Source organism: Sander lucioperca, chromosome 13, assembly GCF_008315115.2.
Source record: "Sander lucioperca isolate FBNREF2018 chromosome 13, SLUC_FBN_1.2, whole genome shotgun sequence".
NCBI classification, from domain to species: Eukaryota; Metazoa; Chordata; class Actinopteri; order Perciformes; family Percidae; genus Sander; species Sander lucioperca.
In genome coordinates, this window is record NC_050185.1 from 9,163,029 (window position 1) to 9,405,674 (window position 242,646).

Sequence of the window (242,646 nt, forward strand, 5' to 3'; positions counted from 1 at the left end):
GTGAGAGTCCCCTACAGTAAACAGGAAACATCACTGCCTCTGTCGCTGCCACAAGAAAGTTTTCAAACACTAAGAGGCTAAAAAACGAAACACAATCACTGAACTGCCTAGGAGTTTGTGTCACAACGTCTTTTCTCTCTCTCTCTCTCTCTCTCTCTCTCTCTCTCTCTCTCTCCCTCTCCCCATGAAATAAACTTGCCTATAAGTGTGGTCGGAAATGTCGAGATCTATAAAAGATCTGATGGAAAACAATAATTGTGAAATATAAAGTCTACTTGTGCTACATTGGGAGGAAGAGAATAAAACAGGATGTCACACAAATGGGTCATATTTGTGACACTTTCTCCGCCGCACAACCTTGCGGAAAATCGCCGCATCCCCTTTTGATGGTGTGAACGCGCCCTAACAAGAAGATGAGAGATTTGGTACGTAACTAGGCATAAAAACAAAAACAGCAGCAAGCAAAGGGGCAAGTGGACAAATTCATTTTAAATCGATTTTAGATTAAACACAAAACTCAAAAATTGAAGGAGTTTAAAGGAAGAGATGCTGGTAAACAGACTCACATACAATATCTTTAGTTTATCTCTGATGCTTGATTACTGTCTCAAACTCTCATTGAAGAATCAGATTCATGTTTTGATCAGCTCTGTGGTATAAAGTGGTCTAAGATGAGAACCAATGAGTTGAAATACACCAAAGTCGTTTGCAAGTGCTCTTCTAATTCCCTAAACCTCTTCCTTTGTGACTTGTATTAACAGGCCATCAGTAAACAATACCACATGATTGGGAAATGTTTGTGAGGAGCATTTTGCAATCAATACAGGGCAGACAATCTGTTATATTCTAATCTTCTAATCACAGCAATTACAAAAGTTCATGTGATGTGTCATATGCATCCAGAATTATTTTGCATATACTCAGCTACAAAACATTGTAATGTTTGCATACAGTAAACAGATTTACATATAGATATGATTAACGCATTTACATAAATATGCATTTATTGGCAGCCACGTTAGCCCACATTGTGAATGCTAAGTCAACAACATAAAAATGTCTTGGTTATTTCCACAAGGACTTTAAAGTGGCTATATGGAACCTTCAGTTTGTGTTAATTCTAGCGGCCGCTTTGGACAAAAGCGGGAGTGCTTTTACCACACATGCTGTCGTAAAGATCCTTTCTTTACTGCTTTATTGCCCACTGTAGATCACTGAGTTAGCGTTACCGACAGGGAGGTCATAGTTGCGATTAATGTTTTGCTTAGAGAGAAAATCATTAATTTGCAGTAGGAGAATATGTTACAGATGCATTGTTTCATTTCAATTGTTGCATACGGTAACTTAGCCTACTTTAGATGTATCGTAAGCTAAACCGGGTATCACTGTCACTGTGTCACGAGCCAAAGCATTAAGAGATTGTTGTAGCAACCAACGTAATAATAACTTAGATTTATATAGCTCATTTCATGAAACCCAAGGACGCTTTACACAAGTACGGGGGGGAAAAGAAAATAGGTCAACACAAACATGGACTGAAAGGAATAACACGTCTGCGCTAGATGGAAGGGGGGCATAATTTAATGTCGGCTACTGACGTACAACCACATCGTGCAGTCTAAAGTTATTTTATGAATGAAATAGACATATTACATACCTGAGGGCCAATTCGGGTAGGGGTTTGACTCATTTACAATCAATTGTCTCCATCTGTTGAAAACCTGACTTAGATTGAATCATGTTTCGCCTGTTGTCTTTCACTTTAGCTTTTCGTTGTTCTTTGTTTAATTTCCTTCTTTTCTGTGATGGCCCTGCCCCAGTATCAGCCATAACTACAACAGATAACATTTAAAATACAATTAGAATACAATTAGGCCTCCTACCTTGTTACACAGGCTTTTCCGGTGTTACAAAGAAATCTGTGACCCATCAGAATGTGTGCTCTGTAGAGCCGTTCTACCTGCCGTAAATCATTTTGTGACTTCGCGGGGAAAATCTAACCTGTGCGAAAGCATTCATAAAAACTGTATAGCGTTCTTTTCACTGTTAGTCTCTTTGCTGTTACAGGTCATTTATGATCATCAGATGTAAAATTACAGTTTCAGAAACATTTAAATGTTACATATAGTTGCTTTAATGGAATGGAGTTCAGTAAACTAAATCTGTTGTGAGACTTGATTAGAATGTAAGTATCATTTGTCGTAAAAATTGAACCGCTTTCCTTATCCTCTTAAAAATATGGGATGCCCCAAGCTACACCTAATTGTAGTTACTTACTTAATGAAGTAATGAAGGACTACTTGAATTATGGGGCTGCAACATTTGAAACCAACATTTCTAATGAAGCAAATCACTTCAGTTCTGCAGGGAAAAATGAAAAGATGATTATGTAGCTGTGATCTGGCATATGCGTATGAATATACTTTCTCAGCCTCTTCAGTGTTAATATTAGCATTGTGATCCATAATTATTATCAATGTTGGCCACTCACATCTGGTTTGTCTTTATTTATAAAGCATGTCTAACAAAACTGACTCCAGAGATTATTGTAGTGTATATTTATGTTTATACTTAAAAGAAAAGTTGCTTTTTAAGCATGTTTAAGAAAAGAAGTTGGAGATAACAGTAATTGAATAGACCTTAAATCCTTATAGAACACCTCACCATCATTCAAACTGAGTGGAAGTACCGAAACTCTTCAAGAATAGACCGTAGCTATGTAACTCTAGTCAACTCAGAAATGAGTCAACCTTAAACAATTCACCTGTCTCAACATGCTATATACTGTAGTTTTCCTGGTGGGTTCATCCTTGTCACCTGTCCCATTTTGAGAACCTATGAAAATTGTGAGCAGCATTGCCTTTGTTGATTGTTTTTATTCTAAAACAATTCATGGCAGTTTACCACAAACAGAAAGGATTGCAGTTGTTTTTGCAGATGCTTACTATACTTATTGGCTTGACTTCAACATGGATAATTAAGCAGATTTTACATTGTTTGGCCAGATACAGTCAAGGTTAAAGTTCCTTGCATAGGTATAAAGCCTACGCTCTCACTATGCAAGGACTGAATCCAGTTAAGACTTTCCCACCTGCCTACCCTGTTCCCTTGTTAGTTTATTTCCTTTTCTTAACAAAGAGAAAACACATTTTAAATGGTGAGTGCGCCAAACCATGATAGGACCCACAAAGTGATGCTGCTCATGCCAAATGTGTTATGTTTATCTATTATGTCAGACACTCTCTGGCACCTGGTTTCACCCTTTACCGTTTATGATTGTTAATACGACACTACTGGAAGCTGATGGTGCCCAAAATATAGCAGACCTCCACACTCTGCAGCTAAGCATCTTTTAATTAACGGTCCAGCTAGTGTATGTAATACTGCACTCATTTCTTCTCAACACACTTTTTTATTGTCTGTTTCCTCCAGTGAGGGGTACTGGCCAGTGATGCCAGGGTTGTTTCCGTGGTAATGAGCTGTCAAAGATATAAAGAAGGCTGTTCTTTTTTTCTTTGCATATCTCTTCCTTCCAAGTAGGGAAAGTAGACGACAAAGCTAGTCTGGCAGCAGCATCTGTGGAGAGCACGCCCTGGGGATTCTAGTGTCACAGATGCAGTTTTAAAACCATGTGAATGGAGTGGCTCTTCCTGACTGCAGGCTGTGGGACTGGCATGATTAGACCTTTAGATATTGTCTGTCGATTGAGAGCTGGGTTCTGAGGGGCTCAGAGGGACCAGTCTAAAGGATTGATTTAATTTGCCAGCCTCTAATGACGAAAATCAGTCTTTGCTCTTTTGGGTTTACTGATAGGTTTCCCTCTTATTGTGTAAGTACTAATTGTCTCTTTCATCATGCATTTCAGCTTGCCTCGAAGCAGCACACTTGGTCACCAGTAATATGCACGGTTATTAAGGCGCTGGCTGAAAATGGAATTTAATTATTTTAGTCATCCCTCTCTGTCTGTCACTCCGTACCAGTGTCACACCCATGCACATTGCTTTCTATGACTTCAATATACTATTCATAAGCTGATGTGAAAATGTAACTGAAATCATAATTAAGATGTGAATTATTTTTGATTAACTGCTTTACGTTTGTACGATGGACTTAGAACTGGTAGAAAAAAACGCTAGTAGAGACATGATGCAACAACCACATCGACTGCAGACTCATTATTTACCTTAATTGGCGGCATGACCACCTACAGTCATTCTACTGTAGCATGCACAAGATTCTTGAAACTGTGATAAGCTATATTCCTTTAGGCTGTCACCAAACTAATACAAATAGCATATGCAAGTGGTTCCAGATAACCAGGTTAAAATGACTGAGGTTCTTCAGTTGAATAAACTAGATGAGGGGGTGAGACACTGCAATAAAAAGTTTCACTAGCAGGAATCACGGCTATAAGGTGTGTGTTCAGTGAACAGTAATGAAACAAATGTTGCTTTCACCGTTCTTTTTCGACAGTAGATAGATAGATAGGTCTTTATTAATCCCAAATTGGGAAATTACTCTGTTACAAGCAGCAAGTTACAATGACATATACAAACACACACACACACACACTCACTCACACTCACACTCACACTCACACTCATACACATACAGAAAATACAAGAAATATACTAGAAATATACTAGAAATAATAAATAAGTTTACAAAATAAGATAAAATAAAATAAGATAGCAAAGATAAAAACAACTACTGAAAAAAATATACTTAGAGGGATGAAAAAGAATGTATATGTACAGTATGTACAAGTGTAGAATAACATTTCCAACCTACATACACAGTATATATAACAAAATAAAATATGTATAATATTAAATATGAAGTAACCTGTGTACAAGTAGCATAATAGTGCAATATTGTATTGTGTGAGGTAATGAGAAAGTTATCTCACACACAGCTGTGAATTGATATAATACTATTGGTATAATTCTCCATAAACAGTGTACACTATATATATATATATATATATATATATATATATATAGTATATGAATTTGTTATCAGTTCAAAAACAACATTTGTGTTTTAATTTACCTTTATCATCATTAGTCCCGAAACATTTGATTTTGAGCAGTTGCCTATTGTTTCGTCATTGAGAAGGAGTTCTCTAAATATGCATTGTTAGTCTAGCCTGCGTGTTGCCTTCTCTGTGTGATTGACAGGTCAGTAATTAGCTAGATCAGAGAACGACGATTTGTCCTCTGTATTGTGTCAGTGCAAGGAGTGTGACATCGGAAACACGTCCATTTGAGTTTTTCACCATACGAATGAGGAAGAGAAAGAAAAGATATATATTTTCAGTGCTGGTAAAAAAGATTTAGTGCAGAATCCGACAGCTCCATTGTTGGCATTTATTGGAGCTGTGCAACAGGTGAGTTTTTCCCAAATGAATTGAGAATTGGCAGTGATACTGTATTTGTTGCCTTCACATACTTCTGTTAAAAGCTGTGTATTGTGGTTAGGCTGTTCAGGTTGTAAGTCTTTTCTTAAACATAGTGCCCTGTGCATTTGTTGTGTAAAATTCTTTGGTATTTCACAATCCTTGTAAAGCCTGCATGATTTCATTTACTCCAAATCAATGACCCTACTATCTGGACATCCTGGACAAAAGCTAAAATATTAGTGTTTTTAACTCAAACACAATAATATCACATTAACCTGTAGTACTGTTATAGCCCAAACTAAAAAAATTAGCTAACACTATATGGAATGAAACAAACAATAATATGAAAATATATTCAAAATCTGGGAACTCTTGACACTGTGATGATCAGTACTGGCAGAAAATACAGAAAGTGCTACTGCTGCTCATCGTACAATGTCAGGCTGTAGTGGAAATCAAGTTAATTTTCCACCCTGGATTGCCATATCACTAGTCAGACAAGAATGATAGATTGCACTTGATATTCATTTTCCATCATCTTTGGCAATCTTTGCACTTTTTGGCAGGCTAATAGAGGTCTTTTAAGAGTAGGGAAATCTTCCATTTCAAATTCAAGATAACCACTTGGGTTACATAATGACTATCTGTATGACTGCAGTAATGTGTTCCCTTTTACAAAAATCCAACTTTGACTATTTACAAGCCTGAGTACGATGGTATCTACTGAAAATAGTGATTCACATTTGTTACAAGGTACAGCAACAATAACAATGATAATAATAAGAAAAAGAACCCAAATGCTGTGTTTGACACTGTGACTTTCCCTTAAAAATAATGAATGGCTCTGAAGGTAATTGAAGCATAGGAGATCTGCATTTGTGTCTGCTTATCACAATCTTAGCTTCAGGTGCAGCCAAGTAAGGATTCTTCATTTCTGCTGCACTTGACAATATACACTAATAGACAAGGGTTAAAGTGGGCTGGAATTAATAAGTAAATTAATCTAATTCAAAAAATCGGTGATATTGGTTTGCCCTCATTGTTATCCGTAAAGTTTGCTGGAAGTGGATGTAGCCCTAGTTTATGCCCTCCGTTTAAAATCTAGCCTTTTAAATGCTTGTTAGCAACCAGTCATATGGTAACTTCAGTGGCAAGCCTTGTGTGCTCTGATATGTTTGGCATGCAGTTAGCACACCAATCATTATCTTGTTTTAATGATAACTCAACTCCTGGCAATTTCTCCTGGTGTTCTTCACCACTGTTTTTGGAAGAAGGAAATAACGAGACTAACAGGTAGCTTTAAAAGTGAGTTTTCTTTAAGTGCTGTGTAGTGGATAGATCATTTAAATTAGGAAAAAAACTTCCATGGTGAGGTTCCCCCACCTGCCAGATTCCACATTGAAAGACAGCCTTTTGATAAAACATAATTAGATTTTGTTTTATGAAATATGTGGCACATTTTATGTCCCTTTTATTGTTTTGTCATAATTACACTGGAAATCTGCAAGTCTGAGTCTGTTGATGTGACAACAGTAGGATGAGTGGGATGGTGATGACAATGCACACAATCACAACATGACATGTGGGCTACAGAAAGAGGGAATGACAAGGAAGGCATCATGGGGGTATTGCTTTGTTAAAGCTGTCGATTCTTTGGTATCACCAATCCACAAAACGGACTGACCCCCTCCACACACTGTACCATAGATATGTAGAGCATAAAGCAATTATCTGAAATAAATAGGACACACCTTTCACATGTAACAAGATGCACAACAATTATCTATGTTAAAATAACAAGTAACAGGCAAATACTACTTTATCCAAAAGTCATTTAATACCTTTCCAGAAAATATGGGCCTCAAAGGTATTGTAAACAGAGGTAATGTCAGGACAAAATAAACAGATGGCCTCCTACTGAATATAGCCTCAAGAGAGGCTGTGACAGACATATCCCCACCAGTGAGAGCAGCCTTACACTGTGCAAATACACAGAATGCATGCTCCGGCATGATACTCCCATGGGGAGGATATGTAAAGCCATGCACAAACCAGAATTAGGCTTGATTGACAAATACTTCAGTCATTTACATTCCCTCGCTCTGCAATATAATGCTGTTCGGTTTAATATTTGTAGGAAGGCATGTAACCTGGAGGAAAACAAAAGGAGAGGATTAGCTTGAAGTTGGTGCTTGTCACTTCTGAATACATGTGTATGTATATGTGTATATACTAGGGCTGTCAGCATTAACGCGTTAATCGCGGTGCGATTAAGGGCCGAGCATAATGCGATAATATTTTTTAATCGTATTAATCGCATGCCGCCATTTATTAATTTATTTTCACTTCACTCAGCTTAGCGTCGTGCCTAACAGGCTACTATTTTCAAGCAGTGCTTGACTTAATTTAATTGCATTCTACTTACAGGTGGTACACAGCATAATATATTTAACAGACTAAGACAGTCGGAGTCCGTCATGTTTCGCTAAATGTATCCTAGTTCAAAGCCCTTATATTGCCAGACAGGATTTAGGTATTCTACAAAAATTTTGACATTCCTTGCTTGACCCAAATATCGTTCTGGTCTGCCATCATGAAGAACATGATATATACTGTATATTATTTCTGCTGTGAGGACTGAGGAGGGATCCCTGAGGAGAAATAAAGGAGGATACATGAGACCAGCCCCACAGATGTCTTTTACTGGACACATCCTTTATTAGTAAGCTTAGTGATTGGACAGTGCGGCCGATCAGACAACTCTGACAACACCACTGCAGTTGCATAACGGGACAAATGACAGACTCAACTCAAGTATATTACTCCACAGCTTTTTTTAAATTTTATTTCTATTTATTTTCTATTTTATAAACAAAACAAAACAACACAACAACCTTAAAACAACTTAATTTGTTGGAAATATTTTCTCTCAGTACTTTTAACTGTATCATGGACAATTTTGTAGTCAGGGAGAGTTTGTCTTTCAGCAAAAAACATTTTTAGTGTCATATATAGACATAGACATATATGTAAATAGGCTACACATGTCCACAAAACATTCTGGGTAAGAGACAAAAACACCCCCCGCAAAAACAAGGCTGTGCTGGCAAAGTTAACTGTGCCTTAATTATTAAGGGAATTTAAATGTACCCATGGTCAGCTTGACTAACTAATTGTCGATGTATACAGTGCAAATAAACCTTGAGTGAAATGTACTATTTCAAACCCCTGGAATATTTGGGAAATGTGGTTCTTGAAAGTAAATAGGCAATATTATCTCAACAAGTGTCCTACAGCAGGGCACATAATGTATTATTGTGCTTTGTGAGCCAATCAGTCACCAGACTGCAGCTGTACTTGGTAACTAGCAGGTGTGAAAATGTGACATTGTGTGTGAAGCAGGACATTTTTAGAAAATGACATGCATATTAAGTTGGCATTCCCTTAATACATAAAAACGGTTACAAAAAGACATTCAGCAGGTCGTTGATGAGGCCTCTTTGTGCTCTACCCTTCTACAAATTAGGACATTTTTGTACAACAGAATGTCTCTTTATCCTCCTTTCCTGCTTTCCAAAAGCTCAGATATGATGTGCAAATATGGTCTACTTGCCTTTTATTATTCTGGGTTTAGCATTGCCACAGTTTAAGTCTTTATGCTAGTTCTTTTTAAATCAGTATCTATAAATTAAAATGCTCTAAAAGTAATTTGTCACATGCACAATCATACACAGTACAACATCTAGTGAAATTCTTTAATCCCTATATCCAGAAGCAACTATCCGATAGAACAATAGAATAGAATAAAATCAAATAAAGTAACATATTTAACAAAATAAATAAAACAATATAGCAGTACCTTTATGGGAAATAAAACGGTAAAGCCATGAGTGAGTTTCAGAAGAATTAATCAGGCTTTAACAATTATCTGACATTTTGGGGGGACTCAACATTACAGGCACAGCCTTATAGAGGGCTTGCCAAACTGCTCATAATGGCAGTGTCAGGTCTACAGGAAGACCTCCATTTGCAGCAACATCTGTATAGGTTTGGCAACTAATACAAGGAGCCACAAATATGACAACCTGAAAGACAAATTGATCTCTGAGTTATATGCAACTTTGTGAACTTAAGTTGTTAAAGTATTTATATGTGATCAAATATATATATAGAGGTCGACCGATAGTAGATTTTACCGATACCGATAGCTAGGTTGGGCCGTATTTGCCGATAACCGATTAATCGACCGATAGTATTTATAACTTATACAGTTGACAAAATACATACATTGTTTCAAAAAAAGTCCAGACGCTTTTGCCAATAATCAAAATAATAATGTCATATTTATTGATATTACACCCACAGCAATGCTACACAAGCATGTGTGTTGTCTAAAACAGTTCTACATATTTGGAGTCATCCAGTGCAAAAATAAACATAATGAGCATTAGAATTCATATAAAGGACAAACAATCTCAAAACAGTGACGCCATTCTTCTCTGTAGAACGGTTTAGAACGGTAGCAGACGATCTCTGACCTGGAGGCATCATGGGAGATCCCCTTGTCGGTAGCACCTACTGTCTATGGGTAGCACGGAGTTAGCGGCAGAAATGACCGAAAACGTGATGAATTATGGACATCAAGTGGATAAATCTTGGATGTAACAGTTTGGATTTAATGCTCAACAACCATGAAAAAAGGCACAAGTTCCAGGCTGGATAGAAAATCACCTGTAGAGGCTAGAAAGACACCAAAGACACCCCCGTGACGGCTAACTCGTTAGCTTTTAGCTGCAGCCATCAGTAAGTCTCTACGTTTAACTGTTATTAAATGATCTAAATATGAATCAGAGGTGCCGTTTGGGATCGTGGACGAGCCTTTAGGGTTCTGATTCTGACATTTGGGTCGGACTTGCGTTTATTTTTGTCAGTGTTTTAACCGCTTGAGGTAAGTTAGCCTACTACAAATGTTTAGCGTCATCTCAGCCTCGAAAGCAAACAAATATACTGTTGTGCTGTTCTTTCTCTACTAATGCAGCATCTATTCAACAAATTAATATGAACTGTATACATACCTTTTTGCTGTCGATGCTTTAAACGTGCATCTGATGTCAGCCTTCTCCGCACAGCATGTGCTCTCCGTGCAGCGCGCAGTAACACGTGTTGAAAATAAACAACACCAGGCATCAGTGATAGTTTTTATTTCGCCTCTAGAGGCTGCTATTGTAATGCATGATGCCAGCAGACCCTTCTCAGCTCTCGCGTACTGTGTAATGAATGACAGCGCGCTTCTCAGCCGCTCCAGCAACGGACGCAACCATCGGTATGGATTTTTGCCGCTAACGATAGTTCCACCAATCAACTATCGGTGCCGATTAATCGGCAAAACCGATGAATCGGTCGACCTATATATATATCACTTACTCTACTCTTTACTTTACTCTACTCTAGATGCATGCGCTACATGATTAAGAGTAAGTGATCACATGTCAGAATTACTAAACCACCTTCAATTCATCATGCTGCAGGGAATAATAATAATGTGGAAATGGGTCCATAGAAATGGAAAGTGGTTAGAGGCTGAGTGGATCATATTAGACATCTCTTGTGGCTCTGTATGAAAGTTTGCTTTATGACCGGAAAGCATAGAAAGGACAAACAGATTCTGCTTATCTGGTCTGATTGTTTGCTGTTGTGTGTATGGATTGTTCCACAGCACTGCCACCAATTACTTACAGGCTTGTTAGCCAGCACCACAGCTGTTATGCTCACCTCCCCTCCAGACATTGTGGGAAGCTTCAACAGAAATATAGGCTATTATCTGCTGTTATGTTGTCAGACATCCACTGTTATGCTTGTAGGGCTAAGACCCTGAAGCAAACTGGTGCTGTTGGCTGAATTGTTAGTTTAACTTGAAATGATGATGAAGGAAATTGTTTGACGAATAGCTGTATTTTGTGTGTATGTGTGCTCCTTTAGCATGCTTTGGTCATCAGTTTAATTTACAGGGTGCCAAAGGTCTGAGGGATTGTTTGTGACAGCTGTAGAGATTTTATTAAGTTAGTTGGCTGACTGTATTCCAGTTGACAGCTTAATCATTGCTTCAAAACTCAAAAAGGCCAAACCATCCAATTGTTTTAGTCAACTTGTGTATGGCTTGTCAATAGTTTTCCATTAAATTTAATTGTAATATCAACAGTAGCAGGTGTCACATTATCAGTGCCTGTGAAACTAGTTCAATTTTGTCACACACTTTGATGGATTAAGGTGAAAGCATTGCATTTAAATATATGATAATAGATGATACAGTTGATGAGAACAGTTTAAAGGGGTTTTATTACAGGCCAATGTGGCATTATTTAGAACATTTTTCTTATGCCTGTCCGAATTTATCCATCAAATTTGGGATTAATGTACTAGACAGTTTACTATTTTTGTACAGTGCATTCTTTATAATAGTTAATATGTGTGTATGCATAAATATTCACATGTATGAACTGTGTACGAGTCACTGAGCCACTGATCAAATAGAAATTAACCAAATAAACTAAGAATAAAATGGGTCATCCATCTACTTACCACATCTGCTTAGTCTTACAAGTGTGTATTACTATTATTAACAGTACATCGAATGACTGTGTAATGGGAAAGTGTTGATGTACTGTCAAACCCACAGCTATTGAGCTCTAAGGAGCTTTTGGCTACTTCTAGCTTACTACTGGTTATTCAGCCCACACACTATGCAGTTGGCTCCCAACAGCTCTCACCAACCAACTGTAACTTTGATTCAAAGTCTTTCTGTCTGCAAAACATTCTTATTATTTAGGTGAATGCAACTCATGATTTGATAAACCTGTTATGCCCTATATTGCATACTGCTTTTATCTGCATCAGCCTCCATGAAGAAACTATTCTGATCCAGTGAGAATTGCTAGAGGCACTACATCCTCCTACTGATAGACTAGAAGCAACATACTTGAAATGGTGTTTAACACTAAGCTGCATACATGTTTACAGCATTGCAATTTAATACATGCGTATGGCAACTTTTTTTTTTTACAATAATTGATACCCTTTAAAGCCTCACTGATAAATGTGACATAGAGACATCATGTTTTTGAATGCTCTCTCTTCCCTTATAACTAGAATACATTTGAATTTGCCATATTCCACACGTCTGAATTTTCACAATTAGTAATACGATTTTTATTTAATAAACTGATTAAGTATATGCTGAGAATTCACTGCCTATGGTGTTTGTCTTTTAACTATGAATCATTAGATAAAAAAAGCCACATTACCATCTGGTGTGTGGATCAGATGCATGTGCTGGAGATGTCTTATCAGCTATGACAGCCGACCAAAAGATGGCACATGCCCTACAAGCCAGCAGGCTTCACTCAGAGTCTGCACTCTTAATGCTTTTAATTACAGTGAAATATCTGAAATTAGCAAATATTGTTACGTTACTTTTTTTTTTTTTGCATTTTTATGTGAATTTAATGAGGTAAATGTTAAATTGAATAAAACAAAACAAAAACAGCAACGCTGGGGTTTTCTTAATGGGCACTAACTGCAAAACCAATTTTGATTATGCAACTCGCAACATCTGAAAACTGTTGATGTTTGCTGTCTAAGAGTACATTTACATGGTGTGGACAGGCTAACAAGATGTCATGCAGCACATACAGATGTTGGAGATATTGTTTACGTGTAGGTGTGATGCTGCATTTACTGGCATTCATGCGTGAGATTGACACATTTTAGAAGTTGAGAACGTTAAGATAAACATTTAGATAAATAGTGCGAGCCTTCTGGTATATTGCTTATTTTACTGATCCAGAATTTTTCGGACCCTGCAGTGACTCTTCTAGTCATCTAAACAGTTGCTTTGCTGTCCTTATGAAGTCCCAGCAACATAAACAGAGAAAGTATCCTTCACAAATCTTATTACTCCAGCTCAGAATTTCAAGTTTTCAAACTTCAAGGCAAAGTTAGTTTTCACTGATTGTTTTCCTTTAAAAAGGTTGTCATAAGTCCAGATCACTGTAGGGTACTACTGTATGAAGTCACACAGTGCAGAAATGTGGAGAATTGTGTGAGAACATCATCAGATAAAAGGACCAGCCGGTTTTGAAAGTGTTTCCACTAGACAGGGGACATTTTATTCCAGCTCTGAAGCTAGTTCCTTGCTAACTTGCTTCAAATGACAGAAAATGTCCCTCAAATGCAAATGCATCATTCAGCCTAAGTAACACATCCAGTAACTGTCAACTGTGGATGCTTATTAGTGACAGAACTATTAGGCATATCCGTAACACATTTTAATTGACATCAGCTTTCACGTCAAGATTTCAAAGAAAGGACAGATTAGTAAACACAGATCAAGTTTTGACAGAGAGTCAGGACCAATTGTGAATTATGAGTTGCAGGATAAATTGAGGCAAGTTGAAACATTTTATTTCCCAGCTATCTTCAAAGCTGCACATTGCATAGTGTAGGTTTGGCAGTTTGTGTCCCCCACATGAACACTCTGGCTGAGAGGACAGTGAAATCAATTGGAGTTGACCTCGAAGTGTCACCCTATTACACCTCACGTTTTACAGACTCACCACTCCCTCAACTGTTTCTGTCAATAAGACATGATCCTGTCAGCCAGGTGTGTGTATGTCCCGTTGAAACCAAGCGTTGTCGGTAAGCACCTCAGATTTGCAAGTGCTCATACAAGTTTTTGCTTTGTCAGTTCTCAGGCATACTTCACCGACAGTAGCACTGTCCATAAACTTCCAACGCAGGGTGAGGGATTGCCTAACAGCCAGTGCAACTGTTACATTATCATTGCTTATACATTCACTGTGTTAATTTAAGGGTGCAAGATTATGAAGTTGAAAATAAAGAATGAATGTAAAGAGTTGAGATGACGGGTAAAGGAAGCACAGGATTAAGAGCATAGTAATGAACACAATAGGGAGCTGGAGGACAGGAATAAATGAGAGGAGCAGAGAAACACAAAAGGAGAGGAGAGGATGGAGTAGAGAATAACAAGAGTAAAAGGCAAAGGGGAAAGATACAAAGTGAGGAAAAAAACAGGAATAGAGAAGAGAGGAAGAATTTAAAAAAGGGAGCAGGAGCAAAACATTACAATTATTACAATAAGAAGAGGGTGGGAGAGGCTTGTAGACAAACAACCCGCGTGTATAGAGAATTGTGAATAACATTAGAGAAGAGAAGCAACAAGACATAGAAGAAATGTAAGGAAGTTGGAGGTAATTTGAAGGGGACAGAGAACAAAGATAAAGAAAATCGAAGAGTTAAAAAAAAAAAAAAGCCCAAGGGAAGGACAAAGGAGCAGTTAAAACCTGTAAGTGGTGTAAAAAATAGTCAATCAACAACTGTGAATGTCATTATAAACAAGCGCAAGAACATATATAATCAGTACAAATGAATCTCTAAACGCTCATTCTCTAAGGTGGAACATTATGCCAGTAAGTTTTAAAACACAATATATGAGTCCTTAAGTTCTTGAAGCAAGCATTTCAGAATTATTTTTTTCCTTTTTAAATGCTGTTAGAACACAGGTGATAAGAATGCCAGCTCACATATTGTATAGACACCAGTATTTCCTTTGTTCCTATTTCATGTATTTAATTTATAGATAATGGCATAACACTGAAAATAATGGCCACTTGAAATGCATAGAGAGTGGCTTTGAATTCTCCTACTGTATAACCTTGTATAATGGTATTCTGTCATTTGCAACCTTGTCTTACTCATGTTTTCATGTCATTTTTTTTTCTTCAATTCAAAACTAGTATAACTTTGAAGGTACCATTTGTGTACCTGTGAGATTACTGTGAGCTTGTCCAATTGGCCACACATAAAGGTAGGGGTGGGAAAAATAATTGATTCTTAGATGCAACGTGATTCTCTCTAGAACGATTCGATTCTCGATTCAGATAAGTTAATAATCGTTTTTTTTTTTTTTAAATGTGTTGATTTTTATTTAAAAGTTACTGTCTCCAGACAAGTTCAAATCAGAAAACAGAGTGACTGAGAGAGGATGGGATAATGGACAACAACTTAGAGTTTTGGCAAGAGTGCAGAAAAAAACACACAAAAATGGCCAAAAGGAAAAAAATATTAAATTTTGTATATATACACATGATCTAATAATTAGGCAAAACACATATAGGCTGTTCATCTACTTTATCACATTACATCTGACACCTTCATGTTCTAAGAAGCCAATTCTACACCTTTAAACATGACTGAGCCTCTGACATGGAAGATTACTGTGAGAGAAGGGGACTTTCACAAGCATGTTTAAGGCATTTTGTAGACAAAACATTTCATTAAAACTTGTGTGTAACAAATATTGTATATGTCAAAATCTAAGCTTTGTCTAGCTGCTTTGTCTAGGAAGTGATTAGCAAACTCTGAATAGCAAACTCAGATTTATATGTATATTTTTAAAAATCACGCATGGAAATGTACATAAAAAAATTATTGCATCGAGATGCATCGATAATCGGTTTAGAATCGAATCGTTGGCCTCTGAATCGGAATCGAATCGTGAGGTGCCAAGAGATTCCCACCCGTACATAAAGGATGATGATATATCAACAACGCACGTCACTGAAGAGGACAACATATGCTCTCTCAGTGTGAATCAAATCCTGAGTAGATTTAGATTGTTTTCTGATACAAAATGTCAAAAGCACTTGGAGCATTCAGAGCAGTTATGTGAGTCCAGACCATTTCTTCCACTTTTGTGACAGTTGGTTTGGTTAGACACGCACAGCTGAAAATAGCTGATACAAGGAGGTGGTTGAGCGTGTTTCAGCTCCTTCTGGAGGATGGTGGTGCGTGCTTGGTCTGCAGTTGAGTAGTGAGGTTTGAGCATCAAAGCTGTGGATGTGTTAATCGTTATATGCTGAGGATGATCGATCCAATATTTTGAACACATCGGCCGTCGATATTCACTCAATACCAGAATGTCCAATTTAAGCCTTTTCATAATGTGGGCAGACTTTGATATCATGGCCATAATATGAAACAACTTGAGATTTTACCAGCGATTCTAACTGAGAGTTAGAATGCCACTCCATGTGTATCTGTCCTGCTTGGAAGTTCTTAATTACGGGCCTCTGAGGTTGCTGAAAGGCAGCATAAAGTACCCACTATTCTGTCTTCTCTAAAGCTGTAGGCCATGTCTGCTGGTTGAATTAATGATTGGGCTCACGCATGAAAATGAATCAGGCTCACCCAAAGGGTACACTGCCCTGTCAGCTGGAATAATGACTGGAGCGTAGCAGATCACTAATGAGAACAGTAAACAGTCAATTGTTCCATAGTTGGCCAGAAGATAAAAGGAGTTGTGCTACAGCCTGGTTAAATTGTTACAGACCTAACATGGTAAGGGACACCAGGTTAAGTTTGTTACAGAAAAGCAATTTACATTGTGAACAAGCATAAAGATGACAATCTAGTTTGCCGTGTAGAAAAAGAAGAACAATTAACCACCAGGATACTGCATCAAAACAATTAGTAATGGTTATTGACTTGACAGTCAAAAAAACACTCCTAGTATTTGAGACTCTATAAAAGCAGAGAACCAAACAACAGGGATTAACACAAAACAAATACAGACTAAGGAAGATATTGAAATTACTCGAATAACAAAGGTTTTGAAAATTCATATAATCAGAAACCAACAATAACAACTGCAGAAACCTACATCTATTCAGAGAGATTAAATCTTTGAAAATGAAAATAAAAGAAAATACTAACATTGTCCAGTCCAGTTATTTGAAAGGAAAAAGACACTGCAAATACTGTTCATTAAAGTCAGCTGTAAAGATAGGGACAGAGAAAGACAAACAGAAAGACAAATTGCACACAGGTATTTATTGGAAACACAAACCCTTATTTATCTTTGAATGGGATCACCACATGCCACCACTATACCAATTCATTTCTTAAACCTCCCTCAGAAACAGTATATGCCTTGAACTTTACCATTTTTAACTTCAAAAGTGAATGTGCCATCCTGGCTGTTTCATCTTTTACTATAAGATATGTTTTATCAAAATACTTAAAATTGTGATTGGACATGCTGTTCATCAGTAGGGGTCACTGTGAGACCAAAGCGCACTGCTTAGTTTGCTACTTGTTATGTCTTTATGTATCGACAGAGTTGTTTCCTGACTTTTCCTTTTTTCTCCAAGTGTGTAAAAGCTTATTCACTGTGCCATGTATTCCTTGTCCCTTTGCACTCCCACTGTTTGCCTATGGAGGGTATGAACAGCCATGTAGGCATGAGTCGCATTTTCCGCTTCTTTTCATCTGACTGTGAGAAGCTTGCCTGGGAGGACCTAATCCACAAGAAGCTTTATGGCACACTATCCACTCCTGAAGATCCCACTCTGTTCAACCAGTTGGAGTAGTGCAGTAAAGAGGGTGTGAACCCTCACTGACTTCCCACATAAGGCACTTGCCAATTGTGTTTGATAAGGCCAAGCCAGCTGTAATTCTGCTGGGGACTGAACCGGGGTATCTGCAATAGTAGGTGAGTGAGATTTTTTAGTTTGCTTGTTTTTACTGTGATTCTAAGGATGACAATGTCGGTTGCTCAGTCCGTCCTCTTTAGTCAAAACAAAAAAAACTTTTTTTTTTTTTTTTTTTTTTTTTATTACTTTCTTATATTTTGTTAAGTTAATTATCAACCATGCATATGATTGGAACATGCTGATACTAAGCAGGAATGATGTTTAGTATGTTTGCAATCTTAGTTTTGCGTGTTAGCATGCTAACATTTACTCATTAGCACTAGAAAAGTAAAGCTGAGGCTGATGGAATGTCATTAGTTTGCAGGTATTTGGTCATAAACCAAAGTATTGGACAACATGACATTTTTAACTGATGATGGCGCTAGATGAAACGTTAAGAAATTAACAAAGACATACAATAAATCCTGACGAGGGATGTCTGAACCACATTTAATGACAATCCATCCAATAGTTACTGTAAACGGATAGAAAAAAATATTACGGCCTACTTAATAAATAGTGCTGGCTGCTTCAGTCATATGGCACTGGACTTGAGATGCTGTGTAACATTAACAGCCAGGAAAAACAAGCAAGAGGGAAACAGAACAGTAAAGCCTTGGGAAGAACAACAGGTTTTGTCATGTGTTGCTGTGCTGAGTGGAGAGTTCCGGTGAAGTAGCCTAACTTTGCATCTTTTAACGTCTCTGTGTTGCGTGCGTTCGGACAATAGTATCTCCCTGCGCATGTGTCTGATACAACTGTGCCGCACTTTTTACACCTTTTTTTCCGTGACGTAAAATGTCAGACACAATTTCCTCTGTCGCATTGCTCAGTTTGTGTTAATAAATTAGGTGGATTGGCTATTTGTATGTATTTCCATTCCCTCTTCCTATAGTTTTTGCTTCTTTACAGGAATGCCTTAGAGTACATATTGCATCAGACCAAACGCCCAATTTTCTTTGGTGCTGCCTTCCCTTTATTTCACTAGCGCAAACCCTTGGTGGTCCTTTGGTAAATAATTATAATAATAAAAATAAGACAGACACAATTTGACTGTTTAGTGCCAAAATACTGTATGGGCCACACATCCTTAGAATGTCTCCCCATTAGTCTTGATTTTGCTTGTGGGGTTTCCATTTAATAATGTTACTGGCAATAATTATTAACTATTAAAACTTCTGTTGAAGACGGATCTTAGTCAGACCTATAATCAGTCAACCAACCAAGGCTGCGGAAAGGGATCTTCAGTTTCAGCTGTTACATGAGGTACTCTCAGTTTAAAGATGATTGTTGTCCAATGATATGAATATATGAGCAATGATAGAACTTGTAACACATTTTATAGTAAAATATGAAAACATAAGCATTTGTAGAATAGATGGGGAAAGGAGAATTTTATCCTCATAAAAGTGAATGTTTTGAACAGGTTCAAGCATTAAATGGGCATGTCTGATTCAATTATATTGTACATCATGTTGTGCTTAAGAGGGACGCTCTGGGTTGTTTTGAACAGGCATGTAGTGAATATGAGACTCTTAAAGAAAGGTTCTCATTTTATCAGTCCTTATGAGACTGGTCCTGTTAGGCAAACCTTGCTGCTCTTTCATGCCTTGCTCAAATCACCATGGCAACACACCACCCCTGCAGGCGTCTGCCAAATTGACAGTGTAAAACAGAGCGCACACATCCACCCATTCATCCAACCCCCTCTCTTTTTTTTTAGCAGAGAGACACCGGTTATATAGTTAATTAGTTTATGTATACAGATCATTTATCAATTGGTATAAACTGTCATATGTAAGCTATACAATCAATGATTGCTTTGTTCCCTTTCAAGTATTCATTTGTTGGAATTCAAGAGAAATAAATGGCAATAGATGTTACTGACCAAAAGCCTTGCAGGTTGAGATAGAATCAGACGTAGGAGCAGGATCACAGTGTAGGAGGATTTAATAGACCCTTACCTGCAGGGTATACAGGCATTTTCAACAATTGAGCTGTGATGTTAGTAAGCTGTTAGAAAGCTGGAGATGACACACACTGTGACAGTTCACCACTGTCTCTACATAAAGACCATCCATGCACTTTCAGTACACAGCATGCATCAGTAGATATGCTTTTTACCATAACAAATCTATTATTTTTGACATTTTTCATTTAGATAAAAGAGCAGAAAACCAAATGTGGGTAATTGACATGACTAACATACAGAATTGCATGCAAAAATACATGTCTGAAAATGTACTTTTGGATGTAATTCAGTGAACACTAAATGAAAAGTGCAAGCTTGTTTGAAGATATTTTTTCCAGACCTGTGACCTGATAGCCTGCACACTGTGAGGTCTTTTTAATAGACACTCCCAAAGGATTATAGAAAGCCCAAATGTCCTGAAGCTATGTATGATGCACTTGTCAGTCTCGACTTGTTTTCACTGCAGCAAATGTAAGTCATTACAATAAAATGTGTTAGGGACCTATTTTAATGATCTAAGCACACGGCGTGAAGCGCACGGCACAGGTGCATTTAGGGCGTGTCCAAATCCACTTTTGCTAGTTTGACGGTGGAAAAAAGGGTCCGTGCGCATGGTTCAAAAAGATTATACTTAGTGTCTTCATTAATTCATAGGTGTGTTTTGGGCGTAACATGCAGTAAACCAATCAGAGTGTCATCTCCCATTCCCTTTAAAAGCCAGGCACGTTTAAACCTTGGCACATTGCTATTATGATGGCGGATTTGCACCGTAATATTTTTATTTGTAATTTTTTGCATGTTTGTGTGCTGCTGTGCTTGTATGCACCTGAACACACCTTCCTGTAAGACCAGCACACCCATGGGCGCAAAGATGGGAGCAGGTGCATTTGCTATTTAAACGACGTGGGTGTTGGACGGGAAATTGACAACTGCCTCGGTCTTAAACTAGCAAAAGACACTTGCGTCAGGCTTTGCGTCAGGCTTTGCGTCAGGCTTTGCGTCGGGCTTTGCGCTGCGCTGCGCCGGGTACAAGATAGGGCCCGAAGATTACAAAAGATTTTCAAACTAATTTGGAATCTGACCTAAAAATTGCACAGTTGAACAGCAGTTTTCTTAATCATTGATCTGATGTCTTCTCTCCTGCATACTAAAACAGCCAGAAAATGAAATTTGACTTTAGATTTGGAATACAAAATTAACTCTCAATTCATTTAAAGTATTTGATAAAAAATAATGTGGCAAAATTAGGTTTATTGCATGTGTTTATGCACATTATTATTCTTCGTAACAATTTCAATAGAAACAATCAATGACTCAACAGTGATCTATAACATGTTCCAGTGGATAATAACAGTAGCCCAGATAGATTTCCAACTATTATTGCACACAAGGAACAAGTCATACCTTACCCAGTATACATACATATGAAAATGAGATTTCCACATATATGGTCATAAGCGGTTGGTGGGGGCCCTGCTGTGCTAAAGATTGAAATGATCTATGCTCATTAACAGTCCCTAGTGCAGTCTAATTAGCATGTAATAGGACACCAAATCCAGCACAGGAGGCTTGTTATTTAAGGATAAAGCTCATCTTTCATTTGAATGCATTTTTCATAAGCTGCTCTAATTAAGTTTCATTAGCATTATTAATTAAACATGAAAAGCTTCTCATTTCCTCTGTGCTGTCTACTTCAAAACACCACAGTGACATTTCTCATGGTAATGGCAATCTCCATCATGATATCTTATGCCTCAAAATATGATCTTGTCCAATTCTTGAATACTTGAGTAGAAAAACTCTACAAAATGTTTTTTTCCAAAATACTGTATAACATCCAAAATAAGTCAATGTGTGAACTCCTTGCCGAGTGTGACCCCGTGGAACAGACTGGTGCTTGAAAACATCCTGGTATAAAGTATTACAATGGTTAGTTGAGGACTACAACAATGGATTACAAAAGCCTTCTGCTCACAAAACTGCTAATCTGTATCCCCTAGGTTCACCCAGGATAGCTCTGTGTGTTACAATTATTCATTCTTACTCAAAACCTTTTCAAAGAAGCCTCTTGAAACCATCTTAATTCTGTTTCTCTGTCGCCTGTAAATCATGTAGAGTAGAGCCCATCTGGCATACTGGTGGTAGCTGGACTTGGTTTCAGCAGGCAAACTTTTTTCTTTGCCACTGTAAATATGACTCATTTCGCATGATGTCAATCTTTTTTTTTTTATATGTCAATCTTTAATTTATATGCAAACAGTATTTTCAATTTGGCAACCAATTTGTCAAAATTATCTTAAAAGATGACATAAATCCAACATACACAAAAGTAAACATCTGTGAAAAGTCAGTGTTATGGCAGAATTTTGATTACCATAATCAAAATTGAAGTATACTCTGCATTGATATCCACAAGTTATGTGCACAGTATTAACAGTTCCACTGGTGTCATCATAAGTCGACAGTTTCACTTTCATTTTTATGTATCGTGTCATGTATAGTATAGTATGTGTCGACGACATTTCATTTACGGGATTGTTACGGTGTCGCGGAGGTTCCGGTGCCACCGACAATCAAATTATCTTTATCTTTTTTTTTGAGGTACATTCTCATCACACACTCGACAGCCGTTTTAATTCCAGAGCTCGCCTCCCTACATGCACATGTTCCACCAAATCAAGAGGCACCGTTCCTGCTTCGAAACTAAACTAAACTTGAGGTCAGTTTCTAGTCTAATGCCCTGGAAGTTTGGAAAATGCATTTTTTCTTTTAAAAAGCCTTTGCACAGCATTTGCACTTAAGACAGTCGGGAAGAGATAAAGGTGCTGCATTGAAATTGTAGGGGCAAATTATGAACAAGCAAGAAATAGCTAACAACATGCAAAAAGAGCAAGGAAACAGATCATTTTTCTGATCAACCAGCAACATGCTTGCATTAAGCATGTTAGCATTTTCTTTAATAAGAATGTTCTGTTAGGGATGTGAAGTATAACAGTATTTATGAGTGAAAATTTTGGAGCGTTTTTGCATGTCTATACTGTGAATGTGATAGACCAGAAATTTCCGTCACTTTACCTAAAACGAATAGGGGATTGTCACTGCCCAGTGGAAGGTAAACATGTTTAAAGTTTTAGTCCCCTTCAGTTTCAACAAAGATGACAAGTTCATCTTGATCACTCTTGCTCCACTTGTTTGACACAAGCAGAACATTTTTGTTTAAATACATTTCGCATGAATACCCTGCACTGTATCGAAACAAAAATGTACTGCTTGTGTTAAACAAATGAAGCAAGAGTGATGAACTTTTCATCTTTGTTGAAACTGAAGGGGACTAAAACTTTAAACATGTTTACCTTCCACTAGGCTGTGACAAACTATTCAATTTCGGTGAAGTGACCACAATTTCTGTTCTATCACATTCACAGTATAGACATGCCCAAACGCTCCAATAATTGTCACTTATAAATGCTGTTATACTCTACTCCACGTCTGCTAACATTAAGCTGTAATTCTTTCTTCACAAATATTTTCTCAAGTCGTCCTGGCACAATTATAAGCACTAATTACACAAACATTCCGAATCTACAATTTAATGCCTCATCTATATTCACTGCTTCATTGCTATATCACACATTGTGAGTGTTAAGTAAACTTAAAGCTAGCATAAAGAGTATTTTTTGAAATGACGTTAAGCTATTTAGTTCAGAAAGACGTTAAAAGTTGTACTTCACAACTGTTGTTAGTTGTTAGTTATTTTATCCATCCATGGATCCTTCCCATCCTGCATTTCAGAATTAAGGAGGTATTGAAGAAGACTACACATGTCAGACCATACTACCTTTATTTTAGCTTCTCTGGGCTGGTTGTCTGTTTAAGTTATGTGTCTGTTGTCTCTCAGTTGGAGTTGCCGATTTTAGGTTGGAGTTGCTTTAGGTTGACTTTTTAACACTCTGGTATGTCTGAGTGAAGCTGTCTCTGATCATTTAACCTACGCTAGTGTGTATCCTGACAACCTCAGGACCCCATTGGCCATTCTGTAGTCTAGACTAAAGACCAAAGGCATTTCAGTCTTTGCTTTCCAGGCCCTCAGGCTTTTAGAAGATCCTACCTGGGTAGCTTAAATTGGTGAGGGCAGTGCATCTTATGGTTTCTTAGTTAAATGTCTATGCAGGGAGAAAACCCCTTTATATATTTTAATAATTCTTCTGTAATCTTGTCTGTTCAAAAGTGCTGTACAAAATCATCAAATTACAAATTACTCCAATCTTGAATTATTGCATTTACAGACATTCTAAAAAAAAAAAAAATAACACAAATAACGAAGCATACTATTATGTTGCAGAAAATAAAACACACACTTTGTGCACAGCTTTTTTTTTTTTTATAAAAGAAAACATCTGATACATATAATAAGGAATGCAACTCCACTGTGTCTGTAATTGTATTTTATTGACATAACCTTTATTTAACCTGGTAACTTGGTCAAACTAAGATCTTCAGTATCTTTTCAAAGAGAGACCTGCAAGGTTAATGGCAGAACATTAACAATGAAAGAGAACAATGAGACTGCAAAAAGGAACTCTCATAAATAGGAAAATAAAAATGGCTGATTATTAAAGTCCAACTAAAATTGGAATTCACCTCATTTTTTGTGTAAAGAAATATGAATACAATCATACTGCAGCTGCACCTTTTTCCATTTTTCAAAAGAAGAATTGTACGTGTTCAAATTTCTACACATTTGTGGAAACAGAGCCAAGCGTCAGGCCTCTGTGAGGGAAGCAGAGCATATTTGATCAACCCCTACCAACCCTGCGTTGCTAAGAGACATGCTGTCCACTCCAATGGTCCCCTACTAACTGGAACTCGTCATCTCCCTGAATAGCCTACGAACTTTAGCAACGATTCCCACTACATGTTACTTTTCGGGTCCAGATGTGGTCATGTCAAAATACCAAAACTGACTATTATGAATAGTACTAAAACTCAGCACACCATAGTTAACCAATGAATTATGACATGGAGTAATGCCGGGAGTGCTCAAATCACTGATGGGACTAGCAACGGATAGCAACGTCGGCCCCCCAGCTGGTTAACTGCCTGTGTGGCTGTTGGAAATGAAGTGATATTACAAACTATTTTTAGTGCCTGCCCATAATTTTGACACCAATCAAATAACCAGTAGAAACATTTTCAGTCAAAACCAAAAATTCACAATCTATGGAGATCAGAAATATAAGGGTGGCTACCCCTTCAAATTAATACAATGTCTATTTATTTTATTGTAATTACAACTTTGACCAAATAATTACACAAGTCAAAATAAACACCAAGGATATATGCTGATTTCTTAGCAAAATGATTTTTAATTTAACTTTGACTTTAAAAGTTCAGCCCATTAAGGCATCTTTAATACTTTCATGATTCACAGTCCTAATAAGTGCTTTACTAAAACTTAAGTTTCAAGTCTTTCAGCAGGCTATGACACAGGGAACAGAGATAATGAAGATTTCTTTTACTGCATGTCCAAGCTTAAGTCAGCAGAAAAAAACTCACAGGACTTTACACTACTGAGCCGCACCATTATAACTTAAGTAGTAATGCTTACCAAGTACTTCCCTTTTAAAAAATTAAGGTATGACCTACTTATGCAAGGGATCGGCTGGACAGTCTTGAAATACAATGTACAATGGTGACTGAGTGACTGCCCAACTCTTTACCCATTCAGAGCAGTGATGCAGCAGCTTTTCTCCCTGTGTGATATAAACTGACTCTAGGGTATTTGCTATAGATAACAGTGCACTTTCTGCTTGAGTTGCACTTCAGTTGAACTAGCCTTATTTGAGCATTTATAGTCTCAAATCAAGCAAACAAACTGACCAAATAACTATGCTTGTTTACAATGTAGCTTCAGACATCATGACAATGCCCCAAGTCCTTGTCTGTGGTTTTGGAGCAACATAGTGGACTAAAATCATTGCAACATGCATAACTGTAGCATCTGGATAATTTTTTAGAATTGCTGTATTAGATAAAAGAGTTATGCATGGACATGAATTCCTAAGTAAATTGTCTTCCACTTTAAATGAATAGTTTATATTTTATTATTTTATTTCACATCATGTAGTCAAGTTTTCCTCAAGGAAAAGAAATACCCCAGTACATAAACTGAAAAGAAATCCCAATGGTGTCTAATTAAAAATTTGAGGCCAGATGTTTTGCCTTTCTCTTTTCCCCAAAGTATTCTATTGGCAGCCTCTAGCCTCTGTATTTTTCAAGAAGCTATTTGGATGCACAATAAAGCAAGAACAATTTCTTTCATTTTCAGCCAGTGGATATTCTAATACGTAGATGTCATTTGCTGAATGTTTTTCATCCAAAATGCCACATAAGACCACAGGGGTATACAGGCCTGCTCTTATATTATTTATTTCTGCTTTATTACTACCAACATGGTCGACACGAATGAAAACACTGGATTTGTGTCTCTTCTTTTGGATATCGGCCATATTGGCTCACATTGAGAGGAAAACAATTTCTTTAAATGGTTTAACCATTAGTGACACAAGATAGCACAACAAGGCTTTTGTCCATTGAGCAATGGTGTTTAGCAATTAGTGAGTGAGCTGTTATGGTTCACCCATTCACAATCTTAAAGATTTTAACAGAATAACGGTAAGCTCTGATTGAGCTTCTCTTCCACCTTGGAAAACAAGTGCCTAAAAATGCCCATAGAGTCTAATCACCACCTTTCTTTAACAGGACTATATTATACCAAGATAGTGTGTTGCAAGGTAATTGGATTGTATTCAATTGTTACTGTTACTGTTATTGTGTCCAGCCAAATTATAACCTGAAACAACTAAACACACAAAGTACAACACAGGTTTAGGTAATGTACAACATTAGGCTATGATGGTCTTATTTTACTGCAGGAATTACAAGCAAAATGTATTTTGAATTACACTGAGAACTGTAACTTCCTTTTACACTGAGAAAAACTCAACACGTCAGGACTTTACACAATACTTGAATGGCATTGATAATTATGGTGGATTTGCCACATATGGCTTCTGACAGATGAAAAACTGTAGATGTACACCTCTTGAACTATCAGAATAAAGTACAAATAATGATTACTTGCTAAAAGCCCTTGCACTTTGCTCTGTCTAGACATCAACTGAAGCAGCGCAGGCATTGAATTGGAAAATTAATAGCAAATAACTGAATATGTTATACCAAGGACAAGTTTTTCTTTTCAATTCAGAGCAGATTATTTAACAAAGGTTTGGATATCTATGGTGATACTATATTTAAGGTGTCCTTTAGACTGTCATACAATTTTAAGATTGCAGGTGATAGAATTAGGAAATAAAATAAAGGTTTTATTTTGAGGTATATTGTCTGTGGGTGTGATGTATTTTGATTGTACTTTGAATAATTAATTATAAATTGACTGTGTTGGATTTCAGTTTCAGAAAGTATGCTTCATACATTTGACTAACAATCGTTCTCATATGCACAACTGAATTTGTTTTAAAAGGCTTAAAGAAATAAACTGAGCCTAATAACCTACAAAACTACAAACCTGCTGCATTTTTGTTTAGTTCTGTGGTAGTTCATGAGTGCATGCAAATATTGCTTTTCAAGGACTACAGTGTTATCAACAAGACCTGTGGGTTTAATATTATTAAAGAAGTGAATTAAAATTCACAACTAACCTAAGTTAGCATAAAAAAAACAGTTAGATATGAGGTGGCTTGATACAGTACACAGTACAATACTGTAAATCAAGATCAAGTTTTGAAAACCTCAAAAAATTGAAGAAAAGAAGTAATGCTGCCTTTACATGGCTACAATGCCTTTGAATCAAGTTGCGTGGGTGAGCTTCAGAAGTCAGATAATTTATTCTCACCTCGGCTAATATCTACAGCTAACTAGGCAATTAGTAGTTGTAGCATTTTTAAAACCAATGAACCAGTGAATGGGTCAACTTCTTTGATTGGTGGGTGAGATCTAAGGCTGCTGTTCCTAAGGAAACACCTCATCTATTTCAGTTTTACTGCAAGCAACAGGGTATGTGTGACAGGCTGACTGACAGTTACTTGCACACACACAGACGCTGCCATTTTGTTGTTATGTATCCAAATGGGAAAACATATTTTATATGTTTTATAAATATGGTGTTCATTAAGTTGACTTGGGGAAAAAAAAGAGTCATTTCCTGCTTTAGCCCTTGCCCAAAGTTGATTTGAGGCCTGAATCTGATTTTGAACATTATTAAACTCATGGAAAAGAGATCCCATTTTAACAACATCTAATAATGAAAATAACAATACAGTTAATACAGAGAAATTTCATATGTCTACTGGAGTCTTTCGCATTCAAACCCTTTTATTTCCCAGACATTTTACATGGAATAATGGAATGGCACTTTTACACATCACATTTTCATTATTATTATTATATATATATATATATATATATATATATATATATATATATATATATATATATATATATATATATATATATATATATATAATATTCATACTTGATTTGATGCCAGGACATGTGGAAATCCTTGATATGAAAAGCATATAATTCATATATTACTCACTTGACTCTAAAATGAAATGCATTTACCTACCTGTCTCTTGGTCGATTTTTCTCATTTGGGTTGGACCAAGATGAACAAATAGAAATCTGAAGGAAGATGTCGAGTCTGTTAACCCCATGTCATACACTTGAGCCTTTTTTCTTTATTCAATCGTCTTTTTAGGTTCTGCAGTTACCTGGTGAGAATCTAGCCAAGTGGATGATACTGCACTTTGAGAACTCTGTTATTTTCCTACAACTACATCAACTGGGGGATACAAATCTTTAAACTTTTCCACTGCCATTACTGTAGAGTGAGTCTGTAATCAGCGGAATGGTTTGGCACAATACACAGTAAATAAAAAAAAATGGAAAATGAGACAAAAGAACTTTGCATTCCACAGATCAATTCGGCCCCCGATACAGACTGCAAATCTAAATAAATGCTATGATTTGCTAATCCATTCCAATCTATAGAATACATATGTGACTTTGTACATAATTTAATCTTTTTTAAAAGCTAGACCAAAATGCTAAGTAGCTTAATTTCTTTTTTTCTCTCTCTCACACACTCTCATTCCTGCTTTCTTTATATGGTGTAGGGTTTGCAGCTTTGCTGTGCAGCAAATGACTGCAGGAGTGTTTAAAGCCTACTGTTTCACTATCAGACGTGTTATTGTTGCTGCTATTGTGTGCCTAACTGTCACGATCATGTGGATATAATCCCAACCCAGTGGCAAACATAAACAATGAAGAAAAAAAAGAAATGCTAAGTACTGTAGCTCCTGGCATGTTTAAACACACTGCGACCCCCCCCCCCCCCCCCGAACCCTTTAAGAGAAATAGTGACATTCAGCTGCTGCATATATTCTGGAATGCACTGAATATGATAAGGAGGCATGAGTATAAGACATAGAGACATCTTTACATGGCAGTAACAGGATTACCTACCCCTACAGTGCAATAAACCCATCCCGTTAGAATATTAATTTGTTTTTAAATGTTCATGGGTTGCTCATTTGAAGTCCAGTTTTGTGAAGATGAAGGATCTATTTCCACAGCACTTTTTTTCCCTAAGTTCAGATATTGCATTTCCTACAAGAGAGGAGTGATGCAGATCCTCCCACCTCTAAATACTATCTGCTTCCTGGAGAACCCATTCTGTTAATTAGCCAAACCACATGGGGCCCAACGTAAGTCCAAATGCTCTTGAGTTTTGATTTAAGTTCATTGTATACTCTCCCAGTGAGAGCATAAAGCAGTAAGAGCATAAGGCAGAGGCTGCACATAGAATAAATGCCTACATATACCTGTGTGTGGGATGCTAAGGGGAGTTGAGGGTCAGACCTTATACAGAAAGAATTATGCCAGTCTAAGTATAGCCTTAATATAACCACCATTGTCTTCCTACTCATGCTGGCGTGGTCACCTTACTGACTTCTTCTTCTCTTTTTTATTATACATATCAGTGCCTGTCTTACTTCTAAGCTCTGCACCGTCGTCATGCATAATATTGTTTGGAAAGGGTCAACAAGTGTGCATGAGGCAAAGTGATAACCGAACGGACAGCTGCTGGTGGAAATATTAGCGGGGAAATTGTTCAGCCTTTGTAGCTGCCAATCAGAAACAAACACACACACACACACCGAGCTAAATCATGACAGAAATGACAGTGAGTTGTTCATGTGGTGCTGACAGCTTTATAAACACACCTCTTTTAAATCTCCTCAGATGCCAGCGCCATTAGGAAATGAGTTGTCCATTAAGACGTCTCAGTCGTAACATCATGTCAACCTTCAGAGAATGATGGTTTTTCTTTTTTCTTCTTCTATTTTTCTATTTTTTCTTATTGACATGAAAAATGTCAGAATCACTAAGTGGAGTTTTCAAAAGAGATTTGTGATATTACAACGTGCAAACTTATTCTACATCTGAAACATGTTCACATCCAAAATAATAATGCAACATGAGAATAAAAGCAGGCGTTTGGTGTACTGTTAAGTATTTGAGTTTAGCACGTCCTGTTTAAGACAATGTGATTTTTATTATCTTCTTACTTTAGGACCTCTACAATGATAAATCAACATGTTCATTTAGAAGGTAGTCTAATGAATTTGTGATACCAAAATAAAATAGTTTCATTGCTATATCATGCAACCATTTGCTCAGCTAATTTTAAAAAAAGAGTTTTGATTATCCCATGCACAATCACATTATTAGGAAGTTACATATTGCGCACCACAAAATAGCTAAAGCAGAAGTAGGTCATGTGGGCAATCCTTCTGAAATTGGGCAGTGTACAAAAGAGAGTTTGCTTTTATGATCAAACTGTTGCTGCCGATAACATAAAGTGCTAATAAATGAATTTGGCAATTAAATCTAGGAATTAAAATTGAGGAATGATGATTGGATGTGCATCCAACAGTTCTGAAGTTTTCCTTTGTAGCATATTACCACCGGGATTGGCAGAAACTGGAGATTATAACGTTACTTTTAGCTTTTTAACAGTTAATTGCTGATGTGTGGATATTTATTTCTAATCAAAACATAATTTTCTATACAGTATAATGTCTCATTTAAGTGTATCCATAAACTTCTTACATTTTAAGATTTGAATTTAGCATTTATGTCGCAAATTACTAGTGTTTATGGATACGGTTGTTTTTGCTGCTGCACAGTATTCCCCGTCTGCCATTTTAAGATAGTCTTTTAAATTTGTATAGTAAAGTATTGTAACGTACTGTAATTTCAGTAGTGATTAAAACTATTCACCAATAATATTTACAGTACATCAGTGGAAACTTTGCTTTATAAACTGCTGACTCTGTTTTGCTGCACTTTGTCTCAGGGCTGAACAGTTCAAGAATCATAAAGTTTCCTTTCCGCTTCACTGCTCCTTCTATCACTCTGTTGACCCATCTGTAACAGGTCCTGCTCCACAAGTGGATGTGCTACAAATTTGAATGCGCCATGTTCTTCATCTCAGTGTCTTGTTTCTTTTCACAGCTGAGGATGATATATCCCGGACTCAGTTTTTTTTTTTTTTGTGGTGACATATAAAGAGTAAATCCACACCAAATATGGCAGAAAGATGCTGCTGCACTGATTGATGTCTGTGGGCTTATGCTGTTTTACGTCTGGCCACACCCCATGATGTCACAGTGAGTGTTTTTAAATCAGCTGTCAAAGGTAAAACCTGCTGTGACATCACTGACTGGGATGAGACCAGACATAACAGCATTCACTAACATTTGTACCTATAGAGAGCAGTGCAGCAGCAGGTTTTTGACTATTTTTCATTTACTCTTCAAAGTGTACACTGACAACTTTTGCTGCAGTTTTTTAAACTTGTTTTCTACTCCCTCGTTTTCTTCTCTTTAGATGTATCCCCATTTGTGTTACACGTGTGTGTGTGTGTGTGTGTGTGTGTGTGTGTGTGTGTGTGTGTCTGTGTCTGTGCTTGTCTTCTGTCTGTATATAGTGTTTGTAGGGCAGGGGGAGGGGTTTGCTCCAGGTGTGGTATGTGATAAGAGAATAGATGTAAATGTATACAGATCACATTCACACGCTGTGTTGTGTGCCGCAATAGCAAACAAACGTGAGCTTAGAATTAAAATATTCTGTCTGCCTACAGAGTATTCAAGCATGCCAAGCTTCAACGTTTTCACCATCGATTGACGTAAATTGAGTTGGGTCTCATAAACATATTCTTTGAGAGAAACTTGCCAAATGCTTAAGTGATGGTTGTTGAATGTGTTTATACGACTGAATCAGATTTGGATAAATCTGTTCCTTATCAAAGTATGACGCTGTAATATTCAGGGCACTGGCTACAGACAATGTGCTGGCCAGATACTGCATGGTGGGCAGACTCTTTTGGGGAATTTGGGAGAGTTTGAGGGCATTCTCTGCTTTTGTTCTGATGTACCGAATACCCTTGCCTTTTTCTCGTTTTACCTCTGCCCTTTTTTCAAATATGGCCACAAGGAAAAGGTGAGCGGGAATCAAAGAGGCCTGTGCTCTTTAAACTGACTAATAACATCAAATGAAGCAGTATTTCAGCCCACGCAGTTAAACCTGAAACGGACAACACACTGTTGAAACATTATGGCCTCAGTCTGTCTCTACTGTTTGGTTTAAGAAATGCACAAATTTCAAAAAATGAATTCAATGCACAAATTCCAATGAGTGAAATCCATGAATGCCATGTACCTTTAACATTATTGTTGACAATATATGTAGTCCGTTTTGGTGTAATTATCTTAAAACTCGGCCTTAAATTTGTCGTGTTTTAAAAAAAATGGCATTTCTGTTAACTGACAAGATACTTGGATTTACAGTGTTTGCAATCACATAAACCAGGCTTTAAAACATGTAAATGAAATATAATGATTTGGCTTAAATGATTGAATGGACATTGACTCACTCACTTTCCCAATTAAATGATTTTGTCTTTCATTGGTATAGATTCTGTAGAAATGTTCAGTTCTGTTCCCCTTAACATTTTGTTCCCTCTCTTTCTACCTGCTCTCTTCTCATGCGACTTATGGGCCACCTGTGAAAATACTTAAACATTATTAGTATGACTGGTGAAGAGCAGCATAGGTGGCAGTGCGTGGGCGGGAGCTCTAATATGATTGGCTCAGGGACACTGTGAGCCTGAGTGGCAGCCCTTAATGGGAGCCCTGGAGAGGTAAGCCAACAGCTGTGTGTTTGCAGCTAATGAGAGATGGGGGAGGAGTAAAGGATCACAGACTGGAAACACTGATAAACTCTTGCCTCAGAATGGCTGGGGAAGATAGGAAATAAGTTTTCTCCGGAGGACATTGCTTAAGGGTTTCCTTTGTGACAAAACCCAGCGTTTGACTCATTACTCCTGGAACATTGCTTATGCTTACACTATGCCTATGTAGTTATGATCGCTGGCATCAGTGTTGTGGAAGAAAGAAGAAGAATAACTGGCGTGGGATGGATTTCACCCCCTGCTGAGCCATGCTGATTTATAGCCCAGAGCAAAAGCATTGCATTTTTTTTTAATTACACTGCTGCAGTTTTAACAAATGATGTTAGACATAACTCGTTTATTCCAATGTACTCCACAACAACACATTCTTTGTCTTTACTGGCCAAAAAAAAGCTACATTATGTGTATTACTCCAACATCAAGCAATGTTAACATTCAATTCCCTTAATTTCCTCAGCTGATGAGGACTGTATTTCCCTTCCTTATTATAACCGCCTGAGGGTGGCGCCAAATGAATAAATAGTGGCCAACCAGCTTCCATTTTAGGCCATTCATTTTGCTACATGGAATGCATATCAACAAGTAAACTGTCACTGCAGGCTACCTGTTACATCAAATTTAGACAATTTGTACAATCAGGGCATTTTACATCAACAGAGGAAGCGGCCGTTTGGCAACAGGAGTGCAACACACGCACAGTAACTGCATGGTACGCTTCTTCTAATAAGGTGCATTCCCCCATTTGAGGTGACCCAGTTTGATGAGATCTTCTTATACTGTAGGAATCGCCCAATTTCCTGGTAGGCAGCCCGGGCATAATGTGATGTTGAGTGTGAAGTTGCTGTGTGCTGCGGTGGGTGGGAGCCCCACCTCCCCCCACGCTCTGATGAGTAGAGAGAGAGAGGGAGAGAGGGGAGCAACTAACCTGCCCACAGTATCTCACCACTTGCTCTCTGGAAATGCTTCAGATGGGCTCCTTGTTAAGGACCGGTTAGCTATTCCGATTTTTACGTTGCAAAAATGCCATTTATGTTGCTATCGTTTAGACATCCAGCGCGTCATTAGGGTGCGTTCTAGGCTACTTCTATCAGGGGAAGCGCTCGGGAAACTTGGACCAAAGGGATGCGCCAACGAGTGCATATCTTGGCAGGGATCAGTGATTGAGGATCGGAAATGGCACACTGTAGGCTCTCCCTATGGAATGAGACTCTTCATTTTCCAGCACTATCGTAAAACTAATTGAACACAAACAGCTCATAACTTCTAATATTTCCACGGACATAAATCTGTATCTGTTCTACAAGACTGCGGGACGACGGTGGACACCGAATCCTGCATTTTGATGCGGAAAGTTGCAAATGCTGTGAATGGATTGTGTGGCCGCTGAAGTGATTTTGATGTCAGCACTGTGGCGGAGGTTTGAGGGTTAGACGCCTGCCTCTGGGATCACCGGTGGACATACACTGTTATCAGCTACGGACGGATCGGCTACGCGACAAGCGCTCATAGAGAAGTCTCTGGCACAGGTACTGAAATGACTGCGAAATTACCCAAGAAAGTTGCTTTGAGTGGTCGACGATGTTGGAGATTTGTGTAGCGAAGTTTTAATTTGGAAAATATGTTTGATGTGAAGTGGTAGGCCATGGTCCAAACAGACTGTGTATAGGCTATACAACAAGTTGTCCTCGGTGCACTTAATAATAGACAAGCCGATAGAGCAGCGGCTCGGTGTTACAGGTTGATGGGACACAGTGATAGAAAGGTAACATTGCAGATATGTCACTCACAATAATGATGCGCTGCGTGATTGAAAAGAGGATGCATCGCAATTAAGACACATCCGAGTAGAGTTCTAGCCTCCGTGAGTAATGGTAGCCTATTAAGTGTTTAAGTCTGCATATCATTGCACTTCACCTACAATATAAAGTGCATACGCTATAATCTAATGTGTATGCTACTGGCAATCCGCTAATTGCATTTTATATCATTATGATTCTGTGAAGTAGAAAATGCGATCCATTCCTATCACCCCGTACTCGTCATTTCTTTTATACTAGCTGCAAACATCATACTGATTGCCTTCATTAGTGGATCTTTACTCAGGAGTAACGATGCTTTTTAAGCAAATCATTCTGACGTATATAGCCTTCCATGGTAAGAACTAATCTGCAGTTTCCCTATGGAGAGATTCGCGCATCTAATTGGAGGAGGGAAAAAAAAATCTTTGATCAGCGCATCCGCACGGGGCATTCTCCCCAGCTCTCCAGAAAGAGTCTGGGTGTTGTTTCTCGCCACTCCGCCGACTACCAGGCACATTTTAATAGTCTGCACTACGTAGTGATGCCGGTCTAAGTTCTCACACATACTGTAGGCTACAAGGCCGTCAAAACAGTGCAGATCAAAACAGGCCTATAACCCAGTTCTGACAAACGGTCTATAAGACATAAACCTGATGAATGTGACGATCTAAGTCAGTCGATTACGAAGCAGTTGTGAGAAATGGGACACTGGAAAAAGACAGACTTAATTATTAGTTCTGCCAATATTTCTGTCTATCTATCTATCTATCTATCTATCTATCTATCTATCTATCTATCTATCTTCATATAAAGTGATGAATGAGGGGCAAAAGGACAGGCTGTTAAGTTCAATTCCCTCATTATTTTCCTTTTCATAATTTCATTTACTTGCCATAGTTGATCAATATTAAACCCATACTACACATTTTATCCACTCTACTCTGAATACTGTACAATTACATGCATTTTGTCATGTAATAGAGTTGCTGAAGGAAGGCTACCTGTTTGCCATTTGGTAAACATATTATATCACTGAAAGGGCGCAAGTAGGGTTTCTGACATGACTGACTTAAACAGCTATTTGAACTTGATAGCGAGAAGCTGTACAAAATAAAACAAAGCTGTCAAATACTTCTGCCTGGGAAATGTGGTTTTAGTCACATGCATCACCGTGTTTGTAATGGGATTTAATGTTGTAGGAGTGACTCTCCATCAGTGTTTTTGTGTGGGGCAGCCTACATAAATAGCTGAATGCTCCTGCCCTTAGAAAGTGTTTCCAACCAAAGGCCATTGCTTTCTCATTACCAATGGTCAGAGTTTACCGTCTCTAAAAGTGTGTAGAGTAACATTTTGCAGTAGATTCCATTGGTAGATCAGCTGTAAGGAGACCTAAGTGGTGATACTAGCCATCATAAATCATGCTGGTGGGAGGGTAATGGCTTTTACCTGTTATACTATCTAAAGGTGCAGAGTCAGCCAATATATCAAATCACCTCAGTTGAGAAAATCATTAAATCATCCGTTATCTATCCACTCTCTAGCAAAGCAGGCAGGGGATCACATCTTATGGTAGAAATTCACGAGCTTTATTTGTACCAAGTAACAGGTGACAATTCAGGAACATAAGAACTGGCGATGCTGCTGGATCATAATCTTCATTCCTATACTCTAATGATTTTTTTCCCCGGACACAACCCTAACCCTTTGACATATTATTAATTTACAATTATGCCTCGGTTGATTCTACTCGTGAGTCATTTCTGCTGGACCTGCGGAGAGGGGCCAACTTAAAGAGCAAATGTCACCCAGTCAGTCACTGAGTTGACTCAGTCAGTAGAAAATCTGTCTCTATGGTAACCAGGACAGGCGCACATGCTCTGCAACACAATTAAATTCTTAATTTTTTTTTTCTTCTTTTTTTTTAATGTATTATCACATCCTCACATGTATGCAGCCACACACACATTTATCTTTTCTTTTACTTCTGCTACTTCGAGCCAAATATCTGATACATCTTATATAAAAAACAGCTTTTAAAAGAATAAAAGAAATAATTGCAAATTATTTTACTTTACAAATAAATGGTCAAATGTTCATGTCACATGCAGGAAATAGATGATGATAGATTGATGATGTTATTCACTTTCTCCATAAATAACTGACACAGGATGGTCGTTACAGACTTACACACTTTTTACTATTTGTGACTGAAGTATTGCTTTTTTTACCGACTTTTCTTATATTGTTCAAATGTATCTCATGCACATGATTTATGTTCATTCAAAGTCAGTTCTTTTACTTCAATATTTTCCATCTTATACATTTCCTTATTAGGGCTGGGCGATATGAAGAAAATCAGATATCACGATATTCTTGACCAAATACATCGATATCGATATTGCGACGATATTGTTGGGTTGACAATTGGTGTATTCACAAAATATTTTTCAAGATGAAATTTTACATAAATAATCATCAATAATGTGGTAAACAGTTTCAAGTGAAATTATAGAGAAAAAACAAATCACAATGAGAAAATTGAGTATGTGCGTGTTGTTATCAATTTAGACAACGTAATTGTATATCACGATATCTCGATATATGATTTCATCATGATATGATTCCATTCAGAGACGATAAATTATTATATTGAATTACTGCACAGCCCTATTCCTTATAATCATCAACATTACTAATTGATATAATATCAAAACAGGATATACTGTACTTGATTACTAATATGTATGGCATGATAACCACACAGCTATTCATGCAAATAATATGAATGCGTTGTGCCCAACAACTTGTTCTCCTCAAAATGAAATTCATGACACTAAGCTTAGAATGCACCAGTTAACCTTATATTATTCTTTCCAGCCAACTATGAGATGTCAACATTCCCAAAGACAGTTTGATAACTACCTGTGGTGCAAAAGGTTTTTTGGCAAAACACATGTGGAGCAGTTTTAGGATGATGGTTTGGATGTCAGAGAGAGTGAACAGAGTAGATTTCTGCAATGCCCACTGACCAACATGCAGACCGACTCCTGGTGGTGGAAGAGTGGGTTTGCTGTGTTTGTAAGCTAGGATGGTACCAATTTTTCAGAGGTCATTGTCATGGCTGGGTTCAGCACCCGTGGCCTCATTAAGGCAGAGGACTGTATCCCTCTTGGGAATGAGACCAACTGTGTAGGGTCAGTGATTGTGGACATGTAGAAGTTGAACTGTTCGCTTCAACAATGGGGTCAGCTGGGTGGTGCACTGTGTGAGGGCTCCAGGTGAGACTCAATCAGACCTTGCAGTTTGACGGATGTTTAGCGGCCAGAGAAGTCTTTCCCCTTCTCTTCTCTGAGGAGCAGAGCAGCAGCACTGACACTGAGCCTTTAGGGAAAGGTGGAAGGATAGAGGATTGTCGGCAGTTGCTCGGAGGAATTCGGGAGTTCACTGTCATTCAAAATGGCGTTGGAGTAAATGGGTAGATCCATGAGGTGAGGGAGAGATCAGACGGAAGGGAGCCACAATATGAAGAGACATTCCCTTATTTCTGCGATGGTGAAATTCAAGTCTTCTCTCTGTTGCTTTTGAAGTTGTTGAAACTATTCCAATATTCTGATTGTGAATGTTTTTTGCTCCTTGCTTTGTCCTCTTTTGCATATTTAGTTTTTTACCCCAAAAAAATCCTCTTTTCTTTCATTATTTAAAGGCTTTGGTTGTATAAACAAAGAAAATATGTATCCCTGCACTTTTTTAATGAGAGATTTGTGTATTTGTAGTGGAGAGAGGTGTGCACTGAATATACTGTATATATGTAAATATATTTTGCCTCTTTGGTCTCTTTTTAACAGCAATACCTGATTGTAAACATATATTATTTACCCTTAGGTAGAACAGTTGTGTCGTCATATGTCAATCACAACACTTGTACACTTCAGTGAAACTTTCACAGAAGCGACAACAGACTACCAGCTGACACAGTGGGCACAAGTGAGGATCACTTTCCTGCACTCAGAACCACTCGTATCTATATAGGTCATTGGCAGGTGAAGGGGTATGCTTGGGTGACTTTCGCCTGCAGCTTGTGAATCTGTGGGGTGATGGCCATGCTGAGAATGAGTCATGATACACTGACTCTGTAGTCCGGTCTTGTTCTTAGACTTGGCACCCCTAATGGTATATGCTGTGTTTTGGCCAGAAAGTGCTATTGCCGCGTGGCAGGCCTACTCTGTAATGTTCCTAGGGGTCTTAAACTCCTTTGCTGAGCAGATTTGCTTCAACTATATACTTTGTTGAAACATCTTCACAGGAGATGTAGCAAATGGTAGACCTATCAGGCAGTCTTCGAAAGTCCACCTCCATACTGTGGTACAGGATGCCTATAGTTTTTCTTTATGCTAGAACCATCTGGACTATTGAATGATCACAGCGTGTGGCAATGTGCTGAATGCTGCTTCACTGGTAGAGTTAAAGTTCTCTCCTCGGTATGACAATGGATTCCTTGATTGTATTTGGAAAGATATTTCTTCTGATTATTTGTTGCTTCTCCATATGTGTCTGTTGGTTTGTCTGTTTGTGCAGGATGCTTTTTGCAGAACACTGCGCTTAACGGAATTACAGTATGAGCCCTTTAGGCCGTGCAAAACCCCCTAATAGCTCTGCGTAAAGAAAGTACTGTGTGTACTGCGCTCATACAACTTGTAGAACAGTAGAGGTCAGTTATAAGTTGTCCTCTGGTGTAGCTATCAAAAAGTAGCTGCGGTTTTGTAGTTATAATGGGTTCTGCAGTGATTCTCTCAGTTAACTAGCACTGTGCTTCCACAGGTTTTGGGTGTTGTCAGGGTAAGTTTTAATAGACAACAGGATTTCACTTTCTCAGTCTAGCACTTGCTGAAGATTCAAGTATTGCGTCGCCTGATCCAGTTCTAGTATCCGCCCCACACTGGCATTGTTATTGTAGAATGCCAGTGTGATTGTAGTCCTTACAGAAGCAGCGGTTAGAGTGGTCGACCAGAACTGTAATATGACACATTTGAACACACTGGAAGAACCCTCCTCCCCCCCTAATGCTGAGTTATGTATCGCGATCTGCCTGAAACAGCTCGTAGTCTTGTGGGTCTATCACACCATCTGGGATGGCAGATGATAACCCAAGTTTTTTAGAGAAAAATCGCTGAGGTGCAGGAAATGTCACTCCTAGTTGTGTTCAGCAGTTCTAATTCATCCATTTTGATGCTCAGGTAGTGAACTTTGGTGAGACATGCAGTAGTCCAGTAGTGAAAAATCTTAGCACAAGTTCCCCTTCGCCACCACCTCAGAGTGCTTATAGATAGTAATAAAAAAAAAAGATGCTGTCAAGCTTTTGATAAATATTTGAGAGATAGCTGCGAATGTAGAAGCCAAAAGGCATGGTGTCAATAATATTCAACCGATAAGAGATTCTCACTGAGTGATGGCAAAATGCACATTTCACAAACAACATGAATTTTAGTGTCAGTGTAAACAAAGAAAAAAAGAGCACCAATTCGCTGTGGCTGCTAGGCACGGTGCCATCTGGAAGACAGGCATGAGGCCAACTGGAAGACATTAAGTCATGAGTGTCATCAACCATAACAATCATGTCACTATCAAAGCACGCCTATTCATTCTACAAGTGGCTGCAATGGCAAAAGGACAGTTACAGCTAAACAAAACATGATGATATTAATTATGGTTTTCATTTCTAAACAACCATTTTTGTAAAGAGAAACCGTAAAAAATTCAAAAGTGGTTTAAAAAAAAAAAAAAAGATGGGGAAAAAAATGATGTCCAGAAGGCTAAACGTATATCATGTGACTGTAACATTCTGGACCTGTGCGTCATATAAGGAGTCATTTTATAAGAGTATGATCATGTTATATCAAATGACTTGACATAAAAACCCAAGTGTCTTTATTTAACATGCAAGCTTTTGGGTTTAATGTAAGCAGGGACAACAGTGAAATTAAGTAATTACAATTAGTTTAGGATGGCTGTTACTTTATAAATATTTCATAAACGACGATGTTTCGATGTTAAGTCATTTGTAGGTATGAAAAATGCGTTTGGGAATGTATCTGCTGGTTATGTTTTTACTGCTGCCTGCCTTTTTTCCCCCTGTACACATGAACACACAGAATGCACACTAACCGTTCACGCCACGTTGACTCGAGGCTCCCCCTGCAAATGTAAAAAGGGACACATCGATAACTGAGCAATTAGTGCATCAATAACCTGCACTTCCAGTTTTAATGTATTCAAAAGGAATTGGATTTCTCATTGGATTTCTGTATATTTGTGTGTTGCTGTCTTGCTTAATACACATTTGCTTTGCTCCTTTCTGGATCATTGTTTCATGGGAGAAGATGCAGAATGTAGTGCTTTGAACTCAGAATAACAAGATTTGACCATATTGTATATTTCTATCTTTCTCACAACCACACAAATGAAGGCTGCACTGAGCTCACTTATTTTTCCCTGAGGGTCCCTCAGGGTACCAGCCGATATTGTATCCAGTACCTGTACTCTTTTTTTTCTTTTTGAAGTTATTACTATGTGTAAGGTAACATAATGCTTCAATTACACATCACTTTTTAGCTGAAAGTTGATTTTGTAGACACTCACAGATGTGTCATACAAACAAACATGGTAAAATGTTGCCACTACTAAGTTTTCCAGAGCACTGGACCTTGCTACTTAACCTCAACGTCTGCTCTCATTTCAATTACAAATAGAAATCTACACCCGCATACGCAGAGGAAATAATTATAGTCTAAAATCATTGTAGCATGAAAAAAGCCAGGATTCTTTAGCCAGAGGGAAAACAGATCAAAGAAGACACTAAAATAATGGGTCATAATTACTGAGTTGAAAGGTTCAAAATCAAACAATGATTACAGTGTTTGAGCTAGCCAGTAGCAATGGAGCGTGGATGGAAATTTCTGCATTATGCATTGTTTCAAACTGCATGTGATAATAATGTCAAGTTGCATATTCTGCATGAGAACAAATGTCCCCATTGGCTCCACAGCCCATAGCATGCAAGCGCTTGTTGTAAGAGGCCTCTCTGGTAATGTAATAGATTAGTTCGACTTTGTCAATGGATAATATATTGGCAGATTTGTAAGGATTTATGTTTGAGGGTATGTTTTATACCATATGTTACTTTTTTCAGCTACATTGCTTCACCACTTAGTGTCTAGTAGTGTAATGCCCAAATAATGAGTCTCTTAGGCAATCTGATTTCGTATTACACTTTTATTTGATTACGCAGCTGGAACAATCCAATTCACACTAGCCCTCGAGTTTGTTTTGTTTGTAAGCTCACAAGATACAATTTCTTGTTCCTACATTCTACATTATATATGTAAAGCTGAGATATTCATTGAAGCTACTGGAGTGCTGGGACAGAAAAGAAACCAAGCCAGGAAATGGTTATAATTGCACTTTAAAAAAAATGCCTCTTTCCCTTTGTTGTTATTGTTTTCTAATAATTACATTGTGCTTCTTCTTGTGGATGTGAGTTCTGTTTTTTCCCTTTATTATAAGAGTTAAGCATTATTGCCTAACGTGTTTGGTACATCTAACTGGTGTTTTATACCTGAATCTTTAAACGTGATTTCCAAAAGGAAACAACATTGACACAGATACTCTGTCATTTTGCAGGCAGATCTTCTGATGACCTAATGGAACTGAAGTTACAAGTAGTGCTGTTCTGGGTCATGGTGCTGCACTGTGGCTCTGCTGAAGGCAGTATCCTGTACCGGGTCCAGGAGGAGCAGCCTCCCAACACTCTTATTGGTAGCCTGGCATCAGACCAGGGCCTGCCAGACTCGGGTCATCTCTACAAGCTGGAGGTGGGTGCCCCTTACCTCCGTGTCGATGGAAAGACGGGAGACATTTTCACCACAGAGATTCCCATAGACAGAGAGACACTGAGGGACTGTCGATCCCTGGCTAAGGGTAAGCCCTGCTACTTGGAATTTGAAGTATCGGTGACAGATCTGATACAAAACCAGAGCCCACGACTCATTGAAGGACGCATTGAGGTACAGGACATCAATGACAACACTCCACAGTTTCCCTCTTCTGTGCTCACCATCTCTGTCCCAGAGAACACGATCATGGGGGCGCTGTTCTCCATACCTCTAGCTACAGACAGGGACTCAGACAGGAATGGGGTGGCGGATTATGCTCTTACTGCAGGGCCAGACGCAGCAACCCTATTTGGTTTACAGGTGGCTGACGACAGGGGGGGGAAGCTCCCACAGCTCATTGTCCTGGGCAACCTAGATCGTGAATTAAAGGATTCCTATGACCTCACCATCAAGGCAGTGGATGGAGGGAACCCACAGCGCTACAGCAGTGCTCTGCTGAGAGTGGTAGTCACTGATGCCAATGACAACTCTCCCAAGTTTGAAAGGTCCACGTATGAGGCAGAAGTGTCGGAAAACAGTCCAGTGGGGCACTCTGTGTTGCAGGTAAGATTGTGATACAAATATACTTGCTCATAAAAACTTATTTTAAATCAAATTGCAGCCGTAGCAGTAAACAGTTACATTGCAACCAATAGTTTGTGCTGCTTGATGTACTGTTTTGAATTTTATATTCAGCAACTAAGAAACACAGACTAAAAAAAAACCTCAGCCAATTTATCAAGATGTTTTTGAAAAATGAGTCTGTGCGACATGTTTGTACAGTGCTTATTCCTTAGATAAAGTCTTAACATGAAATCCAACTCAAACTCAAAGATATATTTTTTAAATATTTAAAAATAGCCTTACAACTCAAAATGTAACCTCTAATGCAGAACATTTGGGAAACCAAGGCCCCAATGTCAACTCACTTATCTTATCTTTTAAGTTTTTAAAAATTAGTTTAACAGTTGTTTAACTCCTTTTACTCTAATGTGCTTTTTCAAATTGTACTAGAATTATTACAGCATTCTCATTTTATGCTAATACAGGTAATTAAGCCGCTTATTGCTTTTGTTGTGCTATTGTACTTGCAGACGTAGAATTAGAGGTACACAATGTCATTGTGTAGAATTGAGATACTCTGAGTAGGATTTTCTCTGCAAACTGCTGTGAAATTGTAACGACTGTCATGAAAGAAATAGCAGCCATAATATTTTGCCATATGTTTTCATGTGAACCTTTTCATTGGCCCAATTTCTGGAATCAAAGAAAGGGGGAGGGGGGAGAAAAAAAGGCTAGTGACATAACTATCAAAGGCAGAGAGGAAGGGCAATAATGAAATATGCCTATATAAGCTATTCACTTGCTGTGCTTTGAAGTGATCAGACATGTTGATTAATTTATTAATTAATTGATGTACCAATGGCTAGTAGAGAAAATCCTACACTGGTATCCTTTACTGTAATTATAACTCCAATTCGTTGTGCATAAATCACGCCTTTAACCACAGAATTCCTTTCATTTTAGGTCAAAGCAAATGACTCTGACATGGGCCCTAACGGAGAAATTGAGTATACCCTTCACCAAGCAGTCGACCCAGTGCCGAAACTCTTACGAATTGATCGGTCCACTGGCATTATCTATGTCAAAGGATCCCTGGACAGGGAGGAAATCAGCAGCTTGTCCTTCTATGTAGTGGCGAGAGATAAGGGTCCTCAACCTAAAAGCTCGAAGACATTTGTAACTATTGAGGTGACTGACCAGAATGACAACGCTCCTGCTGTGGAGATTCGTGGAATTGGTCTTGTGACACACAGTGAAGGAGTGGCTAACATTTCAGAGGACATGCCTGTTGGAACAGCCGTTGCTTTGGTGCAAGTGTCTGACAAGGATGAGGGAGAGAATGCTGTGGTCACTTGTGTGGTCGCGGGAGATGTGCCCTTCCAGCTTCGCCCTGCCAGCGACTCATCCAGTGACAACAAGAGGAAGTATTTCCTACAGACCACCACTCCCCTCGACTACGAAAGGATTAGGGATTACCGAGTAGAGATTGTGGCTGTGGATTCTGGAAATCCAGCACTTTCTAGTACAAATTCTCTGAAGGTGCAGGTGACTGATGTGAACGACAACTCTCCAATATTCTCACCAACCGTGTTTGAGGTAGATTTTGCTGAAGAAAACCAACCAGGTGAGAAGGTTTTGGATGTTATAGCGTCTGATGCTGACAGTGGCACTAACGCAGAACTCCTTTATAATATTGCGGCGGACTCATCCATCAAAGGTCTGTTTGAGATTGACCCAAATACGGGCGAAGTAAGAGCCCGAAGCCCGCTTGACCGTGAGCATAAAGAACGCTACGAGTTCCGGGTCACTGCAGCAGATAAAGGGTCACCTGTTCATAAAGGTACAGCAACTGTTGTAATAAAAGTTCTTGACCGCAATGACAATGACCCCAAGTTCATGCTTAGTGGCTACAGCTTTTCAGTTTTGGAAAACATGCCTCCCCTCAGTCCAGTTGGCATGGTGACAGTCCTGGATGTAGACAAAGGTGAGAACGCCCATGTTCACCTCTCTGTAGAGCCTGATGGAGGGAAGTTTGTTGTTCAAAATGGAACAGGCACCATTCTTTCAAGCATCTCATTTGACAGGGAGAAAGAGAGCAGCTATACTTTCCGTCTAAAAGCAGTGGATGAAGGAGAGCCACCTCGGTCTTCATATGTGGGCGTTACCATCAATGTATTGGATGAAAATGACAACGACCCTGTGGTCACAAAGCCCTCCAATTCCTCTTTCAGGCGATTGTCACCTCTAGCTTCCCCAGATAGCCATGTTGAGGTAGTGGAAGCTGAAGACCTGGATAGTGGGCCTAACGCAGAGCTGGTCTTCAGTATTACTGGTGGAAACCCTTACCAGTTATTTCGCATTTCCCCCTCCAGTGGGGAGATCACTCTAGCAAAAGAGATGACCCGCAAACATGGTGGACTTCATCGCCTAGTGGTGCGTGTGAGTGACAGGGGGAAGCCTGCACGTCATGCCATTGCCCTGGTCCACATTTATGTCAATGAAACCATTTCAAATGTCAGCTTAGTGGAGGCCCTAGTAGGACACAGTCTTTACACTCCACTGGACAGGGACATTGCTGGTGATCCTAACAATGGTTTTGCTGCACAGCGTAGCAACATTTTGTTTGGAAGCCTTGCAGGTGTGGCAGGTGTTGTCATGTTGATCTTGGTGGTGGTATTTATTCGACACCGCATCCAGAGAGAAACGAAGAGTGGGTATCAGGCTGGCAAGAAGGAAACTAAGGACTTATATGCACCCAAACAGGCACCAAAGAATGCCAAAGGCAAACGAGGAAGGAAAGGAAAACCCCAAAAGTCCCCTAAACCACTCGGTGAAGATGAGAAAGTCAGCCTTCAAAAGAGCCTCAAGTTCAACCTTGATGGAGTCAATGATAGCCCCAGGATACACCTGCCCTTAACATATTCACCAGGAAGTCCTGATATAGGCAGACACTACCGCTCCAACTCCCCCTTACCCTCCATCCAGCTGCAGGCCCAATCCCCTTCAGCCTCTCAGAAGCATCAGGCTGTCCAGGACCTTCCTGCCGCCAACACCTTTGTAGGGACGGGAGGAGATGACAACTCTACCGGCTCAGATCAGTACTCAGATTACAGCTACAAGACCAGCCAACTCAAGTACAGCAACAAACAGGTAAAGTCGTGCCTTACAAAATGTAACTGCTGTCTAGATGGTCTGTTAGAGAAAAGTGGGTGGTTGGTGTATCGCATTATTATAGAGTATTGAAGAGAGATAATTGGATTTTAGAACTCCTATATATTATTGTTATTGTGTGCAACAGTTTAAAAACTGATCTGATGGATTAAACAACTCTCGAAGGTTTATGTTTTCAGCTACAGTAATACGCCATGATCTACTTAAAAGACAATAACATATCTAATTTTGCTGGCTTTTGTTATCTTTGTGCTATTCCTTCAAATTTTTAAAATGTAAAAAAAAAATGATTGCATATTTCTTACTATCAGTTCTTTGTTATTTACAATTTAATTCTATGTAGAACAATACATCATGTGTAAGATGGCATATTAAGGAGAGACAAAATGTCTACTCCCATTTGAAAAGCATATGCAAATGACATGATATTCCCCTAAATTCTTGTTGCCATTAAAACAGTTCTCTGGTGACATGGATAACATCATTATGCTTTGGGAATAATGTAATTATGATATGTACAGTTTTTTGGACTCCAATTATAGATAGAATATAGTATCAATTATTTCCCTTAATACTAAGTGCAGTGACATGCTGCTGTACTATTTGTTTTTCTCCCATGTAACTTCTCTGGAGAGTGAAATTAGATACACAAAGGAAGTTGCTGTAAAAATGATTAACTCTGAGTGTGTGTTTAAAGATTGCACTACTAGAAAACTTAGACGGCCCTTCATATCTAGTTTTTTGATGGGGTTGGCAGTAGAGTTGAGAAGGGAAGGTCCATTTCTCAGTGACTTACTTTTGCTCTTCTGCCTGACCTCTAGTGCTCTGATCTCTGCAGGTCACTTGCTCTTATCTCCCTGCTCCTTATGCTCTTATCTCCTCTTATCTGTACAACATTTGGCAGTGCTCAAATCGCCATGGAAACAGAAATATTAATAGACTCAGAGGGTATTACAAAAGGAGAAATTGTCGAGTCTAGGGATACAAAGCTATTGTGTCTCTAGGTTTCTGTGTCATGTACAAGTGTGCGAATGTGTGTCTTGGATTAGACAAGACAAGTGTTGGTGTGTGTGTGTGTGTGTGTGTGTGTGTGTGTGTGTGTGTGTGTGTGTGTGTTCAGGCGGGATCAGGCAGACTAGCATTATCCTTAAATAATATAACATTCTTATCCTATCAGTTTAAGATAGCTATACATAGACTATTAAAATACATCTCCCTTTTTCCAGTAATTACTGTACTGAACTTTCATTCTACGTGAGGAAAAAAAATCATCCAGGAGGTTAAAAATCGCATAACTTCAAAGAGCATCCAAATCCAAAGACTGCCTACTACAGGGGCATTTATTTTCAAACAAACGCATTGTACTCATGAACAGCAACCTAACATTACTGATAGTTTTCGCCACCTCTGAATTAATAACTTTGTTTGTGAATCACACAATAATGGCTAGCTCGATCAATGCAATATTCATGTGGTATTAAAAAATGGGCATCATTTTCTTTATCGAAAATATTTGACAGTGATGTATACAATTTTTTTTCCATCCAAGATGAGTTGACATCAACCTTAAAGACGCTTTCATATACGTATATCAAATCACAGTGTCATACATACAAAACAGACATTCTCCAAGGCTTTGCAGATAAAGTTTGACACATACAAATTAGCAAAAAATAGAAGTGGAAAATATGCCGCTGAGTTCTGAACATGTGTAGGTGACACATTTTCTGTGGAGATATCTTCAGAGCCAGAATCACAGTTGGCTGGTTGGTAGTTTCAGCAGATGCTAGCTGACAGCTTAGGTGATCACAAAGCTTTGTGGGTGGAGTCAGTTTAGAGAACAGTCACCACTGTCTCCTTGATAGACAACATAAGGGACCAAAATGACTGCAAGCCACAGGGTTTGTCTGGGTATTTGTGTGTTGTGCCAATCTCTGTGGTTGTGTGTAGATTTGTTGCTTGGTAAAAAGCATGTTAATTGTAACTGCTGCACAGATGTGAACTCACAGCACTTGACAGTGTTTGTGGTTCTGCAATATGATAACATAAATGCGTATGAGACATGACTCAAGTGATTGACAGGTTGTGTAAAAACATGGACAGATGTTGATGCTCATGTGACATACCTCAGCAGATGTTGTCTCATGTATGGCATCCCCTCTCACATCAGGAAGGACAGATTGACCAAAATATATAATTAAAGTAACTGCCAAGTGATGTGACAGATGTAGAGTGGTGCCCTTGCTTTAATTAACTGTGCTACACTCAACAATGGCTTTAATATTGGCAATGTGATCAGGTGTCTAGGTTTGTACTGAACATCTTGATGTGATGTCTGAAAGTTACAGCCTGCGTGTTTACAGATTATGAGCACACTGAATATAATTAGCATTTTTAGTCAAACTGTTTTCAAAATTTCTTTTTGGAGTTTAGCTCTGTAACTATCTGCAGCATTATCATTTCATTTTCTCCGCAATCATTGTTGGGTGAAATCTGTGTCATTATGTTCAACAAACTAAAGCAGCCTGATCAGGAAACTGTGAAAAGTGTGTGTGTGGCTCTTGTACTCATGTCTTTGTGAGCACTAGTTTTAGTTTAAAGTGCTCATATTATGCTCAGGTTCATAATTGTATTTAGAGGTTATATCAGAATAGGTTTACATGGTTTAATTTTCAAAAAACACCATATTTTTGTTGTACTGCACATTGCTGCAGCTCCTCTTTTCACCCTTTGTGTTGAGCTCTCTGTTTTAGCTACAGAGTGAGACATCTCACTTCTGTTCAATCTTTGTTGGGAGTCACACATGCGCAGTAGCTAGGTAAGGACTACTACCCAGTCAGAAGCAGAGTATGAGGGCTTGCTATGCTAGCAGCTAGGCGAGCATTATAATGTGTGTTACAAAGTGACGAGCGTTCGTCACGGAAGTAAAGGCTGGACTACAATAGAGCTGTTTGGAGCAGTTTGTGAACAGTGTTTTCTGTTGGAGATGGTAGGTCCCTTTGGGGTGGACTTTGGGCTTTTTCACTTTTACATCCACAAAAAAGATATATAACACAATAAAGGAAAGGGGAAAAGCCAAAAAGCATAATATGAGCACTTTAAGACATTGTTAGTGAGTACATATTGGATATACATACACATATGAGGATATTTTGCCTAGTCCCAACTTCTTTAAATTACTTGTTTTTTTTTAGGGTTTATGTGGAATTAGATCAGTGTGAAGGGTTGGGGTTAGACATGAAGTCATTGGGGCTCAGGTTAAGATTAGGGACTATAAAATGCACCCACACAGCCCACATAGAGGACCATCTTTGGCATATATGTTTGCAAATGTATGCATGTGCAAAGGTGTTAGATTTGGTAGGTCAGTGATGGATATAGATATTATTTCACTACAAATAGACATAGTACATAGACTAATAATAGAGACAGTGTTGTGTCACTGCCCTAAAATGTATTTAGATGTACTATGTAGCCTTGTTTGCTGCACCTTTTTAACTCTAGATACTGTATATTACACACATGAATAGATTTGTCTAGAAAATAATAATTATTATTAAATTATTCATCAGATGATATTTTCATTTTATAGAAACATTTACACCTTAAGAACAGCCTGGCAAAATAGCAGAGTATTTAAATACTGTATACTCTGTGGGTGCCAAAATCCAAACAGATGTCCTAATTTGATCACAGCATTATTTAAGTGTGTGCCAGCTTTATGTGGAAAATAATATTTGCTTTGTTTTCTTCACATCAATTCAGAAACATTTTGATATTCTCCCAAGACTCCGTAGAGCATTTTTCAGCCCTCTAATTGCTTTAGATTAACCCAATTTTGCACAGAATTCTTGAATTGCAGTTTCCGGGATAGGATATTACAACAGACATACTGCCTCTAAACACTTATGGGAAAAAAATAACCATTGCCTCATAGCAAATTCAAAATAAATCTTTTTCTGAAATGTTTGTTCCAAAAGAAAAATGAACCAGTATAATACCAGGAATAGATGGAGACATCCAAAACCTGTAACCAACAGTTTTCATGTACTGTATGCGTCTAGAGCCAATGAAATTCAGAACCATGGACAGTGCTTTTTGCTTCTAAGTGTTCCAAAGCCTCTGTGCAGATGGAGTACCACTGCATCATGAGTGGAGAGAAAGATGGCTGGCCCGTGTAAGGCAGATATAGACACACTCCTGTCATCAGTGGTCCTTTGTCAACACTAATTAAATGTTGATGAAGCTGTTGATGAAGATGCTAAATATAAAAAAAAGACCTGAGCCATTTTCTCAACTGTCTGATAAAAAAAAACAGACCAAGAAAAAGCCTTAACAAGTGCAAATATACAAACAAACAAACCCAAAATGTTTCTACACTAGATTTAAACAAACGGAAGAGCTCTCTACTAGAGGTGCAACGATGAATCGATGAATCGATTAGTTGTCAACTATTAAATTAATCGCCAACTATTTTGATAATCAATTAATCGTTTGAGTAATTTTTTTATTAAAAAAAATAAGATTTCTCTGATTCCAGCTTGTTAAATGTGAATATCTTCTAATTTCTTCTCTCCTTTGTGACAGTAAACTGAATATCTTTGAGTTTTGGACAAAACAAGACATTTGAGGACGTCCTCTTAGGCTTTGGGAAACACTGATCCACATTTTTCACCATGTTTTGACATTTTTATAGATCAAACAACTAATCGATTAATCGAGAAAATAATCGACAGATTAATCGACTATGAAAATAATCGTTAGTTGCAGCCCTACTCTCTACATGAATGGTGGAGCTTCCCTGTGCTGAACAGAGATCCTTACAATTGCTTTCATACTGCATGCACCTGTTTGGGTAATATTATAATTAAAGTGGGGACACTGGGAATTTCCCTCAGGGTCTTGGCAAGTTAAACTACTCTCAGGTGTATGTCACACTTTTGTTATTGAGCCTGCTAGGCATTTACATACAGGAAAGTATGGCTAGTTAAAACGAATAATTATAAATATGGGAATAGTATAAATGCATGATGCACATCATGGCATGAGCAGTGTAGACAATTCCAGTGATCATTGCAGATAATAGCTATTCCTGAATTATGATTGAAATAAAACACCATTATATGAACATTACAATATATGAAAATGAACATGCACACAAACATGCACACTCCTTTACTCATTCAAAGTTGCTGTTTGGGGATTATATTGTTTTAGAAATCTATGTATATTTGATAATGCCTACAGGTTCAAACCTGTAAGCGATCTCTTCAATTAAATTCATATGATGTCAAGTTAAATCAAATATACAGTTCTAATCAGGTGGAGGTTTGTGCGCCTTTACAAAAACTATCTTTGTAGTTTGTAGTTCCCCCCTTCATCACCTTTTGGATGTGTGATATTGCATAATGCTTACTGGAGAAACCAGGGACTCACAATAGCCATTAAGGCTGGTAATTAGCCCTTTTGGGTAAAAGAGCTGGCACCTTTTTTCACACTTCACTTAATGAGAATCCTGCATTTGAACAAAACACAATGTTAGTGGTATGACACACTGAGAATTCTGGGTTAACTAGAAATCGTGACTTCATACAAAGCTGTAAATTCATCCTTTATATACATCACACTAATGCTTTATTTATAAAAAAAAAAAATTGGTATTGTCTCCCTGTGGGTTACTCGTTCATCTCCTGTCTGCAGTTACCTAAAGCGAAGTGGATTCTTAGAGCAGTAAAGGGGGTAGAGTGAGTCACTGTGAGTCTTAATTAGGGGGAACCTATTGTTGTTGTTTTTTGCCTATATTATGGGGGCCAAGCAGCGACGCTGCAAGGCACCATTAGTGATTCTACGTTTTCTTAAGATTATTACACATCTTCCTCTGCCATGGGAGTCTATGGCAGAACCGTACAGTAAAAAGTTGTGAAATTTGGCACATTGATTCGGGACAGTCCCATAATTAATTTCACCAAGTTTTAGGTCTGCACCACAGGCAGTCTAGCGCCACCAATTGGTCAAAGTTGGCATTGCATCCATGCGATTAACTTCTGAACCGTATGCTCGATAGTTGGAATCCTTGGATGACGCCGAATGGATTTGACAAAAACACTAAAAAGTTTTCACAGGTCACAAAATTGGTCCGATTTTCACGAAACTTCAGACCATGCCTCACAAAAGTTATTCCATTGCGTATTGATATTCGAAAGTGTTTGCCCGTCACAGCCAATCGAAATCGACGGCGAAGCCGCCACAGGAAGTGAACTCATATCTCGGCAAGTCTTTCACATATCAACACCAATCTTAGTATATAGGTACAGGGCCCAATTAGGAAGAGGCTCAATAAATTTGGTGACCTTAGACCTATAGGGGATGCTGTAATTAGCAGAATTACCTTTTGGCCTATAACGTTTCATGTGTTTGGAATTAAAACTTACTAGCAGTGTCTGTTAATACTGTGGGAGGTCCTAAGGCCGACACATGCCAATTTCTGACATCAACCTAATTGATCCGGCCACCATATTGGATTTCATCAAATACACTAAAACGTTTTCACAGGTCACAAGATTTCTCAGATTTTCACGAAACTTGGCACATATGATCTTCAGACCAAGCCGCACAAAAGTTATTCCATTGCGTATTGATATTAAAAAGCGTTTGCCCATCGCTGCTAATCAAAATCGACGGCGAAGCTGCTAAATAGGAAGTGAACTCATTTCTCGGGGAGGCTTTCACGTATCAAAACAAATCTCAATACTTGGACTCATGACCCAATTAGGAGGAAGCACAATACATTTGGAGTCTTTTGACCACTTGGTGGGCGCTATAATCACAGGAAGTAGACTCATATCTCAGCAACGTTTTGATGTATGAAGTCCAAACTTGGTACAGGGACATTGTAGCTGATTGTGAGAACGCACAAGGACATTGGTGTAATTTGGCCTCTAGGGGCACTGTAACAAAGTAAATGAGCTGATATATCAGCCATTCTTTATCCAATGGCCATCAAAGTTGCTGTGAGTGCCTGCTCATGCCATGGCAACGCCATTCCTGCTAGTGTACTGCTTGGCCCCCTCATTGCTGCTTGCAGCTATATTTCTTCTTCTTCTTCCTAAGAAATCCATGTTCCCATGCACGAAAACTCAACAAACTTTGCGCATAAGTCCAGTCCTATGCTAAACTTAATTAGCGCGAATTGTGTGCTAATTGTCCTGATGGTGGCGCTACAACAGCCATCTCAAATTCTAAACTTTAAAAATCCATAACAAATCAGCCGTGCATGCTACAACATCGCAACTTATGCCAAACTGTAGCCCCAATAGAGCAGAAACTATGCTCTGCTGTTACCTTGTAGTCCATTACTCTACTTTTTGCAAAAACTGCAAAACTTCTTAAACCTATCTCCTCCCACATGTTTGTTTCAATTGACACCAAATTTGGGCAACTTCATCATTAGACTGTTCTCCACAAATTTAGGTCTTTGGTGTTTTTTGCCCCCAACGTCTCCTCCCAGGCAGCGCGGCAATGGTTATGTTTAGGGTTAGGGTTAGGGTTAGGGTTAGCTGCCTGGAAGGCGCCATTGGAGGCAAAAAACACCATCGAGCACAATTTTTTTTTTTTATCAAAAATTGAGCCCACAGTGCTTTAAAACATTTTACTGCATACAGTAGTATAAACAAATCCTGCAATGTCTTCCAAATTAAATGTTTGATGTTCATGGAAAAAAATCACAACATCGGAAGATCAATGTAGATTGTGCAAAATTGTTGGTGTGCAAAATTTTAGAATTTTGTCTCAAAAAGTGAATTTTAAAAGAATGTTTGAATTGTGTCCTCATCTACGCATTGCAGTCAATAGAGCATCTTTAAACATCAGTTTCGCATTTATTGATCTTTGTGAAAATAAATTACAGGCATCTCTATGTTGTCTTAACCAAGTACACAAATTCTCAGAATTTTCTAATGAGAAAATAATTTTTTACAGCAGTTTAAAATTCTGCATTTTCACGCAGTCCTGCTCCTTGTCTACTAGGTGTTGCGATGCCACTCATGACATCACCCAGATAATAGCTCCCTGAGATCAGAAACTGCCTACGGCCTCAATGGTTCTGAGTTTGAGCACCTGGTGTTGCAAGATGATCATACATATATTTAATCAGGCATTGTGCTGTGGACAACCGCCCTGCATATTTTCAATGTGTGTCTGCATTAACACACCTGATTCTGATTAATAATCAGTCCAGTTCCAGTTAAGGAAAGTCATGTTATTGAGTCAACCCAGGCTGACTCAATAAAATATAACCCAAATAGCTAGATGAGTCATCACCTAAATAATAGCTCACTGAGATCAATGTTTTCCTTTGGAAGATTGCGAGTTCAAAGCTCAACAGTCACAATGTCACATCTTATACAAAATCAGCCATTGTACTTTGGACACCTTCCCTGTGAGTTTAAAATGCTTGGCCCGACCATCGCTGCAGAGCAGCTATAATTAACCTTCTTCTTTGTTAAGCAGGGCCGACACTTTGTGAACTTTAGGCATCCCTTTGAGCTTGGATTAGCCCAATTTAGCCCAGTACTGCTGTTTGAACACAGCAGTGGTGTATTACAGACGAGGCTGGAGGCAAAATTTGCAATTGTTCTGTGCAAGACTGTAACACATTATTCTCTCTTACCTGTACTCAAGACCAGTGAAACCTAGAATTCATCGAAAATATGTCATCTGCATTTCAGTGAATAGTTGAGAAGGCAAGGAGTGCAGCTGACTTTTGTTCCTGATGTTTTCCTATCTCAGTTTCCAATCTGCCTTCCAGTATTTTTCAAACAGGCACGGCACACAGATACACACACACAGAGACACACACGTACACACACACACACACACACACACACACACACACACACACTGGCTGATTACCCAGAGAAGGGAGGTAAAAAGCATTGTAGATGCTGGAATATAATAATAATTTACCCTGCCTGTACTGCCTGTGTTGCTTACTGTTTTATAGCATTAAAGTGTGAGTCAATACATTGTGGTGTATGCTGCGTTGTATTGAAAGTATTGTATATTGTTTAGTCACCAATAATGCTGTTATTTCACTTCTAAACAACACTATTTCCAAATGTTTGCCAAACTTACTATAATAAAAGACTGGTGACCTTCGTTCACAATACAGTATACCTAGTACTTGATGCATTTTTATAATTACAAAATATTATGTCTGAGAAATGTTGCTAGTACAGTTATATAACCTTCCTAGGAAACAATGTGTTGTAATATATATATATATATATATATATATATATATATATATACCATCAGGGTATGTAGGTGGGATACAGACTCAGCTAGTGACTCTGCATCCCATGGTTGCTTTCATAATGCACTATTGCCTATTCCTGAAGGGTTTTCAGCATCATTTAAACATATTTCATTTTATCTGAAAATCTGCATTTTATGTAATTTCATAATGAAACAAGTAGTTTTATTGTGGATTATTTCTCAAATAATCGATTAGTTTTTTGGTCTATAAAATATCAGAAAATGGTGAAAAATGTCAATCAGTGCTTCCCAAAGCCCAAGATGATGTCTTGTTTGGTCCACAACTCAAAGACATTCAGTTTACTGTCACAGAGGAGTAGAACATATTCACATTAAGAAGCTGGAATCAGATAATGTTTTACTTTTTTTCCCCATATAAAAATGACTCAAACTGATTAATCGATTATCAAAATAGTTGGCAATCAATTTAATAACTAATCTAATAAAAATAAAAATCTTTGCAGCTCTAGAAACAAGTACACTAGGTTGCATGAGTAGTAACCATAATGCCATAATTGATTTTAAAACACCAAAATGCTTGTTGGAAGAAACTTTGATTAGGGGAAATTTCTGGAAACTGGAAACAAATACTGAGAGGCTGTTATAAGAGCAGAAGGCTGTAATGAATATATGGTTCTTTGATCCAAACTTGATGGAGCCAATGCATTGCTGGATCAAACATAGTCATGAAGATGACAGGAATCGATTCTCAGGAGGATTTTAATTGGGAATCTTGCACTATTGGAGAAAGCACATAACACAAGGGTACAAAATAGTAAGTGGACTTGTTAATAACTGTCCTTCATACATATCCCCCCCCCTTCCATAGTAAATACTGCTAGGTCTATAGTTTGGCCAAATTATACTGTCACCATTAAGTTAACTGATACATAAAGTTGGAGTCAATTGCAGACACCAATGTACAGCAGAGTGGTTGAAGGGTAATTTAAGTAGAACTAGCAGATAGGCAGGGTATCAACAACTGGAAGTCAGGCGTTCAGGTTACAAGAGACATGGCTGGACTGAGGTAACATAAGCTGGCAGTGAGAAGCCCTCTACAGTACAAATACTGGGACTAATTGCTGATGAGGAGCAGCTCGGTAGACAGGTGATAGGGTTAGTCGATCTACAGTGGAGAGGAACTGTGGGCAGGGGAGGACTGACAGATAAAGGAAGATTCCTGAATACACTGAGACAAGAGAGAGACAGTGTGAGGCTGTGCCTGAACCGGAGCCTGAAAGAGAGCAACATGATGCAGGGAGCACCAGAACTCTTGGTAAATGTGATGTCATGTGTGTGTACTGCGTGTGCTGAGCTGAGATTGCAGTCTGCATAAAAAAAGCAATGCAAGTGTTTGTGAATGAGAATCAGACTCTGTGAGAGATACATATTAGAAAGTGTGTATGTATGTTTATTTAGTTGCTAGTTAAAGGACTCAGCTGCAGGTCATATATGACAAAGTATAACATAATGTACCTTTGACTGAACAAGACCTTGGTGCTTATATTGTCAGTACAACAATAAGCCGAGTGTCATCCACATGTGTCTGTAAGAAAACACAAAATACAAAATTCCCTGCATACACTGTTGAATTACACTGGTATACTCCTAGGTTATTAGTGTTTGAGCTGCTCCCATCCAGTCTTACTTTCTTTACCATTAGAAAATGAAGCCAAAGACTCCAGAGACTTTATTATTTCCTGCTGAAACATCACCTTAAAATACTGTGTGCTTCTAATTTCATTTTGTTTAGAATGGATGAACGGGAAGACTGAATTGGCAACTTCCCCTTGGGTCCTTAATTAAGTTAAAGCATAATAAAATATACTTTACACATCCTGAAATGATGTGGGCTATTCACACACAGAAATATTCACATCAACTTTAAACACTAAATAAAATAATGAATTGATTTAAAATGTATGGCAACAACTTCTCTGTCTTTCGATTCCATGATGACGACAGTTGCCAGCTGCGGTTAGATTCCAGAGCTGATGGCAGCCACTCTAGACAATGCTTGTACTTCTTGTGTAGAGCAGATCGAGCCGGACAGGCTCTGTATGTGAAATATAGATATGAAATTCTTATGAGGATGAATGCATTTTTAACAACTAAAACAGCCAAAAATCTTTGATCCATGTCGTTCATAGCTGGACTTTTAACTTTGTCTGTAGGCTACAGCCCAACAAAGTGAGAAATAACAATACAAAAAAATCAAAAAAGCCACAATGCTGATTTGGACGTCGATTACCATGGCAATGCTAGAAACTTCGAAGCATTTGGGTCAGTCCTTTCTGCTACTTTCACATTTTTATTGAGGAGGGTAGGGGGTGCGCAATATGTTTCTAAATATTAAGGAGGGACTACTATGCCTTATATTATATACACATGCATTTATTTCAGGCTGTAATGTTACGACGACTATTGTACATTCACACATATTTCATTTTTTTGATTTTCACAAGCTTACGTTATGGCTTACCACAAAATGACTTGGCGATACAGATTCCCGTAACCATAGTAACTCACTGCTGCCTGCGTGCGCATGGCGAGAGAGGAGAGGGAGGGAGAGACGATGTGCTGCTCTCACAAGAGCCGCTGAGATTACTCTGAGAAGAAAGTAACTAAAAGGGTCTGAAAAGTCCGGGGCTACCTCCCTTGCGTTTTGTCTCATCCATTTTGGCGCTCTTTTTTTTTTTTTTTTTTTTTTGCAGATGTGCTGTTTAATGAATGCACTGAGCCCAAAGGGGGTGGGGTTTAAATATGTTATTGGGCCAGCCAAGTGTCAGTTCAGAAAATGCTATGCTTGTGTCAGCCCAAAAGGCACGTCGGCCCACCAGGAAAGTGCTCGGTCTGCCTGATGGCCAGTCCAGCCTCGACAAGAGTGTCTTCGCTAAATCTTTGTGGCATTGTTCTATAGATTAGGCTTTGGGTTAGTGGCGCAGATGTCTCTAAAACATCCTTCAATCTCCTATTGCTCAATAGCTAAGTTGGTAAACCACACTCATTAATTTACAGACTGTTTATTCTACAACAACATATATTTAGCATGTCAAATAGATTTCTGTTGTTCATTTTCACAAGGTCCCTGACCTGCCTGTTGGAACTGCTGCCATAGCTGCCAAGCTGCAATATAGACAGACATGCATCTTGTTTAGACATTTAGCTCATTGACAGAAATAGAAGCAACACTGCGAAAAAAAAGTAATCCAAAACCTAGATGTACTTTATTCATTTTTTGCAAACTTACACCCCTACCTCTGGAAATGAAAATGTCCCCTAAAATGAATGAGGAAAAAGAGTAAATGTGTATTTGAATCGTGGGAGCCTGGGAAATAGTAGGTTTACAATATCAAATGATCTCCTTCTTTGTTTCTGCATAATATATACACAAGTCAAACTTACAACAGACAAGAAAGAACCAATGTGTAAGTCAAGGACCACAATGACCACATTTTAACTGACAAAATGAATACAGCCACAACAAACTGATCTGCCTTGAATATTACTTTCATTTTACTGCTCTAGTAATTCCACTGCATAAGTCGAGTGGGCTTGAGCATAAAATCCTTAAACTCCACCCCTTCATATCTTCTTTGGTGTGTCTGCTCATTGCTATTAAAAACCGCGCTAGGCAGGTGGAGATTGAGGCCAAAAATATTCCCATAACATCCTCAGACATCCTTTGAAGTATCTTGCCAGGGTAGAGAGGGTGTGTGTTACCTTGAGTTACAGTAGACGGATGTCAGCTGTACGATCTGGCTCTGCACAATATAAAAGATGGCACAGCTCAATAATCAAGGCTTATGCGGAAACGCTGGGTGCACAGGCTGCCTGCTATACTCAGTCAGCACATTTACAATTTCTTGGCACCCACCTTGTATCCTTTTGATGCTGTCTTGTTTCATGTTTGCTTAAAGACTAGAGTGCCTAAATATCAGGATTCATCCTAATTATTCAGAGGCCAATCAGCTGTCCAATCTTGGGAGGGACAGCATTTCTTTAAGTTCTTGTGACTTAACAAGTCAAATCCTACAGTATTTGATGTATGTGATGCTCATTAGCATGAATATTTATAGACCACAGGGGAAGTGCCAGACTTATTGGTGGGTTCCAGGTAGTTAAAGAGAGAAGATTAAAAATTGACTTAACTCAAAGTCAGAATCCATGGAACATGATGTGAAGTTGGACACGCCAGGGTTTATGTATTCAGCACCTCAAGTACCCTCACTTATCATAGGGCTTAAAAGTGTAAATGGGGCTTGTATTAAAAATGGATTCAACACAGAAATTACTATACAAATTACTGAGATATTGAAATTAGTAGGTAGGAATAACATTTTATGTCCCTGATTGACAACAATTACAATACCGGAAAGGATGGTCTGTATATACGCTGCATGTAGTTACTTACTGTTCATTCATTGTTTATTGTAGTCGTTTAAATATACAGTACTCCATGTTAAGGATTTCTTAATTTGTTTAACTCTCTTGAAGGCACAAAAGCCTTTCCAGCAGTGTTTGTGTGTGGGAATGTGAGATAGGATTCCCAGACACCAAGTAACATTAGTAGCAGACTACTACTTGAATTAGTTGTAACAAAATACAATAAGTCTCCTATGTAATGTCAGGTCTTTCTTATTTTTTTAATCAATTTGAAATAAATGAACTAAAATAACAACAATTAGAAAAGTAATTGTATTGTCAGAACATGTTGGAGATGAGTTGCAAACACTTGCACAGAGACACAGCAGATAATATTTAGAGATTTCCCACCACTCTAGGTAACAGAGTAGGTATTGATTCAGAATGCTCACGATAGGAAAAGCCTCTAACTAGAGGGATGATCAACATGGTAAGGGCAAGAGAGACAGCAGAGAGGCAAATTACTTCAATTAACAGGCTTGCCCTAATGAGAGAACCATCCATTGAACTAGGACAGAAGGATTGATTCCATTTGCACCTCACTCTTAGATCGAATGATTAGAATTGGCTCTCTGAGATTGGCTGACCCAGCCTGTGGCAGAACTGACAGGTGTAGATAACAGGCTAAGACAGGAGGGAGTAGTATTAGTCTTAGGATATAAAGCATAATTAGCATACACGTCTACTGTTATCTGTAGTCTTTTCACTCTGTTATCTGCAAAAAGCTGAAATGTATAACTTTTTGTTCTCTGCAGTGGCAGATGTTATTTCTTCCTTTTTTTTAACAAAACATTACAACACTTGGAAAAGGAATTGTGATACCACTGGCCTTATGCTGTTGATTTTGGTGCATGAAAATATAACATAGTGTAAAACGTGTTACTTCCAGTTGGTTTGAACACCTTTTAGTTGCAACACACATCAGAAGTGTTGCAACATGGCAAGGTGATGAACATTTCAACAGCAGGGTACAGAGAGTGTCTCCAACTAAGAATTGTATCGAATCTGAATCCAGAATCAAATCCACTTGTCAAATCCAAATTCTTTAAAATCCCTCCTCAATGTTAATATCAATATCATTACATTTGGCTTACATAATTTGCAAGTAACTAAATTTTCACTGATCACTGTGTGATCACCTGTTTTTGGGCGAGAAGCTAGAAAGTTTTCATTATTAATTCATTAATCAACATTAACATGAATTAGGCTAGCCTAATACACTTCCACAACCTGTAGCTATACAACCTGAGCAGCAGAAGATATGAAAGTTGATTGTTGATTCATATTGACTGATATTGATCTGACTTGTACACCTGATCTTTCACATGCTACTTGATCTACATAATAGAGGTCTTGATTCAGAACTATAACGTGAATTTGTGCAACATATACATATAGAATAAACGTTTACCTGGGACTCCTCTGTTTATAAAGTACAGCTATCAGCTACATTATTTCTCTAGAGAAGAGTCACCTCCACAAAAAAACGGTTCACACTGTGATGTGTTTTTTTGCTCATAAACAATCTTTGGCAGAGTACAGTCAGCGGTTGGAGAGAGCTCATTAACCGACAAAACAGACAAAAGCAACGGGCAGTGCTGGCTGTAAATGAGAAGTCTGAGAAATGCGTTACCTGCACGTTTTCAACTCTGGTCTTTGCTAATAAAGAATGACGAGGAGAGATTAAAGGGTCGCTAAGAGATTCGTTAGCATCGGAGATCAACGTGTCTGGGTATTGTGCCAGTCGGGAACCAGATCCAAAACGCAACCCTAAACCAAGATAATTTTCCCAGTTATGTTGCCAATGACACTCTAACATACAAAACATTCCAAATATTAGCTAAAATAGGATTCCTGGTACCCATGTGAGGTTCCAGTGGTAGATTTTATTTGCCCCAACCATGATTTTTAACAGGTAATAGTCACTTTTGATGAATACTGTTTCATGTATCATGTCAGCTTTAATGTAGTGAATATGCATTAAACATTTTTTTAATGTAACAACATATTGATTTAAGGGCAAAGGACACGTACTAAAGTCTTTCTGATGAATGGCAACTCTAACTGAACTTTCTGTGCAGCTCGCCCTGACTGCCAACCATGAGCCCCCTTGATGTCATCAAAATGCCCGGCAATGCTGACTTGCTCTTTGATGTAGAGGCAAAATAATTAAAGTGATGCTAGTGATCTATATAGGTATTAAAAAGTGATGGGCTCTCCTTATCGATCAATTCTGATGAAATGTCTGATGAAAAGCCAGTGGTTCACAATGATCTGCTCTCATTTTTCCTTAGGCGCATACGTGGTTCTGCGAGTGGCACATGGTAAGATTCCGTCTTTTATGTAAAAAAATAAAATAAAGTGAGTAACTCCTTTAGGTAAAGCTGTGTGGAGGCTCAGCTCCCTGATGGCATTGCCTTTAGCTGAGATATTATATCACCACACACCCCAGCCTCCTTACCTTCTGCCAGGCAGATTAGTGCTTTTATCAATAAGCAGCTTAGCACCAAAGTGTCCCTCAATAATATGCCATGCTATTTTTTTCTCCCGCTGCTTTAACTTCTGGGCTTCTCTTTCCATGTCTTTTGCTCTTGCACATTCTCATAGCCTCACATTTCCGTGTTTTCACCCCCCAAAAGTCTCCACTTTCTTTAACTCTGGGTATTAACATCTGACTTAGAGAGACAGTGATACATTATGTATTCTTCTCTTCAGGTCACATTAGGAACCTAGACAGGGCCCAGGAGGACCAGAGTGCAGCATCCCCATCAGACATGCTACCCCATTAGAAGCCTGCAGTGCACCATAAAACCCATTAAGGTCCATTAGGGAAGTACTCTGGCCCACAGACACCTTTAAGGCCAGTCAGCCACAAAGGTGCACAGTTACAGATGGTGTAAAACTTATTTGATATGTCATTCAGAGCCATGTGTCACATATTCCAACACAAAAAGCATTGGTTCATGTGTCAGGCATTTTTGCTACGTACATGGTGTGACATAGCTTCAGAAATGTAATTGCAATAGCCATATGTCAGTGTTGAGCATCTTTGAATTCAGTAATGTGACAGCTGTTTGAACTGTACAGTTATCATATTATTTTTCTAGTTAGCAGATCAGCGCATAATGCAAATGACCACAATAAATTTGAATTGGCATAAACGTTATTGAGCTAATGCAGATCCCAGCTGAGATTACACCAGTCTTTTGTAGCTGCCTGAACATGCTCTTCAGCAAATGGCAGCTCTTTCACCCTCCTTCGATTGGAACAATTGCATACAGCTGAGAGGTTTCGGCAAACTGCCTCTCATGCGATCAGAGCACTGCCTATTACGTTTGATTAGTCTGACCCAAATCTTCCAGTGGCAGACACATTTTTCAAAGCGAGTTTGAAATTCTAAATCCTAGATCAAGTCGAAGGTGAATCCCTGACTTGGCCATAAATTGCATTTCTGTGGGACTGTTACATCCCATCAACCATTTGGTATTTTGGGACATTTAATAAACATCGTCAACAGCTACAAATGTGTATACCAGGTTTTAATGCGATACGATGTGTCACAACCACACACTCCCATCAAACCAAAGGTTTGCAACACAATTTGGGAACACTGCATAATGATTGTTTTTTAATTAGCTTTGGGGAAACATTTCTCTTTGTGACAAACTGTTGTGGGGTTATGATTAATTCCATGTGTTCCATGCTTTTTTTTTCTTAGTTAACAGAAGCAAGTGGGGCACTTATATGTATATAATTTTTTCCTGCAGCCTCACTCACAAGGACATGTTTTTGTTGTATTGCTTTATCTTAATTACTTAAAAAAGAGCCCATGATAGATGAACACATGAAAATACAATACATTTTTTTAATTGTAATCATGTACTTTACACACATGATACAACAATTGTATAACTTCTATTGCTTTAGTTTTAAAAATAAATAATAAAATAAATGATGCACATTCAAATTAATATTAATTGGCAATATTGCGTTTCTAGCATTTTACAAAGGTCTTTCACAGTATGTATTATGTAACATGTAGTACGTAGTTGATTGGCCAAGAGCTTACTAATGAGTTAGTGAGCAAAAAATCCACAATGATGTGGTCTGAGACCAAGTGTGTTTGCCTTGACAATCAAAGTAAGACTAAGAATAATGAGGAATGGCTCTAAAAGGGTGTTGACAGGTTTGACTTCATAACATCTAATTCAAAAAGATCAGTACCTAAGTGTTAGAAATAAGATTTTGAAATGTATTGTAAGCTAGTGAAAGCCAAATGAATGAGGCTAAGACAACAGTAGTGTGCCCCTGCCATTTATTAGAGACCTCACTGCTCTTATGCGTTTTAACTGAAGGGACAAATACACAGGAAGAAAAAGAAAATTGTCAAAAGGAAATAATCTCATTAAGTTGGATGTGCTCAACATTTTAAATGTGAATCAAAAGGTTGCATCAATATTTCTCACAAAAGGTTTTACTTTATTAGCGGAACAGCCAAGGTTTTCATTAACATTTCTGACATTGTAAGATAATTATAATTACGTAGAATTTTCTTTTAACTGGAGAACGTTTTGACACACGCAACACTTACAACAGCTTTAAATACAACTGTAAGTAGTTCCAATCTCCTTGAGTAAATTGTAATCACTTTTTCGCTAACAAGAACCGCCACTGCCCCTGTAAACATGCTAACAGGCTACAGCTTCTCACCTGGGAAAAGAAAAGTGTCACTTCATAACAGAGGAGGCTCTATGATGTGTTACCATAGCTTAGCAGAATGATTGGAAGCAAGGAAAACCGCCCATCACTCAAAATTGTATGTGTGTAATTAACACATGTAGGAATAGAAAATGGTGGTTTCTTGAGCAGCTCCGGAACACTAGAACTATTTAATGACCTAGTGGTTACCAAAGTTATTCACATTAAGGACGCCTAAACTGACACAAGTTAGACCATGGACCCCCATTTTATATGATTTGCTTTACTTTTAGATGCTTTATTACAGAAAGTGTATGAAACCCATGACTAAAATAGTCATACATTCTGTCATTGTGTTACTTATGGATAGAGTAAATGATTCCCCTTTTTCGTGGGGATCCCCTGGAACAAGGACCCCTTCCCACTTTGGGAACCGACGAACAGCTGCACAGACCACATCTATAAAAATGGGATGCATTGCAGTGTGGGATTGTAAGCAGAATGTAGTGTACACAGTGTGTACAACACTATTGCAGTATTGATCACAAAGAGAAATACACGTATGTTGATCTCCTAATCTGACTCTCGATAAACGAACAAATTATGAAAACAAAAAATCTAAATAACAAATGAAAGAAATGGGCAGATGATATGCAGCAGAAAAAAAAAGTAATGAATAGCCCAGCTTTCGTAAGACCAAGCGGGCCGGAAGGAGATACTTCTAGTAAAAGAAAAGAAAGAAATTGTATCCTTATGGAAACACTCATGACCATTGTTATCATTTGAAAACTGAATTGCTTGTCAGATAACTGCATGAGCAGCAGAAACATCTCACATTTAGGTGCGGTAATTGCAGACTTACCTACACCCCACAGACAATTCAGGTTAATTACACCCCGTGACGGATGCGTAGACACATTGCCCACCGGGGACTGAACCTGCAATATGATTCCCAACTACACCACGCGTCCTGAGCCAAAGAAAGTGTTTTTTAACCTCCAACTGAGCGTTTTTTACTGAGGAAGCACCGCCACAGTACTCATTACAGGGCTCAGATTGGGGTAGACAATCAGCCAATAAAAGTTTGTTGAATTCTGCCTGTGATACATCCAGGAGTGCTATATCAGCATGCTGCCTCTGCTTCATTGCAGGAGGTACATATAGAGAAGACAGAGGGGCCATGGTCAAACTGAGCTATAAGCAGCTGTTCTCTATTCCTATGCATTCAGGCTAAATCAAACATTCATCTTCTATTTAGAATGTGAGCTTTGTAAAATACTACAATTGCATGGATATGACTGATTATTTTAGCTTTTAAAATAAATGCTAATATCATTCAGACATGCCTTTGGATCAATGATTTTACTCCAGGCTATAGGTTGCTACTGTTACTGGGACACACATTTGATTAAGCTTAGTGAGCATGTCCACGCAGGCAGACAAAATTGTGAGTGTGTGTGTGTCTGTGTGTGTGTGTGTGTGTGTGCAGAGTGCACTGTAGCATGGGTTGCATCCTCATCTCCAGCGATTGGAGAGAGGCAGGTGCTGGCAGAGGTTGGAGGATAGATGGTGATGGGTGGTTGGCTTAAGAACGAGGAGGATCGGGGGCTGGGTTGTGGGCCAGATCTCGTCCTTGCAGTTATGAAGGAGAAACAAACTGATCTGACAGTGACAAATGAACCATCTCCTCTTCCCCAACTGCCAGTTTTGTTCCTCTCAAACTCCTCTCTCACCATCAGTCTCTCCCCCACTCCCCCACCAGTTTCTTTTCAAGCGCCCTCAACCCCTATCTTCTTCATTTTCACCTACCAAGCTCTTTTTTCAGCCTCACTTTCCCCCGTCCTACATTTTTTATTTTACTTTTGTTCTCCCTGTGATGCTCTTTCACTTCTCTGCCTCTCACTATTCTCTTTCTTGCTCTGTTGCTTGAGAAGTGTTGGAGGTTTTTGCGTCTGAAGAGGTCCTGCTACAGTCTATTATGTAGTCATTTTAGTGGATTATTTAGCATCTTTAATAGATAGACTGATTCTTGCACACAATAATTACTTCCCTGCTTCTGTTTCATGTCACCGATGCGACTAAGATGCCATTTAAATACTATAAATTGCCTTGCATGTATCAACATTTTATTGCTTTTGAGTGGAATTGTCATAGCCGGGTGCCATTAAACAGGAGACATTGAAGTAGCACGAAGGATGAAGGCATAGCTCAGCAGTGATTATTGTTGAGGTTTAATGACTGTCTTGCTCCTGTAATAGACCTTCTGGGGTGTTGAAATGAGATGCCAGGCAGAGAAGACAATTAATTGCTTGGCTTCCTTTTGTCCCCGCCCCCGTCCCCCTGTGTATTGGACTAAAACCTGATAAGATAAAGGCTTAGGGCCACCCTAATACCTTAAGAGACTCGTGTGACTATAATGCATTTATTGTGGGTGCATTGTGTGAGATAACTTGCCTTGTGTGTATTATGTGTGTTTAAGGTGTACTTTCAGGTGTAGTTTTCATTGATAACAAGCCACAAAAGGCAATAAAAAAAATGAAAATGCATTGAATAGTGAAAGTATACTTTCATGGAGATGTTTATGGAAATATATTTTAACTTAAGCTAGTGACATTTGCTATAACAACAGGCTCCAATATGAATTGTTGGTTTATGTGTTTTTGTTGCTTTTCTCTCCAGTGCCCAACATAAATTCTGCTCTGAATATTAATGTAGGAAGTAGCACACAAAGTGCAGGATGAATGTATCATGCATGCTCTGTCCTTCCTTCCTTTTGCAATCTTTAAAAATGTACTTCAGTGACAGGTTATTAATACATGAATAATCAAATGGCAAGCAAAGCACCCTCTTTGGGCCAATCTGTCTACATTTAAAAATGCTCAAATGCAGTGTTGACGTGCGACATTTTCAGTTGTATCTAAAATATTGTGCCCGTCCATCCTTGAGCTTATCAGTGTAATTTGAAAATGCAAAAACATTCCTTCAAGTTTTGTGCTGATTAGTATCAAAACATCAGGTCTCCAAAAATATGATAATAGACATTCTATTAATTAGAATTTTCTCTTAAAGGCAAGCTTACCACCAGATCACAGTTGCTTCATAGCTATGACCGAAGTGAGTGCAATTTAATTGCTGCAGCTCAAATTGTGGTTAAAGGTATTCAGCTGAAACACATTTTCATCATGATTAGTCCCATACAAAAGCAGGAGCAATTTCATACCAAGGAGTTGCTACAAATGTCACGACCATACACAGTTAAATGGTGGAGTAAACATATTCTGTGGAAGAAAATGCTACAGTACACACTCTTGTTTATGAGCATTAAAAATGCATTGGTGTTCTAAATCATTATAATGCAAATTCTGAGTCTGTAAAGCAGCAATACACTGTGCGCATTTGATGAGTGCAAATCCATCAGGCAGAGCTAAAAAATACTGTGTGCCGAAGGTAATTGGAATAACAAATAGTAGGCTATATTATTCAACATATGGTCAATACCATACAGATTGGAGTCGAGAGTGAAATTATAAGCAAAATGTGCATGTTTGCCACACCATTTCCTTTAGGTAGGCACAATATACAGTGCCATTAAGAGAACAGTTGCCACGGGTAATGGAAAGTGTGATAAATTATACAACCTCAAATAAATACTGTCAATCAGTTAGAGGTAAAGATTAATAAAAAACAAGGCCGCTCTTAATGGCTTTATAGAATTTCCGTATTTTGTTTACATATTTATATAATATGTGCATATTTAACTCGAGAAAATCCTGCAAACAACATTGATTAAAAAATCTGATTTCGGTCTCCTCTTCCTCTGCTAAGTGTCAGTACAAACAAAGCACTTAGACTGAGGACTAAAGCATTGCAGTGTGGAATTTCAGCTCTCAACATAATGACTCTCAGAGGCTGCAGCAGCTCATACAGGAAAGAATTGTTTCTGGTTTGCAGTCATATGAAATGTCATCTGGAATTTGACAAGATATGAAGAAGCAATCCCCTTTGAGAGCTCCACTGAACCGCACATTTTCTTATATTGTTCTCTTGTTATAATCAAGCCCTTACGGGTGACCCGTGTCATTGTGTGATAAAACTAATTATTTGCCACAAGAATTATTGTGGGCTCTGCTGTCTCGAGGTCAGAATAACTGGCAGCTTTCGTATACTATTAAACTGATTATACTGTGTCACTTGCCAAGAATTTGCACTGTTGTAACAGAGTTGATATCACATAGCCAACCAGACTTTTTTTAACCAGCTCTATATTGTCATAGTTAAATATTAAGACAAACATTTTATGTGTATTTGTATGATTATCCTCTGGTGTGTTTATTAATGTACACTGGCAACAAATAATTAACAAGATTATAATAACATGTTTGCAAAAAAGCAATAGGGTAAAGACGTTTTGTAACTGTTACAACATGTAGATGTCATAACATAAAGATGTCAGCATAAAACATTCTTCCACTTACTTTGGGTAGACACTTTTGTTGTTGTACTTCTGCACATTTGTTTACTTACAGTTATCATGGGTTTGCACACATCTGGCTCATGTTTTGGATGTGCATATTTTTAGAGCACTCCCTTAGGCGCTCCAGTGTGAATGTGGCTCTGAAAAACATAACGCAAAGTAAAAAAGCTACATTACATTAACTTTAGCTACATTCTGTATTTTGAAATTAGTTTGCCAAACCCTTTTCAAAAGAATCAGTATCTTTCACCTGTCCATTTTTATTTCTAACTTATTATTCCCTTTGTTACTGCAGGTTAGCAACAGTAAGTAGTTCAATCTAATTGGAGTTAGCTAGCAACCAGCATGGTGAGATGTATTTTTTCTTCCCTTTGAAGTCTTGCTCACAGTTGTGCTTTACATTTGAGCATGAGCTTGAGCCCTGATTAGATCATCTCGCTCTTGCTTTGATAAATGCATCTGTAGCATTCTCTTCATAGTTCATAGACCACAGATCAATAGTTTTTATTGTTCAAACCATTTCTTTGCTTTGCTTTGCTTTGTCTTTTTTTAGTTATAATTTGTATTTAATGCATTCACAAACTATGCTGGCTGTGCCTGAGAACACCTTGTACATACTGTACAGCACATTGGCCACAACAGGCCGGCCAAGGCTTGATTGTTGGGTTACAGCTGTTAAGAGGTTCTGTGGCACAGCTGGATTGGGTTTGCTTCTAAGGCTTCTTTTGCCCAGCACATTGATATTTCCATGGTTACACAGTTTGAGCTCCAGGGCATCCTACAGCAGGACGATTGTCCAGCTTCCACTTCAAACAATATGCATGCACTGCAGCTGCAGTCACTGTTGCGTACTAAAAGATGCATTTGTGAATACTTCCATTCTAGTCATATAATTATGCATCTCATAATGTCAAATTGAGATTCTACTCACATTTCAAGCCTGTGTAGCCTATGTTGTGTTTGTGTGTGTGTGTGTGTGTGTGTGTGTGTGTGTGTGTGTGTGTGTGTGTGTGTGTGTGTGTGTGTGTGTGTGTTTGTGTGTGTGTGTGTGTGTGTGTGTGTGTACGTGCGTGCGTGCGTGCGTGCGTGCGTGTGTGTGTGTTTGTGTGTCTGGCAAATGGTTAACATGTTACTGTTTTTAACTTCAGAAGTGCAGCAAAATGTGTGAATTTACATTCCCCAAATTCAAGTTATATTGAGACTCACCAGGAGGTTCTACCACTAAACAGCTTGCTACATCTTTCTTTCTTTCGTAATGTGCTGCAAACAATGTCCCTTTAAGCCCACACCACTCATCAGGTGAATTGAACTGAAACGCTTACCACATTTTAGGTGTTGTTTAAAACCTAGTATAGCGACTCAGTGTGAAAAAAAAAAAAATTCTCCACAATCAAGGATCAATTTGTTAATCACAGTCAGACAGTACTTTTGGCACATTGCGTACTTGGCAATACTTTAAACACAGGCATATTTTACTGTCAAGTGATATGTTTAATACTGTATCTGCCAGCATAAAGAGTGTATATTATGTTCCTATTAAAAAAGTTTACTTTTCTTTCCCCTCTGTTGCAGAATATTTATGGGCCTGTCTCTCCCTGAACTCAGCCTATTTGGCAGTGTTTACTTTCTGTTTTGCATACCATAGGCTTACACAATGGGACTAAAGTCTCTTACCATCAAAGTATCCCAGAGCCCTTACAGACGGAACAAATATCAGGTGAGATGAAGATAGAAGTGTAGTTGATTGGCTTTGTATACTATTTGCATAATCATTTAATCTTGACAGACCACACATATATTCTTAATTGACTAATGTCCAATAAATTATGCTTCATTGAAAAGTGCTCTGTCATTCTTAGCGCCATTCCAGAGGTATTGCACTGGGGCAACACAGAGTTACAGTTTAATTAACTAACCATTAATCAAAGGGAAAAGAAACAGGCATTAGCCTTAACGTACTATTTCCCCTATTTGTAGGTGTCGCATCAGCATGCAGAAGCTAAAGTAGGGTAATATGGCCCCTAATATAATAATGCCCCTGATGGTGGAATTTACCAATACACTTTTATATGTACAAGCAGGAGCTGTGCTACAATATACGATTTGCGATAAGTGAGCAAGGCATCATGTGGTAGATTTAACAATCTGAAAGCATCTTTTTAAGAATTAAGAACACTTGTAAAACATGTTTTTATGGGCACGGTTAAAATGCAAAACCTTTTATTATTATTATGATTTAGCTTATTTTCACTTCTACATAGTGTGTTGCATGCAGAATGCATACAATTGGGACATACCACTTCTTCATAACATCACGCTTTGAACTTTGACTCTTATTCATATATCGGTCGCAGATCATAGCGTGAAATTTGAAGTGAAAAGGAAAAGTATACGATTTGGAACGGGTGCTGCATTACTTAACGTTACCTTGGGGAAACAACAAAACGCAACTCACCAAGCTTGTCAGAGATGGAGGTCAACCCAGAGAGCTGTTGTTACTTTGCAATGTATGTAGTTTTAGCTAAGTTATAACTGCATACATTGTAGATTCGAGCATACAGTGGTATATTCCCAAAAGTAAAATTACATTGCATGCAGTTTTCTTAAATTGTTATTTTCATAGTTATGTCCTTGTCGTTATTGGTGATCTTTATGATCGTTTTGTTCACTTAAACAATTCCTATTCCTATAATTACTATCTATTCGACTGGTCACCAGTAAGGCAAGGCCAGGCAGTTTAACATTTAGTTAAAAGTGCTCTAGAACAATAAGGTTTTTTAGTTTGGATTTAAAAACTGCAATGGTTGGGGCGTTCCTAAGAATGCCCCGAGTAGACATGTTACTCTGTTTCACATAAATCTTCCTGTTTCTGGCAGATGGTTTCTTGTTGTTGAATATACATTTTCCTGCAGAGATGCAGCTGCTGGTAGGTTGTGTTTGTAAATAGTCACTCTTAGTGCCAGAGAGCAGAAATGTGCCTGTTTGTAAATTTGGGAGCTGTTGGAATATACCATTCGTTCATTCAGAGCACCACACTTTTAGAGTGACAGAGCGTACTCTGGGCACTCTGTCTGAGACTCGCCACTGAGACTGACGCAACTGAATTGCTAGAAACCATCCTAGCGGAATGCAACAACTGTGGACTGATTGGGTGAATTCAATGAAATAATTCAACACTCAGTCTATATCATGTTTCATCATAATGATCTCTTACATTGTCATCCTATCGGTCAACAAGCTCTTGAGCAAGAGGTGCTACATTTTGTATTATATAAATCAATAGAAACGTTTTTCTTTCATCTATTTTAACTTCACCATTCGTTAATACATATAGAAATAGAACACTCTTTTTCTTCGAACAACAGCGCTCTCATTTTAGTGTAGAGCGCCAGTCAGATGCACCTGATGTTCTGTCTACATGTAAATAAGCCTTGCATTTAATTTAATTTTATTTGTAGTGTGACATAGACCTACTTGCCAATTCTGTTGGTCTATAAACAGATCATTGCAGTCCTAATATGTAGTGTCTTTGTAACTCAAACTGAAAATAAACCATGTATGAAATGAAGTGTACAGTAGGTGCTCTAGCACTGCCCTAACAGTGTTGGCAGGATTGAGAATAATTATGGAATATAAAACAACTAAAAGCTTACAGGCAGAATAGGATTTTACAAGAATTCAAATGAGGCTTTTGCATTACTTTGGATGCCTTTAGTTCTCATTTTCATAATCATATGTCCATGAGCTGTCAATGAGCTGTAAACAGGCTATCATCTGTCTGTGCTTTCTCGGCATGTCAGTCAATGTGACATATTTTCCACTGCACAGAGGATCATGGGTCAGAATAGCCAGAAATCTGTCCTGGCTTGCATACTGCAAAATGCGAACGGATGCAGTAATAGGACATCCTGGTATTTTTTGGCATACTGCATTTGACATACTATGTATTGGGACATACTAAGGCTGTGCCCGAAATTCACTACTCCCTATATCAGGACTTCTATGTAGAGGACTACATAGTGAGCTCATTAGCAAAATGAAAAAACAATATCGGACACTACAAGACTCCTTGTCTTTCTTTGCACCTATAGTTAAGTCATTGCTCTCGCACAAATTAAACATCCAATACCATGGCTATGGCAGTATATACTATATGGCCTATAATAGTTTCCCATTTCCTTATTCTTCCAAAACAACAATCCAGCAAGAGCCGGCTACCATGCCTACAAAATGATTAATTTGCAATTGTATTTATTGATGTTCATGAATTTATGTTACTTGTTGGTTGCTTAGTACGGTGGCCGACAGGGGCAAACGCCCTGCAACTTAAGAAAACACATGCAAATAGACAAAACACAAGCAAATTAAGAAAACAACTTCATTAATTTGACAACACATGTGCAGCATTCAGCAAACGCGCTGCAAATACCACAACACAACCAAATACATAAACGCACTGCAAATATGAAACGATGCAAAAAGAAAAGCACGCGAACCCCGAAAAAAGAAGCGATGCAAAAAGAAAAACAACTTCATTAATTTGACAACACATGCGCAGCATTCAGCAAACGCACTGCAAATACACACAACACAACCAAATACATAAACGCACTGCAAATACACACAACACAACCAAATACATAAACGCGCTGCAAATACACACAACACAACCAAATAGATAAACGCGCTGCAAATATGAAACGATGCAAAAAGAAAAGCACACAAACCCCGAAAACAAATGCAACAAAAAAACGCTGCATCCAGATTACACAACTCTACTTCTCCAGGCCTCTAGAGGGAGCAGCTAGTGGAACAGCTTGATTTTTGACCTCACGGGGAGAGAGGGAGGGAGAGAGAGAGAGAGAGAGAGAGAGAGAGAGAGAGAGAGAGAGAGAGAAAGACTGCATAGACTGTAAATATTAAATCTATGTTTGAGATCTGTTTTCTCTCGTTTGGTGGGTGTGTCTCGGCTCAGGTCCCAGCTGATACTCAATCAGCAGAGACGTCTGTAAACTCGTGGTGATAAAACATTTAAAATTGCATCAGCGTTTAACGTTGACGTTTGTTTAAGCCACATGAGAGGGTTTAATTTCGAGGTCCGAAATTACTGAAGTGTAGGCCTCCTCAAGTGTAATATTGTGACTATACAACAACGGTTACCAACAAAATAAGTGATCAATCTGTATTCATATTGTGGAGCAATTCGCTCTTGAAATACAAAAAACAGACAGGATTTCTAGTCCCTCCCTGTTAGTAAACCAGCCAATTTACCGTGGGATTTATCAAACTGAATAAATCCTGCCTGCACATATAAACACAAATCTGCTTTGCTAACTCCAACGTGTTGTAAGTAAGACATCTGCTGAAAAAGTTATTGTATTCATTAGTATGATTGCCGTACTGTTTAGTTCACAAACATCCAACACACCAAAGTACAAACACATAGCGGACCAGACGCAAGCTTTTATTTTGAAAAGCCGAAGCTCGGGGACAGCACCAGCCGGGAGGGCATGAGACGGGAGCATAGACTGTATATTAATAATATATTATCCATCCATCCATCCATCTTCTTCCGCTTATCCGGTAACGGGTTGCGGGGGTAGCAGCTCCAGCAGGGTACCCCAAACGTCCCTTTCCCGAGCCACATTAACCAGCTCCGACTGGGAGATCCCGAGGCGTTCCCAGGCCAGGTTGGAGATATAATCCCTCCACCTAGTCCTGGGTCTTCTCCGAGGCCTCCTCCCAGCTGGACGTGCCTGGAACACCTCCCTAGGGAGACGCCCAGGGGGCATCCTTACCAGATGCCCGAACCACCTCAACTGGCTCATTTCGACGCGAAGGAGCAGCGGCTCTACTCCGAGCTCCTCACGGATGACTGAGCTTCTCACCCTATCTCTAAGGGAGACGCCAGCCACCCTCCTGAGGAAACCCATTTCGGCCGCTTGTACCCTGGATCTCGTTCTTTCGGTCATGACCCAGCCTTCATGACCATAGGTGAGGGTAGGAACTAAAACTGACCGGTAGATTGAGAGCTTTGCCTTCTGGCTCAGCTCTCTTTTCGTCACAACGGTGCGATAAATTGAATGTAATACCGCACCCGCTGCTATATTATGTTATTAATAATAATAATAATAATAATATGAATTTAATATCGGTTAATAACGGTCGAAAATCCAGCTGTTCCACTAGCTGCTCCCTCTAGAGGCCTGGAGAACTTCCGTTGTGTAATCTGGATGCAGCGGTTTTTTGTTGCATTTGTTTTCGGGGTTTGTGTGCTTTTCTTTTTGCATCGTTTCATATTTGCAGCGCGTTTATCTATTTGGTTGTGTTGTGTGTCTTTGCAGCGCGTTTATGTATTTGGTTGTGTTGTGATATTTGCAGTGCGTTTGCTGAATGCTGCGCATGTGTTGTCAAATTAATGAAGTTGTTTTTCTTTTTGCATCGCTTCTTTTTTCGGGGTTTGCATGCTTTTCTTTTTGCATCGTTTTTTATTTGCAGTGCGTTTATGTATTTGGTTGTGTTGTGGTATTTGCAGCGCGTTTGCTGAATGCTGCGCATGTGTTGTCAAATTAATGAAGTTGTTTTCTTAATTTGCTTGTGTTTTGTCTATTTGCGTGTGTTTTCTTAAGTTGCAGGGCGTTTGCCCCTGTCGGCCACCGTAGCTTAGTGACAGAAATTTGCAATGCATTGTGATATACTGTAGTTTTAATATTGTAGTGAGCATCAATATTCTAGATATTACAGTGCATTGTGGGGAACAATAAGTGCCCTAAAATGAATGCAACAATATTGATTACAATTATAGACACTATAGAAAAAATGGCTGACCACTTAATAGCGCCTTAAAACGTGAATAGTGACTCATTCTGGACACAGCTTAAATCTTTTCTGGCATACTAAATAGTATGGTTGTATGGGTTTTCGAATGCACTCATAGTCTACTCAAAAATGCAGTGTGCTGAGGGAGTGGCAACATTTTGGTATTTTTGTGGCTTGGGGCATGCATGGCTCCAGTATGCAGGTTGGATTTGAGTAAATCAATTTTAATACATAATAGGTCTGTGTAACGGTTGTTTGGTGGCTGTAACAACTGTGGCCAATCACATTGGCTCCTTTATCCCCTTTAAAAGCAGTGCTCTCCCACCATGACTTACTGACAGTGGCAATGGAGTGGAGAGTGGGAAGCACCTTCACTTATTGTTCTCTTATAAAGGATGCAGAGTTCCAAGGGCACATACACAGCAGTCAGAATATGCTGCCAAGGGCAGCTAATCGTTTTTTTTAAGTTGAATTCACATGTGTGAACATACTGAATGCTGGCAGTCACCAGTGTTTTCATGAGTAATGACGCACTTGTATGTGGGTTGACAGTAGCTCAGGTGGTAGCGCAAGCCAACACCTGGCAAGGCAGCTCCAGCACCATTGCATGAATGCTTGTGTCTGTGGGTGCATGTAATGTAGTGCAAAGCACTGTGGGCCACTTTCTGGTTAAAGCCGCTACATTTTTAAATAACTGTACCTTATTTTCCTCAAAATTGCAGTAAATAACACGGCAAAAACAATATTATATATATTTTTAAATATCAAAAGTCTTATTTGATGTTAAAATTCGAAAGGGTCAAATGTCTCACAGGTCATATGCCCTTTGTTTAAATACAACCTTAACAATTACTTAAATAATTAAATTCGGTATTGTCTAAATGAGGTTAAACAAGCAACAAAACAAGCCTTTACAAGATTGCAATTTTTTGTTATTATTATTGTTTTCCAATTACACCATTATGGAATTAAGCCAATACAATCTGAACAAATATGATTGTCTTTCATGCCTGCTACAGGTCAACTTCTTCTACAGTAAAAAATGTGATGCTTCAGGTGCCCATATATCCCAAAGAAAATAGCAGAGATTGTAAAATTGAGACATGCCATGAAAAAACAAAGAAGAAAAAACAAAACTGACATGTAAAACAGAAAGCCAGGTCCTCATTTCACCAATTGCAGTTGTGCAACCATTCATGTCGACTGCACTCAGACCCAACAGTAGTTATACTGAACCATTGACGGTATCACCAGTCATCAGGTATTAAGTTACAGTACCCCACCAGGGGCAGTTTCAGCACTTTGATGATTACAAAAAGTTATTGAAAGGTTCTACTACCCCTAGGAGAACACAGAAGCAGTTATTGCCGTTCTCCCCATGCGGCTTGTTGAAGCCAGAAATGCATGATAGGAGTAAATAATCTACTTTTGCCTAGAGTTGAATAAAAAAAAAAAAAAAAAAACAAGATCCATGATTACTTGATTTGCACAGGTGATATACCCTATGTCAATGATACACATTCACCGCAGCATATTTGTTATCTGACAGAAGCTCCTTATATTCTCTCTCAGTTGTGTGCTTCATTTGACTATTTCCACCTTGTTAACTGGGTAGCAGACAGTCTGCAGAGATGGATAAGCTTGAATACAATATATCAGAAACCTGAACATTTCAGGGTTTGTTTGAGAAAGCCCCAACCCAAGAATATATTCGAAGGAGTCCATGCATTTAATAGTGTTTCTGTATCTGCTTGATAAGCATACGTCTTGAAATCAATGTGCTGCAAGTGTGTGATAAGCCTAACATTTGACTATAGCCCTCTATGAAGCCTGTGCCTTTGATATTGTGTTCTCTGTGCATTTAACACTATGTTTTTGATCCTTACTCTGTGTAAATGTCTTTAAGCTTATGGATTATTGTTTGTAGCAGAGTATCATGACTTTGTTTGGCACTGAGGAGGGACTTGGTTGCATTATAGACAGTACAGTTTTGTACCCTGAACCAGTCCCTGTGGTATAATATTATATCTGACCAAAGTTTTGTGAAGCAGGAAAATACTACATCCGTATGTACGTATAATAACTGTACCTTAATTCCTAAATATTGCAGTATATGCAGTAAATAACACGACAAAACAATACAATATATTTATAAATATCAAATGTTTAATTTAATATTAAAATTCTGTGGCATAATATTGTATCTAACCAAAGTATTGTAAAGCAGGAAAATACTGCATCTGTATGTACTCAGTGTGACACCTGCGATGCCTCAGTGACGAGCCATCTCTAATTGAAGGTTTTCCCATGTGAGCCATACCTTTGGCTCAGCATTGTAAACTGAATATTTTATTCTCTCAGGGGAAAGGCTATGGTTATGATAATAACTGTTCCTTTTCCATTCTTTGTGTATTTATATCTGGTTAAGCCAAAATGTCAACTTGATGCACAGGTGTACAAAATGTTTGGATGTGATAATAGGGTCTGGATTATTTCATTTGGTTTATGGTTTAGATATATATATAAAAAATAAAAATAAAAAAAAGTCTGATAAAAGCACAGAGATAGTTGGAGCTCAGCATGGTTTTAATGCTGTCAGGGTATGCATTTGATTATAGCCATTTGCAATTTGCTTGACTGTGAATTTGTGCATGTATCTCTCCAGCTGGGAGCTTGTTTGTGTCTTTCAGCTTGTCTGCCTCAGTGTTGGAAACACTCATTGACTCAGAAACAATTACCCTTATGACTTGAATATAATTCAATTAATTTCCTTCATTTCACAAGTAATAACGCATAACGGAGTTACTATGAAAGACATAAGGTTCTCGCAAGAGAATATCATTTGCCGTTGGCTTCTATTTTTCTGCTTTCTTGGAGACGCAATTCCGTGAAAGTCCTTAATCTTCTCTACTCAGATGAGATGATTTATGGGTTCGTAGTGGGACCTTATTTTGTTTATCAAAATGTCCAGTAAAGAGCAGGATGACAAAAAGAGCGCCGTCTGAGTCTTTGCATGTGTTCGTCTTCTTCCTGCGTCTCCCCCTTTTAAAGTGTTTTTCTCCTGCCAGTCACAATAGTGATGATTGAATAGGTTGGGAAAGAGAATGTGCCTCACATATTCAGTTTAAATTTGACATGTATTTAATAATATGCCACAACCCCATTGTAGACAACTTGACACCTCTAATCTACATCTTGATGACATTTGCATTTGAACAGTCTATAAAACACTGTTATTCGGGGCTATGTGACAGTATTTGATGTAATGCAAAAATTCCATCTGCTTTTTCTTTCCCCCTCCCTAAAATCAGCCATTTCGTCTTATCAAAATGGTACTTTGGTATGTCTTTTTTTTCTCTCCAGGATACGATCAGAGCTTAGGTGATGTCAGTATAATGTCCCCCAGTTTTTACAGTTTGGGTATTAAGCGTGTCGTCTTAATTGCTCCCCTTCCTTGAACATTGCAGGACTGATTCCAGCACTTCCTTGGGGGCTAGGCTTTTTCTCTGTAATATTTTCAGCAGTTAGGTCCAAGCTTATACTGCACCCAGAGCTTCAGGTGATGTAGGGTTCTCTCACAAACATATGGATCAAGAAAGAATTACCCAAAAGTTGATCTCCCCCTTTTTTTTCTTTGTTGAAAGTAAAGACTTTTAGCTTCAGAGTGATATTTTACCAATAAGGTTAGCAATTAACCTGGCTTGTACATATAAGTTGACACTAGCATGTAAGTTCTAAACAAACACATCAAACTAAGTATAGCTATTAAACATAATCGGCTGAAAGCAATGACACACTGTTTTTTGTGTCATTAGGACTAATGAGCAAATGACACAACTCAAATGTTTTTTTGTCTGTCCTGACTCTGGCTCAGTCTGGAAGTAGCATCTCTTTTTCTGGATTTGATGTATGGCTGCTTTCCGTTGTCGAGCACCGAGTGCCTGCTGTATCAACACTCTTAGATGGGTCAAAGAGATATAATCTAACTAAGCTTTTCTCTGAGTACCAATTAACTGTGTATTTGCATTATTGATCAAATCTATAAAAGAGCTTTTTGGATTAAAATTGTCTCTGTTAAATCTATAATTAGTACAAGTATAATTAGACCTGGTGATTAAATTATACATCTTAATATGTAATGTTTTAATTCTTGAAACAGTCTCATTAAGGATACATAGGCTGTATTTTATGTGTGTCAGGACTGAAATGTGAGTTTATAATGACAATATCATCATATTTTAGCATTACAAATACTTTTTGGAAGCTAAAAGTATTAGTTGTCAATTATAATAAATAATTTAGAACAACTATTGTAGGGTTTGTATAATATCCCATACACATAATCCATATAGCCATTTAAACCATTGTATGGCATTGACAATACATTAACCATAGTACACAAATGTCTCAACTACCATAGAACCACCTTAATCAAATGAATAGTTTGGCATCTCCAGCAGATCCTCTATAACTTTGCCCCATACCTTTACCCTATGGTGTACTAGTTTTCAATTTGTCTTTCATTTCCACAGCACATACATTATACTCTCCCTTGAACTCTTATAGTGAGTAGATTCTCCTATAAACCAGTATTTTCCATGCATCATTCATCTGATTTATAAACAGGGTGGACACATTTCTTCTCAAGTATGAAAGAAAGGAATGCATGTTTCCTCTCAAGGTTCACTGTAGCGTGGACGGCACACTTTGTCGCTGTGGCGTTGCTGTTACCTCCACTCATAAATGTTTTTATAACTTTAAAGCATTAAATCTTCAAAATATACGGTCATGCGATAGAACAATTGAAAGCTTAGCCTCTCATGATTCAATTAAGCCCACACACAAAGCACAAGATGATTTATAACAGTTATACAACTGTTATAAAGTTAAAGAAAATAAAGAAATATAGCTGTAGACTGCGCAGCTGGTGTCTAGAGTCGAGAGTGCATCCATACCTTTTTCCTTGTCCCTTTAGCCACAGCAGTGAAATTTCCCCAAAAACCTTTTTTTCATACCTCGCCAACAATCCAAGGAAATGGAATATCCAAGCCATTTTATCCAAAATGAGCTGTTCGCTTCACAATCTTGAAGTTTCTGGTGAACTGTTTTTCATTTCCGGATTTGATTCACGTCTCTCTCCTCACGCGAGACATCTAACGCTAAATGTGGGTGTCAGCCTTATTCTCTGAAGTCTAAGGAATCCAAAGAGCCATGGTATGAGCCAATACGTTCATCCCTGTCTAAAGCCGCGGATCCCTCTGAAGTGATCTCAGGGCCACGTGCATTCGATCGACAGCTGCTCGGACCAGTAACACTTTGATTTTCTGTGTACTGAATTGATTACCTAAAGTAAACTTCTTTGACTTTTATGCACATCATATCTCTTTTTAAATATTAGTTTTTCTAAAATTATACTTTAAAAAAAATCCCAATATATCACCTTACGCACAGTATCGAAATATATTGCAATATATTGAATCGTGACCCATGTATCGTGATAAGTATCGTATCACCACATTCTTGCCAATACACAGCCCTAGTATACATGTGTCAAAGTGTGAACAACACATAGATGCACAACCATACAGTTCATGTATAAAGCACAGTTAAAGACGAGTGCGAGAAAAAAGCAGATGGGCATTGAGGCTCTGTGTTTTACTATTTTATGTGTCCCTGCAAAGCAAAAGGCGCAGCAATGAGTGGGTTGGGGTAAAGGTTAGGAACAAGTCTAGTTGGGGTTTGGCGGTAGCTGCTCACCTGGGAATTGGGTCAGGTGCAGAGAGCAGAGACAGAGGCCAGGGAGAGGTATGTGGGATGGCCGTGTAGGAGGATGTGTGAATGTTACTGTAGCCTTTGAAATGGAGGGGGTTGCTAGGATACGTAAGATGAGATAAGATCTTGGACAGCGCACACAATTTGTCGACTGGATTTGGCATTAAGAAAATTAGAGCCAGCTAGTGATTATTACTTGTTTAAGAAAAAACTACCAAACGTTAGCAATTTTGTGATCACAATGCCCACTGCAAAATCAGCAGTTTATCACCCAAAAAATATGTACTGCATATTGTAAAGCCTTGCAAATTTGACCATCCCTGCACTTTTCACACAGAAGAATACCCCTGCAGAATACAAGTTTTAGGCCACCAACACTTGTGAATACAAGCTACAGATATCCAATGTGACTGTAAAATCCAAGTGAATAGGTGGGTGAATGAAACAAATACAGTATTTAGCTTCTGAAGAGGCAAGTCTGACACAGCAGAACACTGCAATGTGTCAAAAGGAGAAATCACTACACACAACCTTATCAGCTCTGTGTATGCATAATTTAAAGGGGAGATGTTCAGTAATTGGCAAGGTTTAAATATCTTGAGCTATGGTAATTGAATAGTCTCCCCACTAATGGAAATGTGTCAGACATGCTCTTACACCCAGCAGACCGCAGACATTGAGTGACGGAGCACCAGGGCAAGAGAGTGAGACATGGAAAGAAGAGGAAAGGAAATTCTGTCTTATTATTTGCTTGGCTGTAGAGAAGATGTCATGATGAGAAAGAGTTGCTGGGTCATGTTGTTCGGCTACCATCAAGCTGCATGGAATTATCCCATCTCTAATATTTATCTTGTGATAAACCCACTGTTAGCTCCAGGGCTTTCTGAGTCTTGTTGGAAATGTTCTCATCATAACCCTCCTGGCTATTTAGTTAGGTCTGACTGCAGACTGAGGAAAGCCACTCGTATTCTTTCCAGTGGGAGTCATCTTTCTCAAATAAAAAGCCATTTTTTAAAGATACTTGGCTCATCTGACAGAGCTACGTGTCAATCCCCATCTGAGGCTGTGTTTTGGGAACTACAACATTGTATAATGTAGTGCTATAACTGGCAAACAAAAGCTTTGACTTTGAACCCCATTAGACTGATGTTGGGACCGTCCAGGAGTGAGTTAAACATTATCTTGTCAAACAAAGGATTTCCAGCCAACATGTGCTCAGAGACAATGGGCCTGAGACAAAGAAGGCCTACTTGGAAAATTCCGATCCAGGTCTCCTCAGGAGAGATGGTTCATCACCCATTTTCTAACAACGGCCTGCATGCAGACCTTGCAGCCTAAAAGTCGCACCTAGGTGTTACTGCACAAAATGGCCGAAACACCAGGAGGTCCTGCATTCCCATTGGTTCAGAGGTACCATAAAACCAGCATGGAGCCAGGTCTGGTGGCCTGAGCTATAAAACTCCATGTCACCCCCCACTTCTCGTCTTTTGCCCTGTGACTTTGGTCACTACAGCATGACACACAGAAACAAGTGCTTTCCACCTCAACTCCAGTTGACGACAGGTCAGCACTACAAGTTTGTGCTAAAACTTCCATTTTTGAAACTAAGTGGACTTAGTTTCGGTGCTGGGAGCACCGTGGATCCAACGTTTTTCGTCTCAAGTCGACTCTAGCTCCCTTCTTTCTGCCCTTTTTGGAAGGAGAGGTTCCTCTGATCTGCTGACGAGTAGACACGGACCCCCGTTTCTTTCGTGGAAACCTACGGACAAACGGACTGAACACACAGTAAGAAGGCTTACGTCTGGGCAGAGATAAATAGTGTGTTTTATTAATGAGTAATTTGCTATTGCTGCTACTTTGTGTTACCATTAATGTGATCTGATTAATACAGCGCTACTGCTGCGCGTGTAATGTATTAATCTAGGATTGTGACCGCTGAGTCAAATCTATTCTGTGAATGTACTCTGATCACGATATTGATATGTTGTGTTGAATATGTAGCTAGCTTGTTCAGGCTGTAAATGCTACTTTCTGCTTCTCCCACTGCTGAGGAGTTTTAGGTACTGTTAGATCCAAGTATATATATATATATATCTTTCTTTCCTACTTCTCTAACCTTTCTCTCACACACACATATATGAACACATAGCTAGTTACACACACGCGCTAAGGTGAACAGCTGGTCAAACAGCGAGTCACATAAACTGCAGAGCGCACACCGCTCCACAGTTCTGCGCTCCTGTGTCTCCCTCTGGTCAGCCACACGTGTGCAGACACGTTAGCTTAGCAGCTAGCCTATTGTTGTTAGCACATAGCTTAGCCTGAATGAGCTAACGGCTAATCTTAGGCCTAGCCTATCAATACCGCCCTCTTGGGGTGAAACAGTTTTGTGCAGCTCACAAGAGTAGCCATTTTTGTAGTCTTTGGCTAGACTACACCTCGTCACCCCCTACTCTTTCACACTCACTCTCTCACACCCACACACACACACACACACACACACACACACACACACACACACACACACACACACATACACACACACACACACACAGAGGGTCTCCCACATGCTGTTTTGTTTTGCTTTGTTTTGTTGTACTTAAAAGAAACGTATATTGGTTTTAATTGATCAAAGGATTATTGATTGGCCATTGATAATTTTGAAGTTAATAAATTCTACTATACGTTAATTAGCAGTTGTTTGTGATTATTTGTGTATTATTGTATTAATTGCTGGTTAAACACAGGTCAGTGCTCGGATTTCACCCTTCCACTGACAAATGAGACTATTCCACAGTTCAATATTGGCCCCTGAAGTTTCAGGGTGGTGCCCCGTTTTGATTGTTTGTTGATTTGATAAAGTTATTAATAACCATATTCATAACTTTATTAATATTGATAAACATCTTTGATAATATGCCAATAATCTGATCTGTACCCCTACGTGTACCCAACACTGATTCCCTCCCTCTGTTCATCATCAGCAAAATATCATAATTAATACTTTCTGTGTTCAAGACTAGAAACGTATCATATAACATTGGTTGTCTAGCGACTGTTTGACACTGCTATTATCTGCTGCATCATAGCTACAAAACACCAGCCATAATAATCATATCTATTAAAAGAAACAATAATTTGGAAGTAACATTGCATTTCAGAGTACTTTTTTATGGTGTCTAAATCTGTTAGCAATATAGTCCATGTATTTATTTATTATATAACATAGTACAGACCAGACTATTTTCACTATGTAAGAAAAGAGGCACAGAATGCATTGCTCTGAGGGTTGTTAGCTCCAGTTTCCTGTAAGCCTATAGCTTATCTCGTAACATTAACGGTGTCAGAGAGGTGTATCAAGTTTCAAATCCTTATTTTTATGTTTTTTCAATGAAATCTTTTATAACATGTTAACAATGCCAGAAATGATAATGTGTAGCACGGGTGAACAACCTTGATCTTCTAAAATTTGAGATAGACTCGTGATTTGTCATGCTCTTGAGTCAAAATAGCGAGACTTGACACTGACTGTTGAACTATAAAAGGACTATGAGAGAAGAGATTATGCCACAAAATGGGATTAGAATTTAAGGGATGTGCACAGATCTGCATCTGTTTTCCTACAGATCAAAGCTACACTGTGGCACAGAATGGGCTTTCGTGAGTGTGCATGGAGCTTCACTGCAGTCATTTTGTACAACCCTTAGTAATTGCTAAGTTCAATACATCTTGTTCTCTATAAATCAAATTAACACATTGATCAGCCAGGAAGCTGTCTAATAACAACAAAGATGTGGGCAAGTAGAAAATAGTGTCATCAGTCTGCAGTACTTACTCCTTTTATGGTTAATGCAAATTAGTTTTTTGGCCCTTTAGAAATCTTTTGTATTGGTAGATCTCATTGGTTAAATCGAGCATAACATACCGTAGATACCTGTATGCGTAACTGTGGGAAAATACAGGCAAAAGTAATCATAAAGTCGTACTTCTATGACAGATTTACTTATGAACAAACAAATAATCTGGTGTTGCACAAACCCACTGCACTTACAATTTGCAGAGCTATATTATCAGATTGAGAAGAACCCTTGTTGTTATTTCTGAATATCATAAGTTGCCTAAGTATGAACTAGGGCTGGGACGATTCGTCGACGTAGTTGACGTCATTGATTACGTAAATGCGTCGACACAAATAATTTGCGTTGACGCGTCACGCGTAGAAATCTAAAAATAACATGGCTGCCTCCAGCAACAGCGCAAGTATGGATTCATCGCAAGTTCAATAACACGTCTTCTAAAGTGTGGGAGTATTTTACTCTTAATGCCAACAACAACGTGGTAGTCTGTAGACTTTGTAAAATGATCCCTGAGTCAGGATAACAGCAGCAAAACACCGTAAGTTCTGCTCACCTATGCCTCTCCAGCTTCTCCCGTAGCTCACCCATATGTCCTGCACTGACTTGAGTGTGAGGTAAACTGTGCTAAAATTGTGTCTCCCCCATCTGTAGCGCTGTCTTCAATAATTGCGCAACCAGGCCAGATTGTTTCAGATATCTCACGAGTCCTGATTAATAGCCTACATCTGGCTTCAGATTGCACTACAAATTCATTTTACTTGAACAGTGCAGTGTTAAACAATTTTAATAAATAGAGACTTGAACCTTATTGAAATTTGTTAGTGTAAATTGTTAATAATTGAGCAATTGGAAAATAATAGCTAATTGAAAAATGAATCGTTAGATTAATCGAAACATTAATCGTTAGATTAGTCAACTAATCAAAAACATAATCGCTAGATTAATCGTTTAAAAAATAATCATTTGGGACAGCCCTAGTATGAACCAAAGATAAAATAATTCTAGCTAGAGGTCTTTGTAGAGCAATTTTTCTTTGGTGAGGTGAAATGCAAAATGTCAGCAATCTCTCCTGTCAGACTGTAGGAGTTTGCTTCAGAATCAATGTCGTAGGGACGGTTCAAACTATTTCTGTTGTGATTGACTGGCATGTTAGCAGCTGAGCAACCATCAACAGCTGCAGAAATAACCCCTCATGGGGTTATAGTTGTTTGTTTTATGGTTGGATTTTTGTGGGTCAGGATGCAGAAGGAACATTACATAGAAAGAAATATTTAACAATCTGCCAAAACTGAATATCTGGAGACACATACTGTTGAAACCAGGACATACTCATCTATTTCAATGATTCCTCTGGACACCTACTGTGTCACTGAAACTGGAGACATGGGCTACATTTCAAGTTAACTGTCTACCGGTTCCGACTGTGACAAGATGTGGCATGATATTCGTCATGTAAGCCAATCAAACGAATGGGCATTCCCCATTTGATCACGAGGACAATGCAGTTTAGACAGTGAGCAAGAAAATGCCCAGATCCTGCTATACCTAGGACAAAATTGAACTTAGCCACATTAGCACCGCCAGATATTCTGTTTCATTCACTCTTTGAACCTTCGATTGCAGCACTCTGTGCAATAATAGGCCCACTGTTCTTTCTGCCTTAGTCCTATATACGCAAGTAATGAAAGCCTATATGTGCTTAGAAAAAAAGCTAGAATTGACCGGCGGTGTCTAAAGAATTACCACCAACACAAACATAATATATACTACAGTATATCATAGGTTTGCTCTACCGTAATATTTAGACCATTTGTCAGGCAGTGGACAAATAATTGTGCTTTACTCTATTAAACTAAGAAATCGGAAAGTCATTGTAGATCGAGAGCAAGAGAGAAAGGGATTTGATGGGGGTTGGGAATAACAGTCTGACACGAAAGGAATTAATCCTCAATATCCACTGCTCCCAATGCACCTCCACAATTGCAGGCTCAGGCTGTCTAGTCCATTCATGAATCACTGGGCCTAGGAGACGCGCAGGAGAAAACCACCAGCTCTCATAAATAAAGCAAGAACCTACTACTGTAGTGCCAATGAGTCATCCAGATCTGTTCTCATTCAGTTTTGGAAGGGGGAAAGCATGACAAACCACCTCCAACACTGCTATGACTGTATTTACTCTAAAACTTAACCTCCCCGCCACTGCTTCCATCAGCACAGAAGCAGCGTTAGCTACCGGCACAATGTGAAAACACACTTTAGTTATGAGAGAAACGCTATGAAGATTAGATAAAGAACACACATTTAATTTCCTCTTATTGATTCAGGGTGGTCATCTGGATTTTGGCTTCAGCGATCGATCTGATAGATGATACAAGGTGGTTATCAGGCACAGAATATTTTTTATTTGAATATATGCTACATTTTTTCCAACTCACCAGAGACGCTTCACATTAAAATGTCACTAAAATGCCACCAGGGAAATAGAGCTATTTTTTTCTCATATGCCTTTAATGTCTGAAGGAAGAAAACACACTGAATTCCTGGAGTGGTTGTTCATTATCTCCATCAAATAACACGGCTATCAACCCAGGCCTATCTGATGATCCACAGTGTTTGAATTCCCAAGGCAGTAAATCAGTTTAGAATCAAAGGAAAATGCAGCTTTTATTGTCTGTGTAGCTGAAGCTTTTTATAAGTAGCAGAAGTATCATGTTGCATACTATTGTGGCAGCTTCTGCGACCTATAGCAGCATGATTTGAAAACTCATATCTACCACTTAACACCAAGAAAACTGTAGAGAAGCTTTTTACCCAGGGGTTGGTCTTCGTCTGATATCAAAAAGTAAAACTTGTCTGTGAAATGACATCTACAAAACAGGTTTTTGTAAAGTTAAATATCTTGGTGTTATGTTAGATTGTTATTCAGAAACATAAATGTTGAAAGATAATTTAAGTACATTTAGGGCCCTATCTTGCACCCGGCGCAGCGCAGCACAAAGCCCGACGCAAGTTTCTTTGCTAGTTTAAGACCGACGCAATTGTCAATTTCCCGTCCAGTGCCCGCGTCGTTTAAATAGCAAATTAACCTGCGCCCATCTTTGCGCCCATGGGCGTGCTGGACTTACAGGGAGGTGTGTTCAGGTGAATTCTTGGTGTATTGCTATAGCTTGAGGCAGCGGGAAGTGATCGCGCCACTGACCAACAAAAACCTGGTCTAAAGTCAATAGCGCAGCATTTCATTGTTTTTTTAACAGCAAATTAGTAAAATGTGCCTAGGCTTATGCACAGCACACACACACTATGCTTGTTACACACACACAGGGAAGCACAGCAGCACACAAACATGCAAAAGATTACAAATAAAAATATTACGGTGCAAATCCGCCATCATAATATCAACGCGCCATGGTACAAACGCGCCTGGCTTTTAAAGGGAATGGGAGATGACACTCTGATTGGTTTATTGCATGTTACGTCTCAAAACACACTTATGAATTGATGAAGACACTAAGTACAACCCTTTTAAACCATGCGCCCGACGCATGGACCCTTTTTTCTGCCGTCAAACTAGCAAAAGTGGATTTGGACACGCCCTAAACGCACCTGCGCCATGCCTTCACGCCGTGCGCTTAGATCATTGAAATAGGGCCCTCAGACTTCATCAGAAAATTGTATTAATTTTATGTTAACAGTAGTCTTATGCATTCAATGGCTTTCCTTGCATTTCATTTAGTGTGCAAGTCAATTGTTTCAAGCATCTTCTACAATAATCAGGACTCTTAACACAATCCGTAGTCAGCAGATCACATACTATAAAGATTTCGGATGGCAAGCCAATAAGACCTCATTATTCCCATGTCCTCAAGACATTAAGCATGACACCTTCATTGACTTTGCAATGCTAAACTCATTGTATCTATAAATGTTTATGTAACTGCTCTGTGTGCTCGGCGACATGTTGAAACCTCTCAGGGTTTCTGGCTCTGTTACTCTGGGAATTTTCTTTATTCACCGGGTAAATATATGGAACTCCTTACTACCAGGGACCATTTTAAAGCTAATTTGAAACTGTTTCTGAAGCGTGATCAGGGAACCTTAAATTGTATGTGTTTTTCTGCTACTTTCATTGTTGTTTGTATTTTCTGTTTATAGTTTGTGTTCTGCACTGATGGATGTATTTTTCATTGCACTGTATATGCATTACTTTTTCATATAAAAGTCAAAAGAGTTGCAAGCTATAGAGACTAAAAAAATGCTACAGTGTGTGACCGTACTCTTTTTGGTGAATTTTCTGTGTTCTGTATTTGTCGCATAAAAAGATAAATAAACATGAGATGGCAGCTCATGTATGGTTTCCCATCCAATTTTTTTTTTTTTTTCAAAATGTAATTACCTCCTGACAAGCTAATGTGAATCTATTAAATGAACCCATAGAAATGCAGCTTTGAGCTGTGTCACTGCGTACAGTATTTATGAAGGCATATATGGAAAGATTTGTGAAGTATTCCCTGTATTCAGGCCAGATCATTTTATTTTGAAAATGCTTAAACAGGCAGTATTTTTCTGCTGTTTTGTCAAAATCAGATATATTAATGTGCATGGTGAACTGGTAAACAGTCAGTTAGGAGCCAATCCACAGTATATCTTCCCATTAGATTGTGGGGACAATAAAATAATTCTAACCAATGAAACTTCTCCGCTGATAAAACAAAAACCCACCCTTAAAAATCACTTCCATATCCATTAATTATATTCATTACAGCTTTGTGTTTTCCCTCCAAGAAAACAGAACAATGACTTTAGCTCTCTGTAGGGATAAATGTCAATAAATATAAAATATTATCTTCTGCCAGATTTTATTAAACTGCAGGTTGTTTTTCTGTGCAAACACACATCTAATCTACACAGTTTATTTCTTGTTTGTATTAGTAACTTAAAAGCCTAGTGTGACACATTGGTCCAATAAAGGTCAGAGGTTTCAGCTTACCTCAGGGACATACTGTAGGTTATTGGTTTCAGCACAAACAAAACGTCCATGACTAAAGGAGCGAGATCCATGCTCCTGCTGCCATTGGATTCCTGTAATGTTGTGAAGTTAATTCATTTCAGGTAGTACAGAAAATGTCTAGCAGATGGTGATCAGTATTGACATTTAAGGTTGTTGTTGAATGTTATGAGGGAACAGATATGGCATGCTGGCTTTTAGGATTCCTATCGATCTGTGTGAAGTACACAGATACTTCAACATATTTCAACAACAGGCTCTGCATTCTGGCTTTTTCAAACACAAGTCTGAGAGGTAAAATCAAGGCCATGATTTTCATTTAACGGATCTAATAAAAGGTCAAATAACTGAGCGGAATTCTGGAAAACTCAGGAGTCATAGTTGACTTGCCCTCAGTTGTTCCCTAGGTCTCAACAGCTGCTGCTATTATTTAGAGTCATCAATGTGTTGCACTGTGTCTGTTAGTGACAAAGCCTGGTTTGTGACTCTATGGTGTAGAAGCCATGAGCCTTTCAATGTACTGATGGACAGGGTCAAATACCATGATCTGTATTTATCTGCGGGATGCTGCTCCTGTGCTGTAAATGTGATTTTAAAGCCTCTTTATCCTCTTTTTGAGGATTTGCAGTATAGCGGACCACATGTGAGTCTCCCTGCACTTAAGCTACACTATCAGCAGGCCAGTAGGCTCTCCATAACACACACAATCTTTCTCTTTTCATTTAGTTTTTCCTGTATTTATCAAGGAGCTACAGTATACTCATTGGATAACATTTAAAATCCTGAAGCAATCTGCTTAAGTGTGTTAACGTTACTACTTAAAGATAATATCAGTGCTGTCTTTGGTGCCTACGAAGCTCATGCGTAAATCACTTGTTCACTCTAAGAAAGAGATAAGATAAGCACACCCGTTTATAGATAACAATATGGTGTAGTTTGTATTGGGATAAGGTAAATAGTGGGCTTTATATTGCAAGGCTTTCAGAAAATTGTAGGCCTGCTGTAGTGTTTTATGATAATACACAGTCAGTATGCAGTCCATTGAAAACAGATGGAGATTGCGTGGAGGGTACAGCATGTTTATTCATTTGATGTTGAAAGCATCACAAAAATGGACAGTTTGTCGATAATATAAGGGGAGAAGAATACTTCCTTTTTGTGGTTGTGGGTCATTACAGAAGAGTCAAAGAATTTTGCTTACTAATTTCGACTAGAAAGACTACAGCTTGGATCTCTAAAATAAAGTTCATATCAGTATGCTGAAAGCACCGTAAAATCAAATGGAGATCATATGCAGCACTGCGTTCTAAAGATACAGGCCTCGCATGGTAATTACAGAGCACTTTATGTTAAATATATACTAATGAGTGTCCATTTTATTAGACCATGATCCAGTAGACCACCTGCTCATTGATGTTACAGAATGGCTTGCCAAAAAAACAAAAACATCTTTGAATTGTAAAGGTTAGATTTGAATGCATTTGATGGCGTGTTGGTTTTATGCTGATCTGGGACTCTTCATTTCAATGCTCATGAACCGGTGGTACAAAAGCAAACCTTGGATACATGTGGTTATAAATACCTGCTTATGTCAGAAGAATATGGAAATCTTATGAAATAAAGAGTTTGTTGATCAGGGCTTGTGGTTATTATTGTTACGTCTCCCAAGCCTCTAAAGCTCCTCAGCAGTGTCATCTTATTGTAGAGATGGCTTTCTAACATGACATTATACAAGCTTACAAAAAGCAAAGGTAATATGTAAGTGAATCTATTTTGGCAGCATGTTCTGTTACCACCCTAACAGACTTCATAGGGAATAAAGAAAGTGGGGAAGCTGGAGGGGGAGGCAGCCAGTGAGGAATCATGGGCTGTCAGAACCGTGTCTGTCTAAGCTTCAAGAATCCAGGAAGCTAATGCTGTTTGATGTATTAACCACGATGGAGGGGGCAGTGTCTGTGTGTTCATGCACAGTCCTGTAAGGATTTGGGTACATTCTGCCTGTGTGTGCACGTGGGTGTATGCACATGTGTGTATGTGTGCAAGTCTGTCTTTGTATTGTGTGTGTGTGTGTGTGTGTGTGTGTGTGTGTGTGCGCGCGCGCGCGCGCGTGCATGATCATTGACAAGTGGAAGAGGAAGGAGAATTGATGTTGTTTAAAGTATTAATCATGCATATGTGGGATTGAGAGGCTCTGTGGTGGGTTGCTTGGGCATTGATTCCATCTTCAATCAGAGGCTCATTTGGGTCCCTTTGTGTAAATGCTTAACATTGTTTAGCAGAAAATAAGCAGCCTGCTTATAAAACATTTGCATTTATTTATTTGTGTGTGTGTGTGTGTGTGTGTGTGTGTGTGGGGGGCATTTGAGACACAGATTGCAAGAGTGTTTTCATACATAAAGCATACTGGAAGCATTGTTTTCCATGAAGCCATTTTTTAATGAGGTATTTATTAATCAACCGGCTTTTAGTGGTCAAATTCAGTACAAACAGGAAATGTGTTTTCAAACAGCAGCTCTGCATGTGAGTTAATCAATAATTCAGAGGAAAAAAGGTACGACACTGATCTATATGCTATCATGATTTATCAGTCTCACGTCCACCCTCGTGATATTTCATGGATTCCTGTTGAAGGCAGATGAATAACTGCGTCCATTAAGACAGACCATTTTTAAAACCTTCACAGTTAATTAGTTGTGCTTATTTTGTGCTCATTCAACCATCCATATTCAGGTACGAGGCAGTGTCGTGAAAGCTATTAAGTTGCAGAAAATTATTTGCCTTCTATCCAATTCACTTTGCCCACCTTAGCTATTGAAATCTTGTCCAAGAGGCACTCCTACTGTCTAAAATGTAATCCATGTTGCCTTTGGATTACAAATGTATTTCGTTTGACACTTAAACTCACTGCAGAGCTCTAGTTCTGTTGCCAGGCAACTCTGTTAAGGTGCACACAAAGGATCATTATAGATTTCTTGGGTGCAACTGTTAACTTGTACTTCTTTAAAAATATATTGTACCATTCTGTATCCAGATAAGGCTCATGTTTGTTGTATTTTCCTATGCTTCCAGTATCTCTGCCCCTCATGCATTCAATTCAATATGAAGCTGTCATTTTTTTAGTCAGCTAAATAGACCTTCTTGCAAAATCATTCCTGCCAGTAAATTCACCAAGTCTGGGCTCAAGCTTCTATGCAGCACTATGAAAGAATCCAGTCGATTGCCTCTTCTTATGCATCTATCAGACTCTATGTTGCTAACAGGAGATGACAGCATGGCCCACAGTATTTAAATGGTTCATGGTGCTTGTACTCTGATGGCTACGATATGACATGATGAGCCATAAATATGTCAGATATGACTCAAATGAGCTCTGAAAGGATATGGCAATAGAGTATTCATACAAGATATTCTGCTTTGGGGCTCTGTCTAAAGCCCATTGTGTAGTACTCGCACCAAAATTTCATCAGTAGATTAATCAAATCTGTCATCAATATCATACCATATCTGTATCAACTGTGTCTAGTGTAGTGTACTCCCCCACAGTAATACCAAAGTTGCAGTGGGACTGTGACAAATATCAAATCTGCTCATATTTTTTAAGATTTCAAAATGAGAATTCCCTACAGTATGTTTGTTTTTGTTTGTTTTTAACTGTGTAAAGTTGATTGAGCTTTAGAGATATGTGCTGCAAATACATGCATGTACTGTATGTATGTTGAAGATTTAAAAGCGTCAGGGCCTCTATTTTTTCTGGATGGAACTTGTAAGTCATCTTTTGTTTGAAGCCTGCAGGAAGAACATTGCTCAGTTGCAGACTGCTGTTGCAGGAAGGGGAAAGCAGGGTGGCGGGATGCAAAAGGAGAAGTGAGTGGAGGTAGGATCTGGGAATGAGAAAGGCAGTTGGATTACATGTGCATGTCTGGCAAATGGGCCATGAAGCAGAGGGCAGGGACTTGATACTTGTGTGTGAGTTTGTTTGCACTATGATTGAGATGCAGTAGGTGGATTACAGAGCTCTTCTCACAAAAACACGCTCACTCCTAAAAAAGCCTCAACACAGCGCAGCTCACTCACACCGAGTAATCTCTTCATCTGATGATTTTTTATATGTTGTTTTTCTGCCCCGTTTCACTGCGCCAGGCTCTGCTCAATCCCCGGGTCTGAGGAAAGATCAATGTTGAGAACACATCCTGCTTTGGCAGTGACTGGGTGCTTGTAGCCAGAGATGAAAAAGGTCACTATGAATCTAATTAAGCATGATTTTTCAGTTCCTTGATAAGATGGAGGAGCATGAGGGCTCCCCATCCAGTTGCATCGTAAGGATTACTTTGAGTGCAAGATCGAGATGCAGACACACTTCCCAAATCATCCAGCTCTCGCAATGTATTGCCAGTCGGGACATCTCGGATGGAGGGTAACAAATCAAGACAAGCGAGACCATAAGAGATGCTATTAATAGCAATGCATACATGTACATGCACACGCACACTCACGGTTAAACACTGCATCGCACCCTTTCGTGCACATATAAGAGGATGACCGGAAAACAAGTTTTAAGTATGGTTGAAGGCTTTTCCATCCCTCTCCCCAATCCAATTATGTTCCAGTTCAAACAAATGGAAGTAAATGCATGCTTCTAAGCCACATGCTACAGCGAAAGAGATATTAACTCTGAAGATGGGAAGTTTGAGAGGCAATAAAGGTACACAGCAGGGAGTAGATATTGAGGATTAATTTTTCTCATGTCTGATTCTTTACCCCCCCCCCCAACCCATCAACTCATCTTCTTCTCCGTCTATATTTCCCTTCTGGTGTTATATACTCCTGATATGTCTTTCAGAGAGACAGTTTGGTAGATGCTCTTTTTACAGTATATTACAGGAAATGGAGAAATAAGATATATGAACAAAAAGCTAATTGGCTACAATCTTCTATGGGTATGTGATTTAAGTATTAGAACATTTAAGTGGGAATGTGACGTAAACCTTGTTCAATTGAGCTTACCACTCCTTGCTGACATGAGCACACTGACAAAGTGAATACTGGCCCACAGACAGCTATTAAGGTGTGGTGACTGTGCAACTTCTGCTCTGGGCTTAAAAACAGTAAATATTGATTGGTTTCACAGAACTTGAAGCAACTACTTGCAGAGTAAAACAAATGTATTGTGCACTGCAAATATCAGCCATAATGAAATTTGATAATGATTTTAGTAGACCAAACAAGTTTCTTTGAACTCTTTCTCCTTACCATCAGCATGGTGGGAAGTCTAATGACCATACTCCTTCTTTCTGTAAAGTATTGGCATTAAATTATGCTTGTCTTTACTTCAGTTTTGTTTAGGAGTGCATCTGTTGGAGATTATGAAAACGTGCCCCTGGGACATTATTCATATATAAAATATAGTTGCAATTGACCATTGATGCTCAGAACCCATACAGGATAAACACACACATAGATATCGCAATTTGCAAAGCTGCCAAAACGTCTGCTCAGCAGCATTATAGAGCATGACCAGATGTGATCTGACTAACTTTCGGGCCAATTCCAGACATTTGTCTAATATTTGATTCCTCTTGCTTTTGGCAAAATCAGGGACTTCCAACTTCAAGCCCAGATGCTGGCTCAAATTAGCAGTAGAGCTGCAAAGATTAATCGATTAATCGGTTAGTTGTCAACTCTTAAATTAATCGCCAACTATTTTGATAATCGATTAGTTGGTTTGAGTAATTTTTTAAGACAAAAGTAAAAATTCTTTGATTCCAGCTTCTTAAATGTGAATATTTTCTAGTTTCTTCTCTCCTCTGTGACAGTAAACTGAATATCTTTGAGTTGTGGACAAAGCAAGACATTTGAGGATGTCATTTTTCACCATTTTCTGACATTTTATAGACCAAACAACTAATCGAAATAATCGAGAAAATAATCAACAGATTAATCGACTATGAAAATAATTAGTTGCAGCCCTAGTTAGCAGTGTTAGATTATTTTCATTTTTTAGCTGCAGTGCAGTAATAGGGGGCCAGATTACGATAAATTACATATCATAGTCGTGGTTAGAGCTGGCTGCTATCATAGCCAATTAAATCAACTCCTTTCACTCCTGTTAGAAGCAGTGAACTCTACACCAGTGCAGCAGTGACTGTTACTCACAAGAGGAGCTTGTGATGTTCTTGTTTTAGAGTCACACGGTGCAAATATATGCCACCTAAAATATCCTGCTGAGGTCAGACGGTGTCAGGTTTTAAGCTGAAACCACATTTCTGGAAGTATTAAAATCACTGTCACCATGTTTTTTGTATGTCGTGATGTGAATCCATAGTTATTGTGGGAGACATTGATTCTCACAACTACCTGAAATAACCTGACTACTGCTATCTTGGTAGTGTTTCCATTGTGAAGGCAGTTTACAGATGTGTATCTATATATCAGTGAAACAGGCAAACATAACACGCATAAAGGAGACTGTTGCCTGTATCCTTCTACACAGAACCACAGCCTTGCCCTCACCATAACACGGACAAAGACTAGTCTGTCTACGGTAAATAGTACAGGGTTATAATCATCTATCCACTTCCTAGGGTCTTTCCTGCTTTTCACTTTCCCTGCACCCTGCTCCAAGGTAGACACTCTAATTCACAACAGTTCTCCTCTAAATGCAACTGTTGTTATCGTTGCTGGAAATTATGCTGCAAATATACTTTTGCCTCCTAGGGAGTGATAATGTCTGGGTCTAAGGAGCAACTACAATGAACTGAGTTTTATAGAGCTTAATCACTCAAAGAGAAGCTGAGGAAACTTTAAATCTGAATGAGTCGACCCGAACGTTAACCCTTTTCATTGGGGAAATAAAGCAATACACTTAACTAATATAGTGCTTCATACAGACTATTAGAGAACAAAAAAAACACAGACAACAAAGAACAATTGTAGAAATATACATTTAAGGTCACAATCCCATGATTCATCAACAATATTTCAATAAATTTGATATTTAAAACTCAAAAAGCCTAATGGTACGGAAGAGGATTAGGGCAGAATTCTGAGATTAAAGTCACAATTCTGACTTTAAAAAAAAATTTGACTTCAAGAAGTCAGAATTCTGATTTTTTTTCTCAGAATTCTGACTTTAAACTCAGAACTCAAATACATTTTTCACATGTGGCCCTAATCCTCTTCTGTATGATGGGGAGTGGATACACATGGTTAAATATAACAGCCATTCAGTGTTTAAAAACCAAAGTTGATATTATTAAACGTTTGTTGTGCATTATTAAAACTATGTTACATTCAAGGGTCAAAAGGTGTGACTCTTAAAAGTAAAAAACAAACAAAAAACATCTTCAGTTATTTCAGACTTGCACCAAGAATAACCACCAATAACGTTCTTCCTCAATAAAGTTCCTCCTCTGTCACATGAATCATCATTTTTGTGGAATTTCACTCTACTGCTGTCTTAACTTATTTATCTGGCTATCTTCGTAACATCTTTGTCTTTGGTAAAGCCTTTTCTAACTTCACCATCTAGTAGTCTTTCAGTTCTTTTCTTTTTCCTTTCTGTTATGGCAGAGAACAGCTTCTGCAGTTCCTTTCCATCTTTACTGTATGATCCTCTGACTTTTTTTCTGTTTTTCTCGACAGTATATTGTGTCTTCCATTTCTCCTATGTACTTTTTGTTTTTCTGTTGGGCGCATGTATTCCTTTCCACAGTGTCTAGAAGAACATCGCTTGTAAACCCCAAACTCTCAACATCCTCTTCATTCTTTTGACCCTTTGAGCTCATATTAGCATATTTAGTCCCAACAGTTTAAGACAATGAGAGTGTCGGTAGCAAGACATCACCATCTAAACCCTAAACCAATCACGTTTTTAATCCTGTGCCCTTCCCAATTAAGTTCTGCCACTGATCCTTTCTCTGGCTTTCCCCAAAGCTCATCCCTTCCCTCCAAAGCTCTCTTGATACCAAAAGAATATTACATTTGTGTTTCCATCATTCTTCCATCATCTTATTTCATTATGTCAGAAAAAAATACCAATTAACCAAAATATATTGTGAAGTATTAATCAACTCTGGCTCACTATTTGTATTACCTTTTACATAACACCCACACAAACGTAAAGAAATTACTTTGATGGATTAATAGTAATTCAACTCAAGCACACAGAAAGTGATTTGCGCAGTCACTATAATTAGAATGGCAGGTATTTTTTGTGTACTATCCACACACTTCATCACATCAGCTCACTGTGGCTCAAAAACGGCAGTCAAGATACCACTTTTTGGACTTGTTCATGCGGTTTGGGGTTTTGTGGTTATGTTCGCCTTCACTATCTGATGCTGTTAAACCAGCACAGAACATCCGCACATGGTGTGTGTAGACAGAGGTGATGAAACTTCAACAATTTGTGATGCATAGATACAACTTTCACTCTCATACTCACACTGTCAGAATACAAGATGTCATGGCATTCCCCAAAATTACCAAATGGATGCAGGCAGGGGGTACACTTTTGTTCACACAAGTACCCTTCTTTCACAATAACCACATTTTTCAAGAAGAGTTGTGCAGTGAGAGGAAGATTACTTTTTGGACTTTGATTTGTTTTTGGCACTGTGTGTTAGGAGCATTTTACGCTCTCATCATACACTAAATGAGTAATTTAGTTCAAACCAGGTCAGCGATAGTGGGAGGTTTGTGTGTAGTAGCTGTGGCAGTGGGGCAGGATCATTGCCGGATGATGCTCCGCAGCTGACAGCAGTGAACCGACCAGAATCAGTTTCATACACTGGCTTGAAATGTGTTCTATAGTGAGAGGTGTTCTTGTAATGGAAAAAAAAGACATCCATAGCTCATTGTGGGACAGAGGGGCTGACGGAGAGCTTTTTGTCGGAGGGTGATGCATTCACACCAGGACTCCCACATCCTGTCATATGGAATGGCGTGAACAGTCAGATTTGTCATTAGATGTGGCAGCTATATTCACACATGGTGGGTCTTGCAGCAGTAATACTTGGTTTTACTGTGACAACATTATGGTATTTCAAGGCCAATGCTCCCATTGAAATGAAATCCTCTATGTAGGAAAAAAGAAAACTCCAGAATAGGCGGCAGCACAGACAGTGAAGAATGCGAATTCAGTCTTGCCTATCAAGACCATTAAGGCCTATGTGATTGTTTTTTAATGTATTCACTCCAGCCTTTTTTCCTCTCCATTTGCAGTATGTGGACAAAGGGACTTCTGGTCTTATCCACCCCTCACCCCCACCACTCCCCTGTCTGATCACTTTATCCTCCACGCAAACCCGTGCTGACTCCTCTGCACTCTTTCCCCCTCCCCGCCTCCCGCTTATGTTCCTCCCTCCCCCTCTCTAGCGTGTCCCCTAGTTTTCTGGTAGCTGTGTCTCTTTGATAATCCAAGACTCTTTGAAGACTCCAATTCCACGCTGCTTGCCTTGGAGCTATTGCACCTACAAAAACAACTGTGTGTGTGTGTGTGTGTGTGTGTGTGTGTGTGTGTGTGTGTGTGTGTGTGTCTGTGTGTCTGTGTGTGTTGGTGTGTGTGTTTGTGTGCGTGTGCTTGTAGAGAAAGAGGGAGAGAAGACAGAAAGAAGACAGAAAGAAGAGAGAGCCGTAGATGGGATGAGAATGGAGGACATAATGGTGGGATGGAAAATAAAAACAGTTCCATATGCATTTCCTTTGCAACTGCTTCAGTCTTTATGGTTGTATGCTTGCTGCATACACTGAGAGGTGTACTTCTTCATTGTCATATTTGTTGGTGCAGCTCATTTTTTCTCTGCCTTCAGAGGCAGCAGCTCATTGATTCCTGCATACACGCCCAAAATGCCAGAGCCAGGATATACTCACAAAGATTGTAACTAAATGGAAATTCTAGGTCCAACTCTCGGGGAACTCTCACAGGCTATCGAAGAGTTTAAATGCACATTTTGTACCTAATGCTACATTGATAATAACATTATTTAGGTTACTAACTATATACTTAACTATAATCTACCAATCCGAACACTTCTTCACAAAAAGCCATCCTGTTAGATCTCAAAAAAAAAAAAAAAGCAACAATGTTTTTCTCTGCTTTTGTCAGATGCTGCAGAGAGGTAATTAAAGAAAATTAGTTGGCTATACTTAAGATGCCACAATGATCAAAATGAATCATTACTGAAACATTTTTTTCCTATCCACATCCCCTCTGCTTTGTGTTGCTGTCTTCTTACCTTTCAGAAAGTCTGGCTGCTCTCTGCGACTCTGTCTCTATTACTCCATTGTTTCAGTCTCAATCTTTAGTCCCTCTTCTTCCATCTTAGTCTCTAGCCCTACCTTTTTGTCTCTGTCGCTCTGGCTCTCTGGCAGAGGAGCTTGCCATTGGGATTCAGATGAAATTGAATTGAATTATGAAGGAATTTCTCTGCAGTACGATTGGCATCATTTCCTCCACACAACGGAACATCATTCTCATATCTCTCAATGTGGGGGAATGAAAATAGGCCGTGCACCATTCTTTCTCTCATCCTTTTAAATTGAATTTTTCATATCACAGGGGCACTGAGACATCAGCCATTTCCTTTAACATGGGCAGAAAACCCATTTTATAATATCTGAGAGACACATAGCTGTGATTCAATAGGAGAAGTCTGGCTTCCAGCTCCAGTATACACATATGATATACCTCAACTCAGGATTGATAAACAGGGCCACATAGGTTCTCAACAGCTTGAAATGTTGAAGGTATTCCAGTTGAGTGTACCATAGTTGTTTGGCTTCACAACCTGTTAAAAGAACTCATATTCAACATACTCAACATATTCCTCTCTCTCCACCTGTCTCTGTGTGGAACATATAGACATGCTGTAACTTCTGGAGCCTCCCATTTTACCAGTTTACCTTTATTACAAGAAAAGATACTGCAGCCAGTAACAAGGTATTTTATTTATATACAGTGTTGAGGGGGCTCCGTTGTTTGTTTCAGCTTTTGGAAAAAAGATTTTGAAAAGATTTTCTCTTCATAGCAATTAAATATAGAGGGGCACATATATTACTGCAAATAGCACATCATCTATTTTTTTCTACTCTACAGTAGCACATGTTGTTATTTATCACCGGAGGAAAATAGATAACTGGATTGATTAAAGAAAGATTTTTCATGATTAATTCATAAAATATAATTGAATATTTGACTTTGATCCAGATCTGTTTTAGCAAGCAGTCAGAGTAGCATAAATGAAGATACAATCAAAGTGTTATAAATGGGGTATCAACCACTTTGGTTAATGCCTCAAAGATTAGATGCTTCCTCAAGCTTCAAATCTCAGGTTAGATATTAAAGGATGAACTGCTATTAAAATGCATATCCAATAGTGGTAATTTTGTAGAAGAACCATCAGAGAATTATTCTACTATAATAATAATAATAATAATGATATCGTCTTTTGTGTGAGATGCATTAAATGTGCTTTATTATTATGTTAATATCTGGTTTTATCCTGTTGCCACTACACTCTGGATTGTAGTCCCACCATATGTACCAACCATTAAGCCGCCACTTGCTGTAAAATACAGTACGCCAGGGAATACTTTCTACAAGGTAGTTAAATTACAGACAATGCAGGCGCCAGCTTGATCACCAAATGTTCACATCCAGATCAGTTCAAATACAAATGCAAACTTGGAAGCATGAGACAGAGATCCAAACCCTAAATCTAACTCACCGGCGACTTGCTGGAAGTCTGCTCAAAAAGTGTCAGAGACGATGGAAAAGCTTTCCCATCTGCATAAGTACCAGCAGCCCTGTGCACTGGCAATCAGTGAGGCTTGGCTTTATGACAGGGCACCTGACGGTGGAGTGGTGTCAGGTTGCTCCAGGGCATTTCATTGGACTCTGTGCTATGGGAGAGCACAACAGCAGTGGGGTCTGCTGTCCCATCAGGGATCAGTGGTGCAAATCAGCAATGGCAATATTTGATGCTCCACAGTCACCAGAATGCTATCCTTGTTGCTTAGGCACAGCCATTTGCCCCAGGAATCCCTTTTTATTCCTCCGTTCAAGCTGCAGGCAAATCATTTATTTTTTATTTCAAATCCAATCTTTAGGACAGGCTGTCCAGACTGTTATTTGCAAGTGATTAGATAGAACCGTTTACAATAACCCATCTGTGTCAGTTGCTGTGGAAACGACATAGGCGTGAGTACATTCACAAACTGGTGGTGCATTTATTCCAATACAGACACAAAACAGCAAGCTGCAGGCTGGGTGAATAATGGAGATGCATCCTCTCACTCTTCACACCATTGCAATACGTAGTCTCAGTGCAGAAGTCCTTCATCACACCACACAACATTGTGTGACATTAGTGACAGAGGTGGTTGATAAATGTTTTTTTTCCCCAGCAGTCACAGCTAGCTGTTAGGGCTGACAGCTCTCTGACGTCACTGTTATGTGTGATATTGCAGGTGATGTAAAGGGCAATTTTAAATTAGATATCAAACCGCCCATAAATGTGTTTTAAATCAGATTTGATGAATGAAATATTTATTTTGATGTCTCAGCCAAAAAATCTGATATGGGCTGCCAGTCCCAGCATAACCTAAAATTCCTCAAGCTTATGATTTAACGCATACAGATCATCAGTTATGAATATCTGCTTCAGAATATTTCACTCATAATCAATTTAACCATAACCAGTTGTGCCAGGTGCAACTCAGAAGTTGTAAAATTCACCAATAACTGAAGGTGGTCTTTATAATTCACCCTACTAGATGAATTCTTTATGTGTGCGCCCAACTGTAGGCACACACATAGAGCCCTATAGCCCCTATACTTTATTTTGGCTTGTACAAATCAATTGGAGGATGAGAGGGAGCGCTGTCTTTTCTTGTATAGGTTTGTATATTACATCAATAGTTCTGTTAATTAACAATGTGTAACCGAAGCTTACATAACAACCACAAACACGAGCACATCAAAAGACTTTCAATGTACCATTTCACTTCTTTTTTTTTAACCACTATCGTGTACCCCTGAGGTTGCAGTCAGTGTAGGTGTAGAGTGTGCTGTTTTTTCATGTGCATTATGTACAAGAAAGTGAAGCAACACAATTCTAGCTCCAAGGTGAAAGGGTAGTTGGTGTGTAGATAAATGTAAGATATATGGCATTGAATAGCATGAGGAAAATAGGACATACAGCTGCTGTCATTTTCACTTTTTTCTTATTTTTATGTAGTGGCAGACAGCTGATTTGCCATTGTATAAAGTGAAAGTTGATGCACTTTATATGAAAAAACAGTGGTCTCGATCACTTTTCATTTTACACATGATCATTAAATACCTCGTCATATCATGCGTACCGTAATGGATTCAGGCAACAACGACATTGTTTACTAACCTGCACCTTCTCATTCTGGCTTTTGGGCATATCAGTGTATCCGTTGAGATATTCAGTATCCATGTGCGACTTGGAATTATTCTGTGGCAGTAGGTTGTATATAATATTTCTGGCAGTCTGACAGAAAAGAAAGTGTCTCCAAAGGGCTACAGGAGCTCTAGGTAAGGAGTAGATGATTGCTGTTTATTGCTACTTTAAAATGTGTCTAGGTCCCCTCGTAAAGAAAGAATCCTGCTGTATCTTTCCATCTGCGTTGGGAAGGTAATACTAGGCATATAAATGAGGCCATTTTAGCCCAAACTAAATGGGGTTATGAATTCAGATGTCATCGTAAATGTCCCCCCTTTCATTCTCAGCCCCATAGCTTCTTGCTCGTACCACAATGCCCAAACAATCCCCCTCACCCGCCTCCAGTCTCCTAGAATCTAATCCTTCTGCTTGTCCCCTCCAGCCAAAGCGCCGTTCGTGTCTGCCTGACCAACTCCCAACTCCTGCTCAGCCTCCCCTTCCATCCTTCCGTCTTGCCGCATCCCTGCAGCCCCCAAGGCCTGGCAAAGGATTTGTGCTCTGACTAAAAGGAGAATCTATTTCCCATCTCTGCAGCCTTAGCTAGTTATCATACCCAGGAAACACATTGTCTCTCTGGAGTGATGCCTTAAGGAGAAGTTTAAGCAAGAATCCATATTTAAACAACTAAATGCCCCCTAACATTTAAATAGTTGTGGAGCCTCAGCGACCTCCAATCATATTTTAAAAATGCACTATTGAAGAATATCATGTCTGGTCCAGCCACATGAGTCAATAGCAAGTTTATTGAAGTATCCCAGAAACAATAGTAGAATAACTCACTATTGTCTGATGCGATAGAGGAGTTCTCTATTGAGACTTCCTGTTAAATAGATTCTAATTTTACACTCTGTACTGTTGTCTTGTATCATCTTTGTGAGTAAGGATAAACATTGTGTTCTTACTTACTTACTGTGTATAGATGCACCAATCAAAGAGCATGTTTAATAGAAAGCAAACAAATGTAATTTTTTGATCCCCCTTTTCAAAGAAACACTTCACACATCCAACAATTCTTTTGTGCAGGTACATTGGAGAAAATATCACTGACTTGTAAAAAGGAAAATCCTGCACTCTGCTCTTGCTACAGCATCACCATTTATTAAAGAAACGTTTAGAGTCCTTCTGGACCTTCGTCAAGAGTATTTATTGTTTATTTACATTTATTTTTATTCCCCCAAACCTCTCTGCTCTTGCTTTCTTTCTCTCAGTTGTGCACCAAGCATACAATCACAAACAAAGATATTAAAAGTTGTTTTGTTTCAACAATCGGGGGGATGGGGGGGGGGGGTGGAGAAATGATGATGCAGCCCAGAACTCAAAAAAATCATCATTTAGATGAAAGACCGAAATATCTCTGAAGTGAGGAAAATGTGACTGGTTGAGATGATGGGGAGATGAACAGGTTTCTGGAAACATTTTGAAGCCCGCTAACGGTATTAAGAACACAGTGTTGATAGCACTTACCTAAGCTCTAAAAGCATTTCTCAATAGCTGGTGTGTATGTACTAAAAGGCTGATGGTTCAAATGATTTCTAGCATGGATTTGTTTGCCAGAAAAGTGGCTGAATGGTAGAAAGCACAGACCCGTGGTATTGATCTGGGCTGACTCGTGCAGCAGAGGCAGGCCTGTTCTGCTGTATCAGTGCTTTCCTGACTTTTACGAGAGGTGCTCATGTGTGGGGGTGGGGGAAGAGCACAATTGCATGTGCACCGTCAAGGAGTCATCTTTCTGTTGTGGATCGGTGGTAAGTAGCCATTAGTAAACTGATCTTTGGAAGAGGAAATTTAATGGTCTCCTAACTGTATTTACAAGCCATTCAATTTGATAAAGGGTGTGATGTTGAATGAATTAGTGTGCCGCTCTGCTCCTCTTCAAGCTATCAAATTTAGGATTTCATCAGTATTTTCATTCATTCATATATTTACTCTTTCATCAAATCTCATCAGTATCTAAAAGCGAAAAAGCAGATCTTATGATATATTCTAATGCACGCAAACTAGTGGCTGTCACAAACTGTATTTCTAATGCTCTGTTTTGTTCTTTTTGTTAGCCTTATTTAGATCTTCTTGGGATTCCTTTTTAGTTAAACTGCAGAAATATTGTCTCGCTTTCCACTCGGTTAAACATCAAAAGCTGTGGAAACGGGAAATATTAAAATATGGAGATAGGAAGTAGCTGGGGCTACTGATTAGTGTACCAATCAGTCATCACAATTAATTTGGCAGTGGAAGATTTAGAAAATTCAACTTTTGTCTGACTAATAATGATAACAGCAACCATAATACTTTTCACATTCTCAATGTCTATGACACCCTCTGACACTTTTTTATAATGATGGCTTTCAAGTCTGCACAAATGTATAAACATTGTTTCCAAACATAGCAATATCATTATATATCTCTCTACATAGACTACCTCTATCCAGTTGTATGTTCTGGGTATAATTGTATAGATTACTGACAATAATACACACATGGAACCTGTACTTGGATATTCTTTCTGTACATCCTGTACTCCACCTCTATCTGGAGCCCTTAATAAGATGGACAACGAATAACGGATATAAATGCACAATTCTTTACAATCTGTACCCTGGATTTATACCTATGATATTTAATATAATACTGTATGAGGTGTACATCAGTTTTACATCGCATATAGTATCAACATGCCAGAAGTCTTTAAAAAAATATTCTTTATTTCGTTCTTGAACCGTACATCCTCTTATTCATTATTTACGGCGCACACAAATATTTTAATCATTCTTTACATATACAGGACAGTATCGTTCAGCATATTTAAACACATGCCCCATAATTGAGGATTTAAATGTTGTGTCTGTTTTTGTCTGTATTTTACGTCCGAAGTTATTCAGTTTCTGCTGTTGCTGCTAATTTTCACACTCTCATTATTGAAGTCTGCAACCTCCCTCTGTCCACATATTTCTTCCTTATATAATCTGCAGAATAATAACAGTGCAAAAGACTGTTTAATATTTAAAAGTGTTTAATATTTAATACTATTTTCTGACTTTTGAAGAGTGAACTTTATAAGTTCAGCGCAATTCAGACAGTAGTCTTGAATGTGCAAGTGTTGAGCTGGAGCTGTTACTAGGGATGTCCCGATCAGGTTTTTTTGATTTTGAGTATCTACCGATACAGAGTCCCGATCCGATACTTCTATAATATATAAAAAAAGAATAAAGAAGAGCGAAAAAACAGATCCAGGATGTTCCTTATTTTTTATTTAATTCACCTTATTTTAACATTCAACAACTCTGTTAACAGAGTTAACGTCCGATTCTGATCGAGTCTGAAACCACGTGATCGGGCCCAATTTCCGATCACGTGATCGGATCTGGACATCCCTAGCTGTTACCATACAACCCTGATTAGAGCTGTAATCGGGCCTTAAAAGTTAGGCCCGACATGGCCCGAGCCCGACAGAATTCGGCCCAAGCCCGACAAGTACATTTTGATTGACAGCTTTTTAAAAGCCCGAACCCATTTACAGTCCGACATTATTCAAATGTACGCACGCACACAGCTCTTTTGCCTTTTGTCAAGAATGAGTCATTTATAAATTTTTTAACATAATTTATTCATGACTAATGTAGGCTATAGGCCACTTGGAAGTTGGAACAAAGAAATAAAATAAGTCCTCCAGAGGCCAGCCTCCGTTTCACCTCAGCATCCATTTTCACGCTAATCGAAACGCATCACCTGACCGCTCATTTACCACGCAACCCGGAGCACAAGCCCGAGCCCGCCCCGAGCCCGTATAAAATGATAGAAATTAAGAAAAGATCTTCAACTCTAACCCTGATGGGTGTCTCCATGGAACCATCAAACAGGAGGAAAAGTGTAGTTGAAAAATAACTTTCTTGTTTTGAAGATGTTCATTTGTTGTCTCTCTGTTTTTTCAGCATCCCCATCGGCGAGTGACCTTCTCCACCACCAACCCTGTGCAGGACCTGCAGGACGCCTCTCAGCACAGCTACTATGACAGCGGCTTGGAGGAATCGGAGACTCCCAGCAGTAAGTCATCATCTGGTCCTCGCATCGGACCCCTGACCCTGCCTGAGGACCACTATGAGAGAACCACTCCAGATGGCAGCATTGGAGAGACCGAGCACCCTGAAAACGGTACGGTGACAATCGACAAATTGTCAACAAACCTCCTCCCCATTCTGTTGTGTTCTCTATGAATATGTATTTGAATGTAAATTTCGCTAATTTCATTCACATTCTGCCTGTGTGTCCACGTGGGTGTATGCACATGTGTGTATGTGTGCAAGTCTGTCTGTCTTTGTGTCTGTGTGTGTGTGTGTGTGTGTGTGTGTGTGTGTGTGTGTGTGTGTGTGTGTGTGTGCGTGTGTGTGTGTGTGCTTGCGTGCGTGCATGTGTGTGTGGCATTTTATGCGATGGAGACATTTGTGGGTGATTTTTTTATTGTGCTCTGTGGCCATTTTAGAGTTGAAATGTTGTGGCACCTGTGACATTGACTTGCTGTGTTTGTCGATGACAGTGTGAAATGTTATTGGTTTTTAAGCAGATCTGTGCTTGTGTGGGAGGGTGTGTGGGCATATATAAATGTGTGTGTGTGTGTGTGTGTGTGTGTGATCAGGGCTGGAGTTAGCCGCGTCTCCATCCTACTCATCAGCAGGTCCTCTGTCAGACTTCCTTAATGACCCTCTCTCACAAGTGTGCTAATTAAAAAGCCCAACTAATGGAGCATTTGCCCTCTAAATAAATTTAAACCATGACATCTGTGCAGACAACACTGTGTTTACTCTAAGCATTTCCTTGCCGCTAGCTGGCCCCAAGTTACACTGCAGCTTAGGTGTGCAGGAGGAGCCATAATTTCTAGGCACAGTAATCAATACACACACTCAACAGTGATGGTCTCAGCATAGGTCCATGTTTAAAAAAATCATAGCCACAGCTGTAACTGCTAATCTGTGAAGTGTGCATCATAATAATAATTTTGCTGTTTTAAGCTGCCAAACATAATCCATTACCTGTCTTGTAACACAGTATGATAAGTGATTCCCATGGTGCATTTCCAGTCATTATAGTATTTTGCATTGCACCGCTCTCTGGATTAGACACTTTTACATGGTGATAGTTCAACGCTCACCAAGAACATCTCGCCCTTCTCCTTATATGTGTTGTGTAAATCATTAGTTTGTTGTGTTAATGTATGGTTTTATCTCAAGAGCATGTGTGGCTCTGCTTTTTTGCACAGGGTATTCATTTAAAGACAAGTAATATGTCTTTAATGCCCCATACAAAATGGGGAATGTATCAGCAAGGACTTGATAGAGTTGTTGATCAGCATTGGCAGTCACTTTGTCACAGTGTCAGTGAAAAAGACACAGGTGTACCTTTTGTCAATGGGGCTGCATATCCTGAGTGCGGAGAGCAATTTCTGTTTTTTGTTTTGTTTTTTGTAACAAGAAAAAGAAACTATTTAAATCTCAAGCACTCCCAGTTGCACAACGTTGCAGGATCAAAGGCTAAAATGTTTCACCGTCACGCCAAAACAGCAGATAACAAAGTTCTATTATTAATAGGGTAGTGATGCATTGCCTCTTCACTAGACAACTGTGTTGGATCTCATTAGCTAGCTTATTTATCTGTATTGGAAATGTTAATTATTTATATATTTATGTTGATTAGTGACACCATTATTCAAGGGTGGGAGGGGGTGGTGGATGTGCATGAGAGGAAAAGTCCGGCCAATACCGCAGTTCCCTCTGGCCCTATAGAGATCAGAGATTGCCTATCACATCCCATTTAATAGATAGATTTAGTCATATACAGGCTGGCTGTTTACAGCCCAGGAGCCAACAGTTGACTATTTTTATTGGCTCTTTGCACTTAGGATGTGTAATATGTGCATTTTCTTTTTGTCTATTGTTGTAGCTGATTATTTTGTTTCTCCCATCTGCAGAAAACACGGTTTTGTCAGACAGGGCGTTCTTTGTTGTCAGCAGCAGAAGAGCAAGATTGTGAGTGGAGATGGAGCAGTTAAAGAATGAAAAGATGGCACAAGATGGGGGAGATGTTAGATTGTGACAGGGAGCGGGGTCTCCGACAACGAAGCAAAGCCCATAGGCTGAGCACATAGGACAGGGGGATGCGAAGATGAAAATGCTAACCAAGGAATAGACCTAATTAAAATGTGATTCCCACTTCAGGGAGATAACAAAGAGCCCACATAAAATGAAGGATTAGACAGAAAAATCAAACGAGACAGAGGAATTCCTCCCCAGCTCCACCTGAATAGTGACGTGAAGTCTTTTTTAAGCATCTGTGTGGCAGAGTGACAGGTTGTACTGGTGCAAAGCTTTTTTTTCATTGCAGTCGAGATGACTGACAGGCAAAAAAATGGGGAGGTGAGCATGATGTGTCTTTCCATTTAAGTTAGATAAAACGCAATATATAAACCCTCGACTGTCAGCCTTTGCATCACTGGGCCCCGGAAATATCGACACGGATGTGTGTTTTGTTATACATGTTCAACTTTGACAGTGGAGAATCTACATTGTGAGAGAATGTCAAGGGTCTACAGTGGAGAATGATGTCGTTCATGATCTATTTTAGAACCACTTTTGGACATGATGTTGTCAGTCACACCTTTACTGTCTTTGACTGGTACTAACCTGAGCTTGGTGGGCATTCCAATGTGACTTCATCCCAGTCTATACAATTTCTTTATTTAAGACATGCTCGTATTAGGGATATTGATGCCAGCGATGGCTAGTAGCAATAATACATTATTGAGTTTATATTAGTTGGTGAATTTTGTGTTAACGGTTCTAATGATTTATGTTTGCCGCCTTTTAAAGATTCTTGCAGACTAAAGTAATATGACCTCGGCTTATAAGGGTGGCAGATAGGAAGGAGAGTGTGTGGTCTGTAACAGTCTCTGCTTCACTGAAGTAGACATCAACATATTCCCTTATGGTTCTTAGCTTTGGAATTATGAGTAGATTCAACTACAGTAATAACATTTCTGATATATGACATGTATGCTGCCTGATCTGCAGCAATTAATTTCTGGAGTTCCTTTTTTCGTATGCCTGAGCAGCTGCTCCCTCCTCCCATTTTTTTTCTAATTCTTGTCTTCAGGCTGTGTTAGAGTGCACTCCATTTCAGTTTCCCCATGTGTATTTTCCACTCTTATGTTCACGCGTGCAGCGTGCACATCGCTCAGCTTGTTGGTTATTCTAATCAAAAATGTTTATCCATCTGTTACACGTGTGCGTGTGCACCTACAGTACATGCATGTATTTGTTTGCATTGGAGATTGTTGCATCACACCCCGTATCTCTAAATCGCTTTGATTACAGTGCTGTTTTACTTTAATAGACTCTCATCATAATCACTGAGCTCTTTTATTTTCTCTTTAAATTGATTGCTTCAGACAGCATGAAAACTGCTTGTCTTGTATGTCTGGTTGCTTTCAGGATCCATTATTTGTCCTCCACAATGAAATTAGAGGAAGGCAGAGGACTGGTCTCTGTCTGTCCCATCTGTCCATCCACCGTGTCTCAGACGCTGCGGATCAGATTTTGATTAGTGGTAAAATCAAAGTGATTTACAGAATTTATTACTGATTGCCTAACAGGGAGGATGTATTACTTTGGGAGTTTTCCATTTACATGACATGCATTTTTAAGTCACAATAATCAATAACTACGAATTGTATAAAATAACAAGTTACACAAGATGACATTACATTCAGTTAGCTGACGCTGATGACATCAGTCAACATTGGTTATCTTTAATCCTTGAGCTGCTTTTGATTTTTCAATTTGTTCCATCAGTTATTACAGACTATATACAGACTTTTTTTTTTTTTTTACACATAACTGAAATTGTTTAACTTCCTATTGCCCAAGAAACCTGGGTATGAGTCATCCGAGAACTGTGATAGGCCTCTTCGCTCTTCTTGGGACACAAGTTTGACCAGCAATCCGGTCATGTCCAGTCCAACCTAGACTATAATCACTCTTCCGGGGATCAGTGGTTAGGCATCTTAGCTGGGATATGAGGGCTAGCACCAATAGGACACAAGTGGGTTGAAAACTGGTATCAACGTCCACACAATACACACACACACACACACACACACACACACACACACACACACACACACACACACACACACACACAAACTCAATTGACCACAGATGGAGGAATTTTGATGTGGCCGGTTGCGCAGCGTGAGGTCTCCCTGTGTCTTCCTCTTCCATATGGGCTATTGAGAAGGGTGAGATAAAATAGAATACATGACATTTGCATAATAATGAGGTTATTTAGTAATGCTATCTGATTTTCCTGCCTTAGATCTCTCAGATGATGCGTGGAGCGTCGTATATCCTGTCAAGGATTTTCCTCTGCTTTCAATGCTTGCCATATCAGTATCAACCAGGGTACTACAGTTTTAGCCATTACTGCTTAAACATTACGAGTGCCCTGTGAATATCTGGTTTGTGGCTTGTTTGTGTATAGAGCATGAGTAACACTTTAAGCAAATAAAGATGTGGAGGAAGAAGTTGTGCAGACAGAGAGGCAGCTCGCCAATATAGCGTGCTGATGCAGGAGTGTGGATTTCCTCCATGGATGTAACTAAGACCTGGATACAGCATTCGAGGCGGAGCCCTGTTCATTCCTATGAGAGTTGTTCAGTGGCGCATGAAGTCAAAAAATTTAAATGTCCGTGTAAAAGACTACCAGGATGATCAGCGCTGCTTCCGCACTATGTGGCTCACAGAGCAGGCTGATAGAGACCTCCACCGGCCGAGCTGGCTACTTCTGGTTTAGCCCTCCGCTAACTTGAATGTGACTCTAAAAAAAATGCATCCACTGATTTACAGATGTGTCTTTCGCCATGTAAGTCTATGGGAAAAAGTATTTTTGGGCCCCATGGCATCACATGACGAGCACGAAAGTTGTAATTCCGCTGTTTGGCCACTATGTCCAATTGGCTTCAAAGCCCAGCACACTTCCTGAGGGCCTGGTTTCCTCAGACAGATGTCATTGTGCCTTGTCAGAGTCCCTGCCTGTTAGCCAGCCACTGCTGGAACTACCACCACCCGACCAGGAACAGGTCATGGGACTGGCAGTTTTGTGGAAGCTTCTGTGGAAAAAAAGTACTTACAAGTGGTCCCCTGAGGCAGGTTGTCATGAGTAATACGCTTATAATCCCGAGCTCATTCTAGCACACGCATTATGTTCTGCTCACATCAGCTGCTGCTGTTTGTTATCCCCCAATTGTTTGTAATATTATTTTGGAGCAAATAGGTCACTGGAAGAGCCTAACTGGAGCAGAATTAAATTATCTAACCTGGATTAGGCTTTGACACCATGGACAATGGTTAACTATAGCCCTTTTACAAATGACTTAACGGTAGAATGCAGCTGAATCCAAAATGGAACTGATGATGTGTCAACACGTCACAGTTTTGAATGTGTCTAGATTTCCCTTCGCCCAATTTGAATCTGAATATGTGCTTTCGCTTGTGTGATCACTAACAATGGGACCTACACACTCATCCCAAACTTTGGCCACAGACATTACAGTGTTTGTCAAATGACCGCAGACAGGCCAGACCTTTGAACAGGGCCATGTGAGAGAAAGGACATGGTATCACAGCTCAGACCATTAACTGTAGCAGAGTATGTAATTGGCTTAGTATCTTTTAAAGTGAACTGACGTATTATTTTGTGACAAAGATTGCAGCCACTTTTGAAATCTAAATGGAACCAAAAATGTCCCATTATTCCAATAAATCTACCCCTTGCATTCAATTTCATATTGCCTTCTTTTACACATAAAAGTGATTTCTCTGTAGTTTCATCATTGTGTCCAGCTCACGGGAAGATTATATATAGTGATTTTTGTATTTGTGTATTGGCTACTGCATGTTCTAGGAAATAGAGGAGAAAGTACTGAAAAAACTGACAAATTGTTATCTAAATGTTGTTTAAATAATAAAAAGTAGGAAAGCAAAACTCATAAGTGATTTAGTAGAAGATTTCTGGAACATTTGCTAGGGACAGAGTCCCAGTCCTCTTCATTTTAATTGAGATATGCACAAACTACTCAGCTCTTATCCACATGTATATAACATGGATAAAAACCCAGATGAGTGTTCTGAATTATGCGCAGAAAGAAAAGGACACACATATAAGCACACATTAGGTTCCATAAATAGTACTTTTAACACCATGCTGCCACTGAAAATGTCCGGTTTTAGCACTAAGCTTGTAAAATGAATGAGTGAGCCAGTATGCCTAAGCCAGTATCCCTAAGCTTTAGATGTGCTCATGTATTACTCTAACAAAAGTGGATGGCTCTCTGTACTTAGGCAAAAATTGGATAGCACGCTGCCTGCTCTTGCTATGCCAGTGAGTCTGGGCAACAGCATGCTGAAGCAGCAGGTTTGGAGGTGGTTATGTGTGTGTGTAAACGCGGGCTTGGAAGTAGAATTTTATAAAGACACATGAAGAAATTGTTCTTAATTAGCCTGGTGTAGCTTGTGGCTATAAGAGATGCTGAGTGTCCACTGGCAGGTCCATGGGACCCTGAGTTGAAACTTTAAGAATACTTATGGAGGCAGAAATAGAAAGTCGTGGTAGAGCTCTGTTGCTCTCAGTGGGTCTTACCTAGTCTCACCCCAGATGTGAATCATAGAGCAGGTAGAGCTTTGTGCAACAGGGAGGGGATGCTGGCTAGGGGCCAGATCCACTTCAACCTCAGTTGGTCGGGCAGCTCAAGCCGGCATCAGAGAAAAGGCCCCGGGGGTCATCTCTCCATCATAGTGTGATGGGGACAGAGAGCCGCTGAACCTCCCTCTAACTAGTGTTCTGCCCTTCAATGATGGATGGCACTTGAGGGACTGGAATTGTACTGTATGGGTCTGACATGCATTTCCTTATTTCCAGGGAGTTACAGAGGAATGGAGCCGCTCTTAAGGCTTTCTCACAGTCAGTTGAGGATATCTCAGAATTCACTGCAGTTCAAGGACCTTACAAACTCAATGAGGACTACATCCAGTAAAACTGAAAATGTCTTCTCCAACACTAAATGGAAAGCAGCATTGTATATATATATATATATATATATATATATATATATAATTATTTTAAAAATGGAAATATCCTCCTGGTGAAAGGATCAATTCTTAATTTGCGGGTTTGTGTTAACATGATATATCATGCAGTCAATATTCTACATGCTTTAAGCTAAATAGAAATAACTTGAATTTGTCTTGCTTAACCTCATGACCAAGCTTGTCACTGTGTTATGCATTTAATGTGATGTAACTAACATTTCACTGCGCTATTACACAAAATCATCAGAATATTTCTTCATAGATTTTCTGGCTTTCAACACTTACTTTAAAACTGGCTCGTGCTCTCACTAAGGAGCCCTTGTTCTCAAGCCAAAAGTAGAGTCATTCTGACAGAATTTTGCATGATGATGTAACTTGTTTCTGGCATTTCTGCTGGATCTCTGCTCTAATTAGAGAGTGTACTTTACTTCATTGTAAGATTGTGACAGATTTTTGCTAGTTCCAAACTACAGAGCTGTGACAGAGACACATATATATATATATATATATATATATATATATATATATATATATATATATATATATATTCATGCAATTCCTTTGTCACTACCAAAGGTCCATTTTACTTAAAGAAATTATACAATATTGTTAACTTTCCCTTTGGCTAGCTCCCTCTCAGATGGTCATGTTGCAAGGTCCCAACACTTGTCACTCATCTTGATGAGCTGTCTACTTTGAAACAGTATCTAGCCTGGAGATGAGGTACCCATCAAACATGCAGCCACAACAGGCACTGAAAAAACAGATGGTGAGTGCAGCCACTTTGATAAAAAAGCAACAGCGATGTTTACTCTTGTTGTGCATTTGCTGTATGTCTTTTTTTCCCTTCTCTTCTTGCTTTCCCACTTTATTGTTTTTATGGCTGCCTTGCACTTGATAGCCCCAATCCAGCTTACCACATTATTAGAAAAATCTTATTGAAAAGTCTCCCCATTTCAGCCAAACATGGAGATTTAGCCAGAGTCACAAACAGACCAGGCTACATGACCCAATTTGCCCATCGGCTCATTACATTTTTATTTTATTATCTCATAATAAAATAAAAATGTCCTGTCCATTTATGTTATTTTAATGTGATAACACATGTATATAGCTGTTTTAATGCCTTTTTAATACACTAGACAGTACTAAAGTGCAGGTGTGGTCTTTATTCAACAACCAAAATACTGGGCTTCCCAGATATGCCCACTTGTTCCTGCCTCTCCCCCACATTTACTCCCATATCTGAGCACATTAGGCCACCTATGTTATTGTGTTAGATTATTATTTTTGTTGAAGTGGTCCAACAGCAAAGGACATGAACATTGGCCCTTCTTCACCATGCAGAAGCTTGTAAAAGTCAATCAAACACAAGCAGCTGAATGCAATGGATCAGTAAGGAACAACAGGGGAGGGTGGAATCCCGCTGGCCTTAAAAGCCAATATGATGACCCCCTGCTGCCTTCTGTGTTTTGCGTTTTTCTGTAAGTCCATATTTTAAGATGGAAATTTGCAGTTTCCTTTAATAATTATGTCATGTGATGTCATGTCTCTCCCCCCCTCCTTGCCTTAATCAAAGCCTTGTCAGAAAGCTATCACCTGGCGGAGGGTACAGCCGGGTAGAGCAGCATTGGGAGACTGCTGCTGTTCTTTTCTTTTTGCCTCTCTGCTACACAGAAGCCAATTTTTATATCTCATCATGTTATACATGTGAATTGTCTTGCTTCAAACACATAGCTATATTGTTCAGACCACTGTGGGAGCAGAGCTTCCCATCTGACTGGATTAGTATTTTTGACTCTCCCAGAGAATTGTCAGTCATGCAGCAAATCTCGATCTACAGTAAACGGTCAAATAAAGCTTTACCTCTCCAGGGTTGCTATTTAGCCACTGTATGGATTGCTGACACGATTCTAAAGATCGGATTTTGTGAGATTATGTTGGTATTTGTCCATACTTGGCATTCAAATAATGCTTCTCATGTGACTGTGGTAATAATAAAAACAGATTTAAATAACACAGTTATCTCTTTATATCACATGGGCTGATATATGTATTTTGCCTGGAATGCCAACAGGCTACGTAGGGCTCTAGTAGCAACCTAAGCCTGATTTGGAATTGGTTTCTGGTTTGAGTATATGATGGATGATTAAATGATAGAAGTTGTCTTGAAACCACCATGGCCATAGGCAAGGCTATGTAGCCCACAATACATGGGGACATGTTGAGAATCACTACAGAGTAAAGACAAAAACTCTTTGAAACTGTGTTCTCTATTTCATTTCTATTTTCTATTAGCAGCTTACCTTAGCTCTCCCTAGTTAATCATGTCTTACATTGCAAAATGTGGAAATCAAAAGCAGAATTAGCAAAGAGAAAACATCTTGATCGAAAGGGGAAGGAAAACAACAAATGGATCATGGAAGACATCTGTTTTACAGGTCAATAAGATCAATGAGTGAAAGATAGTGAGCATGAAAGCGGTGCATAGGAATTAACTCCAGGGGAAAACCCTGAGAATACAATCATTCCCTCTTTGATGTTTAGAGCTGTAGATCACATATAAGAAGGACTTTGATTTTCTCATTGATGACAAGAAAATTGTGGATGAGTTTTACCCACATTATTTGGTGTGATTTTAAACATAGAAACAGTAAAATACTGTCAACATATTGGGTGTGTGTTGGGACATGTTTCACCTCTCTCCTGGTCTAAACACAAAAGAAAGCATTTTCTACTGGAATCAAGAAAGTAAATCTGTAATGGGTTAAGTGGAGGCTCTTAGAGACAGGTTAGTATGTGGGCGGCAAACAAAGATAAAAGCACAAAAGTAACATTGTGACCTGAGTAGAAAAGCCCATTATAGAAAGTGTTCTAGAAAAATTCAGTTCAAGGAAATAAACAGCTTAAATGCATTTCAATTGTAAGACTGAATGTTTCCTTTTCTGATATTGCCAAATCAAACATCTCCTACCTGCCAGCATGAGGCCATGGAGCGATGCCACTGTGAAGGAAAAGGGCCATAGAGTGCAAATGTGGAAGCCTAAAGCAGGAGAAAAAAAAAACTTCAAAGGCATGGGACCAAGAAAGAGACATTCAGGCAAGAAAAAAGAACATTTGGGTGTGAGACAGGAATAGACAAGTGACTCTTCAAGTAAATGTCACACAGTAATCACAGAAGGGTTGGTCGATAAAACGGTCTGTCTAATTATCACGAGAATAGTTTTCACGAAATTATAAACTTCACAGAAACACATTTTTGGTTTGTTTTTTCCTCAGTTCCATCTTCACTTCCAACCACAGTGCTGTCACCAATTATTAAACCAAATAAAGTCTTGGATGTTTGTTTTTGTTTCAGCTATTCTGCACAAGAAACAGACTTCTGCTGCTTGTTGACACATCCACTCCCAGCAGAGCTGAGCAAAGCAGAGTTCGATCAAGATGTTCAGCCAAAAATGTATTCTTAACATTGTTTAACCAATGGTTAAGCTTCCTTGACCTGTGCAGAATGAATGATGGAGTTACACTTTGTGACACAAAAAAAAGCCTATTGAACATCCAGTCACAACCTCACACCATAGGGATTTAGTCTACATTTCTTTGAGCTTTTCTAATTTAATTGCAAAGAAAACTGAATGGGAAATGTGAGGTTTCCAATTTCAGGAGGAAGTGGCAGAAGAAGGAGCAGAGTGAGCCTAAATGTAATTATGCAAGCAGGTTATCACTTAAATTTATGATAAGATTATACAATCTGGTAACCCTTTACAAAATCTCTTTCCCAATAAACATATGACAGCTAAAATATCTATACAGGAATGTTCTTCCTTATTCAATCTTACATATTGTTATAATTTAAAAAATGATTATTACATTTTCATACCCAACGCTAAACGATTAATAGTGTCCATTTATGTTAAATTGTATTTACATCATACTGGACATGTGTATGAAGAAGTGAGTCTGTATTTTAATCCTATTCAGCATCCCTTTGTTTAGTATTATGGCCTATATCAACTGTGGCGCAGCCCGCAGTAAGGATTTAAATGAGCAGCATTAATAAAATACCTGTATTGGCCTGAAGAACAAATGCAAATTTCTAAATTTAGGCACTGATGTCGAACTAATGCCTTTCAAACTCAACATGCACATTCTAGTCTCCCTGTAGCCCTCTCTGCATGGATATGAGATTGAATACAGCATATTGAGTACAGCTGTTTATTATCCAAGCTGACTGCACTGATAAAAGATTCAAGCAAAATGATGTAGGCATCTTTTCTCCCCAAGGCACCGTTAACTTGAGTAACAGTAGGTCTATGGTCAAGACATTCTGTGCTCTAGGTTGTGTAATGTCTAAATGTAAATGATTGGGTAGATTATCTGGAGACCTCCTTTCTATTTGTTTGTTACCTTGCAGTTCCACTTACTGACTGCAAAAAACAAAAGTGGTATTGTTTAAACTCAATCGAAGAATAGTCATGGAACTGGGAACTGGACTTGGACTGGATAATCATAAACCTGAATCTTTTTTGTGATAAATACTTTGTTTGTTTTTTGTTTTTGCATTGGCAGCTGCTGCAGATCAATATTGTGTTGTCAAGGTTCAGAATGCAATTTCCAGTCCGTAATTGGCCAGCAAGCCAAACATATTGTTGTGGGCAGAGGCATGAAGCTGTTCTCCTCACAAGCATTTCACAAACACCTCTGTGCACCAACATAAAAACGATTATATTACTTACAAAACCAACTACATCATTATTTAGAACTGCTTCCTCCCTTTCCTCCAGCAATGTTTTGAATCTATTTTATCTGGAGATGCCTTGTGCGTGTCACAGTTTGACAAAGTCTTAGTATTGGTTGACATATCACATCGCAAATCAACTTCTCAATTGGAGGAGCTGGTGCATAGCGTGATCTGTCAGCAGGTGCTAAGGCTTTGTCAAATGCAGTGATACAAAAGGTAGTCTTCAAATACAGGAACTGCAAGACAAAATGGTGGATGGTGAGAGAACTGACAGGAGGTGCACCATCACCCACTGAACCAACTATAGCCGCTTCTCCTGACAGGCCTCTGGCCGACATGTCCACTCATCAGCCTTTGTCAGCAAGAGGCTCGCCGGCTGAGGAAGCCGAGGATTCAGAATCTGTGAAGGAGGCATGTGCCTAATACTTCAACACCATTTCTTAACCTGGCATCACCATCTGTGGACAAAAGAACCAATTAAAACCAAAACATTGAATTTGTTTTTACTGAGAGACCAAACAGTGACAGAATGGTCTCCATGGCTGTGAAAAGTGACACATTCACATGCTTTTGCAATAGTTAAAAAAATACTTTTTGCCAACAATACTGTCTACAAAAGCCGGTGATGCTGTATACAGATTATGAACTGTTGCACACAAAACATGCTGCAGAGTAAATGCGTACCACTCATCTACAGAATAACACCAAAATGCTAAATGGTTAACCACAGCCTTGTAACTTACTTTCTGTTTAGGTGAGGTGAAAAAAGCCTTCAAGCCTACACATTCTAATTTTGCCCGTAAGAAGTGGAAATGCATGTCTGAGGTTACAAGCGCCACCATTGTTCTTTTGTATTCCATTACAATGAGCAAGGAAAATGTGCACGTCAACACTGTTTGTCTGCTTGTAGCAAGTTTCCCTGTTAAAAATGCTCCCCTCTGGAGGAAAACAAAAAAGAGACTGTTTTGGTAGCTTCTGCTTACTGTGAGAAACTGTTCTGAACACCTGAATAACAAGACTTGACATGTCATAGCTAAAGAAATACAAAACCCCAGTTTTGTGTTGTTTTTCCTCACAGAGTATGACAACCACAGAATACATTCACACCCAGTTATTACACTGATAGCCAGCACCAGGCGCTAATGTCTGCTCAGATGTGGGATATTTCTTCTTCTTCCTTTTTTGTCTTGGAACTTTTCAGTCATTTACCATATAAACTGTTTGCAGGGACCACAAATATACCATTAATATCCCTCACGCACTCCCAAACAATAGTAGCTGTTTTTCCCCGTTATCCCTCCATGAGCTGTGGGTCTCTCATATTTGTTCGCCATCGATCATAGCGGTGTAGCGCACACGCTGGAAAGCAGCCGGTGGGGAGAGGCAGCATTTGCAATCAAACAGAGAGTAGCAGTGTGAAATCTCAGGAAGAGGCAGCTTCCCCCATGCCCGTGGGCAGGGGATCAGACGATGAGGAAGCCTGCCTCAGACACTCCACACCTCCCACTGGCACCCTGATGCAAGCAGCATGCAAACCCACCCCTCACATGTATCTGTCAGCCGGGGGGTTAAGCTCTGTGTGTACCCCCACTCTGTAACTGCACTGTGGACTGCATGTTATGCCACTGCTGTGGAGGTGCTTGTAGAAGCTCTGCTGAGGTTGACTGTGAGTCGTTGGTGTGGTACTGAAGGTGGTAGACGGTGGAAATTACAGTTTTTCTTGTCTCTTTTTTTCCCCACGATATTGCTTTAAGCAAGCAGATGGGACTGACCCAATATAAAAGGAGACGGCTACAGGTGCAATCTATCTCCAAGTCTAGAGGAAAAGAATTCTGCTGTGCAGGGAGTCAGCAATGTCATTGAGTCACTGCTCTTCAAAACCAAATCACAAGCTCTCTAAATCCAGTCAGCCTGTTCCAGCCACTGGCATAATCGCGCTGTGGTTTGCCCATCTGTCCTCCATTGTCCACCTTAGCTCTCCATCCATGACATACAAGACTATAAACTCTAAAGGGTTTGTTCCAGACTGTGAGCAGATTTATTTCAGGTGTAGGTACAGGAGAAAACAGGCTTGAGTGGGTGGGAAAATTGGTATTTGGCTTTGGCCTTTGGCTGCTCCTTTCCCCCTATGGTTGACTTATGTGCTTCATCATGTCCACCAAATATTCAAACAATGATCCCTTCAGCTGAGTGTGGGAGTGTGTTTTGATGTGCGGAGCAGACGGTATTCTGCCACACTGTTAGTGGGTACTACAGCTACAGATGGCTAATAGCCACAGCAAAAGGCAGACACAAAAGTATAATCATCAGTATTGATTTTTTTTTTTTTGTAGAGATAGATTTGAGTGTGACAGAAAGGTCAGTGCAAGCAAATATAAAAACATGTGCTTTCACAGATGATACACCCTATCATAACACGCTGCCATAGCTACACCATAACCAATTAATTATTATTACATGTTTTTTGTGAGCTGACGTGGGACTGGAAATGATATGCACTAAAGAACGCTAGCACACAGCAACAACTACTCCCAACACGACAGGTTGCAGTTGAATATAGACCTCTTATGTGTTACATTTTGTATTAAGAACTGACAATGTCAGAGCTTTTTTTTATAAATAAAACCATACAACATTTTGATGAAACACTAACAGGCAAGGTAATGGCCTACTAAAATAACTGGCATTAAAGCATGTATGTTCTCTGTTGATGATGTGTGATATGTGCTTTGGCACTGTTGGAAGAAAATGGCAGTCTTTGGCAAGCCAGATGACACATTTAGCTGTCATTGCTGATTTTCCGCCCTTTGATGATGATGAGCACGGTTCAGAATGTGCTTTAATTCCTGTCATCGGTGTATGCCATGGTTTTACATTGCATATTTTCTTTTAGCTGCTTTCATTACATGAAGTCGAAATTATATTTTCTAAAAACACAGTCGACCTAAAGTCAATTACCAACCTGACAGTCAGTGAGATGTGGCAATCAGTGTTCACCTTTATGTCTTTTATCCCTTTTTTGTGATATTGAATAAGTTAAAAGAAAAATTATACATAAAATAGGCAAATGTGGGACATTTCTGACTTAACTGTGAGTCAGAGGCATATTTAGGATTTAAGAACATTGAGGGCTTAGCCTGGACCTCTGTAGGGGGATCACACCATAACCTCATGCAACGTGAGGTTTATAAAATAAAATAAAACGCCACATATAATCATGATGAAGAGAAATGCACTTCATATTATAAATCAACAGGCAATTTCTAACTTCTTACCCTTCGTTCTGTTTTGGAAATATATATCCAAAACAATTGAGTTGTTTTTTCCACCTGGACCTGTAGCTCTGGCATTTCTCCTCTACTCTTCCTGCTGTGACTTGTGTCACTCGGCGCTGACCGTCTTCCACCCGCACGCGCACACACTCACACACAGTTAGTTTAGAGACCTGCATTCATTTTGACATGACGCTGTTATGTTGCTAAGACTGTCGCATATTCAAAAACATAAAGGTTTTTGTCGAGCTTCACAGGTACGCTCTCTCTCTCTCATGTATGCATGAGCCCTTTCACATGCACACAGATGATTGCAATTTCTAATTCATAAAGAAAGGAACATGCTCTGTACATGTACCTTTTTCCCCTCTGCACACTGATTTTTAGTTGTGGAGCTGCACAGACTTTTACACAAGGGCCCTTGGTGTGGCATAAACCTGCTGGAAGCTGTGGAGACGTTTTAATCAAGTGTGAAATCCGTTTGGAGTAGATGCCTACACGACTGTGCTTGTGCTCAGAAGCGTACTCCCCAACTCTCTTCCCATGAACATCTTTTTTTATCAAGAGTCCATTTCACTGCAGTGATGCATACAGAAAACGCTCTTAGCGGAGCTGAGAAAATGAAACTCCAATCATCATGCATGAGGCAGCACATACACAGACGCACTCTTGCCTTGGCTGCTTTGTCTTTTCTTAGAGCTCCAAATTCAGTTTCTTCTTTCTTAATCAGGCATAAAAGTGTATTTCATTCATTTGAAAAGAACCATTGACATCGGCCTTGTAAACAGAGAGAAGAATTTGCCACTTAAGCGTAAAGATATAATTAAGAATGAATAAGGCAGACCGTTGCTCAATTGTAAAGTAAATGTATTAGATAGCCTAAACATCTAGCAATTTAGGATTATTGGAACAATGAGATTAGCGGCAACAATAGATGGAGCTATGCATTCTTTCGTAAACAATGGGACAATTTTATATGGATTACCCATGAGCAATGAATAATAGACATAAATAAGGTCAATGAAATGAGGAAAAATACCTTTCACTATTTTTTATGAAGCAGTTCAAAATTTAAAATCATTCACACAAGCTCACACTCTGGCTCTTGATTGATTGACGCCTTGGTGGGCCAGATATTTCCAGCCTCAGAGGTATGACAATTTGTAGAGTAATCATCTTGCAACTGGTCATGAGTACAATACTGAGGGTACGTCTCATAGGCTTACTGTCAAGGTGGCACGAAATACGAATACATTTACTCTCTTTCACACCCCGTCCTGTAGCCACGAAACAAGACGTCCGTGATGGACGTGTTCTTCCATGGTGTGGACAGCATCGAGGCATTACAGTAATGCATTTATCACAGCAATCAAAAGTTTACATGAGGGTGACATTGCAGACTCACAGATATTGGTTGTCTGCTCTACTCTTCACAGACATTGATTTGGTTGTCCTAGTGTCTGAGTCTGAAGGGATAACAAAGATAAATTGAGTGGTATTTCCATTAAATCTGGGCTGTGTGTTTAGCTTGTCAACAGGTGGGCTGCTTAACAAGTCTGTTAGCTGCCAGCTGCACATTTGTGGTAAACAAATACACAAGTTCTTCAGTGCAGTTTTACTCTCAGAAACCGTGTCATACTGTTTGAGTGATAGCTGAAGCAAACTTATTTTGGAGCTTTCACAGCTCGTACATTTAAATGAGGTCACTGGGTCATGGACCCATTTATTTAATTAGGAACAGTTGAATAAAAAATGGATGATAATCAAGGGCAGGGAACTCATTTCAGCACTGTCAATCAATAACTCTTTCAACAATGGTTTTGCCCAAAGGGATCCAGCCATCCTCTTTGTAACCAAACATTGTATGTCTCTAGTATGTGTCTAATATTGTGTCTGTTCTTGCTGTCTTTTTTTATGTTGACACATATTTGGAGCACCATTTACAGCATACAAATCACATGTAATAGAAATAAATACATTGCTGTATTGAACATGTTAACAATGCAGTGATATATTACAAACACACCAGACAAACTGCTGTCAGATACTTCTAAATGACATAGACACAGCATGCAATCTTCTGAATGTAACACATCAGCTAGTGGACTACACACAGTAGTGCTCATTACACAGTGCATAGCAACAGCTACATAGCAACTGCTGCTGACTGCTTAGCAACAGCTGCAGAGACATCAAGGAGGGGGTGGGCTCCTTGGGGTGTTTCAGATGACACCATTTCTGTTCACAAAATCCTTTTTGCAACTTTTTTTCATGAATGTTGTTCTGATGTTTGTCACCATGAAGCTCTCTCTGATTGTGCTGTTTTCTCTCTCCTGCCCACAGATATCCGCTCCCTCCCTGATGTGGCAATGACCGGAAACTGTACTACTGAGTGCAGCGAATTGGGCCACTCAGACGCCTGCTGGATGCCCGGGCATCCCTCCCCCGTACGCAAGACCAGGAACCCCCCGAAACTCTCCACCTTCGTGCCTTACCAGGAGAGAGGGAGCCTGGGACGCCTGGCTAACGGGAGCGCCAGGCTGGGTGGCGAGGAGCACCAGTCGCGCCTTCCACCCTCCCGCAGTGCCTATTCCAACAGTGGTCACGACGCCAGTCAGGACTGCCCCTTAGAGGAGATGCCCCTGAGTGTAGCCTCTGAGTTCCCACCCACCTCCCCCTCTGCCCACACTCCAAAAAGAGAAATTTACCTGTGAGGAATATCGTCATCTGATTGGTGCACAAATTAAGAAAAGGTACACCCACTTCAAGAAAAGGAAAAACAGGCTGTCCACATGCTAAAGCCAGTGCCCATTTTGTAGTTAACAGTAGACTGTGACTCATTCAATCACTGGCATGAACATTTGTCATTTCCTCCTTAAATTATTAATTTATTAGCATATTTATTAAGAATTCCACAAAGTTAATTGATGCACTCACTCATTTATTTATACGAAATCGTGAAGGATACAATTCTAACTGAGCAAAAGGAAATGCAGATGGTAATTGCTACTTTAGTAGTAACTAATTATTGTTGTAGTTAGCCAAGTCCCATTCTGTGAAGTGATCTCTTGAATTTGAAAGTTGTGAACAGTGCTCTTGTGCCATTATTAGCTATCATTTCATAGACAGCCAGGCCCTTTCAGAAGGCATAACACTTTTGACTAACAATCAAATGAAACGGTCTCTCTTAATGTACAGTGCTGTAAATACATTTGAATGGTGTGTTCTACATATATTTTTGTCTGGCATAAGCTGAAAAAATTGCCTCAGAATTCTAGCATATTTAAGCTTTTCTTTGCTGCTGCTGTTTAAACTTGATTGAAACCATCTCCAGAAGTGGAGTTCGATATTGTGGAAAGGCATATATCCGCTCCTCACAATCACACACACCTTGGACCCTAATCATAATAGAATAGCCTTTACCTCTGCTCCCTGTAGTGCTCTGCCACTGGTGGAGAAGGCTGTATGGCAACATTTAAACTGACATTATGTTCCACTGACTCTCAGCACTGTGACCTATCGTTCATCATGAAAACGGTTGACTTGGCCACAGTACCCTGGAGTCACAATGACCAAACGAGTACTCACAAGAACCATTCTGATTGGCTTTTTATAGAAAACCTTGTGACACACTCTGTTGATGAAATCATACCAGTGTGTCATTTTTAAAAGCTCTTCTCTGTCGTTACATCTCCCCTTATGATCCATAAGAACTTCTGTAGATCGGATTAATGCATAAAGAGGTATTTACATAAAAGGGCACTTGAACATGGAGAACCACTGGAGAGATTGAGCACTTGGAAGTTACTACATGTATTAACATGTGTTAAAGTAGCAGTTCTCTCTATATAAATACTTCTTCAGAGGTGAATTCAATACACAGTGCAAACTGGAATAAGTGAATTCACAGACAGTGTGGGTCTTGAAGTCTAATGAATAGATTTGAAGAAATCTTGGGAGTTATTGTCAATAACATGAGACATTTCTAAATACATTTTTGGTTTCATGTGAGTGAATAACATTTGCAAATGCAGAATATTGTTGAGCTTAAACATAGGTTTATAGTAGGAGTCTCGGCTCGATTTATTGCAATTCCTGTTAATTATGATTTTCCCTCTATTGAGGACAACATGCTTAATAAATTATTAGGCATTTTCCTCCCTCTGGCTATTAAAGATAGAATAAAAAATAGGGCATGTCCGTGGGCTTCATTTATCTTTACAAAGATTTTCCAAGTGAATCTGAAGGATATTTCTGAAGGACACTGTGTATTAGTCAGTAATTGGATGTTAATGTTGACAACACTAGGCTGCCTTACAACATTGTAGAGCGAGCCTGTATCTTTGATTTAAACATTGATTTGATTAGATTTGTAGATACCTTTCACCTCTGCAGAGTATTTCCATAGTGAGATTGTGTGTCTGACTAAGGGTGGAGGAGCTTTCAATGGACATTTCCTAATTAGGGTGAGTAATGAGTCCTGAGTTGGGGCATGTGTGAGCACACCCCCAGGACACGGCACCCACCAGATAATGCAAATCCACCCGCAAAGCTACAATCAGTTAAAAGGGGTATTTTTATCAGCACTTACCTCATCATGCTGCCATCGAAAACTGCGTTTAGAATAATTAAACTGAAAACATATGGAAATTACTGGACATGGCCATGATTAAATAAGGTGGGCGATTATCCTGCCTTGAGGGGGAGAAAGCACATTATGCCGTTTTCAAAGCCATTTAGCGACTGAAATAAAAATTCAAACAACAGCAATGATACACTGTGATTAAACCCCCACGGCTCCCCCAAGCACCCCTCAGATAGCCCCTTCACGAACTCAAAGCAGTGGCTAAACCACTGACCTGGAATTAATGATAAGTGAGAAAGATAGCAATGAGTGATAAAACCAATGTCACATAGCCTCAATCACAACTTTTATCTATTGAAATGCTTGGACTTGATTCAGATTCACAACTGCTTTGCATCCAGATTTATCTCGGGGGATAAATCTTAACCTTATTCCAGCCTAAGTACACTTATCGCTTTCGTGAATCTGGAATCTTCAGATTTGTCTCTTTGATTGCCAGTACATGAGATAAATGGGGCAACTCTTAGCAGATAAGTCGTAATCATCGGTTGTTGCTCCGATCAGAATGACAGGAGTTTGATTTAAGCCCCCTGCAAAATAAAACAAAAAACAAGCCTGGGCCTATTTCCCCCCTCTCTTAAGGAGTTGGACTCTTTCACTCCAGCCAATAATGACCTCCTGCTACTCACCCCTGGAACAATGTATCACCAGGTTTGACCTTTCTTTTGAACTCATGCTGAATGAACTGTTTACTTCTCTCTCAAACACAGAATGGTTCTCCTTGATTAAAGTAAGAGGACATCATGAAGCACCTAAATACACTCAAAAGTATGTTGAATAATGTTTAATTTGTACTTAACATTGATTTAATGTTGAATTCACTTGAGTATATTTTGCCTCTCTGTAGTGTGTATCGTATGGTGATCATTTCTGTGGACAGATGGACAAATTGCTGTACTGAAATTGGCAAAGGATTTTTTTTTTCTTATTGATCAAAGACTCTTGGAAAAGTGGTTGTGTGAAAAAAATATTGAAATCTTTTGGTGGTGTAGTGTACATAGATCTCCACAACCCTGCGTCTGCTGTCAAGCAGGCGGTGATTTAAGCATGAATTCCAAAGATAATTGGTAGAAACTGTTTACTCTTTTCCTTTATTTTCTGAAATGTCAGTGCTGGTTCATATTCAAAAGGCCCTCTCCCAAAACAACCTGAAATTAACTGAACATTTCATCTTTTTCACAGTTCATCTAGAACAAAGACAATTGCCTTGAAAATATGTCTTTGCGAGAGAGAATCTAGTTGTTATCCTAATTGTTGGTATATTTATATAGGATAAAATGCTTGTGATGCCATGTTTTTGTACAGTTTTATGTACATACAAGTAAAGCTTTCTAAAAGTTCTGAGAAAAGCCGATGGCATATAAAAATTGTAATATGTTTTCTTGAGATGTGCACATCTTGCCTTGGTTGGATTGACCTTTGCTGAGTCAGTGTGAATGTGGCCGTTCTATGCCTGCACTGTAGTCATTCACCGGCTCCCACCTCCTGAGGACTTAATCAGTTTTTATGTTTATTGTGAACAGTGGATCGTCTTATCTTACCAGTTTGTTAAACTCCTGTGTTCTGCTTTGTTCTGTTTTCGCATGTTGACAAATTCTCTTGTAATACTGTAAGTCCTCATGAACTTTGTAATAAAATCACTTCAGGGAAAAAATAAATGCTGTCAAGTGTTTTTTTTTTTTTTTTTTTTTCGTTTTCAATGATTATTCATCTCTTTTGAGTGTTGAACAAGGATTTGGCTGTTACATTTGTGCAAGAGGCTTTGCAGCCTTGGAGCTACATTGTGTAAAAATGTGTCTCACTCTAGGACCCAGGCTCATTAAGAAGAACTAGTATTCTTGTCATGTGGGGACCAGTGCCTCATTTCTAAGTCAGGAAGCCCCAGCATGTTGAGAGGGAAGCATTCCAGGGATTGAAGTAGGAGAGTCCCAGGACCTATGTTCACTACTTCAACTAGAAAAACAATGTGCCCGAAGTACACAGCCCCCATCCCGCACTCAGCTTAATACAGAACATTTCTTTAAAGCATTGATGAGCTGCCCATTGCTGCACATTTAGAACAAGTCTTACAAGACTGCTGTCTGGTGATGTTAATTTTGATATGTGTATATGCCTTTTCTTAACGGGAGAATAGAATTGTTTTAACAGACAATGATCCACGGTTGAAAGCATTCAGTAAATGGGGAACTATTTCTATGTTTGATGTTCATGCTTCTATTCATGTCTACTGTGTTTGATCATTAGCACATAAGCTGTGAACTTAATTGACTTAATCATTGTTGCAAAGATAGCTACCATATTATTTAATAATGTGTGAACTACAGTAATGCTACATGAGTGATTAAGCAATTTTAGTCCTCTTTCAAAAACGGTATCCATGACCAAGTGTTGAGTCACTCTTTCGTAATGTAGGCCTATATTCTCTCTCACATGATTAGAGAGAATATAGCACTATACGCCACTTTTACTCCTCACTGCTTGCAGTTTCTGCGCTCAAGGAATTTTAAGACAGCACTCATTTTTTATTCACTCGGGGTATAAAAATGGGAAGAAAAACCTTGTCCTCCATAATTATTAAAATGGCATACAATGAATATATATTTTTTAACACTACAAGATGTATAAGTCAAGGGGGGAAGTCAGAAAGGTAGACAGTAACTACATATCATGGTCACTTCCAAAATCCAAAGTGATACATAATAATAATAATAATAATAACAATAATAATAATAATAATAATAATAATAATAAGCAGAAAGGTCATCATGTTAAGTTACAGAGAGTTCATGATATATCTAGTGTTATGTAAGCAAATATGTGAAAAATGAGCTAGAGAGATGTAATAAATAAATGATGTATCATTTATATGGTAGTACAGTATGTCATTTCTGTGCACTTTATAATATCTAATATCAGTGTTTTCATTCATTGGTCATAAACCAAAGTATTTTGACATGATGATAGTGCTAGATCAAAAGTTAGGAGATCACCAAGGTTCACAGGGCATTAATATTTTAAACAAATTGTATGGCAGCTGTGGCTCAGGAAGTAGAGCGGGTCATCCTTTAATAAGAAGACTGACGGTTCAATTACCGGCTCCTCCTGCGTGCATGTTGAAGTTTCCTTGAGCAAGACACTGAACCCCAAGTTGCTCCTGATGGACAGGCCAGCACCTTGCATGGCAGCTCTGCCACCATCATGTTTGTGAATGGGTGTATGAGAGGCAAATTGTAAAGTGCTTTGTCTGGTAAGGTAGAAAGGCCCTTTATAAATGCAGTCCATTTACCATTTAAGTCAAATACTATCCAATATTTGTAGAGACATTTAAAACACAAATGTCAACCGGCTGGTGGCGCTAGAGGAAAAGTCAGCGAATCACAAAGTCTAGGTATAATAACAAAAAAAAAGCAATCATGGTAATCTATTTAATAGGTGTTGAGATATTTTATTCTGGAACAAAGTGGTAAATCGACCAACCCACACTGCCATGCAGCTAGTGGACCAGTCTTCTGGACCTATATTGCATTTACTTTACAGATCAAACATATGCTATATGCACACTGAGACTGCTAAACAACTGCCAACAGAACTGTTAACAAACAGTTCCAGTAATTATTCTGGAAAAAGATAAAGGCAATAATCTCTCGCCTGTTAATCTACACTCATTAGGCACATCTTTCTCAGCCATAGCTGCCAGGGAGCATTATGGCTAAGACTCCAGCCAATGTATGGCTTTGTTGCATAAAGATTTCTGTGTAGTCAATAATTATATGCTTGCTTTTTACACATTATCTCAGTGAACAGTGGCAAAAACTGACATTGAGTACAAAATGGCTACACGAAAACAGCACATCACGGTTAATTGGATCTTGCAGGTGTTAAGGCTCACTGTTTTTCTACAAAAAATTGTATTTCCCAAATACAATATTACATCAATCATGTATAAATGTGAATATATGGGCCAGTAAACCGTATTTGCTTACTTTAACATATTCAATACATACAGACATACATCACATATAGAGAACAGTTCATAGGTTGCTCGAAACAGAGTTAAGTAGACCTAAAGAGAGACCTCTACACACCCAGCATATAAACTTTACCTCTTTCCCAGCCCCTCTGACAGCAGACAAAGAGCTACTGTGCGTCTTAGTGCACCTGTTTCACATAACATACTTGGCAAGCACAGGGCATAATTGTGATTCATTATTTTTCTTCCTGTGAGATGGAGGGTGAAAAGCATCCAAGTGGACAATCCTGGAGATGAGAGAACTCCAAATGCTACTAGGAATGAAGGATGGGTTCTGAAGAGTTTGTGACTTGGGTGGACCAAGAGAGCAAAGATCTCTCACCCTCTTAACTGATGTTAAGGTAAGCAGTAGCTGTGCCCTTGACAGCAGCCCCTGCTAAGGGAGGCATCTCTAAACACTAACATACGTACATCCATGTGAGCAGATATAAGACATATTATATTAAACATAATATTTGGACATACATGATTTGCAATGGTGGACAATTATGGAGTTACTTAGCAGTTTTGTTTATAATCCCACTGATTACAGCCTAAGAAGAAATAGTTAAAGCAATACCTCTCTGACAAAGTGTATAGGAAGTATATTTGAATGCATTAAGTTGCACAGGTGCACCAACAAAACTGGCCTCATACCTCTAGATCTGTTGCATTACTCACACAAGTTCAGTTATGACACAACCTAAAACCTTAGCTAATCAGATAAATCTTGAGAAGACATGGGACTGAGTCTTGCGAGACACACAGAGGTGAGATCCATCATCGTAGCACCCTGTCACTGGGTGAAAATAGAAGTTCAGCTAATCCTAGCACTTTTAACTAATTATTCAACAATTAGACATTTCAGTGTTCCAATATGCCATCAACACTTTATAGGAAATAGCAGAATTGAAATCATACATCCGTCACTAGTACATATTGGAAACTGCTACTGGTACGCCTCCGCTAAAATGACCCTTCACAAGCACAGAAAATAAGACAATATATAAATTTTTTTAAGGTTTCCTGTGCGCCTTTTTATCCCACTCGCAAAGATGGATGTGGGATTGCGGGGGGCTGCAGACGCCGTCTTTCATGGCCAACCTAGTCTGGACCACTGCCCGACCGGAGACCTCCGCCCCCGAGTAGACGTGCTCCCCGCAGCTTTGTCTGAGGGCTGACATTGATGCTGTGTGGGTGCTGCCGTGGCGGGGATGTATGAGCCTCTGGTAACCTCTACTAGGCCTGGCCTTCGCGTGCTTCTGGGTACCCAACTCTCGGGGTACAGATATGTCAGTAAATTTGAGTAAAAGCAGGCTTCGCTTATCCCGTGCAAATGCCACACGAAACTCAGATATGGGGGGGGGGTTAATTTCTAAATCACACAAGGTCCCTAGATGATACTAATCCTGTGCAAATAGAGTTTAAATCTGTCTCTCCTTTACACATGACACACACTTTTATGTCTCTTGCAATTACTGCAGTTTAGTGGCCTCTAGTGGCGGATACATGTGTGCTGTCTCCTGTTAAGTTTCCTGTGAATAAAGTTTTAGGTTGAATACGCCATTTTGTTGGAAAAGCACAGTGGAGAAGGCTGCACGTTATATCCACCTCCATCCTCTTTGATTACACCCTTGAGAAGGCATAATCTGTAAGTACTTATGTTCTGAAATACATTGTACATGTTATACAAGCTTCATGTAGACAATTAGTCAACTATGTTTTGATCTTCCTTGGTTGATTATCTCAGCAGTATTCAATATTCTTTTATTAGTTTATTTACATGCATTAATTTCATGTTCATAGAGATATACGTTATATTGTAATTATGTGAAACTTACACATCTTTTGTACTGTTTCAGTTTCACACCACTTCCATTAAAAAAACCATCAAGTCAGCTCCTGTCTTGGCCACTTTTTTGGGAGAGTGTTTAACATGCTGCATAGACATACGTAAACATGTGGTGAGTCCAGAAGAAGACTACTGAAATCGAGGTCAGTGTCTTTACATTTGTCATTAATAAACTCTAAATCTCCACAGTGTTGCAGAGTAAGGTCTGGCTACATCCATAGACTGTATATTAATGGACAGCGCATGTGTGACGTCCCCCATTGGTTTGTGGAGATCTGCTCTGAGTCGTTGAGTTTGCTGTTACGGACGCAGCCATCCTGGTTGCGGATGTGACGATTTTAGACGAGAGGGAGGAGTGAGGGAGGAGCTGCTTACACTCTACGTTACATCATAGCCACGCCCTAAAACACCCCCTGCTTTATCGACGATTTTAAAATCAGAGACCATAATTCAAAAAATGAACATCATTCTGTGTTGCAGAAGACTTAAAACTAGCGATTGAGACCATAAACTCATTATGAAAATGTTTACTGAGGTAATAAATCAAGTGATAAGTGGGTCACTTTCTCATAGACTTCTACAGAAACCGACCTCCTTTTGCAACCGCACGTGTCGCCCCCTGCTGGAATTCAGATAGAATGCAGGTTTAGGCACTTCTGCATTTGCAGCACTTCGCTGAACCGGATGTGTTGTCCATTAATATTAACAGTATATGGCTACATCACACATACATTCTGGGATAGGAGGAAAACATTTACTTTAACATTAACTTGTATGTTAACCATTACGGACCCAGATGGCAGACTCATTATCACTAACCAGAGATGGGGACGCATTTAAGTCGCACAAACAGCTGACTTCAGACTTGACTTGCGACTCGACCCAAAAGACTTCAGACTTGACTCGAGCTTCAAGACTCGTCAACAACCTGTTTTCATGCAATTATTGCTTCTTAAATCTAAATTTATTCATGAATTTCTATTTTCTTTTATTAGCGCATATACGTTGGGGAAATGTATGACTAGCTGCATGTCCCCTGCCTTTTGCCATATTGTGCAACGTAACACATGCGCTATGCCTATGTGCGCGCACTCACATATCAAAAAATGCATTGACGATGGCGACACCAAGTCCTCCCGGAGTTGTACCTTTTGTCATTAGTTTTGCTTTCAATAACTTTGTAAACAGTGGCAGTAAGCGAACAGCTACATGCAAGGTGTGTGGTACCAAGATAAATGATGCTGGATCAACAATGTCGAACTTCATCAGGCATCTCAAAACGCATCCAGATAGGTCAGTCACTTGCTAATGTGAAAGAGACGTTACATTTAGCATATATCATCACAGATAACAAGCTAACCATCATAAAGTGTTGTGCTAATGCTGCGAACAGGCAAATTGTATCTTTATAGTTGTATCTATATGATGTGACAGACTTAGGTTAATATTTCACCAGGTTGTTGTTAAATAGCAATATGGAAAGTATCAGTTCTCACATGTTTGCACCATGGTCGGTGTATTAACTTTCAATACAGATGTTTCCCTCAAACTTTGAACACTGAAAAATGTAATGCATAATGAGGTTGGGCTTTACAGCCAGTTAGTAACACAGAAAAACATGTATTCTTTTGTGCAGATTCCAAAATGTTGAAAAATACAGTTATGAAATTGAAACAGAGTTCTTAATTTGTGTTTCTTCAGATTGCATTGCAGTAGACCCCATACAGTTATCCTACAACTGATTTTGATACTCTACTGTATGGATGATAGCTACAGGACATGCTTTGAATTCCTAAGATTTAACAATACAGTGTTAGGGACAGATCAGATGGCCAGAGACTTGAGACTTGACTTGGACTCGTAGCAAAAGACTTGAGACTTGACTTGAACTTGCCCCTCAAAGACTTGAGACTTGACTTGGACCCAAGCTCAAAGACTTGAGACTCGAATTGGACTTCTAAAAAATGACTTGTGAACATCTCTGTCACTAACACGTCAATTAACAACATATATCTAATCCATAATCCATAATTGCAAATATCATCTATGGTCCCAACAAGGATGACCCTATTTCTTTCACAGCCTTATATGATTTCATAGAGTCTAAAATTGTCATTGGATGATATTTTAACACAGTTCTTGAACCAACAATAGACTGATCAATAACAACTTGCAGGAAATGGCAATCCACTGAGAAAATAATACAGTATTTAACAGAAAATTAATGTTCATATTTTTCACTGCCACATTACTCATTCTCCCGCACTGACTTTTCCCTCACTGGTAACTCAGTTATACAGGACATAACTGATATATCCCTTCAATTGTAATAAGTGACCGTGCCTATATCTCCTTATTTTCCACAGTAAGCAATTTTACAAACCGCCTTCCAGATGGCACTTTAATGTTTCAGTCCTCAGAGATCCAGACTTTGACAGGTTCTTCAGGAGAGTGGGCTTCTAGATGGACACAAATGACTTTCTCAAACAGCTCTGGAAACGGCAAAAACAGTAATACGGAGGAAATAACCTCATACTTCATCTCACAAGAAGTAGAAAGAATATGAAAAATATGAAAACCTGGAACTGGAAATCAAACATTCAGAAAATACATGAGATATAAACTGAGATATACATTGGAATTGACTGATGTAACAAATAAAATAACTGAATTTCTACTTCAGCAACTACTGTATGACACAATCCCTTCGAATAGAATAATAAATCAGTGACATATCTTGCGAAACAACTTCAAAAAAGAAAAAAAAACAAACAAAAAAAACCACTATTCCAGCTATAAAAAAAAAAAAAAAAAAAAAAAGTCATTGGGGAGCCTGAGTTTTTTACAAACCATATCATCCCTATTTTCAACCCAAGAATTTAAACTGGCTGAAACAAATAGTGGCTTCCTGAAATGCACAACAAGCTTAAGATCAAGTTCATTAGACGTTCCTTTTGCAAGTGTAACTGGGCCAGAAGAGGCCTCGGCTAAATTGTGTAACAGGTCAAATGTCAAGAAACTCAATTCAACAAACTGTTTCACTTGTCACTACTTCTCGTTCTCTAACCCAGGGGTTCCCCTTAATCACAGGCAAGACCACAATTAAAATCAGAGACGTGGATTCAGGAATAAAAGTATAATTTATTTAAGAAATCAGTGTGTGTAAAACACATTTAAGATCAAAACAAATGTGTTAAACACTAATGCCTGGAAAATTAAAATGACCTCAAGTAGTTAAAACAATATATAGGCTATATAAAACAATCTTTAAAAGTGGAGGAACAATTAAAAACGACCTGAAGAGGGGCTATAGCCAGATTTAAACTGGGGAGGCACCTTAGGCAAGTGGCCTAAAAGTTCACACACAGCAAAGGCACACTTAAGGTAAATTCATGCAAATATGAGAAAAATTAGACACTTGCTACTCCATAGCCCCCTGTGCTAAAACAGTTGTAGCCACTATTATAAGAACATGCTTTTACACTTGTATAAGAGAGCCTAAAATGAATAGTTCTCCAAACATGAAACTGAAACTGAAAAACCAAAACTCTATATTAAATTACAATAAAAAGCCAAGTAAAACAAAGGCCGTGCAATAGAAACCATGTAAAAGTCAAATAAAACAAGACAGTAAAATTTGAGTGAGCTGACAGAATGAGTTACTGATAATTTAACCCAGACAAAGCAGCAGTGGCAGTCTCTGCTCTGCAGGGACACAAAGACGTGCCTTAATTTTGGTCACGTGTATTCAAATATGAATCAGCCAGTACTAACAATTAGGATACCTTGGATGTACACAACACAAAGCAAAGCTCTTGGCACCAAGGAGACAAGAATCCAGCATCTTTCCACAGGCACCATTAGACACCTCGGTGTTGATTTCTCCCAAGCTGTCAGAGCTGGTAAACTTCAACTCACGTATCAAAACACTAGAAGACAACATCAACAGGTGGATGAAACTACCAACATCATTAATTGAAAGAATCACATTTACCAAGATGACAATATTACCAAAATAATTAAATAAAATTACCTTTTTAAATTTACCTTTTTTCAGCAATTTAATTGCAAAGTCAATCTGAAACAAAACCTCCAACCTTCTGTTCTAACCAAAAAAGTAGTAAAGCTCATCACCTCCCTGTCGAAAGTTATTAGACTGCACAACACTGAGCAGAAAACATCCCTCCCTATTAAAAAATCGGGAAAAAAATCTCAATTCCTGGACCAAAATATATACAGTATATATATATATATATATATATATATATATATATATATATATACACACACACACACACACACACACACACACACACTATTTATATGTATATACTATTTTTATATTTATATGTATAAAATAATAAATTCTTAATAAAAAATAAACCCAACCTACCACTATTTCAGTGTAACATAAACCAATGAAGACATATTGCAGTCAAAAATAATGCACCAAATGGGTCTTTCAACATCATCTCTAATTCTACATTTTAATCAATACATCTTCCTTTTTTTATAGTGATCTTTCCCCTCCTTTACCATTTTTTATGTATTTATATATGTTGTTCTGCCAACTACTCCCACTTACTGACAATCTACATTCTCTACATATTCATACACACTTACCATAGAGGTCTACTTGTAACCACACAGGATAGTCTGCCTTCCTTTGCATTGCATCTTATGTCAGTCTTAACCTATACAATTATACATAGGCCTAATGTTGTTCGCTGGAGTCCCTGTTTGTACGTTCTGTCCTGTGACAACTCCATCTATCATCCACTCTGTTATTATTTTACAATTGCCTGCTCCAAGGTTCTTCAATGCGCTCCATGTAAAAGGAACTTGCATGAATAACTTTACTGAGTTTATTAGCTCTGATGCCATGCTTAACTTGCTGCTAATTTTAGCCTACCCTGCTGCCTAGGGAGTGAGAGGAAGCCAATATTATCAATAGCATAAAAACCTTATTGACATGGGGCAGCTAGCTTGCTGTGCATAGACCATCATCTACTCCAGTGATACATACTGCATGCTGAACTACAGCACAGTGACTGGTAGACTAGGGATGCTCTTTTAAAGTTTCTACAAACCCAGTGTACCCAGTGTTAAAATAACCAGGCTTAAAGTCAAAACTGGTAGAGTACAATGGTATGTGTTGGACTACTTGCCCAAATGCTTAATTGTTATAATACAATAAGTTTTAGAAGCTTTTGTCAGAAGGGAGCTTTTTGTATTATTCACAGATATTTTGTGATCTCAGTAACACTACTTCAATTGTTACTGAGGTATTACAGCATTTCTACTCTCCACTGAATTTTAACTCAGGGTAAGGGGCTCCATTTTCTAATTTATTAGTCTATTAGACTTGCTCGGCATTTCACTTCACTGTTGTAGTGAAAGATGACATAACTGGCACCTTCAAGACCTATTTGCTGCTGGAAATTTCTCCTGTGGCAGGCACTGGGCTTCTCAGAATTGCCGTGTAGGGCTGGCTTTCTATCTATCAATTATTAATGTGTCTATGTTCTGCTGGAGACCCTCTTACTTGAGGGATGTGCTGTCTCAGTATTATGGTTATTATCTGCTTTTTGACTCATGGAAGTGTTTGCTATTCAGGAGAGTCACCTGGAATTGGGAGAGAGAGACTCAAGACCATGTGGTAATTGACAACACAATGAAGATGAGGCCAGGAAGATGATAAATTGAAGATGTTAAATTGAATCAATAACTCCATACATATCTCATGAGCAGCCTGACTGTATAATTGAGTTTAACAGATCATATTCATTTTACAGTGTAGTCGGTTGGCATCAACTGTGATATCTATACTTTTCTTTGAAGTTTAAACAGTGTGAATATCAAACTGAGGCATTTCAATAAATCTACCTACTTACTACCACATTTAAGACTGGAGGCCGGCCTATTAATTACTCTCTGATGAAGAAATATACTGTACCTACATGTAGTCTTGGAATGACTAAAATATACAGTACACTAAGACACGGGAAGTAGCTTATAGAAGCCAAGTATCAAGTTACTTGTATAGTGAAAATAACAAAAATTACATTGAGCTGACACATGAGCACATTAAAGCAGGGTTTTTTTTAAGCCAAGGATCCCTTAAATGAAAGAGAGATGGAGCAGGGACCCCCTACTACGTATTGCATAAAATTAAGTTGCATATAAAACAGGGCCTACAATAATGTGTAGAGTGGCCTACAGCCTTTATACATACCTTTTTGCATAGAATACAAAGTTATTAAAATAAGAATTGTTGGCACCATTGAACTCAAGAAAAATGACAAAATGTTTTTTTCGTAAACAACTAAAAACTAAATGATAATGTCAAAGATGCATCTTAATCTCGGTAGCTTTCTGTTAACGGATTTATGAACTGTATTCATCTTAAATTCAACAACCAGTTTAAGATTATTATTTTTTTTGGTATTTTGTGGACTCAGAAGTGCACTAAAGCTAACAAACATCAACCTTTATACTAGTATATATTTTCATCAAATGACCAAGACTAAAACTAAATAAAATCAGGTGCTAAAATTAACACTGCAGGTTTTATTTGGAATGCACAGACATACTACCAATTATGTGGTAGGTTTGAAAAACATGTGCCTCCCCATCAAGCTCAATATTGCTTTTTCCCAATACTGGCGAGTTCCAGGCATGTTTAAACTTTGAGCATCTTTCCCAGCTAAACTTGACAGTTCATATGCATATTCATAATTGTGGATCATACAAGGTCACAATGGTCCTACAGTGAAGAAGCCGTCCATGAATCATTGGAAATTTAGAGACGCTCCCTTTAGCAAGTTTTTGCTTTATTGCAGCCATTACTGACCGTTAGGCTAATGCAACACATCGGCTACGCTCTGCCTCTCTTTCTCTTTTCCTGCTGGGCATAGTGTGTCCTACTTGGAACACATGACACACATAGATGCAGACCATTGGCAACAAAAGAGAGCAATTTCTTCAGAAATTGTATTTGAAAATAACCAAACCTGAACGCGACTTGAGGCTGGAGCGCACCAAGAAAAACCCAAACCTGATACTTTGTTGAGGTCCATCGGGTCAGTTTGCAGAACTGCACTGCAGGGGTAATGATGATCCATTTTGGGCATCTGTGGATTCCAAAGATTTTGCATATATCTGTAAGATAAGCTTTCAAAGCTCTCCCCCTGCAGAGTTACTTTCAAGATGGTGCACTATTGTACTTCAGTAGTGACCTGCACAAGTCTAATCCTGAGGTTTGGAGGAAAATTGTTCCTCTGGTGGATTGTAGAGGCCCTCACTCTACAGGTTTGCGTACATTTTTCAGGTTTCCCACATTTCCACGAATATATCTATTACTGTATAGATGTTCATCATAGAGCTGCAGGAAACGCTGCAGGGAAACACTGCTCTTCTGTAGCCTTTTCCTCAAGATGAAAACACTACTCGGCTACCGCTGCTGTTGCCGTGGAAACCTGGTCACTCTCACTCTTTTACCCACACTCTTCACCACTCGCTTCATTAAGTGCGTTGCTGCTGGCAATTAGAATAAAACCGGCGGCAGGGATGGCTCTCTGGAAATGCAGTCTCCAATTAAATACTTTCAAATAGCAATGTTTCTTCAAACTACATCTGCTCTCTATATAATAAACCATGCACCTGGGAGCTATGCTTTTAAAAGGCTGCACTATGGTTGCTATACTGATGAATGACTTCAAAATCCACATTCTTTAGTACCGTGAATACAAATGTAACATGGATCAGACGCTGCCTTGTTACTTTTTTCAAGCTTGCTCTGCGCTCAGAAAAGCAAAACAATGTTCCAGACAGTGTCACAGCTATTTCACAGGAGGAGAAAAATGCCTGAGTGATCAATTCAAATCTGCATCCTTGTGTGTGCACTATAACTTCAAATACTTGAGAGAGAAACACGGAGCAGTTCTTTTGCTCATTCATTCAAGGCCATTTCTATATAAATGATTGATATCAGAAATATAAGTCCAACGAATGACGGCTACAAGTCTTTAAGTCTGATCACACTCATTCATTTATATTGCTGCCCGACATTTTTTACTTTGATTAACCGACGATGTTATTACAGCATTAAAATTGATGAAGTAAATTTAAGTGAATCACCATTACAGGACGTTGGCTTTAAGTGAATAAGTACTCTTGAGGAGTGCACTTGGTATGTTTCATATGCAACATCATCATTAATTTATTCTTGTCCGTCAGTTGCTCTCACACATACTAAAAAGTGTGTGTGTGTGTGTGTGTGTGGGTGTGTGGGTGGGTGGGGGGGGGAGAGAATCACAACTGTATGTGTATCAGCCGGCACTGAAAGCGGTCAGTGCAACCTCTCCCTACTCAGCCGAGTCTGTGCAGCTTTGCATCACTCATTTAACACTCTATTACCTCCCACCTGAGCACACTCTCAGTCATTACTGAATTACCTACAAGCTATCCATTTGCATTGACAGACCTTTTGTAATCGTGCGACAAGCCCTCAAACAGTCAGGTCAAACATGATTGCTGATTCCAGAACAATTTAAGGTGCATGCAGTCAAATAGATAACGCAATCAACAGTATCAGAACATCTATCTTAAAGATAATTAATTCAACCCATCTTTTGGTTATTTTGTATCATTTGAAGACTATGACTCCTGTAGCTATTAATTAGTTAACTGAATCTATCATAACCCACAATACAGATTCACTTCCTGCCAAATCTACTCCACAAATGTGAACCCTTTAACAGTCCTCAGATGTAGCTGTCACCCTCAGTTCCTCTATGAAAATCTCAGAAAATAAATTTCAGAGCTAATATTTTCACTTGAGTAAATATTTGTCTAAATAGTGCCAATGGATGGAATGTTTCAACATGAATTCAAACAATGAGGCACGCTGCCACCAAGACCAAGAGGGCTTGTTATGATGCGACGGCACTGAGTGAGATTGAATTTTACTTTGTTGCAATGATTTGTAGGAAAAGACAGAATGACTGTTAGGTGAAAGGATAGACTGTTTACTTTAATCAAAGATATCAGTATAAAAGAAAACACTTCAGCACACAGTGGCTACATTCAATTATGTCAAAAGAAATTGGTCAGATAATAAGTCAGACATCTTCTTGTGCAATTACCCAGCTGTGAAACCCCAAGCGTGTTGCTTTTCAAAGAATTCTAATGGGAATTCATCTTTGACTTTTGCTCTGTTACTTGAAGGTGGTATGTAATATGTGGTGCTTGTCTGAAAGATTTTCTCCATCCAATCAACACTGAAGACTTTAAAAGAAACTAAGGTGATAACTTCCCAGGACGCTAATTAGCTTTCTTAGTTTATAACCAAATGTATGAAAGCTGTGCAATTGTTTGTTCGTTTTTAAAGTGTCAATTCAGTTGTTACACATAAAAAAATCTCATCCTTTTAAATCATCAATATAGCAGCAAACAACAATTTGCTGTGTCAATATATAGTGCGTCTGTGTGTGTTGTAATCTGAGTTTCGATGTTTTTTATTTTGATAGCAGGTCCGCCTGTGGTGCAAGTGAGTGCCTTGTTGTTATCAGGCTCCAAAATGTCGGTATTTGACGAGTTGGGGAACGGTCTGTGAGAGCCATGTGGAGGCAATCCCAGACCAATTTCTATTTCAGTATTCCTTTAAATGAATATTTCCTCTAAATGACCCTTTGTACATCAATTACTCACCTTTTACTGCCTTGGATTCATGAAGAAAACTTTGTTATTGTTGCATGCCTCAATGGTAAACCGAGGATAAATAAACGGAGAAAAGTCTCGATGCATTGGAGAACTAGAGGTCCAAGTTTAACAACAGCAAAACTATATTAAAACATCTGTTTCCAAACTGTCACACAACTCGTGCAGTATAAGTCAAGTCTCATTGCTACATACTATACATGTATATAAAACCACTGGGATAGTAGTTTAAGTTGTATATATGATAAGTTTGATTTAATTGTTTAAGTTATGGAGAAGGGGTAAGACCATATAAGTAAAAACTTCTTCCTACTCCTTTTAGGACATATAATATTTATGTTGCTTATTTATGTTGTTTATGATAATTTGTATATTGAGAGTTTGGTATATGTTTACTGTTCATTTTGTTGTTATTCTTATGTTCTTTTCTTTAATTAGTTGTCACATGCAGGGATGCAACCAGGAATTTTGGGCCCCATGACAAAAAATCTAATTGGGCCCCCTCTGCGCAGCTGTTGTCACCACATCTCTAGGACCTAACTGTCCCATCAAAAGCTTTACATAACTCTAATTAAAGGCTGGAAACTGTCTTGCTTCTTGTAGTTCAATACTAGTACTAGCACAATATTTACTGCTGGTGATTTGTACATGCATGCAGGCTCAGGTAAGCTACTCACTGTTTCCAACTGTCCAGTACAGACAGTAGGTTGTTGTTTTTTAATTTTATTTCATAATGATCATTATGTGAGAAAATAATTGTTATTAATGTGTTTGAATTTCTGTCATTAATAAATATTTCATTTTCTTTTTTGTAATGGTAAAAAGAGCAAGAGAGAAAGAGAAATCCCCACAGACTCCCTGCTATGATGCTAACTGGCATGTCATTGCACACAATGTTGCTCACCTTCTTCACTGGGACAGGGAGGGGCACAGTTAGGGGGAGACTGGGGTGCTGCTGACTCATCTGTTGTTAAGTCTGCTAAAAGGGGCAGGGACAATGATTTAATATGAATATCTCGCTAAACGTTTCCCTGCACTGATTAAATGGTGATTAAATGTAGGCTAACACTAGTCTGTAGCTAGCTAGCTTATTTCACTATGGACATTAAGCCAACAGGTTAATACCACTCACAGACTATAGGCTACCCACCTTTCTTGGTGAAAAACTGGGTTACACTTTGACACCCTTTCCTTTGTCTTTCCTCTCTCTCTTTTCTCTCTTTCCTTTTTTGAAAACCAGATTTTGATTTAACGTTACTTGGCAACATTGTGGTCACTGTAGTTCTGGCACATCTACTGACTGCAACTAAACACTGTCACTGAGTGCTAAGGCAGGACCAAACCATTTCATGCAGATACAGGTGGGTGGTTGGTCAATATAGATGTTTACTTTTTGGTCAGTGGGGATATTTAACTTTTACTGCCAAAAACAAGTAAAAACAAAGAGATCATTCATTTTATTATTATATTTGAAATATATATACTGAATATATGTAATTATATTAGTTTTTACCTATTTTTTGGGGCCCCTGTCAGTCATGGGCCCTTGGAATTGTCCTAACTTTTCCCCCCTATATGGTGCCCCTGGTCACATGTTTGATAAAAAAATATATGATATTTGCTACACTGACAGGATGGAAGTTATGACATCAATGGCAGATCAAATATATTACAATAAATGGAACTATGTTATGTTAGACGTATTACTACAACAGGAAATTATCAATATTACAAGCTGCAAATTCCTATTACATTAATGGCTTAATTCAGTGATCTTCAACGGGGTCCTCGACCTCTAGGGTGTCCTTAGAGTCACTACAGGGAGGCCGCCAAATTATTGTTTAATAATACTTTTTTGACTGTTTTTTCCCCCCAAAATTAAAACATCTGAAAATATAAATTAAAATGAATACAACGTATTATTAGCTATGACAAATTGGCCTATTAGTAAAAAAAACTACCTCAACAACATTGAAGATATGCCTACTGGCCTATAGGTAAGGTTGCCACTATGGTAGCCATCCACAGATACAGCTCTCTGTTATCTTAGCTCTCTGTGCAGTTTGTTCGTGCTAGGTTAGTAGCTAACGTTCACGTTAGCTAACGTTAGCTACTATAGTTAGCTGTGTTCTGCAGCTGTAAGCTAGCTACCATTCAAGCCAACATTAGATGATAACTAACGTTAGCTAAACACAGCTGCCTAGGCGCCAGTAGCTAGCTAACGTTAACGTTAGCTACTAACCTAGCACGAACAAACTGCACGGAGAGCTAGCACCACCTAAGTGCGCAGGCTACACAACACACTACACAAACATGAAATTAATTTAGCTAACGTTAGTACTTGGGACTATATTTTAAGTATTCCCATACCCTCGATGATTAAGGGCGAGCTGTTTTTTTAGGACTTCTTCTTTTCATGGGGCTTTTTGCAGGGCTTTGTTGGGAATTCTGTGAGGAGGTTGCTGTTTCCTGCAATGTTTTGGTCTCCCACGTGTGTGTGGCGACGCGTCGACGTCATCGACGCGTCGCTGCAGGCCTACCTTCCACATATATATGTAAATAGTGGCTTAGTATTGTAGGGCACCATAAAAGGTATGTGTATAGGCTTTAGGCCACCCTACACGTTATTGTAGGCCCAGTTTATTATGCAACTTAATTTAACACAATATCTGTAGTAGGGGGTCCCTGCTCGTCTCTCTTTCATGTTAGGGGTCCTTGGCCTAAAAAACGTTAAAGACCCCTGGCTTAATTAAAGCATCAACTGTTTTAATAGTATATTAATCATGTTCTTAAAAGCTGTAATGATAACCAAGGCTGCATTGTTTTGGATCATTCATTCATTCATTCAAAAGTAGGGACCTGTAGCTCCATTCTTCACATACAATCTGCAATTTCCACATGAAGGGAAAAAAAATCTACACTACAAAAGATTAATAAAACAACTTGAATTTCTATTGCCATGCACCAAGCCTTGTTCACAGATACCAGCGGGCCCCCTGCACTCCTCCCTCATGCACCTGCTAGCTTTCAGGGTTGAGGCTGACGAGTTAATGCGGCTCAGGTGTTGTAATTGAAGATTGCCACCATCTGGTTGTGGTGTAGCTTGGCAGGGCAGAGCAAGCCGAGTTGGCGGTTGGGCTGAGCAGGTGAGCAGTGCTTCAGTGCTGCTGGCCTCTGTTCACAACAAGCCCCTTGTTCGTGGAGAGGCACTTGTATCTCCAGGCACCACACACACATAATGGCTCTAACAGTGAAATAACAAAAAAGAAAATGAGGGCTTCATTGAATGTTAATTTGAATCTGAAGATACTCTAAAATTAATACCAACTAACCTCATTAGCATCATCTTGTTGAACATTTGAAGTAGGAAGAGAATGGAGCCACGATATCAAACAGTATTTCATTGTCCAAATAGTTTCTAGGCTGACTGTAGCACCAAATATTCACTTAGTTTAATATTAACCCCCCCACACGCTCAAAGGCATGTGGGCCAGTCGCGATCCGTATTAGATTAAATCAGACACAAATTCTCTCCCAAATTCTCTGATAGCCAGGGAGAGTACCTCTTAAAGGATCCATTTAATACTTTCCATTTACATCTTTAAACCTAACAAACATGACATTTAAGCAGTAATCTATTAAGCCACCCCACTACAGGTCCAAATGGAATTAACACAGTTTGCATTCGCCTCAGATGTATTCAGCATATACATCGATGTCCTCAGATGTCTAAAGTACATTAGCAGTTTCTCCCTACTCTCATACTCATTTCCATTAACAGCTTAAGCTGTGCATGTACAATATCTACTTCTCTCTGCAATAACTAATAAAGATTCTCGACATTGGAGGTCATGACTGGACTTTCTTTTTTTTCCTCAAGTGCCCACCTGAATTTCAGTTAGTTTTACTACGAGAACTCCAGCCAAATCTATTACAAGCACCCATATAATGTTATAAAAATCATGGGGTTTCATGAAAACCATTTGCTTTTAATAAGTGAAAACTATCCAAAAACAAAAATAAGCATATTTATAACATGTCTTATGCAACTGGACTAATCTGGAGTAGGCAGGCACGCAAGGGTACATAATGTACATGCTTGCACAACACAAATACAAATTTTTCTTAATCTTTTTATTAGACCTTTTTTTTGGCTGCTGCTGCTGCCAGAGAGACATACTGTAGAATATGCAAGCAAAGAGAGAGCAAATAGTATCTTGCCCATTGAAAAGCTGCAGGGAGAAGAAGTTAGGATTATGTGGTTATGGGACAGTTTGTGTAACCACCAGCATTCCCTGCAGCTCTCAAAAAAATTTAAAAATCGATCATTACATTTACACACTGGCACTCGGGTGGGGATGGGTGTAAGCCAGCACCTTATGCCTCTCAAAGGACTACAGTGGCACTGCACAATGAGGAGCAGCAGCACTCTGTAGAGAGACAAGTCAATAAACAGTTACTTGGGCCAGCAGGTTGTTTGTCAAGTGCAATTAGAGTTTAGATTCTGTGCCCGAGCCTGAACTGGACCTGGCCCGGCCCGGCCAGTTCGGGTCGGGCCGATATTTCCCGCCACTATCCTCGGGCCGGGACGGGCCCTCTTGCGCTGAAGCACAGAAGGGAGGGGACGGGATGAGGAGGAGGGAGGAGCGAGCTAGTCTTCGTTTTGTTTTAAAATACTTTGAATGTCAACAAGAAGTAACGTCACCCAACATCGCTTAGAGCACCTTTAAGTGCAACATGGAGCTTGAAGATGTAAAGAAAAAATATAAAAACAGCAGAATTAGCCTGCTTTGAGCAAGTTTGGAGTTGCGGCAGTGACAACGTGTTGGCTTTGTCGAGTGCATTAAGTGCGGCGTGCTGCTCGCCTATGACAGCAAAAAAACGGTGACGATGAACAGACACATGAAGTAGGCTTGCCATGGCAGAAAAGATGATAGTCAAGCCTCCGTGTAAGTCAGCATACCCCTTCTGATTTCTGCAGTTCAAACAACTCGGAATTGTAGTTGAGAACGTCAGTTATAACGGCCCACATCGGGTTTAAATCGGGCTCGGCCTCATAATTACAGTTAAAGGGATATTTCACCGTTGGAAAGATGAATATATCTTTAAATTGGGTCACTTATGTAGTAGAAATGTGAATTTTTTTTAGAAATTGGTGGCTTTTAGGCCGAGAAAAGCCAGAAAATGTGTTTTTGGCTCATGTGGATGAAAGACACCAAATCCCAGAATGCACTTGCTTCGCTGCTTTAGAGTCCTCTCCCAAGCCACGCCTACTGTTTACAGACAGACAGACAGTGAGACAGTCAACTCAAGTGTGTTTTATTGTCATTTCAACCATATACACAAAACAATGTTTCACTGTGGCTCAGGTGGTTAAAATATATAAAAACGACATATAAAAACGACATACGAAACAGGTTACATTTAGTGCATAAACATTATAGACTCCGTAAAGTTTAGCTAATGCATACTAGCATTAGCGCTTGGTGGGCTGTAAACACAGAGTATAAACACAGCCGTAAATGTGTGTGGAATGTAGAATGGTCGGCATTTAACAGTCACAAACTCCACCAGCAGTTAGCAGTTAGTTGGATACAAACACCAGTCCGTGTTAACACAGCCCACCTCCACTAGTCTTACCCGGCGACAGAGCAGCAGGCCTGGTAGCTGGATAATCCGGTACACTGTTGTTCAGCCATGTTTCCACAACAACAAAAACACAGCAGTCTCTGAACTCTCGTTGGGAGTTTCGTTGAAGTTGGATGTAGTCCAGTTTGTTGTCTAATGAGCGGACACTTGCAAGCAGGATTGATGGAACAGGTACCTCGGCTAGCATTAGCTTTACACCTAGCTAGGTCATACTCCAGCACTCGTTCCACATTTCACCGCTGAGGATGTCCCCTTACCGGCTAGCGGCATCGAGCAACAACGCAGGCTGAGGTGCTGGTCTCCGTAGCAGGCGATGCTCACGTATTGTGTCGAGTATTCCATCTGTAATAAAGTTTCCTGCATATTCTCCCATATGTACCAATGTATCCCGGTGGTACACGTGTGCGGTAGTTTGAATGCACATAATTGTTGTAAAAGTTTTCTGCTGAAAAGACGGAGACTGTTTAGCGAAGCTTCAAGATGGCTGACACTCGTTTTGCTTCGGCAAGCTTCGGGTAAAGACGACAGTCCAACTTGTATGGGCGGGTTGAAAACATGCGGAAGTAGCTCCTACTACTGGCTGTAGTCCATTGCCTCTGGGCAAAAAATCTTCCGATGACGCAAAAATCATCGTTTTCAGTCATCGGGAGATTTTTTCCAGACCCACAATACAGCGATCTCTCGTCTCAGGGGGACATGAGGGAGGGAATCATGGCCATTCGAAAATGCTACCATGTTTCTACTGATACAAAGGTTAATGCTAAATCGGTGAAGTATCCCTTTAATGTGTCGGGCCGGGCTCGGACACAATGTGCACGGGCTCGGGTAGGGCTACTTAAAGCTTTAAGTGCAATTACAGGAAAAAAACATTTTTGAGACTGATGTTACCCAGTTCAAACCAGGTAGAGATTGGAATGGAAAGCCAACTTAAATGATTGAGGATGGATTGGAAGAGGTATGTGCTCCACTTAATACTTTCTATAATACGAGTTGCTGTAAAGAACCACAAAAAGGGCCAGAATAAGCTGTTCACAAAAACAGGAGGTAAATGAAAACAGGGGCAGACAGGGACTGACAAGGGCCATGAAATATGCATGTTTGTCCTGAAATAGAAGAGATATAAAAATATATAAACAAGATGCCAATAAAGACTAAAATAGGTAAATAAATGAATAAATACTATCCATAAAATATGCTAACGATTTGAAAGAATGATTGCTTATTGCTAAAAAAAAAAAAAGAGCAAATAGTATCAGTCACAGTATCAGAGCATGTTTAATTAAGATTCAAGATTTACTGTCAACGGAAATGGCAAAACACATCTAACGTCATCTGTAAGAACAGAAGAAATCTCACAGCAAATGAAATGTTAAACAAGAGCTATGTGTAGAATGCCTGGGGGCATTACAGTCTGTTGTTGGAAGATAGTCTTGGCTTATTATGACTCACAAGAAGTAATTTGTAATTAAATATTAAGTCTAATTAGCAGAATCTTTCTTGGTGAGTAATTCGTAGCATCAGATAATCCTTTGGTAACTTCAAATGCTAGTTTTAGTGTAGATAAAGTGTTAAAAGTGTTAAAAAACCTCTAATGTCCAAATAAAAGTACATAGTTCTCACACGTTATTCTGTCCATCATGCCTGCTGCATTGACTGCAATGTAAAAGTGTTTCCAGGTATATAACAGAGAAAGCCGTTTCAACAATTGAGGTAGTTTCATTATGTTTAAAAGCTTGTTAGGGAGTGTGTTATTAGCTTTCCTTCCATTACTCCTTGTAATAGTTATTTAGGTGCAGAGTTCACAGCCCAATCATCTGACACTCAAAACCTCATCACCTGTCTCATACACTCTGTAAACCTTTGATAGAGGCCTAATAGGTGATAGAATAATTGGTTGTGGTTCACTTTCTTCCAGGAGGGAGATGTTGAACCTTTTTGTTTTATGTCTTCTTCTTCTCTCTGAGCGTATTTAGGTTTAGGTGGCGGTGGAATCATGTGCAAAATAGAAACACCCGGAGACATTTTGCAGGCAGCGAGTTGACTTTGCTGAATGGTGAGAGCCAACTGTCACTCGAGCAGATCCAAATATCTGATTGGTTCATTATCCTAACGCCACATTATCTCTGTGAGACGTTACTTCATTTGGTTGCAGCAACCTTTTATTTCAACGGGGTTTTAATTGGCAAATTAATTTGTGAGTGCCTACAAATCTCATAACTAATACGCTGCAGTGTTTAAACACTGCTGATTTTGTTCATAATCCAATGATGAGTTTAAAAGTGCCGGCTTTAAACATTATATTTAAGTAACAGTTGTTTTAGGTTGGATAAAATGTCCAGGAGCCTTTGCATTTTACAGTTTTTGTAGATTTTTCTAACTGCAGTCCAACTTTTATCGACCAGCACTATCTGTGCTGAGATGTCCTTTCAGTGGGGATCAATATTAGATGGTAGCAAATTGTATATCATCAATGTATTCAAAGCCTTTAAGATGCTATGTGCTTACTTAGTACACATTTACCCCAAAGAGCATTCAGTATAGAAACATATTGATGTTATTTCCAAATGATGCATATTACACTGTTACATGAAGTAAGTATTCCCACTCTGCTCCGTATTCTATTCTATTGGTCTATCGCTCTCCACACACACATTCCTACTATACTATATAGTAATCACTAGTGGATTGTAACCCTAACAAATGGCTGACCCACTCTCCTGAAGTGTAACCTTTAGGAGGAACTGCCCCATCTACTCAGGGACAGTCAGTGTAGACACCAAATTCACAGTGACCAAGTGTTTTATAAGGCATCCGAAAGGGCACCGGCTTGTTTTGGGGGATATGCACACAGCTCACAGATGTCAAACCCTGGGAGCTTTGCCTGTTCACCGCTTGATAATTGGTCATCTACAGTATCTACTCTCCTGTGATGACCAGTTTAGTTCCAGCTCTGTGGGTCAGTCATTTATTTCTGTTCTCAATGCTGCTTGTTTGTTTCCAGTTGTGTAGTCAGCTGTTTACTTCTGGTCCTATGATCAAACATTTATTTCTGGTGCTGCAGTCAGTGGTTTACGACTGGTTTCAAGGACATTGCAGTAGATGTGTAGTGCTGCAGCCATTTTCTACCTGATTTTATTAATTGGCTTCAGATCTATTTAATGCAGTGGAAACATTCTGTTTTGGTCATGTATCCTAAACAGAGAGAGGCTAGAGAGTGCAATTTCTGAGGAAATTGCGGTGGGACTGCATTGTTTAGAAAGCTGGAAGCTGGACTGTATTGACTTATGTATAGCTGGGAGCTGGACAGCATTGCTTGATAAATGTCTGGGAGATAAACTGCAGTGCTGGCTTAACTTTGTATGAGGGGGCAGCTGAAGGAGTGTGAAGAGTTGGAATGATAGGAAAGGGATAAAGGGGGCAAAATATAGTGCAAGCAATGAAAGGTGTTTAAATGAGACTTAGTGTGTAAGGAAGTGTATGAGCTTCAGTGTGCAGAGTTGATGTGTCATTTAAGGGTCTAGTTGGAACTTTTATATTGAAATTCCATCTTATTCCAGGGCTCCAGTAAGCTTGTGTTTGTGTCTGGGGGCTTTTATAAAATAAAAATAAAAACTGGCCTACCCCAGATCCCCCTATTAAAACTTCTGTCTAGGGGACACAAAACGTTAAAGCACTAAACATAATGATATATGTGTGTGTGAACTCTTAAAATTAGGTCATTGTTTAGAAGTTGTGTGTGTGTGTGTGTGTGTGTGTGTGTGTGTGTGTGTGTGTGTGTGTGTGTGTGTGTGTGTGTGTGTGTTATGAATCCAGCTACTGCAGTCACATAATAGAGATTAAGATGAGAGGCAGGACTCCATCTCCAGCTTGTTGTAACAATGAAAGGAGTTGAAATAGAAGTTACAGTTAAAGATGTTCAAATGTAACACCTGTGTTGTCAGGTGGTTAGTACACACCACAGAGACTAGTCAAATTAGCAAATCTCAATCAGCTGTGTGTTCCCACCTGCAATTAAAGGTTGCCATGGTGATGGTAACTGCTGAGTGACTCCTGGGTCAAACAGTTCATCTAATGGAGATTAAGCTGAGGGCCACTCTGTTTTATTATTCAAAGACCGTAATTCCTATCCCCTACTGAACACATTGCTGTAAAACGTGTTTGTGGTGTCAAAAATGTGGAAAATGGAGTTGGCTTCTGGTCTTGGTTAATATTGGAGTCAGTGGGGCGGTTGGATGGCACTCTTGTCACTTTGAGGACCATATGCAAAATGTGTAAGTCCTTAGATAGTTACATTGATTGAAAGAGGACAAATTGTGTCGATGAAAAAAGAAAATTGTAGAGGTATGAGTGAGATACATTTTGAAGAAGAGTTTAACAGCTTAACTCCACTCTGTGTGTAATGTCACCCCCTATAACTCTGAACATTGTGTCCATTTATTTGAATTGGGGAATTATTATCTATATATAAATATTTTGGAAACTATGAAAAATTCAAACACTTAAAGTGCTATATAGCTTGGTGATTTTCCAGTGTGTGCAAATACACATCTGTACATTTTCTATTGCTTTCATGCCAGCAAATATGCATGTCTATGTCCTCCTTTGAAATTGTGGGCTCAAATACCTGCCCAGTTGAGACTGTGAAATGTAAATAGAAAAGTAGAATGTATAGAGAAGTTGTGTTGCAGTGAGCGAGCTGTGTGTGTGTGTGTGTGTGTGTGTGTGTGTGTGTGTGTGTGTGTGTGTGTGTGTGTGTGAAATGAGGTTGAGTGGACTCATGCACAATGTTGAATGGAGCCATGGGAGCAGAGTGGGATCATATCAGGATGAGTCAGCTCTGTAAATGCAGAGAGGGAAGTAGCTTATATATCTACTGGAAATGGGGTTGGTGTCTCTGGTCAAAAAGATATGAGATCTATATGGCAGCAATACCTTGAGGCCTTTTTTGCTGGTTAATCAGTGATGGAGGTATCACCTAATTGGCAGTCTCTGAGGAAAATACATTTGGGGGGAGTGTTGCTCCTGCATGAGAACAAAATATTGATAATTTGGTATATTGCTCTCTTTTAGTAGGTACGTTTATTAAACCTACTGCTTTAAAATTGCTACGGGGATTCATTTACAGATCATCATTGGTTCAGCTTATAAGAATTCCAAAATAATTTCTTATGGGGATAAAGACTACATCCATTCACTTTACAATCATTATCCAGTTCTATTGGGCTCCCTCCAAACTATTTAGACTCAATCTGAGAGGGAATCCCAAGTGAGGAAGGCACTTTGGCTCTTTCGCTCTGTGATAGTTCGCTAGGATTTTAGCTACCCATTCAAGTTTGGTTTGAGAAGATTGTAGGTGTAAAATGCCCATACTCATCCAGTTTCTTTTTGTTAGGTAACCAACCCCCTCAGTACTTTACTTTCACATGAGACAGCACAGGTCAGACAGCACTTATGGTCAGCTGGACATTAGTTAAAAGTGGCTAATATCAATATCTTTATAAGAACAATATACTATTGAATGTGAAAGGGGTATTAACCCAAAGGCAATTATCACCCAACTGCACTTTCCTTCAGCTCTAAGAAACATCTTGTTTAGCTCTTTTTTGTTTGTTTGCTTGTCTTCAATATTACAGTTTAGGTTCACTATCATAGCAGTATTTTGGTCCATAACACCAAACAAGAGACACAGGTTGCGACTAGCCGTGAACATAGTTAAGATGCTAAAGAGCCAGATGTTTCCCTCTGGAGTTGGTGGAGACCAAAATCAGCTAAAAAGGAGGGTGAATATTGTAGTCAAAGTCATCAGGCATTGTCAACGCTGGAGTACTGTCTGGCTATACCACTTGTCTATTCTGGGATAGGGGGGAAAAACACTTTTGCTTGTTTGTATTTCTTTAAACCAAACACAACCGTCCTGGGCGGCGCTAAGTTATGCAACAGTTACTTTGTATCGTATTTGTATTCGTTTATGTATGCAACTTTCACCAAGGCAAATTCCACATAAGTGTACTTATTGTGGCAATAAAGCCTTTTCTAATTCTGATACTGATTCTGATGCAGCTATGGGGCCCTTGCAAAATAGATAGCAGAGATAGTGGATGGGGAGAGAAATATGTTTTGTCTGTTTGTTTTTGTTTAAATGTTTGTACAGCACGTGTTGCAAACTTAAGTTATGGTAATGATCATATATTAAGTTATAAATTACACATTGTGTATAAAATGCAAATGTAAATATTAGTTTTTTCCCTTAATATCCACATATTATATAATTTAATTATAATCACGGAGACAACATTTTTAAAGAAGATGAGCGGTAGTTTGATAGTTTATCAAACATTTTAAGAGGGATTACATTACATAACATAATTACAATGTAAAAAACATGTTACTATTTGGGGGAATTTATAGAGAAATAGGTGAGGGGTTTATTTTGATTTTTAGTTATCTGTTGTGCCTTCCCAAGCTAAATAAAAAAATAAAAGGCACAAAACAGCAGCCATTGTGCCTGGCCATTTGAAAGCAGTGCGCAGCACAATATTCAATGCCAAATTGCCTCATTTTATTGTCATTTCCTTTAGCGTGCTCCCCCACACATATTGTTACAGCTGATGCCATGGAGAGCCATGAAATTACCAAATGGGTGCAGGCAGGAAAATACCTGCTTGTGCCCAATGAGTCTGTCACTTTACAAGGTCACTGAGCTTGATCCGCTCTGGTACAAAATGAGGGTCCTCTGTATCATGAAAATGAAATTGACAGGAAATGAATTTGCTAATGAAACAGACAAAAGAACTAAGCGCTTGTTATCTAAAATGTCGCCCACAGTATTTAAAAAGTACATCGTCCATCTCTCGCTTTCCTTCAGCTATAATGAAGTCTCTCATTCAGTTGAGCGATCTTACTTTCAAAACCGTTTTTTCAAACACACCCAATTAGACGTCACAACCTCTCACTGTCGATCTTTTCTAATTAAAAGTCTCTCATTCTTCCCCTCACCTCGTGTGTCTGCTACTTGTCAAGTAAAGGTCTCGCTCTTCCCCTTTTCTTTCCACTCCCAACTAAATAAACTCACTTCCTCTTCTTTCCCCCTGCATTCACGTCTTTAGTAAATTAGAAAATCTGTAATTGAATATCGCTGTCTCCCTCCTTAGGCTGTAAGCATTCTATCTGCTCCTTCAACACACCTCTCAACTCGGTTCCCAGCCAAAAGGGTTTTGTCACTTGTTTACTTCCTCCCTGCAACTCTAAAGCTCTTTTTTGAATTATAATTGAGCCCATTCTTTTAGATGTTTAAGATCTCAACATCTCATCTGTTTCCTGTATAACTCCAAAATGGGTGCCTGAAGGTTCTTGTTGCTCCTCGGCAGCCTCTCTTTTGTTGCTCTAGACATATAAGATGCAAATCTGAAGCATCATATTTTATCTCCTCCATAGTTTTTCCCTGTTGTACAGCCTGCACAGCAATGTAAAATGCATTTTCTTCCAATAGTAGATGATGTGGAATTCTGTAATTGTAAACATTATGTTATACACAATCCAAGTTTCTCATAAGTGGTGTTGCAGTAAAGTCTGCACTAGATTTAGCTTTGCATCCCCTTATAATATGAAGAAAGAACTGAATTACAAATCAACATTTCTCATATATGCTTCATTTTTCATACCATGTATTTATAAAAGGTTATGGAAAAACATTATACTGATAATAACCATACAAATACAACTAGACATGATCAAGGTAATTGATTCTACTTTTATACACACAAAATAGTGCATAGTCTACCTTAAGATAGGGAAATATATCAAATATTATATGCTCAACTTGCCATTTTTGTAAATTATGTCCTCAAAGATGTGCTGCTCTTATAACTCCAACAACATTGTTGCACAATTGCATATTCCCAAAGCATACTGTCATGGTTTTGGTATTTTGGTCCGTGTTCTGTCTTATTGTGGTAGTCTTGTTTTTCTGTTTTGCTCTGTTTCCTGTTTTTATTTTGATAGTCTGGTTTTCTGTCTTGTCTGGTTTTTCTTCCTGTCTTTGTTTGTTTCCTGCCTTTTTTGATTGTTCTGCCCCACCCTGATTTGTTCCACCTGTTGTATCAACTGTCCCTAGTTAGTGTTCATTACCCTGTGTGTTTAGTCTCTCTGTTTTCCCTTGTCTCTTGTCGGATTCTTGATTTCTGTTGGTGTGGTTTATGTCGTGTTGTGTGCTGCCCTGTGGACTATTCATTCTAAGTGTTTTTCTTGGTTAGAATAAATCTTGTTTGAACTGCATTTGGGTCCAAGCCTTCTCTACACCCTGACACATACACATTATTTAAATTACTAAGACACAAGAGATTTAATATTGGGTTCATATGTCAGAGATGTTTGGAATTGATTTTTTTCCCCTTAAGATTATTTGCATTAAATAAGTCATATCTTTAGTAACACTGTAAATGCACGTACACCTCTGACAAAGCCTTGAAACCAATACAAATCCTTTGCTGAGGCTTTAACTTTTACTTTTTAGTTTTTTATTTCGGAAATGACATCAATCTCTTGAAGTTTGTACTTCATGTTGTGGGGCTGTAGGGGGCATGGCAGGGGGTGGCTGTGGCTAGAGGAGTCGGGATGTAATGTGAGGCCGCTGCACCTGCTCACGTCCTCTAGCCTGGCTGTTTATCTCCTGCTGAGCAGCAAGTATTTCAGGAAAGTAATACAGTCTTTCTGGCTGCCAAGTGCAGATTTTACAGTAACTTCACATTTCCTCCAAAAAGGATTTATTGAACACTAAAGACGGCTTGATTTTGTGCTGCCTAATGAGCCACACTAAAGTTTCTGCTTATGTATTTGTGCTGCCTATCTCACCAAGGATAACTTGGTGTGATAGAACTTTTTTTTTTGGAGTTTGTATGGTATATGACAAACTCACAAAAAGGCAATATCAGCCACAGCTCTGAAAGTTGAACAGGTGGGGACATTACTTGACAAATACTGAATGGCAGCAGCTAATCAGTTTTGAGAAATCAGGACTGATTACAAGTGTTTCTGGAAATGCAGACCAGAATTATGAAGTTGTGTGTGTGCTTGGCAACAGTGCAATCCAATGACGATAACTCATTACACAGTATTTAAGGAAATCTTCAAAACAGTGATGAAATGTGAGTTTAGAGATTGCACCACAATACCTGCTATTGTTTACTGGGATTACAGCTTGCTGTTTGGATTCACTTGTCTTCTTATCCGGCCTGAAAGTTAGTGAAATGAGCAAAATGTCTTTAAATGCAAACACATGCTTTCACAGCAACAGAGACACAGCTAGAAATTGGTTTTAAAGATGATAGAGTATTTGTCAATGTGCTGGAAAAAAAACTAAGATTCTCAGCCTTGATCTGTAAACATTGACAATTGTATTGTTTTGTTTTTCTTCTTATAGTTATGGTGTGAAGCAATTTCTGCTCAAGTTGAGTTTTTATTTGATTTGAGTGTATTTCTCAAAATAAACAATGAGGAACTCATTGTGAAAAATACATTTCTTAGTCAAGGGTTGTCAAATGCATTCTTGAGCCTCCAAGCTTCAGCATTTCTGATATTGTATTAAACATGCCAGGACACTAGAATGCACACCAACACAAGCTAGTATGTTCCCTAGAATTCTAGGAAAAGTGAAAGGTATTTGTTTTTGTTTTTAATCCTGTTGTTTCACACACCAACACATGTACAATATGCTACAGTATTTATTAGGGGTGTAAAGATACACTCTGCTACGAATCGGTATCCGGTTGTATCATCACAGATACAACTACATCGATACACGGACCCCTGCATCGGTCTAAATGGACCAAGATTCGGCCGATGGCCCAGTTCTGACCTTACGAATCGGTTGACTGAAGCTTAGCTGTCAATCCAACGAAACTTCTGCGGTGTGCGCGATGCTGTTGAAAGAGATGGGTGTGTGTTTATTTGTGAGGGAGACAAAAGCCCCACCATTTGTGTGATTAAGGACTTGGTCATTCATGTTCGGGATGGATGGCGGGGATCAGCCAATCAGTGCCTTTGTTTAGGTTTGCAGAACAAATGTGCTGACTGCTAAGTTATGTTTTTGGAGTTAGCAGTGAAAGTGGCTGATTGGAATACATTGTGGACATTGTAAATTGTACTAGCTGCGGTCTGTGAGTCATCCATCCATGTGTGTGTTCATAAACATCTGAGTAGACTGGTATAAATATATATATATATAGATATGTATTTGGGTGTGTTAAGTTTATACTGACATTTATATATTCTAAGATGTCCAGTTACATTAGCACAAAAGTCCGCTAACGCTCACAACAGTATTATTGTGCTGACGTGTACTCACGTAATACTGTATATGATAATTATTGGAGTGCTCACAATGGCTGTGTACTATGTTTGAGTTACTGTCTCTAAGATTACAGCAGCACAGAGGCAGTTTCATTTAATATGGAGCTGATGTGGATGCTATTTGGTTTAAGAGGCTAGCTAATTAAGTTGAAGTTATACTATTAGCATGTCCTAGCTTTACTATTTCCTGGTCCCTTTTACAAAATATATATTTATTTGAAGGTAGGCAAAACTTCTTTTATAGAATTGGTTTATTTTAATTCATAATTGGAAATGAATGTGTGTACATTAAATGAATAACTGTATCTATCAGATTGAATCGTATCTCATCGTATCGCACCGAATTGTTTCAACATCAAATTGAATCGCACTGAATCGTTCCAGATTAAAATGTATCGTCCCTGAACCGTATCGTAGCCCATGTATCTAGATACGTATCGAATTGTCTTATAAGGGAGAAATGCACACCCCTAGTATGTATATGGTAGGGGTGCACGATATTCAAAAAATGTGATATTGCGATATTGAAAATGAATATTACGATATCGATATTAATTTCGATATTTTTAAACATATGTAAAATTACCAAAGTTATGGGAAAACGCATCAAAATAGATTTATAACAAATAAAACAAGTTTTCTTACAACGCAAGGTTTATTTCAACTGACAGTCATATTGGACTGGTCCAACTTGTGTCTACAGAACAGGACATGTTTTACTGCTTGGACAGTATAAAATAAATAAATAAAGAGCATGTCTATAGAACAGGACATGTTGTACTGGTTGTATATACACGACTACAGTATAAAAAACAATGCAATGCACATCTGTTGGCTTAAAACCAAAGTATTTCCAAGCTACCGAGGAGGAGGCATTACCCTACAGTCACATTAGCTACAAGAGACAGCTACCATTCATTTTCAATGGGAGTGGCCGTTTGGCCACGAGCGACTGCCAATCAGAGTGAAGGCAGCGTGAGGGCAGCGTGACGTATGTCAGTGGCTCAAGTCGAAGAAAATAATTCAAGATTGCGGACAACGCTTCAGGACATCGTATTTATGTATATATCAGATATGTTTGCCATTTAATCTCATATATTGTGTTACTTTTATCGAGAAATAAATACTTTTAAATCCCAAAACATCGTTCTTGTGACTTAACAATACCTCGGAAGTAACTTTTAAGACGTGGTTTAAGGTAGCACCGGAGAATTTCTGTTTACTGTTGCCAAGCAACCAGGGCAGGGGTAGGCTAGGCACGCCCAGGAGCACCCACAAGCGAGTGCATGTCGCTCTCTTTTGTAGCTAATACTTTTGGCCTCTAAAGTTTCTTTTCAATCTGTTATTTCGTCGTCTCCCAGAGCAACACTCATTTTCTTACTTTTGTGTTCTTTTTGCTCCACTCTTCACTCTCTCTTTAGCTCCTTTCTTTTCTTTCGCTTCGTTTTATGGTTCTGCAGAGGCTCCACGGTGTGTGCGTCTAGCATGTGGGTGTGTGTGGGTGTGTGTGGTAGAGCGAAGAAAAGGTGAGAGAGTTACGGCGATTTTCTTCGGAGCGAGTAGTGACCGTAGAGTGTTAGTGAGAGAAACTTAAGTGTCTCCTCTGTTCTTTCTGACCACGGTGGAAAATCTGTAGCAGGAAAAGTTAACCCTCTCCTTGATTTCATGTTGTTTATGGAGAAGGAGAACCAGGAAATGATTCGGGGGAAATACAACGCTACCAAGTGATGTGTATTTTTCAAGAGGTGCATCAAAGAGTATAGACGTAACAAGAGGAGAAACTCAATGGAACTGCAGCTCCGCCATCTTGGACTGAATGTAACACAACGTTCTATTGAGTTTCTCCTCTTGTTGCTTCTATACTCTTTGGGTACATGTCGGGCGGGATGCAACGCAAACAAAATATCGCGTAATTATCGCGAGACTTTCGGTATAATATCGCGCAACGTGATATCGCGATAACGATATTGAGTCGATATATTGTGCACCCCTAGTATATGGTATTGATGTAGGTTAGTTTGTGTTTTTGCACTGACCCTCCGATGGATCACTTAGAAATCAAACATTTACCTTTTGACTTCTCAAAACTATCTATGCTCTCCACCTTAGAACATTTCTATTGCGTTGTGTTATTTTCCTTTTTAAATCATTTTATTGAGTAGAAAACATGAATGTAGCTTACTACAGGTATTATTTCTACAGAGGTCATTGTGGTCATATCCTAAACCAGTGCAAACCATCTATGGCTGTCAGACCATATCACATCCTGAAACATGTGATATGATATATCCATGTGACAGGGGATTATTATCAAGAGCAATAGCAGGTGTGTAGGACAGCCAATATTGCAAATGCTAAAACTGTTATTGCCTGACAGGTTGTTATATCACACTATCTGTGATGGAGAGTTAGAAAATATCCAACTCTTCTTTCTTGCCACAAGTAGTGATATAAAAAGTTCACAATTGTTTAACAGTGTGGTGAATTTAAATTTTTTTTTTTTAAAAATGCCCAATTGGTAGCTGCCAATATGACATATTTCACTTTCATAACGAGATGTTTTTCACACATGACTAAACCTGTATTCCCCCCCCCTCCCCCCCTCCCCTGAGATGGAGGCCATTTTTACTCTCTTTGGCCATCACAGTAATAGTCAAGAAGATTTGACAAGCATGGCAGGTTTCTCCCTCTCAGCCTAGAAATGGAGGATGAGAAAGCTGCTACTTCTGAAGCCAATTACTTAAGTTTGGCCTGTTTTCTTATAATTCTCTCACGAGAAAGGATTGAATGAAAACGTCCTTCAGTCCTCTTATCATATGGTAATAATGTACCATGTTTTTATGTGCCAAGTCATCTTCACATCATTTATTCTCTTTATTTTGCAGTGCATTCTAATCTCCCTTCGTGTAAAAAAAAAAGGTACTTAGGAGATCCTTTTGTAGAATAGCTGGTTTCTGTGCGGCTGAAGTGTGCCAACGGGGAACATTTACTCAGAGATGCTTCGCAGTGTTTAGATAAGACTTTGGATGCTGGTGACAAATCAAATGCATGTCTGTGGGAGTGTGAGAGGACAGCAATACAGCCAATCATGCAAAGCTGTGCTGCCTCTCTGCCAAAATGAGATTCATATCAGGAGTGAATAGCTGTTTTCTCAAAAGACAGCACTGAATAGTACAAAACTATTCACTTAAATGTAAAAAAAAAAAAAAAAAACATACTGTATGTTAATGCCAAATTCTGTAACTGCGATCACAATAAAATAGAGAACATAACTAAGAAAAAGATGTTCCATTTATCTTGGAAAAGTCACCTCATTTAACACAAACAAACGGTTAAAGCTTTAGTGCGTAACTTTTTGATATTAATGTACATCCGTTACATTCAAGTCATTGCCAAATGACTTGCTACAAAGCTAATTAAGACTTTCAGCTCCAAAAAACTCTCTTTGTATTTCTCAGTATGGCTATGTTTAGAAAATGGTGTCATCCGGCCACTTTTGCGCGCAGAAACTTGAGTGAAGAAAATTCTTCACTCAAGTTCTTCTGAAGAGTCCATCATGTTTTTTTTTTTAATCCTCCGTGGTGGGTGCGCAATCACGTAAGGCTTGTATCATGTTGATGAGCCGACAGTTTTGTTGTCATTACTTAGAATACCTCTTGGGGGAGACGGAAACTACGCACTATAGCTTTAAAACAAATTAAAAAAAATTAAAATTTAATACGTTCAAATGTTTAGGTGTAGTAAATAAAACACCCATCCATAATATATTTGACAATATATTTAATGGTCCCATATTGCAAAAAGTGAGATTTGATTATGAAGTGGGTTGAGGTGCTATATAAATACTGTGAAAGTAACAAAATGCTCAATCCACAGAGAAATGCACACAGCCCATATTTAGAAACTAGGGATGTCCAGATCCGATCACGTGATCGGAAATCGGGCCCGATCACGTGGTTTCAGACTCGATCAGAATCTGACGTTACCTCCCGATCAGGACTCGGATATATATGTATATATATTCTCATTATTTTTTAACACATCTATAGTTATGCGGTGGCACAGAGTTAGACCCTTTTGACTCCACACAGAAACAGCAACGCGTGCGGCATGACATCACTTTGTTGCAGAGACGCTATTGGTTAAATGCGGGCAAAGTAGAACACGGAAGCAGCTTGAAGCAGAAAGCACGAGTATGTCTGCGGTCTGGAGGTATTATAAAGTTGATGACAACAACATTGCCATAGCAAACTGTGAGATATGTAACAGAAGTGCTCTGTTTGTTAACAGAGTTGTTGAATGTTAAAATAAGGTGAATTAAATAAAAAATAAGGAACATCCTGGATCTGTTTTTTCACTCTTCTTTATTCTTTTTTTTATATATTATAGAAGTATCGGATCGGGACTCTGTATCGGTAGATACTCAAAATCAAATGACTCTGACTTGGACTCGAGGGCAAAAAAACCTGATCGGGACATCCCTATTAGAAACTGTGCCTTTAAACAAACAGTGCTGTTACAGTCATTTCCCGGCAGCAATGACGGTACAGAGACTCCAAGAGAGCAGATGCAGAAGACCTGGAAACGCTGGACATTCAGAGCAGAGTGGGCTTTTTTGGCAGAGGGGGCTTAAAGAGACATGCTCTAAAACAGAGCGTTTCAGACAGAGGGTAAATACAGGTATATTCAGACAGACAGTATGAGAAAAATAACGTTTTTTGAACACTAAAGCATGTAAACATGTTCTAGTAGAAACCAAAATACAAGTATGAACCTGAAAATGAGCATGATATAGAACCTTTAAGCGATACTAAAGCTGATATACACTGCACAGCAGAAAGACATGTTTCTGGTTTTGTGTGCAGCGTGCTTGTCTACTTTTATTTATTTTAAATGTTTACATGTAGTTTGAGGAAGAAATAAGATGTACCTCCATAATGAAAGGTCTGTGACTTTGTCAGAGGGCTAAAGTTAAAATGGCCCTTTCTCATTCTTGCATGCTGAAGTAGCCAGAGGGGATGCAGTGAAAGAACGGAGGAGGCAGAGCAGGTTGCATATCATCTGTCTGTGTCTTCCAACATTGTGACAAACGGTTCCTCATGGTTCTGTGAAAGTAGTTAAGAAAATGATAGCTGTGCCTCAAACAAATACTTATGTCAGAGTGTTCCCAAGATAAAATTGTATTCTAAAGGTGAAACATTCTTTTGATCAGCGCAAAGTACATGATGGCGATGGCTGAGTGACAAACAGGCAACTTATACTTTGCAGATCATATATTTCATAATGTATGTATATATTTTGATATTACTGCTTTGAATATGACAGCTGACTTTATAGTGTGTAATTATTACTGGCAAAATTTTGAAAAATCGCACGTAAATGACTGAAGCTTTTGATCCTCACAACCTAAACCATATGTCAAGTGTGTTGCAATATTTGCAACAGTTATTACTGTTAAGACTTACATTTTTTATTCGATAAACAAGTATTTTGAATATGCCCTGAAAAATACTGAGTTGAAACATGTAGGAGCTAAGCACATTTATTTTAGCCTTTTTATTTTATTTTGCAAAGCAGTTTGCTTTGGTATTTTGATCACAAAGCTAAGTACAAATCTAACCTCTCGTGATATGTCCTTGGATCCAAAGAGCACCTGTTTCTGATACCTGTATTTGTGAAGTAGCAGTCCTGAGCCAATCTACTGGCATACACTCTATTTATACAACATGCTCTTTGTTCATGTTTTAACCTGTTACACTCACACTTGACAGGCACTTGATGGTGAGCTACACATATGAGTGTGGTTTTTCTCATTTGGACCACCAATGTCCGGCATTTACAATGTCTACAAATGTAAAAGCTGTTGAAAACATGCCTGTTCAGAACGGGCTGATTGCTTGGACTGTGGTTTTGCTGCTTGCAGCTTTCTCGAGAAGCGCTTATCCAAACAAGTTCTCGACACTGCCCTTCCTTGGGTGCTGAGCAATACACCTGCCATGACATAGTTGCGTCCCCTGGCAATGCTATAGTATACATGTCTTTTGCTAACAGCTAGCTATGTAGGACCAGGCTATTTCCAGGAACAAAAGCGTTCATTCCAAAAGTTACATTACTGATGCTTGAAATGTTTCAGTTTGCTACAATATAATACTGTATTTACGGCCTCTCTGTCTTTATATGTTTTTGAATGTACTGTAGCGACCAACGAGAGCGAGATTTACCCAGAATGCCGTTTGGCGGTTTTAATAGGGGTCCATTCTCAATACACTTCACAGTGTGTTCATAACACACTAATAAAAATATGTCCCATAGATTTCAAGAGCTTGCACTCTACACCTTGGGTCCTGACCAATTGTGAAGTTGATCGGATGAAGGGTTGTCGAGAAAATCGAAGGACAGACAGTCAGACAGAGACTCCTTCCATTTTAGTTAGATTTGTGCTAAATAAATAAATTGCCTACAAAAAGTTGTGCCTTTTCAATTCAATTTCAATTGATTAAGATATTGTTTGATTACTAATATGACCTATTGAACTAGAGTTTGCAAAATGTTTCAGTCAATAAGTCATTGCTTAGAAGCAATTAGAGTGATACAATAACCCCAAGACACAAAGAGATACAGTGGCCAAAAAGTAACGCCAAAATGACTTTGGACAACTTTTCATGAATGCATATAGGCTAACAGAAAATTACACATCACTGAAAAGGTGTTATTCCATACCATATGTGGGTTACAATCATGTTCTCAGCTCAATACGGGGAAACAACACTTCTACAAGTCTATTAGCCCTGTGAGCCGTGCTAATTCTAATACCCCACAGGATCAAATTGGTTTGAACTTGAACCTGTCAACCAATTGATGTCTTATATGTTAAGGTCTGATTACCTACCATCAATTGTGAGTTTATTTGATTTATCCTACAACCTGGTCCTCTTAAACTTGAAGAACAATATATAAAATAACTATTTCTGAACTGATCTTTATTAGTTAACAGGCAAGATATTGCAATGAGACAGCTCCTGTAAGTGTCCTGCACGTGAAAAAGTCCAGCTGCATATAGTCCAATAAGTTTGATGAATCATCAAACTAAGATCATGTTCTCTCATAAAGATGTCTGTAATACTTTGCTCAAATTGATTGATGGGTGGCACTAATGAAGTTACAGTCTATTCTCTTTTCAATCAGACTGTCACACAACTTGTCACTTTAATTTCTAGTTCTCCCCACTGGCCTGTCAAAGCAATGATCAAGTAGCAAAGCCCTCTTAAGCCATAAAAAGGGGATCACTAAAACCCTCACTCTCATTAATACATTTTCACATGGCAATGCTCTCTTAAAACTCTACTAGATCGAAATACAGTATACAGAAATGATCACAGTGGTTTAGCTCAGAAGGTAAGGCATTTGTCTGTTAAGATCAGGATTGTGGATTTAATCATTTTGAAATCATAAACTACCAAAAAGGATGACCATGAACCGGCCAGCGAGGGAAAGCCTAAGTTTCAAAATGAAAAAAATCTGGGGTGTTGGAGTTAGAAAGGAGCGAGTTTACCAGACCTCTGTAGCCCACTCCTCATCCCAATCTTGGACTGAACTGGTGGAGATCGAGTTGCATTGTGGGTAATGTAGGTGCCAGGTTTTGCCAAAGGAAGAGGGTCTCTCAGGTTATGCCACATCGATTTTGATCCTCTCTTTTTTAACCGCCCACCGTGAGTCCGACAATATTATAGGAGTGCAGTGTTAAATCAGTGGAGTACACTTTTATTGCTAATGGTGAACACAAATAATTTGTCCACCGGTAACCTGCTTGAAGAAATAGGTTGTCATGGAGAATGATTATGTAAATCTATATTTACATGTTATGCTGTGAGCTGTCACTTTGGTGTACTGTCATACTGTTGGTTTGAACAATGCATTCTGTTCATTTTTTCTGTGCTTGACTGTGCTTCGGCATGCTTTTTTTTTTTTTTTTTTTTTTTTTTTTTATTGTCGTCTTGTGGTTATGCTTGTTTCTTTCTGGCTGCTTTGAGTGCTGATAGACACTTTCAGCCTGAATATTCAGAATCTTTTTTGTCAGACTCAACTTGGATTGGTACACCAAACCAAAAGTTACTATCAATCTCTATATATCTATCTAGTCATGCATGCATGCATGCATGTGTGTGTGTGTGTGTGTGTGTGTGTGTGTGTGTGTGTGTGTGTGTATAAACATGGCACTGTATATCTTAGATTTACAGAGTGCACATTTTTAATCTCAGTGGGTAATAAAGCCTTTTTGTGACATTTCCAAACGGCCCAATTTTTTTTTTTATAGACTGACAGCCAGTAACAATTCTGACACAGTCACTAACCTTTTGTCGAACATGTACACCCAAATCATGTTTTTGACCTTTCTATCATTCAGACAGTCAGAGCCTCATACTGTCAATATTTAGTTTAATTTGAATACTTTTGTGTCTTTGAAGCTGCACAAAGCCTCTCTGGTTGCACTGCATTATCCTATCTGTGTCAATTCATAAAACTGTCTGCTTTTTGTGATGATTTTCTACAATCTTTGTGTATGATACTCATCATTGTGCAGCTGCCCTTCTAGTTTGATTGTGTAGACCTGACTGTGATTACTCATTTAAAAACAAAATCATTGGAAATGTGAAAGCTGTTACTGAAATAATGCACTGTAGTCAGACAGCAGACACCTTTGAAATAATAGATACCTCTTCTTGTCTATCAGTTGGGTCTGTGAGATAATTGTTGAACCTCATCACGGAGAGCATTTGTTTACATACATAAATAAATGCTTCCAAACATACGCGGCACACAGGCAGCCTTAAGGCGGAGTTGTAGCATTGTGTCTGAGATGAAAGGGGCAAGAGATTCAAACTTGGTCTCAGTGGGCTGTTCCACTGTAATAAATCCAGCTATATGGGTCAGTATTTTGGAAAACTCTCCCCATCAACTGCAAATGGATTTGTAAAACTTCCAAAAAAAACCCGGTGTTTATGTGAATTAAGGTTCGTAAACCTCAACCTAAATTTATACTTTTCCTGTTGTGGTTTGGCTCTCCTAATGAATGCAGTTTTGCTTGAATTGCCTTCTACTGCAGCATGAATATTCACGAATGCCTTGGTTGTGTCCTTCCAGTTTCACATTGAGGCATTCGGTGCACTGAAATACTCAGTTACATCACACAGAAAAGACAAGTCACCTCGGTTTTTATCCTCGAGCTGCATTCTCTTGCTGCCCATGAAACTAAATTTCCTCACACATCTCGCAGAATCTGGGCTCTGCTTGTCATAGCAAACACAACTTCTCCATGCTTTCCTTTCTTATGCACTTTTCGAAATTATTAATCTTCAGCACCACATATCATTTTTTTTTTTTACTTTGTTTGGGTGAGATGTATTAGATTTCTTATTTAATAGTCTCCTACCATGGATTTGAAAGCTTGTTAGGTTGCACAGGTGGCATAGAGGAAACACACTACAGACCCAGGCTCAATCCCCAGTCATGGTACCTATGGTTTGGTTGTGCGACTACAACAAAACAGCCATGTTCACTAGTGGGAAAGTAAGGAGGTATCACATCTTTGTTTCAAAAGCGACTCCTTTCTGTTGGTCGTGAGCGAGTACAATCTGGGGGTTCATATTAACTTTCTCTCGCATGTTATGGCTGCTCACTGGTAGGGGTTAGTGACACCATGTGTATCAGAGGATATTTGGCTGTGTACACCCTCTCCAGGCCAACAGCGGAGTGAGCAGAGACACGCACTGCTGGGAATTGGCCATACCAAACTGGGAAGCAAAAAGACAGGGAGAGTGAAAATTAATTAAATGTGTTGGATGGCGTGACAGCTCTGTGTGTTTTGTGTGCACCGTGCAATTATGTACTATACTCTATGTGTGAGACAAGTATTCCAACTAGATAGGCCAGAATAAATGGACAACACAGATCTGTGCCCTGTGCATGCCAAATCAAAATTTGTGATGGGCTGGATTCCACCTGTGCCTCCAGTATAGCATGCTTTGAATAATGGTCAGTCAAGGTTGAAAGTGATAATTATTATTCTACCAAACCAACTAAAAATGAAGGGGAAAAGACACTAATTTAATTTGAATGTCAAGGTGCAATTAAAAAAAGACCAGAAATCTGGGCATGTGTACTGACTCTGAGTATGCAATGGTGAATGAATAGAATCACTAATTTATATTGGAATCCCATTAAAAGATGAAGCTGTTATTTTGTTAATGCTCTAGTCTGATGTGAGTGAGATGCTAAGGTAATCTAATGCAAATGTGTATGTCTCGTTGGCAGGCGAGCAGCCTCCTCTCATTGCCCTGCAGTGTTGATTTTGGCACAGCGGCAGTACAAACATGTTGCTGTGGAAGAGGCTACTTCCACTGTAATGTATTTACTGTCTAATTTGTGTCTCAGTGAGAGACCATATATCCTGTTTAGGGAGTGACACCTCTCCTCCTCTACTTTATGGAGCGGTGCAGGCATTTGATGGGGACTTGAACATGCTGTGCTGATGGATGAGCTTGTCACGGCAGCCCCATGATGCTCTGCTCTCTACAGAATGCACACGGCTGGAGAAACTCAATCATATAGAGAGGCATCACAGCAAACATCCTTAATAACTCATTCACAACACCTGAAAATAATCTTCTTAACAGTATATGCTTCACTTGTGAAGATCGGTTTACAGTTTATGGCAGGTTAGGATGTCAAAACATAACATACTGCAAAAAAATGCTAATTTATCGTGTCTTGACTACTTACTTTTTCCACTTATAAACATTCCTAAGGTTGAGGCTGTAAATGTGTAAACAAGCTGCTTTTTTTAAAAATCACGCTGTTTGTTGCTCACACTATTCATCGCCTTCACTACTCTGCCTCCACTGCCAGTGTACAATGCTGAACGCTGTGCCTCTAATGTCAGAAATTTAGCTCGAGACTGAGTTAGATTCCCTGAGGCAGAAGTTCTGAAATGCTGACAGGTGTTTCAAAGTGTTCAATTTGTGGATGTTCTAAAACAAATTCTTGAAACATTGTGCTTTAATACATCTCTTTGAGTGACTTTCGGCACTATTTTTGTGCCTCTATTTTTGCTCTCTATTTTTTGAACAGTTCCAATCAACAGCAATCCTGAGTGACGCTTGAAGCTATTCTAAGGGGCTGAATAATTGACAAGTAGTATTTTAAATTATAACTACAAACTATTACTGTGCTTATGTGTAACTTTTCGTGGTACTGGATATATTTGAATACATGTTACTGTAGGGGGTGTAAAGCATCCTGCTACAGTGTAACTGAGGGCTGATGTTAAGGTTACCTGCATGAGCGGTCAACCTGAGGCAAGATGGCAACAAAGGGATTGCATTCTGGCCTGTAATTCATCCCAGTTGACTGCAGTAGCTGCAGCAATAAGGCATTTTATTTACAAAGACTTAGGCAATGTTCAACTGCAGGCCAATTTGTTTCTCAAATCAGATCTTTAAGACAGACTGTTTGCACTGTTATTTGCAGGTGATTAGATCGGATTTGTGTGTCCGGATATCACCAACCTATACTATCTGCATGGATTGCTGTGGTAACTACATAGGCATCAGTAACTACGTAGCTACGTGGGTGACTTCCAACACAGCTTTCCAAGGCAGAAGCATGAAAAATGGAGGTGCAGAACTTGTTTGTTTTATTTGGATCCCCATTAGCTTCAGCATAAGCTAAAAGCTATTCTTCCTGGGGTCCTGCAAACTGGTCCTGGAACTAATGTAAACAAAGTTATGCTCTTTAGGGGCTGCACTAAAAGTTGCCCTTTATTACTTCCCATTGTTTTCTATAATTGACTGACAGTAGATTGCATTTTGGAGCATTCAGTACTTTGTACGTGGAATTAAAAGTAAGCAAATTACTTTTTTTTCTTCACGTCACTTCCAGTTAAATTCAGGTACAATTTAAAATATAAAATAAATTCGAAATTGTTTCACATCATTGTTTTAATATTGGATCATAGACAATAATATCTAAATACGTATTGCACATAAGGCAAATTGTCTCTACATAACCTTGCTTATAAGTAAATGTTGATTAAGTCGCAATGACTACAGCTTCAATGTCCTGTAAACACATGCAGTTAGCATGAGTAACAGCGTGTTTCTTTTATGATGCCATTTCCTTACCAGCCTCGATAGACTACAGGAGAAAGATGCATAATACTGTTGTTTCAAGGCTAAACAACTGTGTGTGTGTGTGTGTGTGTGTGTGTGTGTGTGTGTGTGCGCGCACAGTATTAGATTGCAGCAGGTTATACATATCAGTCACTGTAAAATGTGGCATACTAGCAAAAGCCTATTGCATATTCACACAATTTGCCATAAACTGAACACAGCACAAGGTGTCTTAATAAAGGTATGGATCTTGGTCTGACACTGGATATGTCCTGTAACAATGCCATAGAGCAGCTTTTTTGTTGTTATTCAAAGCCATTACACACTGTAATTTGAGCCGTAACAGCGTATTGATCGATGACACACAATCTAAAATTTAAAATGCATTATTCCCATCTTAACTGCACAGTTTAAGTGACAATATGTTAACATACAGTATAACGGTGTCAACATAACACAAAGGCATGCCTGTAGGAAGAGATCTTAACACATGCAAACTTATGTTTTCACATGAAAACCCAACAGGTTATAGTGCTAAAAAGATTAAGCCACCAAATAAAATGCCAGCCAGTTTCTGGGTGGAAAGGAAAGCATGTATACAGGCAGCCCTTGATGTCTATAAAAGCTCTTACAATTGACAGGTAAATTGTGAAATATTACAAGGTTCTGTCAAATAGCTTATACCCACCTCCTCTCTCCTAGTGAGCTCAAGTGTGGTTCCCTCAGTAAACACAAAAGGTCTTTAAGACAGGCAGCAGAGGGAGTGACAGCACCCATCGTATTTGCTTTTCATATTAAGGGACATTTTAAAGAATGGGGAGGAATTACACACCCTGTGGTTGCTGATGTTGACTGAGAGAGACTCACTCTTGCACACTAACTCCAAGAAACAACCATTTGATCAAACAACATTTCCATCTAGAGTGGATGTGTTTTGGTTCAAAATGTTATAAATTAATTACAAATGGAGTCAAATTTCTCAAAATTATAAAACCCCAAAAAAACACATATTGATTTTGGTCAGCATTGTGTGTAGCGATGTGCATGTAACCAGACACGTCTGCCAGACAACAGTGTCGTCACTGAACATTTTTTTTTCCTCTCAGTGGTGCTCTTAGAGATGCATCGCCCAGCTATTTGAAAGGGTAGGATTAATTTCAGGACGAGTGTGGTTTATGGCAGTAATAAATGTTTGAAAAAACATTTAGATTGTGTGACAAATACAAGTCTCACATCCATCAAATCCCCGCCTCACACACACACACACACACACACTTGCATGAGTTGTCCCAAAAAATACATACACAGTATTTCTGTGTGACCCTGAAAGTATGTCTGCGAGATTTTATGCCACTCACTAAAAGATTTGCCAGTTTTGCTGACTGCATGTCTTACACTGTCAGTGGTGCATAACCGATTTCCCCATTCAAACTTGCTAATATATACTGTCTCTACACACACTCCTCTAGCACACTGTAAGGAAAACAAGCTCAGGAAACAAGCGTTTGTAGCAGAAATGACACCAGGAAAACATGCTGTTGTTGGGCATCTTTGCAGAAATACAGGCATAGCTTCTGATTGATTTATGTCTCCTGACATGGCTATGAGTGTGTCTTTCTTCACTGTGATGTTATGCTATTGCTCTTTGGGTAACTAAATAATACAGTATACAGTTGTCACACAAACAAACAACTCTTTTGGATATGTGCTTTTTGCTGAAACAGTTTTTTAAGATGTGGCAGTGCAGTTTATTCCTGGTTGCTTTTAGTATTATGATAATTGGTCGACACTTGACTTGATGCTTTTACACTTACTAACAACGACTAACAACAACAGCTGCAACAATCTGAGATGATAAGCAAATTATGTTTTATTTTGTTATGGCTTCATATTACAGCTCAGACATGCAGGTACAGCTCCAATGTTAAACTAAGAATTACAGCCCTGATTTTGGAGGTGTTCTTATGCTGCTGAAAATATAACAGAAGTTTTGGTCTCACTCACATTTCTAGCCATACGTATATTATCAAATACACTCCCTGAATCAAACCGTTAATGTTTATTAAATTAAGCACATTTTAACAATTCAGTTGCATCTCCATTAGCTGTGTTTTTTATTATATACTGTATGCTCTCACCATTTGTACAACTGGAATACATGCTAGTAGGCTTATCCACAGTAAAATTGACTTGCCGTGCCTGATGTTTTTAAAGTGGCGAGGGTGGTTGTAAAGTCGTGTACCTCCCTCTCAAAGGACTCGCTTACCTCCTTAAAAAGCGAACTGTGGGTGAACTTTACAGGACAGAAGCACTCCAAATACTAGTAACACAGATATTTAGCTGTTGTGTATCCATAGCCACAGAGAGCTGTGTGCATCTGCTTCAAACTGTGGCATGTAAGAGTAGGCACCAATTTTATCTACCTTTCTCTGACTGTCAATGTCAATTTTATTTGTATAGCACTTTTTAAATACATGTAAACCCAAAGTGATTTACATTAAAAACAGCATACACATTAAAACAAAGCATGAATAGAAATAGGAATACACAACAAGACAATCAACAAAAACAAACAAGACATACAAGTGCGACCATACACACACACACACACACACACACACACACACACACACACACACACACACACACACACACACACACACACACACACACACACACACAAACACACACACACAAACACTGTATTTAAACAAATGCCTGAGAAAATAAAAAGGTTTTGAGTTGGCTTTTGAATGTGGATAGTGAATAGTCTGCCATTCCTTGCCATGTGGCTAAAAGAACTGATTCAACTAAACTTGTGATTGATTGAGAACTAGACAAACACAATTTCTAAATAAATGCCAGCCATCTGATCACCAGTGATCACTTTGAAAGATGACAAACCGTTAGAGGCCAAAAAATGGGAGCTAGACAAAAACAAGAAGCCATCACGTATGCACTGATTTATTTGAAGGAACACATTGCATTTTTGATTTGGGTGACTCTTTCAATATGGGCAGCCAAGACACTGAAGGTCCTCAAAATGTGAAAGCCCTCGAGCGACAACACAGACGGAAAAAATAATAGTGGAATAAGCTAAGACATCTGTTCCACATCCAAGTAAAACACATGTCAATTTGCAAATTAAGGAAAGTGGACAATTTGAACCATAGCAGCGATTTGTGGACCATTGTTTCATTTTCATACATTACAACTCCAGCCAATGTTCTAGCTAAATACTTTTTTGTCTTTGAATTCCAATTTTCACTCTGATGCAAACTTTTCTACAGTGTGGCATTTGTATGCTTGGATGGAGATGTCAGGATGACAAAATGTAGTGTGTCAGTTTAGAAATCTGACCGCATGATTCATGAAAGCACATCAGTCAGTCAAACGACAGAGCACGCAGGCTACAGTTAAGGCAAGGATTACCTGCAGGCAGTGAATCTAACACAAAAACAGAACTGCCATGATATAAAAAGTGTTCTTTTGGCAGAAGATAAGGATAGTGCCAAATTACTTATATATGCAGCTCAGAAATATGTGACCTTTACCAAAAGGTTTGGAGATAAAATGTTTTATTGTTTTTTTTTTTTTTACATTTTATTTTCATGTTGAAAACCTTGAAAACTCAGTGAGCTTGGTTTTTGGACTGCCATTGTGACCAGTATGGGTAAGTGGTACTGGCAATAGCAGGTGAAATGGTAAATAATATCAAATAGAGGCTTAACATCAACACTTTCTGATTGAATGTAAATGCCTCTCTCAGGAAGGGAATATCAGGAATAGTATATTGACACCAATTCCAAAAAGTCTTAATGTGTACTTTATTAATCTTTCATGAACAGCACATTTTTTATTATCTGCAGTAAGACAGATCATTTTGATCACAACAATGTTCATCGTAAGAATATGAAACTTTTCACATCATGTCTGCTGAAAATATGAGCTAATCAACTCAATCAATCACTTCTTTTTTTTCTTCAACTATATACATCTATTTTTTCCAGAGCAGCACTCCTCAGTCTGCCTTGTTGCCGTCCTTCACAGTGATGCCAGCAAATTGCATCATGTCATTGGTTTGCACCTCATCTGCAGCATCAGATGTGCATTCAACTTCACAAAAAGTTACCTTTATTGATATTTTATAGTTGAAAGGAGACGTTTGGATCAAATGTAGCGACACTCAAGTATCGATCGGTACCTTTCAACACTCTGAAATATCATTAATCCATCAGAGGGATGACACATAGATATTGACAACCCATGCGCAGTTTTCAGTCTCCTGTTCAACAGACTAGTGTCCCAGTAATATGTTGCGTATGAAAACATCTTATCGGGTTTCTGAACATTCTTTGTTGGTACACAACATAGTAGCTGAGATGGGGATAAATCAAGACATATCTGCAAGCAGCAGTCAGAAACCTGGATACGTTATGATCATGTATACAGTATAACCAGGTTATTCATGTAAACACCCAACAACAGGACAGTACTCAAAACCAGGATACTCGTGCGCATGTAAATGTAAAAAAAGTAAAATGTAAAAGTCACTGATAATTACTGAAATACTCTGCTGCTTAACATAAACAGATGTGGTATATCAATGCAGTGATTAGGCAAAACGAAAATCAGTATGTCATACGTAAAGAAATAAACAAACCAGTCACACTTCACTGTTGACCCTTGGACAAAACTGATATGCCTTCCAGTTTCTTTTCATGTCATTAGCAGCATAATTTCTCCATCATCATTGTTAATTGTTCCCTCAATTATGTCCTCAATCATAGGCATAATTTTGTGTGCTTCAATTCACTTTGCATTCCACATTTGTGAAAAGTAAAAATGGTTTCACTCCTGAGCACAGAATAACAGGATCAGGAAAAAAAACAAGACTAACTTGTCAGTGATTCAATGTCTCCATTAAAGGATCATGATCTGTTCTATGATTCATGATGGCCATGCAGGAGAGTCATGTAATTAGAGTGTATGAAAAGCTCCGGCTCTTTCTTTCAGGATTTCAACTCTGTTATCAGAGTAGTTACCCTTCCAGTGTCACTTCTTTTTCCCTTTCTACTTGCACATCATATATACATCAAAGTCATGTGCCAGCAGTGCACTGCAGTAATGAATGGCCCACATTTTTGCTGCTTAAATTTGATGATGTCCTATTGAAGTTTTCTTTTTTTCTTTTAAGTTTCTCTTCATGTTTTAATTCCATCTGGTTTCTAATAGTTTAAGGTTATTATATTATAAAGCCAGCCTTAAGGTTGCGTAGCAATTACTTAAGTCACTGCTAATGTGCTTAATTGCTTGCTTAAGTGCCTCTATTTATTTCTTAAGTGAAGACAACAATGTATAAGACTTGATTGTTTAAAATAAAGTAATGACTGCAACACAGTGACAGTTATTTATGTAGAAAGAAATAAGAGCAAAGGAGGTAGCCCAAATATGAGGGGAAATAATGATGGTGGCACTTTTGACAGCAAAAAGTGAAGTTCCATTATTGGTGAAATACGCCAAAATAACCATCCATCTCTTCACTTAGGAATGTGCATGGTCACTTTCTAGTTACTATCACTCCTTACCTTTGATGTCCATTATTTTTTCCATTTTCTTTTTTGTTCTGTCATTCAGTTCAGCTTGGATTTTTGGTTCATGTTTTAATATCCATTTAAATCTACACTGTTTTAAAAGCATTTTTATCCCCCTACATTTTCAATATGTAACACTTCTAATAATACAAATATGTGCTCCCAACCCAAACAGCAGTAAGTTAATGTCATTTAGCCGTACTATTAAATGATAGGCTGGTGACATTCTATATTTTTCTTACTGTCAACAGTCAAAAGAAAACAATAAAAATGAAACGAAAATTAACCAAACCAATTCAAAATCAAATTAAACCATATAAAAGCTTATTTCTCTGTGCCATATAACTTCATTGTGTGTAAAAACTAGACACAAACAAGTGTGTATTAATCCACATCTGAAAATAGTCCCCAACAAATATTTACTCCTGTTTGAGTAATGTTTGTTAAACAACTACAGTGCCCAGCTGTTTTAGGACATGATTTAGCCTTTTCTTTATGTAACTATGTATCCAGTTTAGGATTTCCATCTTCTATGGGAACCAATAGGCTTGGGGCTGGGAGCAGCAGACATGGTAGGAATGGTAGGAAGTATGTGGACAAACACATTGTTGTTTTTGGTCTTTTTTGGGGGGTTGTTGACATCATATATAAAACAAATGTCAGCCTTGTCATTCAATGTCTCCCTCCGCTCAAAAATGCGTTTTACTTTTGTTCTTTTGTGCAGATGGATGTATGTGTTGAGTTTGACACTAGAAGGCTATTTTCAAATTCAGCTGTCAAAGGGAAAATGTTTCTCTGTGCTCACCTTAAAGCAGAGTTAACATGGTAATATGAACAAGATGATTCTGTGACATCATAAATAGTTTAGAAGCCAACCCGATATGCAATTTCTCTAGCAAGGACCACACCATCAACCAGATACATTTTGAACAATTTAATAATGAAAGATGATTGGAATGCGAGGCATTGAATCGCTGGAATGTGAGATGTAAAGTCGCTTGTAGTCATCAGTTGACTTGATGTTGACTGCGTTTGGGGAGGCTTCGGTAGGGGATCCGCCGTAACACCCGGGCATGACGGACCCCCTTAGGACCTAAAGAAGAGGAGAAAGTAGAGGAACCGAAAGAGGGTGGGAGGGGAGGGGTGCAGAATGCGGGAGCGAATGAGAGGATAGGGTTAGGTGGGTATTTATAGGAATACTGTAAGAGGCGTGTTTGAGGTGTGGCCCTGCTCCTGAAACTCTGCTAGGTAGCATCGATTACAGAATTGTGGAAACTTGAACCCTCATGTACACATACAGGAGAGAAAAAGTTATTTTTTCCAGAGTTAATTTTAACACATAAATAGCTATATCTTGCTTAATAATGTGGTGCCTTAAATAGTAATGCTGTGATGCTGTATGAAGAGGAATCCGCCGACACTGTTCTTGATTATAAAAAGGTTTATTACAAGCAAAGATTCAGCATCAATTTTACAAACTCCTGCAGAGAGCTTGGAGAACGACCAACCCAAATTCTTCCAAAAAGTCGTTCTGCCTTTTCTTTGTGAGCACACAGTATATAGTCTATGCATACATTAACATAATACGTGATTTTGTAAGTATATGATTGGAACAGAAGACTGACCAATCTATGCCTGTTATCTGGCATAACTCCAAAAAAGGTATCTTCTGTCTTGGGGGGACCTCTACTCATGTTAACAATTTCCAGATGTTCTCAGTGAATGTAGGGTAAAGTTCATAGGACTCCCTTATAACAAACCTTTAGGACAAAGTTTATAGAAAGTTATAGAATGGTCATATACTACATTTATAACTGTTTGAGTCAATTATTGTTTTTTGATAAAGCTTTAGGGGCGTGGCTGCACTCTAACCTCTCAATCAGGACAGAGGCTTAGCAATGTTAAGCATCACACTGTGTACTTTAAAGTGCCCATATTATGAAAAAATCACTTTTTCTGGGATTTGGGGTGTTATTTTGTGTCTCTGGTGCTTCCACACACATACAAACTTTGAAAAAAATCCATCCATGCAGTTTAGAGTGAGATACGGTTTCTGAATGTGTCCTGCCTTCAGTCTCTGGGTGAGCTGTTCAAAATCGGCACGGCTTGTGACGTCACAAGCCGAAACGAGCAGGCTAGCTGCAACCATTAGCTCGTAGCATTAGCGTTAGCATGCTAACGCTAGCATGCTAACGCTAGCATGCTACCTCGTTCTCAATAGCAAAGCACTGCTACAACACACACAAGTTCACCATAATTTACAAAAGAACTACTTACATGTGCGCCCTCATTTAGAAGTCTCCCAGCTAATCCTGCCTTGTAACTGACCGAAGTTGTAGAAACAGCCTTTCTTTTACTGTCTATGGAGCTAGATAGCTGACATGATCTACATCTGAGCTACTGCGCATGTGCGAGTGCAATCAAAGATAGTACAGAAGAAGAAGAAGAAAAGAGGTCTCACTCTGCAGCTAAAACAGAGACCAGCTGAAAAGAGGATCTGCAGCAGTGAGAGAGAGCACTGCAGTACAACAAAAATATGGTGTTTTTTGAAAATTAAACCATGTAAACCTATTCTGGTACAACCTTAAAATACAATTATGAACCTGAAAATGAGCATAATATGGCTGCTTTAAAATAGCCGTGAACATATTTTTGGGTGGTGTCCGTGTTTTCGTCTTAAACTTTAACCCTCTCACTGTGTGTTTTTGCTTCATCAAAGTTAATTGGAACATTTTGGTCACCTAACATTTTCTTGTTCAGCATTCTTCCAACCAAGCTAGATAGCTAGCGCTAGGGTTAGCTAGTAACTCAAGGGAAAGTTTGCTGATTTTATGTGTACTGCTAGCCTAGAAATCTAGACGCACCCTAGCAGCAGCAAATGTAATTTGCAGCCAGGGGAAATCAGTGCCAAAATGATAAGAATTGAGAAAAAAATAATAATTCAAATCCTCTTTGACTGTGTTTAATAGCAATTTACCAAACAGTTGAAAAGCAGAGCATAAACTTGAATAGGAGTGCTAATCTCAGTTTTAGCGTTCAGAGTCTGGCTGCGTCAGACTCTCCTGGGGATCTTAACGGTGGTATTTAAATATTATTATTACTTTTTCAAGCAGTTTTGTTGATTGGGGGTACTACTTTCATAATCGACATTTTGTTTCTGTTAATGAAATTGTCAGAAATAACAGGCAAATGCATATAGATTTCTGTCACATAAGGTAACACTGACTTATTGCCTTTACTGTACGTGGACCGATCATGCTAACTTTCTGGTCAACATCTTGATGTGGGTCTGGCTTGTCAGGCTAGTGTACTGCTGTATATGCAGAGAATGGCGCCAGGATCCTTGTTTACCCGCAGGTAAATCTCCAATGTATGACTTGCTTGAGAAGGGTTGAAAATGTGCAACTTTCCCTCTTTGGCATTACGTTTAGCACAGAGCAATTGCAACCATAAACAGCACTACCTTGGCTGCGTCATCTTCCCCAGCTCCACCCTTTTGACATAAAGGTGACATAACAGCTGCTACGCCCATTATTTTTTACAATGTATGTGAACTCTATATATAATTGTTCTGTGTATTTCAATATCCAAGCTTGATTTCCTCACGAAAACCAATTGCGTATAGTCTTTAGTTAAAGCATATAGAGAATACAGCTGCTCTCATAGCTGTTCCTTCAGCAATGAACAGATTATAGCCTGATTTTATGTGCCTGTCATTTCCATTCAGGCACAGCCTGCGATCCTGGCAGCAGATCTATAAAAGGTCTAAGAGTCATTTGGTAAGATCAAGGGTGAGATCAGCCAGTGATCAGTGGTTTGCTTTAACGCTTCACCCAAGCAGTCTGATTGCCACTTAAATGTGGTTGGCCCGTGGGTCCTCCTCTTTATTTTGGTACCGGTGCAAAAAAGGCTTTACTGCCTTTTTCATTTCATGTACACCAACCATAATAAGCAACGCATAATGAGCTGCCAATGCACATGAATTTATTCCATATTTGCAGGGTGAAATGGCATATGGGTCCCACTGTGAAGACACTGTCTTCAACCATTGCTGCAGTCTATGATGGAGCATGTCCATGTTTTTTTTTTTACTAAAGGGCAGCTCCCAAGGTGATACGGTTGGGGAATAGGGTCATCAAGCCACAGCTTAAATGAGTAACCCTTGTCACCTAAGGATGAAGTTTATGTGATGAAAAGTTGACAGCACACAGGTTTGGAGTTACTAAATATCAAACCACATACTTAACCAATATGACATCTATCCTTGAGCCATATTCCCCAAGTGGCTGCAAACAACAACCCTCATAAGAAATATGTATATGTACTACTAATGTGCAATAGCAAAGCAAATAGTTTTTGAAAGAAACATAATCATGCTACCTGGATACCAATTTTTATCAACAGAATGAGGAAATGTTTCCACAGCACTTGGTTAAGGCTTAGGAAAGATTGTGGTTAAATACTGAAGTCAAAAGTGACTTGACTAACACTAACCCTACGTAGGAGTCAGGATGCAAACCCCTGTCTCCAGTAAGTGATGTGTTTTGTACAACAACATCTCCAACCTGCTTCCTGCGCTGTGTGTTACACAAACCTTGCACTTTCTTCACCTGAAAAAACATTGCCACTTAAAGTGATGGTTCGGAGTAATTTCACCCTAGGGTCCTTTGCACCATGACCTCGAGCCAAACAACCCCCCATAAGCTTTTTTCCCTTGTTATAACGTTGGTCGAGTTAGCGTTATCAGCTAGTTAGTTTAGTGCAGGCGCTAATGGATCCAGGTTTGTATCTCGTAATTTACCCCACTAACAATGCCTGAAATGATACCAAACTTCTACAATAGTACAAATAGGTTATGTACTCATAAAACGATGGATTGGAAAGTTTGTAAGTACACCAGGAGTTTATTTAAATATCACTTGCCTGCTGGCTTCTGCTCTCTGCTGCTACTGCTACCAGGCAGTAAGAGTGCTTAGGGACGTCCGTCTACAAATTACAACACCGAAAAGAGATACAACAAAAATATTTATTAATTTAACTTATTTTTTAAAAGTAAGTGCTGTAGTACAACTAGTACAACTGTCTACAACGAGACAAGTTATAATTGAGGTACGTTTGGAGACACTACCTTATTTAATCATTAAATTAATAAATATTTTGTTGTATCTCTTTTCGGTGTTGTAATTTGTAGACGTGCCTAAGCACTCTTACTGCCAGGTAGCAGTAGCAGCAGAGAGCAGAAGCCAGCAGGCAAGTGTTATTTAAATAAACGTCTGGTGTACTTATAAACTTTCCAATCCATCGTTTTATGAGTACATAACCTATTTGTACTACTGTAGAAGTTTGGTATCATTTCGGGCATTATTAGTGGGGTAATTTACGAGATACAAACCTGGATCCGTTAGCGCCTGCACTAAGCTAACCAGCTGATAACGCTAACTCGCCCAATGTTCGATCCAGGTGAAAAAAGCTTATGCGTTGTTTGGCTCGAGGTCATGGTGCAAAGGACCCTAGGGTGAAATTACTCCGAACCATCACTTTAACATAATCCAGGCAATTACATTTCACTTAAAACACACAGTATATGGCAACACAATAGTAGTGTATATATACATAATTTTAAGAAAAGATAAGCCTTTATTGGTCCCTAGAGTGGAAAGTTAGGTGTAAGGAGACAGGGTTGCATACAAATCAGCAAATTGAAGTAGTCATTAGGATGGACCTTTTTAAGGTGCTACATCAACAGGAAAACCAGGAGTTTAAACAAGTTGAGTTATATTTAATGTGGTTGAGATCTCCACACAGAAATCTGCAAGAGTCAGAATCCTGAAAACCTTAAAAAGAGAGACATTTCACCATTGTTAAATAATAATACTATTTAGTTAAAATGTATTCATTTTTTAAATAGATTACTGTTTCTAGTGACTTAAACATGCAATTTGAAATCTATGGATTTTCCTGCCCCAATAAATGGAAATATTTAGTTTAGTTGTGTTGCATTGATAAAATCACAATATGACCTTACACACACGTGTTTTCATGACAAGTTGTATAGCTGTTTCATCATCTGAATGACAAGTTACCTGCTCCATCAGACTTTGTTTAAGTGATGTAGCCATGTTCATGCATCCGAGCAATTACTTTATTGAGTACAATGTTATCATAGCCCATAGAAACGATGTCTAAACCTACAAAATGAACATCTGATAATAGTTGAATTACACTCAAAAGCCATACACACCTGATAACAATGTATCTAAGACTGTGGTGTTCTTATCATTTTTCATTATTTGCCTGTGAATTGGCAGCCTTTTTAATAATATTAAAAAAAAATAAATGATGAAGCTTTAATAAAGTCTGGTTATAAGATATCACCATCATTGACGTAATTAGCATATGCCCACAAAGTTGTCCTTCAGATATCTAAAACCCACACAATGCAAGGCTTCAAGTGTGCAGAGAGCAGGTTTCTTTCATCAACTTCAAACCTTTAAATATCTCAACCATATTAAAATGTAAAGAACTGATAAAAAATGCTCACTGTGTGTTTTAGTCACTTAGACCTCATGAAATATTTCCCAGAGTGCAATGAAGCAACCAAATGAGGCGAGTGGATGACTTCTTCCAGGCCTGGCCACAGCTTTCACATTAGACAGCCCATCAAAAGGCACATTTGCACAGAGGGGAAAACACTGATGGTGTGATTAGGCTGGAGGTGAATCTCAAGGCCTTAGACAGCAGTTTACATCTTGGCATCCAATAACCATAGAACATGTATTATGGCATCCATCTTACTATTACGGTATATGAGTTTTAACACAAACGTACCATTGGCAAGTTATTATTTAATTAAATAAAGATATATGTATGCCAACATTAGAAACTCAGGGATATTTGCAACATGAAACATAAACCTTGAAAGTAGAAAGGCCACATGGCAAATCTTTTAATCCTTCACAATCTGGCCTGCAATGTAAACCTGGGACAAGAGGATGAATAAAGCTGTGTACATCCATCTGGGTTCAAAGATCCAGTACAGCTGTACCCACTAATCCCACAACTTGTGCTATATACTTGTGCTTATATTAGGAAAGTGGAAGGAGAGAATTATGACAAGGAATACAAACACTGTAATAGTTGTCTTTGAAGGAAAATGATTTTAATTTCTCAAATCTTAAGGTTTTGCTGCCTCTCTTTTTGATATCATTGTAATATCTTTAAGTTTTGAGCTGTTGGCAAAACAAAGAAAACCACTTTTTTAAATATCACTTTGGGCTCTGGTAACCTGTAATGGGCATTTCTTCAGTATTGATTTTACATTTTATTGACTTAATGGTTAATCTAATACTTTAAAGAATAATTAATTCAATGAAAATAATCATTAGTTTTAGCCCTAAAACTACCATCATGACATTTAACATTACCAGATTACCAACATCGTCATGCAATACATTTGAATATGTTAGTGCAGGGGCGCCATATGGGGGGAAAAGTTAGGACAATTCCAAGGGCCCATGACTGACAGGGGCCCCAAAAAATAGGTAAAAACTAATATAAAATTATTAAACCATCATCATTCAGTGTATATATATATATATGTATATATATATACATATATATATTCAAATATAATAATAAAATTAATGATCTCTTTGTTTTTACTTGTTTTTGGCAGCAAAAGTTAAATATCCCCATTGACCAAAAAGTAAACATCCATATTGACCGACCACCCCCCTGTATCTGCATGAAATGGTTTGGTCCTGCCTTAGCGCACTCGGTAAATGGTGTTTAGTTGCAGCAAAGCCCGTCTACGGAAAACCGTTCCACTCCCTATTAAGCCCCATTGTACCGAATTTGGTTGCAGTTCCACCAGAGTTCCACTGGGGGTGATCGCGGTCCAGTGCAAAATGAATGGGACTCTATGGAGCTAGACGGCTAAATTTGTCTCTTTCGCCTGATTGTCATTGAAAAATCTCAGATTTGATTGTAGTTTTTGCAAGTTCAACATGGATTATAGGTCGAAAGTTGAATGAACGAGTACTTATGTCCTTTCGATTTCTTACAGATTGAGTCATTGTTGCCCATAACACCCTAGCATTCTGCTAATGAATGCTGATTGGTCAGTGAAGGACTGATTACGATTGGAGATCCCGCTTGATGGCATCCGAAGCAGAACCAGAATGTCAGAGTGAATATTTCAGCGTGGTCTTTAAAACATTAGCAAACCTCTTTCTAGCACGTGTATTAACAGGGAGAGTCTAACCTGTCAGCTGTGTTGTCGATGCCTCGAGAGAACAAAGGAAGCGACTCAGAGCTTGCCGTAAAGCAGTATCTCTGGCCGTATATGTGTATGACGTCATTGACATTTTAAAAGGCTTTTTAGAACAAAAAAGCCACTTTAAAAAAATCTAACACCCAGCAGTGTGTATTTTCTTAGCCTCCCCTTTCGAATGCAACATTCAAATTACAAACAAAAAATTATATCCTGAGAAAAATGGATTTTGAGGGGTATAGCTCCATGAGTCCCATTCATTCTGCACTGGCCTGTGAGCGCCCCCTATATGGAACTCTGGTTGAACTGCAACCAGTTCAGAAGCCGGAGGTAACGAGAGAGTGGAACTTCTTCCCTTATTAGAAATTCTTTGGTTGCAGTCAGTAGATGCTACTACAGTGCCGAACTACAGTGACCACAACGTTACCAAGTAACGTTAAATCAAAATCTGGTTTTCAAAAAAGGAAAGAGAGAAAAGAGAGAGAGGAAAGACAAAGGAAAGGGTGTCAAACTGTAACCCAGTTTTTCACCAAGAAAGGTGGGTAGCCTATAGTCTGTCAGTGGTATTAACCTGTTGGCTTAATGTCCATAGTGAAATAAGCTAGCTAGCTACAGACTAGTGTTAGCCTACATTTAATCACCATTTAATCAGTGCAGGGAAACGTTTAGCAAGATATTCATATTAAATCATTGTCCCTGCCCCTTTTAGCAGACTTAACAACAGATGAGTCAGCAGCACCCCAGTCTCCCCCTAACTGTGCCCCTCCCTGTCCCAGTGAAGAAGGTGAGCAACATTGTGTGCAATGACATGCCAGTTAGCATCATAGCAGGGAGTCTGTGGGGATTTCTCTGTCTCTCTTTTAATAATTAATAATTTATATAATTAATTAATTAATTAATAATACATTAATAATTATTTTCTCACATAATGATCATTATGAAATAAAATTAAAAAAACAACAACCTACTGTCTGTACTGGATGCTGGACAGTTGGAAACAGTGAGTAGCTTACCTGAGCCTGCATGTAAGATACAGACAATATTAACTGTATTGAACTACATGAAGCAAGACAGTTTCAAGCCTTTAATTAGAGTTATGTAAAGCTTTTGATGGGACAGGTAGGTCCTAGAGAGGGGGCCCAATTAGATTTTTTGTCATGGGGCCCAAAATTCCTGGTGGCACCCCTGTGTTAGTGTGTTCATCTAGGATGATGATAATACTCCCATCATGAGGAAGTAATTGCCAACTACCTGATTGGACCAGGTAAACCTAATGCAGGGTTTTAGCACCATTGTACAATCCTGAGGTCAAAATGTACAACTGTTAAAAAGTCCTTGAAGACATTAGTAAGTCATTACACAGTATTGTCTACTAAATAGTCGAGTGATAAACGTGAGTGTTAATATCTAAGGGGTATCATTCTCCCCTAATCCTTGATGATATGGATCTTTGCAAAAGGCAGGTAAGTTTCCTATTGTTTGAGAATGCATGGCGCAGTGCAAACGCTGTCGACAGCACTTTCATACAATAATAGCTGCGAGGAAGAGAAGAAATGGATGTGAGGTGCCACACATGCCTTTGTCCATTTTACTTACTTTTCACTCCCCCACAGGTCCTCAGCAGCCTCTGCCATGTGGCACACAGAATGCTGGCTGGGGACAGAAACTAACTTTGATGAGAGTCCAAATATTCCTAGAGAGGAATCCCTTGATTTCCAAACATCTCTTCTCACATCATAATGTACTGGAGGATACTGTGTAAAACACAAGCTGTGTAAAAACATGCAATGTCACAGTGTCTATCAGTAGAAAGAAGCTGTTTGTTCAGCCATGCATGGCGCAGCAGTGGTCAGTGTTAAAGAATAAGCTTGTGCTAAGAAAGGGTGCTGCATCAGCAGCAGCAAATCTGGTCTGGGAACTGATAGAGTAGTGATCTCCCCTCTGTCATCCACCATAGCTGAAATGCCCCAGAGCAGGACTTTAAACAAGGCATGGTGAAACTGCAGTAGTAGATCTGCTCTGAGGCCAACAAGACAAGGCTGTATTGTTTACTTGGTAGCTCCCAGCTGTGAGTGTGGGTACACATAGCCTTTAACTTCCCCCATAGCTATTGCTGTAAATAGGGATGTATTTTTAGAAAACCTGCCTTGTTAAATCAGGAATACGAATTCTTGTTTATTGAACACTGTCTCTGCAGTGACAGTAGAGTCAGTAAATTCTTACAGTATGTTAAAGGTGGATGCCTCTCTGCACTCCAGGCAGTATTTTTTTTTCTTTCTGTAAGGCATGAAGCAGAGGCTCAGTCAGCAGTCTTGTAAATTTGGCATAATAGGGAGTGTCACCATCCCAACATCTTGTGCTCAGCAGGATGTAAGTTGGCTCCCTGGTGCTGGTCTTGTTTAGTTTATTTGTTGGTGTGCACTATAATGAACGATATGCTTGTAGTTTTTCCTTATGAGCTGGAATAAATGGCAAGCATATATTTGTGCAGTGAAATACTTCTGGTGAGACTGTGTGGGAGGAAGAGACAGAGAGAGGAAGGGGAGAAAGGGGTAATTGTTTGAGAGCTTGTTGTATCATCACTGAGTAATAATTGCTGTAATTAGTGAGAATGTACATCCATCTCCTTCAGATCGGCTCACGGAAAAAGGGATAAATTTGACAATAGGCCAAACAGATTGTTTTGTTGCAAGGATTACTCAGTCTAAAATCATATCAGATGTAGGGGAAATCTCAGTATTCAAGCAGTCAGTGATAAGATTCTCTGGCGATCCATACTGTTTGTCTGCACTAATTAACTTGAGGTGAAGATTATGGGAGATTTCTTCTCTAGTGTGTACACATCATGCAGAATTCATATTCTGACCTAAGCCCAAAACAAAGAGCCTCATTTATAGCTTCTGCTCCAGCTGATAGAGAATGGGTTTGACAGCGATCAAAACTGCACACTAATCTACCCAGCTGGCATTTGTCATTGGTATGTATTTATGGCAATCGCACCATGCATTTTAATGCACTTTTACATGATAAGCAAGAGCACAAAAGGGGAGATTTCCGCTGTTACTGCAAGAACCAGGTGGACAGAAGGAGTCTATAATATTAACTGCCAATATTCAGGTAATCATAGCATAGCATAGCATGGCTGTGTCTTCTTCACACAGAAACATGTCTGTATGTTGGCTCAGTTGTAGAATTATCTTTGCTTCGTCTTTGTCTCGTTTGACTGACTTATACTAGTACAAAAGTAGGTGAAAAAACACCCATACATTTTAACAAAATAAACACCGTATGTATTTTACATTATTCAGAAAAATATCGACACTGTAGAGTGTAGTCTGCTTAAATAAAGCTGCATTTTCATAAATTGTGCCATTTCTTTTAGTATATTTATACATCTGCCTAATTGAATCCAACCAAAATGAGTTGGCGCCTGCACTAGTTTAACAGAGACACATAATGGAGGAGGGGTCCCATCTCTGCCGAGGGATGGGGGGGGCTGAAAAAAAAAATTGGAATAAGGGCCAGTTAATTAACCAATTCAGACAGAAAATGACGGTAAAGCTGCTCTTCTCAATTGTTTTCAGCTGTTTTGCATTGATCTAAAATTCCATTAAAACATCTGAAGATATTATCAATCACACCGTAAAATATCCCAGAATGACTTTGTTTATGTTATTATGTTATTCAATTTGACTGAAGATGTTTTTTTAAGTGCCTCAATGAGCTTTTGCATCAGACAATATTGCGCACATATCATACACATCACATACACACACATATTGCAGGTGGACATGTTTTTTTCTATTTTGCTGCCATAAATAAAACAAATATGTGATTGAGGTTATGAGAAAGATTTAAACACAGATCATATTTGAAACTTGCTTAAGCCTTCAAGTTAACTGTCAAGAATCAATGCTTTATACTGTCAGGGAAAACAAACGTCAATATGGGTTTTTGAAAGGGTTAACTATGGAACAGATTGCAGCTTCAGCCATCTGTGAAAAGGAATCTATTTAAATTGCTTCTTTTTCATTGTCTCATGTGTTCAGGGTTTTAGGGAGTTTTCCCAGTTTCTTAAGAGAACATGGCCCCGGTGGGTACCTGTTGCTGATGTGGGCCTATTGGCATTGTATGTTACATACAAATGATCTTGATCTTGAAAAAAAGCTTCTGATGTTAGTGGTGCTGGGCTGTGAGAGATGCACTCAATGCAGGTGTGGTGCTGTTGCCCTTGCATGAATGGCACTTGGATTTAAATATGAAGTCCTTAAATGATTACACATTAGCAGCTTCAGGAACAATAGTAAGCTGTATGTGCCACTTTTCAGTTAATCCAATATACATCCATCACACACCTTACAGAAACCACCTCTTTTGCTCTCTGAGCACTGCCCAAGCCAGGGAAAGGGTTTGACTGTAGAAGCTCCTGCTATTAACAGAATTAACTCCAGCCAGGAGCACAGCTCAGGGAGAACACACCAATTCCATTATCTCAGCTGGACGGCAGCCATTCTCTCTCTGCCACTCTGCAGCCAAAGTGCTCCAAGCATGGAGCCCACCAAACCCATTGTACAGTGACACAACATGCACCAACTCTCAAATGCACTCTATCAAAGCTTTTCTGCTTGAAATATTCATCTAGCTGGAAAACCACATTTAAATCTTTTGAAAAAAATAAAAGGTATTTTTAATTCGTTTTTCCTTTTACTTAGTGAGTTAAGTGAACTACAGTGAACCCAGGAATATTTGGGACACTTCAGTTTGCATAAATACCATTTCCCAGGACATTCTATAAACATTTTCTCCCTCAGCTGTCGTTACTGTTTAATAAATATGAAGAGGAGCATAAACAGACAGTAGTTTGAAAAATGATTATATAAAGCAGGAAATATTGTGTTAAATAATTGATAGCACTTTACGTGAATTAGTAATGCAATACTGGGGTGATAAAGTGGTAATTACGGGTTATATGATAATATTCATGAGAATAATAAAGAGAAGAAATTGGAAATTGAAAGTTTCGTTTTTGTAACAGGGTAATAATGTGGCAAAACATGAGGATAATACTAGAGCAAGGTAATAATGGGGACGAACATCAACTAGAGGATAACAATGGCCAATATCATTATAATAAGATAATAGTAGTGTCATATTAGAGTCATATTTTCACAATATGCATAGGGTAATACTTTTAGAACAATATCAGATGACCTACCTGGCACACATTGGTGACCTTGCCTCGCTATTGTGTTGTGCGCCTCGTCCATAGAGCACAGTTGTGGGAGGGGGGGAGCGCCGTGAGCACCGGGCGAGCAGGTACGAGCGTACGAGTAGTGAGTTGTCGTCTATGGAAAAAGATGGATAAAGCAGGGGGCTAAAAATAGAAAAAGAAGGAGGGAAAATGAGATGGCATGTCCAGGGATGCGACAGCAGTTAAATAAGTGGATGGTGAAAGGCAACAGGTAGAATTTAAAGTGTGACGTCTGTGCTTGGAGGCTTGCAAATATTCATGTTAACAGACTAGCTAGTGTTTGCTAACACTGGGAATGTAGCAGCCAAATGGGGGTTTACCATTGAATCATGCATATACTTGCTACCAAACTTGGAGGCTTGCAAATATTCATGTTAACAGACTGTTCTCAGACTAGCTAGTGTTTGCTAACACTAGCAGCTAAAGTGGGGTTTACGGCTAGCTTAATGCAAACCAATGTTGCTGATAGCTACATTTAGATTTTGGTTAAACCCTATGGTACCAATCCCATGCATGACATATCTCAATTTTATGAAGGTAAAATAACAACTGATAAATATAAGGTAGCATGCACAATAAATGGCAAGAAGCTGGAAAACATAACTTATGCAATAACTCTGTTTTACCATGGAATCATTAATAGATTTTGTTTTACCATTGTGCTGTCAGACATATACAGGCTATAGTTACATCTGTTGGGTGACATGGAAACTGTAATTACAGAGTCACAGCTCTCTCTTTAAATGTCTATGCTAAGTGGCTCTCCATATTTGTACTTTTTAAAATCCAAAAGGTGAATGTAATTTCAACAGCAGCACAACCTTACTGCATAATAGTTGTCTTATCAGATGCATTCACTAGGCTGATAATAATTGAATTTAGGCTGCTATATTTAACAGTGAGTTCATTTCATTCAGGTGGATCAGGAAAGACAGGGGAAGGCAACAGGTAGGTCTAACAATAGGTAGAAGTGTAGGGGGAGCCACTTGATACCAACAGATTCATTTCTTAATATTATTAATATGGAAACACTAATATGGAAAATATATTACATAATGTTTGTTTGACAATATGTCTTAGTGGAGAAGAACACAGGCAAGGAGTGAATGAGACAGACATGAGGTCGGCGATGGCATCACGTAGAGATGAGACTAGTGATGACATCAGGTAGGAGTTCTATTAGACCACACAAAACTAAATGACCAGTTCAAGCTCCGAGTCCTCCTCACATTTATTTCATTTTGCACTTTAACGTTAGTGTTGCTTACAGATGAAGTCTGATTACTTCTAATGCTAAATCGAAATAATTTTGTTATATGCTATTAGGCTAATATTGCCATCGCGAATGAAAAATGCATTATTGTATCAAAACCCGGCATGTGGGAAATACAACAATTAACCTATGTCTGACAGCAGGGACGTAGTAAACAAATCAGAACGCAAATTTAAACATCCGCAACGCATATGCTCGACTGCCATCAATGATGATTTATTTATTGTAATGAAAATAAAGTACATTTATTTATATATATACCATATAATTATTAATAATTATGCTAGGCTTACAGTGGCTGACATACTTTAAAATAAACTTTAAACCCCATACATGATGATGTCCGGCACACTTATTTATTTACTTGTTGTTGTTTTTTTGTTTTTTTTTGTTTGTTTGTTTGCGCCAAAATTGTTGCTGCATACCCCTCTGACACTGGGTTGTTGCGCCCCTGAACCCAAAGAGGGGGCAGGGTTTGCTTGTGCTTCATTGTCAATTTGTCACTTACACTGTCACAATAGAGAAGGAAAAAAACCCGGCGGTACCCGTCGATTATGCTCTTTAACCCATTCCATTCTGTTAATCCATACATTGTGCACACAAACACCAACAATACACTGATAGCGCTTACGTTCACTTCCTGGTCCCGCATCACTTTGTGGGACACAGGAACACAAGCCCCATGACAATGGCTAGTTTTATTCCCTGTTTGGGACAGAGGTAAGTGTTGATTTGATCGGGGGAAGCTATGGTCGTAATACAAAATGATTGTCTGTATTGCAATGGAATTATTATTTAATTATAGGCAAATAATAATGTTAGTATTATTATTTAGTAGTGAATTGTATGATGAACTATATTTCAATGTATGTGTGTGATTGATAGAATATCTGCTGAATCACTATACATAACAAAACACCCTTTCACGTTGGTTTCTACCATTTAGCTTAATTGAAGGGTTTTATTTAAAGAGAGGGTTTTCTGCCCCAGGTGAGAGTCTGGAGAGTGTCAACTTGCTGAGAGGTTGTATACGGAGAATTACTGAAATAGAGAATTTTTTGCTAGTGCTATTTAAATTGAGAAACCTGTGGGTTCATTTATGTTTTTTGTTTTTTTTGTTGGCAGTGTGCCGGATAATGTATTTTATAGCACTGTAAATAAATCTGCACTTTTCACTACAATCCACATTTGCTGTGTGCTGTGTTTTCACCCCATCACCACCCAACCTCAGTGTGTCCTTGTCGCCACCATCCTGTGTGGACGTGGGCTGCAAGGCCCATTTTTCACACTGCTTAACGGTCACATGCCAGTTAAGTTTTATGGTCTTTACAGTTGAATTTAGCAGAGCAAAGGTTGCTGTGAGCCGAGTATAGGGCACCGTGAGGTTACGGTCATTTCAGCAACCGTTGCAGTTAGGATTTGCCGACAAAAGGTGATAGTGCGCCAGGTACAGAGCACTGTAATGGTTGTGGTCATTTAAGCGGCCGTTGCAGTTGAGTTTACCCGACAAACGGTGACTGTGAGCCAGGGAAAGGGCACTGTGAGGGTTGCAGTTAAGGTTAGTCTACAAAAGATGACTGTGAGCTAGGAAAAGGGCACCGTGAGGGTTGCAGTTAAGTTTAGCCTACAAAAGGTGACTGTAAGCTAAAGCTTAGATCGGGCCCAAAAAATCAAGCCCGACCCTACCTGAGCCCGTGCACATGGTGTCCGAGCCCGGCCCGACACATTAACTGTAATTATGAGTCTGAGCCCCATTTAAACCTGACAATTTTTTAATACGTGGGCCATTATAACACATTCTCAACTACAATTCTGAATTGTTTAAACTACAGAAATCTTAGAATTATCTTAATGAATAATGCAACAAGGACGAAGCATGTAAACTGCGTTGTTTGTTTATTCAGAATGGAATGGATCGCAAAAGGATCAGAATGAAGAAACGTAAAAAAAAAACCTTGAACCTAGCTCCCTCAGCCGAATAGCGTGGGAAACAGATCAAGGCAGCAACATAATCAAAGCCCTGGAACCATATAGGAGACTTTTTTTTCCCGATCACTTAATTAATACTGTCTGTCGCCACGGTCTACATGCCGACGCACTGGCCGACAACGTGCCGGATATAGGAGAGAACATATCTGCTGCTAAAGGGCTCGTGAGATATCTGAAACAATCTGGCCTGGTTGCGCAATTATCGAAGACAGTGCTACAGATGGGGGAGACACGATTTAGCACAGTTTACCTCACACTGAAGTCAGTGCAGTTCAGGCTCGGGCAGAGAATCTAAACTCTGTGAGCCGGGTAAAGGGCACCGTGAGGTTGCAGTTAAGTTTAGCCTACAAAAGGTAAGTTTAGGCGGCAAAAAGACTAGTTAAGATTAGAAAAAAGATTGTGGTTTGGGTTAAAACCCCGGTCCTTTTACAGGACAATTCCGGCGTAAAAAAAAACCTAGGGGTTAATAACATATGTGTACCTAGTCAAACGTTCTCTGGGACATGTTTTCATGCTAATCGAATGCGTCTCTAGCTTTTAACAAGCTCTATCAAGGGTCCCTACATGCAAACCGAAGCATTGAGAATTTTGTAAGTGTACAGACAGTTTATTAAAAAGATAGATTAGATATATGTTAGATAAATATGTTCGTGTTTACATTCGGCCGCCATCTTGGAAAACAATCATGAGCAGTCAAACCACGAACGCCGTGCAGCCAGTAACCCGTGAAAGGAGGCTGAGGAGAATATAGACTGTTAACAAGTCACAAAATAACATCATTAGTTGTATATATGGTGCAACGACTTGGTTAATCTATTCCATGTTATTTTCTAGGACAAAGTGTCAAACAGCAAAAGTATCCCTGCTCCAGTCATGTATATATATCTAAATTACAAAAAACTATACTATAATACTAACTACTACTATATAATAGTTGCAGTTAGTACGGTTCATGTAGCTCTTAGTACATTGCCGTGTAAGTTAATGGTTGACTTTTCCTGTTCATATTTTCTTTAACTTAAGTTTATTCAGGTTATTAGTGATTTTCAACTTATTGAACAGTTTATGATAGAGGAAATTAAATATAGATTTCCTATCTGTTAATTCCTTCATTGCTAATGTAAGTGAAGTTTGGATAAAGGCAACATTTTGTTATATTGTCAGTAAATTGTTGGTTTTATTACGGTATATAGTTGGATGCAAGCATGCACTCCAAGCCAAGGACAGTTCAAAATGCATAATACAGCTGTGTGAATAAACTACAATTTGTTGAAATTATTAAAGGCTGTATATGCACTTATCTTTTGTAGGTAATTTTGCCATCTGGTCATAAAAATGAAGCAGCATTTATGGATGTTGCCTTAACATGAGGATATCTGTTCCAGCTGAATTTCTTGAGTAGGTTTTATCATTTCCTTCTCATTTTGCATTCTGCACTTCATGAATATACTTGAATGGAAATGTCACATTTAAAAGTAAAGTAGACTTGTCAAGTTGATAGCAGATAATAATAAAGTTTATGGACACTGCTGCAGTGTTTCACCTATGTTTGTAGTTGCTAATGGAACCCACCACCCGCCCACCTTTTAAAGGTAGGTTATTTGTCAGCCTAAGAGCTTACTTTTGCACTATATATAAACAGTCCATTGTGTCCTTGTAGGCACACAACAGACCATTAGCATACTTTTAATAAGTAATATTTATGTTCAATTTTAATGTTGAATTTATAACAAATAAAGCTTGCTTTTCCTCCTGGCTGTTGGTAAAACAGAAAGAATGAGAAAGCCCGCAGGCAAGGCAGGTTGAACTGAGAGAAGACCAGATTAGGAATACGAGTCTGGGCTATTATAAAGTATTATCACAGAGAGCATATCATTAGTATTTGATGATTGTTTTACACAAATTTGCCTCCTGGCTATACAGGCTGTGCAAGGAATGTTGCTTTTTCCAACATGGCCTCCTGCAACCATTAACCATTTACAGAAAAAAAAGAAATCTTGTGGTACAGAGGGTAAAGCAGGAGAAACATTGGAATAAGCCCACAGTTGCTGTTGCGCTGTGACTTGTTTACAATTTCCAGTAATAAGACACACATTTATTACCATTTGCTTGACACATAGCAACTGTTGTTCTTCCCAACATGAAGGGGAAATTACACATTCTGGAGCATTCTGTGAAAAAACAACCCATTCCTTCTAAGCACAAAAAAACAGACACATGTATGTTTTTCAATGCAGGCATCAAAGAGAGAAGCAGACATGACAAGAGCCAGGCAATGAGAGGAAAGAACAGCTAAGATGGCACTATGTGAACCACATTGTTATTTCATACAGCACACTCCCGTGACATTTTTGGCAACATACATGGGTAATTCATAGCAAGCGCAAGATCAAAACAATAAAATAAATTGTCGGAATCATATACAGGTTGTCAATACAGGCATCCCAAGGGAGGCAGATGAAGATACAGAGAGAGGAAAAAAGAGATAGCATTACAGAGAAGGTAAGTGACCAGGTAGCTTATATTAACAAATTGAGCACGTCAAACATTATTTTCTGCAACTTCATCCCCCGGGCAATCTATTCTGGAAGACAGAAAACGTTGTTAGTGATGCATTCAAAAAGTGGATGTAATATCTAAAGGTGTATTTAATAAGGTATACCTTGTAGTGATCCTCAGTGTCCAACAGTCTGCACATTGCAATTTTCCCTTAAAGCTTTAGCGCGTAATTTTTTTTTTTATTAATGAACGTCCATTACATTCAAGCCATTGTCAAATAAGTTGCTACAAAGATAATTCAGACTATCAGCTACAGACAACTCTCTCGCACATAGTATGGCTATGTTTAGAAGATTGTGTCGTCCAGCGACTTTTGCGCGCAGAAACTCGAGTGAAGATAATTACCTCTTCTGAAGAGTCCATCATGTTTTTTTAATTCTCTGTGTCCTCTTTGGCTACTAGCAACTGTGTGGAGGAGGGGTGGGTATGCGCGACCATGGGAGGCTTGTATCATGTCAACGTGCCAACAGTTTTGTTGTCATTACTTAGAATTCCTCATGTGGGTGACAGAAACTACGCACTATAGCTTTAAATTCTTTCATATAAAAAAAGTGGGTGGTAGTCATACACTTTTGGTTATAATAATAACCTGCTTTCTCATGGGCCACTGATTTGAAGAGTGCAAGTTTTAGAATTTGAACTGTGCCTGCCGATGATATATGGATTGAAAGAGTAAATCCATAGATTTAAGAAGCTCGTATATCTCACAGGCCAAGTGTGGATACGAGGTACTCGTGAGGTAATGTATTTTCGCTTTAATTTAACTATGAATGTCTGAAGAAATTGGACAGAAGTCTACTGAATGTACTCTCTTTAATTTGTTTATTGATTGATGATGATTATGATGAAAGTTGCTTTCTCTTTGAAACCCCAGTGACTGGAAAAAGAGTGGGAAGATGATTCTTTTAATTCTTGCAAGCTGTCCAACCGCAGTGAATAGACTCAGGGCCGATTCATTTGATTCATGATTAATTCCCGTGAATGTGGCTGATCAACCACATTTTGTGGAGAGCAGCCAGCCAGAATTGAAGTTATTCCCAGAGGTAGGCAGAAAATAATTGTGTTTGTCATGAACACTCATGTTGTGTTAGCGAACTTGTCTACACTTAAGTCTGTATAGTTTAGGCTACAGTACAACCACCGGACATTGATCTATTTGCAGTTCCAGCTTAGTTGAGCTGAGCCATCCAATTTCATATATTATTCAATGACTCAGTGATGTTAATGCTTGGAGTAAAACTAAAATGTCAGTCATAAAAGATGGATACCTTACTGTCATACAGCAATCAAGCTTAATAGATGTAAAGTAAATAATATAAAAGTTAGAAAAAAAGGTGTGTGTGTGTGTAAGTAATATAGGTTGTTTATGTTAATATCTTTAAAAAAAGACTCAATTTAAATTTAAATTTAATCACTCAGACACTACTCTTGTGATTTTGATTAAAGTTAAGGGAATGATGATTTTTGGCACTCTGTTCTTATGTGCCGGCAGGGACATAATATTTTAAGATCAACATTTCAAACCTTGCTGAAGTTCCACTGGTTTGACTTTGATCAAGCCAGGAAGGATGGGGCAGTTAGTTTTATTTAATTATCTTTTTTGTGATCAATTTTTAATTGACACCATTTATTCAATACAGTCACATTACTGATACAGACTAACTATCCAATGTTGTGAACATTCCCTTTACCACCACCCAACCCCCACACACACATATTTTTATTTAATTGTGTCTCTCCTGTGTAGCTTTCTACTTTAATAATTCTGTTTTTACACACATTCTTACACATGTTGAAACATTCCCACACATATTTGACCCCAGCTTTACTTGCATAAGCCACACTCCTACATTCTTCCTGTTAACATATTCATGTTTTATGCTCTCTCTTTTAATGCCCCCCCATACCTTAATCCACCATTGATTACACACTACAGAACATGGTATGTTTGTACTGTACGTAGTTTCTGTCGGCATTAAATTCCATGTTTTAATGTAAAATTGCCATTTTGCTTTTATAGAAAGGACCACAGTGTTTTTTTTAATAGAGAGAGAGGCTACAATATGATTATAATATCCCCAAATCATGTGCAGCAGGTCAGATTTGGATGAAGATTAGGATGATTCTACTTGCTGGTTTGCCCAAGGGTAAATTTTAGCATCTAAGTGTTAATTGGTAATTTAGTCTTAATTTTTCACTGAAGCCTGTTGGAATCTTTAGTTTAGAGGAACAGTCATTTTTTTTAACAGTTCATTATAAAGTATTCTTTCATTTTTAATAAGTACAAAGTTCAAAAAATCCCAGTCTCACTATTACTTTAATGAAAATGAAAATGTCTTGAATTTGCATCAGAAAAAAACACTTTCTTAAAAAGCCTGCGCTCACAGTCAAATCAAGCGTTAACTAATAATGCTTTTTATTTGATAGTATAGCCAAAATAAGTATTAGTAAAACTGTGTCCAGATCAGCACCATAAAGACACAAAAGAAAAAAGAAACAAAGATTGACCAGTTATACCGTAAAGAGCATTAATGGATCTACTCATTTAGATTGAACTTGCAGTTTTCTAATAGTGCTGTAGTACTTGGACACTGTATAACATGACAATTAGACACATATTCACAAATCTATATCCCCGACCTTCCACTTCTGGGATTGCCCATTTGCCGGCGGAAATGTCCTTATTTTCGGCCGGATTTCCGTTACCTAACGCTTCCTTTGTGTTGGAATTTTAAACTCCGGTGGATTTCTGAGGACTATGGTTAACTGCTCCTCAGATCTCTGCAGGGTAAATCCAGACAGCTAGCTAGACTATCTGTCCAATCTGAGTTTTCTTTTGCACGACTTAAACAACTTTTGAACGTACACATGTTCCACCAAAACAAGTTCCTTCCCGAGGCTATTTTGCAGCGGCACCGTGGCTCCGTGCAGCACTTAGGCTGGCTACACACTGCCTGCGTGGCGTGAGCGTGGCATTTCTGTTGCGTGTCAGCTGCGTGGATTTTTCCGTCTTTACACACCAGAAACGTGTCTGACGCAGCGCTGCTGCTGCTAGCGTCATCTGTACACATGTATGTTTCCCATTGATAAGATTAAATACCATGTTAAACATAAATATATACTGATTTGATTACAGCAAAGACAACGTCGGCAGTATTGACGGCAAAATAGGCTACAGAATATTTCGTTCTGTATTGACCGGTGCAATATTAGAAAATCCATTTTTTTTTTATTACATTTATATCTGCATTTATATCAAAACCTAGATACTTTCAAATGTCAACATGTCATTTATTAATATGTATTAGTGTCAAGATGACATATAAACATCTTTTCCTATTTTGTTTTGCCTGGAAACGCTTCCAACACGCTTGCGTGTCGCGTGAAAAATAGGCATTGTTTCTTTTTCTAGCATGTACGCGTTTTTGCCGCGGCTCGAGCCGCGCCTGAGACGTGTGTGTCACGCGGGCAGCGTGTAAGCTCTAACCTGTTAACATGGGAGCCGAAATATAAACGGACACACCACGCAGCTGACACGCTCGCGCGACACATTCAGTGTGTAACCGGCCTTAGTGCCACCCATGACGATTGTGATTGGTTTAAAGAAATGGCAATAAACCATAGAACGTTTTTCTCCTATTCCGGAATACTGTGTGGACTAGCCAGACACTCCTCCGCAGCGCTGTGGAGGAAGGTCTGGCAAAGCGAGACTACATACTCAATAATGCTAGATCTTACATTTGCAGTAAAGTATAGCTCAGCCATAATAACCATATTTTCAACCCACTTCTCAGGACTGTAACTGCACCCACCCTTAACATACACTATGAGGATATTATTACTCCTTATATATTCATATTCATTCACCTCTCAGCATACCACTAATTTAATTTAAATGAGTTTAAAAATGATTCGTCGAAAATGAGATTGGGGGCATCCTGGTGGAAGAGAGGTTGGGGCACTTACTATGTGGCTGCAACGTGCCCAGTTCTCTACCCTCAATTCCTGTCCATCTCTATACTATAAAACTGTCCAATAAAAAGGTAGAAAGCCAGACTGACTAGTTCAGGTTATAATATATGAAATAAATGTTAAGGGTGATAACTGCAGCCTTTTATATATTGCCTTGCATATCATAAATGAAAAATCTGCACACTATATATATATATATATATATTACATTTTAGACTTGAGCATTCAAAACACTGCAACCAAGTTGTTATGGTCTCTGATAGTGTGCTGCACTATAGCGACAGACCATTTCATCCGACTGTTAAAAACCTAGTAATTAAATGTGCCTTAAATGCCATCCAAGCAAGTCATATCATAATACACTTCAGCTAGTACAAGTTTAAATGGTGCATGATGGTTTCCCTAATTTCAATCATTTTGAAAGATTGCCTCTTCTTTGTATTCAGTATTTAAGTGTTATTTCCTCTCCACACATACATAGGGGGGAATTCTTGTTCTCTGAATCTCTGCCAGAGATTGGAAGCTGCTGTGCACAGTTTTTAGGGTGTATCTTCAGTGTATACGAGCTTTATAAATGAGCCCTCAGAGATCCGCGTCTATGATCTGTGATGTCACATTGATGTACAGCCCGAAGCTGTTCTTCTACTTCAATGGATGAGAAACTGACTGGGTGGATTTGTTAAGCATTATTTATCCAGTTAAACCTGGATAAGCACACGTGCTACTGTTCAGCGTGATTGTACTTGATTCCCACAGCTGTCTAGTACAACCATAGTGTGATACTATTTATCAGTCAACCTCTGCACTTTACTGCTCTAGTGTTTTGAAGGGGTGATTTGTGATTCAGATGTTAGCAAACGAATGGACCCACTGCTAAATGTTAGAACCTCAGAACCGGATGTGGCTCTTAGATTGATTGACAAGTCTTTTTAATACCAACGCTAGACTGCATCTCAATCATTAATACCTGACGGTGGGTAGTAATGATATTAGAGAATTGTAAACAAAGGAGTGCCCTGGAAGCTCACCTAGTTGAGCGTGAAGCCTCATGTACAAAGGCTCAGTCCGTATCGCAGTGGCCGCGGGTTTGATTCCAACCTGTGGCCCTTTGCTGCATGTCATTCCCCCTCTCTCTCTCTCCTTTCCTGTCGTCAGCTGTCCTGTCAATTAAAGGCCCAAAATGCCAAAACAATTACCTTAAAGAGTATATATATTGTTAACACAGACATGCAGTAGGAATCAACCACCTCAAAAACAATTAGCATGTGGAAATACACTCAGAAATAAGTGATTGGCCCCTTTTGTGCCTTGTTATGTTGTCTTGTTGGTTATGCAACATTGAACATCGCCATCTGTTTCCTCAAACTTGTCAATCCACCATGTACCATTTTACAATGTGGATGAAGGCTGTATAACTGGGAGAAAGCATTTTTTCAGACATTTCTTTGAGCATTTTCTGGGATTCAAACTAACAATTTTACAGTCACTTGTCTGCTTTTCCAACTGTAGCCCATTAAGGCAGGATTTTGATTTTACACTATTCTTACTTCCTTTCAGTATTATCTCTGTGCAATCTGTTCAAACAAGTTAGCCTCCCTTTAAAAATCAAACTCTGGCTTATGTCACCATTTCCTTTTCTGTCCTTTCCCGAATCAATTATGCATCAGTGTGGCATCTCAGATTTGGGGTAAAACAAACTTTTTTTTCTGTCTTTTCTTTTTGTCTACACAGGAGGAGACTGTGGTGAGCGTTCACTAATGCTGAACAAACTATCCAAGGGCACTGCATCTCAAAATTCACAGGTGCTCCCCTGGAACATCCAAATGTATTCAAATTCACTGGCATGGAGCTAGATTGAAAATGTTTAATAGGCTGCTGGAATCCTATAAGGATGTGCTGGTTTACCTATGAAAGCTAGAAATGATCTATCTGGAAAGAAAAGAGGAATATGCAAGTTAAATGTCACAGAACGATTTCTGCTCTTATGTGGACCAAAAGGTTAAAGGCTTTTCATCCATGAGGAAAAATGCTCTCCCCCATGCATTTATTTATACTCGGGCTGTTATGGCTTTTTCAAGTGTCCCTACAGGGCTGTCTGCACTTCCAGCACCTCTCCACTTCCACCTCCCCTGGTGGGGCTTGACTGCACTGGCGAGCATGTAAAGCTCGTCTCGGAGCACTCTTCCCTCTGCCTGGGGAACGACACCCTCAGAAAACACCTACATGAAAATGCAATTAAAAGCTTCTTTCTTTGAATAGTACATACTGTTTTAGAGGGACAGTGGCAGGAAATGTAGTGTGAGAACAACATGGTCAGGATGGATGGAGGATGAGGGACGGAGGTGGGGAGAAGTGTGCCATCTGCATTCTCCATCTAAGCCACTCATCTAACATCCATCATTTCAGCACTCAGTCTTAATTTAACCGTTTTTATTTGATGAAACACACTCACATCGTGCACACCCTACCTATTTATAGCCGGACTAAACACAGCCAATATTCTACTACATCCACCAATCTAATATGTAATGTAGCAGGCTTTTTCATTACAGTTCATGGGGGATGAATACATTTCTAATTGATTTCATACAATGACCAGTACAGTGCATGGCAGCTTTAACACTTTATTTTTAAAAGATATATTTGAACTTACAGTTTGTAATCCTTAGATTTGAGTCAATATCCTAAACCATCTAAAAAGGTGTAGATATTGTTTTCTATGAGTAGGTCCTACCTTTGAGAACGTTCAGTGAGTGCAAAGTGGCAAGGGAAAGCAGAGTATGTGAGCCAAATATTTAATTGCACAAATGTTTCTGTTAAGGATTAGTCTGTCTCTTAAGAATTCTTGGAAGGACGTTTCAACCATGTGCGTTTCAACCTGTGCTGTACTTATGGATTTCAAACAGTGTCTAACTCTTTCCCTGGAGCTGTTGGCTATGATATAGCATACATTTTCAGCGCTCTCCATTAATCCTGATTTTAAGAAGCTAACCAATCAAATGACCACAGAGCTATCACCCTGTAGCCTTTATAAGTAATGGCAATGATTGAGTTGCTTCCCACCGTTATGCCCACTGTGGCTGTCTCTCATGTGTTTGCATGTGATTGTGCATAAAGTGCATAATCAGGCAAATAAAAGGCTTATTTAGTGACAAGGGACCAAGCAGAACATTCCCCCGCCTTGCATTTATGTGTCCTTGTAATTGGGTGCGGAGATGTAAAAATACCTTTGTGGCATATGGAACACCCCGAGATACAGTATAGCATTTGGTAGTAAAATGCATGTCATCTCTTCAGGAGAGTCTTGGCACAGAATGGTCCTAATTATTTATGCAAGCCATTTGCAGATCCAGGAGGAAACCTTTAAGTGGCATTAAATAGAGCACATAGAGACATCGTTGATAGCCAGTACAACTGTCTTTGGGCCAGTGATACCTTAGTTGATCAGAGTGGATGTCTTGTATCCCTTGTGTGCATCATATGTTAAAAAAAGAATCAAAAGATCTTCACGTGCCTTCTGTCCGGCCTTAAAGCATTGGATTTAAACATTGCGGCAGTGTTGTAATGATGAAATTTGTTGCTTAGAGGGCTGCTTATTTTACGTGGAAAATTACTTTATGCTCAAGACACACGTAAGGTGCTGTACCAGCATTTTAACAAGGGTTCTGAAGCTGGTTAAGAAAACACAGTGTTGCTGTTGTAGTAGCAGCAAGGTTGTTCATAAAGTCTTGTCTGCTCTGTTAAAGAAAAGAGCAGTGATTCACATGTACCTTACTAGATTTTGTGAAATCTGTGTTTATGTCATGACGTTGCTTATTGAATCAAAACAAAACAAAAAATACTCATTTAGTTACAATGTATCTTCGGTTTGCTTTGCTACGGACTATTTGTGCGCTGCTGGAAGGCTATCAAAAAGTAATTATCGTGAAACAACATGAAATTTACTTGTTTTTAGATTGCAGTGTGGGAAGCCATGAAGAAAGTTATAATCATTTAGAGATCATCATTACTGAAATCTATTCCTCTTATGGATGTAGAGTTTCTATGAAGACACCATAAGTTGTGTGGGTGCTTGATTGTATATTACATTATGCACTTCATGCATTCACTGTTACTGTATAATGCAGACATATAGGTAACCATTATATATAACTAAAAATCCCCCTCTTTTTTACTTTATTTGCATTTTTAACCAAGTTTTTCAGCACTGTGCTGCTGAAACTTCCAACATAAATGAAAATGCGCAACATGGTGAGCTTTTGAGTGTCACTATGAAATGTGTGGGTTGCTTTTGTTGTTGTTTTTTCCTTTTCTGGTGCATGATTTTAAGTGCACACTGCATGCAGGGTGTGATTTGAGGGGAAGGCGAAGTATATACTTTAAACCTCATACTTTGAAAACAATGTTGAAGAAAATGGCGAAGCTGTTAATACGCAACAAGCACTAAACTCAGAAGTAGGGGGGAGATCTAGATGGTGAATAGAGGATTTTTGTAACACAACTCTGTCATTTGCATCATCTCACATTTTTAACTTTAAGGACACACAGAGTGCAAGCTTAAGTATTATTTTCCAATGGTTCTCTTCTTCAGCACAAATGAGTTTGCTGTGTTGTTGGCCACATGTTTGCTCTCTCGATGCTGCACAGTGTGCTCTAACCCTAGGTTCAGATTGCCTGTACAGCAAATCACCATAGGCTTCTTCTGGACTCTAGTTGCTTTAGATGCTAATTGGACTGTGGAAACGGTCTCCCAAGTTGCATTGGGGATTTCCACGATCTAAATTCAAAAATAAGCGAAGAAGCAAAAAGGTTTTCCAATTGCCACAAGACATCTGGATGGCCTTGCCCTGAAAGCATATTCATAATTAATACACAAAGTGTGGTGGAAGGTGGCTTTTTTGACTGAAAGGTCTTCCCGCATTACCCCAGCTAAATATGAAAAGAAGATGTAAACTTGGCATAAAGGAATATGACATTTGAATTAGAGCATGCAGCTCTCATTAAATTTAAAGTATAGAGGCCAGACCTAAGTTCTCTGTGCACAGACTTGTCACTAAATGTAAAGGACATTAGTCCATTAGATGATCATAAAACCTCATTACAAACATCAGCTTTCCTCAGTCTGTGACCATGCGTCTAACACAACACGTTACTCTAAACCAGGGCTGCACAATTAACCGCAATATGGACTAGTGCAATATTAAAACTGTAGGGGAAGCCAATATTTGTTAAAGGCAAACTATGTGTCAAAATCTTAGTCTGAAAAGAGTATTGTGGTGCTGCAGTGATGTCCCAGCCTCATAGTCTACAGACCAAAGAAAAAAATATTTGTTTGGTACAGATTCGCGCATAACATCACACCATTATGATTTTTGTATATTTTTTTAATGAAAATGTGAATAATGATGCAAAAATGAATCATACTACAATTGCAATAATAGTCAAAATAATTGCAATTAGATATTTTCCTCATATCGTGCAGCCCTACTCTTAACCCAAGCGTCATTTAAACCTATTACTTGAAAAATAATAGCCTTATATACATTGGCCCACATTTACATATTTTCTAATACCTTAATATTAAATGCACTATAATAAGACAACGCTCGTATTTCACATTACAAATGTTAAGGCTTAAATGCTAAAATCATAAACAAATCCACACAAAGATTTGTTTTCCTGTGTGGGTGAAGGTCTTTGAAATTGTAAAGAATGAGGATAGAAGAAAGAGATGGATCAGTGGTGAAGTGTTGCATTTTGTATGTGGCAAGCGGTGTAGCGTCAGACAAAGGTCAAATAGTGTTGTGCTGCCATCGTTGCGTTTTGAAAAGTGTGGCAATCTGAAAGCAGTGGCTGCCTTGAATGACTACACAAAGCCAGGGCAGCTAATGGAGACAAGCTCTTTCCATTACAACACCATCTGTTCCAATGAACTGTACTGCTGGCAGCTGCACACATGTTGGTGCGAGAACTAGAAACCAGACAGAAAGGTCCGAGTCCTTGTGCTCTGAGAAGACCTGACGGAGCCAGTTATTTTACAACAAAGATCTAATTAACTAAACTGAACTGACTTCTGATGAGTGGAAGTCCCTTGAATCCTGCGTTTGATGTCTTTTCTGACACACAAAGTGTGTTGATAGCATGGAATTTAATTTACTGAGGTGAGGTAACAAAGGCAAACATTAATCATGCTGGAGTGTTAATATTTGTTCTACTACAAGGATGTGATTTATTAAACTAAATGGATGACTTTATTTAAATATATTACAAATGCTTTTCTGTGCGCCTCTGTGTTCCATACAGTGCGATTTTGTTACTGCAATACTATAAAATACATGAAAGCAATAAAATGTGGCTGTTGATTTGGTCAGAGGGATTCACCGTGAAGCCATTCTTCTACATGAAATATTTATTTCTCCTAATTCTCCTTGCAGAACCTTTGAGTGGTAATAACATGTTTCTTTCTGCTTGGCTGTGCCAGACGAGCGACAGGAAGACTGTAGGCCATAATTATCCTGTTTGTTCAGAGGCCCAGTGCTTTTTATTATTTAAATCTCCTAGGGCTGTGAAAGTGCTGAGAGGCAATTCTTTCTCCCATTTTTCGCCATGCTGTGTTAGTCAGTGTTAATTCCGCTCTGTAATTTTTTTGATGTTCTGTTTGCTCAGTGTTCATCAAGTATGTGAAAGATGCCTTAACCAAGAAAAAGAAGTGGCATGACAGTGTAAACAAATAACTTGAACAAATTGCTTTATACAGACATAAGTACTGATGATAAAAGACATCAAATACCTGTATTATTATGAGGCATCAACTTTTGCACTGGATGAAACGATGCCCTTCAGCAGTGCAAACACTGAGGGCTTACTGAGGTGGCAGTATTGTTCTGTTATGTATTATTCTGTTATCCCCCTTTATCAAACTGTGTGATTGTAATATTTATGCATTATTAATTATGTTGCAAATAGCTAGGTCTAAGCATGTGATAATATACACATTTCACATTTTGGCAAAAGGTCCCTAAAAATATACGTATATATTATCATTATATAGTTTTCCCTTAATTACTTTAGTATGCTGAACATCTTCACACAGCATAAGTACACATTTTATTTCACCGTGCATGATGACAGAGATCTCATTACTTAAATTGTACACACGTGGCTGCCACACTTAACATTGTCGACATATTTTAGTTTTTGTCTTTGGAGAAAAATTTGTTCTTCTTAGCGTAGGCGCCAATTTATGTTTTCCTCCGTGAGTGCTCACAGGCGCATAGCCCTTTAAAAAAATAAGTAGTCAAAAAATGTTTTCATTTCAGAACCTTAGCAAATGGACAGCGGCCGACACGAACACACACGCCTATTAACTCGATAATAAAGCCATAAAGTAAGCTATCTTTCAACTCAGGACAATGCCACTTCTCACAAATACAGATAGGATTGGAGATGAAAAGTTTAACTGACACGTAAACGTGATCAGCTTTGTGGGAAATGAATAACTCTGCACTGGTGGTGGATGTCGATGCACTTGCATCATTAGGTTTTGCTTTGTTAATAACAACTCTGTCCATTTTAGTCTCACTCTGCTTACCTAATGCACGCACTGGACAGTGGGGGGATGGAGGGGGGTCGCTAAAGAGCCTTTTTCATCCGAGAGACGCTGTGATTGGTGGATAGGATATGGAGCAGGGGAGCAGGGGACTGACTAACCAATCACACTATGACAGCCGCTCCACTTAGCACCAACTGCAATGTTTAATTTTAAAGGAATGTAGCCTACTGGCAGTCTGGCACACGTGGGTGCTTGTGCTCCGGAGCACCCATGGTATCGGCTATGCTTCTTAGGAGGACAGTCTCTAAAGGCCACGCATGAGTGAAACCAAAGGGAATGCAATTAGTTGTCATTTGTTTTGTTGTATATTTTTTTGCAATAATAACAGAGCACTAAGCAATAGTATTTTTTTAATTCCCAATATATGATGTAGCCCTTCCACCCATGTCCTGGTGTTTTACCATTTAGCTTGAGAATGCTAAATGACAAATGTAGTTTGAGAAATGTAACTTCAGCCCTACATCAGCGGTGGAAAGTAACTATGTACATTTACTCAACTACTGCATTTATGTAAAATGTTTAGGTTCTTGTACTTGAGTATTTCCATTTAATGCTACTTTATTCTTCTATTCCACTAAACTTCAGAGGCTAACACTTTTTTCTCCATCATATTCGACAGCTACTTTTCAGGTTAAGAGACATATGAGCATGTAAAATACAACACATTGTTAAAGATTAATCCAATGGTTTCCAATCTTGTTGACTTGTGACCCTGTGTGAAAAGGCAGTGTCTAATTGGGGTCTCTTGTCACAGGTTTTAGATGTCTATGTTAGCAGTTCAACCAAAGACTCCCCTTTAAACCATTCAGATAGATTCGTTTAAATAACTGCCCAAGGCTCAAAGAGGTAAAACCATCTAATACATCACAAAAAAAGCAAAGATTAGATTTTTTTCCAAAAATGAGTACAAATTTGTGGAGCAGGACTTTGTTTTTCCTTCTTGCCTCTCCCATGAATCACAATTTATTTCAAAATGCTACTCACACATTACTGCATTAATATTGAGAAATGTTATCCACCTTCTGCCTACATGTGTCCATAAACACACACTGTAGTCACTATTAGGAAATACTATGAGTCACTCCTTTCTAAATTTCCAATCTCATTATGAAAATATTTACTACACACCAAATACAATTTTCCTTTCTAGGTGTCAACCCCCCCCCCCCAGGCTTTCTAAGAAAATTAATTCAAAGCTGATAGTGGGCAGTCGCACTCAGCGCACAAGCTCAATTGTACGTAAGACAATTGGAAGAGAAAGAAGCCGGAGCCTGGGAGAGCAGAGATATTTGAGCAAGCATGAAGAAGACTCTGTTTTGCTTATGCTGCTTGGAATGAGAGCCCAGCAGGGCAGTACTGTATCCTCTGTTAACTCAAGTGTGTACCAGTAAGGGAGTATAGGCCATAAAAGGTGCTTTGGTTAATCTCTCACTGCATTTGTAGTCATGTGTGTCTTCCTATCACTCAGAGTGCAGTTTTAGTTCCCTACAGATGACACTTTGCTTCATTTTTTCAACAAACTGATTTCAGCACTTGTTTAACCGTGAAAGGAATTTATGCTTTGTTGCCCCTCATTAAGGGCTACTCAACCGTCTCCAGCTATATTTATGTCAGGGTCTGCCTGGCCAATAATGGGCTTTTCAGTCATTTAGTGTTGCTGAGGTTCCTCCTTAAACACAAATGATAAAACCCTCAGCTATGTCTTCTCTTTCTTCCGGAGGAACACAGTTTGATTAAAAGCACTGTTTTTTCTGCAGTTAATGTATATTTGGGGATTTTAGGAACCCTGTGTTTTGTTGTATTTAGTTTGGGGATTTGAATGTTTGATGCCTTAAATTTAAAGATGCATTTTAGTTTGGGCTTATTTCTCTTTAGAAATTGCCTTGCAGCTGTCAAAGTTGTGTAAATATGCGCTACTTGTATCCTGAGTGTACCATAAGTACAAGGTATGGTGGGCCTGAAGGACAAAACACAACAATGTTTCAGAAAACGCGACATTTCACAAAATTTGCAAAACATTTTGACGGATAAATGCCTACAATATAAATAATTTATGTGAATTAAACATTCTCCAACCATATTCGGCAAACAAAATGGCATTTAATGTGGTTTAAGCAGGGAAGATAGTAAATCCGTCTGTATTGAGGGTGATTCAGTATCTGCTGTCCACAGCTGCTTTATACTGTATGAAAGCTTCTTCATCAGTTCATGACATCCCTGCAGCATCTAAAGGCAGCAGGACTGATATGGTGATGGATCCGCAGCCTCTGAGAAGTGCCGCGCCAGAGCGCAGTGTCGTTATGCACAGCCTTTCTCTGTTTACCTTCATTAAAGCGCCTGAAAATGCCACAGGCTGCTACAGTACTGTATAACACACATCAGACTGCTGGGTTATAACTCAATATTATATATCACTTTTTTATGAACGATGTTACCATGCTCATCATAGCCTCTTTTCTAACTTTCTTTTTAGCAAAAGTAGTGTCTCATGTTTTATCCTTGAAACATATTGTAGTGCAAACCCTATTGTGTAACGTTAATTACTAAATGCGGCAATGTACAAGCTGAGCTACATTAGAATTATTGCTTAAATAATAATTACCAAATCAATTTATTTTTCATTTCTATTATTATATTAACTAACTCTCGGAAAATCATACTCCGTCTGTCTTTGGGTGCAGATTTGTGGTGATGCGGTGACACTCTGAACCACCCAGACATTTCCTGAGGTAAAGCTTTCCATTTGCTGAGCTGTCGTTATCACGTTTAACTGATTGGCACAGCTTTTTTCAGAACTATGAGACCAGTGATGTGACTGAAAGTATTTAATAATCACAACACCATCTGATCTATAAAAGAAATAAGTGGCAGGATTCTGGTATCCTTTTAACCACCGATGCTCATGGAAGGGAATACAATTCACAAAAAGGAAGCAGAATTATGACCAAAAAATTCATTAAAAATCAAGTCTAGGCACTCAGGGTTGGTTACAAAATGTGATAAAAAGGCCTTTAATAAATAGGGCAACACATTAAAAAATACAACAACGCATACTGGCTTTAGCCTTCCTCAGGGTGTAATCTGATCTATATTCACCTTCACCCAGCCCTTTTGCATCTAACTCTGCTGCACATACATGAACCAAAATAGAAGGTGTGCATGCTTTGTGCTTGACATTTATTATTCAAATTTCAACTAAGGGTGCAAAATATTAAACTGATGGTGCAATGTATGCTTTTGCACCCTCAAAGGGGCCTGTTTTCCACTTCGTATTGCAAATGCTGCACAGCCACTTCCCTCGGGATTAATAATGTTTTATTTTATCTTATCATCCCGACCTGTGAGAGGCAACAATGTTGTTGCCGCAAGGACTTGACACTACACAACTGCACAACACTATCATATGGGTTGTTGTCACAAGTAAAACAGTGTTGTCTTCAGCATGATTAGATATTAACATAATATTTTTCAGTCTAGGCTTTTGGGCAGAGAACATCAGCTCAATTAACAAACCAAACCCAAGAATCTGAATCTAATGATGACTGGACTAACTTGGATCCTCATCTCAACAAATAATGTCTTCCTGTCTTCTATACCCTTTTCTTCACCTGCTCTATGAAGCTGTCTCCAAAATGATACCAGCCTAATATTTACAACCCTTAAAAGCCATTTGACAGCCCTTCCATAAATTAACGAGACATGTTTTTTCAGCAGTACCAGGGGCCTGTTTCACAAAAGCAGAATATATAAATCCAGGATAACTGATAAAGCGAGGCTTGACCTAGTCTAATCTGTGCATCCTGGCTTGGTGCGTTTCACGAAGGCCAAGCCAGGCTGAGGAGGAGCGACTAGGTTGAGCCAGGCTTAAGTAATTCAGATAGATGCGCGTCCACGGCTTTCCTCAAAAGACCGCGAGGTCGATCACAGATTTGCTGATGCCAAAATGGAGAATACGCATTGTACATACTTTATACAGAGTGAGCAGCAGCTTCTTGTGGAAGTATGATGATGTGAAACACATTATTTGTATAAAAAGAAAAGAAACACGGCCGCTGTAATGAAACAGCGAGAGAAAGCGTAGCAGACGATCACGGACCGACTGAATATATACATTAACTGACCACTGCTCTGAATTGAAACCGTCATAATCATTCCATTCAAAGATTAGGCTACTAATCATTTGCACAAATGAACAGTTGTACTCTTTGCCTTAAAAGTAAGCAAAAGATAATGTTACTCAGGAAATTTACCACGAAGATCAATTTTCTACAACGTTAGAGTATGATGCATAAATATCTCTTCGTTCTGTTCCTCCCTCTCCCTCATGGGCTAAAATATACATTTCCTAAGTCATATTAACTTCCACTGCTCGCGTTTAATGCAAAGTGTACAACTGTTCGTTTTTGCAAATGACAGTGACTCATTGAATGGTTTCAGTTAAGAGCAGTAGTTCGTAAATGTATATTTTTAGATCATCATTCAGTCTGTCCGCTATTATCTGCCGCGCTTTTTCTCGCGTTTTTTTATTTTTTTTATAGAGGACGAGTTTCCTTCTCTACATATTATATGCCTTGCTCCCTTGTATATATGGACATAGAAAATAAAGACACTGAAGAAATTGGACTCTAAAATCTAGAAACTATAAAGATAATTAAGTGAGAAATTCCATGCACACTGTAAACATGAATGGAACAGAGTATATTCATCAGTTATTTCCCCCCTAGCAAAATATAAGGTCAAAAACCATTGAGGTGTCCTCCCCCTGTTGTTACATGAATGTACAGTAGCCTACAACACTAGATAGTTACTGGTTCAGTGAACTAAGTCTATAATTTGGGAGGATTGTACAATTAGGATATGTTCTTTAAATTGTACAATCCTCTTATAGTCCCAGTTTACTGGACAACACAAATTGTGTGCTAAGAATGCCAAATACAATGCACATGGCAGCGGAACAAACATGATCCTTATTGTTAAAGAATTAAAAAAAATGAATCAACTCAAATAATTCAAGGTGCATTGGTCAACTATAGAAATGTAAAACATTGTATGTATTGCCCTTAGTAACAAAATTTAAAACACATTTGAAATTTTATCAGCATTTTCTAATTATCTCAACAACTGTCATAATATTTTCATCAAACTAACAATATGAACAGCAGTCGTCATACAGCAATATAACTGTCACATGAATAATTATTAAAACAAATAATGGTCACAACTTTAAATAATAACAGTACTTAAAGGAACAGCAATATGCACCTGTTGTATTTTAATCCAGGCTGATAACAATAGGGTAAAACCACTGCTGGGTGATCAGAAAAGGCTCCAGGATTAAATAAATCCTGGCTGTTAGCCTGGTCGGGAGCAGGCTAGCTGCACAGAATAAATCTCCATGGTGATTTATGTGCCTCCACTTTCGTGAAACCGAGTCAAGGCTTAAATCATCCAGGATAACTGATAAATCCCGGCTTAGTCCCTTATCTTGGTTTTGTGAAACAGGCCCCAGGCCACACATTTTAAAGAAACAATACTCAATAGATACAGTAATCTTCTGTATATCATACCAGAGAGTGTGCTTTGATAGTTATTATCACATAGTATACATTTAAATAGTTAATTAAAACAGACAATGATAATGTGGTTTTGAATACTTATATATTAATAGACCAAGTGTGGCATTGAACATTTCAAAGAACAAAGAAACCATCATGCCATGAAAGATGAAGGTTGATATCGTTTTGTTATCGAGATAACAGCAGGAGCATTTTTCTTTACTCCTGAGACACTAACTTACAAAATGACATTAAAGTATAAGACCTTAGGGTGGCACTGTCCTTTGGTAAATGCTGATACGGCACAATAGCATCTCTTCCCCTCTAATGCTGCCTGTTTACAGTAGGCTGGGTAACAGAGTTTGGGATTTATAGGCAGTTGTGATATGAACGAGCACAAAGACATGAAAATGTCAGTTTGTCAAATGGTTCCTGACCTGGAAAGAGAGAGCACTGTTTATAAAGCCGTGTGAGGCTCTACACTGTGCGAAATAACATGCATGACCACGACTATTATCACCCATGTATTTGAACGTGTTTAAACATATCTTAAAAGCTCATATGAACAAAGTAAATGTTGTTCTATCTTGTCCATATTCTTTGAAGTTGGTATAATTAGGAATGAGAAAAAATTTGCTTGGCAGACGAAGATAAAATATACACTAACCACCTGCACATGAGCCTGTCTCTATAACCAACAGTTAAACTTAAAACAGGAACATAATTTAGTTAACTGCAATAGCCATGTGTACAGCCACTCCCATGTACTCCACATGTAAATCATTTCCTTCATGCAAATTACTTTGATTGGTTGTGTGTAGATAGTCATCCCTTAATTTAACCGTTTGCAGCATCAACATAAGAAACTAAACAATGAGATTACAATTGAAGTTAGATAAATAGCTTTTTAGGTTCTTTGTTGCCAGAGGCACATCGTGCCAGAGTTGAGCCACTCAAACCTGAATAACGGAATGTAAAGAATTTCCTGGTTGTTAATGTATATTGCCAATGGCTGCTTATATGCTTTGATACCTCGACCCATTCGTACATAGCTTTGCATTCGTAATGCACTGTAATACGTAGGTATTCCACTTATTAATTACTGTATGCACCACATTGACTGTCGCTGTATCAGAGCGCAGAGATCTGCGTAGGGAGGAGGTTGGGGTAGATGGATGGGTGCTAAAACACAGCGTAGAAGTTAGGGGAAGGGGAAGACACAATACTTTCACCCAGGAAACGGCTGTTTGTGTCCTGGCAGTCCTACTTAAAGGAACCAGTGTTTTAACACAAACCACCATCTTTTTTTCTAATCTTAACTATTCATTTTGGTGTCTGAACTTAACTGTTGTCTTGCAGGACAGTCACCTTTGGTAGGCTAAACTCAAATGCAATGGCCACTGAACCGACCATAACCTCACCGTCCCCTATACCCGGCTCACAGTAACCTTTTCTAGGCTAAATTTAACTGTAAACTAAACTCATGTGACCGGTCATCACGTGACTGGCTTTTTTTTGTGGGGTATCATACAATTTGTTATAAGGGGATAAATAAAGCTATCTGTATCTGTATCTGCTAAATATTCGTACGATATCATACAAACCTGTGAGCTGTGAAACTGTGAACACTTTGTTCCCAAACCTCTACTGTATTATGTATGCACCTTTTAATGCTTTCTTTTTTTACTGCACCTTGACAAAGACCTCTTGGTCACTTTTCTTAGACCAGAGTCGCTGGAATTTTTTTTTGCAGCAGGTTAATTAGATTCAGCTCAGTGTCAGCACGTAGCCAGACACCATAACATAATAGCACATCAACATGATTCACAGGAGCCTAAAGCAGAGGTATATTTCTGGAATTACTAATTATAAGTCCAGAGTCCTTACTGCAGATGGAAAGAAACCGTTCTTGAAGCAGGGTGTTTTGGTGCACAGAGACATTGAATAGAGTCATTTCTTAGTGCCATCTTTTTCCTAACATTGCTAACAACAAAGAGCACAATGTACACAGATAACAATTACAAAAAAATTATGTGTCATGATTATTAATTTTATCTTAATTTTAAGACAGTGCTGAAAGAAAAAAAAAACAACTTTCATTTAACCGATAACTTCGCGTTGGTGGCATCAATGTTTCAGCCCATTTCTTAATGTGCTTGTTGTGATCCAGTATGGTTAATGAATCTTGCTGAGTGGGCTGTGGGACTTAATGGGAGCCAGCTGTGCATATCTTCAGTTTTAATAGTTTAATTGTTCAGATTATGGTTTGCTTACTTTGAAGCATTTTATTAATATTATTGTTGTATTATTATTGTTTTTATTATTATGTGATGTAAATATTCAATTTAATTAACTTGGCTTTAATTGTTTTCAATTGAATAAAAAAAATTCTAGGATAAAGAAATGTTTCACCTTAGATCCTGAATGATATATGGAGTTTGAACATCACATTAAAACCTTGAGGACTAGGACTTCAATTGTAAAGTAACAATAGCACTAAACACTGCAGCAAAGGTGGATCTTATGAGGTTAGGCTTCAGCTGTCCTGTCAATAAAGGCCTAAAAATGCCCAGAAAATAATCTTTAAAAAGATAAGAAAGAGCCCCAAAAAGGCCAAATCATCTGTGGCCAACTGCAGAGTATTGGTCCACCTGTAGTGCTTTCAGGAAGTATTTACATCATTTTGTCTATATTATTGGTCTAACATTTTTAATATGGCAGTATTTTCAGTTGTCAGTTCCAATTTCTTCCCCCCCATCTCCTCATCCTTACATCCAAACCAATTACCTTTTGTGTCCCACACGGGTTTAAAGGGAATTAAACGTCAACAAATGTACACAAAACAAGAATCAACCTCCTAGTTATGAACATTGCCCTGAAGGGAACTACCCCTGCATTTTCTTTTCCTGGATTGGTTTCTGCTTGTCAACAGCCTTTACCAAACTTGTCTCCTGCAGTGACGCAGCATTAAACAATATGAAAAAATCTGAGGCAAAATGTCAAGGCTATATGACTGAGTCCCACTCGTGGTCTGTAGACACTGCAATATTCATTACACACCACAAAATGAAAGGTTTAACAACATCATTTTTGATAATTTCTGCATTCCTAAACTAGCTACAAATGATAAAAGGTTTTGAACTTGCTGGCAGTTGGTTTGGGCACAGAGTCAGTATCAACACTCATTTACCATTCATTTATCTGCAGTGTATTGTTACATTTATGCTCAAGATAAACACTTATTATTGGCTTAAATATCTCTAGAAACAAAATATTCAGCTTTAATCTCACTGGACGTGCTTAGCAAGGTCAGCGCATAGCAAAAAGCGTGGAAGTTCAAATCATTTGAATTCTGTGGGCAGTAGAAGAGTAAAATCTGAGATGTGTGCAAAGCTCAATGCTGCAAGGTTTGCCTGTAGCGCTCCTCAGAGTTAAACAATGGCTCAAGACACTGCACACTGATTCTGCGACTGATCCTGTGTCGACTGCCTTAGAGCCTTACTGCAGGTTTTAAGCTGTGTTGTGGTTTCTAGTGAGGATAAGATGGGAAATAAGCTTGTTTGGTTATTCAATTGCTGATAATTAACAGGTGACAGAGCTTAGGTGTTTAATAAAGGTTGTTTGTGCGGTCAGAACGTAGCCGTTACCTTAGACTAATCCGAAAAATTAAGCCAGATGCAATCTGGGTTTTCTCATTGCAGCCACTTGAGCACACTTTCTAAGTGAATTGTGACATGGGGGAACATGCATTAACTAAGTAGAGCATATGAGTATGGATTTGGATGGTATGGTACAACTAGGAGGTAGAGCAGTCATCTACCAATCGGAAGGTTGGTGGTTTGATCCGTGGCCCTGGAGTCCCATGTCGAAGTGTCCTTGGGCAAGACACTGAACCCTGAATTGCTCCCGTTGCCGTGCCATCGGTGTGTTAATGTGTGTGAATGTTTATCTGATGAGCAGGCGGCACCTTGTACGGCATCCTAGGCCACAGTGTGTGAATGGTGAATGGTTCATGTACTATGTAAAAGCGCTTTGAGTAGTCGTAAAGACTAGAAAAGCGCTATATAAATACAGTGCATTTAAAGCAAAGTGAAATCATGTGGGGCAAAAAATGGTGTAATGAACCCTTGTTACCAGGAGATGGCAGCAAAATTCAGTTTCAGTGAAAAAAATCATTTCCCCTCCCTTTCTCTGACTGGTTTCTGGGTGTGTGATGGCAGATTAGTTTCCCCATTGTTTATCCATTCACTGTACTTGATTATTTGAAATCAAAAGTCACAACTCAGAGTTGTAGACAGTACACACAACCTGTTGGGTTGAGGCCACATTTAAATGATGTAAATATAGACATATTTACACATTGATTTTTAATTTTCACCTACAGCATACCAACATTAAAACTCAGAATGTCTCAGCTTTCATTCCTCCTTATGATGTACTCAAAACATCCTCCACTGTATTACAATGTATGCGAGTACCTTCATGAATTGTCTGTTACTACCAAATACACACAATACACATACAAATGAAGTAGCATTCAAGCAACTTCATAATATATTTTCTCCTGTCCTAGGGGAATATGTCTGCAGTTTACCTAAACATTCGATGCAGGTTCAAGTTAAAGACCTGAAATTATTTGTCAGCTGTGTCTACTGAAAGAATAATATGCTCGAAAGAACAAGACATGTATAACGTTACATAGAGTGACACTCATCCTAAACACCAGATTACTGCTTTTACACCACTTGATGGCAGTGTAACTGTGGACATCTGCATTTGCCATAATGATAAAAGCAAATCTGCTTTGCTGTGGGAAATGTCGCCCATATCACATGAAGGCAACCAGTTATATATTTGAAAAATGTACAAAAAGTGACATAACGCCACAAACATCATCTCATGAGAAATATACCCAACAGAGAAAGTCAAATGACAAAATAGGGTCCAAGAGCATCTCAAGAGGCCTGTATCTGCTGTTCATTGGATCAAAAAGAAAATATTAAAAGGAGAAAAAAACAACATTCCATCTGTATGTTTGCCACTGTGTCACTGCACGTGTGTGCCAAGTATTTAGCTTATTTCGTGGAAAATCAGTGTCGAACTAAAAGAAAAGCTAAATCATGTATATTCCTCTCTTTTCAAGCACTCAGAATACTGTAGTATATTCAGTTTGATTGTCTTCTTTATTTAGTAAAGCAAGAGAAGTCGAACAAACCGCACTGTTTGAAATGGCATTTTGTGAGACAGTCACCATCAGTGTTATGAAGACTGCTGGCTAAGTTTTAATGTTAAACAGAGCACTGTGTACTGTGCTTGGATGAATATTTCATTATGAATGTCAACAGCATGCAGTGGGATGACCCCAGCACTGTATAAAATGACCAGCATCCTGCTACTATCTGTGCAGTGCTTTGGCAGGGATAATTAGATGAATCTCTGCCCTGAAGATGTCAGGCTGTTCTGGGTTCAGTGGGGTGCCCAGTCTGGTGCAAGATGAGTGTAATATAATGTAATTATGTACCTAATATACTACCCAGTGAAGGTTTTTAGCTGTTTATATCTCTAAGTGGGCTACGCTGTGGGCATTTCAAGGCCACAAACTTTTCTCTGAATGACTCAGTTTTGCTTCTCTTTGTTATGTCCCCACATTGTGCCAGCCTGATTTTTGTTCTCTATCAATTTTTAGAGGGATGACAATAACAATAAGATGACTAAGCATTAATGATCCTCTTTAATTGGTTATTTTATACTTTTGCTAATCAAAATATTTCCTAATTTTACATTCCAGTGATTCCTTGAGGATTCCTGATTTTAGTTTGTCAAAGTTATCTGCAAATTAACTTTTTGTGTCAGCCCAAGTTAGACTCTGTGGCAGTCATTCAGCGGGGAACGTGGTGAAGTTGTACAAGGTGTATCAGCGAGATACAGCAGAGTCAAAAGCCTGGGGCACAGTGTGTATTAAGGTTAATTCGAACTGATTAGATTAAGCAGTGGGGCTGTTGCTGTGGGGAGCAGGAGCATTGTGGTGTGCCGTGCCGTGAAGGGTGTGTGGTGTGCTTTATCTCGTGCTTCTAAGAGCTTGTAAGGGTGCTACTTCATCCTTAGGGATAGCAAGTCACATGAGTTCAATTCTTTGATAGCATGTATCCAGCAGCTTGTCACGCTTGATGGGAGAGTCAAATTGGCAGGGTCTGGAACAAGGGACGCACTCTGGAGGAGGTTGGTGAATGCTGGTTTTTAATAATAGTACAATCCTCCTCACCATTTTCCTATTACTTAATGTTTATTATATTGAGTTTTCTCTGTGCAGTGTCTGGATATTATGTGGTCTCTCCCAGGAGAGCTGAAGTCTATTTCCTTGTTATCCTTCCTTTTCTTTTTTCCAGGTCCCTGTAAAGCTGCCTGAGATAGAACACCTAATGCTTTGCCTATCTACATGTACATTACATTGCAGCCGCTTGTGGTTGTCTTTTCCTCTGTGTGATTTCTGCTCATCACAAGCTTAAAAAAAAGTCCTTTTTTAAAGCAAGGTCCTTCCAGTGTTCTTTGTCAATCCTCCCTGGGCCTTTTGAAAGCACATTTTTCCTCCCACTGTACAATATTTGCACTTTTAAGAACACTGTGCTGAAACCCAACTGAGCCTCCACAAAATCAAAGATTTGAAGGAGTACCCAAAACTCCCTAATGGTTTTTCAAGACACAAATTTGCCTTTGAGATATCTAAAGTAAAATGTGTCCACACTACCAGCACAGTGATACTTTGAGCTCACAGAATGACAGTGTTAACAAGCTGATGTTTAGCAGACTACCTTTTTCACTACCCTCATTCCCATTAAACCAAAGTCTCTGGACAGCCTAAGCAACTCCACCTCATCCTCTGCACTCCACCATGAATTTATGAAGTGGAACTTTCTGTTATGCTGATTTTGCACATTTTTAGACCACTAGTCTCGCATTTCCAGACCTTCCTCCACACTATAACTTTTGCTCTACTCACTCCCCGATAAGCAAAGTTTTCTAAAGATGAAAAAAAAGTCCGGAGTGCTCAGAAGTTCAAAACAAATCATGAAGGTGCTCTTTGGAAGGGGAACACAAAAGTTCAAAAGAAAAAAAACGTCCAAGGCGCTCTTCCTGCAAAAAAATGTAAAAAGCCTTTATTTAAATGTTAATATATTTAGATCGAAATCTAAGTACATTAAAAAAAATAGAACTGGGCAGCAACCACCACGTATCAGCACAAATTACTTTTACAATTCTTTGCTAGAAGAGTGCCTTGGACCTTTTCTCTCTTTTTCTCTTTTGAAGCAGTTTTCTATTTGCACTATATTAAAACATTAATATTACACAGATATTACACATTGTATGTATTTTTGTATGTATGTATATGTAACTGAATATACTCCTTGTTAATACGATTTAGTTTTCGTTTTTATTTCTTCTTTTCATGCTACTTTTATATAGTTTGTTCTATTTTATTGCCTGTTATTTTATTGTGATTTAAACATTTTTGACCATGTTTATAGCATGTTAATGTGCGTGGATGGGGCTACAACTACATGTCATTGTGCAGTCATGTATCGTATAATGAGAATAAATGGTTGTATCCTTGTAATGTTCACAAGCTTGGTTTAGCGAGTTAGCGAGCTGAGCTGAGGCTGATGTGGATGCCAGTAGTTTTGCAGGTACTGGGCATAAATCAAAGTATGGGGCACATTGAAATTTTGACTTGATGGTGGTGCTAGATGAAAAGTCAGAGATCACTAAAGTTATCACATGTCATCCTGTAAAGAACATGAATATATGCACCAAATGTCACGATAATCCATCCAACATTTGTCGAGATATTTCACTCAAAACCAACATGTCAACCTCATGGTGGTGTTAGGGTAAAAGCATGCTGCAAGCATGGCTAAAAATGTCCACAGTCCCAATACGAGTAAAGTGAATCACCTAGGAGAGAATTTCTACTTCCTCATACAGCTTAAAATTGACTAAACCTTTTCATATTCCAGCCATGAGTCAGTGAAGTGAAGTTATGCAGAGTATTACCCCAAAACTGTTTATTTGCATAATGGAGGTAGGAAGAAATTAAACAATGTAACAACTCTGATGAACATGGCTCCTGATTGCTTTTCATAAAACGTGCATGGCTGTGACTTAACTAATTAAGAGATGAAAAATGAAATCTGCATGTGCATATTGTACCACATCCCAAGGCAAATAGTAAATATATAACAAATACATACAACGAAATGGAAAACAAATCAAAACTGGTGCAGAAAGGGAAATCTGCAGGAAATTAAAGTGTTGTGGTGATTGTGTGCATCGCAGAAAAAAGAGGGAAGGAGAGAGACACCTGGTTTACTCAGAAACTAAGAGAAAACAACGAGCAGCTTGGTTAAGCTGACAGGTCTTAAATCTGTCTGTGCTGTTGTTTAGATATGCAGATTCATTGGCTGTGAGAATGTGCTGCAAATGTAGCTGATAAGAAAGATGTAAACAGCTGGTATTAGATAAAGGAGTGCCAATTAAGACACAGCCATATGTGATCCAAACATTAGAAACATGAGACTGAACTACCTGTAAATATTAAATTTTGGGGCACTAAGAAAATTTACAACATAACTACTACTAAAAAAACTACTTTCATTCTGTCTGACATACAGTATGTATATGTGATGAAATTACTAAACCCCACAAGAATTTTGAGTTTAGAGGAAAAAAATACTGCAGCTAAATTGAGACTTCATCTGTAAGCTGATTTAAGCCTTGCTAAGAGCTTAGCTTTCCCTTATTAGTATTGGCTGCTATGTAGATTCAGCATACTACCCCCTTTCCCTCTATTTGCCACCCATCTATAGTATTTATCTTTGATGCAACCGTCTGCACTGTTCATTTCACGCAGACCCCTTAAAGCTATAGTGTATAGTCTCTGTCTCCTCCATGAGGAATTCAAAGTAATGACAACAACCCTGTCGTTGCGTCCACATGATACAAGCCTTACGTGATTACGCACGGCGGAGGATTAAAAAAAATATGATGGATTCTTCTGAAGAGGTAATTATCTTCACTTGAGTTTCTGCGCGGGAAAGTCACCGGACGACACAATCTTCTGAACATAGCCATACTGAGAAATACAGAGAGAGTTGTGCGGAGCTGATAGTCTGAATTAGCTTTGTAGCAACTAATTTGGCAATGGCTTGAATGTATGAATGGACATTCATTAATATCAAAAAGTTATGCACTAAAGCTTTAAGCTCCCTCCCCCTGTCTTGGAGTTGCATGTTAACACCAGAGCGTGGTGGTGTTTATGCAAATAGATCTTTAAATGAAAACTATTTGAGCTGCCTGCTCAAGGGTGAGATGATTGCAGATTTTGTCTATATAATATTTCACCTTTGAAGGTGAAATAGGTGAGAGTACTTCTTGTTCCTGAAGACAAGAAACACAATATTTTATGTATGTGAAAGGCCCATCTTTTTCTGAATAATCTAAGAATAGGCTGATTTTCCAGATAGATGTGCAGTGAGTAGCACCTCTCCTGGGAATGAATGCAAATGTGTTGGATTTATTCCTTTGTACGGTTAGTCTTGAGAGTGCCATATATTGTATGTTATGTATTGGGTTTTTCTCCTGTCTGTTTGACACCCCCAAACAACAGCACCGAATGAACTGAAGTGTCTAGAGACGGTTTCTGTCATTCTTACTTTTGTACATTGTTTGGGATAGAATGAACGATTTGTTTGGAAATGGCAAGATATATCTGAAGTCTTGCATATTTAAAAATTACAAAGTCTACAAACTTTTGTACAACTTAGTGAAGATTGGGGTGGTAGATGCAGAACATTTGTTGCTTTTAAAAAACAGATGTCTTTCTCACCTGTATTCACAAAAAAATCTGTCATATTTTCCTCATATGGTTTGTTTACCACAGCCCATACAGTTAGCTGCTGTTGTTAATTGTTGCATTGGGAAGGTGATAAAACAACAGTGGCAGACAAGGCAGATGCTTGTGGCAGAGCTTAGAAAAACATATTGTAATTTGTGCTATTCTGTGCAATAGAAACAAATAGTTCATAAATGTGCCGCTACACCAACTGACTTACGGTCATAAACACTGGCCTACAAACGAAATATTGAGCTTTGATTGTAAATATATGCCACTTCAGAAATCTAGATTCAGATTGACAGGAACTATGATTTACTATACTCTCCTTAACATTAAGACATTGGTGAACACAAATATTTAAAAAGTACTTCAACAGCTGCTCAGCACCCACAGCTGTGGCACATTCTCTTTGATTACCTCCTAAAATCGTCTGTGCTTCACACAAACATGCTTCCAGTGCTATAAACATACAGTAGGGTTTAGTAATGTCTTCACATAGCCTATACTGTATGTCAGACAGAATGAGGGGAAATCCAGCTCTGTTGAAATGCATCCTCTGCCGCCCACAGCTTATGTTGAAAACTTTATATCTGGGAGCTTAATTGGAAAGGAGATGTACGCACTTTCCATATCTACTGCACCACCCTACTGTACAATATACATACAGAAACCCTTTCCAAACACATTTTAACTCCAACCAACTAGATAATTCTGCTTCATTAATGATTAATGATGCAGAACAGCATGATGACCGCATGCTGACCAAGATTTAAAGATGAAAAGATCCTAAATCCTAAAGTTTATACATTATTCATTAATATGCCCAACTAAAAACTGCATATGTACAGTACTTTGGTTCCACATGCATTTTATTCTCTGCCATTAAGAAATGATCTGGTTTGCCGAGTTGTACCTGCCCAGTTCAGTTGGCAATGCCAATAGAGTCTACTTTTAGCACACATTTTCACCAAATACCAATATGACTTCAAAATATGTGACAAAAAAGCTTTTTATCAAAAATCTCTCAATAGTCTCAAATCAATTAACAGGTCTATACAACCACCTAAATCATTACATGAACCAACAGAATAATCCTCCGGAAAATAAAAAAAAAAAAAGAGGCTTTAATCTATCAAATGGCATTGTTAGCAGTCTGTAGTTTCCTCTTGTTTAATGTGTGCCAGACATAGTTAGAATCGGACAAAATAATGATGTAAGGCTCAAGTCATGCCACATAAAACATACAGTATAACATGGCAATGTAACACAATAACAATGCAGAGCTCAAGTTTTTGGCAGATAGTGCAAAAAGAAGAAAGAATAAGAGCCTGCAGTTTGTACAATGTGATGAGTTCAACAGTTCAATGGTTGACATAGTTCAGTGCATCCAAACGAAAAAGCAAAATACACAATTCATACTTTCCCACAGTTCCAACCAAAAACTTAAACCCAGGAGGTCAAACTAAAAGGAATATTTTCAAAAGGGGGCTCACTGTACCATTGGCTCATCAGTTAGGTTTCAGGGTCAGCATTAGCACTGCCAAATACTGTATTTCACTGAGGGAATAAATCCAGCCTGAAAGGGGAAAAAAAAGATATCCTTCCCCACTCTGTTATACACCAAGGCAGCCTCTAGAGTTGATCCAGCCTCTTTAACACCACCTTGCCTAACCTGGACTTAGCTACAGGAGTATAGTTGCATGCATTAGAGGAACCTATTAGGGTATCACTATTGTGACAAGTGGTTGGATATCGATAGTAATAGGTGGGACAAATCCATTCTTATCTCTACGATCCACCAGGGATTGTTGGAATATTCCATCCAGTTTCCTGTTCTCAGGTTTGTATGGCTGACACAAAAGGTCTGATCTTGTTTCTCCCAAGATGACCTGAGTCCGATGGAAGTAATCCAGATGTTGGAGTTCTAAAATTAACTGGGAAGTGTTGGTTTTCTTAAGGAAGTGCAACAATACAGTAAGATCCTCCACTCAGGTGAATAACGTTGATTGATACAAGGTCTAATACTTTATAATTTTCCAGCATGTTCTCGCTGAAGATTGGGAGCTCTTTTGGCAACAATGCTGATGATGGAAGCTCAAGGAAAAAAATACTGAAAGCAAGTCTCCTACTGGGGCTCAGGAGAATGGCATCTGGCACTGGTTTTTGTTATCCTCTATTAAACATTGAAAGTAAATTTATGGGGTGTGAGTGCCCACCTACAGTAATAAGTGGGGGATTTCAAACACCCACAGGAAGATTGTATCTTGTAAAGGACATGTGGTTCCTGTACCGATATTTGGTGATCTTTCTGCTTCAGTGCAGTAGTAATGGTCCTGAGAAAACACATCTGTAAAAACTGAGGCTCCAAGTGCATCTTCCAAGTCTTCATGATTTGATGATGCCACAGTTGTCTCCAGTGCAGAAGCCATTACCACAAGAGAACTAGAGTACATGTAAGTAGTAGGTACATATTAGCACTGATCTTTGCTTTTTATAACTACAGAGAACGGAGTTTAGGGGGCCAAGAAACCTGAGGTACCACTTTTTTTTTCTCAGCATTCATATTTAATGGGTGCCATGCCAGTCAGTTAAAAAAGTGTTTCTTTTTGTTCATTGACTTTGTTTGGGCCTTACTGTGCAGGATGATGTATGTGCTGTTTGCCACTAAAATGCTGTTTTCACATTCATCCGCAAAAGAGGAAAAGTTATCGGTGAGTTTTCTTGTAAACAAAACAAAGTTGAGTTTACTCATTAAAATACTTTGTGCGTATCCTTGAGGTCAACCAAATCTATTGAAAGCATTTCCTTACTCAAAACAGTAGCCAAGCCATTTTTCCAGCATTGTACGTACATCCATGTTTACTAGCTAGCAGTCATCTAACTGCCTTTACACATTGTGGCATATGGCGGCATTTACCACGACCTGTTGATCCGTGAAACAGGTAAACCATACACAGACTGTGTATTGCATGCATACGTTCTCATTCAAGGGAAGTTTGGGGTCCCCTGCTGGAGCTGCTGCTCCCGCGACCCGACAAATGGATGGACGTTCTCATGCACGTGATGAAACCTCTGTTAAACTTTTGAAATGAACAATATATTTGCATATTGATACAGTCTGCACTTAAAAACACATGATTTAGAGAACAGTATTGTTTCACAAAACATCCTAGGAGGGGATCTATAAATCTAGCAAAATAATGTGTATAGCTTAAATAATTTCCTAGTCAGGTAAACAGTAATATAAACACTTCTCTATTGGCACAGAAGATTCTAACAAAGCAGTTCTGTTAGCTGTAGTTTCTCATCCAAATCATTTCACATTTCCTAGCAAAAACTCAACCTGGAAAGTCAAACTTCACTATAGCCTACTATAAAACGCCTTTAATCACAGCGAGACATTTTCATTGGTTAATTGGAAGATTGCTTGTTTGGCTTTTCAAAAATATGAAATATGGCTTCCAACAACAAGCGAGAATAATGCGCTCTCTATACATCCAAGTACAGAATGCAGGTATGTATAGAAACATGCAAGCATTATGGGTGACAAAACAATTTTCAAAATAGATAAAAAGAGGGCGCAGTACAGTACTGTAAAAGTAGTCTACCAACTATTAATAAATCTGCACTATTTAACGTTACAACACATGCTTCAAACATTATCGCAGGATGCACATTCTTTTCCTTTTGATATATTACCATTTCTCTTTAAACTAGTATATTCACCTAGATTCACATTTTCAAAATATATATTGTGTTGATGAAAAGATAAATGATGGATAGGGAGGCAAATGTGCAGCCAATAGCCTTATAATCGTATGGAGGAAACCACATGTTCAGCAGTATTGTAAAAAGTTAGGCTACTTATAGTTTAGAAGCAGGTTTGGGAGGGTACTTTAAAAATGTATTCCAATGCAATTACTAATTGTTAAAACTAATTGTTGTAACCTAATCCAAGTATCACAATATTAAAATAACATAGCTTGATTACTTTCCTGTTGTGATGAGCGAGGAAAAGTAGACCCAAACGCAGAGTGAGAGGCAGGCAGGCAGGAGCAAGGTTTGAGCTCGAGGATTTATTGAAAGAACAAAAAACGGCAGCACGGGGGCAGGAAAAACCACAGGAAAAAACTGGTGAGGAAAAACTTACAAAACAACGCAGGGAAGAATCCAAACACAAAGGCACAAAAAAGACAAGGTGAAAACACAAACTGACGCTAGAGGATATAAACTGACAGCACGAGGACACCAACGGATACAAAACGATCTGACAAGAGACAAAGGGAACACAGAGGTTAAATACATGAGGTAATGATCGAATGAGGGACAGGTGATACAACAGGTGAAACACATCAGGGCGGGGCAGGACAATCAACAAAGGCGGGAACACAAAAAGTAAAACTAGACATGACAAGACAGAAAACAGACTATCAAAATAAAACAGGAAACAGAAATATACACAGAGAACAGAACAGTCAACAGGGTAAACAGAAACTACACAATGAACAGGGAATACAAATATACACAACAGAAATATACAAAACAAGATACATACAGAAATCTACAAACAAGGCAAAAGAAATATCCAAACAGGTAACAGAATAAATATACAAACACAGGGAACATACAGAAATCAATAATACAGGTAACAGAAATAGAACAAAATACAAAGTAAAATACTGAAACCTAACAGAAATGTCCAAAACCACAACACTTTCCATTACTTTTGTATTACCTCAATAGCAAATAAAGACAAGGGAAAATAAAAAACAATAAGATGACTTTAAAAAAAAACTTAATACTCACTTGTGCATTCTTGGTTGACGGATGTTAACTGCTAACATTTTCCTCAGTGTCTCAACATCTCCACGCGAATGACTGATCATCAAAAACACTTGTGCCACTGAAGACATGGATGTGGCAACTTCCCCTCTGCCCACATCTTCCTCAAGCTCCATCACCGCTACAGGTATGGATTGCTTCCCTTAGCAGCCTTAATGTCCCGGACCAAATGTCCTCACTTCGTCATTTTTGGACACCTCTAGCAAACCTCTCCCTCCCCAACAAACCTCTTCTTACCACTTTTTACTTCCATATCCATGAGCATACCATTCAGAATTACTAACCTGCGCTCATGCCAAATTTGTTATGGTCGGGATGGCTGTAGTCTCTATCCACGACGTTCCACTTCCGGGATTGGTCCCTTGCCTCCAGAAATTCCACCGGATGTCACTCTTTACGGCCGGATGTCCGTTACCTTTCGCTTTCTTTATGCTGGAATTTTAAACTCCGGTGGAGGACTATGTTAGCCTGACATGGTCATACTCAGATTCTAGTCAGAATGTGAGTCTGAAACCGCTCCATTGGGCTGTGATTATGGGGCGTGTATCAACCGAACCAGGAAAGAAAATTCCTCTGCACTCATTGGATAGACCTAAAACCAATCAGAGCAATGGAACTCAACTCAACTGTCAACAGACGAGACAGTGTTTCGTCTCCATAGCAACCACTCTTTGCACAATGCACTTCGGTCCTAAATCCCGACTTTTAGACTTTTTTGAAGCTGGATATATCATTTGTTTCATCTAAATATGAATGTGGATAATGTTAGTGATAGTGTGATGCTTGGTACAGTTGCATTTCTAGAGATGAATCAGCGAAAACACGTTTTATTTCTCTGATTCACGGCTTTGTTCTAACGCCGCTGGGCGCTCCCTCTCTTCAGTCACTCTCTATCTCTCTCCACCATATAACGCTACCGTGCTTTCGGGCGGTTGCTGAGGCTCCGCTCCGTCTAAAACTTGACTTGAACAGCTGAGTCGCAGCGACACCATCAGCTGTGTGTGTGTGTGTGTGTGTGTGTGTGTGTGTGTGTGTGTGTGTGTGTATGTGAGAGAGATGTTACTGTTCGTTACTGTATCTGTCCATCATCGTATAAAGCCCGCCCTCACAATTTGATTGGTCCGAACAGATCTTGTTCGAGCATAATTGCTCCTCAACGGATCAAGTCCAGACCGAACCTCCCGACCTCAAATGTTGTGGGCGGGGCTAAATTCGGCTGGCATCCAGGCTAGGACTATGGTTAACTGCTCCTCAGATCTCTGCAGGGTAAATCCAGACAGCTAGCTAGACTATCTGTCCAATCTGAGTTTTCTGTTGCACGAAATGCCAATAAACCAGAGCATGTTTTTCCCCCACCCCAAAAGAAAAGGCATGCACCTTTTCTGTTGCCTAAGTTCTGTACTCATTTCAACCTAACAGTTTACAAGATTTGATTAGGAAAATGAATCTATCATCTAGCCATCTGGATATATTACCATATTCTCTTTCTTTAAAGTTTTACCAATTATTGGCCATGTTGTTTCATTCATTGTAAATTATTTCCTTAGATATTTCTCTAGGTGTTGTGTGAGACTCTGAGGTGTTGTAATGTGTGCACATGTGCGGGGTAATATATGGTTCTTTATTTTAAAATGGTAATCCTGCTAATTCCCATTTTAATAAATATATCGTAATCTGATTACGTCTTTTTTTCTGTAATTTTGCCATAATAAACTTTTACTTTTACTTCCGTGTATTGCTTTACTCCCCAAGTCTGATTAGAAGTTACTTTAATTGGTTACTTTTTAGCTATGTTTCTTTGAAGACGAAGGAATATAAATTGCAATATATTTATATGGTCTACTTTCTAATGCCTACCTCAAAATGCCAGCCATGTGACTTGTTCTGCCATCAATCACTGTATTATTAACATGTAATTAAAATGTATAAGAGTATACTTCATGTTTTAAAAGAGTTAGACAATGTAATTTATACCAAGCACTGATATTGGCATATTCAGTTCATCCACATATTTTCAGTTAGCTTATCTGAATTCAGCACAGCAAAACAAAATGAGGCCTAATGAAAACAGCAAAAATAATCCATCTGTCTGCTCATATTATCATCATCTCTTCCAAAATATCCTCCAAACATATCACTCATCACACAAGTCAACAGTCCTATGTTAAGAAAAAAATAGATAATATGCAGTCATTTGCTAAAGGACTTCACTCACAGCCAATATTTAATCTTGTGTACAGTATTAGGGATGGCATGTTACATTAACAATACTTGACAACGTTCTCTATCACTAAGGTCAGCCGTAGAGGCTGCCTCTGCCATTCACGTCACGCTTCTTCTGACAACAGTGGGTAGTGGAAGAACTATAGTTTGGCTGATTTACTGCAGTGACACCTGGGGGCATCACTATAGATAAGTCTACTATTAGAGATGACAAATGAAGTTATAACAATAACTAAGTTCAGGAACAAAGATACACATCACAGAGTCAGTTTCCAAGAGAGGCATGCATAGCTTTCCTCCACGTTCATGTGAATGTTCTCAGTCAAACAGCCTCACAAGTTACCTTTCTTTCTAAACCTAATCACTCATCTGTCAATCTAAGTTTATTACCTGATTTAGCCACAATAATGAGCTTCTCCTTGGATATCGATCTCTTTAATGAAGATCTACCAGGATCTATCTAATTCTTTTTAACTGCCCACAACCCTCAAGCTGTATCACAGCCTTCCCGGTTGAGCTCCATTGAGACACATTCCCCCACACAGGAAATATCCCATACCGAGGGAAAAAGAGTACCAACATGAAGCCTAGGATATAGTTTAACAATCAGGTAAATTAGCCAAAATGTGGACAGAATTAAGCAGGGTTGAACTTTTCATGGTCACTGGCCATTAATAGCCAAATTTCTGCTTTTTGTTAATTCCCAAGTGGTGTAATTTTGTTGAGCACTATTGTCATGAACATCTTGTCTGGCAAAGTGAATCCGATGTTAATTACAGACATCCAGCAAGTGTAAATAAAATAATGATTGGGTTTGGGAACTGCTAAGAAAAACATTTTGCAGTGTGATCACAGCATTACACTAAGCATTAATGAACGTCCGTTATATTCAAGCCATTGCCAAATGAGATGATACAAAGCTAATTAAGACTATCGGCTCCACAAATCACACTCTATATTTTTCAGCATGGCTGTGTTTAGAAATTGGTGTCATTCGGAGACTTTCGCGCGCAAAAACTAGAGTAAAGATAATTACCTCTTCTGAAGAGTCCATCATGTTTTTTAATCCTCCGTGTCCTGTCCGTGAAGCGCGATCATGGAAGGCTTGTATCATGTGGGTGCACCGACAGAATTGTTGTCATTACTTAGAAGACAGAAACTACGCACTATGGGCCCTTTTTTTAACTATCTAAGCGCACAACGTGAAGTGCCTGGCGCAGGTGCGTTTAGGGCATGTACGAATGCACTTTTGCTAGTTTAACGGCAGAAAAAAGGGTCTGTGTGCCAGGGGAATGGTTCGAAAGGATTGTACTTAGTGTCTTAATTAATTCATAGGTGTGTTTTGGGCGTGACATGCAATAAACCAATCAGAGTGTCATCTCCCATTCCCTTTAAAAGCCAGGCGCGTTTGTACCTTGGCACATTGCTATTATGATGGCGGATTTGCTAAGCAGGAAGGAGAGAGGAAGAAACTGATCTGCTCGTGCGTGAAGTGAAAGCGCGCGAGCAGATCATATCATAATACTATTTCACATTGTTATATATTTATTTTTAATCTTTTGCATGTTGGTGTGCTGCTGCGTGCCGCTCAGAGTGCGGATCAGGCCGCATTTTTCTGTCTGAGCCCGGCCCGCGTCCGACAGAGCAGTAACCGAACCTGAGCCCAACAGGCATTAAGATATTTATGTTCGAGCCCGACACAGTTAAAATCAAATTTTCTTCTCATACTAATGACACACACGTTTCTTTGTGTGGAAAAACCGCTTTTATTAAGCAACTGTAGGAAGGCATTCGGAAATGTCAACAGATGAGCCCATCAGCGCACGCGGGGCAACAAGCGCACGTTAACATAGGCGCACACAAGAGGCCCAATCATATAGCCAACTGAAATTAAATTAACATAGCCTAGGCCTACCAAAAATGGCCCACAGCACCTGAATGAATGCACCTGAACACACCTCCCTGTAAGACCAGCACGACTGTGGGTGCACAGATGGACGCAGGTGCATTTGTTATTTAAACGATGCGGGCGCCGGACGGGACATTGACAACTGCGTCGGTCTTAAACTAGCAAAGACACTTGCGTTGCGCTACATATATCATATATACATACTATATCATTTTCTCCCATTATCCTCTCATTCAAAATCAATCTTGCACATACTGTAAAAGCCTTGGCACAATTTTAACCCCTGTAAGTGTAATTCACAATCACATTCTATATCCCTTCGACAGTAGAAGAATAGGTAGAAGGTTGCCTTCTGCAAACACTTTTGTTTTCAATACATGCTTTCAAGTGGACAAAAGAATTGCTGTAGTGCACTTTCGGTTTCTAACACTTGTATCTGCTTCTTCAACCACTTTAAATTTCAATATCCAGCAGCTGAATTGTACTACTGGGCCTGTTTCATGGGGTATGAATCATTATGTATATGAAACAACGGCACATCTATGTGATGATGAGTCATCTGTCATCCCCAGTTTGGAACCCCATCAATCTGTTTTGGTAAGAGATCAGAAATGACTGGGTTCAATGTTGTGGCGATGCAAGTGTCGATGTAGTAGGCTTCATGCGAGTATGGGTCTGCTGTCATTTGTCTCACAGACAGCAACATTGTACAACACAGTGTCCTTGGCTGTGTAGTACACAATGTTTTTCCAAGGTTGAGAGGCAAGAGTTTTGAATTTCCACACCAAGTGTCAGTCACCTGTAAGTTAAGCTCCATTTCTATGTTTCACTGGGGATAAGATTAACTCTAATGTAATGCTTCAACTATAGTTATGTCAGGGCTTACTGTATCTATTGCAGCAAGATGCTATCTTAAAAAAGGCTTGTATGAACTCCAAATGTAAACCAAAACATTTGCTGAAAGGTCATTGGAGTTGAATAGCCCAAAGCAAGTAAACCTAGTAAATCTGTGTGTGGTGTAAGTAAGTATGATAGAAGATCATAACTTTAGCGGGCATCCTCAAGTCAAGTAATTCATTTTCGGGGCCCTCCTTGCCACTTATTTGCTGTAATACATCTTATTTTGACACCAATATGCAAATCAGGTGGATTTGACAACCAGTTGATAGGATCCCCCTCTTGCTGCTGCTATAGTAGATAAATGGCTCTGTACTGTACATTTGAATTACTTTAAAAATGGTTTTTATTTTCACTATTTTTTTTTCCATTACACAAAAATACACAATTAGTTAAAATTAAGCAGAACTTTGATTAATAAACCCTATAGATGAATTTTAGAATCCTCACAGCTAAAATGTAATTTTTTTCAGAAGTAAATCAGTTCATCAATAACTTTTTATTACAGAAAGAAATTTTTTCACTACATTCCCTGCTGGATATGGCGCTGGCCCTGGGTGCACCCTGAACTACTTTAGCAGTTTCTGCCAATGGGAAGAAGCAGCTAGTTTATTTTGGATCACTAAATCCCTCACCTTGTCACGCAAAGTGAGGCCATAAACCCACAGTCACTTGTATCCACAATTCTTTCGGTCACTGCCTAGAAACCTCATGACCACAGGTCAGACCACACGGAAGAGTGACCAGATAATATAGAGTTGGAAGTGATGCGCAAAATCGGCAGTCAAACTCACTGTCCCTCTTACTCCCACTCCCTGACACACCTGAACTCTTGGATCATAGGACCCTGTTAATGGAGCAGCCCACCATTCATCCAGGAGAGAACCATGTCCGCAGAAATGGAGGTGCTGCCTGAGCCTGACGGTAGTCTAAAATGTTTTTCCTCACAGATATGCAAATGTATGCGCCAAAAATCCTCTAAAATCTAATCAGATCATCTACGCCATCGAGGATTGCACGACATGTTTCTAGGGGAAACCTATGGTGTACATCTTAGGTTTCTGTCATGTATTGTTGTTGAGTCATTATGTCCTCAATACTGTGCCAATACAGACAGATGCAACAATTATGGCATAAAGTCCCACACCACTCTAAAATGAGAAATGTCTTTAATTAGATTTTGTTCTCTTCTTATGAATTGGAATCACTGAGCTATATTTATTAATACAACTTATAAATTACAAAACTGCATTGTTAGGATTTGATGGAAAACACAAACATTTAAATGGCTTACTGTACTAATAAGAATCTACAAATATAATTGCCATCACTCACTTCAATGATCATAAGATAAATTAATTTTGTCTAAATGTGGAAAATGGATAAGGGATAATCTTCTTCATTGAAATCCAAAAAAAACTATACTTTATCAACATTAAACAATCAAATAATATATTACTTGATTGAAAGATAACACTCTTTTAACCTCAGCTGGAGGATTTGGTTGGTGTGCTAAGTAACATTAAATACATTAATACATTGATTTAATACATTAAAATGGATTACCTATTCATGTTGTTCATACACAGGTAGGATCAGCTTCTGCTGAACACATATCCTGGTTCACATTTTTTTTATAAAATTATGTATCTATAAAACCCATATATAAATATAATCTAGAGAATACTTAAAAAGTTGCATATTACTATTTTCCAACTGCTTAGAACAGAAAGAAAGAGAATCAGAAGCAAGAAGCAAGAATACAACAACATAGGCAATGATAAAATGTGTCAAGCCACATGTTCGCAGAGATGCTGTAGATACATTTTGCATTTTAAATGTTGGATTTGAATTATGAATATGTATAAACTTAAGGTCTAACTTTAGTTTTGTATTCATAATATACATGGGACTAAAATGGAACATTACAATATGTTGAAAATAAAAGGAGATAATTTAAGCATGACATTGGGTCTGTGGCCTGTTGTCAGATCAATCTGATGGATTGAAAGTACCATACTGTTGCCATACTGTTGTCTGTACATGCTGTCTTTTAGACTCCGTCTTACTGCATGTTTTCCTTTTTGTTAAACCAGGGACCCAGTGCTGGTATAGAAACAACTAACAAGATTAAGAGGTGAGTGCTACATAACTCTTTCACCCATGACTTCCCGTTTGAGGCACAGAAAGAGGCCATTTCTATGGAAATGCAATGTTTACACGCATGGGAGAGGTCTAATATCTGCCATTTTGAAAATGTTAAGAGCACAATGCTTCCTTGGGTTTCTCCCTCATATTGCTCATAGCATTTTCTTCCTTGTTTTTCTATTTTTTCCCTGTGCTCATCCAGAGGAAAAACAAATGGTGTAAATGTCCTTGCGCCTGATTAAACAGAAGCCCTTTCTTTCTCCTACAAGTCTATATCGCTAGAGAGATACCTCACTAATGTCCCCCAAAGTAGCGCTTCCACTTCAAGAAACTGAATAGGGCCTTTTTCACCTTGAAAGCATTTAAATGGAGTTGGTAGGATAGGGCACTTCTCCACTCCACTCTAGTAAGGTGTGTCAGGAGTTCGATGTTGTTTTGTGGAGCATGAACGTATACAGTGGAAGCAATGTGTCCACTGCAAGGGAACAAAGTGATAGTGATGCATTGACAACACCACTCATATCCAAGAAAGAAAACTACATCTCTTGAGAAGAGACATCTTGTGATGTCTAGCTTTGATTTCAAGAGTCCTCTGCACATTACTTCAAAAGTGTCCAGAGAGGTATGGTACAGTTTAAGATTCAAAGAACAGTCTCAATCCAGAAAACACTGGTACTTCATGGTTTTCCCGGTACTTCTTACTATACACTGTAACAAATTACAGTAAAAATACGGGATTTTTCTAACAGTAATTGACCGTTCTTCCTAAATAGAGTGGAATACTGTAAATGTTGAGGCATTTGATGGAACAAAATATTAACAGCAAGCTGTACAATTTTACGGTATAGTACAGTATTTTTTTCTTTTTCAGTAGCCAGGTTGAGTCCGCCCACAACTCTTTTAAAATCATGTGGCATCAAGTCCCCACCACTTCATGAAGAGAGTAATCGGAAAAATATAATATTACACCAGATATTTAATACAAAGAAGTACAAAAAATAAGAAGAAGAGAAAGAGAGAAATTAGAGAAATGTTGCCCTGATTGTGAGTAACTCTGCCGGGCCAGCACAGAGGTTGACGCCGCCCATCACCTACAGTACTTTGCTCACATACTACATGCACATCCTCAGCCATCCTGCTTCAAAAGGTAATTTATCAAGGTAATTGTCTTCTTATAAAATTCAGCTGTACCATGGTGCTGTACCATCATTGTGTGGTGAATTTGCATTGTATTAACTGTTTGTTTGTTTTTGCAAGCATGCAGCCTAATATTTTGTAGGCAAGTTATCGTTAGCTAGTAGGCTAGCTAAACCGTGTTGCCAGTGTTGTACCAGTGTCGTTTTATTAGCTTTTATTTCTTCCTCGTTGTGACTAATTGGGATGCATTGGTAACTTTGGTGAGTGTATATGGCATTATCATTTGATGTCAGAAGTATAACATTGTTGTTGGTATTTATATTTATATTTGTAGTTTAGTAAGACCAAAGTCTGCTTAACACTGATTGCAAAGTAATCCATGGCTTCAAAAATACCAATGTCTCCTAATGGTTCAAAATTAATTTGAAGTAAACAACTCAAATACTGTCATAATGTTAACAACTCGTCTGTTGCTCATTATTATAAAATAATTCCTACATACGTCATTTTCTCATGATTATAAGACACAGGTCATTTTCATGACAAAACATCTTTGAGTGTTTATTTAGTGAATATGATGTGGTTCTGTATTAAGTGCAAATAACCCTAACCCACCACACCTAATATATTACATGCAGTACGTTTACGTCATCCACTGGATCTCAGCAGACCTCCGCTGCTCTGCTCCACGGGGAGCTACGTGCTCTGGCACACTGCCCACACTGCCATGACACAGAGCTGGATTTAATTTAGCAAAATATCTCTTTAAGCAGATCTTAAAGAAACACAAAGGTTTCCTGCTTGGGAAAACCTCTGACAACATAAAAAGTGTCAAATTCATCAACATTTTTACATCCATGAACCAGGCCATTGGTACATGATGATAAAAACGCATCCTGTTAGTTATTAACTGACCAAGGCCAGTAAAGTTTGTGTTTGCTGGCAGCCATCAGCTGATTCAGCATATTCTCTTGCAGCAGGTGACCAGCCATTGGAGCCAACTTGTGTTGTCTCTACTCTGTAAGGCTTAACAGTATCACAGTGATACTGTCCAACTTTAGTCTGTCATGTGAGATGTGACCATCAATTTTCAGGACTTGCACAGGACTGCTCAAGCAGGACATCCCCTATAGGGATATGCTCCTTAGCCTCTGACTACCTCATGTTGCATTCGTAAGAAAGCACGCTGCACACTGCAACTGCTGGATTATACAATACATTACAGCATAATTGATCTCATATGGAGCAATTTAGAGTTCAATACAGTACAACTTTATGGAGCAATTTGAGAGCCAGAGTGACTCAGTGATATGCAATCAAAAAAGATGAGCTGAAACCAGTAGTCTCAGTAGGATGGTAATACTATAAATCCTTTGATTAACTGGTTTTAATGTTTATGTGAGAAGTATTGCTCTATGGATCTTACAGTCACAATTGAACAATATAACAATATCATTTTTCCTCTGTCTTGTATTTGATGTCTTTCTTTGATGAAATTGGACATTGTGACATTGGAGCACAATAAAAGTAGGGAGGCAGGTATATTAAAAAAAAATCCCTTTTTCTTGACAGAAAGGAAAATGGCAGGGTAGTTCAAAATATATGGCTTTATTGGATGTCTTATGCTGAATGACTCCTAAAAATGACATTCCTATACAACGAAACTTCATTCATAGTTACGTTTTGAGGTAAACATATTTTGTGCCAGATTACGTTTGTCTTTGACGTAGCCAATCACAAATATTCTATATCTCTATATAATATTCTAATCAACATCTGCACAAACAAACACAGGGCCCTCACTCAGGAAACCGCTGTTTGTGATGACTTGCTTACATAACATATTTAGCCTACGTCACATTCTTAACATGCTTAACTTAAAGGAACATGCCGACTTATTGGGACTTTAGCTTATTCACCGTATCCCCCAGAGTTAGATAAGTCCATACATACCCTTCTCATCTCCGTGCTTGTTGTAACTCTTTCCTTCTGCTACGTGGGTGGAGTGATATGCTTGCAGCACCTGAGAAGCCCCGAGCAGAGAGTAGCAGTGCTTCGCCTTTCTGAGAATATAGTTCCCAGTATGTATACGGTTAGAAGATGGCTGTGTCTCATGTGACCTTGTTATTTGTACACGCTGTGACTATACAAATCACAACATGTAAATAGGAACATGTTGGCATTATTTTGTCACTTATTCAGAGCAGTAGGCTAGTTGGAACCGATTACCTTCAGGATCCGTGCTAGGCTAAGCTACCGGTGGAGCCGGCGGAAAGAGTTACAACACGCACAGAGATGAGAAGGGTATGTATGGGCTTATCTATACATAACTCTGGGGGTTACGGTGAATAAGCTAACGTCCCAATAAGTCAGCGCGTTCCTTTAACTTAGAAACAGTACCTAACTTAAATTACTTAAAAACATACTTATTGTAACCCAAATTATCTTTTTCGAAACACAAACCAAGTGCCTAAACCCATTTTAATTTACATTAAAGCTATAGTACGTGACTATTTTATATTAATAAATGTTGTTACATTCAAGCCATTGCCAAATGAGTTAATACAAATTTAATTAAGACTATCACTATAAGACTCTATGTTTAGAAAATGGTGTAGTCCGGCGACATTCGCACGCAGAAGTTCGAGTGATACGTTTTATGTCACCATTGAGAAAGCAGCGTTCAGCTTTGGAGATGAAGATGATATGAAAATTACAAGATAATTACCTCTTCTGAAGAGGTAATTATCTTGTAATAATTTCATTTTTAATCCTCCGTGTCCTCCTTGATTTGACAGGATAAACGCTACTAGCAACTGCGTGGAGAAGTGGTGCGGGTCTTGCGCGATCACCGAAGGCTTGCTTCATGTGGATGTGCCGACATTGTTGTTGTCATTACTTAGAATTCCTCATGAGGGCCACAGAAACTATGCACTATAATAAGTTTAAACACATGTTTAAAACAGCGACCGTTTCACAGCGTTAACAACGTGATAATGCAGTTTATTACACTATTTTTACATTGTACATTAACTAAATACAGAGCTATCAGCTTGTAGCTGAAAACCCAAACTGGTTGAGTAAATTTTACAGCAAAAAGTAGCAAGCATTCAATTATTATTTTTGGAAATAAACCCATCCACAGCAACAGTGTTCACATATTTTGATGCTGTAATTTAAAATGCTGTGTGATACAGTGTGGCTATGACAAAACGTACAGTTCACTGTGACTTTTTACATTTCTCTAGTTGTACATAATGTTAAAATAGTCAAATCATTGGTGTACATTTCAAGGCTGCTGTTTCAGGCATCCAGTGGACCAAACAACCTAAGCTGTTAGACAGAGCTTTGGCACTTGTATACAGGTTTGGGCTTTGTGGTCAGGACACATGTCTACTCTGTCTACTCTCACTAAGGCAGAGCATGCCTGGTGTTGAACACACTGTCACACACACCATCTGTTACCTCCAACACTCCTGGCTTGGACAAACACGCTTATGAGTAGGTAATGGTGCGGGCAAAACTTGTGACCTTGACACTCTCTCCTATGTGTGATCAACAGAGAAGCTGAGAGAGAGAGAGAGGGGTAGATTGATGAGAGCCAGTAGCCCTTTTGATTTTGGTTTGTGTGAGAAAGGCAGCAGAGTCCCACGTTGCCTGGAAACATGTCTGTCTCAGTGTGTGATGAGAGATGGAGTCTTTCTCTGCCTCTCTTATCTCATTCAACTTAAAAGATAAACATCACATCACCTCACTCAATAAACGTACATTCCCTTTTTTTGACCTTATGCTAGACATAAAATGCCATCACGCAATTACTTATGCTACATCCCATTTTCAGATGAACGTGCTTTTCCCAGATATATCATACCTATTTTCGGTAGGGTGTGTTAATGTGTGTGTGAGTATAAGTAAAAGTAAATCAAGTTCTGTAATGTATAAGGTATGTATTCAAAATTCAAAAAAATAAAATAAAATACTATAATAATCAGACATAGTGGTGTCTGGTTTCATACAATGTAAGTGTGGCAAGGACTAGGGGTGCACAATATTGTTTTTATAATCTTTTTTTAAATCATCATCGCGATATCAACTTGCGCATTAAACACATCGCAAAAGGCTGCGACATATCATGAAGACAGTCCGAGACGTTTTGTGTTAGTTGAAAGAGAATATCAGTAGAAAACTAAACTCTTTATATTCAAATCAATGTTCAATTTGTTCAATAAAATAATTTATAATTTCCTTTCATTTGTTTTAAGTTCAACAAGCAATTTGTTGTATTTTAGCAGGATACTGAAAGCAGCAGAACTGTGTACACTTTAATATCTGTTTTTTTATCGCAATATTACAAGATTTTACTTAATATGAAATATTCAGGGATTTTTTCGGCAGGATGACATAAAAACAAAATCACTGATATAGAATTACATGTGATAATGTATGGTGACAAAAACTGAAGCTCTCAGCTCAACACAGCAAAACAGCAGCCCACTGTTGTGCAGATTGAATAGAATGCATTGTTTTGTTCAATTGTTGGTTCAATATATAATATATATTTAATGTATTCAATGGCAAGCCTTGTATTAAACACTGCTGTGCTATATAATCAGCTCTAGGTTGTTACCAATCTAAAAATGAACTAGCCTAACAGATGTAACCAAATTCCATGACATGTTAATGCTTTATTCTAAAATCTTATTCTAAAGTCATTTGTATTATTTACAGTAGGTGCAGTCTGCGTTGCATACAATACAAGCAATAACTTCCAACATCTGAGTTTCATAACTCTTATTTGTGTCACTGGATAAGCTCATTAATCATCACTTTTTTCAGACTAGACTGAATATTTTAACATCTCCTTTGCATTCAGACACTGCCATAACCATTTTGGCTTTAGCTCCATTGCTGTCTTCCACTATGTCCATTACTTACTCTACCGATTGTCTGTGGGAAGCGATATGAGATTGATACCAACATTTATTTTCCAACAGTAAGTGCTTATGATGAATAGCAGCATCACTGTGTATTAAGTCATTTAGTAAAATTAGCACTTACGTGTTCTTGAAGTTTCCTTCGCAGATCATTAAAGTTCACCTTGATGGATTTTGTGAGGTTATTAATTTCTTCAAAAGCCTATTTATCTCTTAGCACTTCTGAAAGACAGGACGTGCAACTGGTTAAGGTCACCCTCTGCATAAAATCTGAAAAACAGTCAGTGTCAAGTTACCTATATCCTCTACTGCATTGTGATTTTTCTGAAATGGAAATGCAGTACTTTGTTTTCCTTTTTGTTTTTTTCATAAATGCCAAATATTCCTGCACTTCTGTTTTGTTAAAGCCAGGCTTGCATTATTAAAGTGTAAATAAAAACCTATTGAGAGGAAAGAGGCCTTCACAACGCTATGACCTGGGCTGAGCTGCCATAAGAACA

General features: G+C 38.8%; 1 protein-coding gene and 3 long non-coding RNA genes across 6 annotated transcripts; 2 read left to right on the plus strand and 2 right to left on the minus strand.

The window, feature by feature from the left end:
• Positions 1–34,010: 34,010 nt before the first annotated feature.
• Positions 34,011–130,004, plus strand: pcdh1a (protocadherin 1a). 2 transcript variants are annotated; one of them, XM_031320290.2, is made up of 6 exons: positions 34,011–34,789; positions 42,740–43,554; positions 44,518–46,704; positions 62,760–62,789; positions 108,486–108,705; positions 126,045–130,004. In XM_031320290.2, the coding sequence occupies exons 2-6, from the start codon at positions 42,760–42,762 to the stop codon at positions 126,413–126,415; spliced, it is 3,603 nt and encodes a 1,200-aa protein (XP_031176150.1). In that variant the 5' UTR covers positions 34,011–34,789; positions 42,740–42,759; the 3' UTR covers positions 126,416–130,004. The 2 variants fall into 2 exon arrangements, with proteins under 2 accessions (XP_031176150.1, XP_031176151.1); XM_031320291.2 differs by lacking the exon at positions 62,760–62,789 and having other exon boundaries at positions 34,015–34,789.
• Positions 130,005–133,914: 3,910 nt separating this feature from the next.
• LOC116065036 lies at positions 133,915–236,084 on the plus strand. Of its 2 annotated transcripts, none has more exons than XR_004894943.1 (4): positions 133,915–134,006; positions 134,218–134,350; positions 234,771–234,851; positions 236,024–236,084. It is a non-coding gene; the product is annotated as an uncharacterized LOC116065036 (long non-coding RNA). The 2 variants fall into 2 exon arrangements; XR_004108649.2 differs by having other exon boundaries at positions 134,218–134,319; positions 236,024–236,083.
• Positions 189,861–208,583, minus strand: LOC118493013. Its single transcript, XR_004894944.1, has 3 exons — positions 208,501–208,583; positions 201,868–201,873; positions 189,861–189,871 (listed from the first exon to the last, which is right to left on the minus strand). It is a non-coding gene; the product is annotated as an uncharacterized LOC118493013 (long non-coding RNA).
• LOC116065037 lies at positions 223,339–232,391 on the minus strand. Its single transcript, XR_004108650.1, has 4 exons — positions 232,289–232,391; positions 231,178–231,182; positions 226,841–226,845; positions 223,339–223,351 (listed from the first exon to the last, which is right to left on the minus strand). It is a non-coding gene; the product is annotated as an uncharacterized LOC116065037 (long non-coding RNA).
• Positions 236,085–242,646: the final 6,562 nt, after the last annotated feature.

What these genes read in the sequence shown, in the direction of transcription:
- pcdh1a (XM_031320290.2), top strand. Translation starts at nt 42,760, where the DNA reads ATGGAACTGAAGTTACAAGTAGTGCTGTTCTGGGTCATGGTGCTGCAC. An exon ending in TCAAGTACAGCAACAAACAG is followed by an intron (nt 46,705 to 62,759) that starts GTAAAGTCGTGC and finishes ATTTTTCCTTAG; the next exon opens with GCGCATACGTGGTTCTGCGA. An exon ending in GGTTCTGCGAGTGGCACATG is followed by an intron (nt 62,790 to 108,485) that starts GTAAGATTCCGT and finishes CTGTTTTTTCAG; the next exon opens with CATCCCCATCGGCGAGTGAC.